Source organism: Scaptodrosophila lebanonensis, unplaced genomic scaffold (genome assembly GCF_003285725.1).
Source record: "Scaptodrosophila lebanonensis strain 11010-0011.00,11010-0021.00 unplaced genomic scaffold, SlebRS2 tig00000080-arrow-pilon, whole genome shotgun sequence".
NCBI lineage: Eukaryota > Metazoa > Arthropoda > Insecta > Diptera > Drosophilidae > Scaptodrosophila > Scaptodrosophila lebanonensis.
This window is the reverse complement of record NW_022060561.1, coordinates 293,376-570,893: the sequence shown is the minus strand read 5'-3', so window position 1 is coordinate 570,893 and position 277,518 is coordinate 293,376. Positions and strand designations below refer to the sequence as shown.

Genomic DNA, 277,518 nt, shown 5'->3' with positions numbered 1-277,518 from the left:
AGATATAATGTTGAGAATACATATATACCTATATATATAAGTATATGGGCATGAAAACATTGTGTTAATGGGCTCAACTTATAACTCTTAAGTAGCCCTATATTTGGTGTTAAGGTTGATTTTGGGCAACGGGACAAACAGTTCGCTGATTTCATCGCAACCTGAGTCAATATACTTGTATATTAATGCGACTAATTTAAAAAAATTGTGCATTATTGTCTTTTAAAAATAGTTTTGGTTTAACAGAAACATTGCATGTTTATATTTTCCAACTTATAATACTATGAAACGAACAATCTTTGTGTACTTTAAATAAATAAATAGAAATGTAACAAACAAAAATATATTTAAATGCGAATAATATTAGTAAAATTAAATATGGTTTTTTTCAGAAAATGCAGTTTCAGTTCTGAACTGTCGCAACAAAATGATTTTAGATTTCTTCATCTGCCATAACTTTCTTTTGATAACTGCCCCGACCCAGTTAAAGCTCCCATTCCATGTTAGCTTGCAAAAGCAAATCTATTCAACTGAAAAGCATACGAATTCTTTTTAGAAAATTGACTAGACTTGATACTATAAATTACATATCAAACTAAAAGCAGCACCCATTAGAAAAATTATATATTTTTCTCTCTGTTTGCACGCCTCTTCGTTATTCATTTTCATTATTTTGAATTTCATTTTTCCCTTTTTTCCACATTTTTCATGTGTTTTTTGTATAGTGCAAATAATTTGAAAGTAAAAAATCGGCCAAAAAATTCTGGCCCACCCTGGACTAAATCCTGGCTACGCCCATGCTTGAAGATGGAAATTATTTGTGTGTTTTTGGCGTGCAACTGTGTAGAATTTCCTCACACGTGCCACAACAAGTATCAAAAAGCATCTGATGGCTGCACCAGACCTCCAGACAGTGGGGCGCACAAATGGCCCTCCTTTGAGTGTCTGTCAAACGCTGACTAATGGGCCAAGAGGTCGATTTATGACCACAGCTTTGCGGCTAGAGTGAGGGAGGGATGGGGAGGGGGGCAGCTGTCAGTAACTGTGAAAATTGTTAACAAATTGCGGCGCCGACATTTTTTTGAAAAACTTACGATATATTTAGAAAATATATACAAATATTTGTATGCAGTTGCAGTGAAAAGTGTTTGAAAAATGAATTTCGATTTCTTTTCCTTTCAACTTGTGGCTGAATGTCTTCTTAATTGACAATTTACTGCGAGTGCTTGACAAATGGGCCAAGAAAACTTAGAGTTTATTACACAATTATGAAGAGAAAGCGTCAAATGGCTGCAAAATTAACTATGAAAGAAACTATTTTATTTATCTTTAAATGTTTTTTTATTATATAAAATAAGTTTATATATGTATGCCTACGATCAAAATAAAATGAAGCCTTCAACATATGCTCGTAGAACATTTTTTTTAGAACTTTCACAAAACAAAAGCTATTTCCATTAAATGATATGGTTCTTAAAAAACTAATTTTTCTGTTTAACTAAAGCTGAGCAGCTAAACAATTAAAATTGTTAAATAATTCAATAATAAAAATTGTCATTGTGGTGTTATTGTCAAGAAATTTCCACAATCAAAGCTGTCTAAAAATCTCTCATTTTAAAAACTGCACAAGAACTTTGTGTTTAAAAACGAACATATATAATTAATACAAGATGATCAATATTTTGAAATTATTCAAAATATAATTAAGCAACTGAATAAAAACGTCTTCTTCATTGGACTTGGTTTTATTTGTGTATTAATAAAAACTTACTATTCTCAGTGAAGTGTTATTAATCCATTAAAGCTATTGAAATCTATTGAATTGAATTGGATTAGGTTTTTAAAATTATTCAAAGATAATTAAGTGTTGAATAATGTTTTAGAGGAATCAACTGATTTTAAAAACTCCTCTATTGGAATTGGTTTTATTTGATTCTTAATAAAAATTAACTATTCATTGTCAAGTGTTATTAATCCATTGAAGTGTTATCCATTGAATTGAATTTTGATTAGGTATTTAAAGTGCCTTATTATAATTCTTTCTTTTTTAGCGGAAACAAATCCCAAAAACTGCCAAAACCAAGTTCAACAGCTCCTGCGGATGAATGCCTTTTGACTGAAGATATATATCCAATTCCTTTGCTTGAAAATAGTCTTAAAGAAGACTTGAACATAACGACTATATATATTTCAAGTGATCCCAACAATGATGAATAAAATGAATAAATTCTAAATTTTGTTAAATTACAAATTTCTCTGATATTATGCATAATATCCATATCTTAACTCCCCTGCGAGGAGTCGTTTTTAAATATACATATGCTTCCGAGAGGATGTGCTCGGCTCGATCAGAAAATAAATCAAGAAGGAGAGCATAAATCTGAAATCAAATTAATACCCCAAATAACGCCACATATTTCCTTGTTAGTTCAGCATTTTAAATGAATCGGACAATGTGGAAATATATGTATTCATTTATATGCATATATATCTGTTTTAAAAAAGATATTAAAAAGGGTTCGCATGTATTAATACATTTTGATAAAGAAAAATTGCGTCAATCGATGCAAAATATGCGATTACGAGTATGACTTAACCTGCCATATTTGTCGGCCTTTTGTTGTTGTTATTGTTGTTGCTTTGCATTTAAGTGCAGGGCAGCCAATCGCTTGTTGGCATACTATACTCGAATAAACACTTGATTTATTTTAATGACGCTTTCTTTGCAACCAACACCCATGACGTTGCCATATTTGGACAGGCCCCCAAAAGCGTGCGTGGGTGGAAAGCTGTCTTTAAACGAAATCAAATCAAATACATACTCTCGTATGTTAGAGGAGAAAGCCGGAAATACAAGGTCTCGCTGCAAATAATTCGCTTTTGCGTCCTTGCTCCACAAAGAGTTCAAAACAAAACAAAGCGAAACGAAACGAAACAAAACAAATTACGATCAGAGACAAACACGTCGCAAAACGCCTGTCAAAATTGACAAGTGAAGTGAAGTGCTCGTGAATCACATTTCAATTACTCATTCGGGCGCAAATGCCGCTGCGAAATGTTTATTTTTGCTTTTAGCAGCCGAGTGTTTAACAAGAAGAGCGGCTAACGGTAAAAACCGGCTAATGCTGTGTAGCTTTGACGCATGCGCAGCAATATTACAAAATGTTACGAAATCGAAGCACAACACAGAAGAGGAAGACAATGCGATAGAGCAAGAGTGCGAGAAAGAGAGAGGAGAAGGAGGGGGGAAAAAACAACAAATACTTTGATATAAGAGATGCATACGTGACACAAAGTGCTGTCAAATTTTGTAATGTTTCACATTCATTTAAGACAAAAGGTGCTTCAATTTCTTGTAAAGCGCACAATTACGATCGAAAATTAAATATATTTATAATCTTATCTGAAGTTATTCTACTGAAGATGTGGTGGCAGATCAAACTATTTGTATTCATTTATTTGTGAGAAGTACCATATAGTATCACAAAATCCGTAAATGTTCGACTGTATGAAGGTATGCCTCGTTGTAAGTAACAAAGCTATGGTCACCATATTGGGTTTACAGCTTCTCCTAAGCCAGCTACTTTGCTTTTTAATAAAATACATATATTTTGTGATTCTAAGACAGTCTTAATGGTGAGATCTAAATACCATATAGTATCACAAAATCCGTATATGTTCGACTGTATGAACGTATGCCTCGTTGTAAGTAACAAAGCTATGGTCACCAAATTGGGTTTACAGCTTCTCCTAAGTCAGCTACTTTTCTTTTTAATAAAATACATATATTTTGTGATTCTAAGACAGTCTTTATAATCTTTTTATTCTATTTTGCCATGTATTTAAGTTCCAGAAGTGATTGGGTTTTAAAGTATTACGTTTTGGGATGGGTACAGAACATTTCATAGTCCGATTGGTAACTCTAGCTACTTATACTTGTTTTTCTTACCATTTATCAGAGGGATTTAATATATTTTGTAGCGGCTTTTAAAGCTATTTATAGCGATATTTATACATACATATTTTATAGCTTTTTTAAATATATTTTTGGTGGGGTTTCTAGACATTTCTTGGCTGATATTCTACCGATTCTCTAGCTATTTATAATTGTTTTTCTTGCCATTTATTAGCGGGTTTGTAGTTAAATAGCTAGAGCGGGTTTTAAGCCTTTTTCTAGCGGTTTTCCATCTCGATAATCGAAACCATTTTCTGGCCATACTTTGCAAGCCAAGTTTACATTAAATAAATTAAATAAATAAATAAATTTAAATAAATTAACCTAAATTAAATTATCCCAGTATAACCATTAGGTTTTACTTCCATTCCAATTCTCTTTCATTTCAATTGTGTCACCATTACGATGGTTTTGTCTGTGCGATAACTCCTGCTCACGCACGAATCTAAACACATCTATAGCTTATATTGTCGCTATAATTTGTTGTGCTTGAATTCCAGACAAGTCTTACTCGACTTTACTTACCACCTGGAAACAAATTGTGGCTAAGAGATGGCAACGAGAAAGTGTTTGTGCACAAAATACAAATCATGAGAAGAAACAACAAAACTGTTGGCAATCAAATAATTTGCGAAAGTGCTCGAATTTGAGTCGAACTGGCTGAAGTGGCTTTGCATATTTAATGTGTTGCAATAATAATAACAATAAATTGTAATAAACAATAAGCCGCGATTGTCGTACGGAATTACCTCAGCAATTGTCGAAGAGATGAGCAGTTCGAAAGGTTGAGCCCCCGAGCCACGTAATGTGGGTTAATTGCCCGGCGCTCCACATTGAGGTGCGAATTGTTATCATACTCATGTTCACATATAAGTATATACTCGTATATATACTTACATATTATATACATTGCCCTCAATTGCCTTCAATGAATGCGCAAAATGTAAATGCAAATACTTGTTTTGGGCCTATCAGTGCTATTGCAGCCATAAAGCGATGCATCAGATGTATTGCAATTGGTTTACCTTTATGGCGTAACTTGACATTGAACTGATTTCTCAGTTACAAGAATAAGTTGGGATACAGTTCTTTATTATATTGATGTCACAGTCCAGGTGAGAACTGGCTTCGAACTTGGGTTTTTTTTATGTTGTCGACAATGTATTTAATGTTCCTTTAACGAATGTTGATTCTCCGCTTTTTAGCTTTATATATTTTTTATTTAATAATTACTTATTATTATTAGTTATTTTTATTATTTAAATATTTTAGTTTTGTTTACATTTACTTGCTGATCTTTTATTTTTATTTCTCCATTTCAAATGTATTTTTTTGTTAGGTCCAATAATGTCTGTGATTCTGTTTGTCAATGAAAATCCCTCCATCCAGTTGAATTCATTTTTAGATATTTTTGTAATTTTTGTAATTTATATTCTTTTTTTACTCTTTTGTTTTATTTATTTTAAGTTCTTTATTGTCTTGGTTTTATTTTTATATCGACAGCTTCTTTTGTTTATGATATAAATAAATAAAGCATCATTCCTTTACTTTACAATGTGTCTAAAGTTGGTTTCTGTTTTGCACAAATTCAAGAAGCCATAGCAAGGAAACAAAAGAACACGACGTTGATGTAAAAAATTTGGTTTATTTTTAGCTTCTTTTTTTTATAAACAATGGTAGCAGGAGCAATTAGTTCAAGAAATAAACACTCAATAGCTTAGGTGCATAAAAGAAGCGTTCATTGTTATTCTTCTCACTCTATGCTCAAACAGAAAATAATAATTAATTCTGATCATAATCAGAACAGCAACACAAGCGGGTGATTTGAAATTTCTCTGGTGGCCAGATTTTTTTTTGGGGTTTTCCTGTGTACTGCATTTTGCCAACTAGAAATAACAATAGAATACACTACAGCAATTAATAATTGCCTGAATATATTTACAGCTAAATATTTTTAATAACATATCAAAATTATCTGTCACGATATAGTATTGCTTTCAAAGTGTTAGAAAGTTAAGAGTAAAGTTTAAATGATTGCAAAAAATTCGAAATAGGAAAGAATATATGATTAATTTTTTCAAAATTTTAAAATGCTTCTTTTGGATATTTAAAAGTAATCTTTTTTTTTAAATATATTAGTAAATAAAGATTTATTTTATTAAATCAATTATTAAATATCAATATCATTCTTAAAAACTATAATGTTGTATGTATAATTTTTGTGTATTTAGACCAGTTAATTAAAAGATATTTATGTTTATGAAACATTTTCTTCAGCTATGTTAGCTTTTTGAACTGAGTGTGTGACTATTTTATTTTACAAATCAAACAAATCCGCTTAAAAGCCTCGATTGTCATACACTGAAGACGACGTTGTTGGCGGTCAGTTGTTGTTGCTGTTGTTGTTGTTGGCAATGGGGCAGAATAAGCTGCCATGTGGGCAGCCTGATATTGATTTTATAATGCTGTCCAGACACGTTTCATTCAACCAAGCAATACAGATACAACGAATGCGCAGTTCATTTTCAAAAAAGAAAGAGAAGAAACGCAAGAAAAGCAAACACTGCAAGGCACGTGAGCTGAACATGTGTGCGATGGCCAGTCGGGGGTTAAGAGTGGCTTTTAAATGCACTTGTACCTGCAGCTGCTGCTAATTTTAAAACGCGCCGGAAAGCTCTGCGATAGGTGGAGGATTTTCTCTAGCTAGATTTGTGTTTTTTATGCCTCGAGTGCTTGAGTGGATAAGTCGACAAAGACCCTGTAAGCAGACCCTTTTACACTGCGCAAAAACATGGGCTCCACTAGCAAAAATTGCAAAATAATTTCCAAGACAGTTTAAAAATAGGAATTTCAACATTTTTGAAGGAATATTTTTTTGTTTCAATTCACATTTCATTATTATTTTCTCTAGCTAGATTTGATTTTTTTTTATGCCTCGAGTTCTTGAGTCGATAAGTCGACAAAGGCGCTGTAAACAGACCCTTTTACACTGCGCAAAAACATTGGCTCCACTTGCAAAAATTGCAAAATAATTTCCAAGACATTTTCAAAATAGGAATTTCAACATTTTTGACTGAATATTATGTTGTTTCTATTCATATTTGATAATTATATATATTTGGACGACTTTCTTCAGTGCATCTGCCCGCCCCATTCGACTTGGAAACGTGCAAACTGACGGAAATGGGCAAATGAAAACAAAAACAGAATGGAAAACGTGCAAAACGTCACTTGACTGGGTGCTGCAGACAAGATGCGTCACAGCGGAAAGCCAGCTGCAACAACAACAACAGCAACACATCAACTATAACCACAACTGACAAGACAAGAGTGTAAGACAAAAACTGAAAATGCACAAAAAAGTAAAACACAAATCAGGAAATGTGTGCGAAAGCCACAGACACGCACGCGCGGCTGACAGACAACAGCAGCAATGACAACACTAGACAACAACAACAACAACAACACTAGACAACAGCAGCAACAATCAACTATAGAAATTGTCAAAGCTGACAGTTTGACGCCTCAACTCACGCGCCAGCTCAAATGTTCATTTCAACTCAATGGGGCGGCAGAAACAACAAAACGCACTTCGATAGTTGCAACAAGCAAAACAAAAATGCAATGAATGAATAATAAATATTCTACAATTATTTATGTTTATGTTTTTTGAACAATAACAAATGCAATTAACGACATGCCAGCAGCAAGCCCCAGAGGTCAACAATGTTCAATTACATGCGCGTATCCACATGTCACACATGGCGAGGAAATTCCCATAAATGGGGACTCTATTCGCGTAGAATTGTAGTTGACGTGGCAGGCTACGCTTAGCAAATAAATTGTTTATCTAACTGTAAGCAAAGCAATGTTTTGTATTTGAATAAATGCATACATCAATAATCTAATCGTGCTAGATACTGTTGATAAAAGAAAGATGAAAAGGTGACGAACAAAAATGTTCCATTGATAGAGCACTATCTGAGACCTTGGCACTCGAGCTAGAGGTGCAAAAATTATCTATTTGGAGTTGTTTTCATTGAAGTTTGTTTTTTTTTGTTGAGAAAATAAATGTGTATGCCCTGTATTTGAAAGGAGAAGAAAGTATCTGCGACTCCATTAAATCCATCCATCGCCTGTCTGTCTGTATGAACGCCTGGATTTCCAAAACGGTTGCGGCCACATTGACCAAACTTGGTATGTAGACTCTCCTAGTCTCTAGACAATACGAGTTTATTTTATATTTGTTTAGTTCCGTCGGAACAGCTTGACTCTAACATTGTCTCCTTTTTATATTAAATTATATTTGCACGTTTAGATCACTATTAAAATACAATACAAAAGAAGGGGGATACCTATTTTAAAAAAATAAATTCTATTTATTGAAATTATATTTATACATTGAGATCACTATTAAAATAAGTACAAAACAATACGGATTCCTAGGTCAATAAATTGATGTTCAAGTTGATTTTCTTAAATAGAGTCCAAGGAGAAAAAAAAAACTCTTGAACATTATAAAAATAGGCGAAAAATATTGTACGTTTCAGAATAATATATCAAATGTATTATTTTAAAACAATTATACAATGCAATTATATAAAAATATTTAAATTTAAATTACATTAATTAAATTAAATTTATGATTTTAATACAATTATACATTATATAAAAAGAATTAAATTAAAATAATAAAAACTACAACTATATAAAGTAATTAAATAATAATAATTATAAAAAAATATTTAAAAAATAGAATATATTAATATACAGGTATATTAATATATTAATATATAAACAGCTCAAAAGAAAATATAATCACTGCTCTTTCCTTTAATAAAATTTCTAGTCTAGTCGTTCCAAGTCTCCCCCTATTCTAATTACCGTGCATATCAGAACTTAAACATGACACAACCGCGATAAAATTTCTTCCTGGTCATCAACAGACTTGCACACATTAGACTCACATATATATGTACAAGTATATACATATTTATATATGCACATACCCACTTAAAACATTTCATTGCTCAACTAATTTCCACTCGACTTTCTTTCTAAGCATTCAACACATACAAGTACGAGATGCCTTTTCCTTGCGATCTCCACTATAGCTACATATATATGAATTGTTGTATACCCTACACTTGGTGTAAATGGTCTTCTAGGCTAGGCTAAGTCTTGTTTTTTAACAAATATGTTTCTAGCTGTTTATGAAATCAATGAAAATATTATTAGCAACAGTTTCTAAATAAAAACGTTCTACAATTAGTTTTTGGAAGTACTGCTACCATGTCTTTCCATATTTTACAAATTAAATATACTTAATTATTTAAAGAGATATGTTTTGAAAAGCATTCCTGCATAAAAGTGATATATATATTTTTTTTGATATTAATTACTTTTGAAAAGTATTTAAGAAAGTAACCCGAAGGCAAATAAAACGTTTAGATACTTTTTTATCGATAATATTTACTTTTGAAAAGTATTTATGGAAGTAACCAGAAACAAAAAAAAAATCCTTTTAGATACTATTATAAATTTTTTTGCTTACTTTGAAGGTTTTTCTAGTTTTGGGGCTGTAATTAAACGGCATTCTAGGAAACATCAAACGCATAAAATGCTAAATATTTTAATATTTATTATATATTTTGATGAAATTCTTGATAACAAAAGGAGAGAAATTGCAAACAGCTTCAAGCAAGTAAAGGGTATCAAATGGCAGCGTAACCGTCGATCAATTGTCAGTCTTTTTGTGTGTGGGTTGCCGAGTTCTTTTGTGCAACAATTTACAGTTGTAAAGTGCGCAACACAGCAACAACAACAACAAGTGTGCAACTTATTGCGGCAATTGTTATTAATATGTGCGCCGAGAGTGTCAGCTGCAGCATAAAAGATAACAAATGCCACACAGCAACAACAACAACAGCAACAACTACAATAAAATATTTGACAAAAAAGATAGAAAAACATCAGCGATATAGTACTATAGTATGAGAAATCGCACGCGACCGATGTCAAAATGCGCAGACGGTCAAATCGGTCGTGCGGTCAAATGCCTTGCAGTTGCATTCAATCATGGCAATTGTGTGAGTGCGTGTGTGTATGTGTGTGTGGTGCCATAGTTGCCACCACTCGTGTGCGCTTAAATTGTTGAATATGCATTCGTTTATCAGTGGCATGTCAGCTTAGTTTAGTTTGAAAAGGCGGCGGCAGGCTGGCTTTTTTGTTTTTCTTCTTTTTCTCGTTGCTGTCGTGGAATTCGTTTAAAGTGCGCCAAGCTTTTTGTCTACGATTTCAAAATAAATTACAATTGCAAATTATAATTGAACACAAGTGCAACAAGATTGTTAGTGTCATGTTGATCGGTCAATTAATACCATTCATAATTGCAGCTTGCACCTTTTAGATATATATTGAGGTAACAAAAAATCTTTGTGAAGATAACATTCTAGACTCCTTATTACTCTTGCTCCATACTGAACATATGCTTAAGCTGGATTTGGAGGAACAAAGAGTTTTCTAAAGTGTGATTCTCTGTTTGAATGTTAGGAAGAGGAATGCGATTTAGTCAATATTTCAATTTTAGAGGCTTTGTGATGTGTGGATAGAGGACTGAAATGTACTTCCCTCTGATTAAAGCCACTCTGAGTATTGCTATATACATATGTCCTTGCCTAACAACAAAGAAAAACATTGGGAAGATTCGGCTGCGCTAATTATGCTTTAGTTTCTATTATCTCTTAAATATATTTGTGCTACATTTATTAAACATTGGCTCGAAAATGCGTAGTTCAAAGATGAGAAAAAATTAATCCAGGATTATTATTTTAAATAATTATGTTATTTGTGAAAAGTTCTTCCATCATAATCGTAGCCTATTGTACTATCGTTGACAATAAAATACAAACATTTTTCTTAATTCCCATTTTGTACGCATAATTGATAATTAATAAATATTCTTATATTTTATGGTACGAAAAAATTATATAATAATATATACATACATTTTCTTAATTCCCGTTTCGTTTTCCCCTAATATTTTTTACTTTCCAGCATAATCTTTATGTTTTGTATTATTTTATTGCGCATAAATTGAACACATAACAATAATTTTAACATATTTTCCACATAATGTCAGGACAAAATGAAAACTTTATTAATTTAATTTATTTTCATTTAATTAGGCTACGAAAGATTAACCAATTTATATATGTATATAGTTGAAATCTGTGGGATATAACGCATTCAACTGCACACCTTTTGTTATACTTTATTGCCAAGTCTAACAGCAGTGGCTTTGATGTAAATAAGTCATCAGCAAATTATGGTAATAAGGAAAAAAGTCGAAACATTCCGTTAACAAAGTTATTTACAAGTATATCTGCCTGCGTCATAAGACTTTCAAGGTATACTGCCTAACAATGGCGATTTGCATATTAGCTATGTGAATAGATAACTACAAGTATTAACAAACTTCATGTATCCTGTAGTTGATAAAGGAAGGAAGAACTGACGAAATTTATAGAGAATACGAGTATACAATGATTATTCCGATACAAAATGCTATTAAAAAAGTGAACCTCCTTTAAATCATAGCATACTTTTTAGCGCAAAAGAAATAAACACATCAATAACATTCTGCTAAACATGATAATGTTATGCTCGCTGCATGTTAGAAATGAATGTTATTCATGAACTAAATATGTTCAAAACTTTATTATACTATTTTAAGAAACGAATAGAGTAGCACTTAAATAAACCCTTAGCTTTATACTTACTTCTAGCTCTGTTTAACTAATTTCTGCAATTATTTTATATAGTTTGACATTTGCATGTGCGTTTGCTTGAATGTCCTCGAATTGCGTGCCCAAAAACTCATTGTGATTTATTTGTGGGAAAAAAGTTGGCTAAAAACGTTTGAACAAAGTTTAGTAAAGTTTGCTGACGTCAAAGCAATTTTTTATTTCTAATTTATATAATGAATTATAGTTCTGAATTTACTTATTTGTTATTATTATTTAAAGGTTGTATATATTCTTTTTCAAGTGCTTTATAAGAGTTTTTGGTTTATGGTTAAACAACTTAAAGAAAGGCTGTTTTTGAACAACAAATTTATATATTTGCAACTTAATAACAATAATAATAATAAAAAGCTATATTCAAAGGCCTTGCAGGCCGATTCCAAAAACAACCCACAGGTTGGCGAAATATAACCTTTTTAAAATATAAATAAGCTAAAAATAAAACAAGAATGAAATAGAAATATTGCAGATGTACTAGAGCTAAAAAAAACAAGTAAAAAAGCTAAAGTCGGGTGTCCCGACTTTGAAATACTCTGTACATATGTTTACAATAATTATAGAAAATAAAAAAAATTAACAAAATAAAAAAAAAAATTTGATCGATTTTACCTCTCTCGGTATTCGAACTCACGTAAAGGGTGTATAATTGCACATTTACATAGCAATTGCGTCTGTGTGAGTGTATGTATGCCTATGCGCATCAATTCGTGTCTGTGTAAGCATTTTCGCAGTCAACCAAACAGCAACATCAACAACAGCCGCGGGCAGCGCTTGAGCAGCGCTGCAGCAGCGCTGCATCAGCAAATATATTTATGGCTATAACTTCTTGTTAAATCGGTCTATCATAATGAAATTTGGCATACGGACACATAATAACTAACTGGGGGTATTTCCAAAATTTTAGTTCGAAATTCCAAGAATTACGGGAGTTACGATTTGCGGGGTAGAGGGGGGAGGGAGGGGAATTCCAAAATATACATTTTCTGCGTATTCACATAAGGCATCTGGGACTAAAATTTGGTGTTCCTAGGTCTTATAGTTTCCGAGATATAGGCGATTATACGAATGGAAAATCGGGAAAACCCCCATAGGGGGGAAGTGGGGGGGAAAATCAAAAAAATAAAACAAACTCGTATAGAATACACACATAACGCATCTTCGTGCAAAATTTGGTGTCTCTATCTCTTATAGTCTCTGAGATCCAGGTGTTCATACGGACGGACAGACGGACAGACGGACAGACGGACAGACGGACAGACAGACAGACAGGGCTAGATCGACTCGTCTCGTCATGCTGATCAAGAATATATATACTTTGTGGGGTCTGCCACGCCTCCTTCTGCCTGTTACATTTTTCAGCTCCCGCAAACCTAATATACTCTTGTACATTTCATGTACAGAGTATAAATATAAGTATATATTTAAAATAAACAAACAAAATGAAGAAGTACATAGCACTTATATCGATTTAATTTATTTCTTGGCAAATACTCCTGAGAAGCCGAAATGTAATGTTTAGAAAAATCTATAGCATGCTTTTGGGCTGCGCCCGAATTTACAAAGTCCAGTGCGTCGTAAACTGTAAAAACGGAACTAATAGCTTGTACAAGTGAATATTCGAATAAAAAGAAGATCTAGGCTTCACGAAATGAAGCCAAGAAATAATATAGAGTAATACAATCTAAAGACACATATTCCAAGCATTTCTTAATAAATTAATAAAGCAGCCTTTTGACAAAAAGCGATGGATAATAAAAATGTAATTGCTGAGATACTCTGGATTTTTGTTCAAAACTATTAAAATGTTTGCCATATTTAAAAAATTGCATAATCGGAATTAATTAATAAAATACAACTAACTTTTAAATAAACGCTTTCAAACTATTGTTGTTGAATCAATGATTTTCTGTGGCCATTTTCAATGATTTTCTCATTTAATTGAGCAGCATCCGCAATCCTTGACCCTGGCTCTAAAAACTCCGTTGGTTATGGTCGGAAAATGCTTATATATATGTTCTCCATCGATGTACATATATATTTCAACAACAGTTATGCACATAAGGTTCAGCTCTCAACTAATTTGCATGTAATTTGTTGTGTCGGCGGCACCGACGCGTTCTTGCCTTTCCCTCCATGTGGCCAACAGGAGCACACTCAATATTTTCTGTGTTTGCAGTCAAGATGCTTATCGAGGCGACAACAACAACAGCAATTTTTTTTTGGTAGCCACAAAATCGCATACAATTGGACACTCTGAGCGCGTCACTGAGCCGCTTTACATGTTGGTTGGTCCCCTTTTAACTCTTTCTTCTGCATAATATCAAGTTCAGGCTGTGTGCTCGGGTAACCTGATCACTGCAACACTATGGTTGTTGTTGTTGTTGTTGTGGCTGCTGACTGCTGGCTGCTGCTGCCTGATCATGATCTTGTCTTCGTTTGGCAACTGCAACTGCAAGCTCATTGGCCCAGTTGGCACTGTTTGTTTGACATGTTTGCCGCACTTTGCATGAAATTTAAATTGATACGATTTCGTGTACTCGTATTTGGTCTGCAGGATGAGTTCGTTTGTGGATATAGGCCTGTCTGCTGATCTGCTTGAAGTAATGCGGAAGCTGCTCAGCTTAGCCACAAGCTGTGTTTGTTGCGTGTTTGTTGTTGTTGTTGGCCAGCGTCAAAGGTGTCAACCTGGCGTATGATTGATGTGCCAGTGTGGTTGGCCTGCTGGTATATGTGCGTAAATAGGTCTTGGATGGAATTGATAAACATCTTAACGATGTCAAATGTTAATACGACTTCGAGCTACACACACTTTCGAATATAAGTTGAATTATATTAAAATTCTTTTCCATTGGCTTGCACAGTATTTTAAAAATATAGTTATTTAGAAGTTCTATGATCAGAGCTGATGAAAACCTTGGTGTTCAACTATTTCTTTATTTAAGTTTTTTAATTCCTAATCATTATATGAAGTTAAATTCTTTTTGGAAATTTGTACAAATATTGAATACTTTTAGTATTGAAAGTCCCACATTTTTGTAAATGTTAACTTAATTTAAGTAATACGTATTTAAATAATTGTAACAGTTCAATCTGTTCTTTTTGTAAAACAAATGAGTCTAGAGGAGCGGGTAATAATTTATCTCCATCTTGAGTCCATAAATCGTTTTTATTTCCAGCTTAAAGATCTTCCTATCTATCTATAAAAATGAACAAATATATAGAGAATAATAAACTCAATAAAATGTTTCTATTTAAAGCTTTTGAGAACCGTTTCTAAAAAGGTTTCCCCAAACATTTCAAACAAATGGAACGCCTTTCAAACTGAAAACAGATTAATTGTGATTTAGTAAAAGGGTTTTTTTGAAGTGCAAATTGTACGTTTAGGCTCCATTTTATATCACTAAAGTCTCGTATATTATTTCCTTTCTTGGCAATATTTTTTTTTTTTTTTGTCATACTATTTTGCGATCCAAAAAGCAATCATTGAAGCAGCTGAAAAAAATAATACTTTGGTTAAAGAACGGCGCCATGCCATGTCTTATAAACATATTAATATTAATAATATTATAACAATAATGGAAAACATGAACTCTTCTCTTGAAGAAAAGAAACTATCTTGAAGTTTTCAATGAGCCCAGATAGAATTTGCTTTTGTAATGAAACTTAAATAATTGATTTAGCAAACTTTATTAAATTTACATTAGCTGCCATATGGGAAATAAGTCAGTTAAATAGCGCAGCGGATATGTCTAGAAATCTGGCATAATGCCAAGCGTAGGCGCCAATGTCGCAACAGTGTTCACACAAAACAGTCGGTTGTGGGGCCGATAATTACAAATCGTAAAACATATATATAGTCGTATACGTTTCGACAATATTTACTGCGCAGGCGGGGCAGAGCTGCGAAAAGTAAACTGTAAATTGAAGCGGCGTGCGTCGCCGGCAAACAAACGGCATCAACATCGTCACCATTCGGTAGCGAGACGTATTAGCGGCTATTAAACGGCCAATTTGCATGCGGCTGGCCAACTAGACGGAAGTTCAAGGCGAGCCGGGACGCCACACATAACGAGCATTACCAATTTTCCGCCTTTGTTGGCCAAGTTGCGAGCCCCAAATTTCGTTTCACTTTAAAGTCCACTTCAATTTATGTTGCCGGACAGTTCTGCGAAGGTGCAAACGGGTTCTCACAACAATGCGAGGCAGGCAGGTTATTATTGTTGTTGTTGTTGTCGTTGTTATTATTGTTGTAGTACGTATATGGTGTGTGTAATTGCTTTTCGAGTAACTGAAGCGATCTCGTGTTGCCGATAAAATTCCAGCCTGACGGACACTCTCTGTGTTTGCAGTGCTTGCAACAAAATTGTAATTTTCTTTACTTTAGCGATTAAAGTTCAGATTGCAGATCGCTTTCAGTGCCGCTGCTCTCAATACTTTGGGGCGTAATTAAGGGCATTACGAGCGGGCTCCCAGCTAGGTGTAAAGTAAGGTGCTAAGCACAGTTGCTTGCTGCTAATATTAGGTTTTGATGCGCAGTCGCAGCCAACAATTAATTCTAGCCGTTGCACAGTGGCCACAATGATTAATCCAGCGCTCAATTTCTGACTATATTTGTTTTTTTTTTTGGAACAGAAAACAAAGCATTGGAATTTGTTTTCATTTATACTTTTTTTGCTCTTGATAGGAGAGAGAGAGAGAGAGAGAGAGAGAGAGAGAAGGAGAGTTCCCTCATTATAATTATAATCTGAACATAAAAACCGAAAGGCATAGAATTAAATGGAAAGTACGAGTAGTTCTTTGTGGGTCTATTTGGAATAGAACGGCGAAGACGACCTAACAGGGCATAGAATTCCAATAAGCTTGGGAAACAAAATTCCCTACAAACCGCAGTCCTGTGGATTGTTAATAATGGCTGAAGTAAAAGCAATAGGTTTCTAGATCAGGCAATATACTCAACAGGCTAGAGGTATAGGAATCCGAGGAATCGATATACTATAGTTATGTACGTTTGTCGGAACGTCGGTAAATTTTGAGGCAGAACAGCTTGGCTCCCCCTGATATTTCTTTATATTTTTTACTTATTTTCTTTATTATATTAAATCAACAAATTGGGCTGTGGATACAGATTACAATAATGATATTCTATACTATATCATATATTTATTACAATAAATATATAGCAAATTATTACGTTGTAATTTGAACTTAAAATATAAGAGCACGATTATAAAAATGTCAAACTTATTATACAATTTAATAATCTTAAATAAAGAAAAGATTAAAAAAATAAAAAACATAAAAAGCCGGAATAATATACAATAATATCTATAAATGCAATTATTTTATTTGCCATTATTTGCCAGCTATGCCCTGATTCATAGCCAAAATATATATCTTTTTTTAGATCAAATGTATACTTATTGACGATCCTATACTTATTAACTCAGGCTTTGTATGAAAAATAGTTATGTTTATTCGGTTTAAAAACAGAAAAATCGTTGCGCTAATATATCCTATAGCTGCCTATATGAGTAATTGGTTTAATAAAGTTGAGGTTGAAGAACTGTGGGAGAGTTGAGGTCGCGAGATTGTGTTCAATCTAAAAAATTTCAAATTTGATTAGAAATATTAGTTGTGAAACCTTTAAAGCATTTTTTTGAATGTTGTGGAATCGAGAATTAAAATATACGGCTTCGGAATTTTCGAACTTAGTTCCAGTTTGACAAGGAAGTTCAACTTCAATATTTTTCTTTGAGTGTAGTTAAGAAAACCATGCATTGGCAATAAAACAGAGGGATGCACAAGCCAGACTTCATAAACAGGCCACTTGAGGCAGAATACAACCAAATATTTCAAAGATGTTACACACATGCTATTTGCTAGGAAAACCGAGCGACAAAAACTGAAAAAAGGACCGTAAATAAGCGTGAAAAGGGAGAGATAGAGAGGTAGACAGACTACAGGTAGCAATGGTTAGGAATAGGATAACAATATAAAGGACAAAACTGCTGCACTAAAATAAGGATAGAGAAAGAAATAGTATATAGTTAGATCTTAAATGAAAAGAAAAGAGAGAAGTGTATTATTGTACGAAAATTCTTGAAGTATATAGCAGGAAATTTTATAAAAGGCCTGCATTGCAAGAAAAAAGTTCAGACGCAAACTGCAGATTGAAGCGAAGGATTGTTTTGTGCGCCGCCTTTAGGGTGCACGGTTTATTTCTTCAGCTCTAAATGCAAATTCTTGCCGGTTCTCGATTTAAAAAAAATCCTAGCTAGCAGCTAAGAAAGTTTCTAGACCATTATTCAAGAAACGAGGCCATAGCAGACGCCTTCGTCGAATAGAAAATCTGACGTTTTCAAGACGAATAAGTGCTCCGGATTCCACACAACAATTTCGCGGCTATAAGTATAAGAGAGCTTTAAATATACATACAGTCGAAGAAATTGCTACCTCCAAAAAAAAAAAAAAAAAAAAAAAAACAACATCAAAACATATCTGGAATGGACCCAGCCGAATACAAGCAACTCCTGCAGGAGCAACTTCAATATATAGTCGATGAACTAAAACAGATCGAAAGAGCAGAACAGGAGCAATTGAAAAAAATGCATGACAATACAAATACAATTCCTGCGGAAACAACAGAGCCTCCTAAGAAAAAAAAGCGAGCTGGTAGGAAAGCCAGAATCAGAAAACAATTAAAAGAATTGTATAAATTGGCATACGAATCGACAGGAGAGGTGCAACATAAATATATTGTAGCAGCTGAGAAATTAAAAAATGAAAGAAAGAGAAGAAAAATAATTAGTCTTAAGAGAAAAAAAACTTTAAGAAAAAAAGAAAATAAAAACAAAATGTTGTTGGCAAACTGTTAGAAAAACTCTTCTAATTTAATAATAATATTTTAATTAAATACTAAACAATAATTTAACATTTAATATTGAAAAATTTGTTTAAAAATGAACGTATTTTTTTCTTGGGAACCCCATAAAATCATCCTTAATTGAATGCTATAGTTCTTATCCCAGAAATAGTCAGTTTTTCAATGGAATCTCAGAAAAGAGACTAATACTCCAGCTGGCAACTCAAACGATAAAAAAATAGCCTTATCCCAAATGTGGCCAAAGAAATAATCTTGGCCAAAACTCATTTAGGCACTCCTTAACGTACTTAAATGACTATAGTAACCTGTAGAAAATGTTAAAAAATATATATTTATGAATAACTAAAATATTGAACATATTTTGAGTCAATATTTTGCAAAAAAGTTAACCGGCTTTGCAGTAATGACATTTAAATCCGACTTTTATACTTTTAATATCTTATATCCACATTCTTCCTCAAAACAGCTATTTAACCCAAATAATTCGGCAGCTATATAATATAATGGGGCTATACTTGTATATGGCTTATAATAAACATGCTCTGTGCATTAGTAAGACAAGTCTGCAAATAACACTTTGAAAAGTTCTCTCATCTACTTGTATATCAAGTCGTCTCTTCATGCTAATAATATTTTTACCCTTAACATCTGTTCAGCGTCCTTCTTTCTATTATATCCTGAAACCAAAAAATTCAAATGGACCTTCAGCTTTAAGCTGTTCCCATGTCTGTATCTAAATTCTCAGTTCGTTTCAAATGCTTGCTTTTTCCACTGTCCCTTAATAAAGTCATTAAAATACTTTATGAAGATTTGAGAGACCCTTAATTTCCAATCTTGATATTATAACAACGTTTAATAGCAAAATGTTAACCCATTTATGACCCGATTTTCTATATTTGTGTGTGTGTGAATGTGTGTTTTTAGCAAAGCAATTAATTGACATGCAAAACACACAACACTCGCTGCAAAAACACACACTCACAGACACATACACAGACAAAGCAACTGACAATGCCGGAAAACAACTTTATTAGCTTAATTAAAAATCATCAAAAGGTTCATCACAGCCACAACCATAGCCCAGAGCTAGAAGATATCCAGCACGCATTCCATTAGCTCCGGTCCTCAAACAACGAACTCCCAACAACTAAGAATACTCTTACAGGGTTGGGCTCACAAAAAGGAGCCTATAAGGCACTCTCAATACTCGAATTATTAATAAGTAAGGAAGTATTATGAAAAAAAAAACCAAGTTGTAAGTGAACAGAAACAAATTGTATGTTTTAAAATTGGAAACTAAAAAAATAAGCTATAATAAATAATATTTTACATAAAATATTTAATTTATAATTTATTAATTATAATTTATATTATTATAAAGAAAACTTGAGGCAATACACAGAGTTGCAATTCTAATGCAAATACCTATTGGTTTTGTACAACAATTATTAAAAATATTTGCTTTGAAAGTATTTTTTTACCAGCTGCTAGTCCATTGACCTAACAGAAACCAGAGTCAGGGAAATTGGAAAACTTATTAGATCAATAATAATTTTAAATAAAAATAAGTATATTTTATCAAAAAGATACACTGGGAAATAATTTTTAAAAAATGAACTAATGAACTTATATGACAAACATTCTCAGTAAGCGCAAATATTTAAGCTTTATCAAAAATTAAATATATTTTTTACACCAAAAAAAAAAAGACGAAGGGTGTGGGGGGGCAAATTCAAGAGATGCACCACATCTGAAACCATTTTAAGTCCATTTATAGAGCAATACTGCTATTATAAAATTTTTAAGCATTTAAACTAAGCTTTGAAATATATAATTAGATATTATTTTAATTTGATTAGATTTCTCCTTAGGCTTTTCTAGCTTATAAGATGCTTTTTATAATTTATATATATTTGTATATATTTCGACAGTTAATGTTTGTTGACATAAATAAATAAAAATAAAGGCTTACAAATTGTAGTAAGACTTTTCTTCGCCCTATGGGAGTGTCCGCTTAAAGGGATACTTAAATACTTCGTTGTACGAATGAATGTTTTAGAAAAAGTGCTCGTCTTAGAGGAGAGTCCAGATAAAAGAGGTGTCAATTATAACAGTTTTCACTGTACTTTTGATGAGTATTTACATCAAAAAAAGAAGACCTTTAATTATTGGCTGAAGAGTAATTGCTGTGGAATTTTAGAATTTTAACTAACCCCTTTCGTTTTTTCTAAAAATAGTTCAAAAACATTTTTAGCTCTCTTTTTCAAAAAAAAAAAAAAGACAACACCTGTCATGACAAACTGGAAGTGCTCATTTGGGAAGAGTATAGGACTGAATGCTGAATGTTGGCAATTTAGCAAGTTTACAGCTTCACAGCGACAGACCTTACTGCGTGTCCATAATGGAAACCTATGCCCAAACGACAGACGGATCATCCAAACGGAGCGACCAAGCAACTAGCCAGCCATCCAGCCAGCCAGCCAGACAACCAGACAGGAAGACAGCCAAGCTCTGGGCATACCATCACCATCAGTGACCAAGTCGTTCCAAGTTGAATGACGTTTTACTTGATTGCAGTTAATTTTTCGCCACTCCCTGTCCCCCGAATGCAAATTCTGCTCGCTCCCTTTGCCAGCAGCTTTGTGTTTTGTGACGTTGTAACGAAGTCTCAACTCAAATCCAATTGAATTGCCACAAAGTCTATCTTTTTGTTGTTTTTATTTAGTTTTTTTTTTTTTTTTTTTTTTGATTGCTTATAACGCGGCCTGTGTGTGTGTGGCGATGTTGCCATTCAGGAAAGGTTGCGGGTAGAGGGCGGGGCGGCAGCTTAGCTACAATAAAAAATTAAGTTGTAAAATGGGGAAAACGTGTTGAAAGATTTTGGGGCATAAACGAACTCTCTGATTTACTACGAACATTGTGTTTTTGTGTTTGTTATATGGGGCGCTACGCTATTCAGCTTTTAACGGCCTTTTAATGATTCCTTTGCCTATAAGAAACTGTGTCGCTGTGGATGTGTGTCGAAATGGTTTCAGGTAAAAGCGAATGCAGATTTAATAGCAGATAAGCCTAGTTTATTGGGTCCAACAGTTTTGGTGGTCCCTCCATTGGGCAATTGGAATTTGAAAAAGTGTTCAATTTTCCATTTCTCCCTTACTCCTAAACTGCATTTGTGACCCCGGTCTTGATAATTAATTGCTTAAAACTGCACTTTAATTGTTATTCCAAGAGTTGAAATGAAATTTAATAAATTATAAAGGATTTCTTTTCAATTTTGCAGCAAATATAAATTAAATATTATTTAATAAATAATAATAAATAAAGAAATAAATAATTGTTTAAAACTGCACTTTTATTCTTCTTTAAAAATCTGTAACGAAATGTTGTAACGAATAAATGGGTTTTTAATAAACTCTGAAGCAAATATAAATTAAATATTTTACCCCAGAACTTTCGTAGAAAATTAATTCAAGAAGTGTTAAAAGATTTCTTTAAAATTGTGTTTAGTTGTTCTGACCACCTTACTCAGCTGTGTGTCACTTACTTGTATTTAAATCTTGGTCTATAAAAATAATGGCACACTCTAGTATCAAATTAAGAAGGCTAGCAACAATTTGTTGAACAAAAATTTCCTTCCAACTTTTATTTATTTATTATTCATTTAAAAAAATGTAGGAAATACTACATGTGTACAATGTTTAATTTATAGACTACAATTTCCTAAATTTATGTCAAATTTTTGTTTAAAAAAATGGAGTTGCTAAAATAATTTTGACTAGTTTTTAATTTTATTTATTTATTTAAATTTATTTTTTAATTTTATTTATTTGTTCATTTTGTCGTATTTTATTTATAATTTTGCCTATTTTTATAATTTATATATTTATTTAATTATTTTTTATTTTATTTATTTATTTATTCATTTTGTTTTTTAATTTATTTTATTATTCATTTTGTAATCTTTATTACTACAATTTTAATGTGTTAATGGTACTTTCCTTTATAGCATTCCTTTATAGCTACAACAAAAAATTTAGTAACTGTGCATTAATATTAAATCAAAACTCTGCACTCTTTGCATAATAGCGCATTGAAAAATAAACCTAAAGCTTCGTGCGCCTTTTTGCCTCGCACTGTTGAACTATTGACCTGAATAGTTGCCATTGAGCCACAATGGTGATGAGGATGAGGATTGTGGCTGTGTGGCTGTGGCTGTGGCTGAGATGATGATGCCGTCAATAATGTCGCTGATGACTTGTGTTTGATTTGCCAATGCCGAGTGCTGACAGTGCCATGACTTTGAATTGAAACATTTGGCCAATTAAATGAAAAGAGAGAGAGAGAGAGATGAGTAAGCAAAGGCTGTAACCCCAAGACCTCTAGCCGGCATAATGGGAAATTGCTTATGAGCGGAAAAGGCCAATATAGTATGCCAAATTTAGCCACGACTTCCGTGGATATATAGGCAGAAGCAATAACCAGACATGACAGGGTACTCGAATGCTTAGGAATAACGAGATAATAGCCACCCAATGCCTCTTGCAGTGGCAAACAACCCATTTCTCAGGCCTACGCAGACCGGATCAAAGCACAAACATTGCACTGTGGTGCGCAAATAAATAAAATCTCAATATTTGTCTTACGTTTAGGAAAAAAGAATTTGATAAAAAAAATTAGCTCTTTCATTTATTTATTTTATTCATTTATTTTGTAAGCAGAAGTAAAACAGCATTTGAAAAACATATTTAACTTCTATAGAATTGATCAAAAATGAAGGCAAAGTAGTAGTAAGCAAGCAATTATTTTGATTATAAATATTATGCTCTATGGCTCGATAACTGGACTTTTTAGTAGATCTACAAAAATTATACATTCTTAAAACGTAAAAAACTCAACAAGAGATATCTGCCACAAAAGTTTTTAGAGGGCTTTAGGATATAAAACATCGAGTTATCTTTACAGAATAGAATAAGTATGCTGTAAATGTTTAGTCAAATATTTTAAAGAATTTGTTTTTGGTGCCAAGACGAATATAAAATTATTAAATTCTTAAAAACAAGAAACTGTACAGAAGCTATCTGCCGCAACAGCTTATTGAGATTTAACGAGTGATTTCAGATATAAAAGAATTATCTTTACTGAATAAAATATGCTGTAACTGTTTAGTCAAATATTTTTTTTGCTAAGATGAAGATTTAATTTTGAATTTAATTTTTCATTTCATTTTAATTTTCGATGTGAATATATTTGATCATATATCTATCATTATATAAAAAAAAACACATTTACTTTATAATTTTTTGTGAAAACACTTTATTACTTTGAAGATAACTAATTATTGACGTGAATTATTGATTGATTATTGATATTTGATCATATATCTACCATATTTTCGAAATTTTTGTGAAAACACTTTATTACTTTATTCAATTCTTTAGACACTTTTCAAATTGATTTGGATACGAATTTCTTATAGCTTTCTGATGTCATATTTATTTAATATAATAAGTTTTAATGCTTCAATTGCGATTATTTAGTTTTCTGTGGCACAATTTTATTATTTTTATTTATTTTTTCTTAAAATACTTCTACTTCTTCTTATATATGTAGATGATTAATGTTTTTTCTTATTCTATATAAGTGCATCTTTCCATCTTCTGTCACTTTTGATGCCACATGGATTTGCAACAATTAAACTTTGCTGTCTTCTTCAATTTGTAGAACAACCCACCAACCCTTCCATTCCAATTCCAGTATTGCATTCTGCATTCGATCGATAAGTAATTAGTTTTGCCATTCATATAAAATATATTTGAAAATTTCAGACTTTTTTTAAGGTTAGCTACAACTTTTTCCATATTTTCTATATTTCAGTCAGTGCTAGAATTCGAATAACTGTGCTTTATTCCATAAACTTGTTCTGTGTGGGTTTGCTGGCAATATCAATTACATAATGCGCGCATGTTCAAAATAAGTAGTACTGTAGGCAAACACGGGTGGCGTTTATCTAATAGAGTCATGAATATTTAATTTCTACAGATTTGTGAGAGAAGTGAAGTGCAGGGAAAGAAGAAGAAGAAGCAAAACTGCAGCGGGAATGACATTTAAGCGGCAATTAAAGGAAACTGTCAGCAATTTATCTTGCACATCGAGCACGTCAAAGACAAGGAATGAGATGCAGACGAAGACCAAGAGACGTGACTTCCCAGGAAGCTGAATGCTCGTACTATTTCATTTGCGCCTCCATAATTGGCTAGCCAAGACGATGGTTGCGGCGGCTAAGGTGGTTGCGTGGTAATGAGCTTGGGATGCTTGAGATGGAAAGTAAAAGGGATACCGGACCCACTAATTGGCACCAAATATGGCCAACTGCCTTGCCATGGAATTCAGCAGCATAACACTGCAAAAATATGTCAAAATGTGACAAAATGCGTGTAGAAGGCCTGGCTGACTGGCATGGGCGGCGGTGGAGAAAGGTTGCGCTTCGCGTAAATCCACATACCGATGGGCAAATGGCAAGAGCACCTTTTAAGGTGTTCATTAGCCGGCCAGAAGGGACGCTGCCAACTCACAATCAATGTGTCCGAAAATGGCAGCAAAATCTCATCAGTTTTTGCCATTTATGCTCTCTCCCTCTGAACATCAAGATCATGATCATGATCATCACAATGATGCTCCAACTTGATAATGTGCCTTCGAAGAAGCATGTCAGGCTGGCATCGATCACAGCTTATCAGCCGAGCTTCCGTCTTTCCCCCCCTTTATCGACCTTTTTCAACATACATCTCATTCGCTTTCTTTTGTTTGCGGTCTGAGTTGAGCTGACAGGCTCATCTTCATGCCTGCCCTTAAATGTGAACTGCAACCAGTCTTATCGTAAATAAAGCGATTTCCACTCGATCAATTGTTGGCTCCTCTGATTTACATTTCCATTTTGTTTGTCTTTTTTCTTTGCTTTTTCTTTGCTGTTTTCATTTCGATTCTGCCAGCCATAAATTGTCCTGAGGTGTGATTGGCTTCGACCTTAAAACTTTCACTTGTTTTGTTTGCAACTGCTGTTGAGTTTCAATTGAGGAAGCAAGAGTCTTTTCACAAACAAGTGGTCTTCAAAACTGGGCTTCAAATAAGAAATTCTGTGCAATTAAAAACGTAATGCAGTCGCTTTAAAGAATCAAAATAATAACGTGTTAAAAAAGAAGTTCAGGAGAATAGGCAAATATATTTGCTTTAAACAACAATTTAAATTAATAATATTAATATTTATAATATTTATGTATATGTTATATAGTGAATCAATAAAGTGTTGGCACAGGCAGAAATTTTTATGAAAAACTGGTTTAATACCTATTATTGATGGAGGTATGAAATGATTTAGATTAATCTTAATAAAATTGTAATAAGTTGGTAAAAGTTCGGACTCTAAATAACTTTCATATCATAGACTCAAAAGATCTTAGGGTATTGGGTTGTTTTATTTGTTTCTTTATGTAGAGATGCACAAGAAATTAAACAATCATTAAACTAAACAGTGTTGCTATCTTTTTATTACGAATATCCCTTTACTATATACTATTTACATTATTCTTATATATATTTAATTTGTCTGCCAAATATTGTTATTTTTTAGGAAGCTTATTATTATTTTTAGTATTTCTAGTGTTGGGTTTTTTCTCCATGCTGCTGCTACATAGTTCAGGCTTTCAATTAGCAAGTGTTCGATATTTATGGTGACATTTGTCTAACATAATGGACAGAACTGGGAGATTTTTTATTCCAGTAATGTTCGCTTGTCAGCTTTGTGTGTCACAGTCTGAAATTAATAATTTTGCCTTAAACCTATTAGATATTCTATAAACACTAGGTTAGCTTACAGTATTAACTTTAAATGAAATAAATAAATACTTTTAACCAAGATTGAAAAGTTTTAGCTTCTGACAATGAATGATTTTCACTGAATTTGCATACTTTTCATCAAGCATTCCAATGCTGTACAACATTAGATATATCTAAAGCACCAAATACATAAAATAAAATAAACAAGTTGCCGCTCCTAACAATATGCCTTTACATACTTAGGTTCTAACAATAGCGTATCACGTAATGAAATTAACCAAAAATTACGCCTCTAAACTGTTGATTATCAGCCACTTGGAAATGCCGCACTCTTTGAACTACATTCCCAATGCAACCTGCAATTACAACTTCATTTTACGGACTCTCAAACGTTGGGGCGTAATCAAATTAATTTCCCATAAAACTCTCCAATTAGTAACTCATTCAAGGCACTGCCCCAGGCACAGCTGGGTTCTGACCAACAAAAAAAAAAACAACTTTCAATCCCTTTTGTTCCCTACAACCATTTGTAGAACACAAGTGAGTGTCAATATTAAAATGCACCGCATGACACTGAAAAGGTCATAAACTTGGGGCAAGTCTTTCTACATACTACGCGTCTAAAGCGGCGTCAACGGGCCCCTCTAACTTGTTGAAAGTCAATGAAATGCGCACGGGGTGGTCCCTCGACGGCTCAAGAAGTTCTTTTTCTAGATCTTGCCTCGCTGCTGAAGTGAGGAGAAATAAATATTGCTGTCATTTGATTAGAAATGCCGTCTGCATATTTTAATAATTTCTAGAATTTCTATTTTGCAGAAGCAAGGCTCTCGAATTTGTGGGGCAGGTTGCGTCTGCGCATTAATAAGGTACAATTTTTTCAATTTTATTTTATAGAAATGATGAGTTCAAATATGCGCCATCATGCAGAAGGCAGGTTAAAGGGCTCGAAATATTGTCGTAGGTCATGGACTTCTTTTTTTAGGTCATTCATTTTTTAAATCAAATAATAAACAGTTTGGCTTAAACATACTACATGGCTTGCCACGAATTTTTGGATATTCTATACATTTTATTGAAATTTGAAGCAATTGTTGATTTTTGAAATAAATATTTAAAAAGCCAATATTTTCCATTATAAAAACATTTTGACTAACTAAAGGGGCAATAGAATATAGTCAGTCGACTTGATTCAAACATGGCTTGTTTTTACATATTTCGAAAAATCTATTCCAAATTTAAATTTTAAATACAAAAGAGTTTTTTAGTACATAATTTCAGAAAACCTATTTAAATACAATAAAGGTTTTCTATTTTACAAATGTTGCACTAATACTTTTAATATTTTGTATTTTATTTCTTTTTTTGTGGGCTGATGAGGGGAAATGTTTTATGCATAGTGTGTTAAGTCAATTGTTGGATGTAATACTACTATTACTACTACGACTTATGCTACTAATACTAGTATTACTAAATCTACTGATACTACTACTTTTGAAAGCATCATTGCTCAGTTTTCGGGATTCTTTTCATTGGCATGTGTGTTATGGAAACGTTAGGACGCCTGTTTAAGCTAAGCTGCATTTCTGCCACTTATTTTATATTTTTAAATAAAATAATTAATCAATAAAAAATATATATCTAATCAGCATATAATTTTGTTCCCCATTATTATAGCTTTTTATAATAATGATCGAAGAAGCCTCAGACAAACTGCTGTTGAGTTAATTTGGAAAGTCAAAGCACGAGTCATTTAATCACTTTTACAAAATAATATCATATTCTAAGGAGATCTAATTAATATTTCTAATAATAATATTTATAGTATATAATACATCTACGAGTAAGAAAACCCAAGCAATTTTACCACCAAATTCGCTCTCTGGATTGCCTACTCGAAGATCAGTTTGATCTTCAATCAACTTTCTGAAACGCCTTCGATAGGTTCTTGACAGACCTTTATTTTTATTTTTGCATCGACAAATTGCATATTATTAGCCTCAGCTCAGATTTATTTCAATTAAAATGCCACGCTGTATATTCCAATACTAATTAGCATTAATATGAGCCTAAAAACTGGCTAGATCATAATTTTGGCAAAGCTCGAAACAAATCACTGAAATTAGCACAACTTGAATGGAGGAGGGCTATTAAAAGAATTGTGTATATCTTCAGTTTTCAGCTTCTTCTTCTTCTTAATATTATTATTATTTGCGGCAACGAAAGGGAAATGTTGAAGCACGCACCGCCAGCAGAGTTTAGAGTTTCAATGTTGCGTGACGAGTCCGTTGACGATGACGATGCTGTTGGTCGTCGGCAGTGGGACAGCGTCAAATAAATTCGTTTAGTAGGTCACTGAGTGCCCCACCAGAGGAGCCTGAGTGGGAGCGCGAGGTTGGGGGCATGAGGAACGAATCAATGCAGCGCGCATAACAGGCATTAATAACAATGTTTGCCGGCTTGCGCTCATGTCGCGCATGCGCAATTGCTTGTCGCCCCCCCCCCCCCCCCCCTCCCCCCTGCCCTTGTCCCTTCCAACTCTGCTGCGATCGAATCTGCAGCATGATTCAGCGCAATCGTTAAGTTGCATATACTCGTACATATTGTTTAAGTCGCCGCGTAATGCAATATTATGAAATGGCTCGTCGACGCCCTTTAGGCATTTAATTTGTTGTCTGTTATTTTTATTTTTCTACGTTCTCCCCTCCCATTTATGAAGGAGATTGAAGCAACCCCGCCGCGATGCGTCGGCTCATCCTTTGCCACTATTTTTAGCCAGCCTTGTTTACATGGCAGGCAGTCGGCAGTCGGCGTAGCCTGCGGCAAGCTATTTTAAATATTTTGATTAGCCATCGACGCCAGTCTCTGGGCACACACAACCCGACTCTGGCTCCGACGCCGACTCCTACACCAATGCCAATTTTGAGCGTCTGTCTGGCTTGCACGCTCATTTCTGCTACCGAAGTGCCATTAATTTAAACTCCATTTAGTCCTTTGCTAGCCTGGCGGCTTCTACTTCTTCTTCTTATTTACGTTTGCTGTCCGACTTATCGCATTCCGTGCATAAAACATTCACTGGCATTTTAATATAGACAAACTGTTTAACAAGCTATTGAATTGAACGACAAATTAACAAGGAAAATATGATCGAGATTTTTATCCTACTTTTTTTAAAATTTTTATATTGAAAAAAAAATGTAGATAAACTGCTCCACTTTTTTTACATATTTAAATTACATATTTATAATAAAATATAGACGGTTTTTCAGCTTAACAATCTATTGGATTGGACACGAAAAATTAATGCACAAAATTAGATCAAGACTAGAGACAGAATGGAAATGAAAAGCATTTGGGATTTTTATCCTAAAATTTATTAATTTGTATATTAAGAATAAAATATAGATAAAAAAAATGTTCTTTAACTTCTTTTACATTTCCAATCTACATATTAAGAATAGATTATAGACAAACTGCTCAACAAGCTATTGAATTGATTGAGATATTAACAAAGAAAATTAGATCAACACTAGAGACAGAGTGGAAATGAGAAGGGAATTTTTCCTAATTTTTATTTTTTAATTTTGAATCTTTTTATTTAGAATAAAATATAGACAAACTGCTCAACATATTCTTCCACTTTTTTTTACATTTTTAATCGACATATTAAGAATAAAATATAGCTTAAAATTAACAAAGAAAATTAGATGAAGACTAGAGAAAGAATGGAAATGAAAAGCAATTGCGATTTTTATCCTAAAATTTTTAATTTTTATATTAAGAATAAAATATAGATAAACTGCTCAACATTTTATTCCACTTTTTTTAAATTTTTTTAATCGACATAGTAAGAATAAAATTGAGCAAACTTAAGCTATTGAATTGAACCAGAAATGAACTAAGAAAATTAGATCACGACTAAAGAACGGAATAAAAATGAAAAGCATATGCATATTTCTAATATTTTTTTCTTAAATTTAAATCTATATATTTTAAAACAAAATATAGACATACTGCTCAACAAGCTATAGTATCGAGAAATTGACAAAGAAAATCATATCAAGACAGAACGGAAATGAGAAGCATATGTGGATTTTGTACTACTTTTTAAATTTTTTAATATATATATTAAGCATGATTAATGTACTAAACGCATATTCTAGGCTAGTATGGTGTTTCGTTCTCACTAATGAAACGATCACACAAACCGGACCAGCAAACTGTGTGTGTGGGAGTAAGTGGTAAGTTGATCATTAATTTGAAAGCCTTAGGAATTTCCTGGAAGCGAAACACATTAAAATAGACTGCCTTGTTAGCACTTTCATGCACTACTACTCTGCAATACTACACTCTACCCTACAATTCACAACTCACCCGCATTCAGAGCGCAATTTACATAACAAGTTCAGTTCCCAAGGCGGAGCAGACAATCAGTGGCGCTTGCCACAGCCACAGCAAGAGCCAGAAACATGGCAGAGACAGCAAACCCGAAGCCTGTCAACGCATAATCCATCAAATGTCCTAAGACATGTGTGAGCAACGGCAGCTACAACAACAGAAACAGACACAGATACAGCAAAGTGGCAACTGCTAGAAACAAACATAAACAACAACAACAACAACAACAACAACGAAAACAACAGCTAGCCCCCATGGGCGATCGAAATCAATTTGGCGCTTTACCACATGAACGTGGCCACCGCTTGACACGCCCCTGCCACAGAAACAGCGGCTAGAACGCCCACAGACAGTCTTGCTGCAAATGCCCCAAAGGAATTGCAAGAAGTTGCCTGCCTGCCTGCCTGCCCCCCTCCTCGTCCTGCCACCCAGCCGGCCAGCCCGCCTGCGCCTTCGCCTGCCACCTAACTCTAATTGGGCATAATTTAAATTCCATTCGTGAGCGCCATGAATTGTATTTAACGTTTTCGCATGTCGTTGGCTTTGCTTTTCTTTTCTTTTTCTCTGCCGTTTTTCCTTCTTTTTCCTTCTTCTTCTTCTTTTATTTTTTGGCGCTTCCAAAGTTGGTTTGGCCTCCGCGGTGGCATTGGCGGTAAATTTCATTTGATTTTATTTAGTTCTTCTATTCACAATGTAGGCTACTCTAACAGTGCCAGGAGGATTTGGATTTGGACTTGGATTTTCGCCTTGCCTCCGATTGTTGCTGGCGATTTTGCGCAAAGAAACTTCCTTATTTGTTGAGCGCGCTTTTTGTTTAGATTCTGCACTTAATTGGTTTTGCGCCTCCGGACTGAGACCGAGTTCTCTCTGATGCCCGAGTTTTGATTAGGTGGCAAAGCTATTAGCAAATTGAATATTGGTCAGGACTGTGGGAAGGTGCACAGAGATAGTGCATGTCTATTTAAACTATAACGAGAAGATGCAAGATCAAAGCACTAGGGAATGTTAAAGAATGTTTAAGAGGTTTGTGTTTAAAGATAAGATTAAGGATTCATTTCAATTTGACATTAAACGGAAAATTATTGGGGACTTAATTTATTAGTTTAAGAAATGGTTCTGGAAAACTTTATTAGTTTGTTTTTATTAAATTTTGGCAGATAGATGGACAGATATTTTATATAATATCATTATTACTATTAAATGATTTCTCAAGAAGTAGTTTTTGAATTTTTTAAATTCATAAACTTTGAATTATATATAAATACAATACAAATATAGATAGTGAAAAAATGGTTCTGGAAAACTTGATTAATTTGTTAAAAAGAAGTTTTGGTGTGGTGTTTATTTATTTATTTATAGTTAACAAAGAACTGCCAACTTTGCAAGAAAAATAACAATATAAATATAAAATAATAATAAAGAGAAAAAAGAAACAACTTATAAATATATGTACAAAAAAATATAACTTAAAATAAAATTCAACAAGTGTAACCTAGTTGTAGAGTAAGATAGAATTAGAGACTGTAAGAATCAAGTCGCAAGTATATTAATGATGAACTAGTCTGAATGGAGTGTTCAAAGGATATGTTGTGTGACCAAATCTGGCTGCTAATAATCCTGAAAACTATTTGGAATAACTTGCATATTAGATACCGTTTTCAAAGGGGTTCTCAGAAAGCGAGATAAAGGAAGAGACAGAGAAGAAGAAAAACCAGGCACATCCAGATTTATGCCGCTAATGCATTTAAATGTATTTCCAGAGGAAGTTGCTACTCACAATCGGTGCTAGATCTCCAAATCTGTGGTTGTGTACATCCTTTTTCTTTGAAAAACTTCCTGCAGGCCTGGCAAGGACAAACGTGCCTTCGCACATGCGTCAACAATTTGTAAACCTTCATTTCAATTAAGACACATAAATCACGACCAAATCAGCATTCCCATCGTCATCACAATCATCATCATTATCATCGGCATCGTTATCCACACACGTTCAAGTACGTTGCGCACTTAAGCGATGGTTTGGGCATGCGCAGGCGATTCAACCTGAAGGAGAGGAGCCGACCCTTTTCCAACTCGTTCGAGGGCTCGTTTCATTTTGCGCCGCCTGTGCGAACGAACCAATTTAAACGGCGCATCGGACAAAGGCGACTTAATCCTTGTCATGCCGCGCATGCGCAGCAGCAAGGAACGCTCGTTCCGAGCTCGTTACTTGCAATTGCAGCATTTATTGCTGCGAGTCTCTTTCTCTTGCTCTGTCTCTGACTCGGTCATGAAACTGCTGCTTCACGCTTCGACAAATGCCCTTTGTGCCCAGTGTTGAAGTGCAGCGGCAACAAATTGCATCAGATACACGGTCAGCCATCCAAAAGATACGAACGGCAACTTATTAGGCGCATTTCGGCAACGAGCTATTTATGTAAGTGCCTCAGGGCCAGGCAGCGGCAAAGGTAAAGCCAGCAGAGGGCACACGATTGAGTTGCAAATAGCTGCGAGGAGCATTAAACGTGCGCCACAGTTGCAGGCAGCAGCACATAAGTGTAAGAGTATCTTTAAGATACAAGTACTTTGTGGGAAGTTGCTAGCTGCTCAGACGGCCTGGCGTTAAGTGCCGCCCGCCGCATTCGTTGCGCCACTCAAACAAGCCCCCTACTACTAAATGCCAATGTCAATCACCTGCTGTGTGGCACTTGAAATGCCAGAGCATCTGAGCCTTGGGCAGGACAACAAAAGCACCGCAAGGATAACCAAAATAGCCCTAAAAACAATGCTACAAAAGCTGTCAAAACGAAATTTAAGACAAACAATGAACCGTGAAAAAATAAAGAGAAGAAAGAAGTAAGAATACAAGGAAAACACCGGCAAGGTGCTAGGGCCCAAATATTTTGTTAGTCGCACCGGAAAATCCCAATAAACCAAAAACAACAACCAGCCCAACAGTACCTGTAAAGTCAAAGACGCTAATAACAAGCAACAGGTAAGCAGCCCAAAGAACAAAACGCTTTAAAGAGAGCGCAACAGATGCGAAGAGAATCGAGAGAGTGTGGAACAGATATGGAATCTATGGAATTTCGAATGCAGTGTGGAACCTAAGGTTGAAGGAAAAGTAAAAAAGTGCCGGCAATAAAGGAAAATAGAAGACAATTATAGCCTAAGGTTAATTAATTACAGCTCAAGATTCATTTAATTAACTAGATCTGTAATTTTAGGCAAGGCATTACAAAATAAATGTAATAAATAATACATGTAATAAATAATAAATATACACTAACGTAAAGAAAACAGCTTGGCCTTTAACCCATCAGTTTTCATCCAAATTTATTATTTATTTATTTCGGACAAAGAACAGTCAATAAAAAAATATGTAAGCAAACAAAAATAATCATAATAAATATTCATTTCAATACAAAAAAGGTAAATATTGTTTTTTATTTACCTAACAATTTAAATTACAAAAATTCTTTAAAAAAAGAGTAGAGATTTTAGATTGCAAAAAAATATTTGTTTCTAGCCTTAGGAAATTCAGTACACTTGACCTCATCAAATTGACGGAGGTCTTAGGGCCAAATAGATGAGTAAATTGATTGTAATTGTTACCAACTAACCATGTCAAAATAATCAATTATATAATTAAAAAAGAAAGCTAGTCAAACGACTACAGGGCATGAAAACGACACTGACTTCCCCTTCCACCTTGCAATACTTCTTTTTTTCTTCTTTTGTTGAAATTTTGCTTTTTGGGGATCTAGCGGGTGGAGCAATTGGGATACCAGGCCTTAAGCCGGGTGCTCTGAGTAGTGAGGGTGTACTAGCACCTGCTCCTTCAACTAAAATGTCCAATAGCTTATTCCTATTTGATGGTTACTCTCTGCAAGCAGCATAACGCTTTTTAAAATCGTGGTGCTTTACAAAATTATGTATTTTGATTGTTATCCGTTCAAGAATTTTATTCAAACAACATACTCAGAATCAATAAAATAATTCCTCACTAATATTTATTTATTCAGAAATATAATCAAAATCATAGATAGGCGATCTATATATGTACATATGTATATATTCCCCGTAATATTTACCAATTTCCAGAAGTCTGATCAGCTTGAAAAAATGTTTTTTTCAATTATATTTGTATTGAAAAACTGCATTTTCGAAAATCTTGTAAGCTAATATTTGATAGCTTGCAATTAAATTTAACCTTATCTTCTGTAAATGAAATAAAAATATATATTTTATCAATTACATTTTTATTAAAAATTATATTTTTATTGAAAAACTGAATTTTTGAAAATCTTGTCAAAGCTTGTCACGAAATTTGACATTCTCTTCTGTAAATTAAATAAAAATATATGTTTTCAATTCTATTTTTATTAAAACACTTTATCAATCTTTTAAGCTTATAATTGATAGCTTGTAACGAATTTTAGAGTTCTGTTTTATAAATGAAATAAAAATATGTTTTTTAAATTATATTTGTTAATTAAAAAACTTCACTAATCTTGTAAGCTAATATTTAAGAGCTTGTTGCGATATTTTGAATAGGACGCGCAAGCTTTCTAGAATTATTCTATGGTTCTGAAACAAATGTTGCATGAACAACCAAAGAGTAAATTCGATGCGATCCACAACCCACACACACACACAGACACACACACACACACACACACACACACAGAAACAAACGCATACGCATACACATAGGCAATGCATTTTAGTCTGCTCTGCTCAGCTCAGCTCTGCTCTGTCAGACCGAACAGCCTGTGGCCAGACGATCGGATCGGCCAGAGCAGACAGAGCAGCCACTCGGGGGCCTTCGTGGTCGGCGTCGCATCAGTTTGTGTTTGACGGTCGTTTGCGTAGGACGCAAGGCGCACGAGTTAGCATCGGAGCGAAGTCGGAGCGAGTCGACACGATCGAAGAATCGAAGCGCTCGATTAACGGGTGGCGGTAACGGTGGCGCGGCCTCTTTGCGGTTGATAGGCGGTGCAATGCGATAAATGAGCGAGTCATAAAAATCAATTGATGATATAGTAATAGAGGAATAAAAATAAGAGTGCATTTATAATTGAGGAGGTGACAAAAGTGGGGACGACAGTGCTTCTTCTATCGGCAAGTGCATCCCCTCGCATCTCTCTTGTTTTTGCGGTTTTGAGGATATACAGAAATAGCCCTAGAGAAGTTTGTCGTTGTGGCGAAATATGCGCAAAGAAAATAAAAATAAAATTAAATAGCGCAAATATGTTGCAACAGAAGTGAGTGCAGTAAGTAAGAAATTTGCGGCCAGACAAGTGCGCCGCAATAAATTAAATAGAAAAAAATCATATATATGTACATATATACTTAGTATATATAAAGCAGGCTGCAAATTATACATACATGCATGCGTATCTATGTATAGTAAATAGCAAAGTGGGGCCGAGGAGTGTGCACAAATAATAAAAGAAATAAAAAGTGAGTGTAAAAATACAAACGCAGTCAACAACACGACGACGTCAACTGACAAGCGGAAACCATAAAAAAAGTATTACAAAAATAAAAATATGAATGAAAAATTCTAGGAAATGCGTTTGCATGTGTGGTGCGCGAGATTTGAAAAGTCGTTTTTTTTTTGTAAAGCATTGTTAAATAAAAGGTGCTCCATTATCAATTAGGCAGCTTTCAATGTCAAGCTGCTAAAATGTTGGGCATTTAATGTGTGGTGGAAAATAAAAAGTGAATTAAAAGAATGTATATGTGTTTTAAATCGTATAAAATGCTGCATCAAATGAGAGTCAAAGGGCCTTATATGTGGCCAATTTTTTTGATCCTGCTGCTGCTGGTCGTGGCGACAAATTCCGTGCTGGCCAAGCGCCAATGGCAGAACAAGCGTCTCAAAAGCTTATCGCCCGCACAAATGCTCAAGGAATATACACAATCCATGACTAACAATGTGAGCTCCACGGAAGTGCTGGATGCCAGCATTGTATCCTGGACTGGTGCCCAAATAATGCACTCGAAACAACAACAAAAACAACAGAAACAACACCTACAACGTCTGGAACAATTGGGCGGGCAAACGCGTCGACGCAAAACCAAAAGTGGCCTATTGATCGAAAGTAACATTGCCGAGGAGGAGTTGGCCAACAACAAATTGCCAAAGAAATTCACGCAACGGCGACGCAAGGGACGCTTGCAACGCACTGGAGGCGGCGCAGGCAACGGGGGAGGAGGAGGAGGAGGCACTGGTGGCAAGTTGAATGCCAATGGTAAGGCAATGTGTAACTAACTGTTGCTTAGTTAGCCAAAAGTGCAGTGCTACCAATACTAAATATGGTCGATAGTTGATACATTGTTTAGAGTCGAGTTGACACTGCTGGACTGGTGTTGTGCAAAAGACTTTGAATAGGGGAACTACTAGTTCTGCACTGCTAGGTTTCATTCTTATAAAGGGGGATTTTAATAAGGTATAAGTTCTGATATAGACCATTTATGAATAGAGCTAGTAATTCTTGTAATGGTACAAAACTAGTTTGATTTATTTGTTATTTTGAACGGAGAAACTAGTTCTTTAATGCTAGAATTCATTCTTATTAAAGCCGATTTTATTTGAAGGGAACTTGTTTTTCAAAAAGGATGTTCTTATAAAGAACATTTATGAACAGAGCTACTAATTCTTGTAATGGTAGCCATTTTTTTCTGTTTTTTTATAATAATGAAAATAACTTTTTAGATTCAAACGTTGAATTTTCAATATTTCTTAAAGGCAAACATTTTGTTTCACAAATTAACTCATTAAAGAAAATCGTTTCTAAATTTCTTCCAGTTTTTGGAATATTTTCACAATTTTCCAATTGAAAGCATTTTCAAAGTTAGGCCGTAAGCATTACAACTGCTTTCCACAAGAAATATAAAACATATTTTCATTCTTTACAATTTAATGGAAGTTGTTGGTCAGATCTAGACAGGAAGTTATAAGAAGTTGAAGGCCCTTTATAACAACAACAATGGAAAATATCTGCAACTTTTTATTAAAAACAACAGTGATTTAGTTTTAAAAAATAATTTCAATTTCAATTTATTTACATTTTTTAAAAAACATTATGAATTAACAAGCAGCTTAGCCTTTTCTACTTAATTAAACAAAATGGAGAAATTAAAATGCTTAACAACATTTTAAAAAATAACCTTCAAGCAAAGGGTAGCTTTAATAACTGAAAGAAGGAATTCTTTGAATTGAGTTCCTTCTTCCAGCACCAGCACAAGCAGAATCTGCAGTTGATCGGTCGCATTTGTTCGAGGCACGTACTCTACTTGACAACAGCTTCTCAACGTGGTCTAGCCATTTGGGCCTGGTTGGTTTCTTGATGCTGCTTGTGGTCAGCAACTTGGCAACCGCTTGTCCACAGCAATGAGTATCGTGTCCATATTTGGGCGCTCAAGTTGAAAGAACTTTCATGTGAAAGTTGTGACAGGAAGAGATTTTTGTAATTCTATATGTTATTACGTGAGAGGTCCAGTTATGGTCTCTGAGTTGTCTTCGTCTCTGTGGTTAACTGACTAAGTAGTATTAGCGATTCCTGTTGTCGGCTTTTGGCGAAACTACTTTTTGCAATGTAGCTAGAGTTTCAAGAACAGTTTGGTTTGATGGGAAATATTTAATGGATTAAATTCTTGATATGCTTAAGGATATATTTTTCAACGTATTTCAATTGATTTAATCGTAAAAACCATTAAGTAACTATTAAAGAATTTAATGATTGAATATTAGATTGAAACTTGTAGAGCTAAACTGCAAATTTCATTGAAGGGATTTTATCTAAAATATATGTATGTTCTATTTTTAAAATAATGGATAAAAATAAATATTTTTTAGCTTAGCTTAATTTCAAAATTACTTCTTACCTTTTCGCAATATTCTAACAAATTTTAAATAAAGTCTTGTGGACAAAGACACAATTGGCCGGCAATTGAACCCTTTATGAAAGAACAAAACTGATCCGATGAGGAATTCAAGCATAATGCTCATAAGTATATACGCGTATATATATTGCATGTTTGTGTGTTGTGTTTGCCTGTTCCGGTCATTTGTTTAGACTTTCTCAAGCACATACAAACATACGAGTATGACCCCGAGATGGCCATTAGGTCCGACCATGGCGACAACAATAGCGCCAGCCTTCTGCCAAAGATGTAGGCTTTCTTGTTGTTGTTGTTGTTCGTGTTGCGGTTCTTGTAATTGCGTTGCGCTATAACTAACAACTAACAACAACAGGAACAACAATGGACACAATAGGCAATTGTTAGTAGTCTGCTAGGTAGGTGTACCCACACACTCACACACACTCACACACACACGCACATATGACGTTTAGGTTGAAGAGGATAATAGATGGACTTGGCATGCGGGGCTGCGTATCTTTTTTTTCAGAGTTTTTCGTTTTTTTTTTTTTTTTTTGGCATGTCATGCCCACAAAATGTGAACACGCGCTAATAGGAAGCGGGCATCTCGAAGAGAACACATGTGCCCTGCGCCTTCTATTGGTAGGTGTTGCCCTCTCGGAACCTTACAGAGCACGCATAGAACACAGCCAGGGTTTATTAAATTTTAGGCTGGTTATAAAATTAAGTGGCTTATCGTGTCTATGCCAAGCTGTCGTAAAAATTGCTCAGAGTCTTAGGCATTCGTTTTGAATATGCATTCCTGTGGTTTGGCGTCTTTTTAGGGCTTATGAGTGGCACTAATAGAACCACATGAGCTCGCCTGCCACTGTGGTAGTCGAGCATGTTTTTAAAACATTTCCAGCCGCTCTTTGTTGCTAATGATTATGGTGGAAGGGCTTATGATAATGATTTGTTAATAGAATTCGTTGTTGTTGTTGTCTGTTGTTTTGAAAACATGATTGGCCTGCTAAGATAAAGATTTTATAGCGGGAATTATGTGGAACGTCTTATGATTCGCATAAAGCATCAACATGGGGAAGATGTAAACTGAAGTTGGATTGTGGAAAACAATAACATATAAAACAAATGTCGAATAGGAAAAGAATAAACTTGTCTAAAGAAACTTACAGAACAGAACTATATTTCGAATGTATAACTTTTTAAACTGAGAAACGATTTGACAATAAGATAAATACTTTTGCTAATGCAAACTGCAAAATGGTTTAAAGTATTTTAATTTGGTAAGCCAAGGACTATTCGAAATAACTGGATAGTTGAGAAGACTTTTATGCTCTGTTTTAGAAAATACGAAAGTATTTGATTTAAGAAAAAGGCTTTGTCTTTTTCTCTTTAAAAAGTATTTTTTATAAACTTTTTCTAAAATGAAAAAAATACAAGTATATATGAATATTATAGAAAACAAGGTTTAAAAAAACACATTTATTTTTTAAAATTTGTTACTAATACATTTTCTATTTTATAATTACAATATTGTATAGTTTTGAATGCGGTTTAAATTTATTTATTCACGACAACTTATAATATTATATTATTATATTGCAAATGAGGTAACTCTTTTTTTGCCATTTCTACTTCATTATACAAAATGAAGAAATATAAATTTAATACTACTGGTAACATCGTAAAGGGGAACAATTTTAAAACCCAGTGTTGATTAGAAATAATTGCAATACACCAAAACTTGTAACCGTTTTAATTAACTTGCAACTTAAACATTTACATCAATACATTTATTTTGTTATATTTCTAGACGGAAGAAAAATTTAATTATTAACGAGTATTTTTTGGAATCCTCTTAATACGGCAATAAATAATAAATTCACTAACAATTTATACGAGAAATGTGATTACATGCCAGTTATATACTTTCGTTCACTGAAAAACTATAAATTGCTTGCATTCAGTTGCATATGTATTATTCATAAACAATTTTGCTTTGGAAAGTGATTTATGGCGAACGTAAAAACCATTTCGAACACGACTTTCAATCAAAAGCTCAGCACAACATCTGTACTGCAGTCTCTCTCTCTCGGCTACCTAATGATTGCAAATCAAATGCGTCTAATAGTTTTCTAAATCAATCAGTTGTAAATATATATAAGCATCAAACGAGTGGAAGAGACCCGCAAAGCAGCCGCTATAGCACCATCAGAGTTGGGAGCTAAGAGTGGGGTGGGGAAGTAATTTGATTCTCATTGCGAATTGATAGAGCAAATTATTGGCGATTATCTATATACTTGTATATATGTATATATGTATATATGTATATGTATGGCCGAGTTTAATTGCTTGGCGTTGACTATTAATAAAGGCAGGCAAGTAGCTGCGGCAGCGTTGTGTACACAACTCAGTGTTCAACAGCTATTGGAATTAATTGATTGATGGCTTGTTTAGATTAAGAAAACGAAAGTTTCATAAGAGCCGAGCGGCTGGCGAGCAAAATGGGTCACTAAGCCAGAGTCTCAAATGATCCAAGCGACAGATATTTATAAGAAATACTGATAGATACTACACCATGACTCCATGCTTGACCCACGCTCTCTGCCAATGCATTTCCGTTCATGTTGTTGTAATTATGTGCTGTTGTTGTTGTGGCTGCTGCTGCTGCTCCTACTGTAGACTAAGCCATGGCTAATCAGACATACATACGCGCACTTTATCAGCGCATAACTGTCGTGTATCTTGTGGATACATTCTTTCAACTGAAATCCATAAGTCATTGAAAAGGCCTGTTTGCTCACATTTCTACACACAGAAGCTTTTCAGTTGCCGTTGCGTTGCTTTCCCAGCAAAGTTGTGTCTTATTTGCTCTTGTTTTTTTTTGATGGTACTACCAACATTCAATCAAATGGAAGGCTAAAACCCGACGATTATATACCCTTATTTTTAAAAGAACTTTTGTATTCTGAAAAATCTGCATACTAGAGGTGTGATTAAAAGTTCTCCATTTGGAACAACAGCAAATAAAACTACTACATTGCTGATAAAAGCAAAGATATATTTTTTAAAAGTTTCCAAAATGTTCAACTGATTTTCCTTTAGTTGTCTGCTAATCAACTGAGTTGACAAACCAACAAGTCTTTCTGCCACGCCTCTACTGGAGTGTTACGCCTAAAGGGTATACAAAAGCATATGCGACTAGGAAAATGTGTGAGATATGCATTCTTCATTTGGTTTCTGTTTGTTTCTAGTTAACTGCATTACACAATACCAGCAAATACAACAACACAACTCACTGGCTGATGTTAAAAATGTAGACTTGTGGGAAAATGCACGTACTTTTTACCATATTGACTGACTGTTGGATGGACGGACGGGCGCATGGCAAGCAAACGCTGTCATTGACTTTTATTTGTTTTTAATTTTTTTTTTTTATTATTGACATGTGAAGTAGTCGCCGAGAAGTTTACTGAACTTTACTGAGTTGAGTTTCCCTCTTTTCTTTAACAATAAAGGTGCATGCGTAGCCATGAAAAGCAAAAGTTTTGAACTTGAAGTGATTGAGTGCGTGAGCTGTTTGTTTGCATTCGATTGAGAAAATGTAAGAAACAAATATTGAAGTATGCACATATATATATATATATATATATATATATATATATATATATGTGTTAGAGGGGTTTCTGAAACGCGTACAACGAAACTTTTCGTAATGCACTAATCCGGAAGTAAGCTGCACTCGATTGAACGCCTATTGAAAGAATTTACCAGAGTTTTCAGTTAATTTATAAAAGTTAAACAAGAAACTGGATTTCGAGAGAAATTTCTATTTGTTTAAATTGAACTGCGCATCTGTTAAGCTTCAAAACATACTGGGTTTTCCTGTCTTTCCTGAACTGTACTGCAAGAGATATAAATTAACAATTTACAATAACAAAAGGGTACTCTTGCAGTTTTCTGTTAACCTGCAGATTTCCACAGAATTCTACAATTTGTATTTCATCCTTTGTTGTAAAAATATATGGAAATGCTACGCAATTATCAGAACCATTTAATTTCCTTTTTGGCCATATGAAGAAGAGAACTAAAAAATATGTTCTTATTTCGATATTTTCATCTGCTAAAAGTAACAAATATATATCAGTTTCTCTTGATTTTGCATGAGTCTTTCAGTAAACAAATTAAGGCTTCATTTAATTTAACGGAAGTACTACATGAAGAAGACAGCTGAAAATTCCTTTATAATGCTGGAAGCCACATTTCAATTATTTATACAAGTAGCGCTACGTTCCTTTTTATATGAATACAATCGTTATTTGATATGCACAGCAAAAAATATACAAAAATGCCGAAACACATGTCAAAACTTAACAAAAACAATAAACATTCAAGTAGGAAGGGAGGGGAAACAAAGCAAATGAAGAAATTGAGGCGGGACAACTCAATAAAAACAATAAACAAACAAAAGTCCCGCATACAATGCATAAAATACAGAGGCACACTGGCTGCTGTGAGAATTGGGAATAGCATTATAGGTCGAGTAATTCGATATGGTAACTTAATATATCCACAAAATTTGTTCCTGAGCACTTCACGAGCACTACTCATAAATATGCATACGCCATAAGAATAAAGTGTGCATTAAAACTTATTTTTATAGACGGAAAGCGCACATCAAATTCTAAACTTCAAACTCACTTGCAATTGCAAGGCACCACAAGATACTTGTAAACATTTCAGAGATGCATGCACACTCGTAAATACAAATAGCAAGAGATGCGGAGATGCAGCCGAAACTAAACAAACCATTATAAAGCGCAGCACAACAAATATACACTACCAAAAGGGCTAAATGAGCTACACTCCTAGAAAAAAACAAAACACTCTGAAGCGGATTTGAATAACAGTTTTGTAAAAAATAGATATTGTAAAATATATAGAAACTACTATAGCTACGTCTAGATATTTCCAAAAAAAATATTATGTTTCCAAAAAAGCTTTGAAGAGTACTCGTAATTCCCAAATTTAGTATGTTTATCGGAAATGCACATAATTTCCACACAAAATTGTTTAAATATTCAAATAGACTTTAAAAAGAATTCTCAAAGTTGTTTTTTTTTTATCAGCAGACTACATTTAAGTTTAGAATTCTTATTGGTTTCATTTGAAGAAATAAGAAATACTAAACAAATAACCCATTACTTATATATATACCTTAGTCGATTTCGATTAAATTACACATTTATTACACCTGGCAGGATTATCCGATACAAGACAGTTGACAAAATGCAACAATTTATCGAAAATAAGCCACCAATTATTGCTATGATTTATTTCTACATTGTTTCATGTTTTACTTACTTTATTTCGATTTTTTTAACTTTACTGAACAGAAAATTATAGAATTTAATTATATTTTTTAAAATGTTAATATTAATTGCATGTCTTTTTAGATTCTTGTAAAGCTTGCCTTTGTTCAAAAAAAAACTTGAAACTATTATTTTTGTAGACCCTGTATTTGCATACCATTTACATTACCAAGTACTCCCGATCGTATATATCATAGGGAATATAAACAACTTTTGTTAAATCGTAAATATTTATTGACCTATATTTGTGAATGAATGTTCTTAACCTATAACCATATTCGAGTTTTATTAAACTTGGTATTCCCAAGGTTTTTGGAGAAAATCCTAAAATGCAGCATTACTTATTTTATATTAATTATTAAATATCAAACAGCCATCAATCTATCGGAGTATCAGCTATCGATAAATAAAAAATAAGTAACATAAAAGTCTCATTATTATACGATTTACAGAATTAGGAATGCTTTAAACACTTTTATATTGAAAACTGCTTTGATTTAGAAATCGGGTTGCAGTCTGAATGAAAACTAAGATTTTAAAAATATTAGAAAATAATGTGAAAATTTATTGCAGTGTAGGAAAACAAAGTTGCACAGCTGCGCTGACCAATAGATTGGGGAACCATAGAAACGGAGTCTTTGGCGCTGCTTATAGAAATAACAAAACCGGAGAAAACACACAACAAAACACTGTTTTTTGTTAGAAATAAACTTATGCTTAATTGCTAAAGATATTTGATTTGAGGCATGGATAATGAGTGGAAGAGCCGCCGGTCAAACAACAAGAGCTACAACATTCTATTGAAAGAGTGTCTGTATGTGTGTGTGTGTGTGAGTGTTGATGCCTATAAATTAATGTTGTATGCTAAGTTTTGATAAGACGTTGACGCCGGCAAGCAGACGGCCTCTTCTTCTTTATATCTTGGGCCAGAACTCATTTAACGGGTCAACAGATACGTAGCTCGTTTGGGCAGACACTTCCGAAGTGGGGAACGGGAACGTGTCGGGCATTATACAAATTGTTTTAGTCAAAGATCTGGGAACTAAACTGGGTCAGTTTGTGTGAATGATGCGTAAAGATTTGTGCCTAGAGAAGGCGCCACAAATCAATTGTTCAGGTTTGGCAGAAGAAAATTCCTCGAATGTGAAGACTTGATGTTAAAAGCTCAAAGATGAACAGAAATCGTCACACAAAATATGCAACATCAATAGATATAAAGAGATATAAGAAGCACGTTAGTTGTAGAGAAATGCCAAAATAAATTTGGAAAACTTACTCTAATAAAGCAGAAAAATGTAATTAAACTGATCAACTACTATTTTAAAATGTATGCAAGCTTTAAAGAATTAATTTTCGTTCATCAGTCTATCGTCAGAATTGTGGATTTATAGTTTTGATTAATAATACTATATGTTTCAGCAATTTAGAAGTATTTTTTCTATTATTCAAACCACTCTTTTTTCGCAAACTGCTTTGCTTTGCTGCTTAAACAAGTGTAATGTGTTGAGATAATTCCTCAATATCAACAGATTCGCCAATTTACTTGCTTTTGATGTGCTGTTTCATTTTATACTTAAAGTCCTTATTATTCATAGAAAGTTTTAGTATTCAAACGAACGTTTTACTACATCGTTATGGTATTTTTCTTTCTATCAGAGAGTAATAGTTGCTGTGCTCTTTATTCAACATAATCGTTTACTAATCTTGAGAATCGTATACTAATCTTGAAAGCTCTCAAATCAATTAAAGCAGAATAGTCCAACTAAAAACTTGTTGTTTGTTTTTTTTAACGAAAAAATTATTCATTATTTTATAATTTTGTTTATCCCTTAAAGATTCTTATGTCACTAAAAAAAAGGCAAAATTACAACTTGTGTTTAATTGTTCTAAAAATTCTTTATTTTTGTGATTTATTTGTTTGTTCAAAAAAGTGGTTATTGGTTGAGTTTTTAAATTAATCAATCAAAATTTATCATTATATTATGAGCGAATGTATACAAAAATAATCAATATTTTAAAATTTTTTGAATAACACTTATAATAATAAGAGTCCCTGATTTATAACACAACCCAAGCATTCAAAAAAGCTCTCATAAGAAGCGTTTGCATAGTTGCTACGAGTATACAGTGAAACCAACAATTATTCGTACACTCTTTACTTTTGACTTTAAAGGCCTATATCTTCGCTGTTATTTATAATACACAACAATTTTTAATTTCAAATGAACACTTAATATTTATATTTTATATTTTAAAAACAATAACAAACAATTTCATAATCGGTAATGGAAAAAACTTAATCTAATCAAAATAAGGCAGGTTTTTACGTCCATAAATTATTCGTACACTTAATTGTTTTCAAATTATTTTTCTTAAATTTACATCTTATTTAAATTTTAATATTTTGTAGGCCCGCATTTGGCCTTAATAACGGCTAGTAAGCGCCGGTGCATGCTCTTCACCAAATTATTGGTCTCTCTTGGTTCAATTTTTTGCCACTCAGAAACTAATGCGGCTTTCAATGATTCCGTGGATGTTATATTGTGCTTCCGTATCCTCCTCTCAAGCAATTCCCATATATGCTCTATGGGATTTAAATCTGGTGATTGGGGTGGAGATTTAAGCTGCTTGCAGTGATATATCAGCCACTCTTGTACCAAATATGATGAATGTTTTGGGTCATTGTCTTGTTGGAAGAAGAATTTTTTGGGATCGAGCCCGAGCTTTGTGGCACTTGGATGTAAATTTCTCTCCAAAATACTTTTATAAATGTGCTTGTCCATTTTTTCATCTATGAACACCATGTTTCCAGGTCCAGATGCAGCTATACATCCCCAAACCATTACATTTCCTCCACCATGCTTGACGGTGGGAATAATGTTTTTCTCTTTCATGGCTTCATTCGCTTTTCGCCAGATTTTGGGAGGGCCGTCGTGCCCAAAAATGTTGTATTTGGACTCATCACTAAAGATAACGTTTTCCCAAAACGAATCTGGTTCATTTAAATACAGTTTGGCGAATTCCAGCCTCTTTTTTTTATTAACCGCCGAAATGAATGGCTTTCGCCGTGCAATCCTTCCATGATAACCAGCACTGTATAGGCAATTGCGTATGGTTTGGTGGCACACTTGTTTGTTGCTACACTGTTCAATATTTTTGGATAGTTCTGAAGTGGTTATTTTTGGGTTTTGGACAACAGCAGCTACTATATTTCGCTCATCACGATGTGTTAGAATTTTTGGTCTCCCAGCTTGTTTATGATTTGTACCCAAACTCCCTGTGTTTCCGTACTTCTGTATTATACTTTGTACAGAAGAGTGTGATCTGTCGATTAATTTGCCAATGGCGCGAAGAGAATAATTTTCTGTATACAATTTAAGAATATGTTTACGCATATCAAGTGAAATATCCTTTCCTCGCCCCATTGCGTCTATATCAATCAAAATTCGTCTCAACACTAATTAAAAATCAAAGAAGAATGAATGAAAACTAATGTACATGCTGAATGCTGGCGACGGTAACGAAATTCCTTAAAAAGAATTGCCAATTACAGTTACATGCGATGAGAAAACATGATAAGGCACAAAGTGTACGAATAATTTATGGACGTAAAAACCTGCCTTATTTTGATTAGATTAAGTTTTTTCCATTACCGATTATGAAATTGTTTGTTATTGTTTTTAAAATATAAAATATAAATATTAAGTGTTCATTTGAAACTAAAAATTGTTGTGTATTATAAATAACAGCGAAGATATAGGCCTTTAAAGTCAAAAGTAAAGAGTGTACGAATAATTGTTGGTTTCACTGTATATCTCGAGTGTATATCTCTAATAAAGAACCATTTCTCATTTAAAAGTTTCCTTCAGTTGCTGTGACATTAATGTTGGCAACAAGTACTTAAAATAAACAGCTCAAGTTACGAGTTCGTTCATTTATAAATTGATATCATTTGGAGTCTCGTTCGTTTCCAAATAAAGACAACCAGTCATCACATAATACAAATAAAAAAGTGAAAAACACTGATCAGGCTCATCAGTGTCACCATCAATATCCCATCCGAGGTGCCATGTCGCCCACACGCCTACAATGAATGGAGCTTCGGGCACGAAGAAATGCCAACTGCTTGGCCCAGCGGCGTCTTTATCAAGCCGTTTGTCAATATGTATTTAAGCCGATAACGAATCGGTGATCGGCGATCGCCTGCGCAACAACTGTCATTGAACTTCATTGATAAATGTGACGGCTGCGACGAGGCATTGGTGGTCAGGGAACGAGCCTCGACGGAGCTAACGCCTCAAAGCAAACACCGAAATGTCCGAAATGCAGCGCTATATTCCGATGTCTGGCGATGCCAGTGATAAGCTAAATACACACAAGCACTGCCAGTCGGTGTCCACTGCCCTGCTAACCAATATCAATTTACAGGTTCTACCTGTTGCTTCTCCCTCTCCGAGTTCTCAGTCATCAGCCAGAGACACAGCCACCCGCCTTAACGACCCTAAATCGAGGCAAATATTTCAATATCATGCCCCCGCGTGTCAACACATGGGCCTCTCTCTCGATCTGGCACTTGAAACGATTTCCCAGTTCTTGGAAAGCAAAGGCAAAGCAAAGGAAGTTGCGGTTCGATGCGTTTTGCTTTCATTTTCCGGAAAATTGTGTAAATTTGAAAAAAAAAAACACTTGAAAGTGTTGTATAAATATTATGGAGTCAATCGATGTAGGAAATCAATGAGCGTTGCATGTTTTGCTGTTTTCCCAAAAAGCAGCCTTTCTCGCATTGACAGAAAATTTAAAAGTTATTTGTTTATTCCCTTTTTCTTGCTTTGTAGAGTTTTTACATGAAATTTTAGCAAGCCTCTTTCTTCGATTTTCTGTTTTCTAGGAAGAGATGAATTGCGTTTGGTGTTGAACAGGAAATGGGGCCACCCAGGAGTGAAGTTTTTAGAGGGAGATCAATGCAGAGAAATTTATATACAATTTAGATGAATGAAATTTTTATTGATAGTAGTATAAAGTTTGTTAAATAAAGCCAGACAAGTCTGTTGGGGATATTGAATCCATATTTGAGTGTGAATTGAAGGCCTTTTGGCAGCTGAACAATTTCATTTCAAACGCGAAATTCTAAGGAGAAGGATCACAAAACTGTTTTCAATATTTGTTTTTGAAATTTTTATTAGTAATAGTATAATGTTTGTAGAATGAAACCAGACAAGTCTGGCTTCTGGTTGAATCCATATTTGAATCTGAATTGAGGGCCTTTTGGCAGCTGAACCATTTCATTTCAAACTTGAAACCTATGAGGAATAGTTTCAAAAAATTCGTTTAAATATTTGCTTCTGAGCATATAATGTACTCAATTTAAGGAAATTTAAAATAACAATAGTATAAAGTTTGTTAAATTAAACCAGAAAATCTGGTTGAATCCATATTTGAATCTGAATCGAAAGTCTTTTGGCAGCTGAACAATTTCATTTCAAACTTCAAAGTATGCGAAGTTTTTTAAAAACTGTTTTAAATAGTTTTTGTGTCTTTGTTTCCGCTCGTTAAGACATCATTAGCTTAGAAGATCCGCTGCTCAATTGCTTGCCAAAACGGCATTATCCAAGAGATAAAGCTTCAAAAGCACAAACGTAATTTCGATTTGACATTGAAACGACAGCTCTCAAGGATGACCCAAAACCACAAAAATACTTATTCATAATAATGACCGACAGCTGGCATTGACGTCATTTCGACAAAACCCCAACGACATTTATTTACACAAAACTCTGCTCGTGTACTCGTGAATGCACACATTTCGCTCACGCACTAATTTATGGGATTTTAATTAAAGAAATGCCAATGAGCGGATTTTGTTTATAAATTTCCTCTGTTTTTTGTTCTCATTGTTGTTGTACAGCAACAGGTTTCGCTTCGCAAAAAGCAAAAAAAAAGCAACAAATCGTCTTCAATGCGTATTAATTAAGCAATTTGTCAGGCCAGCTGCAGCCTTGAATGCTTCACTTCTTCACTCCATTTTGCATGTCGGGTGTCAATTTTTGTTCATTGATTGGTGTTGGCCGGAGCCGAAAACACGACAGTTGCGTTATTTAGAACACTAATCATGGCAGCGCAAATATTTCAATCCTTTTAAAGCGCAAATGCCGCTGAAACCTGAAGAGAACCGCTTGCTGCTGTCAGTGCCAGGCCTGTCAGACAAGCCGACTCTTCGGAGCTGCCAACGGCAGTCGACAGGCACCAGGCACCAGCCAGCAGGCAGCTGGCAGACTCCGATTCTGGGCGCGCATGCGCAGCATTTGTCGGCGTGAAATAGCCAAACGTCAGCTACATTTTGGCTTCATTTTTTTTTACTTGTAGTGTGTGTGTGTGTGTATCTCAGGCGCGCATTTGTCTGCCGTGTGGCCGCGCAATTTGTTTGCCTGCGCAATTTCTCTACGAGATTTTCCAGCCATTTGACGGGCAGGCTTTTGACTCCAGCACATTAGTAGATATTCGTGCGTGTAAGGGTGACCAACAATTTTAGCCAAAAAATATAAATAATATTAATCGGATATTTGCAATGGAAATCTACTCGAAAAGTTAGATCAGCAATATATCATGGCATAGTTAAATGAGCTAGCAGGATTTCCACAATGTGAGATTCGTTCAAGAGTATAAGACTCGATTCAAATTACGGCGCTAAAGAGATTTAAGAGATTTAAAGATTAAAAAACTTACTTGCAGTCTTAAAAAAATTCTCTAAGAGTGGTCTCATATATGAAATGACAAGCTATAAATTAAATTAAAAAAAAAAAATAACAAAAACAATATATTATAGAAGGGCAGAAGTTTTCGCCATCTCTTTTCTATTTATTATTATTAGTCTATTATAATATATTTAGTCAATAATATTATTAGTCATCTTTGCAGCAAGTTTTAAACACAGCAAATTAACAGTCATTAAATCATTAATTAATGTCTACTTAACAAAATAACATATTTTTATCTGTTACTTATTTTGTAGGCTGGTAGACAAGCACATTTAATGATTAAAATACACATAAAATCCTAAACTATTGAGTTCATATTTTTACAAATTAGAAAAGAAAAGAAAAACTCTTGTTGATTAAATTCTAATGTTGAAGCAGCTAGTCAGCCTTACTTAGATTATAATTTAATTAATTTTAATTAAACTGTAATTTGTTTCTTCTTCGTTCGAATTGACAGCAAAATATACATTTAAAATTGTTTTGCAGAAATTGAAGAAAATGCTCTTTACAATTGTTGGCCTTACCAGAAAAAATCTTCAATTTGCAAAAATAAAGTCAAGAATCTACCGAACTGATACTCAATTCTATCTAAATCGTATTTAATTAAAGATTCAATGTTTGAATATCTTAATAAACAAAACATAAATGTGGATAACAGAAACAGACTTCCTGCCAGCATTTATAGGAGACATCTTTGAAAAGCTCAACAAATTCAACAGAAAATCTGTTTCGTTAAAGTTCCCAAATGCCTATCCTATATACATACTATAAGTATATAAAAGCTTAGGATTTTTTTTGGTCACCCTGCTATGGTCATGCAATTTTTAAAGTTATTGCACTTTTCATTTGTCATGTCAAGCTAGATTTTCTTACTTGTTTACACGGCGCCATTTTCTTTCGTGGGCGTTGCAGCCAATTTTTCAAAATGTTTCGCCGTGATAACAGAGCCGCAAACAACACCAACAAATTGCAAAAAGCCGGCAGTTTTTTTAAAAAAACACTTTTTACTGATTTTTCCTGTTCACTATTCATTTAATTTTTCATGCGTTTTTGCACACAACGCGTGACTCATGCGTGGAAGCACGTCGTTGTCTCTGTCGCTGTCTCTGTGTCTGTCTCTGTGTCTACGTATTTGTTTTCCAGTGTCAACTCGAAAAAAATGCGCGCATTGTCTGCCTCTTTTGAATGTTGCATGGGGTGCTGATGGATATGCCACCGTCGCGCCTTTAACCCATTCCACAGCATATTTAAATAGACTGCGCAAAAGTTGTCGTCGATTGTCACACTTTTAGGTACAGGGGCTGTGGCTTGCAAGCCAAAGAAATCAACAACCGGGGAGGTCGCAATTGATGGATGATTCACAAAACTTTGGTTGTGAGTGTGTGTGTGTGTGTGTGGTTGAGATGCAGATTAAAAATATTATACTATATGTATACTACCTGTGTGGTAAATTTTATTATTATTATTAAAAATTATTATGTTCGCACATAATTAACTTGTAATACATAGTGTGAAGGAATTATGGCGTTTTATGTAAAACAATACAATGTGTAATAAATATTACTTCAGTTATTTTATTTAATTTATATTATTCATTATATTATTCATTATAATATTCATTATAATATTCATTATAATATTCATTATATTTGTTTTTATTATTTTATTATTATTATTATTATTTTTTTGATTGATTATATTTATTTTATTTTAAATATTTTAGGTATTACGTTCTCAGATAATTAATTTGTAATACATTATGTGTAAGAATTGTGGCGTTTTATTAAAAACAATACAATGTTAAATAAATATTACTTCATTATTTTTTTTATTTATTTTATTCTTTATATTATTCATTATATTATTCATATTATTATTCATTAAATTTGTTTAATTTGTTTTATTTTATTTATTATTTTTTTAATTATTCTATTTATTTTATTTATTTATTCAAGCTCTTGCTCATGACTCCTGTACGTCTGCCCTCATCCCGCTCCCTCTTTCTCTTTCGTATTTTCGTCGTCTTGCTTGTTGTATACGAAGTCGCTTGGAAGGCAAAAGGGAAAAGAAACAACATTAATTTTTACACTTTTTATAATTCCTTGAGCCACAATTGAAAAATACAAAATATGTAACCATAACAGAAAAAAAAAGAGTCGGAATTATAAGAAATATCAAAACAAATACCAAAACATTGATTTCTCCATTAATGGATCCAAAAAAAACCATCATATTAGATGGCATAAAAATGTTGTGCATTTTTTGCATAACTTATTTAACAGCTTTTTCCAAGTCCAAGCCATTCCATTTCAGTTTCATTATAATTTATGAACTTTAAGAATTTTAAACTATGAAATATTTCCGTAAAACTGAGGAGCTTCAAGTTTTTGCTTTCTGGCCTTCATACAATCGTAATTCTTTTTGTCACTTTCACTAAAGCTAGCACTTTTCCAGACACCTCTCAAAATCAAGTGTAACGCCTTTATCCGCCTGCACACATTTTCGGTCGATTTAAAGGCCCATAAAAAAATTACATTTATAGGCAATGTTTAGTAACTTTTTACGAGCAAACTGCCGCAAACTCTCAGGCAACAGCAGCAACAACAGCAATAACAACTGGGTCGTTCGGTCAGTTCAAACTCAAATCAAACGGCGGACACTTAATGGCACACTCTGCACGTCGTCCAACCTACCAGTTAATAGCATTAACATGCAATAAACAAATCATTTCAAACACATTTGTAAGCCACAAACATAAAAAATTAAGAGCTACAAGTACAAGTTTATAAAGCGCTAGGCAATCTGCCCGTGTGCTCCCAAAACGCAAACCCCCATACATTTTCCAACAACAACAACAACAACAATAACGTTAATAAATCTTAACGCGTTTTCATTTACCAAAGCACTTCCAGTCCCGACTCTGGCGCGCTCTTAGATTTGGCAAGCTGTCGCCTAACCAAAAAACAAAAAACCAAAAATAAATAAAAATAAAAATCAAACCAGCCGCTGGCTTCCCAAACCCATGTACCGTGGAATAAGTACTCGTATGTTGGCAAATGTTTAAGTTTCTGAGTTTTACGTTTTTATATTCTATAAAACAATTAATTGACAACACCTGCAACTGTGAACATTTTCACCCATTGTGTAAAATTTGACTAAAAACTAAATATTGAAGAAAATGCCTTTTACAATTATTGGCCTTACCAGAAAAAATCTTCAGATTGAAAAAATAAGTACAGCTTCGTTACTTAAAGAATTAATTAATTGATTGATTAGAGATCGAATTCATTGTAAAATCTTTTAATACACAAGAATACTGTGGGAAAAATACAAGTAAGTAGACTTCCTGCCAAAATTAATAGAAAAGACGTTCATGATTAGAGAACTAGAGAACTGATATTTGATATATCTATGAAAAACTCAACCAACAGTAACTGATCACATAAATTTTGTTATATTATAAATTGAACTTAAATATTAAAAAACTTTCTGATTAAAAGCTTCAAAATGTGTTGGGAATTAGTTATTTCATATCCACCTATTAAAAAAAAGATAATAATTCAAAATAAACAGAATAAATTATTGTGCACATATCTTAATTATAGAAAATAATATATTTATAGTCTTACTCCATCAACTTCTGCATAAAACAAATATAGTTCAAACATTTAAATTATTTTACTTGATATGTCTATATCTTTCTGTACAATTTTTGAGATGTTGCAAGAGATTTTTAAATGAAACTTTTGCTGAATTTCTATTTTCTATAATTCTAATATTAATACAATTTTATGTTGTGCTGCTTCCTGATCTTATTATTTAATGAAGAGAAGCTTAAAAAGAAAAACCCAAAAAGTGATATATAAAAAAATACAATTCCTGCAAAATAGTGAGACACCCTGTCTTTATGACTGTATCGGACAGCTTAAGCTCTGCTTTTTGCGATCAATATAAAGAGCTCTTTGTTGGCATAATTGCAGAGCTAAGATTAGAAGGAATGCAACAGTTGTTTTTTATAGATAAACATCTGAGCTAAGAAGAATATATTTCCTGACAAGAGTGCTTGATTCATCAATATTATTAATTATTATTATTTATTTTTATAATTATTTTGTCTTTATTATATGTATTTATTTGTATTCTTGGCCAAGTCCCTATTCACACACAACTTAATTCACTTAATTAAAAGCTTGACAAAACTGATAACAATTTGAAATTAAATTGAATTGAATAATACTGTGCCGAAAATTTAGAAATTTATAAAGAGAACTTGTACACCCAAGCTGTTTACAAGCGTGCTGTTGCAAAGAAGATTTTCTTCATCAGCATTCCCCCATAAAAATCCCACTGTGCGAGGCCATAGCAGCGTCTTAGGCGCAATCACGTTGACTTGTAAACTATTTAATTAGCACGTAAGCGTGTTAGTTTTGGCAGTAAAAAGGTGCCGCACATTGTGATTTGGACAGTTGTTTGGACACGCCAACACACGATGCGATCTGTAGGCGCCGGCGAGAGTCTGCAACAGTCATGGACCCGCATTTGTGGACCAACTGGCAGCCTGTCCGGCCAATTTATGCATTTTGCTTTGTCATACTAGCGGTGGAGTCTGTACTGCTGTCAACTCTATGGTTAATTGTTTAGCTGCCGTTTTAAATTAATAGTAGAAATTGCATTAATTTGCTTGTTTACGTTGATGTCGTCGTTCAAGTCGTCTTTCAAAACGTCGTTGTCGACATAAGTCAGAGTCCTCCTCAAAGTCGATGCTTATCTTTTGACTACAAATTTTTATCGCCTTGGCAGAAACTTGTACACGAACTAACCAGTTTGGTTATTTGATAAGCGCTTATCCTGTCGCGTCACAAAAATGTGACTTTCGATTAGCAATTAACATTTTATTGAACAACTTTTAACTGCAGCTTAGCTTCAAGTTGATGTGCATTGCTTGGAAAGCCAATAGATGTGCAACTCAATTGAGCAAAGTAACTGTTAAGTTAAGTTTGTATTACTTGGTAGACTTACAAAACTATAAATGAAAGGGAATTTTTTTAAAGTAGTTAATACGACTATAGTTATTGAGCATTCTGAAATATTCATGAGATGAAAGAAAGAATCTTAGTTAGTTTTGCGTTAAATAGAAACGATCTAAAGGGGGATTAAAGACTGAAGGAAGCCAAAAGCTGGTATCATTAATAATACATTTTCTTAAATTCGTTAAAGAAAACAGAGACTTTAATAGAAAATATTCGAAAAGATAATTAATTATTATGAAAACAAAGGTTCTTCACATGAATCAAATGAGCTATGATCTGTAAATTGTCAGTATTTTTTTGTTTTTTAATGTTTAAGCTTTTGAGTACTTATATATAAATAATAAATGAAGTTCCTTTTTAAACTAGAAATCGTGCAGATGGTACCAATATTTTCGTTGATGTCTTAATATTTCAGTAAACTCTGAGAAGCATTCAGAATATCTTTACAACTTCAACGAAAGCACAACATTACTTTAAAATTGTTAATAAGATAGATGAAAATAGCAAAACTCTATATTCTCCGTTGTGGAAATATATAGTAAGTATTATGATATTTTTATGAACCGTTCTTCCCTTCATATCATATACTACTAGAAATCGTGCAAATGATACCAATATTTTTTATCAAGTCTTAAAATTTCGGTAAACTCTGAGAAGCATTCAGAATATCTCTACATCTTCAACAAAAGAATAACACTAGTTTAAAATTGTTGACAAGATAGATGAAAATCCCAAAACTCTATATTCTTTCTGGTGCAAAAAATAAGAAATATGTATTATGAAATTTTTATGAAACGTTCTTCACATCATATCATATACTACTTTCCTATGTTTCCCATTCACGGTCTGATTACGAACTTCCGCCTGTCTCAGCGCGATGTCTAGACAACGATGGCGACAATCTTGTCAACTGCAGGGACCCTTCACTCAGACCACTCCAGCTCCAGTTCCTTCCATCTTGCTACGTCTGACGAGACAAGCAGACAGCCAGACAATGAATGAGTCAGAGTTTTTAAATTTAATTATGACATTATTATGCGTCTCGCACATGCATTTGGAAATTAATATGCAAAAACATTAAAGACAAAAACTTGACTATATGCCAGTTATTAATAAAAGCTGACAGCTTATGACAAATTAACGGCGTACGCTGCATGCTAAAAAAAAGTCAAATCAAATCAAATAAAGCCCCAAGTCGCTCGAAGGTGGGCGTCTGATTTGACTTAAGACTCGTGTCTGCGGATTAAAAACATGTTTCAAGCGATATTCAATATCGGAGTTGCCCAAAACTCATTCAATTGTGCATAATGCGATTGATATCCACACAGATGTACACACAAACACACCGAAGATCTGTCTCGCAAGTGTTGGAAAATACACGAAAGGCAAATATTTGACACATCTCAGCATTGGAACGCAAATGCATTTCGAGTGATTGACAAACACTGCATCATGGCCAGTTGCACATGCATTGCAAAATATTTGCCGCCTGCTAGCAAGCAAGGAGATATATAAGTACTTATACTTGTATATATATATCAACTCCTCACATACTTTTAATGAGCCACAGATTGCGAGTGCCCGATAAAAGTCATTTTGGACTCTCAATAACTCATAAATCGTGATAATTATCGCAGCAAGTGCCGTGGCCAGCTCTTGAGGAAAATCTACAAGAGCAACGATATTTTCGGCATTTTGGTTCGTGATCGTTGCGCTTATTAAATTATTAAATGAGCTGCTACATGAAACTTGTCTCTGATCTTTTTTTTTTGTTCATTTTGGCCAGTAGCTTGCACAATTTTGATGGCTGATTAGATAAAAAGCGCAACTTTGGCGTTCAAGCGGAACCACTCGCTTAATTAAGTGCCCGACTAGCGACAGTTTAATGAGCGTCCGATCTTTTGGCCCCGCCAGCATTCAAGTGCCGTTTGAAACTTAATGGAAAGGCATAGAATTAGAAAGAGAGAGAGAGAGAGAGAGAGAGAGGGAGAAAGATTTGGAGCAAACTAGGCAAAAGAATAAATTGTAATAGTTCTATAAAAATATATACGCTTTGCAAATCATAATGCAAATCTATTATGGAATAAATCTGCAACGAACATAACATCGGGTTCATTTTAATTGCTTAACTTAATTTTTCCAACCGAGCGCTGAATTAGAAGGAACACTATTGCCCCGAAAAGATTACTTAAAGTCCGACAAATAAATCTTAGACATACCTGACAGTTATTATTTATCCTAGGTAGATAATAATTTGATTTATAGCTGAAATTAATACTTAAGATGGACAGAAGGTTCTGCGGAAATACGAAATATATTTATAATCTGCTCGTGTTTTGGCTAGGTACTTAAAAAAAGGCTAGACGCGTCAAAAAACTGGCTAACAAAGCAGTAAAAAGTAGTGCAGGGTCATTAAAAGGCAGCCCTCCATCCAAGCAACAAATAATACCGATCTATTACAAAAGTTGTTCTTCAAAGTCAGTAAAATCTAAATTATTTTACCTTTCTTTTACGCGACTGGCGAAAAATAGAATTGTCTGCACATATTTCAAATTAGCTTAATCTACTAAATCCACTCAAAAAGTAGTAAATAACGTCGAATAGAATACGTTTATGAGATTGCGAAGTTATATCAGAATCCAAGAGGAGTTTTGAAGAGCTATTCCATAAATGTACGAGTAGTACTTACATCTTTAAAATATAATCTAATTCCCAACGTTTTTAAATATGTATGAAATATAATACAAATATAGTAATTTCTCTGCTTCATGAACTTGACGACAGCTTCTTCATCACTATTGCATGAGCTTATTGGTTTACTCTTTCAATTGGGATTCCCTTGAGAGATATTCGTAAGATTGCAGCTCACTGCGCTAAAGCGACAAATTCAACACCTCATTAGGTATGCCACACAATTCAAGTGAACAATTTTCCAACGATTTTTCGCAACCAAATAGAAGAAAAGTTCAGATCAAACATCCGCATTGGAGACAGAGCCCCAGTCACTGAACGACGACTCTGTCAACGGCGTTAAAAATGCATCAAGTTGAAAAATCTGAGAAAAAGAACTCCGGGCAGGTGTCACAGAACACAACAGTTGTGAGATGGAAACAGGCAGAAGAACTTTACGGCATTGCCTGACAATTGCACAAAGACCGAACGTTCGTACATAGCTTTAACTAATGGGTGGCACAAGGGGCGTGGTCAGAGGGTCGTCCATTGCCGCCGAAGTGGCCACAAGTGCTTGAAAAATTAATGTACCCTGCAACGTGTTTGTCCAAAGCCCAAAGTTCGGAAAAATGCATAGACAAATGTCAAATATTTATTGAAAACAAACACAAGCAAACAAACAAACAAACAAATAAACAAACTAACAAATAAGACGACAGCAACAGCGACAGCGACAGCATTTTCCAAGAAAAGAAATAAAATGTTGAAAAGAACAACATGGTGCATGAAACTGACCAGAACTGAGGATGTTTGGCTATGCATCACCGCTTCACTGCATCGGCCAAGACCAAGAAGTGCGTTAAAAGGCGGCGATCGGACCGTTGCGACACGATGTTCAGATGGATGTGGAAATTGGAAGTACGACGTCCAACGGTGGGTGCTTCAAAAGCCGCTGACCGACGCACAATGGGAATCGTGGGCGACAAACCCATCAAATTGAAGTTTTCATTTTGGATTGGAGTGGTGATTTACAAATTAAAGTTTATTGAGGAATTCATTGCAAGAAAATCAAAACTAAAAAAAATTAACTATTCTTGCTTGAAATATCAAAATTCAAGACAACTTGGCACCTTTTGGAGATCATCTGGTATGATTCAAATAAGAATCAGTTATTATTATCCAATAGTTAACTTCGGGAATAAAGATAATGTATATAAGGCTAGTTGCTGTTTAGTTCAAAGGAGTATTATTTACAATGATTATAAAAGAGCTCTTAGATAAAGAAAGAAATACTTGATCTATTTCCAACAATTATTTTTTTGTAATTTCTAAAAATATATGTTAGTTCCATTGTGAAAAGAAAACATCTGTTAAGCTAATTTCTATTTAGTTAAAAAGAGCACTTTTTTTTAACATTTTGAAAAAGCTTTTAGCTTAAGAAAGAAATACTTGATTTTATTGCCAACAAATATTTTTTTAGTTTTTTAAAATTATCTATCAGTCCCATTATGAAAAGAAAACGTGTGTAAAGCTAAATAGTTTCTGTTTTGTTCAAAAGAGTATTACTATCAGTATTATTTAAAATTATTATTAAAGCGTTCTTAGATAAAGAAAGAAATACTTGAGCTATTGCCAAAAATAATTTTTTTATTTTTTATTGAAAAGAAAACATCTGGAAAGCTAAATTCTGTTTAGTTAAAAAGTTAGTTAGTTATCTTAAGAAAGAAATACTTGATACTATTGCCAACAATTATTTTTGTAATTTTCTAAAATTATCTATCACTCTCATTATGAAAAGAAAACGCATGTAAAGCTACATAGTTTCTGTTTGGTTGAAAAGAGCATTTTTTAAAATGATTTTAAAAGAAAGCTTAGATTAAGCAATATTTGAAATAGATTTTTTTTCTTTCTAAAAATATCTATTTCTCCCACTGTGCAACGGCGACAGTGAGAACCATGCGTTGTCGTCATCGTCGTGCTACCGGCGTTTTGACGTATTTCAAGTGCCTATGTATGGGTTGGCAGCTCTCTCAGCTCCGCTCTTGTAGGCTCCACAACCTCAGCTTCATCTGAAGTTGTGTTTTAGAAAAATATTTATGCATGCCTGCTCGATGATGCCGTTGACTTGTTTTGTTGGGTTATGCAAGTAATGCTTGATTTGGTATTGAAGACTGGTAGCTGATGTTGTTCCTGTCGTTGTTGTTGTTGTTCGTACTGCTGTTCTCTAACATTATTTTGATGAGTCAGAAGGTGTAGAAAACAGGCGTAGACAGCGTCACTAATACGTGTAGCGTTCTGGGGGGCGGCTATTGCCATGGACCTACTATGGAGCGTATAAATATTTGTTTATATGCGGGAGCATAATTGAATTAAGAAGGAAATACGAAAGCTCTTTTGAAAAGCATTTTATTGAGAATAAAAGAAACTTGCAAGCTTCAAATGCAGGTAAGGCTTCAAGACTTTTAAGAAATACTTGTGATCTTTTGATAGTCAGTCGGAAGATGTATCCAGTATTTGCGGATTATATAAATACCTCTGCATATACATATATGTATGAGAGTTTAGTGAGGCCTGGTTAACGATTGTTATATCCATAACATAAATAAAATATCCTCAACTTTCAAGCAGCTTTCTTTCTAAAGTAGTTTCAAATCCGTAGTTGCAACAGATCTTCTCTAATCTCTAATCTAAACTAATCTTCTATAATTCACTAAATCTAAAGTATATTAAAGTAACCCCTCTCCGCCGATATGCAATGCGAACTGATTCTTTCGCTTTTAAGGCATATAAATAAAAACTAAGCTGAGAAAATTTAATATACAACAATATTTGTTAAATAAAACACCGCTATAGAACTACTTAGATCTCTTAGGAGATTTTAAAAGAAATAACTATTGAGAAATGTCAATTATTAAATGGAATTGAGTTATGTATTAAATGGCAGGCTTAATAAATGGCTTAGTAGGTCTGTATTCTTCTGACTAAATATTTCATAAAAATTTTGCACAAATATGGCTAAGTCGGCAATTTCTCAATTTACTTATTGAAAAGGCTTGGGATTGTCGGAAAATTTAGTTAAGAAATTATTTCAAGTGCTGCGAAAAAGGGCTGTAAAATAAATACATTTTTCTAAAAAGTAAGGCCGCACAAGTTCAGGAAATAAGGCATTGTAATCGCATTTACGGTTCATATTTAATTAAAATTGTTGAGAATATATTTTTAGCTGAAATGCCTATATTTTAGTTGTAATATTTCTTCCATAAATAATATACTATTAATTGCACAATCCTTTATATAATTATAATTTATTTAATACTCTGCCATACTCATAACTCGAAATATTCAACAAAAGGTGTACATTTAAAGACTCTGTTAGCTGTCTTTAAGGTCGCTGGACTGCTGCTCTGGACAAATTTATTAGAAAAAATATACTTATACTCTTGTTATGAACACTGCCAACTAGAAAAGGGTAAACAAACCATAACACAAAACGTGGCAAGGCGACTACAAAATTGGAAGCACGGTGCCACGTACGAGGCACGTTGCTACTTTTTTGATTAATTACGAACCATTATGGACACACACTAACACTAACAACAAGACCAAGACCCCACCAAGACGGTTGCTGCAGCTGTATCTGTTGTTGTTGTTGTTGTTGCATAGTTGAAAGCATTTTACTGTTTTGTGCATTTTATTCGTATCGACAGCGCATAAAATAGAAAAATGTTTTCACTATTTTCGGGCAGGCCAAGAGTTGCCAACGTTCGCGATGCAGCAGCTGTGCATTTGATTTGGACGCCCAATGCAATGGCCAACTGCTAGTTTGTTTGATTGTTTGTTGGTTCGACCGACCGACCGGTCGACCAAATGTTGTTTCTTGGCCAATTATGCATGCAAACGGCAAGATGGGCTGCCAACTCGCAAAAAGGAGGAGTTGCTGGCAACAACAATCGCAGACAATTGCATTGTGCAGTTGCTTATTAAGTTGTTCGAATGGCACAGAAATTGCCTTCACAGATCTTCCATGCATACTATACTATATACTACTAGTGTGTATGATTGTTTTGGTACATAATCGGCGGCTGTTGGCCAAGCGGCTGGTCAAGCAAATTGTGCAAACTGTGCATAAAAATCATTAACGAATGACCTGCAAAATGCATGCATGCAAAAATAAATTTCGGTAGCCGAATGACGACACAGTCAGTCGACCAAAAAATTTAATAATAATAAAAAATCGCTGCTGCCCAAAAAAAGTCAAAACAAGGAACGTGAACGCGAACATCGAGGGGCGCAAAAAACGAGTAGACAAAGTGCAAAATCAACATTTTTTATGAGTGACGACGACCACGACGATGCCAATGACGATGCCCATGATGATGCCGATGACGATGCTGATGCTGATGATGTTGGGGAGGTGAGCAGAGAGTCGAGGCGGCAGCGTGACGAAAGCAATCTTCATGCATTTTGACAGGCTGCCTGGCTACCGCAACTCGGCCAAAAGGCACTGAAGTGGAGACGCAACAGCAATCAAAATATGGCCATAAATAGGCGTCAGGCGGCGGACTTTGCGAAGCCCCAAAGTCCATCGAAAGTTTTGGTGTTTGTGGCCCCAGACAACGACAACAACAACAACAACAACGAACAACGGCTCAATTACAGGCGACAATCTGGATGCCACTAACTTTAATGGCATATTAATATAAATATTTGGCTGGCCAATTTCTGTTAAAAGTTAATAAAAAGTAATTTATTTTAAGAGTGCAGACATGCTGCTGCATGTTTAAATAGAAAGGGTGAAAATAACGGAAGCAATGAATCTAAAAGAAATTAGTGTGTTACAAAAATTAAGAAGTGGATTTCTGTAACTAATGACAATTATCCAAATACACGAAATAATTAATCATTATAATGGATATCTACAATTACTATTCTTTATTTATTTTTTATAGCATTATATTTTAGACATTTGTACAAACAGTAAGAGAGTAAGTAAAGAAATGTGTTTGCAGACATCATAAAATAACGAATTTCAAAATATTAAATATCATCTTGGATTATGAATATATATCAGCATTTAAGAATTATTTCTCAGCTAGCTAGTTCGAAGCCAGCTTGAAATTGAACTAAACACATGATTTAAACTTTTTCCCATAAAGCGTTATAAATATACTTAAAAATTTTAAAATTCAGCTTTTGTTTTTTATTATTATAGTAGTAGTGAGTAGATAGATTATTAGCAAAGGGACAATACTGTCTTTTTTTATAAATTTAATAATTGCTCTTACATTATTTGTTCTTTTTTTATGAGATTTTTTTATAGAACTGGTATATTTATTGTAGCGAAGAATTTCAGCTACAATCGATAGCTTCAAATAAATAGACCTTTAACTTGCAATTAAGCTTGAAATTCAGCTTTTTTTATACTATATAAGTAGATAGATTAATAGCAAAGGGACAGAAAATTATTAATTGCTCTCACATTATTGGTTCTTTTTTCTTGAGTTTTTTTTCCATAGATGTGAAGGTTTTTATTTATTTTTATTTTATTTATTTATTAATCTTATCCTAGCGGTACAAGTATCAGGTTACTTTTAAATTATTACGCTAGTCATTACAATTTTAATTATATCAAGCTTATTATTAGGGTATTTTCAGCTTATTAATTTTAGTTTTAACATTAAACAATTTTATTATTCCTATTGTAGGGCAGAATTCCAGCTTCAATCGATATATTGATTCAAATAAATAAACCATAAAATCATTCTTTAACTTGCAATTAGAAAACCTTTACAATTCTCTCATCAATAACAAGCCAGAAATATATTTCAAAAATAAAATAAAATTAAATAAAATTAAACATGAATTTTCAGATATATCGAACTTTGAAGAATAAAACCGCTCTGCAAATCGCCGTTCAATTACAAAATCTGTGTTGCAACAACTTCCGTATTGTCTGTTCAATTTTTCGAGTAACCTCCTTAGTTTCCTAAAAGAAAAACGCACGCAGATTGTGCCAACTGCACATTTAAGTCATCAATAATTGACAGAAAACACGCAAAGCTATATCCAAATATCACTTTCACTCGCCGCACTCACTTATTTCTTCTCCCATAACAAGCAGAGCTATCAGCAACAGCCGCAGCCACGGCACCAAACAGAAATTGCCGCAAATTGCTGCACATTAACAAAGTGGCGACACCAGCAACAACCACAACAACAACAACAGAAGTATTCGAGGCCCAAGAGGTGAAAATAAAGCACTTGAGCTGAAAAACTGAACTGCAAATGCAATTGAGTGCCTATTTGTAATTATTTAAATGAGTCTAACAAATGTCTTAAAACAAAAAAAAAAAAAACAAAAAAAAAAACAAAAAAAAGCGAGAAAGGCAACTTCAAAATTTGATTTTTGAGAAAAACTTGGCCAGCCACAAAGTGTTGAAAAGGAGGCGAAAATGTGCAACCAAAAATTATCGGCAACTGTCAAAAGCACTGTTGGGCATTTGGCTTCGCGTTGCCACACACGCCTGCTTACCAACTGCTCACCACTTTTTGGACATTTGGACACGCAAATGGCATTTAAATGTTTTGACAAATGACAAATTTTCGGTAGCCACAACCGCACGTTGAATGGAAATTGCAGGATTTGTCAGTCGTTGAATGCCAGCACCAATCCCCTGCCCCTGGCCCTGCCCCAACTCCAGCCCCTGCCCCAAGCAACGTTGCATGCATAGATTTCGTGGCGCTGACAGCTTAAGTGAGAAAAGTCTTGCTGATTAAACGTTTTGACAAATTAAATGACGGAAAATATTTATGCATTAGAGAAAATGTATATTCCAAAGGCAAGCGCACTAAAGTGGCTTGCCGATAAGCAGCTACGAGTTTATGAGGATTTTATATTCAATTCTTAAATTAAGTTGAACAGATGGGAATTAAAACTATATGGGAAGGAAGAGACAGTTTAAAAATTATGTTTTTAAATACGATTTCTAAAGTCCTAAGGTTTAAGCAAAAGCTGATAAAATATATTAATATTAATTAAGATAGACAACCTGCACACTCTTTCGTATTAACGTATGCTGCTCTAGTTGGTTACTTTAGTCTTAAGATTTAAGCAAAAGCTTATAAAATACAAGTATATTAATATTAATTATGACAGACAACCTGCACACTCTTTCGCAGCATCGTATGCTGTTCTAGTTGGTGTGCAGGCATCTAAAGACTTCTATTATTATAAGTACTATTAAAAATCTATATTGGAAGATGATGATATTTATAAAAGCAAATCTGTTTTCCATATCAAGCATATCCATTTGTTAACCAACGCTGCAAAGCTTTAGAATAAAATGGTTTCCCCCATACATTTTTATGGCAATCTAGTTTGTTGAGTTTTCCAATTTATTCAAGCTTATCTTATCTACCATCTATGTAGATGGTATATACATAGCTGCTCTGCATTTCTTCAGTTTACAGATCATATATTTTCTCTCTTCGACTTTTATCTTCCTTGATATTAATTTTACCCCCCTTAACTAACATTCTTCATCAAGTTTGTAATTCTGCGCATTAAAAAGCCTGTTTTAGACTAATTCGTATTGATTGCTGTTTAAAGTTAAAAACGTATTTGTCATACTTTTGCCAAAAGGAGCAACTCTAGCACATCCTTTTGAATCATTCAAAAACTTTTCTCATAGTCCATGCTTGGACTCTTTCCAAGTTTTCTGCAATTTTACAGCAATTACCTCAACATTTTGCCCAGACAAACAAATATGCAAACTTTTGTGTTGACAATTGCCAAACTACAAACAGCAATAGCACCAACAACAACAATAATAACAACAATTCCAAGCACTCCAACATGCAAATCGCATACCAGGTCACTAACTGTGCTGTCCAGCTGCTTTGCTGTTGTTGTTATTGTTGTTTTTATTGTTACTCCTGCTGCTGTCTTACGATAAAAACTTTATCTCGAAAGCTTGGCCGACTATTTGAAACCATGAGATATATATAGTATGTACAAGTATTTACGAAAATGCAAGAGCAATCAATATTTCAACTTTAAATTTGGCCAAAAGTTAGAGTGACCAAATGCTGCAATTATTAGAATGTTTAGAAATACATACATGCAGACTATTTACTCATATACATACATATATAGAACATAAATTCGAACTACAATGTTTCTTGTATGGTGGATGGAATGCTAGAGTCAAACGGGGTGAAGTCTTATACACCCTGCACCCACTGCCACAAGACACATAATCACTAGCTGGTTTTAATATTCAAATTTGTATCACAATACAAAAACCGGATCTGCTTAGGACTGCCAAGTTTGGTTATTCTAGCTCTTATACATTCGGAGATATTTGGGTTCATACAGACAGACATACACACAACGCTTCTTGTCCTACTGATCAAGAATATATATATTTTTTCGGTGTGTTACATACATGTGCACTAAGAGAATACAAGTACCCTTTTTCCCTCTGGGTACAAGCTTTAAAAATGCAAGTCGATCGCTTATTGCTTAATGGCTTATGCTGGAAATAAAGTTGTATCTAAAAGCGCATTCGATTTCGATTGCTTTTTCTTCACTGCTTTTAAACAAAAATGTTTGAAATTGGATTGGTCACCCTTTCAACCAACAACATACAATGATTTATGGGTGGTTTGGTTGCTTGTCTTGTGTGGCAGACAATTAAAGCGATTTGCATGTGAAGCTGTCAAATGGGTCTAACAAAAAATATATTTTGAACTTCTTTATTTGCAGCATTACGTTTGCTCGATGTGAGTGCGAATAGTGTGACCGTCGGCGCTCTTTATCCCCCGCTCTTCAATGTGGCAGCACGCGCGTCAATTAGCGTGAATGCTACCTGTGGCCAGAACGGTGCTGAGGAATACTGCAAGTTAGTCGACGCCTATCCGCATCGGAATTCGTCCAAGCAATGCAGCATTTGCAATGCCCATTCGTCAGATCGGGCCAAACAACGACCCATCGAGTCTCTCATCTCGAACTCGAATTTGGAAGGGTGGTGGCAGAGTCCAACTCTTCAGGGTGGCCGACAATTCGAATATGTGACCATCACTTTGGATTTGAAGCAGGTAAGCACTAAGAAGGAAAACTCTAGATTTCATCATATACAGAGTATAGCTTTAAGCTCTTGTGACAACTTAGCTGTGATCCAGTTTGTAATCAAACCACTGGCTTGTCACTCATTTACAAGCGATTTAACGCCATACTCGTGGTCGGGGACATTGCCGTAACTTCCATGATCCATCTTATGGCTTGGCGCTGACACTGTCAGTGATCATTAGAGTTGATCAGCGCTGCCCCGAAGAAATATGATCAGGGGCATTTCCTGAAACCGGTCGTTCGGTATTAAATTCTAGTGCTTAAAACTTGCACATAACTTAGCTGTGATTGCTTTTTGATTAAGTCAGATCAGTTTACAGTGCAAACTTTCACCGGCAAATGAATATTTAAGATCACACGCGTATGTTTGAAAACGTAATAAATGCGGCAAATCATTGTCATTGGTTATAAATTTTTCATCAAACAATTATATTTGTTTCAATCAATTGTTTGACTACTATTTAATACTATACACTATGTTTGAAATACTATTTAATACTATATGAACACTTTAAAAAAGCATATTTATATATTCAATTCTCATAAATGAAATAATTAATCGTCAAGTTTTTTTTAACCAATTGAATGATTGTCCACGATGGACAGTTTTAAATAAAAACACTCTGCTGATACAAAAAAATATTTGAATCAAATATTAATAAAGTAAATTTAATTTATTTTAACTAAAAATAAAGTAAATCTATCTCATTAAAGTATGTCATGCGCAATTTAATGTTGAAACATAAATTACAAATAAAAATAGTTTTCCATAAAAAATTTAAATATTTTTCTCAACTCTAATTGCAGTTTTTTGTTGTTTATTTAAATACACTAGAAATATGTGACTTTTGAATATATCTAATAGTTAACTAAAATATTTTCAAATGTAAAAGAGAGAAAAATATATATGGTCGTCAAATAAGTGTATTCAATCAGCTATTCCCCACTATAAAAATTAATATTGATCCAAGCTCTAAACAGCGGAAAATGTCAATATTTTGCGAGCATAATAACAAAAGAGTTGGGAAAATTATTTTGTATAAAAATGCTCTATTTAAATAATTATAAAAACAATTAATAGTGCGAAAAATATTTCATAATTATAATGAAATGTCATCACTTGTTATTAAATATCGCCGGACTTTCAATTTAATATTGAATTATATAAATCGAAATTGAAGTGGGCATACTTTATAAGTATTTACCAAATTGGTGAAAAATCTATGGCAAAATATGTAAATGTGCATTTTTTTATATGAAACAATTTAAGAATATATAACTCGTAATAACCAAATTAAGCATTTATTACAATAATTACATTGAATTTCTTTTCAAATTAAATCAACATTCATTCACTCTTTGCTTTCAAACATTTCATTCAACTTGGAAAGATTTGATTTCCTTCTGGCACACATCATATGCAACGATTATGCTCGTTGCATCCCACTTATGGCTCTTTAGCTGGCTATTGGCTGCTAATCGTGTAGATAGTGTTAATTGGATTTCCATTATGCCAATCCAAGTTGTTGGTCGGCAACAAAGTTGCACTCTGCTCGCACATGCTTTCATCTTTCAGCAGCCACTCAATGCCCCAATGCTCCTCCTCGACCCCTCCCCGCCTTACGACCGCCATCAGCGTCCACTTTCACAATCTTTATATAGCGATTATGTGCTGAAAACTCATCTGTTCAACATCAGCCGACGCAAAGTTGACATTTCAAGTGCAGTTTTTCACTTGCAACTCGCCTGCTTGGCGGTACGAGTCTCCGCCGCAAAGATAGTTCAACGTTTTGATATAATTCTTTCATTGCCATATGCCTGCAGACAGCTATCGTGCCGTACAGATAGTGCACAGTGCAATCACTTAGGAATTCTCTTGGGTAAAAATAATTGGAGTGGAGTACACTTAGTTCTGTTTTTACACGGTAGATTGGTTCCAGAAACAAACGTGTAAAAAAAGACATTGATCAAATGCAAAAATAGGTGATTGGTTGCCTTTCTCTAATAAAAACATATGTGAAATTTTTAATTTTCAAACCGTGTTATATCAAAATCGTGTAAAAAAGACCGCGTAAAAACAGAATTGGTGTACGTAAATAAATTGAAATAGAATTGTTGAACAAATCATTCAATTTGAACCGTTTTTAAGATCTAAAACTTTCAAAATGTGTTGTTCAAATAGGCTTATTATAATAAATAAATCGTAAAACTAACCATCGTGCTTCGAGAATTGGAAATAGCGTTGGCATATGCGATAGATTTCAATGAATAAATAAAGTTTTTGAATTTGATTTTTGATTTTCATTTTTAAATATTAAATTGTTTACCTTAGAGCTAAAAATTATGATATTAATTTATTTTCCTCTGCCTTTTAGTCCTAATTTAAGCCCTGCCCATTTATTTAATACTCTACACACTCTAAGGGGAGTTTAAAACTGCTCTGGATTTATCCGAACTCTTCTCAATGCCTCAATCCGTATCTTATAGGTAAAAAGTAAAGTCAAAGTTAGTTTTTCGCACAATATTTTCATTTCAATATGACTATTTATGGGAAAACTATCCCACTGTACTTATTAATACTCTATTCAATACTCTACATACTCTAATTTAATACTCCTATTTAATACTCTACATAAGTACTCTAAGGGGCTTATCCGAACACTTCTTAATGCCTCGATTCGTATCTTAAAGGTAAAAAGTAAAGTTAAAGTTAGTCTTTCACCCAATTTCGAGAGACTCTATATTTTTATTTAAATATGACTTTTTATGGGAAGACTATCCCACTGTACCTATTAATACTCTATTTAATACTCTACATATTCCACTTTAGTACTCCTATTTAAAACTCTACATACTCAAAGGGGCTGGCTTTATCCGAGCTCTTGTTAATGTCTCGATTCGTATCTTTTAGATAAAAAGTAAAGTCAAAGTTAGTTTTTCGCACAATTTTGAGAGACTCTATATTTTCATTTAAATACGACTATTTATGGGAGGACTATCCCACTGTAGAGCAACTGGGAAGTGTGCACTTAATTAAATCGTCGAAGCGACGGGAACTCACGAACATACATATAGTATGTGTGTATTTGTGGGGTTGTAACTATGTGTGTGTGTGCCAGCAACATGCACATCGAGCGGCTGGAAGTGATTTAAAATTAAAATGATTGTTTTTGCATATAAAAGAAGCGGCATGCTGGAGAAATATGAAAGATTTATGACAGCCATGCGTTCCAAGTGTTATTAATAGGAGGCAGGGCCTTTGCCTTTGCCTCTGTCTCTGCTCGCAGAAGCAAGAAAATATTTAAATTGGCCAGCATTTCATTAAATTTGACAAGAGGCGCACAGCAAAGTAGAAAACATTACTCTTGAATTATTTACTTATTCATTTTGTAGCTCGCGCAAAAAAAAAAAACAAACAAAAAATTTGACCGACCTTATAAGGCATTTGCTCTACGAGTACGAGTATGTACCACTATGTAGATGTCGATGTCACCTCTGGCGTTGTCAATGCTGACAGTTTTAATGGTTTCGCGATTTTAAGTGCAATTGTCACATGTTGAACTGAATTTGGTCAGACGGGCCTTTAAATAAATAAATACAAATACAAATATAAAGAAAGGAAAAAAACGAATGCTGGACATGGAAAACAAAAAACGGCGGCAAATGCCCATTTTAAATTTCCCATGACTTCTGTTTATGGATGGCGCTGCTCCAGCGCTACAAAAAGCGACCAAAACAAGAGCAACAACAACAATAACAACAACAACTACACATCAACGGCATGTGTCAAAATTTACACGCTCTCTTTGCGCCGATTTGCATGACTTGAAAAATAAAGCAAAATATTCAGAGTTTGTTGCCTGATGTTTTGATTTATTTTGCGGCCTTTTATGGCTGTGAATAAAACGAGATTGGAATGCCAAACAAAGCTTAATAAAAAAACAAACAAAAACTCCGAACTGTTGTATACATATGTGCAACTTATATGTATATGTATGTGTATGATTGAGGGATTTAGATACAACCGTGCACCCAAAGGGTTGGGTATGTCTATCTGTACTCTGTACGTAACCTTCTCATATTGGAGTCGGCGCAATGCCAAAAATAAAATTTTATCTATTCTATAACCTATAAAAAGATATGCATGTACCTCGTATATACCCTTGCACATACCATATATTATCAGCATGACAAAGGAATTGCTATGGACATGTTTTTGCGACTGTTCATCCGCCTGTTTGTCCGTAGGCATATCAATAACTTCTGAATTTTTACCTCAGCAAGTTCTCTGACTGATTACTGATTATAACTATGTAGTAAAAAGTAAAGTTCGTAATCTAATGCTTACCAATTAAGGTCTATTTTATTTATAAAATTCTTATAACATGAATATTGCTGGATATTTAAATGATATCTTATTATAAAGAATTATTATTTTGGTTTAAAAATCATGTGTTCTAAATTAGTAAAATGTATCGATATACCAAGTTTTGAGACTCTAATCCGTTTGATTTTAAGCATATCGACGTTCATACTTACAAACGCACAACAGACTATAAGAAAAGTAAAATCGTGGAATAATTTATCTAAAAGACCTTCAGATTTTTACATAAGACTAAAAGAAAGTTTTGGAGGAAAATGTAAAGTTTCTCTCAATCAAAAATTTAAAATAATGTTTCTACCCTTTCCATTCCCTTTCCATACCTTCCCTTTAGTTCCATTTGTCCAATTTGTGGCAATAGTTGTGTAGACTGAATTATTACCTTTCCAAAGTAGTATTATTTTTTTTGTATTCTCTTTTAGGAAAATCTGATATTGTTAGATCTTCGAACTTTCTCAATATATTTATCTTAAAGTTGGAACAGTTTCTAGTTCAGTTTCTTTTATGTTATTTTAAAACCCTTGGGGGTACTTTTTTTCGGGATTATAAACAAAAGGGGTATGCAGCACCTTAATTGTGATTATTGCTTTAGAAACCAATTAAAGACACAATTTATGGGCATTCACACATTTATGTATAGCTGCCAAATCTCACAGCTAATTAGCATCTGCGTGTTTATCAAACACCACATGTGCACGCTTCCCCAAAACATCTGGGGGCTCATCACTTAATTAGTAAGCTCACTGGAAAATATTTTAAACATTTGTCACAATCAACTATTTAAAAATACATTAGAGGAAATCACGCCTAAAACAAATGCAACAGAAATCGAAAAATAAACGAAGTGACAAACAAAACTACACACGTATAGTGCGGGTATAGTAGACGATTTATGACCTCTGGAAAAACTTGACATTGACAGCCGCCGTCTGAAGTTTTTCATGGGCGACAAAAATGCCGGCAACGTCAACGCCAACGCTAAAGCCAAAACGCTGTCCGATTCAGTCGCCAGTTTTGAGTTGAGTTGATTTTAACAATTAGACTAATCGAGTGATTTACAACAAATGCGGCGGATGCTGACGACGCCGAACGCTTGTTTGGGCGACAGGCATGTGTCAACGATTTGACAGCTTAAAATATTTCTATGTACGAGTATGGTGGAAAAACTGATCAGCTCGCACACTGTCTCCAGACTGGCTGTCTGTCCAACTGACTGGCTGGCTGACCAGAACAGCAGCGGCACAGCCAACTGTCAGTTAGCCAGTTAGTCATTCAGTCTGTCTGCCTGCCTATCTGTCTGTCAGTTCGTCATGCAGTCAGTCAGTCTACACGCTTGCCAGTTTGCCGCTACAACAATGTTGAGATTTATGCTTCAACGACTCTGGGACGCGCGTGACTAATTGAAAGTCTAGCGGGAATTCTGCGAATTAGGCAGAGGGTGAAGCTAGAGGCGAGCCAATCGCTCCCAAACTGTACAATGATTATGGATGCAAGGGAAAATAAAAAATAAATTTAAAATAAATAATTGTAAATTTTAATGCCAAATAAATTAAATTTCGTAATTAAATTAAATTAAACTTTTAATTAAATTAAATTAAATTTGTAATTCAATTAAATTAAATTTGTAATTCAATTAAATCACATTTTAATTAAACTAAATTAAATTAAATTGATTAAAATTAAAAATAAAAATTGACTGGCGTAATAGCTTTAAAGTAATATGTTACTTACTTGAATTAAATTAAATTAAATTCGTTGTTCAATTAAATTACATTTGTAATTAAACTAAATTAAATTAAATAAAATTAAAAATAAGAATTGACTTACTTGTAACGCTAGGATCAGGTTAATAAATTAATATAATAAAAAATATAGACTGATTTGTCAAGAGAAAAAATTAATTGGGTATTTTGATAAAATCGTTCAAGTTATAAAAAAAATTAAACTGATATTACAAGAGTCCTGTAGATTTATTTATTGGAATGCCGCTGCATTGAATTTTCAATGTAATTGCTTTCATTTTTTCGCTTTTAATTTAAGCTTTTTCAATCATTTTGTGACGAAATTGGTTTTTAGACTTTGAATATTAAGAAATAACAAGTTTTTAAAAGTTGAGTTCTCCAAGTGGAGAAAATTAGGGCTCAAAGCGCATTCAAATAAAAAGTTAGTCCTTCATCGAATTAAATTTAAAGTCGGTTTTAATAAATAATAAATAATTGATAACAAATATTAAATAAATATTCAAAATTAAATAAGAAATAATAACAAATATTAAATAAAAATAAAAAATAATAAAAATAATAAACAATAAAAATTAAAAAAGAAATAATAATAAATATTAATTAATAAATAATAAATTAAATAAATGACAAATAATTGTTAATTTAATCTTTTGAAAATTTTGTGTTTATTTATTTCTGTTTCAATTTGAAAATGTTCTAAAGTTTCTGATTTACTCCTTAATTAAAGTTTTTTTAGCTGCTGACAAATAGTTTCCCTGTTCAGTTGCATGTTAAATGATATCCCAACAACAACATTTTGATTAGGATATTAATGTGTATTTATCGCCCAAACAGTCTCAACAGTCTGCAGACAAATATTTGAATTATTTGTTTGATTTGGAAAAAACTTCAAACTTCCGTCCAATTGGCGGCGGCAAACATGCAAGTTGAATGTTCAGCGTATTTTTATGGCCATTTAATTGCTTCATTAAATTTAACCAAATTTGGCCACATTGGCGGCGCCTGCAGCGTGTATTTGGGGGCTTAGGCCGGCTAGGCAGTCGCGTTGCTTTTAGAAAAATGGGCAACTTTACGTAACTGTAATTCAAATGTTTGACATGTTGTTGCAACATTCGCAGTCGGCAGCAAGCTGAGCAACAACAGCAGCAACAACAACAACAACAGCAATTGCAATCACAGGCGCACAACAACAACTACAACCTAAACAACAACAGTTACAAGCCAACCGTGTTACAAGCCACGTATGCGCATTTGGGCGCAGCAATTATTTTAATGGGCAATTTATTTATTTTGTTTGGACTACGTTTGTTTTGTTTTTTTCTCATGCTAAGTACTATTTCCCTCATTTTAAGGAATGCTTCTCTAGCCACGTCGTCGTTGTTGTTGCCTGACATCGAATTTGCATAAATCATCGCAGACATTTATACCTTTGGCTGACATTTTTAAAGCCCCCCTTTTGTCGACAAACGAATTTTTATTTGCAACAATATTTTACGGCTCTGTGACAAGGTCAAGACTTTGTGAGAAAAAATTATATTATATTACTTGCAGTTGTATTTAAGTCCAAGTGCAAAAAAAAAATAGTAAGATATAAATAACTTTATTTTAAATCGTATGGGGACTGTGGAGCTTCAGACGCTGACAGCTTCATTCAATTCTCTAGCTTGCTCGCAGGCCCGGCCCATCGTTGTCCGTCATACAAATGATAACTTATCACCCAATGCTCATTATGCTGTCTGACTATAATTGGACTAGCCTTGATCACAGCTGTTCTGCGCTGAACTGAGAAAACTCACACTACCGTAAGCTGCTGAGTACATACAGATATTTCTAAAGCCAAACAAGTTGCAGATAAGTCCAAGCAATCCCATCCAATCCAGCCAATAACTAAGTAAGTAGTATAAGCCTGCGGGGCAGGCAGGCAGGCAGGCAGGCAGAAAAAAGAAGATGCGTGTAGATGGCAATCAGAGCAAGTGCAGCAAGCTGTTGCAACACTTAACGTGTTTATCAGTTATGAGTTGCCATCGATTGGCAGGCAACATGGGAGAGAGGCACATCTGCCCTAAGTGGTCAATGCACAGTGGAATGAAATAGTAATAAATGGAATGAATAAATAATGCAAATAACTAACTAATAAAGAACTAATTTAATAATTTATCTGTTAGGACAGTTCTTAAATAAAGCAACAATTATAAAAATTAAAATAAAAAATAATAATTTTAAGAATTCACATCAAAGTAAAAGGAGCAGATCTGTCTCAACTATCAATAACACTATTGTTGCTATATTACAACAATTGAGATGAAATTTACAATTATTTCGGAACAACATTTCTATACATAGCAGCTATAGGTTAAAAAAATAAAAGCTGATACCTCTGGGTTCACTCTATGGCTTCATATCTTATACCAGGCTTATAGATATATTTTGTTGACGCTTATTCCAAGTAATATAACCATTAAATATTTTTACAACCATAATTAAAAAACAAAATATTACAATAGAGAATATTCCCCTCGATATGGAAATACACCTAATTCTGTTTTTACACGGTCTTTTTTTACACGATTTTGATATAACACGGTTTGTAAATTAAAAATATGACATTTTAATTTTTTATAGATAAGGAACCAATCACCTATTTTTGCATATGATCAATGTCTTTTTTACACGGTTGTTTCTGGAACCAATCTACCGCGTAAAAACAGAATTAGGTGTATATCCATATCGAGGGGAATATTCTCTATTGTAATACTTTGTTTTTGTACAAAAAGAAGAAGAAGAACGAAACCGCTACTACAGCTTGAAAGAAATAAACTGATATGGATAATAACTTTTCTTATTATTAAACAATTTAGTTACGGCTTAAAAAAGAATAGAATATTATAGGAAAACTATTATATACAGCTCTTTTCTATATACAAATTTCCCTAGAAAAATATAATATACAGAGTAAACCAAATATCTAAACAACTTAACAAATTGTATTCTCAATGCACAGAAAGCTGTAAACAATAAAGCAACAAAGCATCTACTGCTCAATAATTGAGTGCATTTTGTTATAGACTTAATTCTGGAAAATTCCCCATCATTCCTATTCCACTGTGCGATAGCATGGATGGCGATAACAATGTGCACAACATGTGCGAAAACAGCGTTAATACTTGGGGTCAGGCATGGGACGATTGGAACTACTTCCCCATTTTTCGTTTTATTTTATGTGAGGCGTGTCAATGAAATATGTGTCAATACTGCAACTGTGGTGTCAAGTGTTCAATACCGCAGTAATGTTGTGATTATGCCTTTCTCTTTGCACCTCACTCTCTCACTCTTTATCGCTTCAGCTCTATCTCTCCGTTTAGTCGTTAGTCTTATTGTCCGAACCAGTTTCCATGGCCGGCATTTAAGATGCCTGCCGGCTGATAAGCAACGAGCGCTTGTCAAATTAGACAACAAGATAAGAAAAATATGCTAGTTAGACAACTTAATTGTAACTTAACCCGAGTAGCGGTAGTATATACTTATAAGTATAGTAGTATATTGATGAAGCGATAGTCCGTATTGACTTATCGACAGTGTGGGCCCAACGACTCATAACTCACAACTCCAAGCAGCAGGCCATAAATTACTTAATTAGTGTTTATGTGCAACTTTTATGGTTGCAGAATATTTATCGCTCAATGGCCAAAAGATATCAGGCGCAGCAGGCCAGGAAATGCAATAGACACGCAAACTCCTCGCCGTCTACGCTAATTGCCAAAAAAAAATTCAACTAAAATCCAATTTGAACATTTTAGGCGGCACCCACCCAACGAGAACATTAAAAATAAATAAGACAGACAGGGGACGGACGAAACGGACGGACAGTCAAAAAAGAAGGCTAGACAGTCAGCCGCTCACATAAGCCGCATTATGTATAATAATATTTGTATTATCTCTGCGAAACATGTGCAAAATAATTCTATATATACAGACATATGTATAAGTATACTTCTACAAAAACTTCATAAAAGTTTTTGTATGGCGACGGCCAAGAAATAGAATTTGGCTGCCATGTTGGCGATAAAGCAGCTATATATGTACAATTACTTACTATATATACTTGTATATAGAAAACGTGGCCTGCCTTTTTTGATTTCTTTATTTTAATGTTGCCGCTGCCGCTGCTGCTTTATTCAAAAAACTTGTAGTCTCGAAAAAAAAAGTTCTGTGATTTTATTCTGCAATAAAAGTAATGGAAAAGTTTGTGACTGCAACTGCAACTTTTTATCTTTGAATTGGCGCATTAATTCGAGTATTGAGGCACTAAACGTAACTTTTAACAACGCCTAAAAAAGCTGCAAAGAACAGAGAGGAAAAGAGTCGACAAGTTTTTGGTTGGCAGCTGCACTCTGAACCGCACTGTCTCTATTTTAATATTAATATTCAGGTTAAGGAAAACCTACGACCTTAAAGCTATTCTTGTTGAAAAAAAGAAGTAATGCTTAAAACGAAAGCAATTGTTTAATAGAGATATTTATTCTATTTTTGGCTAAAATTACAATCTTCTAAGGAACACATACAACTTATTAGATATTCTTGTTGAAAATAAGTAGTATTGCCAAAAAAAAGGAATTGCTATATATATTATTTTATTATTATTATATTTTTCTGAAGTTTATATCTATATACGCACAATATTAAAAACCAGAAACAAGATTTGGCTTTCAATGTATAACTGTAAGATATTTAATAGATTCAGAAAATGAATTTCTTCGCCTTATTATTAGTGGTACTTTGTTTATATCTAGAGACTATTAAAGTAGATTATTACTTGTGGTATTAAGGCAGAAGACAAAGCGAGTACTTATACGTATACGTATCTGTCGGCAACTAAAGAGATGGGCAAGTCCAGCTTTTCATTTGGCTTAAAATTAAACTACAACTTTAATGGAGCCATGCTCTGCAAAATAAGAAAGGCGTTTGTTAAGAAAACTAAATAACTTTTTCAATACATTTGTTATAATAAAAATTGAAAAGAAGTCTGCTTCTTCCAGCCCATCAATGAACAAATCGATAGGGACACGTCGTCCCTCCGTTCGTTTGTCCATTCGTCTGTCCGTTTTCGTGTCTGTCTGGATGACCTACTAGATTTCGGAAATACCTGAACCCACATTGACCAAATTTGATATAAAGACTCTTTTAGATTTTAATTTTTCCTCCCTTTCCATGCTACTGTTGAAAATCAATACAAACATAAGTACCAATGCACGCATGTTAATATAAGCAGATAATAATCTTATGTTATCTACAAGTTATCTGTCACTGTTGCATACGAATGTAAGCATAAAGAATATGTATAGCAAAAGTGTCAGTCTCCAATAAAACTCTAAAGCGAACAGACGCACGGCGGTCCGCGACTATTGTCTTTTACTTTACTCCTACTGAGCCCTTCCCTTTTCAGCGAATATATAATCTATTCAATAGGTTATGGGCCCAGGGCATATAGGCTCATAGGAGAAGTTCAAAGTATTGTGAAATAGTAATCGTTTGGTGACTCAAGAAATATAACATTTAAAAAATGAGTGCGCTATATCAAATAGACAAATTGGAAGAGCATAACTATGACTCATGGAGCATACAGATGCGATCTGTCTTAGTGCACGCGGAATTGTGGAGTGTGGCATCAGGTGCTGAACCTAGTAATACTGAGAGTTCAAGGCCAAAAGATGAAAAGGCATTAGCAATTATAACGCTAAGTGTAAAAGCTTCACAATTGGGCTTCATTAAAAATTGCAACACTTCGTACGAGGCATGGAAAAAGTTAAAGGACGTTCATCAGCCGAGTGGACCTGTACGGAAAGTGTCGCTGTACAAGAAATTGCTAGGCAAACGCATGTTTCAAGGCCAAAGCATTTCAAGTTACATACACGAATTTAACGAAATTCTGGATGGTTTGTGTACAGTTGGCATCGAATTAAATGATGAGTTAAAAACAATCGTGTTGTTGTCAAGCTTGCCCGAACCATACGAAAATTTTGTCGTCGCCATTGAGACGCGTGACAATTTACCGTCATTTGATGTGTTATGTATCAAGCTGATGGAAGAGGGAGAGCGCAGAGGCAATGCAGATGGAGAGAGCGAGAATGCAAGAGCATTTATAGCTACGCAGCAGATCGTCGCGCATTCCAAAGCGAATTCAAAAAGGAATTCAAAAATCGTCGTTTGCTACAACTGCGGCGAAAAAGGGCACTACAAGGCACAGTGCAAGCGTGAGAAAATTCGCGGTGAAGGGAAAAAGCAATCGACAAAGAAAGAGATGGAAAAGCAGAGCAGCTTGTTAAATGCGTTGGACGTTGGAAAGATAGAGAACAACATGTGGTGTCTGGACAGCGGAGCAACAAGCCATATGTGTTGCGATAAGACGTTATTTTCAAAATTTATTGCGCACACTGAAATGATCGGTTTAGCTGACGCTGGTTTCCTGAAGGCCGAAGGCAGAGGAGAGGTGAAGTTACAGACAGAACTTTGTACCTTGGTGTTGTCAGATGTACTGTATGTACCGAAAATGAATGGCAACTTTATGTCCGTCAGCCGGTCAGTGCAAAAGAACAATGTTATACATTTTGGGCCACATTTTGCTAAAGTTATACAAAACGGCGAGTGTATACTGAAAGCGAATAAAGTTGGGAACCTTTATATGTTTCAAGGCAAACAAAATAGGTGTTATTCCGCAACTGAATCAGATGGTACATTGTGGCATAAGCGTTATGGCCATTTAAATTTTACCAGTCTGAAGGAAGTGATCAGCAAAGAGCTAGTGCGTGGTATTGGAAAGGTTGTTTTCCCAGACAACTTGAATTGCAAAACGTGTATGCTAAGCAAAATACATGTACAGCCATTCCCAAAGGTAAGCACTAACCGTGCCGAAGAGCTGTTGGAACTGGTTCATGCTGATGTATGCGGCCCATTCGACACGAAGTCACTTGCTGGATCCAAATACTTTCTGACCTTCATCGATGACAAGTCCAGGCGTATATTTGTTTATTTTTTGCGGAAGAAAGATGAAGTGTTCAGTAAGTTCGTCGAATTTAAAAACTTGGTTGAACGGCAAACAGATAAAAAGCTCAAATGTATTCGAACCGACAATGGAGGCGAGTTTGTCAACACAACATTCAACGGTTTCCTGAAACACCATGGTATTGCAAGGCAATTGACCGTGGCTTATACTCCGCAGCAGAACGGCGTGGCGGAAAGAGCAAACCGGACATTAACGGAGATGTCCAGATGCTTATTGGTGCAGTCGGGCCTAGGCGAGTCTTTGTGGGCCGAAGCAGTCAACACAGCAGTATACATAAGAAACAGATCACCTACCAGTGCACTGAACAACCTGACTCCAATGGAAGCGTGGACAGGTAAGAAACCCTGTGTTAGCCATCTAAAAGTTTTTGGTTCCATTGCAGTTGCACTTGCAAAGGGTCCCCGTAAAGGCAAATTCAAACCCAAAGGGCATGAGTACCGTATGGTTGGGTATTCGGTAGCAGCCAAAGGCTATCGGTTATACGACCCAGAGACGAGGACGATTGTCGAAAAACGAGACATTCTATTTGATGAGCGTTGTGGTGGTCATACCAATGAAGATACCGTTACGGTAGATTTTCCTGCATGCGAGGTTCAAGAGCATGTCACTCACACGGATGGTGACAGAAGCATCGACGACGATGACAGTGAGCACAGTTCTGACGACAGCAGCTCCAACGCATATGAGAGTGCAGTCGAAAAAGAAGACTCTGACGAGGATACTGTGAAGATTGGGCCAGGCCGGCCTAAAATTGTTCGAAATGGTAAACCTGGTCGTCCAAGAAAGCAATACAATGTGCTTGGAGCATTGGTTGCTAGTGACGTAATGGTTCCGACATCCTATGATCAGGCCGTTGGTAGCACACATGCAGTATTCTGGCAAGAGGCGATGCAAAAGGAATATCAGGCACTACAATCAAACGAAACCTGGCAGATGGCTGATTTACCAAAAGATCAGCGAGCAGTTGGTTGCAAGTGGGTATACAGCCTGAAACGTGACTCTGATGGAAAAGTCGAACGTTTCAAGGCACGACTCGTTGCTAAAGGGTGCTCCCAGAAGTATGGCGTGAACTATGTAGAGACGTTCTCACCCGTTTGCAGATTGGAAACCGTGCGGTTTATTTTGGCGTTAGCAGCGGAATTGAAGCTGTACCTTCACCAGATAGATGTGTGTACCGCCTATTTGAATAGCGACCTGCATGAAACTGTTTATATGAAGCAGCCACAGGGATACACAGATCCCAATAATCCAAGTAAGGCTTTATTGCTTAAAAAGGCAATATATGGATTGAAGCAGTCGGGGCGCGAGTGGAACTCCAAGCTCGATTGTGTACTACAAGGCATAGATTTTGTAGCATGTGAAAATGAACCGTGTCTTTACAAAAGGAACGGAAGAGGTGACTTATCATTAATCCTTGTTTATGTTGATGATATAATTATAGCATGCCGATCAAAAGAGGACTTGGCCAACATCAAGTCAGCCATTACAACATCGTTTGAATGTGTTGACAAGGGAGAGCTGCATTTGTTCCTTGGCATGGAAGTGCAGCGCGACGGTGAGCTTGGCGAAATTTCGCTAAGCAATTCGCAATACATCAAAGACATATTGCGTGAACATGGATGCGAGACCTGTAGACCTACAGCGACCCCACTGGATGCTGGTTTCCAAGTGATATGTACCAGCGAGCATTGTCAAAAGGTTGACATTGCATCCTACCAGTCTTCAATTGGCGAGTTAATGTGGCTGGCGCTTACAACAAGGCCAGACATATTGCATTCCGTTGCCAAGTTAGCTCAACGGAATCAAGATCCGCATGCAGAGCACCTAGTGGGTGTAAAACATGTGCTTCGATACCTGGCGTCAACTGTGGACCTGAAGTTGCACTACAAAGAGTGTGGACAACCCCTTACCGGCTATGTGGATGCAGACTGGGGTGGCGACCGCATCGATCGCAAGTCGTATACTGGCTATGTATACTACTTGGCTGGAGGACCCATATCCTGGCGATCTGAAAAGCAACGCAGCGTGGCACTTAGCAGCACGGAGGCGGAGTATATGGCTCTTTCAACTGCGTGTAAGGAGGCCATATACCTACGGCGTCTTATAGTGGAGATTGGCTGCGGTGACTCGAGTACTCCAACTATTCTTCATGGCGATAATTTAAGTGCTCAACAATTAGCTAAGAATCCTGTACACCATGAAAGAACAAAGCATATTGATATTAGATATCATTTTGCAAGACAGGTTGTAAACGAAGAACAAATTGTTTTACAGTATACATCAACCAATGAAATGATAGCTGATATTTTAACGAAAAATCTCCCTAAAGCGAAGCATGTTCATTTTACAAAGCTGTTAAATTTGATTTGAAAATTTTTGTAAAACATGTTTGCATTGAGGAAGGGTGTTGAAAATCAATACAAACATAAGTACCAATGCACGCATGTTAATATAAGCAGATAATAATCTTATGTTATCTACAAGTTATCTGTCACTGTTGCATACGAATGTAAGCATAAAGAATATGTATAGCAAAAGTGTCAGTCTCCAATAAAACTCTAAAGCGAACAGACGCACGGCGGTCCGCGACTATTGTCTTTTACTTTACTCCTACTGAGCCCTTCCCTTTTCAGCGAATATATAATCTATTCAATAGCTACAACATTTTTAAGACTGTCCACAATTCCAATGTTAAGCCGTGCATCCTTAAATTCTTTGTAATTATTTACCCCAATTTTAAATAAGCTTATCCTCCTACGATCCCAAAAAGGCGCACTTTTTTGACACATGGCATTAGACGGTCAGGATTTCACTACTTAAATATAATTATTTTGTGTTTTTTTATTATTGGAATGGTACTTATTATAATGAAAGAGATTTAATAATGAATAAATTTAAAATTAAATTAAATAACAAATTGGGGGCATTGTATAAAAATGATGTTGTGAGTAATTCTTTTTTAGTAAAAGAAAAAGTTATTTTATTTAATTGGTTGCAACCGTATTTAAACTGCTTTAATGTAAGTGAGAAAAGGAATAGTTATTTTATTTAAATGGTGTCAGTCGTATTTAAACTGCGATTATGTAAGTGAGAACTATACCCTTTATACTACTTGTATAATATTGCCAATATTGTCAAGAAGCAAGTCTTCCCTAATAAATAGTTATAATTTCTTAATGAATATTTTATTTACTTTTTGAAGTTTTACAATAATCGATTGCCACATTTTCCGCCTTATTACGTGCGCAGAAGGCTGACCCACTTTTCAATTCATTATCAATTCATTATCAATACATACGAGTAGACGTCTTACTTTGAGTTTTCTCTTAACATTTTTCGCAATAAAGCGCAGATCAAAGCCGTAGCGCTTTCTGCAAATTAGCAGAGTTTTGATGTTCACTCCAAAAGCAGTCTCCAAGTCGCTAATCTTATCAGGCTCCCTGCAGTTGTTGTAGTTGTTGCAGTTGTTGATAGTATTTGAGGCACGCATGCGCAGAAACCAGTGGCTGCGCATACGCCGTGCGTGTGTTTTATCAATTTTGGAAAATCATTAGAGATGTGTGTGTGTGTGTGTGGAAATATTAGACCGTGGTGTGGAGTCCATTTAAAGCTACTTGCCCCAGCAGAACAGGTGCTGTTCGTAACTTGATAGAGTTGTTGTTGCTGTTGTTGTTGCTGCTGTGTCTGTTGCATTCACTTGTCTGTTTGTTATCGTATTTTGATGTTCATTCGATATGCTTGACATTTTTTTCAACTGACTGGTGTGCAAGCATGAGGAGCGAGCGAGACGGCACCAGCTGGCTTAATCAATTATCATGGGTCGCTTTGGCTGGCTGCCACACCTTCCACCTCCCACCTTCCACCACCCACCTTCGCCTGTCGCCTGTCGCCAGAAGGCAAACAGAAAATCCGAAAATTCAATTGCCGCTCGTATGCGTTTTTTATTGAATTTTCCATTTTTGCTTTTGCTTTTGCGATCCGATCCGTTGGCGCCGATAGGCGCAACAACACGCGACTTTGTGGCGTTGTTTCGCCTTTAACGGCTATTTCTTTTTTTTTTCTTGCCACTATTTTTAACAATTTTTGTAAAGGCTAGAAAATGTATAAATATTGTTTGTCAAGTGTTTGTTGTTGTGCTTAGCCGTCGTGTGTTTGCCAGACAGCTCCAACAATTTATGACGCTGCTTAAACTTTTGCCCAGCAGCGGTTTTAGCCGAGCTTATAGACGTAGTAGCTGCAAAAATTTAATAGAAACATCAGCAAATCGTAGCGACAATTCTTGGGTGGGTGCGAATGATAAACGATTACTATTTTATGCGAAAATTAATAAAATGGCAATCCCCAAACCATAATGAAAATGTTTTTAAAGAGTGATGTTCATTCAAGTTTGTTTTAAATAATTTTTAAAATAAATTCAGCCACAATCAATGAGTATAGTATATCAACCTTTCTGAGTAACTTCGATTAATAATATTACATTTTGCTTTTGAAGTGTAACACTGCAATAATTTTATCATAACGAAGACTTCTTAAGAAACTGAGTATGAGTTGCCTTTTAAAACGTTATCCAACTTGCATTCCAACATGACTTATTCCCTTCATTAAGCTTTGTTTTTCCTTCACAAGTACATTTCATAGGAAACTATCTTCATTATGCCAATTTGTTTTTAAAAAGCATGAAACCCATAAATAGTTTTCAAAGTTATATGCCATTTACCCATATTGCTTACAGTTAATTATTTGTTACTTCTTTAATGTATTATCATATTCCAAAATATGAACGAGTGGTATATACATAATTACCGTGACAGCCCCAAAAAACCAGCCCATTTCAATCCCTACCATAGCATCTACAAACACGCGATATCTCCTAAACCTTTGGAGAAGTGCTTTGATTAACTGTTCGTTGTGTTCGTTTCTGTGGAGAAACAAGCCAATTATTGCTGAAGTAGACTCCGCTACCTATTTAGGTCGAGTTAATTTTACAGTTCCTTGTAAAACCACAGGGGATTATTTTCCGTTTATCTTGTCTATATGCAGACTATGTGTTTAAATTATAACGAACTTTCTCTATTAAGCTCAACACAATTCCCCCTCCCTCTCTAAAAAACTATCATTTCTGGGGATAGCTTTAATCCCCTTAATCAGTTATAAAATATCTTCAATAAGTCGGCAGTCAATATTTTATTAATTAATAAATTAAATTTATGATGATTAGATGTGGTCTATTATTTATCCTTGTAGGTGTTTCCAAACACAGCACGCCCTTACACTTTTTAATAAATGCTTAAATTAGTCAGAAAAAAATAACGTATGTCCAAGATAATAGTTGCACAAATATCTGAACTAGATATATACTCGTACATATTTTATACCGGAACTTATTTGCTTATGTTCAGATATACTTCAATTATAATAACTTCTCTCTACCTCTGGAAGATTTTCCATAACGGCTAAGTAATCAGTTTATTATTTTTTTCAGACCTACCAGGTGTTCCTCATCATGCTGAAGTCGGCCAACTCGCCACGTCCCGCCTCCTGGATACTGGAAAAGTCCGTAGACGGCGTTAACTACGAGCCCTGGCAGTATTTTGGCCTCAGCGATGCCGATTGTCGACGTCGCTACAATCTGGCCGGCCAGAATGGCAAATATGAGTTCCAAAACGATACAGAAATCATCTGCAGCACACAGTTCTCCAAGCCGTTGCCGTTGGAGAATGGCGAACTGCATGTGTCGCTGGTCAAGAACCGACCTGGAGCTATTGAGCAGAGTGAAGGGCTGTTGCGATTCATAACAGCGCGATTTATTCGCATACGCCTGCAGGGCATGCACTCGACGGCTAATTTGGACAACAGTGTGGATTGGTTGCTCGATGCTCAGTCGCTGGAGAAGCGCAGTTTCTATTCGCTCAAGCAGGTGCGAGTGGGTGCTCGTTTGGACTGCCATGGTCATGCGAATCGTGTCCAGGAGTTTGCCGGGAACTTCACGACAACAACAACCAGCCACCTGCAGTGCCTATGCCAGCATAATACCTGTGGAGATCAGTGCGAAGAATGCTGTCCACTGTTTCAGGATCGGGCGTATCGCACGGCCAGCAGACGGGAGGCGAACGAGTGCGAAATATGCCAGTGCAATGGGCATGCGGAGAAATGCAGCTACGACGAGTTCCTGGAGCAGGGAATCTGCGTGGATTGCCGCAACAATACTGCCGGCAACGAGTGCGAGTTCTGTGCGAGCGGCTACTACAGGGAAGTGGCTGCGCAGACCACAGATCCCTGCCTGCCCTGCGCCTGCAATGTCCAGCGCTCCACTGGCACCTGTGACCCACGAGGCGGCAATTGCCAGTGCCTGGAGGGATTCCAGGGCGCCCGGTGCGAGGAGTGCGCTCCGGGCTATTATGGCGACGATTGTCGGCGTTGTGAGTGCGATTCGCGCGGCACCATTGCCGGCAGCGAGTGTGCAGGAACTTGCGAGTGCAAGACGCATGTGCGCGGAGAAACGTGCGGGGAATGCGCGCCAGGATTTTACGATTTGAGCGCCAATAATGACGAGGGCTGCACGCGCTGCTGGTGCTCCGATGTGTCGGAGAGTTGTCACAGCGCCCAGCTTCAAACGCTAGCATTCGAAACGCTGAACGACTGGAAGCTCACGGATATACAACGCACACAAGCAGTCGCCGTCAGTGTGGACGCGGAAACAAATCGTTTGAATTTCGTCAACGAATTGGACGAAGTGGAGGCGATCTATTGGCAGGCGCCTGCTGGCTATTTGGGAAATCGTCTGACCAGCTACGGAGCTCGCCTCTCCCTGCAGGTGGCATGGGTGATCATGCGTGGCGATACGTCGGGGAAACCCACCACGGGACCCAATCTAATACTCTGCGGTCGCAATGGCCTAAAAATTGCCTATGCCGATGAATCCTTCGAGGGCGGGACGGCCGCCTTGAATGTGACGCTCACGGAGAAGGGCTGGTATCATGTACCGCCGGCTGTGCGCGACATAAAGACGCGTCTGCGTCGCACTGAAAGCGGTGCCTATCACGGCGAAGCGGTTACACGCTCCCAATTCCTGTCGGTGCTGGTCTCGTTGGATGCCCTACTCATTCGCGCTGCCTACCACACCGATCAGGTGGAGACGTCGCTGGAGCGTGCCGTCATCTATTCGGGTGGTGTGGAGTTGGGCGCCCATGCCAGCACCCAGGTCGAGCAGTGCATTTGTCCGCCCGGATACACGGGCTTGTCGTGCGAGGGCTGCGCCTTTGGCTACAAGCGGACCTACGAGAACTCTACGAACCATCAGCTGCTCGGCAAATGCATTCCCTGTCCCTGCAACGGACACTCCAACTCCTGTGACCTTCAAAGCGGCAACTGTGGCGACTGCATGCACAACACATTCGGAGAGCGGTGAGTAGAGATGCCACCCATCACAAAATACAATCCACAACTGGCCAGTCCAGACGCAATCTAGTTTACCACAGCTTAGTCGTGACACAAACCTCTTAACGTTTCTCTTTGCAGCTGCGAGCGTTGCCAGCTCGGCTTCTATGGCAACCCATTGCAGGGCACACCCCATGACTGTAAAAGGTGTGCCTGCCCGCTGCTGGAGGACTCCAATAACTTCTCGCCCAGCTGCCAGCTCAAGACCTACAGCTACGTCGACCTTAATCCACAATTCGAGCTCATCGAACATGCCGAATATATATGCACACAATGTCCGGAGGGCTATACCGGCGACCACTGCCAAGTGTGGTAAGTAAACAGTTTCTTGATTTTGGAAAATATATACACCTAGCCCTCGCTTGAAACGAACTCTTTCATAAATATGCTCCCTTCCTCCTTTTAACATAAAGCATACCTCTTTCTTACACTATTGAAGATGGTATAAATGTAATTGAAATAGGGAACAATTTCATTTTTAAACGCTTTTATTGTAACCATCTTAATGTCCAAGTAAAATATATTCTACTATATAGAACATCACTTCTGTAAACAATAAAACAGCACATTATTTGCACTTTCATGACATATCATACCTACTACAGTATAACTGGCGCTCTATACGCTAAAACTTGGATAAAACTCAAATAAAATCGAATAATATAAAAGTAACCTGATACTTGTAACGCTAGGATAAGGTTAATAAATAAATAAATAAATAAACTGTCTTCTGATTCAAAGACATTTATAGTATCTCGATGATGCGCAAGAGTTGTTGGAAGACAGAGGCATTGTTGACGAACTATTACATTAAATTGCTGTGAATCAATCAAGCAATTCTAAACTAGTAGATGACAACAACTCTGAAGAAACTGAACCTACAAATATAACCTCTAAATGAACCTCATGGAAACACCATGCAAGTTTATGAGATAGTTGGAAAAAATAATTAAAAGCCACTAAACAATCAAAAAATACTTTTTTAAAAGCCAATAAACAATCACAAAATATGTTTGTTTGCCAAGCAAGAGGACCATAACAAAAAAAAAAAAAACATGTTTACTACTTTTAATTTGAGCCAACAAATGGATCTAAAATTTTCTAATGCTTTAATACTTTTTTCGTTGAAAATATTTGCTTTTCTGATAGGGCCTATCCGTATATATTTAACAACTGAAGTAATTTTTTGTCCATTTCAATCATGTTTGGACCTTAACAACAACCACAAATTTGAACATAAAACTTTCTTACTATTTTTTTGTTGCCTTTGTTGAAATGTAAGAAGATTTCGCTTAACACGAGGTTTTCTAAGTACTAGGAACGCAGCCCCCATGTTAAGCGAGGGCTAGGTGTATACATATGTATGTATGTATTAGTATTTCAAACTAACCAACATCGCTAGACAATTGTTTCAAGCGCAGAGGACTCTTATAAATGGAACACATTTTATTGTTCAATTAAAGTTTTTTCTGTATTGCAGTTTGGTTTATCTTTTTGTTAGGTTTAAGTCATTAAGCTTAGGTGTTTTTTCGTATCATTTATCCCACTTTTCACTGTCAATTGTTGTTTATCTCTTATATTTCTCCATTTTGTTAACAAATTAATGAAAGTTATTGTAATAATAATAGCAAAATTAATATAAAGGAAAAAACTCTGTTTGGTTTCTAGTCACTCACAATCCACAGTCCCAGACACAATCCACAATAACAGTTAGTCAAGACACAGTCCCTCCTCATACATTTACTTACTTACTTACTGGCTCACCATCTGCTAGTCCCGACACAAACCTCTCACCAAGAAAGACAATTTACAACCCACATTCGTGCATAGTTTCTGAGAGATATTTAAATAGAAAATTAAAGCAGCTATATGTTATTTATTTCAACAAATGCAGCGACGATGGCTACTTTGGGGATCCCCTGGAGTTGGGCAGCGTGTGCCAGCGCTGTGACTGCGATGGCGGACCCTGCAACATAACCACAGGCGCCTGTATTACCTGTCGGGGCAACACTGAGGGCTGGCACTGCGAGCGTTGCAAGCTGGGCTATTGGGGGGATCCAGCCGTGGGCTGTGAACCTTGCGACTGCTACGCCGATGGGGCGGAGAGTGGACTCTGCGACAGCGCCGATGGCCAGTGTCTGTGCCGGCCACGCTTTGCGGGCCAAAAGTGCGACATCTGCGACGCGGGCTACGCAAATGTGGACCTCAAGTGCTTGCCCTGCAACTGTGATGCCTTGGGAGCGGCCGCACTGGACAGCTGCGATCCGAATAGTGGCCAGTGTGTATGCAAGACGGGCGTCATTGGACTAAAGTGCCAGGAGTGTGCGGATGGCTACTTCGGCATGAATGTGACGGCACAACAATTGGAGGACTTGGCTGCACTGCGTCTGGCATCGTTGGATAGCGGAGATGGCGCTGCGGAATGGGAACTTATTGAAAGCGATGATGATGCGGATGATGCGGGCGCTGCGATTGCTTGCGAGGGTAAGTTGCTTCTGCCTTTTTCTTTTAAAAACAAAACTAGACTAGACTACATGGTTTTATTTGAAACGAGCAAACAGCAAAGCTGAACAACTGCTGGTTGGGATTTAAGAAAAATACGTTTATGTCGTAGTTTTATAAAGTTCGTATTATCTGAAATATTCCATATGGACTGCGAAAATTCGGAAGATAATGTAAAAGATGTGCTATGGGTTTTTGAATGAAGTAACCAACATTTATTTGGTTTTTAAGATTTCTTTATTCATCTAAGTTTTAATTGAGTACTATTGAAAAATTCAACGCTCTAGATTGTGATTCTTTGGATGAACCAAGAGTTGGGTTTGTTTCTTTGTATCGCCTTATTGAGATTATAGATATTTTCAACTGAATATTCAATTTCCTCGTTTCGTTTGCTTTCAACCAAACAGCCATATGTGTTCATAATCTTTTATATTGCCTACAGAGAACTTGGGAGAACTTTTAAAGATCGAATAATATTTTAAGACAATTTAATATTTTTTATTGATCGGAAAAATGCTGTTATAGAACGAAAAATCAATGTAGTATACATTTTAAAGAGAGTTAAAAACATGACTATGTGGATTACTGCTATATATTTATCTTCTTCGACAAAACATTATCTGAAAAAGCATTTAATACTAAGAACGCAGTCTCACAACACAAAGGTAGTTGGTTTAGTTATCCGTTAACATAAAATTATCTTTTTTTTAATATTTCAAATCGTGAAGCTTAGATTTCATTTAAAAACAAATGAATCTATCTCTATTTGATTTGAAATTCTTAAAGTATACTATTAGAAAACTCCTCATAAATACAAACAATTGACTTGCAAAAAAGAGGATTCCATATTCTATCCAGAATTAAGAAACTTTAATGTTTTTGAAATCGTAGTGTTAAAGTTAACTTATGTACATATACTCGTCTATTCATAATCGCCTTTAAGTTCAATCCACAAAATATAAAAGACTTGAAAAGTTAAAGCCAAGTTTCAAATAGAAGACAACATTTATTGCTTGTATTGAAAAAATCTGTAGAGCAGTGTAGATGCTACTTGAGTGCTGCTTTTGCGGCATAACAAAGGAATTTTTTCGAAATAATTTTTAATAATGAGTATGCGGCGGCGATGCAACACATGCAACACTTTGATCGATGCCCTGTTTTGATGCCACTACTGCTGCTTCTTTCTCTGCATCATTACCTGACGCCGAGGCATGGATATTACTAGAAAACAGATGTGTGATGCCCATTCGTTCCATGCTGCATGTACAGTCGTAAATATTCAGCGTTGCAACGCCCTCGATTTCTGTAATTGAATTGGCGGCGCTCCACTCTGACCTGTTTCTTGAAGTGCCCGGATGGATCTCCTTTACTCGCATATTGATTTACTTTTACTGCACACTCTGGCCCATTGAATTTATCGCTTAATGCACAAATCAGTCAACGTTATTTCTTCTCCAAATAGCTGCTGCTTGTCTGTTTTAACAGCCTGCAGCGCCGGCTAATACTTTTACTCCAAAGATGTTACAAATACTTGGGCATTATGCGCAATAAGTATGCTTAAAGCTGCTCAATGTTTGGGAATTTTTAATATCAATGGCAATGTTTGTGTTTTGTCTGTTTGTGAAATTCTTCCCAAAATTTGTGTTTTTTTTTTAAGAAATAGTTCTAAGTATAAATATTACTTTAGGAATACTTTAATAAGCGATATATAAGTATGATTTTTTCGTTAGATTATTTCTAATAGCGAAATTGTCAAATATTTTGAATAGATGACGAAAATAGATCGGGTCTGCATTCAATTTAAGTCTACAGAATCAATTCAGAGGCTTTCAAAAAAAATAAAATAAATAAAGCAAAGAAAATCTGCTCCTGGGACTTTTCCATGACAAAATCGTTCAAAAAACATCTACTTTTAAGGGAACTTTGTATTCATTTAATTATTATATAAACGATAACATATTCTGCAAGCCTTCGATAACAAAACAACGGGCAACTAAATCATATAATCTGGATTTGCCGATTGCTGTTGCAAATAAGACTCATATAAAACAAAAAATATATATTTAACATATTCATGAAAGAAAATAATTAACAAACAAATGATATCGATTTTGTGGAACTTGCAAGCTATTTCACATTGAAGAATAACATGTCGCTATCTTTTTTTTGCAAACCCAAAACTACAACATATATATGTAGGGCTAAAAGTTATTTGAAATAAGTTTATACTTTCGATAAAGTTAGTCCGATTAAAGAAAAGCGTATTCATTTCAGAGCCTGTTACTGTTAGAAATTCGATTTAGAAAGAAAGCTGACTTGGAATCGGAATATATTTTGTGTAAAGGCTGCCACAATTAAACAAATCAAATCAAATAGATATGCTATACATACTTACAATCAATATTGAATAGCAGGCCAACAATAGCCAAGTTAGCTCAAGAATTTATTTTCCAGGTACAACAGAAAAGCTATTCCTTAATCGAAGCAGCTTGTTTATTTTATATTGAGGTCTTTCGCACATACTTTTATGAATTTTCCTTTGAGTATAATAAAAATATTTGATTAGCAACACACTTTCTTCCAATTTATTTTCCAGGTACAACAGAAAAGTTAGTCCTTAATCTTCTATATTTCTTCGATATTTATGTCTTTTGCACATAGTTTTATAAATTTTCTATTAAGTATAATGAAAATATTTGATTAGCACCACACTTTCTTCCTGATTAGTCACCATTGTACTATTTATTTTGACAACTAAGTTGCATCAAGTCCATAAAATGTGTTTCCATTCATTCAACAATTTCAGCAGCAAGGTCATTTAAGTACTTTTTTTATCATCATCATTTTTATAACTGAGCCATAAACGTTCAAGCCAAGTTACTCATCATACGACCGACCATTTCACATGTAATTCAATCTTGCATGCTTGCAGTTCTCCTTGAGTCTGTACGCAGTTGGAATAGCTTTTTGAATAGACGACAATGGGCCAAGACTTAAGTAGCCTTTAACGCTCAGCTCAGCTTGGCTATGTGCTCAAATAACAATTCATCATAACGTTAAACATACTACTACTTACAACTAATTGCGGGCCGAGATCCACTTGTCAATCCACTTCTTGCACCTTCTTTATTTAAATGTGCCGCGCAAAGGTGTTGTACTTGAAGAATTACTCGGATTGCATAACCCACCGCGTTGTCAAAGTATTCTTCGCTTCTTACATCCCAAATTAACTTTTGTCTTTCTTGGACTTTTGTCAGCAAGTAGGCAGCTGTTTCTTTAATTGTTAACTGTCTTTACTGGCTGGACACGCTTCAAGTAATGGCCGCTCAAAGCACTTTGAGTTGCTTAGCTTCGATTTGTTGGCAGGTCATTTAGTGGTACTGAGGTTTTTGGACAGAGGGTAAGGAAGACTTTTCCAGATGTCTAGACCACACTGAGAATGGATTAAACTTTGCAGTTAGGCTTCCAGTTACAGAATAGTTCATCGTGTAGGAAAAGATGAAGAATGAAACCTCTGGGCTACGTCAAATAAAACTTTTAAGCTTTAGTGTGCAGTTGTGGAGTTTCTAAATAATAAATGAGTATTACTTATATAAGCATATAGCCAACAATCTTGTGTAACAGGACTATTCAGTTTAATAGTTGAAAATTGGAAATGGAGCAAACTTAAAGCTAAGAACAACCAACTTTGCTCGTTTATTTTTAATATATTTTATTATTTATTTTTTTACGGATAAAAAAGAAATCGCAGATCGTTATAAAAAACTTAAAGCACAAACAATACAAACATATTTTTATTTCCAAGCAATCGTATAAGTGACGTTTTCTGTTTTTTAAATCTACCAACTGAGAGGCGAAACTTATAAGACTGAGGCTACATAGAAAATGTTATAGAAAAAAGGCCAATGCATTCTAAATCTTTTAATTTGAATTATAAATATATAGACCAGTACTCCATAGCTTAGTGAGATATTTTTGTCTGTCATTAAATATAGTTTATCTTACTGGAACAGCAATACGTTAACCAAAATCACAATGACTCTCAAACTATGCCAATAAATCTATTTATAACCTCTGGCGAAAACCTAAGTTATTACAGCATTAAAGTCAAAAGTTTATGCAAATGTTTAGTTAAGTTGCAAATGTTTTCCTCTGTTTTTTTCCTGCCTGGCTTGTGCCACAAATGAGTTGCGTTAAAAATAAAAAAACAAGTTTAAAAACGCTGAAAAATAGCATTTAACAAACAAACTCCTTCATGAGTAAAGGCCAGGCAAACACATTAGGGTCAAAAGTGTTGAAAACACGACACACAAATCTCCAGTTGATTAGTGGGGTGTTTTCATATTGCTTGTTGTAATACTCGTATGTCATTGTTGTTGCTATTGTTGTAGTTATGGCTTTTCCTGTTGCCTTTTAGTTTGTTTGCCTGCTGGCAACAAAGTTGGCAATAGCCCGACATTTGACTTAAAGCACCACATCCACAAAATTTACGCAAGCTACAGTTTGGGAAGCACTTTAAAATGCAAGATGTCAAATATAGATTTACTCAGTTGATATTTTCAAAACAAATATTACATATATTACTTCGCTTTGTTCGCTGACTTTTTAATTAGTTTGGTGTAATGCTGGCCTGTTTGAAAAATTATGTGGCCCAGTGTTTTTTTTTCGCCCCCCTCTCCCCACCGTGTCGAGTCCATTGAGCAATGGCAAAGAAATGTTGTCGAAGTCGAAAGCCAGTTTCGCCTTATCGGCTAGATCAGCAACTGAACAGGCCCCACAAACAGCAGCAGCCATGACAATGAGGCTCGATCTGATGACAATTGGTCTGACTACCTGCCGTTCACTGAATGCTATTTCGTTGCTTTTGTTGTTGCTTAGGTGGTGCCCGGCGGCATTGTGCGGCTTACAGAAGCTCAAGCTTGCTTATATAATCAACATACCCCTACGCACCTCGAATTGTGGTGTGTGGGGCCAATAATTTCGTAGAGACTGTCGCTTGAAAAAGTTAACCGTTTTTTTACGAGTGACATTTTCAGTGTGTTTTGATTTATTTAATTTATTATTTCCGCTTTTATTAATAACTTGTAATCTTCCTTGAATGAACGACACCCCCTCAAAAGTAAAGCAACTAGATCCACTACACACAAATATTTATAATTTTTGGGGAGCTATGAAGTACATATGGCTATATGGCTGTCCATCTGTTCGTCTATTTACTATCTACACTGAAAACAATTCCATGGCACATATATAGTATTAGTATTTAAGTATTTAATTTATAGTTATATATTTCATTTATTTAATTCAATATAAATAACATAAATTTAACCAGATTTGAATTAAGTTTTAATTGTAATTTGAAAAATATTCAGTTAAAGCTTGATTATACGAACCACTTACCAATACTTCTATATTTATATCTATATGGGATTTACCTCTTTTATATTTGGCACCCACTATGCATTATAAGGACATCGTAAACATCAAAGCTTAGCTAAGCTTAGCTCTACTTAGGGCTGTAAATCAACAAGAAAATTCTGATTTTAAAATCGGGATGTCGCCCGAATATCCAGTTTAATTTTTTAAAAGTATAAAATAAACGAAGTAATAAATAAATTTCAGAGATATAAATAGTTGTCCATTAAAATCGATGAATTTTACATATTTCGATATTTAATATCGTTATCGCTATATCGAAATGAATCCCTGGCTCCAATTCCAAGGAATCTGATTGCTCAGACAATAGAGGGTAGCTATGTTATTTTCAAGTTCTTAGAAAACGTAAATAGTTAAGGGTCTTTAGAGCCCAAGAAACTACAAATGGATCGCATAAAAGCTCATTCATAAAAAGAGAAATTAAAAGCTAAAGAAAAAAGGCAGCAGATCTTAAATAAATATATAAGATTTAAAAAATATATATATGTGTTATATTTATTTGTCAATCGCTTCCGTCCATTTCTATTTAAATAGTTGCATTACTATTTATTTAGTTAGCTCCACTTTAGTTGTAGATTTGGAAAACCAAGCACCCACCCACCCAGACACAGTAGCACGTGCGTTTGCTTGGCACTAATTTCCAAGTCCCACGCATAGGAGTTGACTGCACAGCGCAAAAAAAAAATGTAAATAATAAGAAAAATAGTTGTAGGCTATCTAAAAAATTAAGCAGCAAACTACATTTAGCCGCCGGTCATATTTTGTAATCAGTTCCATTTGCCGCTCACCGAAAGACACTAAAAACCAACACAGACACACAGGTGGTGTTGTTGTTGTTGTTGTTGTCTTGGTTAACCACAACAGACTGCTTGGAGCCAGAGCCACTGGAGCCACCACCAAACGCATGTGGTGTCCAGTTTTGCACAGCAACCACCGCAACCACCGCAACCACCGCTGCCACTTTGGCAAGCCAAGCCAAACAGCATGTTTTGTTGTTGTTTTTGTTGTTTTATGTGCGCGTTGACATTTTTATGGATATTGGAATGCCCAGGCCCAGCCAGCCAGCCAACCAGCCAGCATTACTCGACGACTCGAGGTCTGCGACTGCGACTGCATTTGCGGACCCAAAACTCGCAAATGCTTTTTTCATTTGTGTTTTCCTTGCCCCCTATACTATACTGCATTGCACATTTTCCATTGCCTTTGCTGATTAGTTTAAAAATTTCAAATATTTGTGTTAAATACTTGCAATTAATTGCAATTGCAATTGTGTTTGTGGTTTGTAGTTTGTGGCTTTTGGCGGATTCGAAAAAAGGCTAAATAAAGTTATATGGTTTCACAGCGATTTGGGTTGGCGGTGCCTTCTAAGAGCTCTGACTTTGGTCCGATAAGGCTGAGATATGTCTCATTGAATTCCTTTGTGTGTTTGTGATTGAAGTTTGGTTTTACTTTTAAACTCATTTTTAGGAAATTACATTCAAGTTCAGGCAGCAGGGCCATAGCCCCTTTATGGTAGCATACCATACCATAAAGAATACTATGACATGATTAAGTTTGCTATGATTATGGGAAACCCTGGGTCTTCGCACACTCTGTAGTATTTTGAGAGCTATGGCAAGAAATACATTTTTACCCCTTTGGCAGATTGTCACAACTCTCAGCTCCTACATAATTATAAGACACTAAATTTATTTATTGCAGTAAGTTGTAAATATAATTTATAATATCTAAGCCCTCAAATAAAAATGCAAGCTTCTTTAAATCAGCTTTTATTTTACAAGAAAGCTTAAACAACAACTATTCAACAAGTTAGCCAAATAGTGTATAACTAAGGACTGAAGCTTCAAGATAGAGCTTTCATCATATTGGTGCGCGTTTTCGATTGATTGTTTGATCATCAATAGACACACAAAATTATTTTGACGCAATGAGTCATAGCTCTGAGCTCTGGCTTCTTTAAATTAATTTTCATGGCTTCTATACACCTCTATATAGAGACTTTCGCTCGCAACAATCATAACCAAATTTAAAAGCTTCAAAAACAATAAATTCCACTGGAATTTAAAATGATTTAAATAAAACAAGAAATTAATGTTCTTTTCAGAAGTGTTTAAGTCCAAGTTAGCCAACTTTTCCCCAGTTTCGGGTTGAATTGTTCAAGTTCAGTTCGCAAAGACATTTTTATATTAAAGTTTTTGTGATATAATAATATTATATAGCAAATCGGGTATCCCTATTCCTGAAATAAATTACTCATAAACAGTCGACAAAGCTTTAATGTAATGTTGCCAGACATTTAAGTTTGATTTCTGGTACAAAATACAATCCACAGTTACCTAATTCTATTTTTTGAGGACCCAGTTTGCTGCATAGGTATGTTTGTTGGAATCGGAATCGAATAAAAACCCGATGTTAGCACTGCTTTTCGGCACATAATCAAATCATGAGCTCACATAAAACTGTAATACTGAGTATGTACCAGCAACTCACACATTCCATTTGCTCATCTGCAACCAATTTTCTGCTCTAACAAGTAAGTGGGGCAGCAATTACAAAATTAATATTGCTACACTGCGGAAAGGAAAAAGCAGACGAGTCGAGACGAGACGAGATGAGCTGGCCAAAAGTAAAATGTGTGTGCATAACAAAACGTGATATCTATTTACAATTGCGACAGATAATTGCATATACGAAAGCAACTTTATTGCCTGGCAGGCAATGTCGCACGGGACTGAAGGCAGCTGAAGGCAGGCAAGGCAATCAAGAAGCGTCTATATGGACAAAATGGAGCAGCAACTACGACTACTAGTGCTCCACTGGCTTGTCAACACATCTTGTCATCTGACAATGACGCTGATGGCGATGATGCTGACGACGACGTTGCAGACGATGCAGTTGGTGACGTCGAACTGGCCGCTCAACAAAATGGAGCAACGAGCTCGCTTGAATGTGGCCAATAAATTTTAAATAATTTCCGACGACGACAAATGTGACAGGTTAGATGCCTAACGGTAAACATTTGGCATGCAAAACACACACGACTTGACGGTAATGAATACTCGCACACAGCAACAGCAACAACAACAACAAACTATTCGTGAAGCAGCATTAAAAAATTGAGGAAAATAAATTGATTGCTTATTGTCAATTTGTTGGACAACACGTGAAACGTCATTTATGGCCAGAGCTGCAGTGCATCTCAAACTGTGCATGCGGCTCGTTATCACAAAGACGCATGCACACACTAACTACACTGAGAGAAAAGTGGAACATTATTGCCGTCAACTATCTATACTTTTACACGTACTTATATGAATTTTTTTGTAGATAATATTTGTATATATTTAATGTAATTTCGTTTTTATTTTTTAAATGTAATTTTTAATAATTTTTTAATGTTTAATCTTGAATTAAGATCTGTTTCAATTCAGTGATAACTTTGTAATTTCAATCATGCTTCTGTCATGATAAGTATTAGAACCGAATGCTCGTTGACCTTTTTTCATTAAATAAAATATTAATATTTTAAAATATAAAAAATCCGAAAAAACTTTAAAAAAAATCTTGTGGTACAGATGAAAACTTCTTGAACTGAGTACGAAATTTCATAAATTATATTTAAACTATGTACTATTTAAAATGTTAAAAATGCATAACACTTATGCTATAGCTCCCAATGGATTTGAATTTCAATGATGCTCTTCAGTTCAGTATGGGCGCAAGTTACAGTTAAGTTAAGTTATTTAAAATCAATAATGAGCTATAAATTCAAGAAACTGAATAAACAAGGCATTCCTCATCATCATAAATGGAAAACATATAATACCAATAACAACAGAACTGAAAGAAATTATGGGATACAAAATAAAATTCTGGTAAAAACGACTCATAAATGAAATTAAAAAAAATAAAACAAATATGGAAAATAGTTTCAAAACTCTTCAGCATAAAAAATGTTTTATCTTGTTTTTCATTTATTGGCATTACAAATAAATACATAAAATAAAGAAATGGCAAGCCAAAAGAACAAATTCCTTCAGGCTGCTTTTACTTTCATAATAATTGAAAAAAGAAACTTCTAGCCTACATTAAGATTATTTTTACATAAATTCATACTTTTTGTTGTACTCCAAATAAGTTATTTAAATGTTGAAATTAATTGTATTTATTATATAATTTAAAAAAGAAACTCCTGGCCTAAATTAACAAATTTTTCCACATGAATTCACTTCTTTTTTTTGTGGTACTCCAAACAAGTTATTTAAATGTTTAGATTAATATTTCTAATTGATAAAAGAAACTCCTGGCATAAATTAACAAAATTTTTCCACAAAAATTCACTTTTTTTTGTTGTACTCCAAACAAGTTATTTAAATGTTTAGATTAATTTCGCTGATTTCTGCTTTCTTGGAGTGTACGCTTACCATTTGATTCTCTAATTTATGGCCAAACTCAACGCCTGCCTTTCGCCTCAAATTGTTGTTGCATTGGATCTGCCGGCCGTTCGTCCAAGAAACCGTACCGTCTCGGACATCGACATCGTCGCCTTGTGGTGTGATTTTAATTGCTCTTACAAATGTTCTGGCGCGCATGCGCTGCAATTCGAGTGCAAATCTGTGTTGCCATATAGTATATACTATATGTGTGTATAGTGTAGTTTGTCAGTGTAGTTGTGTTCCTAGTTAGGCCTGCGTGCTTGTCTGAAACAAAGCAGATTTATAGCACCACATGTTGCGCCAATTTTTGGCCCAAAAAGACTTATTGCCTGCCTGGTCGGCGCAACTTTCTGTTTTTGGGGCTCTGGTTGTGGCGTGCGATTCATTGTTGATTGTGACTGAGTGGGTGAGCATTGCTGGAGTGGGTTAAATGAAGCAGCAATGTAACTAATGGAGCCCAGATACAATCGTACACAAGTAGACACGAGTGCAATGTTAAGATACATTTCAAGGATTGCAAATAATCTATCTTTCTACCAATGATGGTAGTTTTTGTAGGCAAGCTTGAAAATACTTAACGAATATGCATACAATAAAATTTTAATGTTACAACTTAAAAATTGTTTTAGTTTTTATACCCTGTACCCGTAGGGTAAAAAGGGTATATTAGGTTTGTGCAAAGTATGTAACATACAGAAGGAAGCATCTCCGACCCCATAAAGTATATATATTCTTGATCAGCATGACGAGAGAAATCGATCTAGACATGTCCGTCCGTCTGTCCGTCTGTCCGTCCGTCTGTCCGTCCGTCTGGATGAACGCAAGGATCTCGGAAACTATAAAAGCTAGAATAACCAAAGTTGGCATCCAGATTCTCCTAGGTCCGAGTAAGGACGAGTTTATTTTTTTTTTTTTAATTTCCTCCCCCTTCCCCCGCTACAGAATTTCGTCAATAGCGTCCACATTTCAAATGCTACCTAAACCAAACTTTGCACACATAATTTATACAATCTATACAATTATCTACTGTTGTTTAAAATTTTATCAAATTCGGTCAATTCTAAGAAAAGTTATTAGCAAAACAAATTCTCACCAGTACAACCCCCCCAAACTGCAGCAACAAGTTCGCTCTTCTTCTTCCTCTTTATGCTGCTGCTATGGGCGCATATAACTCAGTGACGGAAGTTTACCTGGGTACAGGGTATTACACTGTCGGGCTTGCTCGACTGTAGCGTTCTCTCTTGTTTAAAATACGATTAGTTCATGGGTATTATAAGTGCCAAAAAAAAGGCCAGCTTATTTAAATTTCCTCTCACGCATGGAGATTTAGTAATTTGTTAACTCCTGAATGAAAATAAGAATCGTAATGAATACGATACTGCATATATTTTAATGTTGAGAAATCAAGGTCTTACTTTGAATTATATTTACATTAACAATGACAAAAAGTGAAATCTAATATTAGATGATCTTTGTTTAATTATACCCTGTACCCGTAGGGTAAAAAGGGTATATTAGGTTTGTGCAAAGTATGTAACATACAGAAGGAAGCATCTCCGACCCCATAAAGTATATATATTCTTGATCAGCATGACGAGAGAAATCGATCTAGACATGTCCGTCCGTCTGTCCGTCTGTCCGTCCGTCTGGATGAACGCAAGGATCTCGGAAACTATAAAAGCTAGAATAACCAAAGTTGGCATCCAGATTCTCCTAGGTCCGAGTAAGGACGAGTTTATTTTTGTTTTTTTAATTTCCTCCCCCTTCCCCCGCTACAGAATTTCGTCAATAGCGTCCACATTTCAAATGCTACCTAAACCAAACTTTGCACACATAATTTCTATACAATTATCTACTGTTGTTTAAAATTTTATCAAATTCGGTCAATTCTAAGAAAAGTTATTAGCAAAACAAATTCTCACCAGTACAACCCCCCCAAACTGCAGCAACAAGTTCGCTCTTCTTCTTCCTCTTTATGCTGCTGCTATGGGCGCATATAACTCAGTGACGGAAGTTTACCTGGGTACAGGGTATTACACTGTCGGGCTTGCTCGACTGTAGCGTTCTCTCTTGTTGAATACAAATATATTTAAAATAAATAAATAATTTTAAATTTTCCGTATGTTATGCAAATACTTTTTTTTCAATTCAACCCTTCTACTGGCTGTCAAGTCCCTAGAAGGCAGAATTCAATTCATTTAATTTTCAGTTTACAGCTCCGACTGTTCAGTTGCCTGCAATAATTTTTTGAAAGTTTTTTTGTTGTATTTTATTTTAATTTTATATTCATCTCTTTATTGAATAAACGTATTCTTCTATAGTGCTTTACGTGGATGTACCAAACCTGGAATGATTTCATTTTAATGAATTTTGTTTTTTTTTTTAAATTAATATTTTTATTGAATTTGAAGGACCTGTGAAGAAACTTAAAAATAATGAAAGGATTTGAACATTTTTTAATTATACTGCTCACTGTTATATTTAGAACTTAAATTAAACTTATTGTTAAATACAAATACAAGTTAAGCTAAGTGTTTAGTCTTAATTACAATTTAACATTTATAATTTATATAAATCATTTGGGAAAAATGAAACCAGATAAACATTTGAGTAAAACAAATAATTTAATTCCATTTAAACAAGCTACAAACATATAATCTATAAATTCAGATTAAAGCAATGTTCTATATAGAATGAAATAAAACAACAACGCGATGCTCAACAACTCAGCTATAACTACAAGTACAATCCAAAGACCACCTTAAGTTTTATTTACAACTATTTCGAAAAGAAAAAGGAATAAGAAGTTCCTGTTTGAAATACGTTCATTTTTAAATGAGAATTCTTATATTAATTGAAACGAAGAGCAGCTTTAATATCTCCTAAACAACACATTTGTTGAAAGTTCAGTTCCATTGTTAGTTAGAGCTGCAATAATATACAAATAAATAATGACACAATCTATAGGTCTATAGATAGTGCTTGGCACGTTGCAATAAATTTCCACTTGCCATAATCCAGCAATAAACTGTAGAAACAGTTTTCTAATGACTTCCCCAAGTCACATTACCAAAATTTATGCGCAACTTTTCAAGGGACCCATAGCAGACACTTACACTATGCGGGATTGAAATTTAGTAGCAGTTCATAAACACGCTGTAGTGTCTATAATTTATTCACACATACTACGCACACTCTTGCAGAGGAGATAGCGAGACAAGGGGGCTGTAATCGGCAGCGCTTTAAACGACAATTTCAAAACACTTGAAAAATCATCAATAAGCTAAGCAGCTCTCGAATGCCACCCAAACTGTTTCCAACTCTGAAGTGGCGAAGAAAAACGAAAAATATTAATTAAAATCTTTCAATAACGAAACGAAAACGTAACGTAAACTAAACAGCAATAAAAAGGCACAAAATAATTAATAAATTATTTACAGTCAATAAATGTGTGTGTGGGTCTTGCAACATGCGATGTCGCCGTCGAATTTGTGTGGCTGTTTCCGATTTGGGAATCTTGGAGGCGCCCCACAGATGAGCAATCGTCGCGCCACGCCAAGTTGCAGTTCATTGAGGTCAAACAATCGAGGGACTGTGGGTAGATGAGGATTTTCATATTGCATATTAATTTAGTCGGCGGTTCGTAAACAATTAGCTGAGCACGAAAAAATGAATGAACGACGAAAAATATTGAATTGCATTGCAGTTCATTGATGGGAATACTACGAGTGCGATGGCCAATCAATATTTGCTTTTGCTGCTCATTTCATAGACACATTTTTTTGTTGTTGATCATTTATGAATGGTTTTTTGTGCAACCTCAATGAAAACTGTAAAAGTTTACGATTGAAAATTGTGTGCGTCTGCAGCAGCTGCTGAAGCAACTTTATTGTTGTAAGCATCGGGAAGTGTAAAGCAGGTGTGAGTTGGGTTTTTATTTGCCACAAAAATGGAAGGCAGGTGAGATTTTCAAGTCATGTGTTACTTTTCGCTCCTCATAAGTAAATCTCGAGTTGTGGGGATATGAGAACACTCTTAGCCGAGAACTGCGAACTGAGAATGTGCTTTGATTTGCCGAGTGGTGCAATGAACTGTTGAAAACAATTTAGTAAACATTTCAACTTTTATTAACCAGCGGAATATTCAATTTTCATTTCTAACACTACCAAGCACATACAAAATTTATTGAAAAAGCGTTTAGAACTAAATATAAACTCAATGTTCAATAAGTTGTTGAATAGTATAGTATATTATTTATCTTCCCTTTGCGAGACTTACAAAGTTAGCAAATCGTATATTAAATGCTTATGGACTATATATGTATGTTTTTTAAAAGACCCTTGGATCAGCTGATTGCTATTTCTGCTAAGTCTTGAGTGAGTTGTTTGCTTGTTCGGATGAATATTTATTTAAAATTGAAATTTTAGAAATACTGTTTGAATGTTGAGGAACAATTTATCTCCAGTAATGATGCTGAGAACTTTCGATTGTCTTCGATTTTCCATTTTCTAAATGCTGAGAGACAAAGATCTGCTTTGCTACTAAGGAGTTAAATTAATTTTGTTTATACCTTTTTGAAGCGCTGATGAATGATTTATTCTGAATCAGAAAGATTTCCTAACAGTGTGAGCCCTCGTAGTATTAATATATATATAATATATTTCTTGCACAAATCGTTTGATATAATGATTCCTATGATAGTTATATCCTGATAATACTTGTAAATATATATGGTTAGTAATAAACTCGATTAGTGTATAAATAAAAGCAGTTATGGTACAAAAGCGTTTGAAGTTAAGGCGAATGAGCAGACGGACATGTGTTTATCGATTCTTCTAGTCATGCTAGTCATATATAAGTACAGTGAAAACTCCTTTAACTGACACCTCTTTTATTCGCACACTCTCTTCGGCTTACACTTTTTCTAAAACATTCGATCGGTGTATAAAGTATTTAAGTATCCCCTTAAGCGGGCCCTCCGCTTGAGCGGACAAAAATTGGGCGACCGTTAGTGTCCGGCCAAGAGAGTTTTCACTGTACACAAAATTCTGTTTTTACACGGTAAATTAGTTCCAGAAACAACCGTTTAAGAAAAGACATTGATCATATGCAAAAATAGTCAATAGGTTCCTTATCTCTAAAAAAATTTTAATTTAAATTTTCATACCGTGTTAAAAACGACCGTGTTTAAACAGAATTAGGTGTATATCATGTGGTCTTCCACGATTTCTTCTCTAGTATAAATATTCCATAAGCTATTTCTAACTAAATCATTTCAATGGCAAGCCATTCGTCGTACTTTCTCTAGAGACAACTCGTTAGGCTTTTGTTTCGCCTAAAAACATACTACATACGAGTACTACGAGTAGTGGCTGCAAAAAATTTCGCCTTGCTTTGCACCTTGATTGATTACAAAACGTGCGCCGTCGCCGTCGCTGTCGCCGGAAAAACAACAACAACAACCAGAAGACATACAATTGTTTTTCCGCACTCTCAGATTTTCCACAATGGCATTTTCTTCATTTGCGCCTAACAATGGCAACACATTGTCACGATCTCGACTAACAAGGAGGCGAAGAAGCGCAGGCAGCGGAGAGCAACGGCAACATGTTGCTGGTGTTGCATTGTTGCTACCATTTAATGTTGCTGGCAGTGCTGCGCTGTGTTGAATTATCACTGCGCATGTGTGACTAACCTCCCGAGGCGGTGCACAACAAAAGCAAGAACAACAACAGCAGCAGAAAAGCATAAAGCGCTCAGCTAGCTGACGACAACAAAGATATTCGTACTACTCCTCGGTTGAGTCTCTTCTTCTGCCCAACCAACCCAGCAACCAACCTGCTAATGTTTTCCTCAAGCTTGCGTTTCAGTCATAATTTTTGCTGGCAGGCAGGCGCATGTGAAAGATGCAGCGCTTCTTATTTATGGGAGCACTATCTACTGTCCAATGTTGCTGCTACTTCTTTTGTATTTTCGTTGTTGTTGGTAGGTTTTTGGCCAGGCAGCAGCAGCCGCAGCAGCAGGCGGCACGTTAATGATCTTGTTACTTTTTGCCAGACCCCTTTTGCATGTTGCGGCCCAAGGAACTCTACAGGCAGGCAGGCAGGCAGGCAGGCAGGCAGGCAGGCAGAGCCTTCATACCTACACATATTATGATGCAACTAACGAGCAGTGCACCTTTTCGCGTTAATTTACACATGATTTGGCCAGGTTGATGATTTTTACATCGTTCGTTGAGCAAACAGCAGGAAGCCCTCATTAAAAAGTATTCATATTATCAAACGGATTGAATGGGCTTAAGTCATACAGGAAGTTATTATCAATAAACAAAAATTTAACTCAACAACCTACTATGGATGAAGTAATACATTTAGTGGCGAAATGTCAACTGCAACTTGCCTTGAGTCTATTCAAAAGTGTTGTAGTGTACCAAGAATTGCCATTATTTGACAATATTTTCAACTAAGTGCTAAAGGTAGAAATAACGTTTTTAAAAGTTGGAAAATTAAATTCAATTATGAACCTGCTGAAGGCTGTTGAAGTGTACCAAAATATTGCCATTATTTGACAATATTTTCAACAAAATACTATACGCAGAAATAATGTTGAATCAGGTGATTTGATTTTTTAAGCTAATAGTATCATTGATATGCCAATTTTATTTTAAAAATTATTAGTCGAAAAATTAAATGAAAAGTTCAACTAAATGTGCAGCAAAATTGTATCAAAGAACAATTAAATTAAATTAAATAATATAAACCTGTTCAAAGTGTACAAAATAATTCCACTATTTGACGATTTTTCAAGAAATTACTATTGTTAGAAATAATGTTGGATCAGGTTGTTTGATTTTTTAAGCTAATAGTATCAATGATATGCCAATTTATTTTAAAAATTGTTAGTTGAAAATTAAATGAAAACTTGAAGTTTTCAAATTTGCAGCAAAATGCTATCAAAGAACAATATTTTCTATAATACGAGTCCTTTTTTGCGATACACAACATTTTAATCTTTTACTTTTATTTATTAAAAAACTTTCCTTAGCTTTAATTATTATTATTTTAATATATAAATATTATTTTTCAAATCTTTTTTTCTTATTCTATAAAATTGATGTTATTTTATTTTATAAAGATTCTAATATTAGTTAATATTAATTAAATTGAAGCTATTTAAATGTACTATTGGGCGCTTGTAGTCTAAGATGGGTTTCGCTGGTAATTGTCTTTAGTTAATCCAGTAGATAGTTCCACAGCCGAACAGCGGATCTGAAGAAATGCCTTTCCGAGCTTGCTAATTTATTTGTTTTTCCTAATGTGGAGAAAGTGATTCTAGCGTACAAATAATTTGGTTCTTTATGTGTTATATTTCTAATTGAATCAAATTATTGTAAGAATGTCAAACAAAATCGATTCCACCAACAACTTTTTCAGCTCTTGCAATTTCTAGGATTTGTTTTATAATTTATTCGATTTTCAAGATTTTCAACAAGTACTTCAATGTCACAGCATTTGCCGAGAAGTTTCCTAGTTTTCCTGCTCTTACTGTTCCTGTTGTGGTTCGTGATGCAGTCGCTTAGCACCTCCATAATCTGGAATTGTTTGCTGCACTTCCGTTTGCCAGCTGCTACAGTCATCTGTCTTGACTGTAGCCCCAGCGGACAAGCAACAACAAGAACAAGAGCAACATACACGCCATGTTGTCTAACTTGACATTTAAATTGTGCTCTTGATAAAGTTGCCAACATTTGTGTTTTTTCTCTCCCATACTCGTACCTTCCCCCATGTGCAATGGCACTTTATCATCAGAAGAGGTGGACAACAGTTGAGCACATTGTTGCAAGTTGACTTTAATGGTCAAAGAATGCGTTTTTCTTTCTGTTTAGTTGGCCAGCTGTCAAAACTGTGACTAAAGAAAGTGTATGTGTGGTCTAACGGAAACGTTGGAAACAAACAACTCTGTCTCTACAGTCCAGAAAAAGAGCAGACGTCAATGATAGAAAAAGAAAAAGAATTCCTATATGATAGCTATGTACGTTAAATTTTTCATTGATTTTGTGTTTTATGCTTTTTTGGATCTTCTAAAGCTAACTTATATCTCCAAACTGGACATGAGGGCACATAAATCCTTCAAGAGCTGCAAAAATTCTTAAAATTCAGGATCAATGAGACAGCAAAATCAGCGGGGAAATAGAGTGGTGCTTCGGCGATGAATAAAATCTTTTTTTGGAACTTTAAGAACATGGATAGCTCCTTTACTTTCCAAGACCCACTTGACTTAAGCGAGTGTATTCGTCTTACTGATCAAGAAATTCTGCAAAACCTATGTCTGTGTATTTCAAACATTTATATGAAACTATTTACTCTTTAAATACTAGCTAAGAAAATTCTCAGTGTGGTTAAACGGTCCAATAAATAAACAGTTTTTTCAATATCATCGACGAGTTGGGATAACCATTTATTATACAATAATTTCTATATTTGTTGATGCTGACTTTTTTTGAATGTGGGGCTATTGAAAAAACTAAATAATAGTATTAAATTGATAGAATTTATTTTCCTGTGTCTTATTCAATCGAATGGCTTTACCGTTTTTGCTTGTGTAGAGAGATGAGTTGACGCTTCAGAGAATCAGAATTCCCCGCAACTAACTCCATATGCCACACCCACTGTTTCAACGCCGCATTACTTTTTACGTTTATTAGCACGACTCCGATTAAAAACCTATAAACTGTTGAAGTCGTTGTCATTAAACGATGATGCACTTTTAGGCGTTTTAGTGATTTTGGTCTCTTGTACGTTTTTCGTTCGTTCTCAGCGTCATTTGTTTTTAGGAATACTCGATTAACCGCATAACATGCCTCTAATATGGCCTGGGGCATGTAAATCTCACAACTCGCACGTGGGCGTTTCCCGAATGAACCACCAACTTTTGTACTTTCTAATAATGTCTTTTGCAACGCCCTCCCCATAACGGTACGACGCCCCTTACTCAATCAATCTCTATCAGTGCGCATTGCATATATGCAAGTGCCAGGCAGATACACTCATCTCTCCCAGAGCTTTGCACGCGAACCGCAAGGCATTTAATCAGAGTCCCATACTTGTGCGTTGACATTCGGCAACGTAAATCAGAAGAGCAATTAACGATCCAATAGCTTGCATAGCCCACGAAAATTGCCGTTTAACCAATAAAAATAAATTACCATTACGCTGCAATGCTAATTTAAGTGACGACAAGAGCTCTAACTTTGATGGGCCAGTATTTTTGACTGATCGTTCGAGCTGAGTATGGCGTCTTATAAATTTGTTCGCTGGCAGAATCAAATACTTTACGTTTTTTGCAACCAAAATTGTAGAATTTGTAACGTTTAAGTAGCTCAGATGGTCAGTCATAAATCGGTAATCATGGGTTTCCATCTTTGTAGCTCTAGAATTGACAGGTTTTCTATATTTGTTAACATTAAGGGCATCATTGTTTTTGCAAGCAACCAATATTGAATCTTTTCCAAGGCAAAACAAACCCGAATTCAGAATTAGAAATATATTCGAAATTATGCGCCGACTGAGCATACGTTTCAATATTTATTAATATTCCTTAATATTGTAAATGCAGCCTAGATTTTGGCTAATTCTAAAAATACTTGGCATTTACTATTTTTTTTTTAAATACATATCTCCACCATGATTCCAAAAATCATCTTTTTTAATTCACAATTTTCGTATTTAAAAGAAATTTATTACTGACTTATTACTTATCCTTATTTATTACTTATCCTGTCCAAACGCTTTAAAGTTGGACTTTTGGTTACACGCCCCAATCCCGAAGACCCAAACAATAAATACTTGAAACAATAGAGCTTAGTTAGAGTGCCTATCACCTATCTTAAGCAATCGATTTAGCTCGCAGTTTTCTTTTTTTCGACACGATGCGGGGTCAAAAGAGGTCCACCAAGCCTAGCTATCTATCCATCTAGTAATCAAATTGATAGCAGCATTGTTATAAGCTTAATGATAATGATTAAGAAATAATACCAAATATATTGAAAAATAAACGTAAAATCCAGTTATTTATACGCCTTTTTAAAAATAGAGGTATGGATTTTAAATTAAAACGCTTCTTTCGAACTTGCGATTAAAATATAGTAATAATATATTTTTTCTCATCTGGTATAAGAACTCCACATACATTTTTCAATGGTCATTTCATTTAACGCCATTTATCCGGGATCATTTATTTTTAAACATATACGTGTAGTATCATGCAATATTTCTTACTTCTCCTCAATTCGGCCGCGGGAGCTTTCGCTCCTAACGACTCACGTTCACAAAATACAAAGCCTTGCCGCCAGAAGCCAAAAACACAGCAACAACTAGCCGAAAAAATCAATTAAAATCAAGACGACAGCTGCGCTAGCAACAACAACAACAACAACAAACCGGTGAGGCACCGAAAATGCTTCGATATGCGCCTGCAACATTTGGAAACGTCAAAATTTAATGCATTTGCACTTGACACGCAAAGGAAGTTGCTGACTGCCTGCAACATCTCAAGATGTTGCTGTTGCCAACAGCTGTTGGCAACACTTGGCAACACCATCAGAAAGGCAGCGTTTTCGGCTCCGCGGTTGGTGTCTGTCTCTGTGTCGATGTCGGCGTCGGCAACATGGCTGTGTAAGAAACAGATCAAAAGGTCGGATTGCAGTAACCTGTGGACGCCCACTTTTTCGCACGCTTTTTACTTCTACGAGTATGCCGCACGCCGGATACGCGGATACGTGTATATAGATAAACATGAGTGTATAATCTATAATAAATGTGGAGAGAGGACATGACCATCGCTAGCTTCAGCAGCTGGCGGTCTCGGACACTGCTAGACAATGGTGCGCCGTGCCACACCGCGACGGGCAATGGGCGGCTTGAAGTTAGAAATTGAAAAAAAGTGGCAACAACGACAGCCGCCGGTGAAATTCTTTCGTCAATAGCAACAAGTTAAACAGTTAAAAGGGGACTCGCAAACTGGGGAATTCTAAGTACAGGGTAGCCAGGGATAACAAAGATAAAGAAATTAGAGGATTTTCTCAATTGTATGCAAATTTTTGTTATTTATCAAAGCGTTCTTATAAACAAATTCAAATAAAGGTCATGTATATTGACAAAAATTTCACTAACAAATTGGCAGGCATTTTCTTAATCAGAAAAATTATAGAGAATGTATAAATTTTGTTAAAAAATACTCCCAAGATCGTCAAACGATGGTCGAATTTGCAGAATTTCTGCGAATTTTATTTAGCTGTATGAATAACTAATATCTTATAATACTTAATTCTAATCATTTGAAGATTCCGGAATGAATATTTTGAAATTTTTTATATCCACCCTAGAATTTAACAATAACAGATGGATATTAAATGCTGCGGCTTTCTTAAAAGCCAACAAGAATGGAGTTTATGATAATATCACATATCTTTCGTTCTAATCTTTAACTAAAGGATACATTACATATTCAACTTTATATCTAGAACCTAAAAGTAATTATTAAATAATTATTTTGATTGATCAAGTGTTTTAAATTTCACCTATTGAAAAACAAAAATATAGCCATTTTGTAAAATGGCTATGAAATCTAACTTATTTCAAAAAAATTACCTCCTCCTTTTTTAATAATAAATAAATAATAAATTATTTACTCAAAGTTCAACAGCATGTTGGGAGAAAACATGTTTATGAACAATTTAGGTTCTTTAGACAACATAATTCATTATAAATTGGTTTCTCATTAATATAATTTGTTTAATTTTTTATTTGGGGAGATTATTTTCGTAAAAAAAAAAAAACATTTTGTAATAAACACCGCAGATTTAAGTTCTGTTTTTCTGTTCCGTTTGACAACCCTGAAAATGCGTATAAAAGTTGAATATGGGACCGTTGGAAACTTGTGTGCCCAAAACAACTAATAAATAGTATCAATCAAAAAAGATCGCAGAAGCGACGCCCAAAGGGGCCAGCTCGCCAATGTTGCAGCTGTCTTGAAAAGTTTAAGTACAGAATCTGGCATCCGCACCCTTCATCTACCAATACCAACAACAACAGTAACAAAACGACAACAAGAAGAGGAGCTTAGAACAACAAATAATGATTCATGCGAGGAAAGTAGTGGCAGAACAGGTTCTAAGTGGCCAAAAGCTTAAAACGTGACTGGCAGACCTACTCCAGAGTGCGATTGCTGCTGTTACTGTTGCCTGTTGCTGTTGCCAGTTGCTGTTGCCAGTTGCTGTTGCCAGTTGCTGTTGACTGTTGCTGTTGCCTGTCCCGATACTTTTGGCACATGTGCGACTCAGTATTATGGTTCAATAGGTCAACGATGCGTTGAATGACGACAACAACAACGACGACGACGACAAGAACGACGACCAAGATGATGACGATGGCGAGCAGCGAAAAGTCAAAGTCAAAGGCATAAAGCGAAAGAGACGCATTGCATGAAAAATTACAGTAAGACACGTCAATCGCTCGACTGATCTTGCACGATGCAGCAACGATACGACGGGGGACAACGAGCCATGTAATGTGCCACAATGCTCCGTAAATAATGCCAGTCCCAGAGACCAGGAACGTTCGCATATGAAAGAAGAAGAAAACTAAAAAAAAAACAAAAAAAAACTAAACGATTGCGATCGCAACAAATCAGAAAAACGTTACTTAAATGCACCCAAAAGCGGATTGCGCTCTTCTTCTTCTTCTTCTGCATCGTTGCTCTTTAGCCAAAATGAGAAATGTGCAGACCACCGAGCAGCACATGGCCGCCTAATACTTCGCAGAGGGGAGGACGCAGTTGGTCTCCAACTCTGTTCGCAGTTTGTCAAAAAGATGTTGGCGTTTTGATAATTTGCTTCGCTCTTTCTGTATATGTGTAGGATTTCCTGTTTAAGACTTCTTTTTCTCTCTGCTCGTGGTCGCTACAAATCTGTGCATGATTTAAATCTTCGCATTTACTTAGGTTTGCTGTTAGAGCTTTACAGATTTGTGCAGTATTTCGTGGGCTTGAGACTTTGACAAGCAATGTTTGTGGTTATCCCATAATGGTATGATAGACGTAGGTATGGACACATACGAGTATGGGGAAGTGGTTTTTTCCATCATCCATCATCATGGATGAAAACTAGATAAAATACGAGTAAATAAACAAATAGGTACCTCAAAATATTAAAATCTCAACACTTGTCTTCATCAATCAATCCATAAGCATTTAAATACTCCTTAAACTTTAAGAAAATCTATGTTTTCTTTCAGATCACATATTGATCTTATCTATTATTATGCTATATAATTATGGATTTCAATTTTATTTACTTTTTGTAACTGTACAACTTTTATAACTGGGCACAAAGTATGATAGTTTCATATAATTTTACAGCAATATAGTATTTCTACAATCCCCCTTTTGTGATCTTTTTGTAGTTATTGGGCACGAAAACATTTAGAGATTTATTGAAACTTTTCAAGCAACTGCTTGAGCCTTTAATGCGTTTAACAACACTTCATTCCTATTGGCCATAATTTGAAAAAATCTACTTCTTTCCCTACTTTTTAAATCTTTAAAAAAATATATCACTTCTTTCCCTTAAAGCGTTTTAACCACACATTTTCTTTTAATGTAAAGTTTCTAATTACATCAACTTTAGAAAACTCGTAATATTTTAGAACAAAGACTACCAAAATACTACAGTTTGAGGGTTAATATTCGGTGGAGTGCAATAAAATACAAACTATGTTAACGGATGATTTATAGACGTTTAAATGAATGCAATATTCAGAAAAATCCTCATTCCCATTAAACATATTTTTAAAAGCTACAAATATTAGCAAATTATGCAATACTAAAACTTTAAATTAGTATTCAACTAAACAATCAATGCTGGACATTCACTTAGGTAACTTTTTATCGCATTTATTTTGTTTGATTTATATATATATCCTCAAATTTTGTGTTTACTTTTAATGAATTCTCCTTTCGCAAATTATATAAAATAAAATTGTAGTGTTGTATAATACTTGGCTTTGCCATTATTGGTAGCATTTTCCACCACTACTTTAGAGACTCTCAGCTTCCTAAAGCATTGAGAACATGGGAACCCTTGGCTCGAAGTGAATATTTTGTACGAGACTCTAATTTCTAAACTCTTTAATTTTGAAAAGTTCGTTTTGTTTTCAAGGTAAATGCAATTCGTATGAAGCTATCTATCACCTATACAAATATAAATATATGTATATAAAGATAACAGATGCGCATCAGATACTCGCACTTCAGCTGAAAATACACATGAACTTCGAATGCAGAATGATGTCTTTGTTCATAAAATACTCTTGATTTTACGAAGTGCCACATTCTTAGCCAGAATTGCAATACAGTCTGCTGCACCTCTATAATGTACGTGTGTCTGTTGCTTTCGGGCAAACACACTGCATGCAGCAGAGTTTTAATTGTTAATTGTAATTTTTGATAAAAGTTTTCAAATGTTTCTCGTGTCGCTGTCTGGCATGCAGCACATGCACTCTTACGTACGTAAATATTTTTGGTTGCAACTGCAGCGTGCCCCCGCAACAACAACAACAACAACAACAATAAAATAACAACAAGAAACAGACATCTTGATCGAGCTGCCCGCGCTTTGTCTACATGTGGGGGACCCACTTAGGCCCACATTTTGCATACGAAATTTTGTTGATTGTCTAGCTTCTTTTTGTTATTTTCTTATTTTTTTGTATTTAACTCAATGGCCTACGAGTATGTGTTTAATTAAGATTTTATTTACTGCCGTTGTGAACCGCTCACGTTTTCGAGCGCATTTCGATTGAAAAGAAAATGTCGCTGCCGTTTGACTTTGAAGTCAGTTGACAGTTGGCTTGGTATGCGACAGGGAACTTATAAGCCATAATTTGAATAGCTTTTGTTTTTGACATTTTTATCGCTCACTTAGCCGCCTGACTAATTGGTGCACAGACCATACCGTTTTCCATTATATTTACAACTTGTTGTACGCCTAGAGAGAGATGCTTTAAAATGCAGAGCACGTTTGATTTGTTGTTTTATTGGAAAAAGCTGCTGATCGAACCCTAACGAGCTGAAGATCAAATACTCTGTATTTACATATATCTGTATACTTAAAATATAAATGGGGAGTCTAATTTGGCCAAATTGCAGGCTTTTATAGCATATAATTAAGTCAGCGCAGGAATTATTTAATCATCAACTTGCGAGGAGGCTACTACTAAAAGTTTTTTCATCAAAAGTGTCGCTTTCGACGTAGTCCCTATGAACTTATGCCAGCTTTTGATCCAGCTCTCGCAACATTAATGAGGCTCTATTTTTGGTATAGCCGCAAAGATTTTTCAATTACCTCTTATTAAAAAACGTTCCCTAAAGCGGTTTTGTGACTCGATCCAACAACAAAAGAAAAATCAATAGAATTCAATGGCTGTATTCGTTTCATTCTGTGTCAAAAATTATGCCTTTTGGGATATTAACGCGGTCCCATTTTTGCATGAAGTTCAGGTTAAGAACCAACATTAATCAATTAATTATTTTAATTACAATGTCCAATGCTGTTCCGGAAACGTTTTGATCAAGATAGTGTCTTCAAAATCTTGTGATAAATCCCCTAAGCGTCAATAAAGACTGCCTTCTAGCTACAAATAACCTCAAAAGGTGTAGTTTTAATAATCAACTACTTCCACTTAGTTGCTTCATTTATAAAAAGCTTTAAATTCCTCCACCGAGTCGGATTCGTAATTAGATATTTTTGTTATTTCTATAAGCTTTGCTTTTCTTTCCTGTCTAGTATATGTAAGTTCTGTTTTCCTTTTTTTCACATTGGCAGACAAGTCGATAATATAAAATAAAATAAAATAAAATAAATGTGTATTCTAATAATTTTCCTTCTCAGATTGCAAATACACTGCCTGGTTGTTTTTGTTGCTGTTTATAAAACGCTTTAAAATGTAACTCAATAGTAATTAAGAATTTTCGAGATTGCATTACCTTCTGTCATATTTGTGCTACCCCCCTTGGCATGTGTATTCTAATAATTTTTCTGCTCAGAGAGCAGATACTACACTGCCTGTTTGTTTTTTTTTTTTTGCTGTTGTTTTAAGCCTTTGCAATTAAAATATTGACAGTTTTCATAAAGAAAGAAAGAGAAAGAGAGGGAGAATAATAAGTTTTTCGTCTTGGCTAAATATTTCACCTGACTGGCGACATGTCTCCATAATTCCTGACTTTATGCGCCTCCTGCTGCTGTCTATCTGACAATATGTCCATCTGTCTGCCTGCCTGGCTGCTTGTTAGTTAGTCAGCGTGTTTGTGTGTCTATTGGCTGGCTGGCTGGTTGGTTAGTTTTGTTTGTTTTTGGCGCGTGAAAGGTTAACGCGACATGTTCATGTGACAATGTCATAGAACTGCCGGCAGTTTCTCGATCGCGTCGCCTGTTGGCTGTTGGTTGTTGGCTGAAGCGCATAAATAACTGCGTTTGTGACATGGAATTTGTTGCTCCTCTCGCACTCTCTGCCACAGACTGGGCAGCCATATAGCAACTGTGTCTCTGGCCCACACTCGGCTGACTTGAATTGCTGTTCCTGTTGTTGTTATTATTATTGTTGTTGTTTCTGCTGCTGCTGCTGCTGCTGTTGCTTTTGTTGCTACCTCTGCTGGTAGCAAGGTGCGGTGCCCATATGCAGCAAGCTATTTGTAGCTAGCATTGTTGTTGTTGTTGTTGTTGCTCCTCATGTCGTCGCCAGTCTGGCTGATTATGGAAAATTGTGAGATTTTTCCGCAACAGTTGTTAGCTTAAATATTTTTATCATTCATCCTCTTTTCTGTGCACTGCATGCAAGCAACAAAGATGCGCAGGCGCGATCAAATAAAGTAGGATGAGGATGTTCTTACAGATATGAATGTATGCTTATACAACCGATTAATTGTCAGGAAATGAAATATCAGTTTAAGCCCTGATGCTAGATTTCTCCATAGCGTCAACAAAAATATAGACAACTTGCTAGCCATATAGGGAGAATTTTCTATATTTATTGAGTTTTGAACACATATAACTTAACAAAAACAAGTTCCAAATTTGTTAAGAATAATTATGTTTAACAAATATTATACTTAAAAATCAAATCACATTATCTGTCTATCACAATTTTCCAGCGATAGCTGATAGTGATACCAACGAAGGCATCAGCATCAATATTACAGCTAATGGTCGATATGCCGAACGTATTGAAAAATAACTTCAGAAAAATTCGGGAACGATTTGTAACGGCTTATGAATAATGTTTTTGAAACGCAATTTATTTCTCTCCTTCTTTAAAGCCCTTATGATTCCGCGTCCAATGACACATAGAGCTTACAAATCGGAACATAGTCGCACATTCAAAACTTATAAGCCTTTATTTCAATTATTTATTCAATTATGTATTTAATTGTATTTTATTCAGTTTTGTTTGTGTATTTAAATATTCCACCCTGCTGATAGAAGAACTTTCTAATATTTTGCAAACACTTACTTTATTTATAACTTACAAATATTGCATGTACTGATAAGGTATTAAACATTAAATTCCTCAACACAAATCACAGTTTGCCTTCCCTACCACGAGCAATATGTTGCTAAGGCGTATTGGCAACATACGAGTATGTGAGTGCTGGCAACATGTTGGACAGCGCAAGCTTCTGCGTGAGTTTTTCTTCTAGCCTTAAAGACGCAGAGTCTGCCGCCAAAGGCTAGGAAAAGTAATACAGAATGCCACTGCTACCAACACAAGAGTAATAATAGAAACAAAGTCTGCCAGCCGCGCAGCTGTTGCTACTCTTGCTGTTATCGTTGTTGTTGTTGTTGTCGCAACATGTTCGAAACGAGCTCCACAAAATAAACTTTGGGGCCACAATTCCAATTCAACTTCATCGTCACCGCTGGCTTGTCAGTTGCAACGAAACGACGCGCGCGTTTGGATTAAATGGGAAAAATCGCTCCGTTCGCGATCGCTCTCCCATACTTGCATGCATATTTCTATATGTACTATATGTGTATGTGTGCGTACCTGTGTGTGTGTGTGAAAATTTGTTTATGATTTCGCAAAATTAACGAAAACATACAATATACGATTTTTTCCTGTACTGTATTGTATGCAATTCAACGGAAATGGTCGAGGCAAGAAATTAACGAAAAATTGCGGCAACAGGTCAGCAGAAAATGATGTGGGCTTTGATATTGCCTTTCAATTGATTTTACCGGTACAACAACAAACCAGGTGGTGTGTGTGTGTGTGTGTGTGTGGACTCGTACGGAAAAACCTTTTGAATGCGACGATTGATTGCTTGATTGATCTATTTTTGCACTTGATTTGCAACGCACGCGCCGCGCATCGCGCATCGCACATCGCGACGACGTGACTGGCGCTCGATCGTCCAGTTCCTCAATCTTCGAACGGTGCGGATTCAAGTTCTTCTTCCTCCTCTTGAGGCGTCACGCGGCAATTATGTTGATTTTTTCACCGGCCATCATCGATCGTTCGACCAACCACCGAGCAACTGTCGTCGATCGTCACCGTCTCCGTCACGATCGATCCGGCGATCGTCCGGCGCGTCGCTGATTTTTCCATGTTGATAAAAAATTTGTAATGTAAAGAAAGAAAATTGATTTGATGATCGCTCGACTGATCTGATCTGATCGCATCTTTCAGATCTTTTGATTTTGATGATATCTGCCCGGCCCGGCACGGCTGTGGCACGCCCTCTATTTGATTATATGCATTGGGAGTGCAGTGCAAAGTGCTCATTAGTTGGGCGTGAGTTCTCTCTACGTTCTGGCATTTACACAAAATTGTTTATTACAATGCAGCAGTGAAGTGTAATTGTTTGTTTGTGCAATCGTTTATCTATGTATCCCAACGAAAAGTGATCAAATAAAGTCAATGCAAGTGTTAATTATGTGCGGTTTTTCTGGCTCGATAAGTACATATTTGTACATAGTAAGAAAGTTTTCCCATCCTTTTTGTGTATAATTTGCAGTGTTGTGCTTAAAATCTATAAATATAGATCTATTAAATACTTTTACTTATTTATTTGTTATTGCATTATGCATCGGCCAGCAAATCGCCAATTACCCATGAATAAAATGTGTCCTAATGAAAGCAAACTAGATTTACTTGCATATCAGTTAAATGTTCATGAATTTGATATTATCTCTAGGCATTCTAGGTCACAACATTGTGAGACTCATGTTGACAGAAAGATATTCAAAGAGTTAGGCAGATGAACACACAGACAGATAAGCGGACGAATGAAACCAAGCATTTCGTTTTTAGTTTTCAATTAAAAAGTATTGTAAATAAATTGTTTTTAAATGTACTTATTAACTTTATTTATATTTTATTTATTTATTTCTGCTCGCAAGAACTCAAGTATTACTTGCCTTACTCTCTGAAATAAAGCTCACATAAATTGGAACCAAAATGACGGCACTTCTAATTCTAATTAGCGAAGAATTGGAAAATCTTGCTTTTCTTTTTTATAAATACCTGCTCTACAGCTCTACTGTAAATGCAAGTTTACTTCTTTTTTTTTTTAAAGAAAATTTATACTTATTTTGAATAACTTTAAGGCTAAATATAAACTAAATACTTTCTAAAAAAATTTTACATTAATTATCATTTAAATAGGCCTAAAATATTGACAATTTCAAATGACATTTTATTTCTGCTGTCAAGAACTCCAATGGAACACAGGTCTGAATTATATATATAAAAAAAAATGCTAATTAGTCTGCAATTTGAAACTGTTTCTCTAAAAATTTTAATTAATACCCGCACAACATTTATAAAAGTACTATCAACTCACAGCACTCCTGCGAATGCAAGCTTTTTACAAGCATTTTTACAAACTTAAAGTTTACTTTCAAATACAATTTTCAAATGAATTATCAATTATCATCATTTGAAATATTAATACTGGCATTTAATCAGTAATTTCAAATGACATTTTCTGCTCTCATGAACTCCCTTTAGAAATAGAAATATTCTCAGAAATATAAAAGAAAATGATATTTCAATTTGAAACTTTTTCTCTTCAAATTTTTATGAATAGTTGCAAACTATATTTATAATGTAATCACAATACTCCTTTTTAATGCAAGTTTGATATTTTTTTAAGAGAAAATTCATACATATTTTTGAACTTATTTATTTCTCAAGTAAAACTTTCAAATTAACTATCATTCAAATAAGATTGAAATATTGATACTGCTAATAAATCAATAGTGATACTTATTCGTATAAATCAAATCTCCATCAAGGTTAAAACCCAGGCCAATGCATTCACCAATTGGAAGCATAGCTCTTAGCTTTTTGGTAGCCCAACAGCTACTGCCCTTAGGTGTTGGCCCACCTGCCTGGTTGTAAGCTCGCTTATCCCAACATCATTAACATATGTAATTACCATCAGCTTTCAATAAGCAGCTTTACACCAAAGGCACATACTATATATCATTGATTTGGCATATGTGTGCAAACCAAGCCCATAAATTAAAGCCTCTAGTCCGGACATTATGTAAAGGCCAGAGTAATAAAAACGCTGCTTAATTAAAAGTACAAAATCTCCGAATCTGTCTGATTCGGCTAATAGTGCACATAAAGGGACTATTACACAATAAAAAAAAAACAAAACCATAACTCATTAGGCGGCCCTTTAACCCTAAGTGGGCGCCTCATAGAGCACTACTTAGTCGCTCGACTAGCCAACCAAGTGGAGCTTAAAAGCGCCCCTGGCTGTAGTAAAAGGAAAAGTGATGATTAGCCTGGGCATGATTAATGGGCCACAGATTTATGTGCGATGGCTGTGGCACCAAGAACTTGATGATGACTTGCCTTATATTCTGTGATGGGTGTACGAGTGTAGTACGAGTATGTGTATGTGTGTGTGTTTATGGGGTTCCTGGAATGCTAATAGAGCTGTAACCGCTAGTTAAACTGCATGGCAGCAGGGCAGCTGCATCGTGTCTGCGGCAGCAGCAGCAACTTATTTCCCGGAAAATGTCAGACATACTACGTGTACTCCCATATGCATACATGTGTACCTCAAACCTTTCCCAGCACCCTGCTTACACAGTAGTTGTCTTTGTCTTGACTTTGCATCCCAAACATATTATTGGGCGTTGTTTGCGCGTCAGAGATAAAAGTTACAACTTGCCAGTCGGGGGAGATGCCCCCAATGACTTTTCTAACGCCACACCATTAAATAAATTACATTCCACGGCAGCTGACTAGAGATGGGAGAGCGACAAAATATAGTTCCTAAATGCATTTTTTTTATACTAGCCATGCCCTTCTGTTTGTTGCCTGAACTGGAACTTTCCTTTTTAATATACTCGCTATGGCTTCACGATATAATAGAAGTATTATTATTCCCATGAAAAATTTTCCAATCACTTGAGTAGACAATTTTTTTAATATCCTTATTATTTTTAATTGCACTTTTCTATTAAGTCGTTCTAGATGGAACAAACAGCCATCTGTTTGTCCGTCTGAACGCCTTAATCTCAGTTATTCTTAAAACTAGAAACACCAAACATTGCATAAATACACTTCTGATGTTTACGCAAATAGAGTTTATTTTAGATTTATTTTTTATTTATTTTTTAACCAATACCTTAGAACCAATGCATCGCATTGCTAGTCCATACCTAACCATAGCCCTAGCCCTGGTCCATCCCTAGACAAATGTGCATCAGACGTCGAGCAATGTTTGCGCTAGACTTGTAGCAACTGATAAGCTTGGAATTTGTGTTTAAATTTTTGTGTGCCCGCACATAAAGGTGACTGCTATTATGCGCCTCTTGTGTATTTAAATGAGTTTCGAGCAATTACTTTTATTGCTGTTATTGCAAAATGCACACCCAGCCTTTATAGCTTAATTAGAAGTCGGCCATGACTCAATCAGTTCGTCGTTCAGTTCATCAAACGGCGCGTGTTGCCAAAAATAAAAACCAATGGCAAGAAAATCAAAAGGCGGTAATCCAATTAAATGGCTCAGAGAAGAAAACGCCGTCTGTTAGACATGGCAGAAGGCTTGTAGCTTTGCAGTCTGACCCAATTAGGTGCGCTACGTTTCCAACCACGTTCGATCGTCATCGTCATCGTCGTCGTCATCATCATTATCATTATCATCATCATCGATCGTTGCTGATCGCATTGAACTTGAGAGCGGCGCCTGGCCCATTGTTTGGCTGCGGTTTCCTCTGTGCCCTGACAAAAAAAAAATAAAAATAAAATAAAATAAAACAAGTTCTAACTATGCGGTAACTCCCTAAGTAAAAGACCGCAAAAACAATGCGAGCAGCGTACGAATTTAAGACTCAACAGCAGTTCGCCTTGCGCCTGCGCAGACGCGACTCTGACAGTCGTTCTCTCTGTCGCACTCACATGTCTGTGAGGGGCTGTGTCTGTGTTTCAAATTGTAGATCAAAGATCAAAGCAAAAAAGAATCTTAAATTGGCATACCAGAGGCAAAACCACACAAAAAACTGAAGCATGTGGAGTGTTATGTACCCTACCATATCAAATTCTTAATGTTATATTAGTAATCGGAGTAATCGGATCAAATATTTAGTCGATTCCAAATCTTTTTTCAAAGCTGGAGAACAGTTTTCCATCAATATTCTACTTACAAAACTACAGAATATATAGTATGTATGGTCTGTTGGAAATTTTCTAGTTCGAAAATGGATAACAATTCTCCACCAATATTCTATTTACCAAACCTACAGAATTTACCATACCATACCAGATGTATGGTCTGTTTCAGTTTTTCTAGCTCGTTGATATAAAACTTTGAATGATCAAAAGATTTTCCATTTGTTGGACTTTCATTTTAGGAGATATATGGGAGATTATCTCTTGATCGGTTTCAGCGAGTGCTTCTATACCTTCGTTTTTGCTTACTTTAAAAAAAATATCTTATAATTGTGAGAAAATGTAGCCAACTGATTAAAAGAGAACCGAGCTCAATTGGATCGGGAATCGACTGTCACTAACGAGAACTAACAATGCCAGATTCTATTTTTTGAGAGCAGTTCTCGGTAGTTTTTTGAACCACTAAGATACAGTCTAAAACGGATCTCTTTTGAATTCCAATCCCATCCCAATATTAATTTTATTTGTAAAGAGTTCCGCATCAGTGTAAAAAGTCAGTTACAACTACAAACTGTTTGAGACATTCAAAACGCTCTTAACATGATTTCAAGCGCACAAATATTTCTGCACGCAACAACATATTGACTTTTTGACCCAATATAAGCGATTGGTTTTTCGGCTTTATGACTGCTTTGATCGTGTATAGCCCACATGATTGCGCATAATCGAGCAAATGCCAAAAAGTTTAGCAAATTGCGTTCAAGCACATGCACATAAATCTTAATTGTTGATTATTAAATAGAGGAAAAAAAGTAGTTGGCTTAAAATAATGTGTTATTAAAAAGTTTATTTCATTTAATGCACATGCTAGATGCAAATACTATTTCGCCTCAAAATTATATTTAAATATCACTTCTCAAGTGCTGGCGCTTTATTCTGAACACCCTCTTCAGCCTGTCTCTCTGTCTGTCAGTCGCTGGGAAACGTCTTGCAGGCAGCTGCTGCCGGTTTTTAATTGCGAACGAGTGCAGTCAAGCACTGCAAGTGTGAAATTGAATCACTTGTCGCTGATTCATTGATTCGTACACATACTATGAGTGCGAGTACTACTTTCTAGCCCGGGCAGCAACACGCTCTGAATACAGCTGAGCCTATTACACTTGAAAGCACTTTCCCAGGCACCTAGAAACACACACGATTAATCACTTGACAGCCACGATCGCTGATCGCTGATCGCCGATCGCTGGTGATCAGTGTTCGGTGATCGGTGATCGGTGATCGGTGGGCCTAAGCCTGACACAAAGTCAAAGTTAAACAATGCAACTTAGTTGAACTTTGTGAGCCGCTGGCTAAAAGCTGATCATGCTGTGTGCGATCTTACCAATCAAGATCAATATCTTTCAAGATACAATATTTGTACAAGCAGCTTTCTATGGCCTGACTGCCTGCCTGCCTGACTGCCAGTTTCTTTGCCTCAACATTAAACGTTGGCTGCCTACAGCAACAACAACAACAAAAAGGCTAGAGAAAAATTACATAGACAAACAACCAACTGCAATATGGGGTATGTTAAACAAATTAGCTTGAACCTATGCCAACGTGCAACGTTGCATGTGGCTGGCAGCGGCAGCGGCACCGGAAAAGGCTATAATTATGCAATTCCTCAAAGGCGCTGATGGTGGTCCCACCATTGGAATACTGTACCCCTCTGCCGGACCCAACCCTGACGCTTCACTACACTTGCAAAAAGCTATCCCTTTATTTTTTTTATTTAAAAAAAACTTTTGGTAGAATTTTGCGCTTTTTTAAAAGGGATCTACTAGTACTTTAAAAATGAAAAATTAAATTAAATTTTCTTCCTTTAGAGCTCTTTCAAAACGAAGAAAAAGCTATCTATCTATTTTTGTAATAAATATTTCTACAATTTTGTGCTTAAAGGGTTCAAAAAGAGATCTACGGGGTACTTCTCAAATAAATGAAGAAATTGAATATCGGCTGAGTTCTGATTTAAATTTTAAAATATACTCCCATTAAAATTAATTTTCTTCTTTAAAACCCCTGTGAAGACGAACAAAATACTATCCCTATATTTTTGTATTAGGTGTGACTAAAATTGTTTGCCTATAAGGTTCTAAAAAATCTCTTAAATTATTGAAAAAACTGAATATTGGCTGTGTTCTTAATAGAATGTTCTTCCATTAAATTTATTTATCTTCTTTGAAAACGTTTGCCAAGTTCGAACAAAAAGCTTTGTCTATATTTTTTCAATAATTATTTCTAAAATTTTATTCTTAAAGGGTTCAAAGAGGGACTTACGAGTACTTCTTAAATAAATGAATAAATGAATATCGTCTGTGGGATTTTAAAATATTTAATAAATAATTCTAAAATTTTGTGCTTTGAGGGTTCAAAAAGGGATCTACGAGTACTTCTTAATTAAATGAATAAACTAAATATCGGCTGGGTTCTAAATTGAATTTTTAAATGTGCTTCCATTAAAAATAATTTACTTCCTTAAAAACTCTGTAAAGACGAAAAAAAAGCTAATCCTATATTTCTTTAATAAGTATTTCTAAATTTGTGTATCTATAGAGTTCAAAAAGGGTTCTAAATACGATTACTTCTCAAATACATTAAGTAAATACAATTGTGAAATGTCCTTCCATTAAGATCGAACAAATCAATCGATTCAAGCACCATTTCGGTTTCTATATAATTTTCCTTGAATTTCCCTTCAAATAGTTTGCCTGTTGCTGCATTTTAATCGATTCTAAGCGGCTTTTCAATTTGCATTTGAATTGTTTATTATTTTAGTTTAGAAAATCTCTCATTTATTTTGATGCTGCAACAATTGTTGGGATAAATATTTGCAGTGTGTCGCCACACATTTTGCACTTTTCCCCTTTTTGGGGGGCTGTGTGGCGCAGTGGCTATCAAATTATTGAGTTGGGGCGCCTTCGACTAAATTGCTGTAAATCTTTATTTGTGCAGCTACTTAACCTGCTTTGCAGTGGCTGTCTGTCTGGCTGTCTGGCTAACTGGCCAAATGTCTGGGGGCTAACAAGCCACAAGCGATTAAGTCATTTCTTATGTTGGCTCATTATTTTTAGCCCCTCTCCTGTGTGTCCAGCCTAACGGCCATGCGTAGCTACTGGGCTTTGTAATTTTTCTTAGTCACAAGGCCTAAGCCGAAAATTTAACGTTGTCTGGCATTGCAAACTTGTTTGGGCAGTCAGGGTCCCATGGACTGCCATTCGCCTGATTGCAACTTTGTTCAAAAACACAATTTTTTTTTCACATGTTTGTTGTTGTTGTTGTTTGTTTTTGTTGCACGCGTCTTTTATCTTGACAATGCGTCGGTCTTGTTGCTGTTTGAAGTGCCAGGCTAGCAATTTTTTGTATCTTTTTTTTTTGTTCTAATTAAAAGTGACAATTCAACGTAATTAGCTGGCGGCCGACTGCAGCTATTTTTAACACTTCACTGACTCTCCAAAAGGGTGTGCTCGATAGATGGATGGATGGATGCTTTTCTTTGATATCAAATTTCTCCCACTTATTGATTTTGTTGTTTAGCCAAATTGTTGAATTGTTTGTGACAGCTTCGCTTCTGTTTGAGGCAAACGATACTTTTCGTTGAAGATGAATTCAGATAAGAGATGAAATATAAATACTTAAATGCTGGACAAGAGCCAAAGAAGAAAACTTGCCTCTTCATCTTTTCAAATCGGTTATATTTGCCTCAAATAGATGGGCGAACATATCTAGATCAACAAGTAATTGCTGCTGCTAAATAAACAAATTCTTAGACTAGTTTGTTTCTACCACTCATTCAAATGCTAAACAAACATAAAATCAAACAGAGTTTATTTTTCTTTATATAGAGTCTAAAGTTTTATTGGCAATAATGTCTTCATAAACCGTCGGACCAATAAGTGTGCCGAACAGCAAGCCTATGACGCTCTAAATCAAATCATTAACACATTTTCGATATTTAAACAAACCGCACAAATGAAATGGACTCGTTGGTGCCAAACAATTCACTTGCAATTATGCAATGAAAATTGGAAAAGCGAAATGGAATCGTGTCTATAAAGAGCGCAACATGCGGCCACATCCGCGTTCGGGCCAGCGGGTGTCCGATTCGTTTGTGGATTTCTTTGGCTGTCACTGCAATGAAATATATATAAATTGTTTATGACCAGCACTTCACAGAGTTTATGGCTGATTTAGGTGTTGATAGATAATGAGTTTTGGTTGTTGTCCAACGGTTCAATGATGAGTGAGGAGAGTGCGAAAATATAAAGTCCTTGGCTTCCAAAAGGATGCAAAAAAGTAACCCAAAGTCTCTATGAAGACAAATATATATCAAGAAAGAGCCAAAACTTCAAAATTTTGCCCATAAGAAGCACCATTTCTATATAATTAATTAATTTTTCTTAATCGTCATTAAAGATAGGCAATAAATAAATCCAAATTTCATTTGCGCAATTTATTTTTGATTTTAACTTTTTTCAATAATCATATGATATTTGTCATCCCCGCTAAATTAATCAGACTCTTCGATTAAGTGCTGTTTATATAATAAATATATAATGTTTATAGTGTCTTTAAGGAAACTAATTACTATATAAACGAAATAAAACAGATTTATTCATTTAAAGGAAACTATTTTCTACATAAGCAGATCCATTTATAACTTCCATCATTTTTGTTTTCTTTCTAAAGCTGAATATATTGTGTACATATTTGTATTTGTACACAATAATAAGATCCATTTTTAACTTCCATTTATATTTTGTATATATTTGTATTTTGAAAAGTTAAAAAGACTCCACTATGAAAATAAATTCTCCATTAAAAACGTAAGGCAGGATGCCAGTTTAGACTATTTTTGCTTCTCTGCATCTTCACATACTATATACGAGTATATATGTATACACAGGTATTTTAAATCGTAAAAAAGAACCAGTCTCTACACACGCCTTTACGTCACTTTCAAAGGGCGGGCATGCCACATTCAATTAAGCCCAATTTAAAAATAATTATAAGCACTCAGGCAGGCATTTTGAACATTTTTTAAAGCAGTTTTGTTTTTTTACATCAATTTGGCACTAAACTGTCAAAAAGTCGGAATTTTTACTACACTTACAAAAAGGTAAATGTCCAAGGCACACAACTCGCCGAAGTTCAACGTCAAAAGTATGTCCAAAAAAAAAAAACTGAAATTTAATTGTAATGTGAGAAATTTAAATTAGGTAGCCAGTCAGTTTACTGAAGGGCACTTCACATGTACATATATACACACACAAACACATACATACAAACGACTTAACAGCTGATACAAATGAGAAGAGTGAAAAAAAAAAACAACAATCAAGCCACTGGACAATGACTAAGAAACCTCAAGCGGAAGATACCTAAAGAGGGGGAAAAAATGCGATGGTTAAAAAAAGATCAAATAACCAAAAGCCGCCAAATTTCAAAGGAAAACAAAAGCTCACTTATGCGAGTATGTATTTGAAATTTGTAGCTCTCCGTGTTGAGGCGCGCAACTAATTTTCCACTTGTATACTCGCCTGAATATACATTTGAGGAGCCATCTAGCCCATTGCCCAAAGGCACATTGTCTATGGCCCATAGACCATTTGCTTCATACATACATACATACATATATACATACATACTCGTACATTGTACGTAGCTCACTTCACTTATTTGTCAGTTGTGTTTAACTATTTACGACCGTTTGTCCATCTGTCCGTTGGCTCTTTGTTCGCCTCAGTTATATTTATATTTTTTCTCGCATTTTGATTTCATTGCTAAAACATTTTTTCATCATAGGCTTGGTGTTCGTTTCTTGTATGCCCTTCACATTGTTGGAAGCGGTACATTGCTTGTACATATAAGTAATTTAAATACTGATAGCATGAATATTGTAATCAAGAAGAATGGCTTATTCGTCAATCTTCCGATTGATTCTACATATAAAGAATTAGAGCAGGAGAACTTAAGCGAGCTAGAAGCTTCTGAGGGAGGCCTAGACCCCTTTACCCCGACTCGATTATGTCTAAAAATATTAGTCTAAAATGAAAAACTTTTACTTGAATAAAAACCTGTTCTTATAGATCTAAAATATTTCTCTCACTTAATATATTTTGATCCAATTTATTGTCATCATCAATTGAGCATTGGCAAAGAATCGTGAAAATCTAGTAAAAAATTGCTTATAATAAAAACATATATTTTTTTCTCAATTATTCGAGATCTTTCACTTTTGTTCTCCTGGGACCAGTGTAGGGTATATGACGTCGCTATAGCCACAAAAAATATGTTTTTTGCTCTTTAATAAGCGCAAATATTTTTTCAAACTCTTTTATACACTTAGCTTCACTTTTGTTCTCCTGGGACCAGCTCCAAATTTATTACATCACGATCTTGCCTTTGATTCTTGAGTGTTGGGCTTTTGTTCCCTAAAAATATTTGCATGTGTTTCCTACTTTGTTGTTTATTAGGTTTCCCTTTTTACTGTGCAGCTGTGCTTCTAGGAATATTTCTTTTTATTTATTTCCAACTGCGACACAAACATTTCATAATAGAAAATAGACGGCGATCGTAAAGGGTACACTTTTTAAATAAAGTTCTTGGCCCAAGTTTATGAGTTTTACAAAACAGATTTATGTCATTTGAAAAGCTATTATTTTTTATTTAAATGGACTTGACAGAATAAAATTATATAGCTTGCCAAAGTCAAAGAATATTCCTATATTCTTTAATTCTCTTTATTTGCTTTTCTCAAAAAAACTAAAGTCTTTTTCCTTTTAGGGAATAAAAAGTTATAAGAACATATGTCAACTCGAAAAGGCTTTAAGCATTTTTTGCTCAAGTTTCGTTTTTTGTTTTTTTTTTACCAAAATATTGACAAACAGGCCAACTTTCGTTTTATATTTTACCAAAATAAACACAGACACGCCTTCAACTACACATTGTAACACATTTGTTGAAAAGAACTGAAATTTGTAGCTATTTTAATGTTCCAGTTTGTTTGTCTACGCTAATTAGCTTTTTTCCTCTCTTTTGTGGCAAACCACACACGCATCTGTCTTTATTTATTTACTATGACTAAAGGCAATGGTAAAATGTTATTTGTTTATTTACAAATTGTTACATTTTGTCTGTATAGTCGATGAAATTAGGCAATTTGTAGAGACACGATAATTGCATCATGGAAATAATTACAATATTCGTACATACTTGTATAAAGTTCCACTTTATTGAACAAATTTTTATTTGGCTTTTTTTCATTTGAGAACCAGCACTAACTCTCTGAAATGTGTTTTATGACTAAAAATTTGCATCTATTATGAGAATTTTTAGTACCGGGAAGATTAACCTACTTAAACCCAAAATACTTCTATATTCTAGATCTTTAAACTCTTTCTAAGAATTCAAATATAATTCATAAATACGATAAATAGGAATGCTCTTAGTTTGCAGCAAAACTTTGTACCCCTTATTATTATTTCTTTATAGTATTGGACCAAAAATGCTACTGTATCTAATTCGTTATAGGAATGATATTTTTTAAACTTTTTTGGCAATTGTTTTTTCATAGTTGCTTTTCGTAACCCACGAGTGATAAAATTCCACAAAATATGGCAAAAATGTTTAAATAAATATATTTAAAAATAAACGAGTTTTTGAACAATAAACCTTTATTCAGATATTTTGCTTTGTCATATTCGGTATCTGCATACAACTTATTATTTCTGCCCTTCAACAGAAGACTTGATGCACAGTTTTAATGCAGTAACTCTAAAACTGTGACAGATAGTTATTGCGATAACATGTCGTCTACAATGTTTCCTTAGGGGTATTATAAACTTACAACTTTTCAGTAAAGAGTATAAAGATGTTTTTTAAAAGCTTTTGTTTGTTAGATTCGAGAATTTTTAGAAGTGTTGGGGGTTTCTGAATTGAGTTGTTTACAATGTTTTGTGACAATTTGAATGCCTAGCATTTTAAAGAAGGAGGTTTCCTTTAGAAAATGGCAACACAAAACTATTTAAATGTCTTCAATTATTCATATACATAAGCTCGTTTGTCTTATTTTTGTTCTAAAACTAAAGACAAGCTGCTTTCCAAATTTTCTCAAGCAAAAACAACACTGCAATTGAACTGAAAAACAAAAATAAATGTCAAAAATTACTTAATATTGCTCTGAAATCTGTAACTAAATCCTTTTTTTTAAAAAAAAATGCATAAGAACAATTTAGTACTTTAGCCGAAAAACCACAAAATGAAAAAAACGCGCCGCGGTCTGTGTGTGAAAACTCAATGAAGAGAATTAAACACTAATGAGAAAAAGCCAAAATGTCAGCAGCTGACAAACGAACTGTCAAAATGACAGACATGCCAATAATGCAAGCCAAATTACAACAACGAAAACAAATGACAACAACAACAACAACAACAATAAAAACGACAACGCCAACGTTAAAGAAATACAAACGAGGCAAACGAAAAACACAAAAGCAGGCACAGCAGCAACAACAACAACAACAGCAGCAGCGCCAACGAAAATCATCGACAGCAGCAGCAGCAGCAACAACAAAAACAACAATCCCAATATTGCTGCTGCATTTATGCGTCTATCTAGTCTGCATAGCACACACGTTGCAACTGCAACAGCAAGAGCAACGTGCAACGCCTGCGGGCAACATGTTAACGCATGACAAGCAACAGCAACAGCAGCAACAACAACAACAACAACAGGTGGAGCAGACATTTAGTGTAAATAATAGTGTAAATATAAATATTAGCAGTAAATTCAATGAAATTGTACAAATTGGCCAGCCCAGTGCCTCGGCAACGGCAACTGCAACAGCAACAGCAATATTTACATCGGGAGTATCAGCAACAACTGCAATGCCAACGCGTCGCAAATGGCGTCGTAAATTTCCGTATCCACAAAATCGCAGCTCTGCTCTGGATTTATACAAAGGTAAGCGACGCAAAATTGTGCGTCCACATTATCGCAACACAACACATGCAACGCGCACAACGACAACAGCCACCGTTGCTGTGGCAACCACAGCCACAACATTGATACCAAAGATACAACAACAACAGCAGCAGCAACAACAACACGTTAGCTATCGCACACGCCTGCCCGGAAGTTCAACACCTACAACGACGCAACACGTGGCAGACAGCACTCAGCAGCAACAACAACAATCAGTACACGTTGCTGTCAATATGCAGCAGCAGCAACAACAGCAACAGCAACATGTTGCCGTAAATGTGCAACAAGAACATATTGTTACTGTTAAACAACAGCAACAACAGCAAGAGCAAGTTGTTGCTGTCACGCCACGTCTGCAACGTATTGGCATAACGCAACAGCAACAGCAGCAACATACCTTTGCTCTGCTGCCCACATACTATCAGCAACACACACAGCAACAGCAACAACTGCAACATCACATCTATAGCAACATCAGTCAGCAGCAGCAGCAGCAGAAACAACATCAAATTATCACATCCACCGACCCAGCCTCGCCCGCCGGACATCTTTACATACATCCGAGCAACACGGATATTGTGCTGTATCGTAATCTAGCCTCGATACCACCCTGTCCACCGGGCATTGCACCGCCAGGCGTGCGTCTGATACCACAGCATTTCATACCGCTGCGCCACAGCACCACACAACGGTCCAGGCAACGCGGTAAGCCAATTACACTAAACAGTCCATACTCGATATGAAGAACTCATTCCAATTGAAGCTAGCTTAACAGCATTCTAATTTTTATACAAATTCTGAAAAGTTAGCATTTTAACTTGATTCTCTTTAATGAACAGTCCATACTCGATATGAAGAACTCATTCCAATTGAAGCTAGCTTAACAGCATTCTAATTATTATACAAATTCTGAAAAGTTAGCATTCTCACTTGATTCTCTTTAATGAACAGTCCATACTCGATATGAAGAACTCATTCAAGTTGAAGCTAGCTTTACAACATTCTAATTTTTATACAAATTCTGAATATGTAGTTAGCTTAGTAATATGCTTAGGTTTTCCCTTTTTGATTTGATTCTCTTTAATAAATACTCCATACTCGTTATGAAGAACTCATTCAAGTTGAAGTTAGCTTTACAACATTCTAATTATTATACAAATTCTGAAAAGTTAGCTTCAACATTCTAGGCTGAGAGTAGTTTTTATACAATTTCAGAAAAGTTAGCTAAGAAATATGCTTCGGTTTTTGATATAATTGTCTTACTAAGTTCTTTTTCCAAATCATTGGTCACTTGGTTTTTAATTTATTTTAAAAAGTTCTTCAAGCGAAAATGTAGAGATTAATATTTAAATTTTCAAAGCAATATGCCGGCTTTTAGAAAATATTCAAAATGTTTGTTTTTCTAAAATTTATTCAGAAAAGTTAGCTTACAAATATGTTTACGCTTTGGGTTTCTCGAATTTAAACTTCTTTCTAAGTTTTTCTCCCAAATATGATTTAGAAAAAAAAAGAAGTTATTTAAGCAAAAATGTAGTTATTTTCTCAGCAACACGCTTTTTAGAAAACATTAAAAACAATTATTTTTCTTAAATATAATACTAATTAGTGCATTTCATAAAAGTTCGCTTTGCTTTGGGTTTCTTGATTTGATTTTCTCACTAAGTTTTTTTGCCCATTCATTTATTTCTTTAAAAAAAAGTTGTTTAACAAAAATGTAGATATTTAAATTCCAAAGCAATTTTTACAAAACATTAAATACTAATTATTTTTCTAAAATGTTTTCTATTTATTACACTTCAGAAAAGTTGGCTTACAAATATGTTTAGGGTTAGGGTTTCTTGATTAATTTTCTATCAAGTTCCTCACCTGCTTTTTAATTTACCCAAAAAATAAAGAAGTTATTTAAGCAAAACAGTCGAGATTAATATTTACAACTTTTTAAAGAAAACATTAAAAATAATTATTTTTCTAAACTGTGCTCTATTTTTTACATTCTCATCACTTTTTATATGCACACAACATTTAAATGGTCAACTAATTAATTAATCAACTGTGCTTCGTTCTAACTTCTGGAGCGCAACCTGTCCACGATTTATAAAACTTATCTCACAGCCCGTAAATTCATCAGATTGCTGGCAAATATTTGCACAGCACTCATCGCAAATTACGCAGTCAGTTCGCCTTTCATGTCATTTAATTATCGCCACAGGTCTGCTTTCATCTTTAATTCAAGCAATGCAAAGCACAGGTGTTAATTACACTAGTACACATCGCATTCCCCTCTCATTTATGGCATTTAAGGCATTTAATGTGTTGACGCGCTTAAATGGACGCCACATCACGCCAAGCTCCCTGTCGATGGCGCTTCGACTGTAATTACCCCCCGCGGCTCATCACTGATTGCATTGCAAAGAAAGCCTGGCTAATTGGTTGCAATTGGCTCGTAACTGCTGAATTGCAAACAACTAAGGTGATTGGCAAGCAGTCGCTAGGAAAGCCAAGTCGCATAAACAAATTGGGGATTCCTTCGATTGCAATAAGTTGGGAGTCCTTTTTGTTTTTTGAGAAAAAGTCTAGGACCTATTGGCTTTTGTTTGCATGCAGATGCAAATATTCATATTTAAATATCTATAAAGAACCCTAGGTTTAACAATATCATTAATAAATAATAATCAGCTAGAACAGCAAACAAAATTGTATGCGTATGCGTCTGTATAATTTATTTTTTAGAAATCTCCAACTCTTTTTCAAGAAAATACAAATACTTAGTTCTAGGCTAAAAGATGCCTTGACTTAAAATGTACATCACGATATAAATCGCTTAAGAAATTAATAGCACTGCCAGAAATATCTGTGTTGTAGAGATTGCTTTATCATTGCAATTATTTTACTTGCAAATTATGAGCCTGGGAACGTTCAAAACGTTGAAGCCAAGTAATTTGTAATTTTTTTCTTAAATCTGTAAGTCAAAGTGCAAAATTTATGCTTATCTAACACCCCCAAAAATGTTGTAACCACATAAATAAATAATTCCCAAAGCGGGCATTAGCATTAGGCACGCCATATGAGCAATAAACCGGCTTTTCAAACACAAATATTGACATTTCCAACTCCACTCTACCGATACGCCGGGCAACAACAACACCAACAACTCACCTACATGAAGTTTCCGAGACGCAGCCAGCACTTGAGCGACACATTTATGTATACGAGTGCTCGTATATGCGACATGTTCCATATAGCCAGCGACTTTAATTACAATGAAACGTGCCACAAAAACAAACAATGTGCGCTAATTGCATATAAAGCCCACCAAACAAAACAACAACACAACAAAACATAAACAGGAAAGCACAAAAGAAAAGATCTCCAAATGCTTTACTACTGTAACAAGTTTCAAAAATTTAAGCGCGCAAATGGACAAGCAAGCAAACAAAACAATAAACAAATAAGCAAACAAACAAATGAGCGAATGAATGAATGACAAATGCAAGTGTCACAGTTTGAAAGTTGACACTAAGCCGCAGTGGCTTGCAAACTGTATACTGATTTGGTGACTTAACAAATGGGATTTTTCGAATTTTGTTGATTTGATTTCTTATTGAAATGTGGAACACTGTTTAATTGAGAAATGAACGAGCAGATTAAGCAGCAGTAATTTATCAGAGTTTGACAGTTTGAGCAGCATTGTACAGATTTTGTGACTTAACAAATGGGATTTAGAGAACTTTGTTGTTTCGATTTCTTATTGAAATGTGGAACACTATTTAATTGAGAAGTGAAGAAGCAGTAATTTGTTTGAGTCTGACAGTTTGAGAAGCATTGTAGTGATTTCGTGATGTATTGTATGTATTGTATGGTATTTGAGAACTTTGTTAATTTCATTTCTTGCTGAAATGTGGAACACTATTTAATTGAGAAGTGAAGAAGCAGATTTTCAGCAGTAATTTGTCAGAGCCTGACAATTTGTGGAAGCATTGTACTGATTTGGTGACAACAAATGGGACTTTAAGAACTTTGTTGATTTGATTTCTTGTTGAATTGCGGGACACTGTTTAGTTGACAAATGAACAAGCAGATTAAGCAGTAATTTGTGAGTCTGACAGTTGGAGAAGAATTGTGAAATATGTAATATGCAATAACAATCAATAGTTCAATGTCTAGTAAAGCTCAATTCTGTAAAGCAATTTCAAGCACATACTATACTTAGCTTCATTTTTGTTTGCATATTAATAACAATTTATTTATGCGCCCTATGTTGGGCGCCCCGTCAATGAATCAATAGTTTTTTTTTGGAATGCAGGCACTACACGCTATTACTTTGTTATGTGAAATTTGCAGGCTTACGCAACAGTTTTGTAATGCTCCTCCCGCTGGGCGCACTTAACAGCTTGTTAGGCAATGCATGTCAAACCTTTGCCTATTTTTTGGCTGGCATTTTTTTTTGCAAAAGTGCCCAACAGCACAATACCACACATGAAAATGTCGTGAAAATGTGGCCCCCCATTGGGCGCCACTTTACACCATCAAGCAATTGGCTCAATTGCGCCCACAGCGTCCAGCTTTGTGGCCTAATGCCACTTTCGTGCTCGTTTGCGGCCATGTCCGCCGCACTCTGTCTACAGCCGAAAATGCTAATTGAGCAGCCGCCGCTGCAAAGAGCGGGCGCCAAGCATCGAACACCCAAACAATCTATCACAATCACCAGAAACAACAACAACAAGCACAAGAAACTGCACCCGCTAGTTCGACACTTGCAAATTTTCGAAATTTTCTGCATTTCAATGTATGTGTAATTTGATTTGCTTGCAAATTTGTTGAGTGATTCGATTACATAAGCAGAAAAAACAAATAATAAAAAAAAACCATATGCGTACGAGCACAAAATTGTCAATACAACATAATTTTTCAATTCGTTTAGCACTATTTTCTGACCGACTTTATTTTTGGTAGCAATTTTTATTTTTATATCTCTGCTTTTCATCCATTTAGCCACTGTCAACATGTTGGCCAGCATCTTGAGTAACAGACAGCCGCCAGACCAGTTGCCTTTTTTTCTCACCCATTTAAATTGTCACAATTTTCAATCAAAATATTTTGTAAACAGCGTCATTTACATTTATGGTGCTGGTGCTTTACACTGATAAGAATAGTGAGGTGATCAAAATTGATGACAGATATTCATTTTAAAATTATCTACAAGCGCTGTTTGTTAATGAGCTTAGATGTACTTTGATTTAACTATCAGCTCGAGTTGGATTTCAATAACAAGCATCAATAAAGTTTTCCTTCACACTTTGTTCATTTAGCTTACAGATTGGAAGCTAGAATTGCTACAAGTTTTACAACATTTTGACTTCCAAATCCCAGGATATTAACAAAAGTTGGATAAGTTTTTCGCAATCTTCTCAAAGACTAACTAATCACAATTAGTTACATAAAAGGATAAAAAGGCAGGTTAAACATTTAATTTAAATTTAAATGAATATTGAAACACTCCATTACTTTCTTTCTTAGCTTGATAAATTTTAATACACTACCATATTCTTTATTTGAGCGGAGAAAACCAGACTTAACAAAGAATAGTTACACCAGAATATAAAGTTGCAATAAAGGCTAACAAGCTTAGGGAAGTCTTCTTAGGGTAGCACTTCCCTCATTTTTGCCTATTTTTCCAGCAAGTTTTTAGCCTAGGGCCTGGTCAACCTATTTTGTCAACACTTTTGAGGTGCCGAATGGAAAGAAAGTACAGTTTCGTCTCATTGACTACACCCAGTCTTCATTTCCATTTCCTTTGTTTATTTAGTATTTGTAACGAAACACAAAGAACTTAGAACAGAAAAACTAACATTGCCAAAGTACTCACTTATTTGTCCCTATCTTCGTCGACTTTTGAAGCTACCACATGTTGTAGGCCCAGCTATCTGCTGCTTCATCTGCCATCAAGAGTTGCCGTTTCATTTAAATTGCCGCTTCGTTGTTTACGCATCATCAACAGCAACAACTAAAACAACAACCATAGCGTCGACTACTGAATCATTTGAAGTGCGCAGATCAAAGTGATGAGGGCGCCAACTAGCTGTTGTTGTTGTTGTTTGCAACATATATCATAGATTTGCACATTTCCCAAGACAGTTTTATTCCTTCCATTGCCTTTGTCTGACCTCGCATAACCCGGCACGCGTTGAACAGTGTGAAGTCTTTTAAAATACATTTATGATGTACTCGTAGAATAAACAATTCAAAGTTTCTCAATCAACATACAATTTCCCGTAATTTAACGATATAGCAACTTTTTCCCAGAAGCAATTTAGGAAGCACGGCATCCCGGTTCCCATACTTTAAATAGTCCAAATGATAGTCTATATTATAGTCTAGATGATAGTCATCATATAGATGAGTGATACAATTTCCTAAAATGTTTAGTAACTTGGCAGAATAAAAATAAGATTAAAATTTATAAAGAATTGTCTTTGAAACATTTTCTGTAGAGCTTTAACAAATAGGGTTGAATTGGAATTATGTAGAAAGGTATTATTTGCAAGACAGATCATTCAAAAGAATTATACATAGAAGAATATAATGAAATAAAAACGAGCTAAGACACCACGTCTTCATCATGATTATGTGTCTAATCTATAATTAGCAACCATTATTACATATTTTAAATCCGGTACAACAATATTCTAAATATAAACTTGGGATAATAAAAAACATAGCTTCATACCAAAACTAGCTCTCAAAATCTCATACTTTCTAAGGTTTCACCCTCTGAAAGGTGTAGTGATTGAAGCAGCCAGACATCCCGATTCGGATTTGTCACGTCATCTATATAATTGCCTATACAATTTGTGTAACAAATCTATAAAAAGAGAAAAAGAGAGGTAGATAAATGGGATAATTATTATTAAAAAATATTAAAAGAAAGCAAAGAAGAAACTTGTTTAAAAAAATACGTAGAGAGGTAAAGAGACATATTATTGTCTAAAACTCGTAGAGCAAAAGAAAGAAGGGTAGAAAAATGCATTTAAAAAACCAATACATAGATACAAACGATACATAGAAAGGAAATCAATTTAGAACAAAAATAATACAAGAGTGTAAAGAAACAAAGAAGAATTTAAAAGTGCTAACAAAGATGAAGCGATAGATAAAGCCCTTAAAAAATTAAAGATAGTTAAATGAAAAGTTTAAAAGTATGAGTAGTTAGTAACCCCCATTAAGCCTTTATAAGATGCTACCATATTTCATTCCTCCAGTTAAATTGTAAAATATTTGTACTGTGCGTTTCCTGTTGAGCTGCAAATGGGACCTCAGCTTAAAATTGCCGAAATACTCGTAAATATAAAATCGTGACTTTGTAGTTGACTTCAAAATAAAACTGCTTTCAACTTGTAGCCCAGGTCATGCTTTTGTTGCTTTTGAAGCTTTTGTTGTTGCTTCGTTGACATTGTTGCACATTCTCCTATGGCTTCCCTATTGACATTGTTGCACATTTTGTTACATTCGAGCAGGCGACGTGTTCGCTTTGAACCTTGACACCGGCTCATAAATAAATGCAATTCGAAGCATTTCTGTTTTTGTTATTGCTTTTCCAGCTCCAGCTCCAGCCCCAGCTCCAACTCCATCCAGCGCCAACTTGCAGCAATTAAAAAGTGAAATCTACATATGGCATTTGATTTTCTCAACTGATTAACCTCGTTTCCAATAAAAAACAGAAACCACAAACAGTCTGCACGTGGTTTGGAAAAAAAAAATGAAGAAAAAGAAAAGAAACAACGAATGTTGTTACGGTCTCATGTTTCCGGTCGGCTTTTAGCCTCTTTTGTTTTGCCTACTCAGATTCGTCTGCGCGCATTTAATTGGAAATTGATTTATTAATGAAACTAGTTGGAAACCTCTTTATAATACCCTTCCTCTAATTTGACATTTATGTGTAACTTTATACCTTCTTTTTACGGCACATTCGACCGCATCAAGCCAAAGGCCAGGCCCAAATGTAAATTGCTACTTGTACTCTTGTATTCGTACTCTGTTTTTATATCTTAGATTTTTCCCGAACACTTTTGCGATATCAGCCCAGCAGCGGCAAAAGCCGCCTGCTTGTCACAACAACCGCAGCAACACCTTAAAAAATGTTGCTTGTAAACATTTTCGGTTATTTTCCCGGCAGCCAGACAGCCAGCTCGACAGCCTGCCAACCAACCAGCCAGCCAGCCAGTCAGGCAGCCATGATCACATTTTGATATTTCGATCGGTGCGCGCAAAAAATATTTACGATGTCGTTACCGCAGCCACCGTTGCCTTTGCTCATTGCAAAATTAATGCTTAATTTAAGCGTCAGAAAAATAATGTTGCGGAGTGGCTTACAGCCCAAGAAAACGGGTTCTACTCATAATCAGATTTAATGAAAATTGAATAATAAATATTATCAGCGGCAAAATTGTTTAAAATACCGGGCTACAACGGGTTAATACAATATTATCATACCTATACCTATTCAGAAGCTGCTAAAATGTTGCAAAAGCCTTGCTATTAATGGGCTATTATTATGACGAAGTGCTAGATATATGAACAAAGATATTAAGTTCTTATTTTCTGTAATCCCTGAGTCACGAGCTTTTCAGCTGCAAAAATTGGTAGCAGTGCTTGTGAACTGAAATGAACAAAGATCGGTTATATACTTAAATATAGCCAAAACAAACCTAAGTCAATTAAGTTCTTGCTGATCTTATGGACTTGCTTTGACGAAACATTTCACAATATTCTGCCCAGCAATAAAAACCTAACTCACAAAAAAATAGTTGATTGAAAAATGAAACATGAAATTTCAAACTGATTACCTTCCCCAAATTATTTATAAATGACATTAAAACATACAATGCTTAAAAGTATAAAGAAGAGTTACATTTACTTGCTTTTTAGCCATACTTTCAAACAGCCCCAAACAAATCTAACTAACCTCATTCTATTATTCAAATGCAACCATTTTCTAACTAGAACTTCAAAAAAATATACTTACTACTTTCCAAAGAGAATCCCCTTTACTTTCTGCCTTAAACAAACTATGGATCGCGAACAATGCAACAAAACCACAAGCTTAAAATCTGACACATTGTAGTGAAAATATCTATGATTAAAGGACATTCGATTTCGATCGGAATTATAGGAAAACTACAGCGAAATCGTTAAACGAGCAAAATCTCATATGCTCTGAAATTCAAAACATAATGAAGTTCAAGTTGTCTGTTCGATTTATAGCTATGCTCTGCTATCTGAACGTACTAAGCCGAACAATTCGTCTGATTTTTATAAGAAAACATTTATACAAGTATTGTTGGCTGAAATTCAATTCAAAAATATTAAGTTTAAGTTAAGCTACATTTTATAAAGAACAGTTTCGTTTTTGTTAATTATAATAATAAGAATGGGCGCGTTTAGCAGGTCGTAGCGATTTGCAATTTGTGATCGATCATTACTGATTTCAGCTGCTGACCGCTGTCATTTATGATTCGGATAAGTAAAAATGTCAATCGAAATTACAAAACAAAAATCGGGAAAATACAAGTAGTATGATAGTAGTATTTTGAATTTTATTTTGACACTACATAGTCCGAATTTTGACGAGACCTTTGCGGAAATATATAAAATGGCAAAATGCACCCCAGCAAGCTGTGACTTTTTGGCCAAAACAGTCATCACAAGCGGTCGGCAGTGGCAAATCAACAATCGATAATCAAAAATCACAAATCGCAAATCGCAAATCGCTACGACCTGCTGAACGCGCCCAATGCTAAAATGTTGTACCCTTCTTTCCAATAGCTATTCCTTAAGCTTTTCAACACCTTTCGACTTTCTAGCCATTAACGCCCAAAAACATTCGCCTAATTAAGCAACTCAAATTAAAACCAAAGATTTTCTTTGGTCTACACCCAGCGGCAACACCCACCAAGCCCATGGCCTATGGCCCATGGCCCATGTGTGTGTACTTTCGCGCCGATCGAAAACTTTTTGGGCTGCACTCGAACTCGTAAGCATTTCCTGTCACTTAGCCTGCCTATCAGTCTACCGGTCTACCGGTCGGCAGGCCGGCCCAACGCACTTGGCTGGGTGTGTTTCGTTTCCACGACTCTACGAGTATGTGGATCTAAATGCAAAGGCGCTTGTGTTTATGATACAACATGAACGGCTCCCTAAGTGTTTGTCTATGGATCTATGAGGCAGCTTGCCTGATTCTCCGCCTGCCTCTCTGTCTCTCTGTCGGTCTGTCTGTCTGTCTGCCTCTCAGCCTCCAAGCACACAGACACTCACAAGAGATACAAGTCCGGACATATAAAGTGACGTGTGTGTCAGTCGCGGTCACAAATGTGGGTGTGTGTGTATTATATGTGTCTGCCCACATCAACATGAACAACAACAAGAACCACAACCATATCAGTAAAGGCCAACATGACATATGTTGTCAAAATATAAAAAAGTAAAAAACACAACACTTTCAATTTCAGTTTCAGTTTTACCCGCAAAAATAGTCGATCAAACTTTAAATAAAACTATTCGAAGACTTATCTATAGAAAAATAGAAAATATAACAATCAGATGGAGGAATTTTTTATAAAAGACATAACTTTTATAGAAACTGAAAATGAAACCATAAAGCAAAAATAAAATCAATTCTAAGTTTCGATTAATGTTGAAACTATTAATAAATTTATAAATTACTGGAAGAAATTAGCCTTTGAAGCTGAAATAACACAAAAAAACGGAAAAAATAAACCATAAAGTAAAAATAAAATGAAATATAAGTTTCGATTAATTTTGAGACTATCAATAAATATATAAATTACTGGAAGAAATTTAGATTTGATTTAATTGTAGATTTTATTATAATAGCCTTTGAAGCTTTGAAAAACACAGGCAGATTTATAATTATAAAAAGAAAAATAAGCTCAAGTGCTGATTTAGATATACTTAGTTTTTAGAATGCCCTTTTCCCCTTTTTGGCAAGTAATACCATATGTGTGAAAGTCAAGTCAATGCATTTTATTGCATACAAGTAGTTTTCCGTTCTGACATCATTACCTTCTTTAGTCACAGAAATCCAGTATAAATCGATCTTATATGAATAGTGATTGTAATTTTTTAAGAATATCGCTCGTTTTTAGCTGCGTTTTTATGATTTTAATTGCTTTTTACTTTCGATAGATCAGTATCTTACATGGTAGTTTATAATTCCTGAACTGCAGAAGCTTTAACTTATTCTTTTGGCTCTTCACTCACAATAGAAAACCATTTTAGAATGCGTTAGAACCCTTACTTTAGTTTGTATTACAATTTCTTCAAAGCTTTCTAAAATGCTTCCTTCCTATTCCTTCTATATATATTTTATAAATTGTATATATCGAAATATATATAATGTTTCACTTAAATATGATTCTTAAAATTTCAATTTAAAATTTTTAAACAATAAATTGTTGATATGCGTGCCCGATCCCTTAATTGCCTTCTATTTTAATTAGATTTCAGTTAGATTTTAATTAACTTTGGAAACTGAACAAAAAAAGGCTGATATTATCAACATCTTACGAAATTTACAAGCGACATGCGACTATCAAATACTTAAACGATAAGCAACAAAAAAAAAATTGGCCAAAAAAAAACAGTAGACTCGACAATGCCCCAAAGTGTTTTGTTAAATGGTTTTTCGTTCGGCCTGCCAGGCGCAAGCGTGTGGTGGGAAATTTTTCTGTGCTCTCTAAATTGAATCGCATCGGATTGGGACGGCGTCGGAGTCGGAGTCGGCGTCGGTGGCTATAACGGCATCAGTTGCCCATTGGCCGCCAGCTGCTGGATTTTCCTGATAGCGTGCATAATTTGTGGTCTGTGTGTCTAGTCCGAGTTTGCGTCTGGCCTGTAGTTGAGTTTTTCTGCCTTTTATTTTTCGGCAAATAGTTTCGTTAATTGAAATAAAATTCAATTTGACGTTTTTATAGCATGTGGAGATAGTTTGGCTAAATACGTGAAAGAAGTTGCCGTTGAAGTCCAAGTTTCTATGTTTGTGTGTGTGAGAGAGTGTATCTGAAGTGTGAAAGTTGTTTGGCGCGAAAGATGCAACCAGATTTTATGGGATCGAGCAAATTAAGCAACATTGATGCGGCTGTTTTCGATGCCATATGCAAATAAATTTGGAAATTATTTCAAGTTGCCGTTAGTGTCACAATAATCTAAAGTTTATTGTGAAATATATACAACTATAGAAGTCAAGGGCAAATAAAAAGAGAATTTAAAATGCTAAATACGGATTATCAGTGAACGGGAAAGCCAAGACTTTGAATTTGTGACACTTTCAAACCACTTTTTGAACTATGGACGTTATCTATCTGATCACCATTGTGGTAGAGACAGAGAAGGTTCATGTCTATATTCTGTTTGACACTGAACTGACACTTCTTAGCATTAAAAAAACGTTTCCTTCCGCTGCAGTATATTTTACATCTTTGGTAGTGCAATTTTTAAGATTTTAATACCATCTACGGGAGAATTATTTAACAGTTAATCTTATTCCCTCCAACATTATTTGGCTTATCTTTACCCTAGCTTTTTTCGATCTATTGTTTGTTAATATCGCTAGTGCCTTCGTCTCTTGATCTTTTTCTCTTACAGGCAGGCTGCTTCTGGGTTGGTAGTTAGCAGCGTTTAAAAATTCCAATTCCTATTACACATGGATATTTTAAACAAAAACATAACTACCTAACAAAACTTAATGGAAATTTTCTGTTCTTAAGCAGCATAACATTTAAATTTTCTGCAATCGAATCGAAAGAAAAAGAACTTCTAATAAGTCTGTAAACAAAGCAATACATTAAATGGGAAAATAGGCTACAAATATATAAAATACATAAACAACACTTTAAATATTTTCGTCGTCGCTTTCCAAAATTTCAAAACAAGTGCTTTTGTGCAAAAAGTTTTACAGTTTTAAATTTTTAGTAATTTAACTCTTATCTGGCAAACAAACTCCACACGAACTCAAACATATAGTATATTTTTATATCTGTGTATACTTTTATACTGTGTAATCTTTCGGGCAATCGGTAAAATTTCCAAAAGCGAACATTAGTGCTGATATCTATATCTGAACGTTGCACGTAGACAACATTAAAAAGCGCAGATAGCATTTAAAACACTTAAATACGCCGACACTATTTTTGGCATAGCGCAAAAAATAAACCTAAATAAAAACCTCTTCAAATGATGTGCCGAAAAGCATTAGAATCGTGAAATAATGTGCATAAATTTTCAGCGCAAATTGCGACGCGTTTTCACGCACAAAACTGTCAACAGTTTGAACGCCAACGCATTCGAAAATCAACAAATAAAAATTAGAATTGGAAAAATGTTGTGTCTGCCAATGGGGCGCGCCTGCATTTTCGTGTATGTACGAGCATGTTTGTATGTATGTGTGTGTGAATGTGACATTTACAAAATGTTTTTCATATTTTTGCGCAAACATTTCGGTTGGCAATCTATTTTGTAATTTATGTTTCCTGTGTGACTGCAAAATATTTTTGCATGAAATATGCTTTCAACTATTTTAAAAACTCATTATTCAATGACATTTTGTTTTCTAGCCCCCAGATTAAGGCTTTGCATTTAAATGCAAATTAATGTGTCATTTATTAACCGCAGCCAAATCAATCATTGCCAACGGCACAGTTTGACAGCCACTGCAGTGGCGCATTAAAGGTTAATTTGAATTGGTTCTAGTTGAAAACTTATCAAATATTCGCGGTCCATTTTTATGATTATTTATTTATTTCTCTTACACGATTTCCGACCAATCATATTCTTTATGGCGGCAGTCAGGCTTACCACTCACTGCGGAGTGCGGTCTATGAATTGGAGCTCGTATTACATGCCTTGCTTGCTTAGCTGCCTGCTGCTCATAAACAAATTTGCATACGATTGTTTATGGCACGGGTTTTTGTCTTTTATGAGCACTACCTGCCACTTGTCTTTTGGCAAGGCCTCACGACCAGAAGTGCGACAGCGTGCGGCGCTTATCCCCCATGTCTTAAATGCCAGGCCATAAAGACGACGCGACTGCAATTTTCAACGTTTTGTTGCCAGTCCAAAAATATAGCGCGAAAATGGAAAATGGAAAAATGCAGTTCATAATTTTGTGCCAAGTGACGCGTCGCGTTGTCTGCCGCTTTGAAATTTGTTCACATAAACTATCTTGCCAAGCAAATTTTTCAGACAAGTAGCTTAGCGGCTTAGTTGGATTATGAATGAGTTGCTTGGCTACCAAAATAAATGTCTGCCAAGAAAAATATTAAGTAAATTCTAGACGCTTGCGTGTTTGAAAACCAAATTCTTCAATGCTTTAAATACAAATATTGCGAATATACTTTGTAAAATATATAAACTGAACAAGATTTTAAATAATATACGAATAATATAAATATGAACAATATTTAAAATAATTGGAGAACATTTTTAAATGTTTCAATTTTTAAATAGTTTCGTTCATATTGGAATTAAACGCTTACCGCCACTCCACCTTCACAATTAAATCGTTTCCCTAGCGAGAGTTACTAAAATAATAATTAAAACACGTTATAAAATTGCTAAATCTATATATTTATAAGTAGTTTTCAATTTTTCTATTTATTTCAATAAAGTTTAGAGGTGAACGATACATTTGAAACCACTAGAGACAGAGTCCGAGTAAAATTTGATCCACAATTGGGGAAAACATCAATCAAACATTTCAATTTATCCAAATTATTTCCTCTAATCTTGTAGCGAAAGGTATTCTTTCAAATTTTTGACAAATTTAGAAAAGTTAAATTGCTCATTTTTGGTATTTAATATCGAGCTTTTGGATTTACACAGCTCTGCAAAATCATTATTTTTATATAAGAAAGTAAGGAGCTAAATTCTCATGCCCGAGAAAGTACCAGGGCTAGTGAATGGGAGCAATATAATTGCCTAAGTGCGTATAAATCCTCTCGAATACACACCATACCATTACAATAGTTCTGCGCCATCAATCAATACTCACTTGTACCCATCATTATACCTAGAAGCAGCTATAGAATCAGAGCTGCCAATCAATCAATAGACAATGCGCCATCTAGAAAGCGCAATTTTACTTCTTTCTATGTATTTGCTTTGGGCTGTCAAAGACTACACGGCATATACATAATGGAATAGGCAAACAAATGCCAATAGTTTTCAACACGCTGCCACTTATCGAAAACTGTGTAATAAATTAACAATTAAACAATAATAACAATAATTCGAACAACCTATGTACTGTACGCGACTCCGAAACTGGCAGTTTAATTGAAGTCTGCAATTGACAGTTGGCAGACATTGTGCCTGCGAATGCAGAGAGCTTTAATTTGGAGCACGCGTTGTTGTTAGAGTGCAACTTTTTATTACCACATGACAAAATATTGATTTAATGATTTATCTGTTAACCGCCAGCGGACAACGGTGCGTATGCGCAATGCGATTGCCCCAACATACAAGCCATACCGACAATCAGACAAGCAATTACATATCATAAATCACAAATCAACGAAATCAAAAGTTAAGGAAAAAAAAACGAGTATATGCTGATCACCAAAGCTCACATACTCTTTATAGCCTTCATTACATCCTAAAGCTGTCATTTAAGCATTTTAGTGATTTTTTTATATGTGAACTACGTTTCTGTTTGGGAATATTGTTGTCATCAACTATAATGGTGGGTTTAATTTTGTTAGACTCTTTCGATTAGACTTTCTTAATTTTTACTTTCTGATACCGGTATATATTTATAAATACTTTCTTATGTACTTATGTATGGAATAAAATATTAAAACAACAAACAAGCAAGGATAAGAATAACAATAATAAGTCGCTCACACGCAATATGTGGATTTGGAAAATTATGCAATACTTTTTTCTGATAACTTATGAAACAACGTGTTGACAATTTAATGTATATAAATAGTATTTAAAAAAAATTAAATTATTGATAAATGAAATTATCTTTATTTAATTTCTCTCTTTATTTATCATTTCATTTCAACATGTTGAAGATTAAATTGAAAAAAATAAAGCCTTAATATATAACTCTACTTACATATGAATGTAAACATCTGAACACATTTTAAGTATTTAAAGAGCACACCTGAATTCTTCTTGCATTTCCGACAGTAAATTCTTTTAAAGTTGTTCTTACATTTGAAAAGGGAATACCGGCAACAACGAGAGCCATAATCAAACTTCTTTAGCGCGAGAGACAAATTTTTCATTTTCAGACCTAACAGCTCCTGTATTCGAAGGTTATGGCCCTGCGTTCTTACAGACGGGCAGAGGGACATATTTTAAAAAGTCTCTTTTTGTCAATATGATAACTATATAGAAGATCTATACATGATCTTGTTTTTTTTTTTGAAATCTTCCAACAGTCTAAAAAGTTTGGCCTGCAAGCCAGTTGTCTGTCTGGTAAGAAAAGTGTTGGGATATTGGAACTAAAATTCATTTAACACTGAAATACTGAATTGTCATTTTTCCATATAAAAAGTGAACAATTATTCTTTCTTTATTATCAAAATCTTGTCAAACATACACCAACTAAGAAAATTACATTCTTCTTCAAAAATTTAAACATCTGTAAACTTGTAATCCAGTGCTCTTCTATTGCTTTAAATATTATTTCAAAGACACTTAATACTATATAACATTTTTCATTTTCGTATGGTAAACTTGTTGTAAAATAAATTTTAAGCCCAATAAAAAATATTAAATAATTCAATGAAAAAGATAAAAACACTTTCAATCGAAATATATAAACTTATAACGAAATCGAGGTAAAGTTGAAAAAGATATAAGCTAATTTAACATAAAATAATAAATTAAATACATCACAAATACATCACAATAATAAGGTGCTTATACACAATTAATAGGCATCTCCATCTTCAATAACTGAATAACCGAATCCTCTGTAAATCAATGCGAAATGCCTCTGTTATAGAGTATTAGGGAATCCGCACAGAGCTACTGCAGCTTACTTGTTCACGAGTAATCAACGAACAATTAAGTCTCAGTACGAAACTTGCAAGAACACGCTGGGCTGCCGGCTAAAGATTTATGTGCGAGTTGACATTTGAAATGTCAAAGTGATGCCTAGAAGTGGAGCTGACAAATGCAGGTTCAACGTTTTGGTTACGGTTCTTGTTGTTGGCACTCGTTAGCCAAATGTAATGTAATGTTCGCCAGTGCCTGGAAGATTGCGAACGCCCACTGCTGACCCAGATTTGGTGGCCAGGGATCGGCGACCACCCGGCTGCATTTGTCTTAACAGCATCACGTAGCCAGCGCTCCAAATTTCGTAGTTAATTAACCCGTTTGCATAAATTTTGAACCAGCCAGCAAAACTTGGCTCAGCCGACCAACAACAACAACAACAACAAAGCAGCAACTGCAACAAGAACAACTAGTTGTGGCCATTGCATTATTTATGCTTTCTTTGATCGAAAGGCACGGGCTACGTCATAATACTCTTGTATACGTAGGATCCCAGCTCGCCAGGCCCAAAGACTCGATTGTTTGCGCGTGCGCCATAAATTAATCGAATCGGTTAACTTGGCCAACGTGCCAGGAAATTGTGTTTGACTTTGTGGCATGTTATGCGCTGTGGCGGCATCGCAAAATAATAGAAGTAAAAAAATTAATTATAGCATTTTGTTTGTTATAATAAATGGGATTTAGTGTGGATTTGCGGCGCCTGATAACTGACGGCGTTTTGGCCAACAAAGCTCGCTAAGTGTTACAGACTGGCCATTTTTTTTACTTAATTGTTTTTGCGTTGGTTGACTTAATCGAATTTGTGGAGGTGAAAATCGATTTACAACTGAGCTGTGATCGGAAGTGTTGATGCTTGTAAAGCGTTGTGTTGTGGGCAGCACAGTTTGAGAGTCACAGCGATTTAATGAACTTTGCTCAGCTTAATAGCAAAGCGTGTAAATTGTGCAACAAATTTAAATAAATGTCGATATTATCAAATTGTAAGTGAGAAAAACTTCTTTTGTAACCATTCGTATGATTAATTGTAAACGATAAAGGCATTGCAAGTAAGCAAATGGCAGAGGGCTTCGTTCTTCTTGGATATATTTTAAATATTTCAAAAAATACTGTTGGATTGCTTTAATTGAAAGTGTGTTTTCTGTTTAAGAAATTTTAACCTTCTTCAACGAAGATCTCCGCCCACAGACTACAAATTAAAATTATTTAATGTAAAGGAGTCCGACTCTGAAATAAACTATCTGCCACAGCTCGAATCCTAGTTATAGTTATTGTTTTATGATCTGCGTTAACAATCTGGAATTCAAATATAGCCATAACACCCCCAAACTTGTTTCGCACTCTGAAAGTCTGCACGCAACATTTCAACATTTCAAGTCAGTCAAAACTGCTTAGAGCCATTGCTCAATTTTACGCACATTTAAGCAAAGTACTATATTTGTGTGCACTTTAAAGAACAGTTAGTTAAGCGAACGGAAGTGCACTTAGGCGGCCCACAGTGATGCCCACACGCAAATTAAAGACCATGTCCAAATACAGAAACAGACAAACAAAACGCAAGGCAATTGGAAGTTGGAAGCAGCGGTGGACGAAGCAGCACCAGCCGCAAAACAGAAAACAAAACGCGCTCATTAATAAAAATCAAACAAAGAAAATTGTCAATAAAAATGCAAAAATGCCCACGCAAAATGCTGTTTTCCGGCTGTCTAGGCCAGCCAAGAAGCACACATGGTCCTACAAACACTAGTCCACAAAATTGTGGAAATGCCAAGTTGTTTCAAATAAGAATAGATGGCAAGAGTCGAGCGGATCCTACTCTCCCACAAAAAAAAAATAAAAAAAAATTTTAAAAATAATTAAACTAAAAACATTTAAAATTTAATATATCACATGAACAGTTTAAATACCATAAATTTATTTATTTATTTGGCAAAGTCGAACTCGTCCTTTCTTATTATAATTGTATCTGCCATATCTACTTCTTACCTTACAAATGCTTAAGAGAAATCGTACACTCTCTTGCTACTACCGATTGATCTAATTGCGCTCTCTTTGTCCTGCCGAACAATTTTGCAGCGTTCGCCACCAACCCTCCAACTTGTTCGTTCGTTGCAAATGTTAGAAACATTTATATTTGAAATTTGTTTTTATTTTTCTTATTTTTGTTCCCTTTTTATTTTCTGTTTTGTTATGGCCTCGTTTGGTCTGCTTGTTGTAGCATCCCCAACTGTAGCAATGTTGAAAAAACACCTAACCAACAGTTCTTGTTGAAATGTTTTACGCATGTATATGTATGTATGTTAATGCACGCATTTGTACTGCGAGCAATTTAAAATTACAAATAAAAAACCTGTGAATACTTACATTTACACACAATACATTTTAATATTAGCACACAGTCACTTAAAAAAAAAAAACCATATACACAACATAAATAACATAATTTTGATATTATAATATTTTGATATAATTGATATGTATTTATATGTTTGTGCATAGTTTTACTAATATTTCAAATATAAACAAAACTTTTTCTATTAGTTTTCGGCAAATACAATGACCACCGGCCACGACGCGCTTAACAAAGCCTTAACTGAGCCTTGCTCTGCTGTTGACAACAGAATGCTCTCTTCAAATAAGTGAATGTTAAGGCAAAGAATCAAAAATCATAACTGTAAATCAGCTCTCGCGCCTGTCATGCAAATAAAACCCGAAGCAGAGTTACATATTATTTAACACATATGTATGTACGTGTATTATGAATATTTTACAGAAAACTATGTGTATTTATTTGTTTGTACATAATGTTACTAACATTTTAAATATAAACTAAACGTTTTCAATTAGTTTTCGCGGCGCATTCAACAAGTTAAGGAACACTGAGCCTTGCTCTGCAGCTGCCAACAGAATGCTCTCTCTAAGAATGCAAAAGTAAAAGCAAAGAATAAAAAAACATAACTGTTAATTAGTTCTCGCGCCTGCCATGCATATGTACATATGTATGTATGGAAGGATTACAGCAAAGGGGATTGCATTTTATTTCATGCAAATTTTGTTGTGGATTCCTAAAACGAATTAATTGCTTATACTTAATTTTCTTAAATGGTTAACCTTATAATTCAAATTTATTACACGAATGGAATGGGAGAATGGAATGTAACCGTCATTTGCTGCTCTATTAAATATTAACTGCAAGCCTGAACAAAACTAAAGCATTAATCAAGAAAAATATAATTATTAACTTAAATTCATCTAAATATTTTCTGCAATTTTTTGATAAATCAAATATTCTAAAACTCCATCAAAAACGCGTCTAGCAGTCACACATTTAAAGAGTTAGCTTGCTGTCTTAAAATGATGTTGTCTAGTGTAGCTTGTAGGTGTTGCATTGGCCAAGTACAAGTACTTCATCGCACACTGTGCCACATGTAAGCATGACAAACACTATTTGGGATTTGGGTTGCAGTTGCATTCACACAATCGCACAATCCGCAGATTGTAGTTCTTAATGACATCATTTGCTGAGCGTTCGCGACGCTTGACGCTTCAATGGCGTCGGTTGATTGAACTTTTTATTGGTTTTGTCTGTAGACGCCTTTCTCCTAAGCAAACAACGACAACAACAACAACAGTAAGGAGGATGGCTGCGCCTGCGCCTTTGTCTCGTTCATTCATGAAAATGCAAATCGCAAGTCAAGTGCCTGGCTGCTTGACAGTTTCAGTCTCCGTCTGGCTCAAGGCTCTGTCGTTGCTTCCTCAACGCTGTCTAACTACAATCACCTTGTCGCGTGCTATGCTCATATTTTTGTTGTACACTTATTTTTATGCTCCCCTACTTCCTATGACGTAGTCAAGTCAAGTCCTTAGCCTTAGCTAGCCAGCTTGCAACACACAACATTTGCGAATGATAAATGATTTTTCAACACTGACATTGCCAGCGGATTGCTTTCATCAAATCCTAATTGGGTTTATATAGATGCTTAATATTTTTCAACTTTTAGCATACATATTTATTTGTCTATGTATAATTGCAGCAATATCTATACTTTATCTCTAAAGTTGGTAAATAGTTCCAACAACTTTCATCTTAATAAAGAAATAAATATTGATGGGAAGAGCATATAAAAAATCAAATAAAGCTATAGTTTGGCTTTATTTTTTTTATTTATTTGGTGCCTTTTTATACTCGTAGATCGCGCAATCAATTTAAATATTTTTGCGTTGGTTTTACCGGATTTATGAATGAATTTATATATTTGTATGCATGCCGGCAGACTTGTCTGTCTGGAAGCGCGGCAACACGCCCGCCAAGCTCCCGCCCGTTCGATTTTCCGTTTGTCGCCGGTAAGTAAGGAAACTCTACGCAAATGTGGGCGGGTTTGCGGCGCTGCCTACGCGCTGCCCACAAAAATATCGTGCGACAGGCGAGTTGGCAGACTTGGCTAACGGCATGAATGGCCTGACGCTGCACAGTGGAACAATAATAACAAGAAATAGGGGATACCAATAAGTAAAGTTGTTATATATTTTGATTTAATATAGTAGTTTAGAAAATTTTGAGCATACTACAATCCGAAACGGATTACATATATAGTGAAAACAATTATTTAATGAAACAATTTTATAGGAGTATTAAAAAGATATATTGAGACCTTGTATTGCATTATTTTTCCGCTTTTTCTCTCCACCAATATTTGTAATATCTTCTGGGTTGCTTATTGTAAGAACACTTCAAAAAGTACCATTAATTTGTACCGCTATGACTAAAAATATGAAATATATTCAATATTTCAAAATCCAGAGCCGATAAGAGGGTTTTTTAAATAGAGCCCCAATTATTATTTTTAATTTTAATTATACGGAATTCCATTAAATTTATTAGGTTTTAGCCCATTTCAGGAAAAGAAATTATTGGCATCTCTCTCAAAGTATTAGACTGCCTCCCATTGGCCTTATTTGAAAGAACCTTAAAAAGGTTCTGCATTGGGAAAATTCACAAATCCTTGGAAAACGTAAACGTTGTGACCGAAAAAAGAAAAAATTCTTGTGAAATCGACGTAATGTTTGAGGAATACAAAATTTAGCAATAAAGGAAATCATAAATATTGCAATATTGTTGATGCAACATAATTAATTGCAAATCATTTCTTTCAAATGAGACAATATTATCTTTGAAATTCAGCACTAATTATAATTTTTGAAATGAAGTTTCAATTTTAACGTCTTTTTTGCAAAGCACAAGAAATGTTAGTGGAATTCTTGTTATTTTTGAAGATACATTCCACATTCTCCTACATCTTCGGCGATAATGTATGGTACATGTTTTCATTACAAGTTGTTATATTATAACAAATATATTTGTATGGGACATATCGAAAAGAAAATCTTTAATTTGTAAATTTCTATTTGAAGAGAAAAGTACAATTGTAAATATCGCAGCAGTAATAATAGCGACTATTTCGAGATTTAAAACTTTAATTTTATTGAAATATTCGCCATTCTTCTGCGCCCTTTTTTGTGTGATGTCAAGCCACTGTGCTGTAATTGGCCTTCCTTGTTGAGTTGGAGTTTAAAAATGAAGCGTCAGAGCGTTGCAAATTGTATGCATGTTTGTTGCACTTGGCAGCCAGAGGCCAATATGTGGCACAGTTAGGAAGCAGGCTCGAAAGTAATATAAATATAGTGAACTCGTAGTTATGACTTGCCCATACTTAGATTAATTTGCCTATGCATTGGTGTTGTTCTGCTTTTACAGTTAAGTCTCTCATTAATTAATAAAACTTTCATCTCACATTCTCTTTCTCTGCAGACTGTCAGTGCAGCAGCATTGGATCCTTGTCGCACATCTGTGAGAAGCGTTCGGGTCAGTGTGCTTGTCTGGCGAATGTGACGGGAAGACGGTGCGACAAATGCAAATCGGGCCACTGGAACCTCACGCATGGGGTCGGCTGTCTGGATTGTCGGTGCGATCCCTACGGCTCGCGCTCTCACGAATGCAATCCCTGGACGGGTCAGTGCGATTGTAAGATCGGTGTGGGTGGCCAGCGCTGCAACGAGTGCACCGAGGGCTTCTTTGGCTTCACCACCGAGGGCTGTCAACGCTGCGCCGCCTGCGCTGCCGAGGGTCAGGTGTGCGATCCGCTGAATGGACGCTGCATCTGCCCGAAATTCACGCGAGGATTGGGCTGCGCCCAATGCGTGCCGGGTACTTGGGGTTGGCAGGCGCGATTGGGGTGTCGGGAGTGCGAATGCGATCATGTGGGTTCGATTGGTCAGTACTGTGCCAGCGCCAATGGGCAGTGCCAGTGTCGCGAGGGCTATGCGGGTCGGAGTTGCAACAGCTGTGCTGTCGGCTACTTCGGCTATCCGGAGTGTCGACGCTGTGGCTGCGATGCGGAGGGTTCCTTTGTGCGCACTGACGGTTTGATTGCCTGCGATGCCAATGGCCAGTGTCCTTGCAAGTCGCTGGTGGTCGGTCTCAAGTGCGACACCTGCATGCAGTCGACCTTTGGTCTGTCCGCCCTAAATCCGGAGGGCTGTACGCGTTGCTTTTGCTTTGGACGTGCGGCCGAATGCGAGCAGAGTGCCTTGTCCTGGGGACACATACGAATGTCCGAGTCGCGCAATCTGAGTGTCCAATACATGAGCGCTCAGCATGTGCCCAATGGCGAATATGAATACATTGTGGTTGTACAAATGGCGGGCACTCAATCGTATCGTGAGGATGCCGAGATCAGTCGACTGAACGATTTGAACTTGGTGCCCCGCTCCACGGGAAATGTATCGATTGGCGCCTTCGGTCCATTCTATCAGCCACTCTACTTTCAATTGCCGCCGCAATTCTATGGCGATCGCACCACCAGCTATGGCGGCCATTTGTACTTTACGCTCCTCACGGAGGGTGCGCACAAACCCCTCGAACGTCAGATTCTCTCGCAATACCCGCTGGTCCAGCTACATGCACACACCAAGCTAGTATTGGACTTCTACGAATATGAGGCCTACGAATATGCCCTCAATGTAACCTACAAGGTGCCGTTGCACGAATCCTACTGGAAACTCCATCACAATAACCAGGCGGTGGATCGTGGCACCCTGATGGCCGCACTCCAAAATGTCAAGCACATCTTTGTGCGTGCTTTTGCCTTTGCGGACTTTACGCAAGTTGTGTGAGTAATTTATTTCATTCTTTCCAACTCCGAGGCTAAATTAATTCCAATGCTCTTCGTATATATATGTAGAATACAAAATGTGCATATGGATGCGGCCATTTATATACAAGGCTCCACAAATTTGATAGCCAAGGGTGTGGAGCAATGCAAGTGCCCCAAGCGCTACGACGGTCTTAGCTGTCAGGATCCGGGACGCTCCTTCTACAGATGGCGCAACGTCTCCGAAATCGAGACTGTCTTCATTGAGGATCTCATTGGACGAGCCGCGCCCTGCCACTGCAATGGTCGTAGCACGGACTGTGATCGCGAATCAGGCGTTTGTTTGGTGAGTTGCACATCTGTTTGGAGAAATAACGAAAGTTCTTTGCTTTTGGAACATGGGCCTTAAACCTTAAGGATAGTGGCATCTGAAATTTGTATTTACCTGATTTTTATGTCTCTCAAAGAATTGTCGGAGCAACAGCGGCGGCTCCCACTGCGAGCAATGCGCCGAGGGCTTCTATGGGGATCCAAACTCCCCGCATGGCTGCCAGGCCTGTCCCTGTCCGGAAACCAATCGAAATTTCGCCCGCGGCTGCAATGTCTGGGATGGGGAAGTGAGCTGTGTGTGCAAGCCCGGCTACACGGGACGTCTATGTGAGCGCTGTCGTCTCGGCTACTTTGGTCAGCCCATGGCTTATCCGAACAGTAGCTGCCAGGCCTGCAATTGCAATCCGGATGGCATAAGCGCCGAGGGTTGCGATGCCGAGACGGGGCAATGCCAGTGTCGCGAGGGAGTCACAGGACTTAAATGCGACAAGTGTGTAGCGCCGCGTCATCATCTGCTGGACAACGGTTGCAAGCGTAAGTAGCATGTTTGTAGGACACACAACAGACCTCCTCCTAATCGATGTGCACTTTAGTTTGCGACAACTGCACTCTCCTGCTGCTGGACTATGTGGAACTGGTGGGTCGCAAGCTGCGTCGTGGTCTGCACAACATGGACCTGACGGGCATTCCCGCACCCTACCTGATGGTGGAGCATTACGAGAAGGCCTACGACACTTGGCGGGCACGTCAGCAGAATTTTGCGCAGGCTCGCCAGCTACTTATTAGTTATGATGCGGCAGGGCTGCTCAAAATAGACGCCCATGCCGAGAACAACAAGTATCAGTGGCGCAAGGCGGTGGCTACGATTGGCAAGCGTCAGCATGCCATTGAGGCCATGAAGGATGAGGCTAATGTCCTGCGGCGCGATGTGGGCACATTGCACGCGGACATTGTGCAAACGCTCGAGGATTTGGACAGCTATGGACAGGGAGCCCAGCACTTGAGCTTATCCACAGCCCTCAAGCAAGCACGCTTCTATCTGGAGTCCATTCGACAGCACGAGCAGCTGGTCAAGCACATACGCAACACCAACGACTGCGCCTGGCAGCACTTCTATCGCTTTGGCAATGCTTCCGATGCAGCTTTCGATCAGCAGGCTCGCCTGGAAATGTTCTCCCGTCACCTGAATCAGACGAACTTTCGCCTGTCAGACATGCAACTGCATCTGGATCGCACATTAGATGTGGAGAACGAGGCCGACGATGTCCTGGAGCATGTACGCAACCTTAATAGTCATGTGGCTGAGCAGCATGCGGAGATTCGAGAACTGAGTGCGCAAGCCGAACAGCAACTAAATGCCAGCTATGCCCAACTTGCCGAGGAACTACTGGATACGAACTCGCAACATGAGGAGTTTCTCATTGAGCAGCTGAATGTATTGAATAGCAGAGGAGCCGTATTGAATACCACACTGGACGCTCAATCGAAGCTGCATCGTGAGGTGCGCAAGCATTGGCTGCCGAAGGCCGAGAAGCATGCCAACCATTTGATGGAACGCTCCAATGAGTACGCACGTCAATTCCAGCCGACGCGGAATGGGGCACGCATTGCCATGCTAGCCAGGTAAGATCGACAACAACGATCGACTCTAAGGCTAGGCTTTACCCTTTCTGTATGCATTCTTTTCAGTTCCGCACATAAAAACATTTCCTTGGCCATTGACGCTGCTCGCCAGGCCTCGCTAGAGGCTAAGGAGCGTGTCTATACAGCACAGGCAACGCTTTATCCCAGCGATGGCAGCTCCATGATCGAGCGAGCCAAGCACTCGCTGCACAGATCCAAGCAGCTGCAAAATGAGGCGCTGCAGCAAATGCAGCAATCCACGGGTAAGTGCCATAGCCTCCTGTTAGGGTGAGAAAAAGTAACTCCCTCCTCTTGCACACAGTTCTCAAAGGACAACTACGGCATCAGGAGCAAAAGGTTGAACGCATCAAGTCGACTATATTCGATTCAGGTCTCCGAACGAACAATATTAGCAGTCATTTGCATGGTCTGGCGACCACGTCGGCTCGTCGCAATGCCATCGACAGCCTCGAAATGTCCAACAAGGTTAGCGAGGAAATGCGTGCGGAGTTGAGAAAGGCGCGCGAAATGCAAAAATCAATACAGAAGTTGCGTAAATCTTTTGCAATACTCGAGCCCGACTGGGAAATCAAACTGGGCATGGCCGAGGAGAACATATCCCTGACCAAGACGAATTTACGCATCGCTAATGTGTCGCTCACTTACATCGAGGAGCAGGCACGCAAGGAGCAGGAAGTTTTCGAAGTTTGGAACAACACGATGGCTAAGCAATTACAGGAACTGAGAGATACTATTGCCAAGGCCAAGCATGCCGCACAGGGGGTAAGTTAATCAGAAAACTTGGGATCTAATACACCATCTTAGTAACAAATTTATACAAGTAGGAACCCTAATTCGAACAGTTCCGCTTCCGGACTATTTATATTGAACATCTTTTTAATACCACGTCTATTAGTTCTTTGAATTGGTAATCTGAAATATTTCGAACACAACCTTCAATCTAATACACCATTTTAGTGAACAATTTATAACAACCTTACCGTGAGACGAAATAGTTCCAATTCCGTACTATAGAACTATTTATTTATTTTGCCTCTTAAATATGTTTTCATAAATTAAAGAAATATAATCCTATCTATAGAATTTGTTATCGTAATTCAACATATATTAGTTCCTTGACTGGGTATTCTGAACAATTTGGAACCCACTCTTCAAAACTGCCATAACTTGTCGAGAAAACTTGTTCTTAACCTAGTTTTTCCTGCTTATTAATTTCACAGATCGACGTCTCGTTGGAATCGTTGGGTCCTAAGTGTATACGGTCCTATCTACCCACATCCTATGGTCTGACCACCTCAAATACTCTTAAAATAAGCTTCGCCTTATCCAATCACATGGGCAACTCCCCTCTGCTTTATGTGGAAGGAAGTGATGGTCGCTTTATCTCGGTGGAGTTGTACAAACGTCATGTGCGTCTCGTTTGGTATCTCGGCGGTACTACGGCGACGATTACGCATCCGCTGGAGGTGCAAACACGAGATCCCAAATACGATGATGCCTGGTACCATGTGGAAGCAAACCGCACGCTAAATTTGGGTAGCCTGCTAGTGCAGAGGATGAATAACTATGGAGCTCTCACAGCGTCTACTCCAAAGAGTGGCTCTACAGATGCCGAGCATACGCGATTCTTCCAATCGCGAAATGAGCGCATCACACTGGGTCGCTACGCCTCCAAAGATCTGCAGTTAACGCCTGGCATGAATGTCGTTGTGCACCATATCGAGGTGGACAACAAACGTCTGGGCCTGTGGAACTTTGTTTCTAGCGAGGGTCGTTGTGGCGGTGCTATGATTGGGGCCGTAGAATCGTCCGCCTCTTCGGTGGCACGTCACTTCAACGGCCTAGGCTATGCGGAGCTACGAAAGACCCGTCCACGGCCATACCGAAGGAACATATTTGCACTGCAAATGACTTTCCGTACACTGGACGAGAATGCGTTACTCTTCCTGGCGGTGGATGATAAAAATGTAAGTGCTCTTGCAAGAATACTCCGAGCTCACGCATAACTAATGGTTGCTTCCTTTTAGAACCGTTCGGTTTCTGTAACGCTTAGTCGTGGCCGCATTATGTTCCGCATTGATTATGGCGAAGAGTCCAAGCTGGAAATCAACACAACCAAGAAGTATAATACCGGGCAATGGGTCAAAATTGAGGCCGCACGTGAATTCTCTATGCGGCGTAGTACCGAGAACGGCATTTTACGTGTGAATAATGAACGCGCTATTTCGGGGGCCCCCACACTACCCATAAAGAGTCACATGCAGCCGGATTTGTCGAGGGCTCTGTACTACCTAGGCGGTGTACCACCAGGTAAGATCAATTGTAAACAAGAGAGAACAAATACCCTGTACCCAGACAAACTTCCGGCATGCGTCCCCAGCAGGAACAAAAAGAAGAAGTAGAGCATACTTGAAGTTGTAGTTTGTGGAGCGAAATTATTTCACTAATAACTTTTCTTCGAATTCACCGATTTGGATGAAATTTAAATCAAATAGATGATTGTACAAAGATTGCTTTATGCAGCTTTTGAAATGTGGACAGTATTGACGAAATTCTGTAGCCGGGAGAGGGGGGTGGGTAGTCAAACAATAAAATAAACTTGTGTTGCCTAGGGACTAGAAGCGTCTACATACCAAGTTTTTTTAATTTGCGCTTAGCCGTTTCCGAAAGCCAGGCGTTCATACAGACGGACGCATATATATAGATCGATTCATCTTTTCAGGCTGATTAATAATATAATATACTTTATGGGGTCGTAGATAGTACAGGGTCTAAAAACTAACGAAAGCTAAAAAATGTTCAACATTTTTAATATCATCTTGCTTATAGGTTTCACATCAGGCTCCACGAAAGCCCCTGGTGCTGATAACCCCTTCATGGGCTGCATGATGGATGTGCAGGTGGATGGCGAAACATACGATCCGCTCGAAAGTTCCATATACTTTGGCATTGAGTCGGCCTGCAAGACTATGATAACCAAGTAAGTGATTCAGTTCGCTTTAGAAATAACGCTTGTTTTATAACGAAATTCCTTAAACTATCTGCAGAGCTGGATTCACGGGCAATGGATATCTGGAGCTGCCATCGCAAACACTACGCAAGCGCGCCAATATGGGTCTGGTTTTCCGAACCCAGCAGCCCGATTGCTTGTTGCTGCTTTCCGCCTACCCTCCAGAGGTGCTCGCCGACTACGATGAGAAGGATATCAGGGGCAACTACTCCATTAGCCTGGTCGATGGTCAGCTGCAAGTGTGGCTCCATACGGGTCGCAGTTTCGTCAAGATGTTCTCGAACAGCAGCCAACTGAACGATGGCGAACTGCATGTCATTAACTTGATTAAAACGGGTCGCAAACTGGAGCTAATGGTCGACGATGAGCTGCAAGATGTGCGCAGCCTAAGCGGCACACCAACAGTGATTGGCATGCCTCGCGATGCGGGTGGCCTGTACATTGGTGGAGCGCCACCGCATGAGATATTTACCCCGTTGGCGCCCACTTTTATAAAACTGGAGGGGGCAGTGCGCGATGTCGTCTTCAATAATCGCACCATTAACTTCAATGATGCGTTGGCCGTGACGAACGTGCAGATCGGACGCAATGGACCCTTGATGGGGAGCAGCTTGAAGGGCGACCTCTATGATGTGCTATTGAAGACGGAACCAATACTTACCAATAGTTTTACACCCTTGCCGGAGGGTTGCAAACGGGTAAGTTGTTGATGCGCTTTCGTTTTGCTTTGGATCGGGACTCAAGGGGCTGGAATGGTTGGGTTGGAATGGCATTTTATCACTCACAGAGCAGTTGAGTGTTAATCTAACTGTACTCTTTTGTGTACACCCAAAAAAAAAAAAAAACTCAACTGCATGTAAATACTCTTACATTATGTGGCTGCCTAACTGCTCAACTTCATATACATACTATATATTCAAAACATTTTTCTTTGTTCTTATAGGATTTTAGTTGCTAAGCAATTATGTCAAAGCTTCAAGCGCCGCGCTACAAAAATAAAAAAAGAACAACACTAAAGCTCTTTTGTATACTAATTTCGCATAAAAGCTAACAAAACATACTACAAGTGGATTGATCAAAAATCAGATGCATTTTATTATCGAATACATACATATATACAGACCTAACCTCTTCCTACAAAAGACAAATGACCATTGGCTTGCATGTTTGTGGCAAAATCGAGCTAACTTTATTTGCTCTTAAAAGTATTTGTTCATTTATTATAAAGAGATCATTGAATCATTTTTTAAGGCTATGCAGACTGTAGTCTTCTGTGACAATCCTTAAGAGCATCATTTCAGATCTATTTAAAGACTACTATCTTTTAAGTTCACATCAACAGCGGCAAAGATTTTTCTTTAAAATTACTGTCCACATCAACTTTCATTCTCAGTTTGAAGATCATCTAACAAGCTAATTAAATATATTTCCTAATCAATATATTCAATAATCTTTTAGTTATGACTTTCAAGGCTATCTTTGGGCCTCATCTTTCTATATTAATGACAAAGAACATCTTCTTAACTGATGTTCAAATACATGTATTTTAAATCTTGCTCCAACATTAAGCATTTCTTAAAATCATATTTTAAATGCTTATCTAAAGAAAATTTGTGACTAGGAGCTACATTCAAAATCAATTTCTGAGATGAAAACCGTAAGACAACATTTTCCAACACCCTCATGAAAGATCATTATTTGCGGATCAGCTGCTTAACATTATTAAATCTTATATCAAGCTAAATAGTTTTGTATAGATCATATCTTTCATCATCTTGCATTATTGGTTTTAAGTGTCTTTCTTTAGCATAATCTTTTAAGTATTTAAAGACATTTTTAAGAATATTCAAAAATATAATTTTTCTGCAATTACTTTCATCATCTTGCAATATCAACGTATTATCTTTTTGGCATTGAAAGAAATGCTTAAGAATGTGCTAAGAATTGAAACTCTTTTGAAAGTCTATTCAAAATTATCATTTATCTGCAATTCCTTTGATCATCTCTCAATATAAACGTATTATCTTTTTAGTATTGAATGAAATGCTTAGAATTGAAAATATATTCAATATATACAATATCGAATTCAATATATTCCAAAATATCATTTATCTGCACTACCTTTGATCATCTTTCAATATAAACGTATTATCTTTTTAGTGTTGAAAGAAATGCTCCCTTAGAATGTTCTAGGAATTGACATTCTGCTTTTGAAACTCTCTTAAAAAATATGATTGATATGAAATTCATTTAATCATCTTGGAATATCAGCTTCTAGTGTCTTCTTTCCGAATAATCTTTTAAGTATTTAAAGAAATACTTTAGAATGTTTTAGGAACTAAATTTTAACTTTAGAAACTCCATTCAAAGTTATCATTTATCCGTAATTCCACTCATGCAAGCCCATTTCAGGCATAGGTCCCAACACCATCTAGTTTTAAGCTCAAAGAGGTTTTCTGGTAACACAATAGTATAAGCGTCTACTTTTCATATGTATTTTAACTTTTTTGCTACAACATTTTTATGTAAATATTTCATATAATTATGTTTTAACTAATTATGCTTAAGCTTAGCCTTTAAGACCCTTATAAGTACTATATGTGCAACAATCAATCAGTCAATCAGTCAATCATTTCATCTGCTCATCAACGCTTTGTGTACGTTTTTGCTTTCACACATGTGTATCATAAAAATTTTTAACACACTTGCTTCAACTTCGAACTACATACATAGATTGTTATTAAATATTTGCGTTTAAATAAACATTTTTTTAACAAGAAACCAAAAATCATGCAAACGTTTTTATTATTTATTTGTAACTCACTAAAAAGCGCCCTGAGCGCGCGCTTCAGAAAAGCTCAAAAAGCTCAGAACTAACACAAAGTCGTGGTGAGTTGTGAGTTCCTGTTAGCCAAGTGTGTAGAACTAAGTAAATAATTGAATGTTAAACCCACATTTCCAGATCGGCAGCTACTCCTACGAGCCGAATGCGTTCAAATTCGGCGACGATATGTACAGTTATTCGCAACTAAAGCTACCGGAACGTCACTATTGGCAGCGCAACTTTCATCTGAGCTTCGACTTCCGCTCCTTCTATCCCAATGGCATGATCTTCCTGTCGCCCGGCAGCAAGGAGAAGCACAAACACTATGTGGCCCTGCTGCTCAAGGATGGCCAGCTGGTGCTCATAGTGCGCGGACGTCGACGGGAGGAGCTCCAACTGACCGCCAAGCTCAACGATGGGGAGTGGCACAGGGTGACCGTCAGCTGCCACGATCGCAAGGTGACCATGTCTGTAGAAATCGGACGCACGGATCAGAAGACTTCGGCACAGATGAAGGTGCCGAAGAAAATCGGAGCCTCCCAGGTGCTGCTGGTCGGTGGACTGCCACAGGCGCCGGTCAAAGTGCCCTCCGAGCTGTTTCTGCGCCTGGACCCGTTCAAGGGCTGCCTTCGACGAGTCGCCATCAACAATAACACCCAGGATCTGGCGCGTCCCGGCAAGCACTCGAATGTGGGACAGTGTTTTCCAACAGTGGAGCGGGGCAGCTATTTTCCGGGCGATGCCTACGCCATCTACAGTGAGTGTTAAGTCCAAAATTCTATATATTCAGGAATTGTCAATGAACCTTCTGCTTGCAGAGAAAAGCTTCCATGTGGGCAAATATTTGGAATTGGAAATGGAATTTCGCACCTCGGAGCTATCGGGCATATTGCTAAGTATTTCCGAGCCCACTGGCTTTCCAGCACTATCGCTGGAGCTTAACAATGGCCATGTAAGTGCAACTTTTCCTAAAAAAAGAATAGAAACAATAGGCGATTCCCAAAGTATAAACCTTTTAAGATCGTAACTTCAAAAGCTATGACAAATTTTAGCATTTTTTTGCGTATTTCAAAATATTATGGTAACAAAAACTTAAAAAAATACAAAAATACATAAGAGATACAAAAGATTTTTTTTAAATAAAGAAAAATTTACATTTATATTTTTAATGTAAATCTAAATAAATATAAATTTAAAGCTAGATCTTCCCTAGAATATGCTTACAAAAATATATAACAACATTTTAGTTTAAAGATAAGATGTTCTCAAGCATAAAAAAGAATCAGAAATTTTAATTTAAGGATAGGTTTTTCTATTGTTTTAAAGAATATAACAGAAATAGACATTTTAATTATAGATACATTTTTAATTGTTTTAAAGAATACATAAGAATCTGAAATTTTAATTATAGATACATAGGGCTTTCCTTGAATGCTTACAAGAAAATATATAAAGAATCAGACATTTTAATTATAGATATATATTTTTTTTATTGTTTTCAAGCATATATAAAAATCAGACATTTTAATTATAGATAGGTCTTCCCTTGAATGCTTACAATGATATATAAGAATGTGAAATGTTCAATTAAAGACATGTCTGCCCTTGAATTTTTACAAGAAAATATATAAAAATCATAAATTTTAATTTAAAACTAGATCCTTCCCTGAATGTTTACAAGAATATATAAAAATCAGAATCAAGCCCGATAATAATCACAGTGGAAATAGAAACTCTAACAATAACTAGTTCAATAATATACCAAAAATATTGCGAAAACATCTATAAAACCTATAAATAGTAGTTATTTAAGATTTGTTTGGACTCACAATTACTTTGTACCTCTTCCGTAGATTATTTTCTCCTGCGATTTGGGCGATGGCGTACCATTTAGGGTGCAATCTGTGCTGCCCAGCAAATACGCGCTCTGCGACAACAAGTGGCATAATATATCGGCGCTCTATGACTATAAGCAGATCGCTTTGAGAATCGATCAATTGCCTGCCACGATCGCCGAAACAGCTCAGAGTAATCCCGGGAAGGTGCAAACGCGATCACCGCTCTATATAGGCGGCTTGCCGGGTGCGTATTTCTCTTTTCAAATAAACTGCAAATGCAAACATTTTTTATTAATTTTTATACATTCACAGATATAGCACCAAGTGGATGTCTGCTCTCTCGGGAGAACTTTAAGGGCTGCATACGCAACGTTTCCATACGCAACGAACGGAGGGACTGGATCGAAATGGACGATCTACATAATGTGCTGCTCAGCGAATGTCTGATCGCCAATGAGGATAACTGATCCGGTCGTTCTGAGCGTTATGGTTCCTGTTGATGCCACACCAAAACTTTTCCAAAATGCATTGTGATCAAAAATGAGTTTTATAGCCATAGGGATTAGCTTAAGCCAACGTCCAGTAATTAGAAAAGTGCAAGCATAACACTGCCATATAAGTTAGGCATAGGTTTATATTTATTTTCGGATGAGAGATGACAACTTTTTATAGCCAGTGACTGCATTTCAAATCCCAAACTATCACTATATTATTAAGAACAATCATACAATATACCTACTACTTATTAAGTGTGTACCTTAGACTCTTGCTTTTTGTTTATATTTTATTTATTTTACGTTTATGTTTAAAAGAGGCTCTCAGTTCGTAATGCTTGCAAATTAAAAATTGCACTTTTCATTCTAAAGAATCTCCTGCACTCACTCAAATAAATACGAATACCTTTTGTGATAGGAAATACGAGAAAAATCTAAGAGTAGAAGCACATGAGCAGCCTTAGTTGAAGATGAAAGCCAATCCAGTGCAGAAATAAATTAACAATTTGTCTGAGTGCCTTTGTACAGCTCCAGTTACCGAATTGGTTTTCAACAACTATTTTCCGGCCTAAGAAATATTTTTTAATTTATGTTTTTTTATTTAAAACTGTACATAATAGATCGCTACTTAAATCACTGTCATGGTAAGCACGTGCCACCTATTAAGTATTTTGTTTTAATTTATTTTGTACAAATAAAAATGCATAACAAAACTAAATAACATAATGGTCGAATCAAAAGTTAATTATTTATTCAATAATATGAATAATTGACAAATATCGGCCGGATATGATAAAATAAACGCGGTTTAATAAAGCCTTTTAAGAGAAAAAATCCTACATTTGAAAAACCTAATCAAATAGCAATAATAATAATTAATTTACTTATGAGAATTAATAGCCAATCCGTCAAGCTATGCCTCTCAGCCAAGTAAGTTTACATATTTCCAGGGCTATAGTTAAAAGATTATTTTTATTAACTAAAAAGACAAAGTTCTGTTCAGAAGAGAGGTAAGGGCATTCCAAGAAAATAGCTAGTAAATCAGGAAATATTCGTAATGTATAGGATTTAAATATATAACAACATAAATCGATGATAGATTAATTTTTTTATATTTTTTTTTTACTTTTCTTAGGGAAACAATCTTATTATATTACACCTAATTCTGTTTTTACACGGTAGATTGGTTTCAGAAAAAACCCGTGTAAAAAAGCCATTGATGGTACGCAAAAATATGTGATTGGTTCTTTCTGTCTAAAACCTATTAAAATCAGTCAAAAAAAACAAGAATTTATATTTATTTTATTAAATCACATATATGCATAACGACACATATGAGAATGGTTTTTAGTTGTTTGTCAGCTGTGTGTGTTTTTATTTACTTATTTTGTGTTATATACAAATAGTAGTATAAAAAAATTTTAATTTTCAAATCGTGTTAAATCAAAACCGTGTAAAAACAGAGCTTGGTGTATATTTATATATCTATATCTATATATCCAGATTTTGTATTAGCCAGTGGGATGTTCTGCTTTGTGTTTAGGTTATTTATAATTGTTTTCTTAAACTCTGCTTTAATTTTTAATGTGTGTGACAAAGTAACAGTAAACTGACATATCGATAGCAATTTAAATGTGGCGCCAATTGTTTCATTACACAACACAGCAATCAGCCCATATTGCCAGAGCGTTTCAAATTGTTGCGCCAGCTGGGCGTCATCCAACACTGTCCAGCACTGAACCAAACAGCTGGAGCTGCGACACTTATTCGTTCAGCGTCCATCAGTCTGCCGCTCGCCGTTTCGTATCGTGTTGTGTCCGCGCGTGTTGTTAAAAGACAAATTTATTGTGGGAGAAAGTATAGTGAAGCTAATATGAGGTGCACGAAGTTAAACTAAATATAACAAAAAACCAATTAAAGACACCTCAAAGCAAACTGCAATTAACCACCGAGGGAACAAGTAACGGCTAGTCAGAGCGCGCAATGGCCACACCAGCAACAACAACAACACTGAGCAACGGCGCGTTGGCAAACGGGACACCTGCGGCCCCCACTCCAGCCCTCGCCGCAGACTCCATCAGCGCCAACTATGAGGAGCAACAAGGCGGCGAAATGAGTGCAATTCCACAATTTGGGCTAAAACTGAAATTTGATCATGTCTGGCCGGAGCGACGCAATCAAAACTTGCGGCCAACAATAAAACAAACGCTGCCCATGGTGCCGCTGGCTTGGAGGTAAGAGATAAATGGGATGCTGTGGCTATGGCTGTGGCTAAGGCTGTTGCTGGCCAAAGTTGTCGGCTCAATAAATATTTAATTAAGCCCAATAATGCGAAATCAATAAAAAGCGGGCAAGGGCACGGATACCAAACCTTTGCTTAATATAACTTTTGTGTATATACGAGTACAAACAACACAACGGGCGCAATTGGCTGTGCGTGCCAAATATAGCGCCAGGTCCTGCGACAGGGCCACCATTAAACACACACACACACACATACATAAATATACCTATACACCTATACATACATATGTGTGTAAAGGCTTGGTCTCGGGGTCTTTGAGGCCTAACATGACGTGGAATTAAACATTCACAGCAAACATTTTAGGCAACCAGGAAATTCAGTTCTAGTGTCTCAGGCACTTATTATATTAACTTTACTTAACAAAAAACCGTCCCTTTTACAATTACTTACAACTTTGTAAAATATGTTTGTTGCATATTGGTAGCCAGACTATAAATCCGTGCTTATAGTTATAACTTTAAGCTAACTCCATAAATAAATAATTAAACAATGTTGCATATTTTTGCGTAAGTTTTAAAATAAAGCGACTTGAGCTTTTAAAACTACAATAATAATTTCTAATAATTCGTTTAAAATATTATTAACATTTGTCTTTAATAGCTCATTAGATGTAACCGTTTTGTTAGAGAACTTTGTAGTTTTCCTAAATTCTTGTGCATTTCCAATTCAAACTAGAGAGAATGTAAAAGTAGGGCAAGCACGAAAAATAAAATAAACTCGTGTTTCCTAAATATTACGAGAGCCTACATACCAAGTTTGGTGAATGTGGGCTCAGTCGTGTACGAAATCCAGGCGTTCAGCCGGACAGACGGAAATGGTTTCATCGAATCGCCTCGTCATGCTGATAAATATTATTTATCCCTCTAAAAATATCTAGAAAACGCACGAAAAATAGGTATACATATGTCCGCCAAAAATAGATAGAATATATGGCTAAAAATTGAAACCGCTAAAAAAAATGGGCTTCAAACTCTGCTTCAAATAGGTACTCTATGTGGTTGGACCTTTTACACATTTTGCAAAAAAATATTGAGTTTTAGCTTCATTAATTTAATATTTTATTTCAAATATGTTTTGTTAGCTCGATTAAATAGTCCTCTTATTAATATAAATAAACGTATTAGCAGTCTTACAAATAAATGCATAGGTCTGAAATATTCAACACTCTATCAAGCAAGTTTGCCAAAAAATCTGCTTTTAAAACTATGCTCCAGAAAAACGCCGTTTGAGTATTATTCAGGAACTTAAGCTTATATTTTTTGTTTTCATGAAAACTTAAAAACAAATTCAACTCAAAACAAACACAAATTTCACAAAATACTTTTAATATTTCTCCAAAAGCACAAAATTTGCATTGCTCAAAAAAAATGAGCAATTCTTCCAAAAATGTTGCCTGAAAAGGACAAACAGGCTTGCTTGCTCCTAAATATTGCTGAGGTTGCTGCAAAGCGATTTGTTTCATGTCAGTTTTTAAAAATGTGCCACGTACTGCTCTGTGAAGTCCCCGTTGTGTGTTTGCGGTCACAGGCCTCAACATGTTCGTAGTTGCCACTTTCTGTGGCGCCACAGTATCATTTGGTGCCCCCCTTAACCGAGTCCTAATAACAAAACAGCGACGCCCTTTTCGTCTGTTCCCTCTCTCTCTCTCTATCTCTCTCGCTCGCTCCATTTGGGGGAATGCGCGTCAGCATTGGCGCCAACGTGGCCGTTTGCGTGTTCTGGCAACATTTTGTGGCAGCCAAAAGCTAACATTTTAGCTCTGCTTGCTTGTATTGCCTGCCTTGGCATTTTATGTGTCATATAAAGCTGACTTCATTCCTTAATTTTATTCGCAATTCCTTTCTCAAGCGCTGCTCAGCTGTTCTGCAGAAGCCCAAACAGCTGTTCCACTTACGCATAACTAGGCAGGCAATCAGCGTAAGTGAACTGACCTATGTATGTACGTCTCTAGTACTTTATCTGGAAAGAGCCCGGATGGGGTGCATTACACCCGCACTGGTTGCGCATCGTCTGCAATTTTCGGTTTCTGGTTCAGGCATTGAGGTTGACGCCATCAACTGTGGCAGGCGCAGAAATGTGGAGCGTTCTTTGTTGTGGTTTCCATTCTTCCTTCCTTGCGCCGACCACAGGTTTCTTAAGCAGGCAGCCAGGCATTGCTCCCATAGGCTTAAGGCTGTGGAGGCCCCTATAGAATTTTCAGGTTGAAAAAGAATTGCCACAACTCTGTCAAGATTTCATTAATTGTATTGAAATTTCGAGCATGCCCGAGCACACCTAATCGTGACATGTTAACGTAAATACCCGTATTGCCCATTATAGTGCTGACTAATCGTTTTTAAGCTGTGATAAGTTTATCAATTATTCATTAGGTGTCCATTAGGTGCCATAAACATTCATTTATTTATGTACCATATGAGCAACTGAATCGTTTTACTTTAAATATAGCTAAGGGTTTGAAAAAAGATTTGATATGGACTGTTATATATTAGCTTTTAACTATATAGAGCACAACTTTACAATTTGCTAGTATTTATATTTTTTTTCTTTACTCTAAGTACTGCTTCATGGGGAACACCAATCAGCGTTTCACTTAAACTATTGGATAATGGAATACGTTCTGAAATAAATTTCAAACTAAATTCATTTTGAAAAACAAACTAAAAATATTATCCGCTATTTTGCCGAAACAACATTTAAATGTAGAAACATATCTTAATATCCAGTTGTTCTTTTCAAATCGAATTCTTAGTTATACTTAGATGATTGTAAGACAATATCATCACTTGTATCGATATACAAGTAAAGTGCCTTTCATTTCTTTTATGTGATATTCTTGCTACTGGAAAAAATATTCCTTAGATCTCCCCAATTGGATTTGGAATTCGTTGAAAACATTTCATCTGCCGATAAATTCCTAAAATGTGTGCTTAGTTTTGGTAGCATTTAGGCAGTTTATTATTGGATTATCAGTTTGTAAACAGAATCTACCTTAAGATAATAATTTAACTTAATACTCTACGACTATCATGTTTGCAATGGAAAATTCCAAAAAAAAACTCCCAAAAATGTCAGTATACAATTAAAAGACTGGCTTAGCATATCTTTAGCGATAACAAAATGTTAACCGATGAGTGTTGCTAGCTTTTATATCCAAAACTTTATACTATTTCGGCAACAATTTATTTTTTATTGCAATTTCAAGGCTTCATCAATTGCAAAACATAAAAGCGCCATTCATCGAATTCAGGGGCCCTACTATCTGCAAATTTGGTTACTCCCCATACCCTTTTATTAGATTTGACCAATTTTATGTGTATATTATCATGAAAAATCGCCAAAAATAACAAACCTCTCTCCCTCGGCCAGCTTATCTGTTTGCATTCCCAGAACTGTCGAAAATCGTAGTACGAGTAAGTGACGAAATTTCTATACGCGAGTAGCAAATAAACATAACAAAATTAATATAGATAAAATATTTTCTGTTTAAACTCAAGTTATAAATTTGCTGTTACCAGTCATAGATAAGAAGAACAAACTTGCACAATTACGGGTCTACGTCTTATCAAGTCGTGTAGTGAATAATTTTTACTTATGTTAAGCAATTAAACAAATATGTGTGTATTATGCCTAAACGGCGTTTAACGCATCTGAAATTGAATTTTTCTGTGAATTCGCACTTTGTTTAAATAAATGTAAAGTGTTAAATGAATCAACCTCTGCTCAGGCCTTCCTCTTGTTAAAGCATAGCTGGCTGGTATCACTAAATTATAGAGATGATTAGACGCGAAATAGGGATATAGAAATAACTTACACGTAGGCTTTTTATTCCAAAGTTCGAAAAAGGTTTTAACGACTATAATGTCATATAGGTGGGTATCTTGGAATTTAAAAAACAAGAGAGAATGCTACAGTAGACCAAAAAAAATGTATAAACTCGTGTTGCCTAGGGACTAGGAGAGTCTATATAGCAAGTTTTGTCAATGTGCGCTAAGCTGTTTTCGAAATCCAGGCGTTCATCCAGACAGACAATCTCTAATTTAAAATGTGCGTTGCTGATCAGTCAAATCTGTAGCTGAAACAACTCGTGCTTAGGGACTTAACCATGGCATTAATATCATTGCAGAGCTCTCAAAACAACATAATCCAATTAATCCATAAAGAGCATTTATAGAAATAACTTATTTGTAATACACTACATATATTTCAAAGTTTAAATAAACTTTGTTTTTCGTATGTTATCTGTACAATTGTATCGCCCTATAGATAGTTATCTTGGAATTAAAAAAAGTAACCTTTTATAATCTCCAATTTAATATCAAATCAGTGAATCACTGCAAAGACACGTATGCACCTGAAACACCTGCTTATCAAACATCGTTACATCATGGCGTTAAACTTTAACATTTACTTAGTTGGTGTCATTTCTGTAGTCTTTTTTTGTGTACCCTATATCCAAACAGAAAAAGCTATGTGATTATTATGAGATTGTTGTCCTATATTAAGAAGCCTCTTATTAAAATTGAATTTGCTGTCTGTCTGTATGAACACCTTGATCTTAGATGCTGTAAGAGCTAAAGACAACAAATTTTGTATGATCTAACATATAGTTATAATGAATTAACTAATATACTTTAATTGTTTATATTTGCTGGAACATGCCATAAAAATCGTCATAGATGTTATTTATAAAAAGCAGTGTATCGCATTGTCGTCGTTCATTTGCCCTTGTACAATATTCGCAGCTGATTTCTGATGGTAACGCTGATTAAACCGAATGCAAAATGATTAGAAATGCTGTACATAGGGGCTAAAATAAATAATGTACTGGTATTGTACTGAAGCGATAAGCATATAAAAAGCGACCCATATTTTTGTAAATGCCCGAGCAACGGCTTCCACAATAAAATAAATGCAAACCTTCCTCACTAACTTTTCAATTCAATGTAACATTTATGCCGCCTGCTCGGCAATTTCCGTTTCCTTATTGCCGGCACATAATCAGCCAACATCTCGCAGCTTTTTTGTACCTAGCTCTGGCGCCACAAGCATCCTACCAAGTACTTACATGTAAATGTAGTATGATATATGTATGTAATACTCATGTCTGTCTGTCACACATCAAATGCTTTTGGCAAGCGACCAAGTGAAAATTTTATGCGCCTCAACCAAGCAAGAAAATCTGCAATTTTCCTTTTCCTTTGAATATGAAAACAAATAGCTGGCTTTCTGCTGGCCTGGCTGGAAGTCTCGACTCCCTGGGCGTGTGTATTTGTAAATGGATAATAAAACATTTCGGTTCCAACTTCTTCTTCTGCTTTTTTTTACACACACACGCACACACACTCTCTCACCTACTTGGCTTCCCCTTCGTGAAGCAGACAGCACTTTTCTTTATTGTTTTCTTTGGCCTTTCATTTGTAGCCGCTAACAAAACGAAAAAAATATCTCATCTTTTTCTCGATTTTTTCTTCTTTAATATGTATGTATTTTTGTTTTTGTTCTGGCTTGGGGAATAAAAGCATGAAAACTTATTACTTCAGCGAGTTGTAGTTTTCCTCTTCGTTGCCCCGCTGGAAGTTTTCTTTTCAGCTTCCAACTTGTCGCAGCTTGTTTATTTTTAGTTGATCTTTTATGCTTTGGGGCGTGCTTTCTATGCAACTCGTGGGCTGTTCCCCCTTCCCCCCACCTTCCTGGTGATAGGTTCGTTGAAACTTGTGGCATTTTAGCACCAAAAAAAGTGGAATATGTTTTGGTTTGACTTAAAATGTTTTTGTCAGGTGATGGTGGCTGCCTGTCGCTACAAATAGCTATTAAACTAAATGCATTGAAGGCTACTATTTTTAAAGCGCATTAAAAACTCAAATATAGAGGGCTTAGCACAAGCTTTAAAAAGAAGAGTATTAATTGAAAATCCCTCAATCTATTGATCTATTGATATTTTTTAGAATGAAATGCCATGGCGTTTCATTCAGTATTTGGCGGCTGTTTAATAAATCCCCCAGCTAGGCCCACCATTGGAGTTTTTATATCTATTTGAATGTCAAGAGTGGCTAGAACAGTTCAACTGAAAACTAACTGGCAATTTAATTGCATTTAAATTAATATTTTTGGGCCCAGAGGTTAGTTTATTTTTATTAAAATGTGTATTAATTAAAAATCCCACAGATAATCTATTGATTGTTTCAGTATACAAGTAAAAGGCCATGGAGTTTAAATCGGTAATTTGATGGCTGTTTCATAAATCTCCCAACTAGGCCTACCGTAGAGGTCTTCGAATTTTTATATTCACAAGCCCATACAGATTGAAATAGTGGAAGCTGAACGTGAAACTAACTGCCAATTTAATTTCATTTAAATAAATATTTTAAAGCCCAAAGAGTAGTTTATTGCGTCTGACAATATTTTCATTAAAATATGAATGTATTAATTAAAAATCCCACAGATAATCTATTGATTGTTTCAGTATAAAGTGCCATGGAGTTTAAATCAATATTTTGGAAGCTATTTACTAAATCTCCCAGCTAGGCCAACATAGGGGGTTTTAGAATTATTTGATTGCCAAGAGCAGAAACAACTGACTTCGCAGAATTGAACGCTAAACGCTGGGCTTTTCGGCTTTCACTTAGCCAATAATTGCATTCAAATTAATATTTTTGGACCCAAAGCGTAGTTTATTTCCAATAATAGCATTCAAATGAATATTCGTGGACCCAAAGGGTAGTTAACTTTGTCTGACAATATTTTAATTAAAATATATTCATAAGTTTATAGGGATGTTAGCATTTTATACAAATATTTGCAAGTAAACAGAAATAGATTGGCGGACAATAAAGTTAGGGGAATTCCCCTTTCAAATTAAGATGTGCCAGTGCGAATAGAGGGCTTAAAGACATCAAAAATAAGGCTTCAAGTTGGTGATTTCTTCTTTTTCGTTCCAAATCACTGAAACATTTCTCAGTACAATCCACCTGAGTCTGTCGTGCGTTTGCATTTATTTTCCTAAGATCCAGCCAGCAGCTATGTACATACATACGATATATTTATATGTATGTATGTATGTATGACATGAAAATAGTTTTTAATTTAATCGGATCAGCCACTCTATCCTCCGACCCATTCCCACAAAATTAAACCACAAAATATTGCCTTGTTTAACGTTTGAACTCTTTCTCTGTGTATTCCCCCTTTCGTCAATTTTTGTTTGTTTTTGTTTTGTTTCTGTTCTTCTCTGTCCAAAGTTTGCCATAAACTTTGTGGACGGCTGTTGAACGTGGGTCAAGCGGATGGTTGAGGTCAAGCGTCGAGAAAGGTAGACGAGCAAATTGCTTGTGGCATGCTGCAAATGAAGTTGACGATATTGTTGCTTGTTGGCCACTTGGATGGATGAGTGCTGCGGGCTGGCCGGCCAACTGGCCAACTGAAATTAATTTATAACTTTGTTAAAATTGCTTTTCGCTTTGATTTCCATTCAAGTCAACTTTTTGAGGTCAAACGTTCTTCTCTCTGCCGCCTGAAAAGGATGAACGTGTTGATTGAACTCTAGCTATTAACTTGGACTCGACTATAGAGTGAAATAGTTTGGCAATACTTGCCTGCCAATCCTTACTTAAATTCAATATTCGTCTCTATACTATATTCCAAGTGGGCTACGATTGGAAAGTCTAGAGCAAGGAATCTCGTCCCTACGTTAATCTTGCCAGTTGTACTATCTCTATTGAGAACATTGTGCGCAAACACTTTATGGTTTCCAGAACGCGGAGTTTCCAATTCTGTAAATTGGTCTGACCAATTTACGCTGGGTAAGTAGAGCTTTCGACAAAGAAATTAGACCAAGAAAAAAAATGTGATAACCCTCCCAGCAAAATGAATCGTCATGAGGGTTTTGCTTGCAATGGTTGCGGCAAAGTAGGCTTCACCGGACGTTGTTATCGCTGCCTTGCCTGCCGAGACTTTAACATATGTTCCGAGTGCTATGAGAATGATTTTACCACATCTGAGCACCCATTCGATCATCCGGTGAAGTGCGTCTTCACGCCAGCAGACATCGAGCTGTACTTTGGCGGCGAATATATCAGCACCGATCCGCCGCAGAGCTATCGTTGTCCGTACTGCAAGATATGGGGCTTCGATGAGTCGACATTAATAGAGCATGTGTCGTCGGTGCATCCCAATGCCAGTCCCCTGCTGGTGTCCACCATGGTCCAGTTATTTGAACAGCAGCAGGCAGCCCGCATATTCCTGGAGGATGAACAGCTCTCAGCATTTACTGCCTCCGCCAATTCACGCAACGAGATGATGAACCGGACAGAGGGATCGCTCGATTTGTATCTGGAGCCATTAAATCCGGATGGCAGCTATAAACGTGTTCGTCCGCGGCCCGAGACGACGAGGACTGCAACCAGAAACAATGAGGCAACAAGGGAGCGTGGTAACAGAAACAATAGACGGGGTGGTGGTGGCGATGGAGGCGGTGGAGGTGGCGGCGTCGCGGGGCAAGGACGTGGAAGAAGAAATGCAGGCAGTCTCGGGGGGAATCCTGCTAGTTTCGGTAGCCCTGGTGATCCCAGTCAGTCGAATGGCTCGGCCGCTATTGATGCTCTCAACAACAATGCGCATAACGCTGCAGAGAACCAAGCAACCACACCTGCTCGGCGTATGCCACGCAGCAATACACCGCCAGCACCGCCCACTCGTCGCCAGTTGCGTCGCAGAGAACTCGATCGTAATCGGCTGCATTTATCTCACATTGAGGATCTACGCTTTACTATGTCGGAGGCGGAACGCCAAAGACTGGATTTCATGCTGCCACCGCTAACTGAGGCGCCACCAGCTTCGCCCGCACAGACGACCACGGGACGGCCGCACATCACCATCACAGACGTCATACGCTACTATGGAGAGCAGGAGGCGCCCCATCATGTGAGCTGGCTGGATAGCAATGCGCCGGCCACTGGCTACATCAGTGGCGGTCCCTCTGGCAGCGGTCGCAACGTCAACATTTTCGGCACCTCGATTCCAGCGCAGAATGTGCCACGCGCCTTCTTCCTCACATCGGAGAACTTCACGCGTGAACTTCCCTCGGCGGCGTTACGTCCCTCCTCCTTTACCAGCCGCGGCACGACCGCGGGCAACAGCAGTCGCACTCAGCGCCGCAGCAGGAACAGCGCCAACACCAATACACGCACACTACGCTACCTTGACTTCAGTGAGATGCCAATGGATGAAACCGATATGCTTGTTTCTCATCTAACACCCGATGTGGCGATCGCGACGCCCGAGCCAAATGCCGTCGCCGCTCTCGAGCCGCCGGCTCGGGAGGAAGAGCGTTCACGTTTCCTATGCCAGAAATTCCTCACCCCTAGTTCCGAGCGAGAGCCGGAAGAACAGACGGCCTTTCTTCTGCATCGCGCCGAGTTTGTCTCACAATTGCTCGCATCCGCCCTAAGCGTTGAGCACTTGCTGCCAGCCGAGCCAACGGAAGTGGATCAGGAAGTCTCGGCTCTCCCCACAACACCATCGTCTAATCCGAAGTTTGGAAATCGATCTATGGGCGACATTGTGGGCGCTGGCGATGCAGAACTAGCCCTTGAGCCAATCTCTAGATAATGTTAAAGGCGTTCTCTTTGGCTTTGGAATTAGGCCAACAAAAGCACTAGACATCGTTGCTATTTTTTTACTGAACGCTTTCAAATTCTTGTGAACTGTTTACAAATTTCAGTACCTTCCTATGGACAGCCAAATTTTTGTTGTGTAATTTCTTGTGATATAAAAATATATACTCGCATATAGACGCGTTATTGTATTAGCCTTTGTGGAGTTAAAAATTTCACTTGTTTCAAATACTAAATAGCATGTTCCATTAATAAATAAATAAAGGAGTACAAGCCAAGTATGGAAATATATAGCATGTATTATATGGTTACCTCTTTCTACTCTAGAATTCCAAATGTTTCCTCACTCTCCGATTGGTTTTAAGACTTTTGTTTAATATATTATATTGGTGGGGGAGTCATTGAGGCCTTGTATGTTGTGTTGGGACCCCATTTATAGCTCTAAATTCTCTGTTGATATAATCATACTTTGCTTTGGTCCCATTATGACTTTTGCGGCGCCGTTTCTTGCTGGAAATATCAGCTATGATATCGTAGGAGTTCTGGAACTTAACTTGATGTATGCTATATAGTCTCTAAAACCCTTAAGCTTCATCTTCTCATCATCTTGTGTAGTCACAGTTTAATACCTAGACCGCTTTCTTTTATTTGTTTTCAAGTATTCAAAATTTTGGTCTGAATTCTCGGATGATATAGGCGTTATAATACTCATACTTTTCTTGGGTCCTAAATGACTTTTGCGACGTGATTATAGGTGTCCTCTAACCTGGTGTTTGTGACATACTCTCTGAGAACGTAACTTCCTTGTTTAGTCAGAGCTCAAATACGTAAACCGCTTTCTTGTACTTCATTCCGTTCAATAAATATTCAAAATCTTGGTGCATTCTTTATGGAGTTTTATTTAACATCCATTTTGTTTCTGGTTTTTAGAAATATTTATATAAATATTATTAGAAATATTATTGTTATTTCTTCATCTCTATTTCTTTTCGTTTGGTCGATTCGTTATTAGATATTTTTGTATAGAAATTAGAATTTATTATTCTTGAGTTTTATTAAGTTTAAGTTGATTTTTTACATCGACAGCTTTGTTTGTTGTTGAATTAAATAATATCTACCGATGTGTTCGCTTGGCTACCTGTTAATTAACAGTTAACTGACTTTTTTTTAATCTGGGACGTCTCGGTTTCACAGAATTTGCAGATCCATACGATATTATTTGGCCAATTGAGCAAAGAATGCGTCACACATTAACATTAATATTATTGTTATTTCTTCATCTCTATTATTATATTTTTTTTTTTGCTAGGATTATTTGGTATTCGATATTTTTGTAATTTCCATAGGCTTTTTTATTTTTTCATTTTATTAGGTTTCAGTTCTCTATTGTATTGATTTTTCTTATATCGGCAGCTTTTTTTGTTGATTAAATAAATAATATCTACAGATGTCTTCCCTTGACCTTCTGTTTATTAAAAATAAACTGACTTTTTAGAAATGAAGCATGTTTTTTTCAAATCTGGGAGACAGAATTGCAGATCCCCATCGAATCGTTTGGTCAATTGAGCAAACAATGTGTCACACATTGTGGCATATCCATTTATCAATCCCACCTTTCAGCACTCTCTGTGGCAGCTCCATTTATGTCGCTGCCACTCCCACGTCTACCTGCCCGAGCCGGCTAATAGTTGCTGCCACACATTTTAGGTTAATTGCAAAGTCAACAGCCTCGCGTGCCCGTGCGGAGAATCAAAACCACAATTTTGCGGTGGTTCATGTGGTTGCCGTTTTCCCATCCCCAGCAGTCACTTCCATTAAAATGTCCAAGCAAGTGAACATTTTTATTAGCAGCACTCAGCACATTTTGCATTTTGTGTTTGCTTAAATTTTTGTTTTTTGCGCAAATTGCAAAATGTATTAAATTACCTCAGTGAGGAGGAAGGGACGAAACAATACTATAATCTGTGAGTTTAAACTTAATTTCTTAATTGAATATAATTGGATAAATGGAATTGAAGTGCAGGCTTACCAGTGCGAGCATTTCATCTCCGATTTTCCTTGTCTGTGCGCCGACTTAAGCGAAAATCTCTCTCCCAGCCAGTCAATCATGCGTTGGCATAGCAATTAAATTTCTCGGTGCACCCACTCAGCATTCGGCATGGAAATTGCTTTCCATGGACTTTAATTGTTTAATGTTTGTTTTTGCAAACTTTGCACTTCCTGGCAATTTTGTGTTATAAACGAAAATGTTTTCAAACTCGATGGCAGCAAATATTTAGATGAACAATTTATAATTATAATACTACAGCTGAGAGGAGCAAAGATGAAAATTAGAAATTAAAAGTGTAAAGCTTCTGAAAAGCAAAGAATTATGCAGTCCTTCAATGGAAGGGGCGTTAACTCAACTTTTTGTAATGTCGCAAAGAACAAATGTTATTGATCAAAAGGATACATTAGGTTATTAGTAACTTTTTTCTAAATTATACCGATATGAATTGCTATACTTTTTTGAGAAAATCAATCTAAATCTGAAGAGAAGGTTACAAAAGAAGCTTCTGCTGCTTAGCTATTGTTTTATTGTATTTGTATCTCAACAACCAATGACCGTCGGCATAAGGAAGGAATATTCAACTTATAAAAAAGCCTTATAAGCTAGGAAAGAAGAAGTAGAATAAATCTAATCAAATTACAATAATATCTAATAAATGCGTCCGGCTCTGTGGGGAAACATTATTTACCTTTCGGCTAGCTAGAACCCAACTCAATCAAATAAAATAAAAAGAAAAGACTTAACAGAGAAAGGAAGCTTAGAAATCAATTAAACGCTAATTTAAAAAAAAAAGTAAACTCAGACCCGCTGGGGGAAATTTATTAGCCAATCCCACTACATAAGTAATATACGAAGAATGGTAGCCAACACCTGCGGCTTGAATACAGAGTCTAACACCTGCTTGACCCAGAAAATAAATCTGGTATGACGCATACGCATCGAACTAGACCCTTACTTATCGTATTTGGTTTGCCACTCATCGGCCATTTTCTTATCCTGCCGGTCTGCCATCATCGTAGAATCGCAGATGTGCGTCCAATTCCTTCTCTACAGTTTTATCGTTTAACGATGGAATAAAGTTCTCTGCTTCTGGTTCTTGTGCACTCTTATCCGATTCAATTATATTGATGAGCGCCTCAGTTTGTATCTGCGTTTTTTTCAATTGTCCAGAATTGTGCAAAATCTTCTGTAGCTGGAAAAGGGAAAGATAACACTTTTGGGCATACATCGATTTATCTCATCATTCTAATAATGAAGAAATGATTTCTTCTTCGTTCTCCTTTTTAGAACGCTTTTTAGCCTCCGTGTAAAGGGTTTTAAAATATTACAAATAGGGAGAACAAAGAGTCTATTATAGACTATAAAATTGAATATCATGGCTTACTTCAAATCTTTTCCAATAGTAATTTAATAACTGGATCGACTTGCTGATCGCCTTTTTATTTGATAAGATCTCGATTGCTTGGAGCTGCTTTCACAAACACAAACCAAATTGACTATCAAACCATATATATACATACATACATATGTAGATTTAATGTCGTTTATTGTCAAAGCAACAAGCAATAAAGTCCGATATGGCAATCGTTTATTATTTATAATGAAGATAATAAAAAATTGTTGAACTTTAAAAGGTATTGGCACTTCAGCCACAATTTGACAAACCCTTTTTAAGACTGCAATACATTTTGCGCTAATAGAAATGATTTCATTGCAAAATCAGAAGCAGCTGGAGTATGGTTTACAAACAAGAGAATACTTTAAAAAAAATCTATACAACGGGCTTTACATCTCTTTAATATTAGCGGATTTAAATAGTAAAGTGGTTAAAATATACTACATTGTATTTTATTGTTTTTTTAACCAGAAAGAATTTCTTATGCAACAAATAAAATAAAAATATGCAAATAAGAAGAGAAATTCGAATAGCCATGTAGATAAGGTTATAAATAATAAGAGATTGATATATTTTTAAGATAATGACATGCAATGCCTAACGGTTTTGAGAGAACCTTAGAGATGAAGTCTTGTGTTTTGTTTATTACTTACTTCATAAACATCGATCAAGTATGTTAGCCGCCTTTGAAAATAATTATTAATCAGTAGCTGAATACGGTTTTGTAAATTGACAGAATATAAATTAAAATAGACGTTTTTTAGTTGTCAATATAATCTTAAGAATAGAGTACGAACATTATAAACGAAATAAAACAATATTTATAATCATTAAACTGCTACTAAGTTCCAAGTCAATATCGTACCAAAATATTCATAAACAAGATGTCTTTCATACTAAATACACAGCTCTTTTAATCTGACATCCCAATATGTTATTTGCGGGCGTCAACAATAGACATCGGCTCTAAATATGTGGAAGTAGTGATGGACAGACGGACGGACATTCTAATAACATTTTCTAGAATTTACCGATTTGTATAGTATTTAAAACAAAATTAGACAATTGAATATGTGAAAAGTTTGGTTTATGTAGCTCTTAAAATATGGACAGTAATGACGAAATTCTGTAGCGGAAAGAGGGGAGGAGGAGTCAAAAAAATAAAATAAACTCGTGTAGCTTAAGGAATAGGAGCGTCTATATAACAGGTTTGGTTAATGAGCCGTCAACCGTTTCCGAAATGAAGGCGTTCATTTAAACGAACAGATGGACATGTCTAGATCGATTTATCTCGTTGTGCTGATCCTAATATATATACTTTATGTAATCGGAGATGCTTCCTTCTGCATGTAACATACCTTGCACAAACCTAATATAGCCTTTTTACCCTACGGGTACAGGTTATAAAAAGAAGAAGAAGACCAAACTTGATGCTGCAGTTTGTGGGTTTAATACTAGAGTGAACGTGTTTCGCTAATTACTTTTCTTAGAATTGACAGATTTGGATGAAATTTGAAACAAAAGTAGCCAATTGTATATAGATTACGTGTACAAAGTTTGATTTATGTTGCCTCAGACGTTTCCGAAATCCAGGCGTTCATCCAAACGAACAGACGCACATCTCTAGATCGATTTCTCCCATCATGCTGATTAAGAATATATATCTATACTTAGAGAGAGATGCTTAATTCTGCCTCTTATATGCAAAACCTACCCTTTTCACACATATCTGGTCATCAGCTAATGATTACTATTACTGCTCTACAGTAATAGTTATTTTAATTATAATGTAAGCCCTTGACAACAAGCTTTTCAATGGGTGTGTTCGCCAGCCGTGCCCCACTAACCAGCGTTATTGCAACTGTCCAGCTGAAAACTGGAACAGTTCGACCCAGATAGCCGGCCCCCATACTAATACTTGCATATAGTATGTACAAGTATAATGGCACATTAACACGGTGCACTTGACTTTGGCATGGAATTTGCGTTGACCTTCAAATGTGCCAGCCAACATAGAAAATGTTGAGTTGCCAGTCGATGTAAGTCGCCTTCCAGCCTTGGGGTAGGACGGGGGGATAGACAGGGGGTTGAAAATGATACGCGTGTTGGGGCATAGGAAACGAAGCAAAGCAACCCCCAGAGACTTGGCATGAATGCTGAATGGGCCTAGGCTGCCTGGCCTGCCCAGACATTTACGCAATTATGACATCATCGTCCCCATCCCTTTTTATAAACAAAGTTGAGCACATTAGCCGCAAATCTGTTATCCAGCTCTCCACTCGTATTTTGCAGATATGCCGCCTACTATTGGAAAGTGTCGCGTGAAGGGCGTCGCGTCTACATGGACTACTACTACATGGAGAATGGGAAGCAGATGTATGGTGTCCCGATTGGTGGCATTGGAGGCGGCAGCATCGGACGTGGCTATGGCGGCGAATTCTGTCGCTTTCAAATGCGTCCTGGCATCTACGAGTATAATGTGGTGCATGCCAATCAGTTTATAGTCACAATTAAGGATCAGAAAGGCTGCACAATCTTCCAAAGTTTGCTCTCCAAGTGCAGGTATGAGTTTTTTGGTTCAATCTATAATCTATTTGCTGTCCAATCTTATCATACATACAAGACTATTTCCATTAATTATCGCACATTCTCATCATACATATGTAGTATGCGTAGATGCGGTGGTCAGACAGACAAACAATTTGCGTACAAATGTATTTAATTTGAAATAATATTGTATGCAAATTATTTGGCCGTGTGACCACAGCTTTAGCTTGTCAGACAGACAAACAATTTGCGTACAAATGTATTTAATTTTAAATAATATTGTATGCAAGTTATTTGCCCGTGTGACCACAGCTTTAGCTTGTCAGACAGACAAACAATTTGCCTACAAATGCATTTAATTTGAAATAATATTATATGCAAATTATTTGCCCGTGTGACCATCGCTTTAGCTTTGTGCTTGTTTTTTGCGACACATTTTCAGCATTTTATGTTCGTGACTCGTCAACAGCACGTTTGTTGTTATTATTGTTATTATTATTGTTGTTGTTGTTGTTACTGCCTGCATGTTATGGATTTGATTTCTCGTCTTTAATTTGTTTATTTCTCCCACTTTGTTGGTCTCTGGCTCGTTTTTTTATGAACGCTGTCCCTCTTGCTTTTATGCGCATTCTAAAGTGCTTTTTAGGGCACATTCGCTCGAACGTCGCGTCGTCCATTATTTATTTATTTATGATGATGGGTTTTTCATTTTATAAAATGTAAATGATTTATGTAATGTATGTACATATGTATTTGTGTTTACCATCATGATGGACAATTATAACGTTGAGCGTTGAAATAAGCTGACTACCAACACGAACGAACAAAACAAAGTGGCACAATGAACCTCACTTAAGTCGTACACAAACAATTCTATATATACTAAATATAGTACATGCCTAAGTATATTGCATGTTATTCAATTTCGAAATAATGCAGGTCACATGTGAGAGTTTTCTGTCATATTGGATAGCTGTCATATACTACTTAGATATCTGCAATCGGTAGAGTAATTGCAAAGAAAATAATGTATAAATGTGGGGGTAGTCGTAATAAGGTTGAATAAGTTGGATAAAGATAAGTTCTTTCAAAATTTATTCTAGTCGCTTTTACTTTTTTATATCAATACAATGAATTCATGGTTCCCATCGGTACGAATATATATAGTTATATAAAGGGTTTATAAATTATTACCCATTGAATTACCCATTTATAAAAAGTTTCAAAACCGTTTACATAACTTCAGAAACATTTAAACTTGAAACATAAATTTAAGACTAAACAAATATCTCAAGTATATAAAACAGTTTGTACTGTCTGACTGACTGATGATTGATGATCAACGCACAGCCCAAACGGTAAAAGCTAGGAAGCTGAAATTTTGACTCAAGTATCCTTTAATAGCGTAGGTTGGCGATAAGAATTTTGGAAAATTCCAACTCCAAAGGGGGGAAAACCGGCTCCAACGTTTGTATGAAAAATCTACAATTTTCACCTGATTAACTTCAAACTTAGTTTGTATACTCTCGGAAAAATTTTAAGAAAAACTACTTGTTTTTTGAAATTTTTACTGAAATATGTGGAACTCGTATACTATTTTATTTCCTTATTATAAAAACTAAGCTATAATGATAAAATTGATTTAGTTTTTAAGTATTTTTGAAATGATATGAAAATATATATAGTGTATGCTATAATATTTTGCTTGTTTTTCAAAATTGCTATTGTCAAGCGACTCTATGAATTTAAAATAAGAGTTATATAAGATACGCACTATATAATTAATAGTACATTAACAAATTCTCGAAAGTTTTTTAGTTATCTACGTATTGTTCGATCAGCTTGGAAATGCATCTTTATTAACAAATTAAATAGATATTTTAAATAGTTATGTGAAAGGATAATCGTTTGCCTTTCGAGAACGTTTTTAGACCATTGTTATCCCTATTTTTTTTAGCTAAGACTTCATTGTGAAAGCGAAAGTTTAGTTGAATATAGTATAGTTTATTGAAAGTCTTCATATCAACCAACAAAAATTAAAAAGCTTAGCCTAAAGTTTGTCACATTTCAAGAGTTTATGCTAAAGTAGTAGTCAAAAGTCGAACCGATATTCCAGCATGTTTTATTTATTTATTTTGATTTAATTTGTAAATCATTAATCATCTATCGGATCGTATTGTACTTATAATTTATATTTGTATATTATAAAGCCAGTCAGTGTCTACCATATGTTCTGCAAACCCACCGTGAACGTTGGTTATTCCTTATAAAAAGGGTTTTAGTTTAGTTTTCGCATTACTTCTAATACTAAATGCTATAACTACAGCTTACTCTTCCAACTATGCTTATAAGGTCTGTGCTCCCAAGGCGCAATCTCTATTAACGAGTTGGCAATGAATTCTTTTTTGTTGTTTTCCAACACTGTAGTACAACTAATTGAAAGACAAATAAAGTTTCTATTAAGTTTTGACGGGCAGACCCAATTACAAACGCTCTCATGCTTTTGAAATGTGTTTTAATGGGAGAAAACAATATATGGCTTCAATAACTTAATCCCTAAACCCCTTATATTAAGTGCGTTCGAACCATTTGTAAATAGTTGATAAAATGTCTACAACATCTGTATATACTATATACATTTAGTGCTGCTGTCATGTCCGTACTAATACTCCATCCTTTCTCTCGTTTTAACTCAAATGAAATTGGTTTTGGAAACTTTTTATAATTATGAATTCAATTTATTTTCTCTTATTTCTGCTGCACCAAAACAAATGTTTAAATACTTATATATTTATATATATATATATCAACAACAACAAAAAATGAAAATAAATAAAAACTTAATTTGTTTATACACGCAACAAAACAACAACAAATCATCATAAAAATATATACTTATTGGCTTTGGTCTTGGATATTGTATGACACGCTCTGGTTTTATGGCATCTTGGGTACTACGGGCACTCGAAAATATCGAACATCGGGCATCTTCATCGTTATGAGAATTATGATTTGCTTTGTGGGTTTTGCACTTTGGTTTGCTTAACGCTCTCTCTCTCGATAAATCATCACAAAAACCATTCAAATAAAAATATATATAGCACGAATAAGTCATCCAAATCGAAAATGCGTCACCTGAAAAACAACAGTAACAGTAATAACAACAACAACAACAATCCGGAGGCAGCCGAAGCCGAAACTCAAAAATCTAAATGTCAACTGCCCAATTGCAGCAGAAGTGCGAAGCAGCCTCTGAGCGCCTGGCACTCCAATATCGACGATTCGAAGTGCAGCTATACGGGTCTGTATCCGCGCTCCTGGACCGAGTACGATCTATCGCCGTATGGCGTGCGTCTGGTCTGTCGCCAGATATCGCCGGTCATACCGCACGATTACAAGGAATCGAGTCTCCCATGCGCCGTCTTCGTCTGGTCCGTGGAGAATGTGAGCGATCAGGAGCGTAAGGTGTCCATTACGTTCACGTTCAAGAATGGAACCGGCAACAAGAAACAGGATGCCGAGGGCGGTGCCGAATCCCAGCTGATTGGCGAGGGCAATGCCAAGGGTGTGGCTATAAAGCAAAAGATAGCCGACATGCCGTGCACCTACAATTTGGCCTGTCGGGTGCTTCCCGAAATCAGTATTACGCGTTGTCCACAATTCGATCCGGCCGGAAATGGTGAGCAGCTGTGGGCCGAATTAAAGGAGCACGGCCAGTTAAGTGAGCAGCCGACACAGGAGACCCTTAAGAGTACGTTGCTATAACTATATAAACCTAATCAAAATTTCATGTTTATTTCAAGTATTTTTCTTCTTTTTGGAGACTTAAATATTGTTTAAGAATAAGTTTAAACTTACTTTATAAAGCGATATCAAACTTTTTTTTTTTAATTTCAGAAAAAGTTAGCAAGTTGTTTCAAGGTTTCTATAGATACATTATTGATTAGAAAATAAAGATAGCACTCACAAAAGTCTGTGTTGAAGCGCCAAAATTAAGCTGTGTTCAGACATACAAATCAATTTTAATGACAAATCGTCAAACTTTACGATTTTGTCCTGAAACTTTATTTTATTCCACCCAAGAAGCAAAAATAAAGCTATATAAGTACAATAAGTCCGACATTTTCCAAAGTTTTGGTAAGAAATGTTTGCTCTTTTATTGGCTGCTATGATCACCAGAATCAGATTTTCGCATGATAATATTTCCTACTCTTCATCTGTTGAGAAAATCGGTAGTGGAAATAAGTAGTAGAAGAAATTTTCATAATCCTAACATTTAAACAAATATTTCAAAGCTTTAAAATATAGTAACAGCCAAAATTTGTTCAAAAAAAAGAAACACTAATTTCCAAATACAAAATTGATTCAAAACTAATAATGAAAATTTTACAAATAAAAATGGAAGACTATTATTTTAAACATTTCTTTTGCAAAATTTCAATAAACATAACATTTTTCGAAACAAATCTTTTGCTTTAAATGATCAAGAAAACAATGATTTCAAAAACTAAAAGTATTCCATTATTATTATATTATTATTATATCACTATATAGTAATGTTTCAATTATTATACGGTATATTAAAATTAATTTTGCTCCACAGCCAAGGATATTGGCGTCGCTGTCTGCGCACAGCTAGCTCTTAAGCCCAAATCCTCCCACGACCTGGAGTTCGTACTTGCCTGGGACATGCCGCAAATACAGTTTCCACGTAAACTAAAGACGCACACTCGCTATTATACCAAATACTTCGATGATAGTGGTGAGGCGGGTCCAAAAATTTGCGAATATGCGCTCAAACATTATGCGAGCTGGGAGCGTTTGATCGATGCCTGGCAGCGACCAATACTTAATGACGAGTAAGTATGCTAATAATTCTCCAAAATTATTAATATTAAAATAATTAAAATAAAAAGTTGAGTAAAATTAAGATTCCTTTGCAAATACTATGATCAAATTCATATAAATTCAGCATTTCAGTTCTATAATCAAGAATAACAATTAATAATAGTATTGTATAAGTATTTTGATTGAAAAGTGGAGTTTTTTTTTTTAAAACAGACAACAGTTTTGGAATCTAATGACAGAATATGGAATATGAATTTATGTTTTTTTAATTTTACGGCAAACATAAAGTTTTAATAAAAGCCAGCTTAAACAATTTAAAGGAAGACAAAGTGTTTGAAAATTAATTAATATCTTAAGTTACAAATTATTGTAAGTTAAAAAACAGATTTTTCAGCACCTTTTAAAATGTTGAACGGAAGAATATATTTATTAACGATAATTATTCCCAATGGAAGGTGATAATTATTAAGACGCTCACCAGAACTCCTATCCAGAGATCGACCCCTTTCTAACGATCGACTATCTCTATGTGGAATCGTACAGTCATCGTTTTAGCTGGGCAAGGTCTCCCATAGCTATTCCATATTAGCTATAATAATGGTATCTAGAAAACAATTAACAATGGGTTCATTAACGAAGACTGTGACTGATTGCCGATGTTTTAAAGTATAAAAATTCAGTATATATTTCTAAGGATCTCTTTTCAATACGAGTTTAAAAGTTAAGTTAATATTATTGAACCTAAAACTTAGAGATTGCGCCATTTAAATCTTATATTTTTAATAGAATAGAAATTACAAATTCTTCGATAGTTATTTTAATACATTAATATTCCATTTTCAGTATTCTATAATATTTTCTAGAAATCATTTTAAATTATTTTCTTACACTAGGAATTTTGATAGTCAAAAGAATGTTTTGATTTAAACATTTCCCTTTTTCCCCACACCTAGCGGCCTACCCGACTGGTACAAGTGTGCCATCTTCAATCAGCTCTATTTCATATCGGATGGCGGCACTCTGTGGCTAAAATGTGACTCCTCGCTGGGCGAGCAATTGGCCTACGATGATCCGCGGATCGCCTATGGCCGCTTTGGCTATCTGGAGGGTCATGAGTACCGCATGTACAACACCTACGATGTCCATTTCTATGCATCGCCCGCCTTGGCCCACTTGTGGCCAAACCTGCAAGTGAGTCTGCAGTACGATTTCAAAGATGCCATCGGCGCCGAGCTGAATGATACACGGAAAATGTTGTATGATGGGAAAGTATTGCCACGCAAGGCCAAAAACTGTGTGCCCCATGATCTGGGGGATCCCGATGAGGAGCCCTTCACACTGATCAACTGCTACAATATACACGATGTGAACGATTGGAAGGATCTCAACACGAAGTTCGTGCTCCAGGTGTACAGGGACTATTATGTGCTGAACGAGTTGGCACAAGCGCAGGCCGATAATGCCAGTAAATTCAGCTCCATTGAGTTCATAGACAAGGAGAGCCTCTATGAGATGTATTCGCAGGATAATAAGCGCAAGAACTCGGCGGATGAGAAGCAGCGTAAGTTAAGAAATGTTAATCCCTACTAATCAGGCCCATTTATTAATTATTTATTCGGATATTCGCAGAGAATCGCAAATCGGCTTCCATGTACATCAACGAAACGAACGGAAAGGTTTATCTGATGGATGGTATTACCTATTTGAAGGCTATGTATGGTGCCTGCAAGGCCATCATGGAGCGTACCATTGAGTATGACAAGGATAATGATGGCTTGATTGAGAACACAAAAATGCCGGATCAAACATACGATACATGGGTGATGGATGGACCGAGCGCCTACTGCTCGGGTCTCTGGCTGGCTGCCCTGCAATCCATGTCCGTGATGGCCACCATTCTCGATCAGCCAAACGATTGCTTGCGCTATCAGGACATTTTGGAGAAGGGCAAACGTTCGTTGGAGGAGAAACTGTGGAATGGCAGCTACTATCGCTTCGATCTATCGCACAATCACCGGGACACCATTATGGCCGATCAGCTGTGTGGTCATTGGTATTTGAAATCGTGCGGCTTTGATTATGAGATCTATCCCAAGGAAAATGTGCGCGCCGCTCTTAAACGGATCTACGATAACAATGTCATGGGCTTCCATGAGGGCAACATTGGGGCGGCCAATGGGTTCATAGCCAATGCCTCGGATCCCGAGAAGCCGGGACATGTGGACAACAGCAATTTGCAGTCCGAGGAGGTGTGGCCAGGCGTTACCTACGCGCTGGCCGCCACAATGATACAGGAGGGCATGTTCGAGGAGGCTTTCCAGACCGCTGGCGGCATGTACAAGACCATCTCCCAGCGCATTGGCATGAATTATGAAACCCCAGAGGCACTGTATGGAGAGAAGCGCTATCGCTCCATCGGCTATATGCGACCCCTCAGTATTTGGTCGATGCAAGTGGCCTGGGAGCGGCGCAAGGCACTGCGCGACTAAACCAATGCAATCTAGTACAATTCAACATTAAACAATTGACAATTAGTTTATAGCATACATCATACAAGTATATGAATCGGTTTGTCTTTCTTGTCGTGCTAAACTCTAATCCCTATGTATTTTCAACCAAACCAAAGATTTTTAAGTTCTAAGCTGCAAGCTATGAGGCACAAAGCGCAGGTCTCCCCTGCCCTAACCAACGGTTGATATAACGAGCTTACGTAGCGAATGTTTCAACAAACGAAAGCTTTATATTTAGTTTTAATTCTTAAGGCGGTCAGTTCGACGTTTGTGTTTTATTTTATTTAACTTTTTTTCAAACAACCTTGTCTTCTTGAGCATTTACAATACATAATCTAATTATAAAACACAAATAGTAGCTAATCAAATGGTGGCTGAGCGATATTCACAAATCATGGCATCTGCTATATATCTACACAAATACCTACAAATATACATACTACTACATACATATACATACATACATACATATATATATTTTGCGTGTTTCTTAAGTACAATCAGTGATGGCACAAACGTATGTATTTCAATGTTCAATTTAATGTTTATTAAGCAACATATACGACTTGAATTCAAAAAGTATGTATTTACATGAAATGCAAATTCATATTAAATTTATCTATGTCTATAAACAAATAAGCTGATCCATAATCAGTTATTCAATGTGTAAAACAAAATAAAACGGTGAAAAATGTAATTGCGACTATTATTTCAAGATCTATGTATTTGTGAAAATTATATAGCAACGTTTTTCGAATTAGATTTGGAGAAAATTAGTTTATATTTCCATTTGCAAGGTATTTCCCAACCAATTTGTAGTTATCTACGTTTTGATACTGCTATTTCAGGGAAAATTAACGAAAATTATATAAATTTGATAAAAAAAATATTAATTTTTGTAAAGAATATATTATTGGTATCTAATATTTCTGTAATTATATTTTTTTTTAGGATGTTCTGCGAATGGTCTTCACAAACGAATGAAATATTCCAGAGCAAAAAAATACATAATTGGATGGTTTTTAAACAAGTTTTAAGGACTTTGATGACACTTTCTTTAAGCAAGTAGCAACTTTCTCACACAAACCATTTATAAATCGTATTTCTCCTCGAGGACAAGTGCAGATGGGATTGGTGTTATCTATGAAGTCAAGATCCGTAAGTTTTTGCATCAACTTTCTGACCATGTTGTATTTCATTATAATTATTTATTGAACAAGCTTCTCCGCTTACCAAAAAAACCCGATTTGATTAAAGTTATAGTTTAAGTTTGAGTTATCTATTTGAATGGCATAAAATGTTGCCATTTCGCCTAACTTTAGTAAGTCTCTTACATTCTCTTGTAGCTTATCTTCATTATTTCTATATATGCTCCGCATTCACATCTTAGGCATTGATCTCTAATCTTACGATTAATGGGACCCATCATTTCATTAATCAACACCTTATTCTAAGAAATTCTTATCTAAGAGAAGATTCGAACTGGATAAACGTATAATATTTAAGTATATTTTATTATTTTTTATTAATTATAAAACGTTCAACTATTTTTTCTCAAATTTTTTAGTCTTAGACAACAATGAATTCAAAAACTAGACTATGTACACTAAATTTGGATGAACTCTTTTTGGACCTTGCCATCAACTACTATTAAGTTCTGATTTATTATTTACACTGCTGCGATGCGTGCCTGTTAAACTCATCCAGTACTGCAGAAACTTTTCGTACTCCCGCTTGCTGCGGCACACAATCACAAGCGAGGAGGGACGACAACCGATGGATTTGAGCTCCTCCATCCGCGCTTTTGTCGTTTTAAGACTGTGACACAAAATACGCGGCACCTGCGCTACTTCGAAGCGTGAAAACTGCGCATCGTTAAGCAAATAGTCTAGAACTTCTTTGATCTGCGAGAAAATAAATCTTAGTTACGTGTATTGGCTTTTTAGGTATATTATTTTTGGAGCCACACCTTTGTAACGCGCACGGTGTGCACCTGCGGATGTTTGTCCATAATGGCTTTGGTTTCCTGCACACTGAATCCCAAACGATCTGCCATGTATTCCGCCACTGAGGAGAACTTGCCTAATACTCGTAGCTCATCTAACGACAGTTTTAAGGAGCTGTAAGCAACATTGTTAGTGTAAAAATGTGATGGTAATTGTCACCAGAATAGTTTAATTACCGCTGCAAAATTGGCTCTGGACAGCGCACCATCCACGGCATAATTTTATCCTTCTTCGCCCGCTTGGCACGCTCTAATCGCAACTGCACTGACTTGGGTGTATAGCGAAAGGCCCAAAGATCTTTCAGTATGTTTAATGGTGACACATTGTAGTCGATCATGTGTTGCAAATTCTTCTCGAACATGTCGAATGGCATTTCCAAGATGAACAAACGCTTCGAAAGGTATTTGGTAACCAATTCAGGGGCCACTTGCAGTTTCTCGCTAATGTAGTAGACACGATTTCCATGTTCGATTGTGTCCATTTCCTTGTTCAACGCCGACACCAGTTTGCGCAAACGCGGCAAAGTGAGACGCAGAAAGGGCACAAAATGATTGATGTCACGTATCGGCATGCTTTTGATGAGCTGCATCTTTTGCTCCAGTCGTTCTATAAACGTTGTAAGTATATGATTTTTTTTAGAAGAACATGTACCCCTTGTGCGATATACTTACTGACATCCAGCGTCAAAAGCCAGGGATATTCGAGAAAACTGCGCTTGCTCACCCCCTCCAGCTGCAAAGCGTCCAGCGTTAGGGTCAGAGAACGGTTTCGGTAGCTTCGATGCACCAACTCATCGCTCATTATGCGCTCGGCCTCGGTATCCGTGAGACGGAAGCGTTCGCGTAGAGCTGAAATCAGGACACTGGATTTCGTGCCTGTTTCGTTTTCGGTGCTATAGGGTTTCTGCACATATTCGTTATCCGATTCGTTTGTGGCGCTAGATGTGAAAAGCGATTTCTTCGCATTTATGGTTGCATTCTCCTCCAATTGCTCGGTAAATAGTGTACGATGGCTCCGCACGACAGCATTCAAGGGTAGACAGGCGTTGCTCCTGGCTGATTGCAGCTTAAGTGCGCTCTCAAAAGTACGCACCAAATTGCGCAACATGCTTAAAGCACTTCAATTATTAATTAATTTATAAAAATCTGCGTTACAAAACAATTTATAAAATCCACTGCAGACCGGCGTAATAAACAGCTGACCGTTGGCAATGGGGGTAGTACTTATTGCGAACAGTCTGGCAGCGCTGTCTGGTGTTAGTCTGACAGCTCTCCCAGGAGTGTCTTAATTTACCGCGCAAGTAAAGGCACAATTTAAATTAATTTAAATTGTATAAAATATTGTTTAAAAATGTACAGTATTGATATTAATCAATATGGCTCTTCTGTACAATGCTGTGTGTGTGTTTATGACAAGATGCAGGCTCTGCAAGCGGCGCAATTGGATCCAGAAATTAAGAATAAAGAGGATGTAAATAACAACGAACAACAGTTAGAAAATAAAACTAACAATTGCTTGCCAATAAAGCAACAGTATGTGGATGACGTTGATGAGCTTGCCGGGTCTCTGCAGAACGTACAGCTTCGCGAATCCCCACAAACTCTAATCACCTGTAAAATATGTAAAATGCAACAGTATTGTTTGTCACATGCTGGCGCCGACGTGGACATGCCACATCGGGACATGTGCCTAGTGTTACAGGAGTTGCAACAAGTTCTAAACATTTCACATCCGCTCCTATTGCATGGTGCTATTAAAAATGCCCATCAATTACACATAACAACAGGTCAACTGAAGCTGGCACTGATCGTCAAGTTACAGCGACCATTGTCGCCACGTGAGAATGATCTAATTTGCTATCCGGCCTACTGCATGGTCTGCTATCGACTGGAGTCGCTAACTGCCTGCACTGCCTGTGGCGGCGTTGCTTACTGCTCCGGAGAACACCGCCAGTTGGATGAGGTCAACCATAAGTCCATGTGCAACTCTTTGCGAATATATTACAATCCCTACAAATTGTTATCGCTGGAGCCGGAGCCCATCAAAACCTTTTATGAAAGCCTAGATTTGCAAAGCAGTCATCTGGTGGAAGCTTTTCACCGAGCCACCCATTTGGATGTTACTAGCGATCCCCAAAGCCTGAAAACATTGGCAGGCTATCAACGTTTTGCAACCTGCTCCTCATTTAGTTGCATAGCCAGCATCTGCTTAGCTTTGACGCACGTGCATCTCGAATGCCGTCCTGGTAAGATGGTTAAGATTTACATTGTGGGCGCTGGAGAAGAGCAGCTGAAGTATTTTGAGGAGATGCATCTCAAATTCTTCTTTCTTCAATATCATGATGTATGCATACTGGAATTGTTCTTCGTTGGACAAAGACTGTTGCCGCGCTCTAAAAAACTAATTCAATTTATGTTTAAGGTAATTTATCGTGCTTAATGTAATTTAAAATGTTTTTTAATCTTCATTGACACTCGTCCACAGGGTCTGCAACGCACCGTAATAAAGCAAACATATGCCATGACTTTTAGGCAGTTCACCGACACATACTATATACATCCGACCCTTTTAGTGCTTTATCATCCCGACTTGGCTCAAATGTCTACGTTAACTGAACAATTGGCCGATATTCAATCAGATGACCACTGCTGGTATAATTGTCTTGTCAGCGTCCTTCAAGCCCATGGCGTTCCCATCTGCTATACATCGGCAACAAAAGTCCAAGCCCGATCCGACTACCTAGCGCTCAGTGTTGTGGCCGATGAGTACGATATAAACATCAAGTCTGTATACAATTTCACTGAGAATCCTTATCGCGGGATATTACCGCAACGCAATTTTTCGCCTAACGACAGCGAGACTTTGATATATGCCAACAACTATTTGGAGGTGATATTTTCAAACTGTATATTAGTGTCTTTAAATATTAATTAAGTCAAATAAGTATTGACAAGTTCCTTGTAACCAAACAAATATTCTAGACAAGAAAACTAACAGTATTTCATATTGATATTTAAGTTCCTCCTCAATATCTTAAAATATCGAATTTTTTTAATTAATTTAAACTGTGTTTACGCTTCAGAATACTTGAATCACTGAACATAACTAAGAAGTTGTATTGTTTTGTTTTTCGACTAGCATTAAAGCTAAACCCACATGCAAATCATTTAAATATTATAAAATAATAGCAGTCTAAGCCTAATTGCAGAGTTGGTGCTGCTATCGAGACTAGCTGTTGATTTATGTTTTCTATATTTTTGTTGCATATATATTTCTCATTTTCTAGCTATATTTCTAGTCTAGTGTTTAGTTTTTTACGTTTTCTCAGGCCATAATCAAAGTTGATCTTAAGATTTTGCCAAAGTTAAAATTTAATTAAAATGATGACTGTTCATCATTTTCCTAGATTTAATCAATCAATAGCTTTAGAAGAAACAAGCGATTTATTATTTATTTTTGAAGCAAGACTTGGATTGAAATTCAAGCACTATTTAGTTATTAGTTAAGAGCGTTTTTCCAAAACATTTCCATTAGAAAGTTTAGTGTTAAGTTTATGAAGAACTCACTGTCAAGCTGAACCGATTTGAATTGAAAACTTATCTATTCAGGTATTTTGTTATATTAAGAACCGACTGAGACTTTATTACAAGAAAACATTGTTTAACAACAACACATTTCTAAAACATAGTTTGTAATGTCTTCGAGCATTAAAATCATCAATAATAATCAAAGATTTGAAGTACTCTCATCAAATTTGTATCACAAATGTATTAAGAAGCATTGAGCTTAATAAACGAATAATTCTTAATCTGAACACCAGCGTTTACTCCACATCGACATCCTTGGTGACTCGTCCCACCCAATAGACAAATCCGGTTTGCACTACAGTGGCCATGAATTTAACGTTGCCTTTGTAGCCGGCCGGTGGTTGCCACTCAAAGGATACACCGGAAATGGGGCTATCCTTCTGAGCTCTCAGATGTGTCAAAGTGTCCTTTGAAATAAAAACAAAAATGTAGCTAGTATTTAATAGTATGCCACTGAGTCTGACTTACCTGTGGTCCAGAGCAGTCCAGGGTTTGCGCCTTCGTGTCCAGTACCTTGAATTGGCCAACAGGACGATTCTGGCCATCACGAGCCTGGATCATGAAACCGAGGAACTTATCACCGCCAAGTGTAAGCTTCACAGTTTCGCCTTTGAGCACATGCGGGGGTCCGCTTATAGAGTAGGGTGGCTTTATGGTTTGCAGCTTGGCTCCATGCTGGGGTGTGAGGTCTCCACAAGCGGCCCTAGGCGCTCCTTCGGAATAGGCGTGTGCACTGGCTGCCAAGAAGGCGGCGATCACAAGCAAACGAAACATACTATATTGCTGTGGGCGGATCATAAAAATGGAAGGGGTTTATAAAATGCGATCCAAGCTAGATGCAGTTCAAAGGGTTTGGCTATAAGAATTATGGTTTATTTAACTAAAATTTATTATGTTTTCAATATAATGAAAAATATGGAATTTAAACTTAAAGCGAGAAACTATTTGTCTATTATTGCACAAATTTTGGATGAAATGTGTCGTAAAAACCATTTAATTCAAGTTGTATATTGTAGGCTCTCTTTGATGATTATTTTTTGTTTTTATATATAGTTTTAGGAATCCTATTAATTCTTGTCCATATCGAAAATTGACAGTCTTATGCGACAACAATATAATTCATTATTTTTCACTTTTTGCTTCACGTTTGCTTTTAATTTCCATTAATGAGGTTTCGAAATGCGCAAGCGTTTTACATTTTAAAAAGTTTAGCCTCGTAGCTAGCGGAAGTAAAAGTTAACTTACAATGCTGTGATATAATTATTACATTTTTCCAACTGTTAGTTCTTGAATATGCTATATAAGTACACTTAGGCTTTTCATAATAGGTCGGCTGTTCATTGTTTAAAGTTAAGTCTTTTGAATTATTGTCAAAGCACTAGGCGTACTGTAAGACCTCTTTACTGAGAATTAAAAGTTTGTCAGTTAATTTAATTTTAATAATTTTATTATTAATAAATTGTATTATTATGTAGTATCTCAGTAAAGGCCACAAAAAAAGAACACTAGCAGGAGTTTCAGGAATTTAATCTTTGAAGAAGTGTTTTCATTTCAAATCCTCTTCTTCTACACTGTATAAGAATTAATTTTTTGTTATGGTATGTGGGCTTTTCTTATACGGTTAAGGATGTTTTTTAAGATCACAATTGGCTAATTACACGTTTCTGTATAAAAGCAATTTGGCATTTATTAGTACTTTTATATTGCTTTGATTCTACTCCAATAAGGCATTTAAATCAATAGATTTATTAATGTTTTTATGTTTTCTTTAGAAAATGTTCCCTTATCATTCAGATTTCGATATTTTAAACCATATTTTCATCGTGCAAGAAACAAAAGTTGCGCCGTAAATTGTAAATTGTAGCAAGGAATAGGAAAAAATTAAAGAAATCTGACAAGCAGTGGATTTCTTAAAAATGTTTAGCGATTATCAGATCTACTTTGTTACTCGTTGTATAAATTTCAATTGCTAAAATAGTGTTGGAGTTGTTCGTTTCGTTTTTGCATGACAACAAATGGCAATTGCTTGTAATTATTAAATTTATGCGCCTTGTTAATTAATTAATTAACATTTGTGTAGTAGTAGCTGAGATTTTTTCTGTTGCTTTCAACACAACCTTGGCCAGCTGTTTTATATGCCGCTATATATACATATATATGTACGTACATATATGCATAATTATCGGCAGACATCGGTGTGCACTTAACGGCAACCATTTGTGCAGTTTGTCGGCAGCACCTTACATATATATCTGTACAGACATACATATATATATGCATACACATATCTATATACAATCAATATAATTTGATAGTGGCTTGCCTTGATAATTGGCTGTGTTCCTAACTCTTGACACTTGCTGTCTAACTAAAACGAATCCAAACAATTATGTAATTATATTTTTTATCACTTCTTATAATGCCAGTCTTCGTGTATATACTATATCTTACAGTTTATGTATGATTGGTAATTGAGGCACGCTTCGGCATAAATCTGCCTAAGAAGACAAAGTGACAACAAAAACAACAAAATATTTATACGCAAATGTGTTTCTTCTTTTTCTTTTAACATTTATAAATCTGGCCAAGTTGCATGTTGATAAATAAATACGAAACTGGTTTCTTGTGGGATGTACGAAAAATGAAGAAACCTGTTTTAGTAAATTTCCATAGAAGTGAGACTTTGCTAATAGTACCTCTGCTGAAATATTAGCTCCAAAAAGGCAAAATAAAAGCAGCGTACCTAGAATTTATGGCCACAATAAACTAATAATCGTTTTGGATGATGGATAGTGGCTAACAAACAAATAAATCGTCCAAATGTAGTTTATAGAAACTTGAGTAAAAAAACTTAAAGACTTAAAAGATCCTTTAGATGACAGCAATTATGAGTTAATAAATAAATAAGTAGCTAAGATTCTAACAGAGAGAACCATGTCGAAAAGCTCTTGCCATTATTTGAACTGATCAGACCTATGAAATGATTGATAGAAATAGTGTATATGTATAAATAGATACGGGAAGCGAGATTGCCAAAGTTGGTAGCTCTTGTCCTGATGTTAAGAAAAATATGGGCTTTCATACCTACAAACAGACGGAAGAATATATTTATAAGCACATTTTATATTCTTTCTTCAGTTCATTAATGCAAAGGCTATAAAAGGGCATCCTATAGTCTGGTCAGCTGGACTGCGGCTTGTTATTCTAATCTGCTTTGTTGCCTTCTTCACAGCTTATCTATTTGGATAGCTTTATAGTCGTATAACAACTGGAGCTCAATTAATAGCATTGAATAATCAAAAACTCGCCCGCGCTGGTGCAAGTTCAAGGCACTGTATGGCAAGATTCATTGTCTTCACAGCCACACGGGTATTTATGTTGGAGTCTGGAGGTTTTCAATATCTCACTTAATGAAAGGCATTGTCACACGCCGGCGCAGTCGACCATTAAATTGGTGGCTCCCATAGACCTTGTCACTGTTCGAAGCACACGCAGTCAGAATCTGAATAAAGCTCGAAATCTTCGGTATACTACTATATGCTAAAGTTCAGCATTGAATGGAGTTGTCTGTCTTCTTTATCTCTGTACCCTGTACCTACTCTTTTTCTAATGTTTCTTCGTCAAACCGGTTCTTTAATTTGTTTGAATATGTTTCAACTGAACGTGAAATTAAAGTTATCAAAAATATATTAGTTGGTATTGTAATGAAACCAACGTCAGCGAAGCTTGAAACACGCTTTTTGTTTTCATGAATTATTTTCAAAATTATTTAATGGAAATTGCAAACTCATTGTTTAAGCATTGGGCGTGTAATTAACTTGTAGTTGAACTTATTAAAGCAAATCATAAATGATATAGCTGGGCCATTGACAGGAAATCGGCCATTAGAAAAATCACAACTTACTATACTTTTTGGAACAAAATGCCAATGAAATTTTATGAAGCCTTCACTTTGATAAATTATTGCATTCTAATAATATTAAGAAACAAACTACTTGATTACAGTAATTGCTAGGCATTTATTAATTTGCCTTCAGCTTATAACGAAAACTATATCCTAAGAGGTTGTTTTTTAAATATTAAAGATTCTCCTTTGGTGTTAATTTACATTTTCTGCGATTACATTTTAAAGAATTTTCAATGCGCATACGTCCTTTCTTTTCATTTTTCCAATGACAATATTTAAAGCATTTTATTGAAATCATTTAGGCCTCATCAAATATTGTATCTTCTACTCCATGTTTATAGATTTTATATTTTTAATAAATTATTTACTTTGTACCTACCACGAAAGACACAACACAGCACAACACAACAGAGAAGAAAACTTGAACTAAACTTTAAATTCTACAGCAGCTGGCTTTTTATATTTTGAAGCCAACTTCAGCTGTAAGCTTTATATAAACAACAACAACAAAACAAGCAAGAAGATCGGTCAAAGCTCGGCTTAGACCTAAAGCTTAAACGTTTCGCAGGCTAATGGGCGCTTTGAACTAAAGGGTAATGCTGCTCGTATATTACATATATTTTGATATATATCGAGAAAATTGCGTAGAACAATTTTATTGAATTTTATTAGCGTAGTTAGAGTAGTGCGGAAAGCGCTGAGTAATTGTTTACTTTAAATGCCAAATAATTAGCAACTGAATATTATCAGTTCAAATTGAATCATAAAAATTCAAAAAATTTTAAAGAAAGTTTAGTATGCTTGGTACGTGGTACACTTTATAAACTGATAATTGAAATATAGGTATATTTTAGACCAGAACGATGGCTTTGATTTACTTCCGGAAGTTTACCTTAACAATCAATTTATTCTACATGACATGCCGGCATCCCCAGAACCATACATCTGTCCTTATAGATTAAGTTTTTAACCAACAATTTATTCGCCCAAATACGTATCGCGTTTGGAAAAAAACAAATATGAGCTCTGCAGATACTGTGGTTAGCATTTTGAAGAATATTTTAAGTCTTTTGGGTGTTTTTGTAAAATGTTGGAATGAAATAACAATAGAGCATTAAAATTTCAGCAAGAACATAGAAATTGCAAGTTGAAGATGTTGGAAAATTATTACCAACTATTAGTCATTGGAGCCTTAAAAACATATTGGCTCAGCCAAGGATACTTGCTTTAATTCCACTCTTAAAGGGATAAAGTTTTGAAAGAATTAAATCTATGTCGAAATTCATGATCAGAAGTAGAAGATTGTGGCCAGAAATCTTGGAAAATTATTTTCAATCTACGAATCAATGGAGCCATAAAAACATATCGTTTCAGCGATGGATACTTGCTTCAATTCCACTCATAAATCGGTATAGTTTTGAAAGAATGAAACCTTTGGGGATATTTAGGAAGAGAAGCAGAAGATTTTTAAGTTCAATTAAAATTTCAAAATAAATACGGAACAGGGCTTAAGCAAGAACTAAAAAGGAGCTAAGTAGCTATCTTCTGTGTCCTTGCTATGAATCTTTCATTAGAAAGCATGTTTTAAACTTTTTCGCAATTCAATGTGTTTCCAATATTTTTCAAAACCAAAAGCTGTACATACTAAAACATTTTTTAATGATCTGTATCTTAGTTGTGGGGACTGGGACTTAGTTGTGACAGGAAAATCTGGAGCATTATGATCTCACCTAGCACTGCAAATCTTAAGCTCAATCAAAGCAATCTATACAAACAAAATAAAATCATTCAAGATCTGAAATCGTTTCCATTCAGTATGGGTGCGGAGCAATCAGCATTATTGGCCTGCACAGAGACGAATGAGTCGGAACCGCCTCTCCAGATGCCAAACGCTGAATTATACTTTAGGGGTTCGTATTTCGATGGCTTAGACAGACCGCAGACAGGACCTGTGACTGAGGCATTATTGCATTTGGTTGGTAATGTTCAGAACGCAGTTCAAGATAAAAACGAAATTCGATTGGGTGAGTATTTTGAGGATACGAGAAATTAACAGAAGAAAGCATGAAAATAGATTTGCGATTAACACAGACTGCGAGAATTACGATGCTGAAATAAATGAGAAAGGGCAAGTCGAATCTAATATTCTTATGGATGACATGATGTTCTATACCGATGTACCGGAACTTGATATTGAAGAGCTAGACGAGGGCCTAACCATGGAGCAATTGGCAAAATTTAAAAACCTCTTAAGCAAATAAAACAAATCCTTGAACTGGATGTTTCTATCAATTTTTAATATCTATGTTTATTGCCGGCTATAGACAAACTTTCTCAATTGTTTACTTAAAGTTAACTTTCTTTAACCTCAACGATTTGATTGGCCTGATGATGCTTCGCCTCTCGTCGCGATGCTTTTTCATTTCCGCTTCTCGTTTCCGTGCATTGAATTGCGCTTTCTTTTGTTTATTTAGCTCGAATGTCATCTGCCGATTGCCCAGAGAGCGACCCACATTGGTCACTTGGCCGTCGAGGTTACTCATCACGCGTACACGGTCCTGCAGACTGACTTGCTTGATGCGATTATGCAACACGCTATTGCCTTGTGTATCTTCTAGTGGCTTCATGGTGAAGTGCGAGCCATTGGTTTGTGTCGTTGTGTGTCCATTTGTTAAAGGTGCTGCGTAGTCGTCGGGGCCGTCGGGCTCAGCGTCGGATTGTGCTTCATCTGCTGACTCCTCGGCCTGGTCGCGTTCTTGTTTCACCTGCTTGTAGGCCTGTTTCATTTCCTTGACATATGCACGTCTATCCTCATCATCAGAGGATGCTTCGTCGGCACTGCTGGCCGCTCCGTCCTCATTGTCGCTCTTTTCAAAGCCAAATAGATCCTCGTCGTTGTCGCTATCCGCCCGCGTTTGAGCCTCCTCTGCATGCAGCTCAGCTACACGGGCCACCTCAATACGTTGCTTGATCTCTTTGGCCTTAGATTTATCCAGACGATTAAGCACGGGTGCCAATAGTTTATATTCCTCTGCCTGCTTGTTAACAGCAAAATCGGTATTTTCAAACATGGCCTTGAAACGTGAATCCTCCAGTAAGCTTGGCATATTCTGCTTCTTGGCACTGTTCGAGGGATTGCTTTGCTCGTCCATAATCTTAAGCGCCAGTTCCTGATTGACTTTGGGCAATTTGGATTTGATTTGTAGTCGAGACTGTCGTTCACTTTCAATTTCCTGACGTACTTTCTCTTTGCGGAACCGATCAAAGGCAAAGGGTTCTACAACAGCCTTCGCCTTATTGTACAGACGCACATTCATAAAGTAACTATGAAAGGAAGTGATAAAATAAATGTATATTTGTTGGATTTTATTACACTGTCGACATACCCATGCATAGAACCCTTCAGTAAATTTGTGCCAATGAGGTGCTCCATGCCCAATTCCGCCAATTCCTTTGGTGTCACAAACTGATAGTCCTCGTACACATTTTCCACCACCTCAGATTCAATTTCCTCGGTAAGGTTATCCAAGAATGAACACCAACGAGGTGCTGGACCCATTGCAGGAACATAATAAGTCAACATTTTCACATCTTCCTGCGCCAAAAAGAACATTCCCGTATCGGGAATTGTGCAGAAATCATTGAATGATGTTGTGGATTCGATATATGCAATTTGTTTCCCTGTCTGCTCATCCCACAGCTTCAGTGTAGCTTCATCTAAGCTGTAGACAGCATTTTGCGCGGGATTGAATGCCAATCGTTTAATGGGCAACTTATTCAAGTGATTCTTAATCAGCACTGGTTGTTTGGCACGTATATCGTAGAGCAGCACGTGTCCAGAGGCGGTGCCCACGCCCATTTGCAGCCCATTCCTGTACTTCAACGCAGTGACCGATGGAAACTCCTTGAGACCAGGCAATTTTATGGCAACATCCAGTGTGGCACAGCGTTGCTTCATGCGCGGATCCCATGCCTCCACAGTACCCTCCTTGGTGCCTACGACAAGCAAATGATGCTCCGGATTGACTTCACAGGCATTCAGGGTACTTGATTCCGTCTCAAAGGGCTGTAAAAATTGGCCACGCTCCAGATTGAGGCGGTAAATATCCTGCAAGCAATCAAGTTAATCGAATTGCATAGGTATCCTAATATATGCACTTACCCTGCCAACACCCACTATGTACATATCACAGCTAGGTTTATGGTACTTCATGTCGCGTCCAAATCTAGGTATGCGTAATCTGTAGTGACGGCCATGTGCCGCATGAATTTCCACATAGCGATCACATTGAAGAAACACCATCTTGCTGTAGTCATCGCTAATTACCTCGAAAGTGGTCACCTCCGAGTCAAAGCAGCGTTCGAACTTGATGGACAGATTGGAAACTTCGAAGCATTTTACGCGAGGCTTGTACGTGCCCGTTGCTAGAATATATTGATGATCGGGGCTCATGCGTATGCTTGTACACACGCCGGGCATATCGAAGTCCTGTATCAACTCGATTTGCCGTCGTGAGTCGACCTTTTTCATCAGCCGCGCGCGCTTCCGGCGATCTGTAAGCCACTGGACAACCAATCAACAGAAGTTAACGAAATGCCACAAACGCCACACAGGAATATAGGTACTTACATCTGGCACAGATTTGCCCGCGCTTAAATTGTAGATTTTCACATCGTTCACCTCGCTGACGAACATTATTAATTCATGTTATCTTAATTCAGCGAAATTAAACATAAACAAACAGCACAACTTAATGCTGCTGCTACACGTGTTTTGAAAAGGAGCTGGGTTTGCAAATTCACAATAGCATCGGCCATACTATTGTGACTGCGGGCCAACAGCTGTGCGTGCAATCGCCGTCTGGCAACTCCAGCTCGGGACTAACGCAAATGACGAATAGTGAAAAAAAACATGGTGTCTATTTAGAAATCCATAATTAAAGTGCTAAAATTTGTTAAATAAATTTAATATCATTCCTTGCCGTGTGCTATAAAATAAAGAAAACGTTTAGTGTTGCCTTACTGCAAATGCGCTGTCAATGCCAATCATAGCAAAATTACAGCTCGTCTAACATTTGCGAAATAACAAAAACAAACGCGCAATTAGCAAAAACAAATACTAACAAACAAGAAAGAATAAATAAATTCACGTGAATATCGCCGCAATTTAGCACAAGCTTTGTGCGCATTATTAGTGGGACGTCTGCATATTAAACTTATTGAAATATTAGAAGGGGACAAAGCCTACAAATTGGCCTGCAATTAGGCAGACACCCGCACCCGCACCCGCCGCCCTTTTTCTCGTTTTCGCCCTACATTTCTAGTCTCAAGTTATATACATATACGAAAATAAACAGAAAACGGTGAGTAATATGCTGGCACAGCTCTAACACTTAAATATAGCTTTTAAGCCAATTACAAGCGCAGCAAACTTTATTACATGCACATACTGTATATAAACAAATAAATACATAAATAAATTTGCAAAGGGCCCTGTTATGGCAGAGAATGGAAGAGGGAGGGTCGTCGAGCCATGACTACTTTCCCTTACTCGCGTTATTGTTGTTGCCGTATAGCAATTGATAAAACTTAACTACACCCCCAATTCATTATTTGTTCCGTTATTTTCTGCACGCATCGCTTGCACATTTTTGCTTGCGCAATTCTCCCTGTTCATCTGCTTATATTTTAATTTTATTCAGTTATTGCGATGCTGTGACAACTTTTTCAGCCATCGTTTATCTCAGTTGAGTTTCTCATTTAATTCTACACAACGCTTTCACTGTTTTTACGGACGACTTACTATGTCGATGGGCTCCACTAATAGCTGATAAGCGCAAATGTTATCTAAGTATGTATATTCATAAATTAATTGTACGGAAGTCTATATAAAAAGTTATTCTGTAGATAAACTATAAGTCTATACTTCATTGTTTGTTTATTATTTGATTTTTTTAGATGACCAACTTTGACTTTAGATTCAAGTTTATTGAACTGGTTTCAACACGGCAAATAATTTATGTTCTTTTCTTTAAATTTCACGAATTAATTTCGCTCTCAATACCAAAACATTATACGGCTAATAAATTTGTGTTGTGAGTTATTAAGTCGAGAGTAAATAAATAAACGTTTAGCTCTCAGTTCATCTCAAATATATTTCGCCAAATATGTTCTCTCTGTTATAACTTATTGTTTTTGTTGTAACTTTATTAGACATTACTGTTTATTATTATTATTATTCCAAAGTGCAACTAAATTCGAGTAGAGCTAAATGTTAACTAGTTGAGGGAAAGATCATTAACTCCCGAAAAAGTTGTCAAGTGTCGCTTTAAGTAAGAATAGCTCATTCAATAGAGGTTCCGTTTAAGCTCAGCAAATAAACAAAATAAAAAATTGCTGGCCTGCTGTTTAAACACATGCAGTATACAGTATTGGGGGCAGAACTCCACGAAACCGTGGCTCGGTGCCCCAAAGACTCAGAACCAAGTGAAACTTACGATTCTGACTACGACTTCGACATCAACTGTCGCCACAAAAATAACCACCACGAAACGAATTAATGCAGCGTTACAATTTTATGATAAGCACAGCAATTCAAGTAGTGGTTTTTATAAATAGAGGGCCGGGTTGTTATTTTGGTTTCGAAGTCAGCAAAAATGGACGTCCGGATGACGAAAATGCGTGGTGTTGTGAATAAGTTGCATGAACGCATTGATTACCTCATTGAAAAATGTGGGATTTATAAAAAAAATAAATAAATGCATCGTTACTTTGTGGCTAATCTACATCTGTGTGTTCTTATCGTTACAGGTCCCAATATGACTGCTGCCCCATATAATTACAACTATATATTCAAATACATTATCATTGGAGACATGGGCGTGGGTAAATCCTGCCTCTTGCATCAATTTACGGAGAAGAAATGTGAGTGAGCTACATAGGTTTAAGGTCATAGAATTAGTTAGAAACTTTCCTGGCTACTCGTAGAAATGTGAAATGAAATAAAATAATCGCAATTGAAATATTAATCTTATATATTATTTATGAATATTTGAGTGAAGCAAAAGCTTCTCTTCATTCGAGTTTTAAATTATTCCATCCTATTTATTTAGATTGTCGTTAAAACAGCTGCTATTGATAGATTGCAATTTTAATGTTATGAGTGCATTATTTGTCAAACAATATTTTAGATATTTTTTAAAAAAGGGGTTAATTTTAATAATTTTAAATTAATAATTTTAAATAAACATGTTCGTAACTTTAGCGGGCCATCATGCTCTATACAAAATGTTTGTTTTAAACCAATGAGACCATCTAAAGAATTCCCTCTTAATTTCCAAAATCGAATAACTTCTTCATGCAGTGTTTGGTCATTCAAAAACCTCGCTCAGAAAAAGTTTGTACAATTTTTAAAACCAAACCATTTATCCTAAAGAAAATAAAAGTATAGTTTACTTTTGATTTCTGGAAAGCCCAATCTTAAATGGCATTTGGAAATTAGACTAAAAACAACTACAACTTCGAAGTGCAGTGTCAAAAATAGAATCGAGCGGACAACTTTTTCACGCTTTTCCACAGTCAATCCGAACTTGTAGTCTAGTGTTTAGCGTAGTGCCAAAAGGCCATAAGAAATTCTTACGCTGCAAAATATACATTATTTAAACTTTTTGTTTAAAATTATAGTCATGGCCAATTGTCCGCACACAATTGGCGTGGAGTTTGGCACTCGAATCATTGAAGTCGATGATAAGAAAATTAAATTACAAATTTGGGATACAGCTGGTCAGGAACGTTTTCGTGCGGTAACACGCTCTTATTATCGCGGTGCAGCTGGCGCGTTGATGGTGTATGATATAACCAGACGGTACGCTGAATTGTGATTAGTTCTCTGAGAATGTCATCTAATAAGTATACCTTCAATCTGCAGCTCCACTTACAATCATTTGAGCAGCTGGTTGACCGATACGCGTAATCTCACAAATCCCAGCACTGTGATCTTTCTAATTGGCAATAAATCCGATTTGGAGAGCACGCGCGAGGTGACCTACGAGGAGGCCAAAGAGTTTGCCGACGAAAATGGTCTAATGTTTTTGGAAGCCAGTGCAATGACGTAAGTTTTATTTATTTATTCAATGAATCTTAATGGAAGCTCTTAATAATGCATTTGCTTTGCATACAGGGGCCAAAATGTGGAGGAGGCTTTTCTAGAAACCGCACGGAAAATCTATCAGAACATTCAGGAGGGTCGTCTGGATCTGAATGCGTCAGAATCGGGTGTACAGCATCGACCATCGCAGCCGAGTCGAACATCGCTGAGCAGCGAGGCAACGAATGTTAAGGATCAGTGCTCGTGTTAAATGAATTAACTTTAAACGTACACACATATATACACTATACTTTATATATATACATAAACATAGATATACAAATCTAAATTTTATTTTAGCGCAACTCGTAATCTTAATTTCTTATCTATCTTCTAAACATATGAAAGGAATATGCAATGGAAACAAAAGAAAACAAATGTAGTTAAATGATTCGTTTAAGTCGTAAAGTGTGTGAACAACAAGATTTGTAAACAAACAACGCAATGCAAAATATACGATACCATATGACAAGCGTAATGCAAGTATACATACATATTTATATATACACACATATATAAATATATATCTAAGTATATAAATTGAATGTAGTAACAAATCAGCACCAGCTGTGGGTGTAAACTGGTAGGAAATGTTCGTTTAGTATAAAATTTATAATGCGTAGTACCGTGGTTTGGTGAATAGAAAATTAGATATCGATCGATTTTGGCTGGCGATTTGTTAAAAATAACTTCTCTTTATACACCTCTAAATTCTTGATGTATAGTCTTCAATGATTTTATATTGTTTTTAAGACTGCACTTCAAGTTTATAATTATTATTGTTATGAAATTATAAAATGGTTTAAATGGCTCTGTAAAATTCAATGCCCCGTTTTGTTTCAAAACCAAAAACTTTTTGCTGGTCCTGACTTTTTTTGAATTTATAAAACTGAAAATATTCATACTCATAATTTTACCATTTGGTATCCCAGGTAGCTCCAATCTTAAGGTTATTGAAACTGCAATGCAAATTTCTCGAAATTCTCGATTGTTAGTGGGCTTGACATGTTAAGATATGTGTATTTAATAATTTTGCATTTGCATCTCTCGTATAAATACATTAATATGTTATTTCATAACTTGTAAAAACAATTCTGTTGTAAAATTTAATTTTTTAGATTAATTTCTGCATTTGATTTCTCATTTACCTGCGTACATATACATACATAAATGTTGAAATATTATTATATACCTATATTTGTTTTTGTTTGCAATAATTAATTCATTATTAAATATGCAAGTTCTTGTACATATACAATTGGAGTTTTATTTATTTATTGAATGAAATGTCGCAACTCTCACAAAATTGTAATATGTAAACGAATTAATGAACTAATAAAGAAATGGTATTCATAAAATGATAGCGATACAATTTCCCATTTACATGATATATGCATTAATTGGTTTGGTGTAGCTGAATAAAAACCTACATTATGAATATTCCACTGCGGCTCGTTCAGACAACTACTCCTCGGCAGGGTGGCAACGCTAATGATGGCCAGTTACACAGCTGTTGCACGCATCTGTGCTATTGTGAATAAGGCTAAATGCAAATTAATTGAAATTAAATTAGGTTTGATGAGCCACAGCACAGAAATCCGGTTTGTTAGCTAAAGCCAAAGCCATGCAGTTACGAAATAAAAAGCAAAACACGCGAACGTAAACGAACATCCAAAGCGGAAGCAGACCTCTTAACGCGTCTAAACAAAAATGATGATACAAGTTAAGCGCTTGCTTTGCAAATCCTGCTCCTTGAGCACTTTGCTTATAGCGGGTGTGTGGCTGACTTGTATTCTGATTTACATGTATATGCTGCGGAGTTCCATTGAGGCGGCAGGTTGGCGTTTCAGCAGCAATGCAAATGCAACGCCCAAAGCAGAGCTCAGCTATAAACAACGTGTCACGGTTGGCTGCACATCGTCCACAGACATGAAGGCCGCAGCCAGTAATGGCAGTGTGGCTCCGGCAGCAGATCAGTTCGATCTTTTGGGCGTGGTGCGAAACAAACAGGACAAATATATACGTGACATTGGCTACAAACATCATGCCTTCAATGCGCTCGTCTCAAATAACATTGGACTATATCGCGAAATACCCGACACGCGTCACAAAGTGTGCGATCGCACAGTCACAACCCCGGATGAGGAGCTGCCACAGGCTTCCATAATAATGTGTTTTTACAATGAGCACAAAATGACGCTGATGCGCTCTATTAAATCAGTACTGGAGCGCACGCCCGCCCACCTGCTCAAGGAGATCATACTGGTGGATGACAACAGCGATTTACCCGAACTGGAGTTTCATCTGCTGGCCGATTTGCATGCTCGCCTCAAGTATGACAATTTGCGTTATGTGCGCAATGATAAGCGCGAGGGTTTGATTAGATCTCGGGTGATTGGAGCCCGCAATGCCAACGGGGCTGTTTTAGTGTTCCTAGACTCCCACATAGAGGTTTGTGTTTGTGTGCTGCAGAGAAACAATGATAGCATGTCTACTTTAAATTACATCCATAGGTGAATCGGCAATGGCTGGAGCCCCTGCTGCGTCTGATCAAAGCCGAGAACACCACCCTGGCCGTTCCAGTCATCGACCTTATCAATGCAGACACTTTTGAGTACACACCCAGCCCACTGGTACGCGGCGGCTTCAATTGGGGACTGCATTTTCGTTGGGAGAATTTGCCGGAGGGCACATTGAAGAGTCCCGAGGATTTCAAGGGGCCCTTTCGTTCGCCCACCATGGCTGGCGGCTTGTTTGCCGTGAGCCGCCTTTACTTTGAACACATCGGCGAGTACGACATGGCCATGGATATATGGGGTGGGGAGAATATCGAGATCTCATTCCGTGTCTGGCAATGTGGCGGAGCCATTAAAATTGTGCCATGCTCGCGCGTTGGACACATCTTTCGTAAGCGTCGCCCCTACACGGCGCCCGATGGTGCAAATACTATGTTAAAGAATTCTGTAAGTAGAAATGCGGTTATATTTGCAAATATTTATATAATTGGAGAATTTTTCAAATAGCTGCGTTTGGCGCATGTCTGGATGGACAAGTACAAGGATTATTATCTGAAGCATGAAAAGGTACCCAAGGAGTACGATTATGGCGATATAAGCGCTCGTTTACAGCTGCGGGAGCGTTTGAAATGCCACGACTTCGCTTGGTACTTACAAAACGTATATCCGGAGTTACACGTGCCCGGTGAGGAGGTAAAGAAATCGGCAGTTGCTCCTGTATTCCAGCCGTGGCACTCACGCAAACGTAACTATATCGATTCCTATCTACTGCAATTGACGGGCACGGAACTGTGTGCGTCCGTAACAGCGCCCAAGGTAAAAGGGTTCTGGAAAAAGGGCAGCACCTTGACTCTGCAGCCCTGCCGGCGAACGCCCAATCAATTATGGTACGAGACAGAGAAGTCCGAAATAATATTGGACAAACTGCTGTGCTTGGAAGCGGCCGGCGATGCGCTGGTTATCATCAACAAATGCCACGAAATGCTGGGAGATCAGCAGTGGCGGCACACAAGAAATGCCAACAGTCCCGTTTATAATATGGCCAAGGGCACTTGCTTGCGAGCTGCGACCCCAGAAATTGGTGCAGCACTCAGCTTAGATTTGTGCAGCAAATCCGGGGGAAGTGGCGGGGCATGGGACATTGTTCCCCTAAAGCAGGAGAAGACGAAGAAGCTGGAGAAAACGTTGTGAGCGACGTTCGCGTATGTTTCAATGCAATATTAGACTGATTCTATTTAAGTGTAAAGTGTTTATTGCTGTGCGTATTAAGCTTAGTTCAGTATTTTTGCATGAAAATGAATTTGTAGAGCAAATTAAAAGTGAGTTTCCTTTTTGCCAATTCCATTCATTTCCGAAAATTTCCGTAACTCCAAATTAGGTGGCATATGAGCAATGGGAAAAGAACAAATTCTATTTAAACTTGGACTCGCTTTTACTTTTTATTCGCGTTTGATCACCATCTACGACTGAAAAAAGAACCGTTGAATGGGTTATTCCGCCACCGCCCAGTGTCTTAAAACTGAAGACAAAGTATTATAGAAGGTAAAAAGTTATTAGTCGGAAAATTGAATAGTATATTTTGGAGTTTAATGAGTTTACGGCGTTGTACATATATGTATCATGAATCAAACATATATCAACAATGTATAAAAACGTGTGATGTATGAGTATCAATCTTTCGATTATCCATTGCTATTTGGTGTTTAATGTCGGTTCAGGATAGGAATGTTTAACCTAATTTTCTTCTTTAGGTTTTCTCATGTCAATTTCTTCATCATTTACTTCTTCTGCTTCTTTTTGATTTCCTCTTCCTTGTCCTTTTCAATAATGCTCACGTAGTCGGCAATAACTTTGTGATCCAACATTTTTAGCGGTTTCTTGTCTTCCATTATGGCTATCTCCAAATTATTTTGTCCGTATTGAGACACCTCGAGGAGACCGCGGATGGCGAGCTTAACAGCTCCTTCCTCGGTGGCTACGTTTTCGTCGCTATAATTCTTCTCGAAAAACTCGCGCACGACCTTCGACGAATGGCCCGTAACATTGGCTTTCCATTCGTAGAAAATGCCCGAAGGCTCAGTTTGGAATAAGTGCGATGTGCCGTCCGAGTCATAGCCACCGATAAGGCACGATATGCCAAACGGGCGGCGCCCATTGCTCTGCGTGTACTTCTGTTTCATCTTAGCGATAAACCTGGTAATGTACTCCACAGTAACCGGATCCTCGACATTCAGACGATGGCTCTGGCACTCGACCTGCGCACGGTTCACAAGGATGCGTGCATCGGCTGTTAGGCCAGCAAAGGCCATCACAACATGCTGGTCCAGGGAGCATATTTTACGCACCGTACGATCCTCCTGAAGTTTTCCCACCGTCTTCTTCTCCACACCCAGAATAACGCAGTTACCGCCACGAACGCCAACCTAATTGAGAAAGTAATTAGTAAGAATTTGTATGAATATTAGAGGCGAAATTCTCCTACAGCTGTTGTTCCTTTGCCTACGGCTTCCTGTGCATATTCAACTTGGAGGAGGTGTCCGTCAGGTGAAAAAATGGTTACAGCGCGATCGTAACGGGAAGACATTTTAAATAGATGTACTTTTTAATACAATAGTTAAACTGCAGAGCTAGAATAAATTTGTAGCTTCAATTCGAAACGACGTCAGTCAATAAAGACAAGCGAGCAGTCAATGACGGTGCTCCTTTCATGCTAGAGTTACCCCAGTTCCTTAGCTTTTGTAATCGATATCAGAAGGAGGTGTGAATTTGCAAAAATTATCGAAGTATTGTGAATGAAACGGTTACGAGAAGGAGAAAGAATACTTTGCGACTTTTACCCAAAATTACAAATAAACATATGTACATACTATTTTGATATAATTTCGTATATAATCGTATAATCTGCATCATAAAAATGTAATTCGTAAAAGGTTATAAAATGCATTCACCCCAAGAGTTATGCAAAGTTTTATTTTATATCCAGTACCTAATTAGAAAATCATATAAGAATTTTTCTGATCAGTATGTAAATGTAAGTTAACATACATGTACGTACATATGTACGTATAACAGATCCTGTACAGTTCTGTTAGCGCATGCTTCCTCTTTCTTCAAAATCGTCACAGTTGTTGACGAGACAGAATGGCGTCATAATAAAACATAAACATAGACACGCAAAGGCATTCAAAAACACAATCCCGATGTGTGCTTTTGAAAGGGTATATAAGCAAGTATATTTCTACATACCTATGTGTTAAATATTTACATATATATGTATGTATGTGTTAATATTTATTTCAAAAATATTTTTAATGTTTTTTTTTTATTGAAGGAGTTTGTGCTGGCTATCTAAGAGTTGGGCCAAGCATTCATTTTTGTTTAAATAATTTTATAAATTACATTTTTTTTTTTATTTTTTGGCTTGGTTTTGTTTTTGCTGATTAGGAACTAAAAATGCTGGATTCCCATCGAAATGAATTTTAGAATTACATATTTATTTTTAATCATAAACTGGTATTTTTATTTACTTATTAAGCGTAATTTACACCTTTTTTGTTTTGATAACTTTCGAAACTTTTCTCTGTTTTAAACATCAAAATTTCAATAGAATTTTTCTTATATATAAATATTTGTTTTGTTAATGACATTTTAAAATGTTGGTTTTGCTAAATGGACTTGTAGCTTCTTTAACTATAAATTTAATACATGGCTTTGCTGTAGCAGCTTGAAAATACAGAGAAGCGCACTTCAAAGCTATAGATTGCCGTTTGAAGTGTTTTTGTGCAAATTATGTTATGAGTTTGAAATCAGGTCAAGAATTTTCCAGCAAAACCATGAATAACAGTACATTTGTTGCTAGTAGAAGTTAATTGTTCATACACTTTACAACGTTTAAACACTCCAAAAAATAAATATTATGTTACACAGTAATCCATAAAAACATTTAATTGCATATTATTTAATTACATTTAATAGTTAACTGTTTGCATTCAAATTTCGCGCTGTTCCACTTACCCGACAACGACCGCACTTCATTTTGATTTCATTTAGTTTTCAATTAGAAAAAGAACAACAAATAAACAGTGTATATACTTACGCTTATACATAATCGTACAAGTATAATTTTAAATTGGTTTTCCTTCATTGTCTAAATTCATAAAGTTCATAAAATGTTTCCACATTCGAAATACAAAGGCATTTAGGTTTTTGTTTCTATGTTACTAAGTTTGTGTCGGTAGCTTAGAAGTCGAGAAACACAATAAATTGTTAACAAATGTTTTGGTTTTTGGTTTTGGTTTTGTTTTTGTTTTTTAACTTAAACAAGTTTTAAGACTTTTGCTTTTAGGAGGCAGTAATTAGGAAATAGAATTCCAAAATCGCCAGGTGGTCCTATTTACGAGTAGAGTGCGAAAAACAAAATTTATGCTTCTCACAAAATACATTACAATACAAAAACGTTACAAACACGCATACATATATATACACATATTGTATAAAACATAATTGAATATCTATATAAACATTAAGAAATATAGTATATATAATAACACTCCTCTTACTTTGTCTTGTTGAAAAATCGTAATTATAATTCTTTTGATTGTATACAAAAAAGCTAATGAATTTTGAAAGACTCAAGATGTTCTTCGGTTGGATTCTTTGTTTGCTTTTAATAGTATGTGTAAATATTATTGACTATATTTTTTGTTTCTGGATGCATTATTTGTTTACTGGTTCAGTTTTGTTGTTTGTTTGTTTTTTTATAAAAGATCCAACTAATTTTATAAAATTACAAAAATAATTGTCATCATCAACACGTTATGACGCTTGTTACACATTTGGCATAGATTTTTCAATTTGAACATTTAAAACTATGTTTTAAAACTGTTTCTGAAACGCGGGCTTTAAGCTTAATGTTTACATAAAAACAAAACAGGGGTTGGCGAGCAGACAAAGTGGCACTAAAAAAATAGTTAAGAAAATAATAATTTAAGTTGTGATTTTTCCCACATTTTTCACAAATAATTGCCATACCCTTAATATTGCCTGTCTTCGAACTTTTGATCCGCATCCCCCGATTACATGCCTAGCATTTTTCATTTAAATTTTTGCTGTTTATACATTGTTGTGCTGTTGGTAAAGGTTGCTGTTAAACTTTTGACTAGTATTGAACTATATAATTGTGTAAAGTCTAGAAAACGAAACTAGGTTTGTATATATAACTAGAAACACTTTGCAGGACTAGAAACGCAAAAAGTGGCGCGTCCAAAAGAACATCAAAATCAAGGTCAATGGCAGCAGCTGAAGTGCAAGACTAAGCCGCGAGGATTTGCCGCAATAGGTAAAAAGTTCCTCCTGGAAAAAGTGTGGCATGTTAGTGGATTTATCATAAATTAAATTATTTAACTTACGTCAGGATGTTCTGTAAAGCATTCCTCAATTCGTCGTCGCTCGTAGAAACTCATATTCAGTTTATAACAGGGAAAGTCCAGCTCATAGTCCTCAATGCGTTGTGGCTCGGTGGTGAGGTGTACGACACGCGAAGGCATCAATACATTAACCACAATTAATACCAAATTAGAGTTGGTTATCTTCTTGACCAGAAATGGACGCGTTGACGGCATTTCTATGACGTCGTTAATTTTATCGAGCGCCTTGGGTTGAAGCGCATACAATGTGGAGCGCATGTCGCAGGGCTTGTAGATGGGTTCCGGTTCGGGCTCTTGAAATTTGGCATCCCCCTCATCGGATTCCTCTTTGGGTTTGGCAGCCGCTGGGCCATTAGGACCCACAGCCACATATTCGTCCTCAATATCGTCCAAATAGTCCAGAACTAAGAAGAAGGTTTAGGAAATTTTAACATTCTTTATACTCAATTCAAATCTATATGCTTTTCCGGTTTACTTACAAGGCGCACCATCGACCCACCATTGGAACTTTTGATATTGCCAGAAAAGCTGAGCAACCAACCATTTCCAAGCCAGACTGAGCAGGCGAATCGGCTGTAAAGCGATATAATAAATGTGTTTTAATAACAATTATGTGTCTCTTAGTATCAGGATTTTGTTTAAATTAGTTTAACAATTATTTTTAAAATAGACTTCCTTTACTTTTGGGCTTTTTTAGGAACTTTCTGCCAAGCTTTACTTACATGCAATAAAATATGTCCATCGCTGGACAAATCCAAATCCAGTCGGCATTGCTGCTGATAATCGTAGACATCTATGCTTTGGTATATATTCTTCTCCACCATCGCAGCCATGACATCCCCATGGTATTCACCAAAGAATTTGCCGGTGCTATTAATATTCTGTCCAACCACAATATAAGCATTCGTGTCGATCACATAGCAATCTATATCGTCGTCCATGCAGGTGGGTAAACAGCCATGGCACTGTAAGTAATGAATGGATAAATAACTCAAATCAAATAAATAATATTATAGAACAATTTGGATATCTTTTGAATATATACTTAACGATAAATAAACTTACATTATCTACGGCTGTGATGTTAAAGAAGCGCTCCATCATGCGCGCATGCGAGAATTGGAAGCCGACGACACAAGCGGGCGCCTCCTTGACTCCATCGCGTGGAAAAATGGCGTGCGAGGCGGTGACCTTCAGTTCGGCATCCTGGGCGGGATCGTTGTAGTGCTTGACCGAGTAGACAAAGCTGTCGCGCTCCTGATGGTGCTGCAGTATGGCGCTCTTATACCAAGTCTCATCAATAGATGTTGTATGGTAGTCGCCGAATTCCTGATCGTTGTCCACTTCCACCTCGCCATAAATGAATTGCCAACGCGTCAAGCCGCTCATGGTGGCCACAAAGCGCAGTGTGGCACCGAAGCTTTCGATTAAAGCCTTCTCCTCTTCATTCTCGAATTTCCATTCACCGTAACTAGAATTTGTGACCTTGGCATCGAAAACCAGCAAATGGACCAGCTCTTGGTTACAGTAGTAGGCATCATCGCCCAGAGTTTTGCGGCCGCAATTTACTGAAAAAAAATTAAATAATACAACTATAATAACTAAGATATGTATTCTCAGTAATTGGGTTACATACAGTCGCTGGACTCATTATTTTCATCCTCGGCATATTGCTCGGCCCATTTCCAGTCGGGCTTGACCATTTTGCCAAGAAATTCTCGCAATTCGGCTTCGGGTGTCCTGAACTCGTGCCCCTCCAGATAATGATATTTGCAGTAGACCCTAAACAAATATTTTGGATCAAAATAGTTCAATTTAATCTGGATATTTAAGTAGCTTACCAATCCGGGTGAACCTTCCAGTTTTCTCCCTTGAAGAAATCCGATATGCTAACGTTCATATAAGTATTCTTCTTTACTTCTTCGCTCACTTTTATCCAGGTTTTGCCATATTTACTGGGTAATACGATGCCGAGGGAGAAGGGCGTATTTGGCAGCGGTGCGAAGAAATAATCCTGCTTCTCTTCCGACACACGACGCATGTTGTCGAAGTGAAATTTGACGGGAATATCCTTAAATTCGCCCGATTTATGACGCACCATGGCGCTGCGAAGCTGTAGAATTGATTCTCCCGGCTCTCGGGGACTGTTGTCCTCAAAGAGATGCTCTACTTCCGTAAAGTCTATGCTATTATAGTTGGGATTCATTTTACCATTGGACTGAAAGTGCGTGAACAGTTTAGAATTTGGATTTCGGTATTTGTAGCATTCTTACACCAATAGGGCGTAGATCGGGATGGAGGAGTACGTAGCCGTTGTTGGACACCACAAAGGAGTAGCCATTGACCCCGAGCTAGAATATAAAACCTTCAGAAAAATGGCGCCTTGAACTTATGTAGAAACCTACCTTGTAGGGCAATGTAAGCTTATCGATATCTTCAACGGGCACATCCGTGCCAGCCACACCCAGGAGACGTGCTCGCCTCATGGTGCTATTCTTGTAGGAATCATCAAAGGCGGGCACGCCCACAGCTATCATGAGACGAGGTCTGCGCTCGGTAGAGTTTTTCGGATCATACTGATAGAGAGGAAGTATATAGAGACATGATAACTGCAATTTTTCCTCAGCAACTCACCGTCTTGTCCGTAAAGGCATGCGTCCAGGTCGGTGGATGCTGTTCCTCCTGCAAAACCAGCGGTGTGGCTATAACATCTACATATTTAAGCACCTCTTCGTGGACTTCGTCCAGCGTTTGCACATGGGAGTAATAGCCACGATTTAGGCAGGCCATCCATTGGATTTCCCGCACCTTGGTCACCTCCTTGCCCAGCAGATATGTGAACACCCGCACATTCATGTTCGAAGTGCCATTCTCGCCATTGCCCCAATTATACTTCTCGAAAACATCGGTCGTATTGCCGGCCACACCATCCGTAACCAACATAATGGCCTGATTGCAGGTGGAGGTCTCATTGCAACGCCTTTGTACATAATATTTGCGCAAAAGCTGGAACGCTTTCTCATAAGCCAACGTAACATTCGCATAACCCTCCGGGTCGGGCAGATTGGCAATGGCATCGTTGAAAACGTTTATATTTTCGGGGGTGGCCTGCACCAAGGCATCACTAAAGCAAGGTATTATGTCCTCTACCGAAGCGGAGTAGCTATATATGTTGAAGAAGTCATTGTTCGAGAAGGTGTCCAGTATGCTGCGAATTGTAAACTTGGCCACATGACTGCGAAAGCCCGTCATGGAGCCCGAATGATCCATCAGAATGACAATATCTTTGGAACAAGTGGCTGTCTCGATATACCACGAACGCTTGCGACAATCGTACGTGTCCGCATCCAACTTCTTAACTCGTCCGTCCGTCCACTGTGAGGCGGGATAGTGTCGCAAAATACCCGTATCGGATCCAAAGTATTGCCAAGACAATGCAGGATCCGACTGATAATTCTGACGAAACACTTCATCCAGTTGATCGGACCACGCTATAGTCTTCAGGACGCGCGGACTACGATCGTAGACATTGGAAGGCACATGCACGGCACTGTGCTGTGTATCCACCGAAATGTTATAGAAGTGCGTGTCCGGGTTGAGCGTCAAATTTAAATACATATCCTCATATATCTGCATGCCCTCCAGCAGCTCCTCCGATCGATTTCCATTGAAGGCGGAATACTTGCTGGAATAATACTTGACCTCCTCCAGGGCCTGCGTGAAGTTAAACTCAAAGTTCTTATTGGCCGACTCCGCCTTCTCCTGAATACAACGGACTGCGTCCATTTTGCGCGCCAACATTTTTCCCACATTCGCCGTAATCGATTGAATGAGTTCTGTGCCATTTTTCTCCTCAACGCGTGCATTGTATTCCCGGTATTTCTATGGGTTTCCCAATTGCTTCAACAAACGCTCAATTAATTACTATTTAATTGCAACTTACCTCCTTAATTTCCTGCGATTTGGTCATGCGCTGCGCCAGTTCCCACAACTCATCTCCGAACTGGGCGGCCCACTTTCCAACACTGTAAAGAACAATAAAAAAAACCAAACAATTGTTATACTAAATGAGCGATTTGGTTGGTTAAATATTACACTAAACACAGACAAGAATTATCACTTTATTGTGGGATAGAGAAACAAATAGCCTTTTTTAAGTATCGCTTCATTAGTCGTGCAGTCTATATAGAGGACTGTGGGGAAAGGGATGGGTATAGGGAATACAGAAGTCGAACTCGCGCCATTTTAACGTTCTATGTTTTGAGTAAGTAATGCAGCAGAAAAATACAAAAATAGCATAACGCTAATAGCATTTAACAGCCAGAAAAATTCTAGATTAACATTAGAGTTCTCCCAATCTTAACAAACCACGACTTCGTTACCAGTTTTAATGTGAAACAAGAATATACCTAGCCCTCTTTTAACACGGGGTTTGCGTTCCTAGAAAACCTCGACCTGGACTCCACACAAAATATGGGCTTACGTTCCTTGATTTCGACAAATGCACAAAAAAAAATGTTGCTGTTTAAATTTCCGCTGCAATTAAGACACCATAATTTTTTAAAATTTACATAAAGTTACTTCAAGTGTTGCATTTTTATCATTAACAAATTAATCTCCAAGCGTTGAATTATTATGATTAACAGATTAATCTCCAAGTGTTAATTTTGTATCATTAATAGATTAATCTTTTTAAATAGGCAAGTATTTTGTACGTAAAAAAGGTTATAGCAGCTCAATTTTGAATTCAAATTTTAATAATTTTACATTTTAATTTAAAATTTAATCTAATTATAAGCCGTTTTCATGCTAAAAATCTTTTTTGTGCTGCTCCTTTTGCTTGGCCAAAAAATGAGTATGCGATTGATTAGTTCCTTTAAAAGCATTTTTATATGTAGGTAAAAGTATTTTTTCCACGGTCTTTCTATGAGCGAATTGGAATTTACGATTCAAAGCTGCTAATACTATATGCAAATCTTTTTTCTAATTTTTCTCTGGTTAAATGATTTATATATTCAGTTTCTTAAGAGAAATAAGTTTCAAATAACAATTCGTTATCCATGCCTTTATCTTCAAACAATTCTCACGCATCATCGATATTCATGTCTTCGAATCCTGCATCTTCAATTAAATGAAAGAGTTCATGTGAAAGGAGGAGTAGGTGTAGGTTTCAGAAGTCCTTCAGTTTCCAGTTGGATATCTTTCAGGAGCAACACCTACGCTTCCGCTCAAGCCAAATAAATGTCAACCACCTGTCGCATTCGTCGCCAACAACAAGAGCCAGCAAACACCAGCAACGAGAGAAAAAGAACAAGAACAACAAACCAACTAATTTAATTAGCACACATGTCTGTCACAACACAACGCCTACTTGTACACGGCGCACAAGCTGTTGGCGGTGACGTCGACGCGACGCTGACTTCGACACCGCTTGAAAGCGCGCAAAAAGAAAGCAAAGAAAGTGCAATCCACTAATTGTTGGGAACCATGTCAAACACAGCTGTTTAGTTGTGCCCCACTCCCACGTCTCTATGTGTGTGTGTGTGTGTGCGTGTATGTGTGAGTAATCAACAAGTGCCTGTGCGCGCGCATCTTTTGCTCTCTTAAATGCAACTAATATCTCCCTGTGCATGTGTGTGTGTGTTCGGGTGATTCTCTTTATCGTTGCGCTATACTGGCGATTGCACTAGTTTTGTTTCTAAGTGGTTGTGATCTCCAGCAAGTAAGTAATGTGTCGACCGAATTAGAGAATAGTCTAAGCTCTATTAACAGATGAGCCTAAAACTAAAGCTTACGCACACAAATAAACTTTCATGATAAGACAATGACAATCATCTTAATAGGACATCGTAATTTTGGTGGATACATAATGATAAAAAATATCAGCTTATAGTAATCTTCTGATTAATGCTTTGATTTGGTTTGGTTAATTACGCTTCTTATTAGAAATATTATATTTATTTATTATAATAATTTATTATACTAGAAATATTATATTACTTGTATTATTATTTAAAGAAGCGTTCGCAAATGGAAAAAAATTATATTACCAAAAAATTAGACCTGGCTTGATTTCATTCTTTTAAATTTGATTGATTACGCTACTTCTTAAAAACTTTACTAGAAATATTATTGGAAATATTATATTAATAGAATTATTATATTATTAGAAATATTATACTAGAAATATTATATTATTAGAAATAATATATTAATAGAAATATGATATTATACTAGAAATATTATATTATTCTTCTTTAAAGAAGGGTTCGCAAATAAAAAAATATATTAACAAAAAATTAGTCTTCTCTTGTAATCATTATTTTAAGTTAGTTAAATAACGCTTCTTATTAATAGCTAGACTATAAATATTGTTTAACGCTTGAAAGAAACGTTGGCAAATCAGAAAAAATGTTACCGAAAAATTAATCTTGTCAACGGCACAAAAAAAAAAACGTCTATATTTTCTGCTTAAAAGTATGTAAGTGGATGATTGTTCAATTCTTAATTTAAATGCATTTGCTGGTCATATATCAAAAGACCATAGCCGAATTAAATTAAATCAGATTGGTCCTTTTGCAAGAAACAGGCTCTTCCTGATTAGAGTTATGTTTTCAGTAAAATATCTTGGTCTTAATATGCAGTTTACAGTGAGCTGAGCGAAAACTTCTAAACGAAACCAGAGCCTCTGATAAAGAATAAGTGGACGGCCATATACTTGTACAAATATTATTTCAAATTATAATTATGACTCTTCACTGCAACTGATTTAGTTAATATTAACCAAAAGGGCAGTAAAATACCCTCTACACAATAAAAATCCATCACTCTACCTGTATTACATATGCTTCTTTCAGCTCGCAGAATTAAAAAAGAAGAAGAACAAATCGCGGTTCTTGGGATAAATAATATCGTATATTCAAGAAGAGTCTGCATATCAAACTTGATTAAATTTAGGCTCGACTGTTTTCGATGTCCTGGCAGACGGGCAGATAGACAAACGAAAACATCTAGCTTGATTTATCTCCCCATGTTGATTAAGATTATATACATATTATGGGATCGGAGATGCTTACTTCTGTCTCTTAAATACATTGCACAAACATAATACACATACCCTTTTTAACCATTCAGGTACAGGGTATAAGAATAGCAGTTTTCTTCAATGCATTTTCAACTTTTTACTAGTATAGTAGTCTTCTTTAAAAAATACATACATTTAATCGAGAACCAATTTATAAAACGAAACGGATTAAGAAATAGCTTAACAAACACTCTTATTTATACGAAGTTCATATTTTTTTCTAGTTTCCATTTCGATAAAACTGAAGGGCATTCAAAAATTGAGATACCAAATGCTTTTTGTTTTGGCCGCTCAGGAAGCCTGCGCAGTGCCTTCGCAATCTTCTCTTAAGAATGAGAGACACACACTTGTTAGTTGTGTTGTTGCCGCCACTCCTGCTGTCCATTTTCATTTTCGTTTGTTGGGATGCCTTTGACACGATTCTCTGACGTGGCCTGCGGCGTTGTCGGTGGCTTTGGCGGCGACTTTTGTTTTAAAGTTTCTCGAGTGGTGCACGATTGCAAATGTTTTCTTTTGATCGCGCATTTCACTTAGCTAGTTAGAAGTGTTGTTATGGTTTTCCTTTTTTTCCATTATAAATAAAGCGTTGCTATCTCTAAAGCGGCACTAAAATAAATATAATTGAACTGTGTGGCTTTCTTATTGTGTGGCACCCAGAAATCTACTCATACCTCGAATGTGAGCAGCATTTTATGTGGCTGCGGCTCTGGGAGGCAAAGCAGCCATAAATATTGTATTAAATATTCATAAAATGGGAATTTTCTCACATCAGCAGTAAAGAAATAACAATGAACCTTATATTGCCACCGGAATTGCCGATTCGGCTGTTTGGCTGGCTTGTTAATGAATTCTTTATACTTAAATCTGTCGTTGAATAATTAACTGAATTGAAATTCTGCTTTATCGGAATTTATTTACTTTGTGACAGATTATTAGACGTGTCAAGAAGTTTTCTATATATTTAAAAACTCATAGATATACTCATACTTAGAGAGTAGCTGTAATTTATTAGCATATGTCTGTATTTATTTCTGTGATCAACAATGCTTCTGCGATATTCTGATGTTGTTGAAGTTAATAGCAGCTGTTGCTAATACATATTATAATGCAAATATGTATTCAATTTTTTAAATTGGAAAAGAAAACGTTGGATGCGGAAGCCAATGTTTTTATAAATCACATTTTTATTTCTATCTTTAGTTCAACATAGCAATTTCAAAGAGACTGCCTTTTATTTATAAGCAATTAGCTGTCTGTATATGTTTAGTGTGTGTTGCAAATAAATCTTCTGATTGTTAAGATTTTCATTCAAACGTTCGATGAAATTGTTTTGTTAATAACTCTTAAGATTAACAAATAGAATGTTTATATAGCTTTAAAATTGCAAAGAGTATTAACAAAAATGTAGCATTTTAAAAAAATAAATAAACTCGAGCTGCCAAGCATTTATCTACAATTTATTCGGTTGGAGAAGGTGCCTTCTGTCTGTTGGACTCATTTGCCAAAATTTAATAAAGCATTTTCATCCTTCCATTACGGGATATACAAATATAGCTTGAAAACCCATGCGCCTAAAAGTCGACCCTCATTTATACATATACACAAACATATTGATAGCAAACATGTGTATATATTTAATTCTTTGCCAGCATGATATCATAATGTATATTGTTGGAACATAAAATACACACCCTAAATCCTTTTGAAGCTCATTAAATAATTTGGCAAAGGGAGCCAACTAAATGAAAATTTTTCTTTAATCACACTTTCCCGCTATGCGGCCTCATTTTTTATTAATGTTCTCGTGCAATATTAAAATGCGCTAATGGCAGGCGTTGCCACAAAATATTTAAGAGTTTTTACAAAGGCCAAAATAATTAGCTAATAAGCTAAAAGCGCCTGATGAATGGCTATTGAAGGCTATAGGTGGTGGTTTCTGAAATGACGGGATGGTTAGAAAACACGCGACCTTTCAAATATTAAACAACCTTCATATTTGGGAAGCTCTGATTGATGAATGAAGGCGAAAGATATTTACAATTATATTCTTAAATGGCTTTAGTAATCAATAATTATTTTTATAACCAGCGCCCAAAAGGTTAGAGTGTATGCTAAGAAGAAAGAAGTTATGTAACGAACTGAAAATATTTTATAGCTACATATAAGTGTGCTACTTTATTTCTAATTAAGTAGATAAGGTACTCTTTATTTTTGTAAATAAATGAAAAAATATAAGTATGATCAGCCTGACGAGATGAGTCGGAATATAGTTCAAAATTCTAATGAAAAAACAAAATTAACTTGCAACGAAACTTTTTGAGATGCACTTCATCAGAGGAAGTAAAAAAGCTTGAGACAACTTTTTATAAATTAAAACCACAACAATTTTTGTGAAAAATGTCTGGGTTTTTTTTTTTAATTTGAGTGCTGTATATGTCCTTAAGCATTTTTCGGTCGTTATGTGTATACATATTGGTTTTAAATGCTACCTCTATCCACTTTTTTGAACATATGAAAGTTACAAGCTGTTGAGGCCATGTGTTGTTGGCAAAATTTCATTTTTCCAGCTCATCGATGAGTTGGCATTGTGCTCGATTATGACTAATACGAGCAGCCAAAATGCAGTGCCTGAAAGTAATCTGGTACTTGTAATGCTAGGATAGGTTAATAAAATAAATAAATATAGTAATGTGAAAGATCTATTAACGGTTGGGGAAAATGAAAAAAAAAACATCTTCTCGGAAAACATTTTTTTCTTTGTTTAATTCCAGGTCATCGATGAATTGGCTCGAATATGACTAATACGAGCAGCCAAAATGCAGTGCTGGAAAGATTTATTAACGATTTGGCCAAATGAAATAAACATCTTTTCGGAAAATATTTTTTTCTTTGTTTAATTCCAATTGCCTCAGAAATTGCAATGAATATTTTGGCGAGTTCTTAAAAATTAACTGCGGACTTTTTGTTTTGGCCATCCTCACAACCTCCAAGCTTTTTTAAATCATAATTTTAGTAACAGATCATATTTATAGTTTTCGTTTGCACTCTTTAAACTGATAAAATGTGAAAGTAGGACCTACTGGGATCTCTTTATGGTAATCAGGTTCATTAAATGCCGTTTACCTAAACGACATTCGTGACCTGTTAGTCAAATTGCCAAACACAAATATTCGTTCTTCTGGCATGGTGTGCGCAATGTCAAAAATTAATGACAGCACCTTCAACACACTTGCGTTGTTAACTTGTTTTACAAATGCCCAATAAAATATGCATAAGGCTGTCGGAAAGGAGGCGAAAAGGGGACACAAGTCAACATGCAGGGCAAACAATTTTATTTGTGTGCTTAAGAAAGGCTGTCGTAAGGAAGACGCAAAACGAAAGAAAGCAAAGATAAAGAACAAAATACAAAATAAATAAAGACAAAAAATCGTGCGTGCTGGCTGCCAAGAAAATTAGCATAAAATGTAGGAAAATTAACGACCGCCGATAAAGACAAAAATTACGACGATGATGAAAACACGCCCTTTAATTGACTTTATGTGTATGGGTATAGGTATGTCTATGTCTGTTTGTGTAGGTGTGTATGTGTGTGTGTCTGCGTGCGTGCTAACTTTTTGCCAGACTGTCTGCCTCATTGTCTACTTGCATGTTGTACATAGTATAGCATGTATTATATGTATATATATATATATCTCTGTCTGATTCCATTTCGCTGGCCACACTTACGCTTCATCCGCGGCTGAGGCGCGCACCATAATCGAGACGCCATGCGGCGATGACGACGGCAACGAAGGCGGCCCGAAACACAGCAACAACAGGAATAGAGGTTGAATTGCGAGGAATGCGGTCGAAATGACAGAGAAATGTGTCATCAACATTTTGCCAGCACCAAGCATTTTTCTAGCATTTTCCTTGTTTTCCTTTTATTTAAGATTCTTCAACGCATTCACGAGCTCGCCAAACCAACACAATTTTAAACATTTGCCATGCAAGTGTTGTGGTTTTTTTTTTATGGTTATAATACTCGTACACTCTAGATTTGTTGGTACATATTTGGTGTATAATTTTGGGTGGAGTCGGTCGCTGACGCACAGTTACTTTTCGACTTCAACACGACACACGCGGCGTATGCGCAATATTTCGTTTAATAGAAAATATCAGTTGAATTGTAAAAATAATTAACGAAATTGTTCTTAATTTTCAATTTATTTTCAGCTACAAGCATATTTTCGAAAATAATTTTTAGTTGCTGCTGCTTTTCCCCTACAGCTGTGCGTACATTTTCTATATATAAACGTTTGCTCTTAGTTTCGTCGATTATACATATATGTGTGTGTATATTTATGCGCGTGTAAGCGTCGGAGTGCGTTAGTGTGTGTGCGTTGACGCGTTTTGACCATTTGCCGCGATTCGACCGACCGATATGACCGACTACGTTGAAGAGCTGCGAAAAACTAAATGCTGAAAATGTAAAAATTTTCATAGGCGACCAATATAACTTTCACACACGAGTAGCGCTCTCTCTCTCTCTCTCTCTCTCTGTCTCCTATCTCTCGCTCTGTGCCTTGTGCTCTCTTTTCCTGCTGCTCTTTGCTCAGTGTTGTCCTATTTTTAGTCGTTCGTTTCGGTGCCGTTTGCCTAACTTTATCGCTTGTTTACATTTTCTAGCGGCCGCAGTTTTCATTAACTTTGCCTTTAAATTTGAACAGCTGTTTTTGGCTATTCGCTTTTCCTATTGATTTTCCCATATCCATCCATGTGTTCGTCCCCATGCATTTTGAATGTGTGCATGTGTTTGGCTTTTTCGTTTGTCCGTTTTGTGCTGCATATTCATAACAGAGCACAAGTTTCCCGCTGAGAACGATTGACACGGAGAGTAAGAATTTGAGATAAATATTTCAGTGCCAAGTGCTATCATCCTCAGCATATCTGAGAGCAGGGTGGGGGCCCCGCAATAGCCTTAAATTTAAATGTTCTCAGTTTTACTTAAATTTCAAAAGCCTATATGGTTGTCAGGCGACTTACATTGAATGTTATTATTTCATATTTCATTCGTAAAATGTAAGTAGGGAGAAAAAATATTTCTTTATTTTTTAACGAATAATCAAACGAAATTGATAAGCTTGAAGCAAAGCGGGCTTATATATAGTGTATAGCACATTTTTTTCAAAAAGGAAACGTACGTTAATAGCATTTGTTTTGAACTTAATTCTTAGTTTCGCCTTTTTTTTTTAATTCTTGCCCCTTCAGTTTTTAAATAGAACAATGATATAAAATTTACATTCGTGCAAGTGTATTATAGAAATATGTATTTTATTTTATGCGAAGGTAATGTTTATGAAATGTTCATTACTATTTCTTTTTTTAACTAGCTGCATTTGGTATCTACAAGTTTCCTAATGCCTCAAAATGTCCTTAAAAGTGTTCATAATATTGTTTGCTACAACACTGCAAGTTTAAGTTCGCAAAAGGTTACGTCGGGACTTTAATATTCTACTCGTTGGTGCTGTTTAAAACATAATGATAGTATAATTTTTCATTCCAATAATGTAGTGACTTAGCTGAACAATATTTTGATATTTTAAAAATATTTTGACCATATACTCTATCTTTTATAATTGTTTTAATTGTAAGAGTAGTTTGATGTTGATATGCAAGGAAGGAGGAATATTTTCGTACCACAGGCTATACGTAACAGGCTAAATATAACCATTTGATGCGAAAAGTTTTCGGCTTGGTTTAGTGGCTGTCACCATCAAAATGCCAGCATACACAGATCGGCGCATACATGACCTTTTTTGCCATCAAAAACTCCATCCGTCTTACAGCCTCACTTTCAAAACCTTTAAAAATAAAGAAAGAAAACAAAATCGCCTGTAGAAGCCTTTAAAGCCTCTTTTTCTTCTTCTAGAAAGTGCTTCAAATTTTAATTAATTGGTTAAAGCGATGAAAAAAGTGTAATGATTTTATGGAAATTATTTTGAAAAACAATAAAAACCATTTTCAGTGAAATATCATGAATTGGCTCTCTATTCATAAAACATAAATGGCCCTTGCATTTTTATATTTATTTTAGCCCTTGTATTTATTTTAGAAGGAATTTCTCGTTATTAATTTACATATAAATATAGAAACAAGCAAAAGATTTCATTTATTTTTCTAATATACTTCTAAGGCAGTTTTATTTTATTTAAACATTTATACAACACAATTTGATGTATTTAATTAAAGAACTTTATGAGCATTTACATGCGCTGTTTGTAAAATATAATTACACTTTTTGGAAAAATGGTGCATTTTCCTTCCATTTCTCCATTTCTTCCATTTATAACAATAACTCTTCCTACTGAAATATGCCACTGGAATAGGTTTAAATTAACTTGAAGTAAGCTGTACAATTTTTTCAAAATCTTAAAAAAAAACACTGTTTAATGCTTTAAATTGTTCATCAACTCATTCATTCGATATCTATCTGTTCACTGCTTCAATGCGACTCGTGGGCCCCTTTTAAAACGTAAAACACATATTGCTAAATGGGCTTAATTTTAATTGAATGTGTGTGTTGCATAATTCATAAAACCAAATCGCCCCTTGGGGCCCGTGGGGAATGGGGGGAATCATAAGCCATGAAAGCCATTTAGGTTTTGTTTAGCACGCAAATCCAATTTTTGGCGGCAAAACGAATTACGTTGGAAAATGTGCGCCTACCACATACACCATTAGTATATATGTACATAGTACATACATAAATGAAAACATGAAAACAACAACGACAAGAAGTAGCGCTCCATAGCCTGCAGCTGACAACCATGTGGAGTGACGTGTGAGTTTGGAAAGCTGTAGGTGCTGTGGAGGCTGTGGAAGCTGCGGTTAGCCTAACAACAAGGACTGTAACTACGACTAAGGGTACGGATGAGGATGATGATGATGATGATGATGACAACACACTTAGTACAATTTTTAATGAACTCAACAGCGTTTTACTTTTAAAACCACGAGAGCTGAAAATGCCAGTGGCTGCCCAAGCAAATCTGTAACCTAAAGATGGGAGTTTGTTTTGGTTTTGGGCCAAGCATTGAATTCAAGAAATTTTTATTATATTATCATACATTCTATTAGTGTGTTGTTAAAAACTGTAATGAGACCTTAGCTCTCCAGAACACCGTTCTCTGAAATGTTTAAGGCTTGAAGAATTTTCAAAAAGTTTAAATTAGTGTTAAAAACTATTGGATAAAACAAATGAAGCTAATAATTATTGAATGAAATTTGAAAGTGGGTTCTCTAACATTGAATTCTATAGCAATATGTTAGCTTTTATTTTGGTACAAATGATAAGATGAATTGTTTCTCATGGATTGGGGCTGCTGATGAACAAAATAACTTTTTAAGTTTGCCTATTTTTCGATTCTATTTTAAAATCTTGCACAATAAAATAAATGAATAAAATACGATATGCTCGAAGTCTACTGAGAAAAATAAAATTAATTTTATAATAAAAATTCAGACACAATAGACTTTTGTTCCAAAAATGCTTGGCCTCTGTTATCATTTAAAATATTTCAACAATTAAATCAAATAAATATATTTGCTAACATTATTTTTACAAACTTAAAGTTTGTTTGGATAGACTTTTTTAATAAAAGAAAAAAACAGGACAGAACTTGGCAATAAAAATAAATAATCAAAGTGATGTTTATGCAAAAAAAAAACAAAAAAAAAAACCCGGACAGAACTTGGCAATAAAAACAATTAGCTGGTTTGCTTAGAATTTGCTTAAAATTTGAAACTAACGATTTTTATTCTACGAACCATTATCGTGCTTTTTATAATACTTTGTATTACTTTAAAAATTTCTTTACACCCTACTTCGCCTTCTAAAACATAGCACAGAACAAACGTATAAAACATATTGCATTATTTAATGTACGTGTTTGGAAAAGCTGGAAAAGTAGAGAAAAGCCAAGCAAGCGGTCAACAAACGTTATGTTCCAATAATTGTTTAGACACAGTACATACTCTTAAATACAAGCTTTAATCTTAAATTTAAACTGTAAAGGGATTGAAAATGTTAAAATGAAGTAGAAATTTAGGAAAAGTGAAAAATTTGAGAATTTAAACGAATTCACGCCTCCATCTCTAGCTGTGAGCTGGGAGCTTAGGCTGACAAGCGCAGCATGAAGAACACTTTAGACTCGTGCGTCTGTCAGCGCACCATGGAGTGCAACGTTAAAGTGCACACCCACACCCACACATACACAAATACACACACCTACAAACACACGACAAAAACGAGACATGGAGGCAAACAGTCAGTCGTTGCATTTTATGGTAGGCACAGTTTTTGCGAGCCCAGCACATGAGGCATAATTTCAGGTGCCATCCGAACTGCCGCCCCGCACTTGTGCATGGTAATGGCCATAACTGTGGCAAGTGCCACAGACACACACCACCAACGAAAGGGGAAGGGGGGGGGGGGGGGTGATGGCAGAGAGAGGTGTAGAGATGCCGCCGGATGTCGTTGTCAGCATCAGGACATTTGTGGCAGTCACCATGTCAGAGTGCATGCTTGTATGTGTCTTGATAATTTTGGGCATATGACACGAGGATCCGCTCTCTCTGTTTATACTTATATACAAGTATATACATATGTATATGTGTGCATGTTTTTGTCGCGCAAAGTGTCAAGTGCGGCCAGAACCGCTTGGTTTTGTAATGAGCATTTCATTTGCATGACATAAGTGAGTTGGCTGTTTGCTGAAATGTTGTGAAAACTTTAAGAGATATATAAACGAATAATTTCCAAATATAATTTGTTTTTTAATTAAATTTTATATGAGAAGTGCGCCACATGTGAATAGTTTTAAGAAATAGTGTTAGTTATATTATTCGTAGTGTGATAAGAAAAATGTTTATAAATTAATGCACCAGTACCAAAACCTAACATTTTTCTTTTTCTTTGATATAATTATTATATCCTCATTATTATAATATGATTTGATTAACCTACCTCACATCTTTTTTAAAATTTAGAGTTAAATTTAATGGATTTCTTTATATTGTTAGTTACATATTAATTACATATAATTATGATATTAATAACAAGCCTTTTAGTCTTATTCAAATGTTGTGGTAGTTCACGAATATCATGAATAAAGAATTTCCTTTCAGAACAGCCTAGCTTGTGCCGTTGGTTTTATGCAACATCATTTAATTTCTTGAATTTATCCATATTCCAAACTTCATATTTTAAATGCTTTGAAAACAGGCTGTAAAAGACACTGACACTGAGTATTCAATTTAAGCTGTGCTTAAATACTTAAAACTTAGGTCTTGTTTCTTAGAAATTCGTCCCATAAATAATAATAATAATGAATAAAGTGAATGCTTCATTCATAAATGTCCAATTTTTTGCTATAATCTTTTGAATTAAAGATTAATTCAGCTGTGAAAATTTAAGCTTTGTGGAATTGAAACTAATTCAATCACATTCAATATCATTCGGAGACATGCACACCAGAAGTCACATTTACTGCTTTAGGCCAAGTCCTTCAAATAACCTCACTTATCCCCTTGGTGCTTGCCGTGTCAAAATGGACAAAGTCAAAAGTCTCATTTCTCACATGAAATCGAACAAAATACAATACCAAGACACTTCAATTACAGTCGAAAAGACAACGTCGAACGTCTCCGCAGTATGTAAAGAACTCGCACAAATTGAAAACTTTGTTCCTCTTCTCTGTCTCCACATAGCGGTTGCTATGCCAATACTCGTATTTGAGTTTCGTTTTCAAATTACAGAGGAAAAGCAAAGCTGATAATCAAAAGCACGTTGTAAAGAAAGGCAAAATGCAAGAAAAGTAATATAAAGGGTGCTCCTTAAATGATTTCACAATGTTCTTAAACGAAAGCAAATAATAAAGGTACTTGAAATTGTTGTTCTTGCTAAAACGGTAAATATTTCAGAATTATTGTAAATCTATTTAGATTTTGTATTTCGCTACAACTTTTGTATTGATTTGTAATCGAAGTCATTAAGGGTCTGCAATAGAAACAATCCATCGATCGCAATAGAAATAATCGAATACTATAAACAATAAATAAATATGATAAAATATAATAAACAACTATAAAAAAATAATAATCTTGAATATGTGTAATCGGTCAGAGCATTTATTAATATACTTTATAGTTTTGTACAAATATCTCAATCGGAAAAAATTTGCGTTAAATTTTAGCTTAAAAAGTAGAAAGCAAGATTTATTGTAGGAAACAAAGAGATATTTTGAATTATTTTTGTTACTACAATTTCAAACTGTGTTTTCAATGAGCAAGATAGACCTTACCAATGTACATATGTTACAATTAGTAAGTGCACTTCATTTATAATTATTTATCAATATTGATCAATGATGAATAGTAAAAAAAAGTAAAATAATAAAAAAAATTATTTACGAGATACTATTTATCCTAATCAAATAATATGGAAGGAAGTATATATTTTAACATTAAAATTAGAAATTATTTAAAAACTTTCTTAAATCGGTTTATTATAAAGCAGTGTGGTACTTAATCAATTTAAAAAAAAATTAAAAACTTACCTTAATTTAATATTTTGTATTTAAAACAAATATTATATGGTATTACTAGTATTGCTTTTTAAGCTTTCCGGCGTCATATCTCTCCCTATACGTCCTTCGCTTTTTATCAACTCCTTTTTTATTTTATTTGTTCATTTATTTTCTCTTTGTATCTATGCTTTACAATCATTTTGTGAAGGCTTTACAATTACATATAAAAAGAAATTGTAAAAGTCTTTTACATATGTATGTACGAGAACAAGAACACCCTATAGAGCAACGAATCTTTTTTATTTTCCTATTGTTGGCGTTTCCCAGACACACTTACACACACGAATACACTTTCACGCTCACATATAGGTTGTCATTTTTATTTTGGTTTCCGTTCGCTTCAATCGAACGATTTTTCCTGCTTTTTTTTATCAGGCTCGTGTCAACTTTAGCGGACTCCATTCAGCAAACGTACATTATGCATATTTTATATATTTTTGGCATGCCATTTTATAAATGTTTTATAGGTGCTTACTTTTTCTTTTGCGCGTTTTTGTTGCACGCTCCGGGCATCAGCACTCAGGGGCCATTTTATTGCTTTTAACGTAGCATACTTTTTTGGGCACGCATTCAGCTTTAATTGTGTTGGATGTTCGTTTAAAGTTGAAGCCCTTTTCTTGCTTGAAAATGTAATTAAAGCTTTTAATCAGAACTTTTATTCACTGTTTTGATCATTTTTGTATTTCTGTAAAATGTTTTCGGTGTTTGGCTTCAATTTAATCACTCGGCTTGGCCTGAAACCCTATCACCTATTTATCTATTTTCCCGTTGTTGTTGTTCACAGTTGGCTGGCATTGTTTTATGTTTCAATGAACAGCATTTCATTTTGAGCAGAATTCTCGCACGTGCACGTGCTTGTGTGCCTGTGGTAATATGTATGTGTGCGTCTGTCTCTGTGTGTGTGTTTTTTTTTTGTTTTTCTGTTCAGTCAGTGGAAACAACGGCGAAAAGGACAAGAGTTTGAACATGTTTGAAATAAATTTTCGTGTTTTCGGTGCTCATCCGTTGCTGAGCACACAATGATCCAGTTTTAGGCAGGCTTTAATTATTCCAACGTCATAGTGGAGCTCCAATGTATTCCAATTCGGAGTCTGTATAACCTTCAAAGCGGGAACATCAACACAGCTGCCATTATAAAATACTGCCTTCTATTTATATGAACTGCTTATTTCATATTTCTTCCTATCAATAAGAGGCTTTCAACCCGGAGAAAATATTGATTTCGTTGGCACATCTCCACCGCAATGCTGGCTGCAGTCATTGGCTTTGGCAAGCTACATCATGATTGTTCAATAAATTTCAGCTTAACATGGCTTTAATGGCGGCATTAAAGTGTATTAGTGTTCTGTTTGTTATAATTGTGCATAAATTGCTCTCGAAAGCATGTTAAACAATTATTTCATATGGCCAGTGGAAGCAACTCAATTAAGTATGCTTGGGAAGTGCGAACAATCTGACTAAAGATTGTGCTATGATGTGGATACGACTATGTCTGTACCACGGAGCTTTGTCCTCTTTTCTGGCATTGGCCCTGCGCCGCATAATTTATGAACTTGCGCCCATTTGGTGTGCTTAGTCTGTGAGTTATAGGACAGCTCCATGGCTGCCATGTCCTTGTTTCCTTTTTTTTGGGCATTGCATGTAACGCACATACTATGTCTGTCGCCGACAGTTTATTGTGCAGTACTTCCATAGATATTTACGAGCACACATATGTATAATATTGTGGCTTTAAGCTCTTCTTTAATTTGGACACGGGCTGATTAAATAGTAATATCAGTGCAGTTGCTACAGTTTGACCGCATCACGCAATCGAGCTTAATTAATTCATATAATTAGCAATTAGTACTTTTGCCAAATGGCTGAATAAGCGACATGTGCATGTGAGTTGCCATTTGACCTTTCATTTGCCATTTGTGGCGACTGCGGTGATAAAACCGTTAGTGACCAACATAGTTGGGCAGAAAATGTGTATTTTTTTGTCAAGAGTCTATCCACATTCCTCATTTTATGTATCAATTTCCGTATTTGTTCAACTGTGATTAATACAATAATATGTATTTATAATTCCCGTTATTATGCTTAACTAGTTGTGATAAAAAGCAGATGGTAACCATAATTGTTATTTTGTATGTTTGTTTATTTTAAGCAGCTGGATAATTAGAATAGAGCTATTTTTAAAAATGTGTGAGTGATTTAAAAAAGACTTTAAGTAAGACTAGTATGGACTAAATTATTGTTATGGTTTTTAAAGGTTGCTGCTCTCAGAGATGAAGAGGTTTTATGTTAAAACTGTGGCAAATCAGTCCATATTGCTATGTGAAGTACTTCTTTCATTATCTGGTGAGCTGCTTCATAGAATTTCAGATGGCTCTGTAATGTGAAAATCCTTTCTAGAAATGTGGGAAAGCTTATAGAAATATAAGAATGATGTACGTTCGAGAATAGTTAATTGTGCGATAGAGGAAATGATAATATAATAAACAAAAATAAACAGTAATAAATATTAATAAACAATGATAAGCAATAATAAACAATATTAAACTATAATAAACAATATTAAACTATAATAAACAATAATAAACAATAATAAACAATAATAAACAATAATAAACAATAATAAACAATAATAAACAATAATAAACAATAATAAACAATAATAAACAATAATAAACAATAATAAACAATAATAAACAATAATAAACAATAATAAGCAATAAAAAATAATAAACAATAATAACAATAGTTATATTTTTCTAACCTAATGAATTTTTAGCAAGCTTTTTTATACAATAAACAATTACAGTCACTGAAGAGTAAATAATTACTTTGTGTTTCTAAGCTCACTTGAGATAAAATAAATTTATTAACACAGGTATCGATCAAACAAGCCATTAAAAGACAATTGCAATTTGAAAAAATATTGATATCTTCCAGAAACATTAAATGCATTTAATTAAAAATTAATCCGCTTTTTTGAGGTACACGATTAAACTTATTTGTCATTTTAAAATTTAAAATTTGACAAAAAAGTAATTTAAATCAAAATTAGAACCAGGGTTGGTTTATGATTTTTAAAATTTGTATTATTTTTTTCATTTTGCATAAATTAAAGGGGCTGAAAAAAAATATTGATAATGTGAAGTGCAAACCTGAAATGTTAGCTTATAAAATACATTACGCTAACAATAACAAATTTATCGCGACCTTGCCACGCGTCAACATAAAACGAGCGTCTGCTCATAAATCATAAAATGTGCATCATCAGTCAAGGCAGTCGGCCACGCCGTGTTCGAAACAGAGTCAAATGATACACGTATGCTGGCGGGTCCTTTGGACGGTCCACAACACACAGGCCCTATACGTACATACCTATATATTGTTGCTAAGGACACTCGTTTCGTCACCAGGTTGTCAGCAACACTAACGTAATTAAAAGCTGTCACTTCTTGTGTCCAGCGAACGGGCATATGTGGGTGTGTGTGTGTTTGCAAGTGCACGTGTGTGTGTGTGTGTCAGCCATTTGCCCGCTTTTTGTCTCAAAGAAAAATTAATTGAAAGTGTTGCGTAAGTACCTGCAATGGAAAAAATCCACTTACACTGCATCTGGCAGGGCCGTCCCTCATTCAAGATTCAGACAGTCCCACTCAAACAGGCGTGCTTCGCTATAATGAACTTTTAGAGAATTCATGTTTTTTTTTCGGGATAAAGCTGTCAACTGAACGTAAAGACAGACTTTTCCAGATTGATTTCATGCTGATTTGCAGAATTGATGACCCTTAGGGTTAAACTATTTAAACATAGAACCATTTGCTTAACTTATCTCTAAATTGAATAGAAGCTCATATTAATTCTAAGTTGCAATAATCTAAATAAATAAATTGATAAAAGAAAATAAAAATGCCAAAAAATCGAGTTATTTCATGGAATGGTCGGAATGGCATGTCTAGGATATGATAGGGTTTCGGCCTGTTTTACGATTTGTTGGCTGTTGTTGAGCATGTTTATGAACAGATGGATGTTGTGGTCCATCAGCCTTCTAAGGAGTTATTCTGTGGCGAGGAGTATATAAACAAGAAAAATTGTTTTCAGTCGAGAAAGCGCATAACTTCTTACGATGAACAGATTTGAATGAAAATTAAAATATAAGTACAGAACATATGAATATTGAATTACGTATACAAACATGATTTTATTTAGCTTTGGAATTAACCATTGAATCTCTTTTGTAAGAAGTCATAACAGTTATAGCTTTATTGTTTATTTTATTGCATACCTACTGTACAGAAAGGCAACTTTTTCACTTCATGTATGGAGTTGAGTGCATTAGTTTTTTGCAGTCAGCATTTAATTGGAATTTCGATGCTATCTGGGGTGACCTTAATCACCTTGTGTTGATTGATTAATGGCTCTCAGCTATGTCAGCACTTGAGTTATTTATTCAATCAACAATATTTAAGTTTATTATTATTGCTTCTCTCTATACTCAAATTTCAAATTCCAAGACAAAGTTAATTAAAGTCATCCTCGACATCCTATTCTTAGCCCGTGACGCCGGCAGATTAAATTGTCTTTAAACTGCTTGTAACTCAACACGCAAAACAATTTATGCAAATTGGTAGCGAAGCTAAGTCTCGACAATCTTCCCCCTAACCCGTGTGCTTACAGACCACATCTGCTAATTTCTTTTTAATCTTTTCTTTTTTGTTGCCAATAAACTGAGTTTGGCATTTTCTCTTAAATGAGTTTCAAGTTCCGTAGTTAATTGAGTAAAAGAAATGGTGGCAAAAGTTTTGCAAATGCGAACATTAAATATGATAATGGAGGAAACAATTTCGATTGCTTTTGCTCAACATTTGCGGAAAGCATGGAATAAAATTTGTTTGCTAAGTCCGCCAATAATGTACTTAATATAGATAAGTAGAAGTGGACTAATTGTCAAATGAAAGTTGCTTGAAAATGTTGCCAGTTTCTTAATTAAAAAGAGCAAAATATATTTATGCGACATTTGTACTTCTAGCATTGATTGATTGGTTTTGATTTGAAGCTCTCCCTAAAATTAAAGATAATTGAAGGCTAATTTTTAAAGGTTTAGCATATAAATATTTTACAAATGCAGCCCCTGTTCTCTTAATATTTCTTCAATAATAAACATTATTGTACATTTATTTTGGAGGCTTTCTAATTTTTTAAATTGAAATTATATTATTTGATATCTTTATTTAAACATATTATAATATAATAATAATAAAAAACATCTTTATTTTGTAGTTTGTATCGTCAGCACAATTTGTGATTTATTAAAATACAAAAAATTAAAATAAAATAACAATTTATGACAAATTTATTTCTGTTTTATTAAAATAACAAAAAAATTTGTGACAAATTTATTTCCGAAAACAATTGATTGCAATTTGTATTGAGAGCACAATTTGTTGATTTATTATTATGAGAGATTTATTTCGGAAACAAATTTAAAAACAGATCTAAACTTAAATATTACACTTTAAATATTCTGTATCCAGCTGTTCCTTTTAACACAATTAAATAAAGACTTTCTTTATAATACTTTAATAACAAAAGTGTTGTAATTGGTCTTATATCTCTCTTGTAAACGGCAAGCTGAGAGCTAAGTTCAAAGGCTCTAAACCATCTTGTTCATGTAAGTTGTCTTTGCTAATTCGCTCGAACAAAGCAAGTTAGTTGCCTTTGTTCATTGTCGCGAACAAAGCACTGCAAATCTCGACAATTGAAATGGTTACGTATTGCCATCAGCCATGTTTTCATTATGCCGAAGACAAGGACAATGTGTTGGAACCTTCCAGCCATCTGAACAGTTGCCACGTGAATGAAAGTACAAAGGCAAGCCAGCCAGCGACAAGTGTGAAGATTGTCTTTGACATTATGCAACTAATTAAAATGTCGACAACAGAAGAGCTATAAAAATATAAGTATGTGTGAATTACTTATTCAAATATTATTACTTATTAAATAAACAAACGCCTCTTTACAGTGTCGATACAATGCTAATCTTTATTTTTTATATATCAGGGTTTTTATAATAATTCTTTTGAGCTATCCAAACGTTAAATTGTCTTTGTTTTGGAGTTGTATTTCAAAAGAACAGCCTTTCGGATCTATTTTGGTTATGTTATGAAAGATCAGCTTTTGGAGTTCCTATCCAATTCTTTTGAGCTATCCAAACATTACATTGTACATGTTGTACATTTGGAATTGTTATCTTATTTAGTTGCTTGTAAAATTATTATCTCTGACCAAATTACATTGAAATCAAATGTCTGTCTTAGGGACATTATTGTACTGAAACTTAACTTGCGTATTTGGAAAGCCTTTTAAGGCAGCCTGCAAAATTCTGGCAACTCACAGATTCAAGGTGTAAATAACCACAACACCTATGCTGGTTGCACCTATCCATGGTCATATGCTAGATTTAAACATCCTTGAGAGCTGTTCCACCTCATAGCAAGCATATGTATTACGAGCCACTGCTACTGTGCTTGTTTGTTGAGATACTCTGGCATTACGGATTGGCACAATTGTTATACTGTCTCTGATTGCCTGTGAGTGTAGAGTGTGCTTCCTTTTTGCATATTCATGAGCAATTGCGCATGATATGGTGGCTGACGTTCATGCATTATGCAACTGCAACAACAGCAACAGGAACAGAAACAACACTGACAGCGGTGACAGTCGAGGGCGACATACCTTTTCAAAAGTTGAGCCAACAATTTGAATGCAAAGTTCTGTAGCCAATCGATTGCCATTTTGTGCGGAATTTAAGTTCCAACGTCACATTGTTAACACTAGTATGTTTGCATTTTTTTGGTATAGCACTTAAGCCGACAAGAAAGGCATAAATCTTATAACCAGGCCCGGAAAAACGAAAATACGGAAACGAAGCACACATGTGAATACAAGCTAACAAACTAAAGTCCATACATTGCTCTACTGTTCAGATTGAAGCATAAAATTAGAAAAATCTGTTTTCATTTAACACGAGCGACCTCTTACTTGTGATCTCTAAATTGTGGAGAAATATTTGTTAAAATTTGTAAAAATTATTTAAAATTTGTCGTTGATTTTATAAAATCTCGATTATTTATTTGTTTGAGTGTAATAGAGAAATAAAGCTTCCTCTGATAAAATAAAGTACTTGAAATGCTCTACTCTTCAGATTGTTACATAAAAATAAAATAATTTAATTTATTGCAATCAGTTTTCATTTACTTGTGATATCTAAATAAAGAAAATATGTCTTAACATTTTAAAAATATTATTTAAAATTTATCTAGAATATTTATTTGTCAGAGTGTAATGTTTTCTACAGCTTCTTCTGATATTTTTAGATAAATTAAATATTATTTTGTGGACTCGAATTATCTGAATTTATATTAACCTTCATCAATTTATTTACATGGTGAAATATGAATTAAATTGTTGGACTAATGTGTTGAACTTTTAAGAAATAAAGAAGGTTAAATAAAGCGTTATTTGTGATTTTTGGAGACACAATTGTGGGTTTTCAGTTATCTTATAAAATAAACAAAGTTTATTTAGAATAGCGTACATCACTATTTTAGACTTGATTGTAAGCTATGCTTTAGGACACGGTCCCAAAAAGCATCAAAAGTTCAGTTTAAAGCTTTCAGACACAGCTTTGTGTTCAACAACAACTTGTTTGAAAAGCTCTTTATGCACACAAACTTCCAAAATAAGGACGTAAACCATCCCTTAGTTGAAAAAACTTGCCATAGAGGGCGCTCGCATAACATTTGTTAGTCTTATAAATGAAAAATGCTGGCACACTTTTGAATTGCTGTCAGTTTTTAACTTAAATAATGCACATGAAAATCTCTTAATATGCTAAATAAGAAAATTGTGTTAATAATATTGTATATATTAGCAACTGAAAAATAATGTTTAAATTCACAAACAAATTTAAGTTATTTGCTTCAACCAATTGTTGTTGATAAAGGTGCATACCTACATGTGTGTGTGTTGAACGAAAATAATTTCAATTAATTACAAAAACAAAAGAAACTGAAGTTGTAATTATCAGCGTTTAATGGTATTCAATCGAGCATATTTCAAAGGCACGCCTACAACAACAAAGACAACAACAGCACCGGGAACAGGGCAACATGTAATTTACAAAAATGACCTCAATTTTATTGTTTTCAGAAAGTGCAGCGAGCCGTAGATGTAAATGAGTGTGCATATGTGTGTGTGTGTTTCAGTTTGTAAGTCTGTCTGTTGCGCATAATTCATACATATGTATGTCCGATCGAGTGGTGGCCGAAGAGTTTGCAGAAAAGCAAGAAGAGATACAATCATAAATATATTTTCGCCAACTAAACTACTCGGCAGTGTTCGTAAACAATTAATAATAATAACTCGTAGATTGTGATTTTCTATTTAAATCATCTACAATTTCTCAATCTGATGAGAGTTCTAAGGAGACAGCGGCTTATCTGTTGCTGGTATACAATGTATACAAATGATAATCATATTCTGAACCAGAAATCCTACGATTAGAACTTATTTAGTTGTTACGTTAAAGAATCCGCCCTAATTGTATCAACTTTATGGAATCTAATAGGCAGCTAAATGCGATTTTTCTGTTTCAAATACAAATATTTCATGCACACTCCGAAACATATTTACCGACAATGTTTAAAGCTGCCCTCGTACATACATACATACATACATAAAAATGCTACTTACATACAAAAATATATTTTTATTCATGAGAAATATTCAATTATTTTTCATTAAAGGCGCATTATTGATATTAATGCTATATCGCCATAAGCAATTAAATTGCCTTAACAAGTCCATTTATGGCGTGTTTTTAAACAATAATTAATTGTTAAGAAAAATCCATACCTTTGGACATTAATAATGACACATAAAAATGCAACTAAAATGCCTATGGTGGACTATGTTTTCAGATTTAAAATATTGTCGAAACAAGAAATTTCAAGACAGACAATTTGCATTAATTTTAAATAACATTAATATTATTTGTATCTTTATTTATGAGCTATCTTTAATGGAAGTTATATACAATTTTTTATAAAAGTATTTACAGTTTGTACGTTTTATTTTATTGTATTATGTCTATACTAAGTTAGGTTTGTTTACGGAAATGTAGATGCCAACTTAATTTTGTAAAGAAACACTGCCAGCTTAATTTTTTATATAAATAACAAAAGTATTTTATTTTGTAAAAATTTGGAATTTATGTCAAGCCAAGACCATATATAGTACAGTTTATCATATCATAGAATATATTATATTTAAATGACTTATAAGTTATAAATATTTAAATATTGATTTTTTTATGAAATATAAAACGTTGTACTTATTAGTCCACTGATGACAGTTTGCAATACAGAGTTGAATTATATTGCGAACGAGTGCATATAAAATAAAAGTATATAAATAAAAGTGTGCAAATGGTTTTGGTTTTAATTGGAAAACTATGCTTAATAGCCTGGGTGCATCGCGTATACGCCTAGTATAACGCATCCGAATTCACAATCATGGCAATTGAATCGCTCATCTGCATATCAATAATTTGCATCGCATTGCTTTAATTCAATAAATTTCCGGTTGGCATTTTATCAGAAATCGAAAATTATATTTTATTAGATTTTGTTATTAGCAATTGCATAATTTCAGTCCAACGCCTAACGCATCTGATTTGTTCATACAGCATTCTCTTTTTACTGCCCCTGTCTACTTGTATATCAGTGTTGTACGTGCCTGTGTGTGCGTGTGTGTGTGTAAATTATTTATGTATTTATTGCCTCCACAAATGCATTTCACTTTAATTATGCAAATTGAATTCCATTCATGCATAAATAGATGGACATACCGACTCACAGACTGACTGGCTGACTGACTAACTGACTGACTGACTGAGAGACTGGATACGCTTGATACATGTCTTTAGTCCTGCCACTCAGTCTCTCAATTTGCATTTACTTTTGAATTTTTATTAGGAAATTAGCACTTATGTAAATTTTTCAGCTCTCTGGTTGCCTTAGAAAGTACATAGTATATAGTTTTGCTGTTTTTGTGTGTAAAGTCAAGTCAAGTTTTTATGGCTGCAGTCAGCAAGAAATTTTTCTATTGCAATTTTTGTGAAAATGCATTAAAGCATGAATATGCATATAAGTTGCTACGCACACTCATAAATATAAGCACAAACACCCACTCGCCCATACATGTGTGTAAAGTAAAATAAAGTGCGTGTGGAAAGGAGATTCCTGGCCCATGATATCAAACCAGATCTGATATGCGATAAAATTATTTAAGTTGGGGCTGGTAGTACATGTTCATATGCTAATGCTTACTCAACCCTTTTAAAGTTCTTTAATTGAGAGAATAGAATAAATAACACAAGTAGAAGTTATGAGTATTTCTTTCTGTTTGAAGTGAGCCTGAGAAAAATAAATATTGAAACTATATCGTAATAAAAACAGATAGTCTGTTTTCACTGGCAATTCACTTTAAAATTAAGTAGCTGTTCTGAATAATAAATATTGAGCCTGCGCTGTTGCTTTAAAAATCATAATTCTATTGCTATATTAAAGCTAAGGTCCTTGAAAAACTCGACCATCGACTGTAACCCACATGGGATTATTTAATTTAGGTCGGGGCTGTACTACATGTTCATTTTGTAATGAATTGCTTGCTTAAGCCTATCAAAATAATTTAATTGAGAGAATAAAATAAATAGAAAAACACACAATATGAGTCTTTGAAAAAGCAATATAAATAATAATAATAGACAGTCTGGTTTTACAGGTTTTTCAGTTACAATTAATTTCACATAATAAATACTGAGCTTCAAAAATCATATTTTTTTTTATCATTTTCAAATTTTTTGTAAACCAAAAAATTTTTGAAATGATAATTGAGTGTCCCCGTGAAACAAATTCTCTTTCAAATCAAGTCGCTTCTTGAATATCGCTTTCTTTAGATCTAATTGTTGGGAGTATATTTAAGAATTCATTGTTTGAACAAATGGAAGCATCACCTGGAAGATAATTGTCTTGCAGTTCTATCCAGTACAGAGCGAATTCTCCCTGACTGTTCTGTCCTGACCTGGATATTGTTTGAGCTGTTTTTCCGAGCTTTTATCAGCGTGATTAATTTTTTATTCCATTCCCTGGAGCCGAAAATTTACAGTTGGAAATTCTACAGACTATGTTTTTATAAGATATTTCGGGGTTAAATCAATTTTTGGTTTTTTGTGTAAAAGTGTGTAACTGAAATAAATTAATTGTCAAGTTTAATTAACCAATTCAATGATTATCCACGATGGACAGTTTTAAATAAAAACACTCTGCTAATACAAAAATTTGAAACTCTTGATAGATGCTTGGGCTGTTGTCATTCAATCTGCGTCAATCATTTGCCCGATTTTAACGCAATTTTTTACATCTGATCTACCATTGCAGGTTTACTTTTGAATCAGAGAGTTCAATGCTTTAGAAATTATACTTAGAGTACTTGTATGATATAAAGTTGCTAGAAATGGATTTCTTTTTCGTAAACCTAATATTTGTTATTTGCTTTTAACTTCTTAACTTTTTAATATATGAATACGGTTTGATATAAAGGCGGCGGCCCTTATACTTATATTGCCTCGTAGTTTTATTTAAGTGCTTTTTACAGCTGAGAACTGGATGCGTTTCTATAGTTTTTCTGTTTTTTCATGGTTTTTTTGGTCGGCGTGCTGGTAACAGATTGTTAACATCTCGTTAATGAATGTCATTTATCGTTTTTCAATTGTCCTTTTTTTTCATACAAATCATTATTTGCTTTTTAAAAAAAAAAATATAGTATTTCTGTGGGGTCTTATTTAAAACAATACAATGTGTGAATGATAATTATTAAATTGGTGTACATCGATTAAACACTTGGTCAGCATTCCAATTCAAGCTCTTGCTTAAGACTGCTGGATGTCTTCCTGCTGTTGCTGATCGTCGTTTTCTCTCTCTCTTCTCTCTCTTCTTGCTTGTTGTCTAGAGCATCGTTTGGAAGGCAAATGGGAAAAGGAAAAACACTCATTCCCACTTGTATTTATTCTGCACCAAAGCAAACTTCAAACTGCACAGGGCAGCACTCGTTGTTAAAGAGAATGTTATGTAAGACACAATCTGTTCCGGCCTTGTTTGTAATTTGCAAATGTTTATGTTAAAAACATTTTGGCCAACCCGGCTGCAAATTTCAATGAACGTTTTGCATATAGACAGCGAGTCAATGACAATGGGCCCTTGTTTAGGGAATGGTCCCACATTTTGCTTAGACTAATTTGACACTCATCAGTGTCAGGCACTTAACTTGGTTGCAGCACAACACAAAAAGCAAAAAAAAAAAAAGGAAAAAACTCAGAAAAAAATGCTGTTTTTCCATGTTAGCCTAAAATGTGGAAAGGGACAGGTTGTACCTTACGAGCAGTATACGGGTATACGAGTGCCCAGCTGCTTCTAAGCAATTCCCCAATTGACATTTTTGTCTTGCATGTAAAATGTGAATGTGGATGGATGCAGTCCTTGCGCAAACGACCAAAGGACAGTTCATCAACGTGCAAGCGCTTGGACCTTGGCTAGACTGTAATTTGTCTTTTGTTTGGCACATTACAAAAAAGAACCCGCAAAATATACAAACAATTTTCGGGTATGCATGTCAATTGGTGTGCTTTTGCATTTGTGTGTGCAATCTGTTGGCCATGAGTAGTCGCTGGTCTTAAAGCAAATTTAAAGCATGCAATGAAAAATCGTTTTTAATAGACTGGCAGTTACTCCATTTATCATTCGTGTGCATCCATAATAATGATGCCATAAAAATGGAATGACTGCCGAGTCGCGGCATGTTTTAAAAATTATAATTACAATAAATTTACTCGCGTTTCGTGCCGTGCACAATTTTCACTTTTAAAGCGCAATTTGCAGACAATAAAAATATCGTTCATTTGTAACGGTGGATTGCATTATTTCCTCTGTTATTATTTCGGTTGTTATTGTGTTGTTTGCCCAGATATTATTATGCATAATTATTTTAATTGTTATTAATTTGGATGCGGCAGGCGATGCAGCACGAATACGAATGCCACCAATAACTTTTAATTAAAATTTCAAATATTCTGTGTATTTTGTTTAGTTATGTGGCATTGATTTTAACGAGCCCAAGCCCCATTAGCTTTTTACATTTGAAAACATTACAATAACTGAACTATTTGACCTTTGGTTAACAATGCAACACATGCATGACTTTGTTTTAAGTTTATTTATGTCACTGAAAAAGGGATGAATATTTTATTAATGAAGAAAACTTTTCAAATATATTTAATAATTTATTAACTTTTTCACAGAATTGCTTGTGTGTTCAACATTTTGTCATTTCCTTTCACTTCGCATATTATATTTGCCATTTTTCAGCTGATTCCGGCCTTAAGCTCTAAGTATAATCCCATGTTTGTCTCCCAAACGTCTGGCTGTCAACACTTAAAGGCAACAACAACAGCAAAAAAATAACAACAACATAACAATACATTTCAGACAGACAGACAGACAGGCAATGTATGTCTTCCGCTTACCTTTTGCACGCCCTGCTATTCTAAAAACTGTCTGTCTGTTTTCTGCTTTAAATTGCTTAGGGCTTAGACAGATTTGAAAAAGTGGCAGCTGCGCCTGTAAGTAGGCTTCGCTTTATCGCAGACATTTTCAGCAGCTGAATATTTCATTTTAAGATTACAAATAATATGTTGCCGTAATAGTAATAGTGAGAATACAATTAGAAAGAATTAATTCTAGTGGCAGTAGTAAGTCTAGTGCTTACCACAAAATCTAAACCGCCTATATATGGTATGTAACAATCGGAAGTAGGCTTTATAGCTACATATTGACATGACGAGACGCATCGGCAGAGAGACGACCACCTGCCTGATTGTTTGTTCGTCCGTATGAACAGCTAGCGACAATTAACTTGATATGTTGACTTGTCCTATCAATAGGCAGCGTAAACCGTATACGTTGTTGTCTTTTAATTGGTTAAACTGATATTTAGAATACAATATAAATAGTTTAAGTTGTTAAATTACGAAAGTGGTTCTCAAATCATTAAACTTCTGTTGAATACCCCTTCAAATCGTTTGTGTCTTTCGTGGCAAAACGAACTCTTCTAAACATCTTTGATGAACCGTCTTGCTTTCTTCTTATGAATTCGCATAACCTAATGCCTCAGTATTATCGTCTTTGTCGTTTTATAGCAGTTTTTCTTCTATAGATTCTTAATACCTCTCAATTTTTTATATCGTTGCCAGGTCCAAAAAAAAAAAAAATTTTTTGTTGAGTAATATTTTTTAAGAAAATTTATTTACAGGGTTTTATGGATTCGGACTGAGCTTACTTTAACGTTACACTCGTACTTTTCTTTTTTAAGATTGTCCAAAAAATAAAGCTAAAAAAACTAAATCCAAGGCAAAATAAGCTTTTAAATAAGCTTTTCTTGGTTAAATTTAAGGAAATCTCTGTTTTAATGTTTTCATATCAATTCCAAATACTTATTTCAAAATTTATAGTAATAATATGATATTCTTGTAAAAATAATAATAGAAAATTCATATTAAATTCAAGTTAATGTTACAAATTTTGAATTCTGTACTTAATTCATCTAAACTCGCTGCCTCTTCGTCAGGATAATAAACGCGCTTGCTTACTGATACTTTGTTTAAACACTTTACACATTTTTTAATGCAGCGCAGATAAACTAATAAAGAGGTGATTTTGATAGATTTTATTATCGAAAATCGTTTATCGCTACTTATATTCATGATTTTAAGTGCTGACAAAGATAAAAAAATATGGTGAAAAATAAACTAATGCTAAAAAAGGCTTAATAAATTTTTGTAAAGATTGAACTGCCGCAACCCGCTATTTTTCCCGCAGTGGGATTTTTGAAAAAAAGCCAGAAATGGCGGGAAATTAGCTTAAATGGCAACACTGCCCCACCGTTGATTGCTTGTTGCAAATTAAGTTCAAATTATCTGTCATGAATTATTACCATTAGCATTCCTTAATTAAGGCAACATCGTTCCAAACCTCGAAACTATTTAAACAGTAATTGCTTGGTATTGCTTGTTAAAGATTTGGCTAGCAAAAAAATAAATAAATTAATCCAAATATTGTTAATGTAGGCCGAAATGTTTGAGCCGCCAAATTAACTACTAATTATATTTGCTTCTAGTTATGCGAAAGTTTATTTAATATTCGATGGCTTGTGGTTAAATTATGTGTCTTAATTGCAATCCACTCACCTGCCGTGCTAATTCAAGCCATCAGATTTTCTTCGGCTACGGCCTAACCAAATGCAATTAGTCTTGCCCAGAGAGGAGAAGAGTGCGGCTGTATCGGGTGGCTTTGGCGGTATTGGTGGCGTGCATAAATCATGCGACCCAAAACTGAACTGAAATGCACAAACACAGTTGAAGGAGGAGGCAGAGACATAAATACATACATAGTCAGAAGAGATATGCCCATACACACATATATAGTATAGTACGAGTACGTACATGGAAATGGGACATTTATAATGGCATAGAATTGCTTGACACAACGACAAAATGTTATTGTGTGTGCTGCACGCACAACACACACCCACAATACACACTCTTATGGGCGACGCACATAAATCTCGGCGATTTGAAATCTCATTGACAATTGGAAATGTGACCAAAATCATGCATTTCCGCAATGTAAGGCATGCAGAACATTTCCACATCTCCAACATGTCGCTAGCACACACACACACACACACACACATGTACACTCTAACTAACTAGCCCCAATAGTGCTCGCTCTCTCTCTCTCTCTCTCTCTCTCTCTCTTTCTTTGGTCTCGCAAATTGAAAATACATTTTACACAATTACAAATTGCAATGAAATTGATTTATCACGTACAAACGCACGAAGGTCACGCAAGCCACATAAATTTTGACACAACAGGCTGGTCAGCATAGACCTTTTCCAACATACAGCGGTGGCAGATGATAGAGAGAAAGAGAGAGAGAAAGAGAGAGAGAGAGAGAGACAGAGAATGAGAGAGATAGGCAGAGTGAGCGAGCGAGGGAGTGAGACTGATAGTAACTGCTGCCTGCCATCATGTTTTGGTCATGCACTTGCGTACCCCTCATATATATCAGGCTTATTAGACTAGGGCTCCTCGAATTATTCATTCTGCTCTTTAGGGATGGGAGCGAGCTCTTTTGTGTGCCAGACAGCCTTTGTGGACACACAAATTGTGTATTGAATGAACACCTAATTAAGTTGCAGGTTTCCCATCTCGTTTCGCCTTTTCCTTTTTGTTTTTCTTTAAAAATGTTCAAAAACTGTATTTTTTATGCCGGATAATTTAAAATTTTTATATTTTCTTAATCAACTATTTAATCTTTGTTAAATTAGAAAAGTTCGTTTAATCATTCCTTTGTAAAATGCCAAAACACAAGGCCTATCAACTGCTCAATAATTGTTCTTTTAGGACAGATCTTAAATAAAGCAACAATTGAAATAAAAGAAAATAATATTAGTAGTAACATTTTATGAAATTACATTAATGGTAGACTTGAATATTACACCATATAATATATAGAGTATCAATGCTAGAGTCGAGATAACCCAATTATTAACCCTAGAATGTCTTTTTTTTTAACACTTCAATTCTAAACTTCATCGAATTTGCAACTCATACTATCTTAAAAGTATGTCCACTCTTTGAGTAAAAGAATTGTACTTATTTATTTGATTGATTATTATTATACACCAATATTTTCATTATTTATTAAAAATCCAAAATTACAAAAGATGTGAATTCATTATGGTTAGCTTGTTGAAAAAGGAAAGGAAAGGGTTTTGAACCCATCATAAACTTTAAGTGATTTTTTAATTTATAATACTTCGTAAATCAAATAAATTACTTTGCTAAAATAGTTATATTAAAGCTCTAATTTAGCATCAGCGTTCTAAATTCTGCGCAAGCTACAATTTTTAAAAATATATGTGGCGGTATTTAATAATTCAATTTTAATAACTTAATTATTGTCTTTTAAAAAATGCCTCATCTTGATTCCTAAAATCTGCACTATGCACTGTTTTTTCATGACCAGAGAACTACACTAACCGTAAACAAAGAAAGATAACTAACCGGAGCTGTAAAATGTGTCTGCTTGTTATACATAAGTGGTACCAGAATATAATTATATCTCCAGATGATCTATTATAAAGCTGATCTCCTCAAAAAGTTAACCGTGTTTATGTGATTGTTTATGTAGATGCTTCCTTTTCCGTAAGACACATTAAGACTTTCTTTTAAAAAGAATGTTAAAATACCAAATTATTTTTAATTTCGATATGATGTACCGATCTTGAAATTATATATATTATATGAATATATATTATACGAAGATCTCTATTAACTGCGAGCAACTGTATATATCTATATCTCTTAGCTTTAGATAATCTGAAGATGAAATCGTAAATATGCTTCACTAAACCCAAGAGAATGAGCTTGGCTCAAATCTGAGGAATCTGATGGCTGGAATAAATTGGTTATTGGGAGGTCAATAGGGACTAGTAATGTTTTGTGCAAGTGCTTCTGACTTAAAACCAGAACTTGAAATAATAAATAAATGTCTCATAATATGTATATTTTTTGGCCTTAAAATCTATAGATGATTTAATGCTAATATTAGTTTCGAAATAAGCTGTTAAATGGCGTAGTATACTACTTGGATTGCTACTAAGAGCTACCAAACTATTTGAAAGAGTATATATACATATATATCTAAAAGTTCTGCTGATTGCGCTAACATTTGAATGAAGAAAATTATCGGCAAAGAGTCTGCTTTAAACTCAACGAATTATTTGCATTGAAGATCTTTATTCGCATTAAGTTGTAGAAAATATATACATACGAGTATATGTGCAAAACTTTCAAACGTCTGGGCCCCATAAAGCAGTCAACTGTGCGACATGCGAATGGTCACGAGTAGTGCATGAACGTGCCCAGGAAATTCCAAAAATTCTGCAGACTGACCCAAGTGGAATTTGGTTGGAAATGTGTGCTGGGCATTTTAAAATTTTAAAATAATGACATCTCCCATCTCGTGCTCCAATGTCGGGCAATGTTAATGCAATTAACTAAAGATCTCTCCCGGCGACTTGCCGATGCCAGTGGCAGCTGCTGAACAAATACTTACAACTCTTGCCGTGTGTGTGTTTGTCGATGTGTGTTTGTAGTTGTAAATAAATGATAATGGCGACCTGCATGACTCGCCCGAACCGAAGTCCTGTGCATTGCCTTGACGGATTGTGCGACTGCCATTTGTTGTTGCTTTCTCTCCTCTTCCCCTGCCGAAGAGGGCACACTGTCTGATTGTCGCAGTCGTTGCCATCACACATTTTATTTAGTACGTGTCGCATACTAAAAATTCCAATGTAAAAATGTTGTTTATTATATTTATTGTAAAATATTTTGCTGTCGCCGCTAGTTTCTATGTGTGTGTGTGTATAGGCATTGTAGGAATTTCTGATGAATATGTTGTGCTTGCTGTGAAATATTTATGTAGCTATGCATAGTACATCCATCCGCATGTGGATTTGAATGCTTATTTGTGCAAGCCGTTCGGGCTTAACAATAGGTTGAGTCATGCATGCATTGCATAGAAAAAAAGAAAAAAAAGGCACCCGCACACAACGAATGCATGCAGTCAACAAGTATGAAATGGTATTTCTGACTCTCTATGGTTACTTTAATAGCTATAAGTAGCTGGCTACTGCTCTAGGTACCACTAGTGAGTTGGTTGTACTATCAAAGTAAAAATTGCCAGCTCTGGATCGGCTAGATGGAAATGAAATATGTTTAGAGTTGGCCGAAATTTATGTAACAGACAGAAGCTTTTATTTTCCCTATCAGCGTGACAAGGCGAATCGGTCCAGATATCATTTATGGCTCTTATATAATGTACACTATTCTTCAGGAATTTAAACCGTAAATAATAATTATATAATTCATTTCCACAAATAGGCAATTTATTTTGCATTACTTGTAATGTTGAAACGCATAACAATATTATAATTTGTGATATTCTCAAGGAAATTGAAAAAGCAGCGAATCCACTTGGACTGTTTTTTCAAGTAAACTATACCAGGGTATAGGATATATAAATTCAAGGGACATTTCAGAATATCGCGTACTACTTTCGAGGTGCGTTGTCCCTTTTAGATGCTTAAATTTTTCTATATTGCATTTTATAGGCATCTTTCTTGTTAATAGGCGATCGATTCAATATAGACACAAGTTCGTGCCATCAAATATTCCACTATATAGTCGAAATATTGACGGGAGGTATGCCAAGATATATATAAAACGGCAAAGTGCCGCTCGAGGAATATTCAGTCCAAATGGGGCAATCGATGGTTTAATTAAAGGCAGATTAAATTAAGAAGTCCGTGAAGAACGTCACAGAGTAATATAAGAAGAAGCACGTACAGTCTGTGACAAAATCTCTCAATCACATTCAAGCTGAATTTTTACCTGTGACTATGATTTTTCTGTCAAAATATATTAATATTATCAATCACAAATCGAAATTTAATGCTGAATGCGGTCTTTTTCTATGTATAGTAATGTTATATAACGAAATATGTGTCAAAACTTTCAGTTACTTTTAATATTTACTTTTAAAACTTTATGTTTATTTATTTAGGTCCAGCCTTTGCCATTAGTTGTAATCACTTCCTGATAGTATTTTTAAATGCAACGATTTCTTAAGGCACTCTCATATTTTCATACATAATTCTTTATTTGTATTTATTTAATTTTTTTTATTTATATACCTTATCCTAGCGTTACAAGTATTATGCCGGTCATTAAATTTTTATTTTCAAATTTGATGTAGTTTAAATTTGTAATTTAATTTAATTTTATTTGACATTAGACATTACAATTATTTATATTATCTTTTTACATTTTCTTTGTAATAGAAAATCCACAAGTTCGTATAAAAGTCGTAGAGGATTTATTAGTTTCAATTGTGCGTGAAAAATAGTCAGGCTTTTGGAAACTTTTTGCAACATGAGGTTAAGTTTTCTCGTGACTTACGGTAATATTTATGACTATAATAATTCCTCGATTGCTACAAACAAATGCCATCTTTGTGGCCACATGAACAATTACTTATAATTTATGTGCACATCTGATTTAAGCACAATTCAAATAATGTCGAAACTATCTTCACAACTAAAATTAGGTGTAGTATACTTTTGTTTGTCTCGATTTGGACTGGTCTTTTCAAGTCTATAATTTATTGTGTACTTTCGATTTAATCTTGAATATACTCTTGAAGCAAAATAAACAAAAATACCTTCTCTTGTTGCTTAAAATTTGTTTTAAACTCTCTCTATCTCTCTCTGTTTGAACATTGCGAGAATAATTCCATGCCGCACAACAGACATCACATTTAACTAAATAGGCTTAGTTGATGCTTAAGAAAATGCATTTACAACTAATTGGAGGTAGAAGTGGGCAACGATTTTATGGAGAATTTAATTTGCACAAAAGCCACAACCAGAGGCAAGTTAATTAAATTTTCGTTGCACAAAAGATTTAAATAGTAATGTGCAGCATTTTAATTAAGCAATAATGTTCAGTGCTAGCCTGGTTTGCTGCACAGCGTGCGACAGATTAGTTGAGCTTTTAATTAACCTGTGCTATGAGCCATGCTTAATAGTCAATTGATATAACAAGTGCGATTAATATTTCACGTATGCATCACAAACATCACAAACATCACAACAAAATCAATAACAACTACAAGACAATTTGCAAATCAAATCGTTTTGGGCGTATTTATCTAAAAGCGATTTACCAAAACATATAATAAATATGATGGCTTACAAAGCCATAAATACGACAATAAAATTCCTAAGAGTGCTCCCCTCAGGATAACGCGAGACAAGCTTTAAAGTTCTTACACACATTCTCGTACATATGTATGTATACATACTTACTAATATTCAATGAACCCGCATCAAAAGGCAAGCAAGGGCCAAATTTACACTAGTCTTTACAAATATGCTGACAGATAAACGGTGAAAGCAGCGAGATTCTTACATATGTACATATTTGTAATCAGAAGAAGCCATTGGAGGTCGAGAAATAAGCTTTTCAATTTCAATTTATTCACTTTTCTTTAAAACATTTTACAAGTGAGGTAAAGTTATCTTGATGGTAAGAGTACAGACAGCTTAGGCTTTTCTGCTTAATTAAAAAAAATGAAGAAATATAAAAAGTGTGAACCAAGAAAAATTATACAAAAAATTCATAAATCCTAATGATGTAAGAAATAAACCTTTTGTTTTCAAAAAACAGTGAAAAAACTTTGCAAAAATTTTATTAAAAACGTCTTAATTGATGAAGTAATAAATATAGTTGATTTTCAAGACATCGAAACAGATTTTGGGTATAAAACAATATAAAAATACAGGTACATTTTAAAGTTTAGACGTCGTTTAAACATTTTCCATAATTTGTTGACGTGATGAAGTAATAAATAAAGTTTATTTTCAAAACTTTAAATAATTAAAAATGTATTATAATGCAGGAACATTTTAATGTTTAGACGTCATTTAGTATTAGTCCAAACATTTCAGTTTTACATATAAGTAAATAAAATAAATTATTTAAATAGAAGAGATTCAAATGCTGGAGAGTTAAGCTGCGTTTGGAGTTGAAGAGTTGACCTCTGTCAAACATTGGTTAAATAGTCGGCACCAGACTTATCTAGAGTTTTATTATTGTTCTTGATTATGAATCATGACAGAAGCATGATTAAAATATTGTCAAAGTTATCATAAAATTTAAAAATTGTCCAACCTAGAACAGACTTAAAAAAAAGATTAGATATTTAAAAAAAATATATTATCGTTGTAGGTAAAAAAGCAGAGGGTTTTAAATTTCTCAAAAGTTTTAGAGATTACCATAATAAATACTCCAATACTTTATTTTGAAGGACCAGAGGCTACTAAATTTCTTCTTTTGCTTTGAAAAATGGAATTGGCTTTTAATAAAAATATTTTGTTCGTCTAATTTCAAATTACAGATGTCTTATTCTTAGAGTTTTTAATTAATTTTGTTCAAACTTCATAAACAACACCCGCATTCCTATACAAATATCAATCCCATATGTACAGTCGAAGCACGTGTAAGTGTTTGTGTGTGTGTGTGTGTACAGCACTGGTGAATTTAATTTTAGCTCGTAGTGTGCTTGAGAATAATGCCATGACCACAGTCGTAGTCGGAACGCAGCTGCAGTCTCTATTCGATTATGATAAAATGCCTTTAGGTGACCACAGGATCTGAGCATAGAACGCATAACTACATACATATATAACATACATACTTACATATATCTAAGGCGATACAAATTTATATCTACTGGCATTTCTACCCAAATAATAATCGTACGCATAAATAAAACATTTTAAATCAAGTGGTTTTTCATTCAAACAAAACGAGCAAACCGAACACGAAGAGTCCAAAAGAAATTGAAAGTCAAGACATGAAATATTTATGCTGTTGTGTTGTAGTATTTGTTGTTTTTAGTTGTGTGTATGTGTGTGTGTGGGTGTCAGTGTGTGTGTGTGTGTGTATGGGTGTTTGGGTGAGCCTGGGCATGTTTGCTATTTGTGGTTTATATGCCAATAAATAAAAACCTTTGCCAGGACACAGCGTGTCCTCCACAAATTTTAAAGTGTGTGTGTGTGTGTTGTTGTCCCTTGCTCAACAAGCTGTAACCCAAAAATGTTTGCTTGCGTGACCGAAGGAGCAAGCGACGAACGGACGAATGGACGAATGGACGGCCAGACGAATCAACCAACTGACTGACCCAACAATCTGTGGGTGTTCCAAAGGTTTCAAATGTGTCTAAATGACCAACTCACATACACACACACACACATACACCCGCACGAACGGACTCTGAGGATATAGTCGTATTCATACAAATCGCTAGCTGCATTTGGTTGCCAAGTCCTGTTGATTGAGCTGTCGTTGGATGTTGGTTTTTCCATGTTAACAAACTATTTGCACTTGGTTTTTGGCTATCAAATTGCATAATAAATGTTCATTTTTGTGGCCATAGGAGTGTAAATTATTTGAAATAGTTGCTCTTGTTTTGTTTTTGCTGTTATTCTTTGGGCTCAATTTGATTGTGGCAAAAAGAACTGAGAGCTTTGAGCTTAATTTGTTAATGGACATGGCAAGACAGTGTCTTAATCTTAAGACTTTTATATATAAATTTAATATTTCAGTATTCGAACAATTGCTGGCATCCATTTCAGATTCGATTTCAAGAGAAATAAATTTAAATTTGTATTCATAATTAATGTATTCATTATTAATTTATGTATAATGTATAAATACAAATTCGAAACTGGGGCTGTGATATTAAAATTTAAGAAAAATATTTATTACAAATATAAAATTGTTCAAAATTTAAGGGAGATTTCGTTGGATCAATTAAAGTCCTTACTCCTGGAGCAGCCATTGACTCTGTGACTCTCTGATTATCTGGATTTATATTTTCTTTTATCAATTAATTATCATCAAAGCTTTACATAATTAAGAATTGAAAGGAAAGCAAATTATATGCTTGGAAAAAATGTAGAGCTTTTAAAAAATAACAAAAAGCTGAAAGAGTTTGTGAAAGAGTTTTTGGAAATATGGGGATTCAGTTGGTTCTTGTATCGACGATTCAAAGACTTTCTCCCTTTAAAATATGTTCAGTGCATGCACTTCCTGCAGACATTATTGTTACTGATATTGTTTTTGTGTATATACAAAACGAGGAAAAATGTCATATTCACAAACCTATTGATAGACGCATTTAGAATTTATTCGGAAGCAGAATTTAAGCTTCTCCAAGTGTCACCAATCCCGTGTTATATTCCAACCAATTGCGCTGAAAATATAGGTTTCCTATCACACGCCTCTGGAATACAGGCCAATCACGGGAAATAGAGTTAATATCTTGGGCACTCCGTTTGTTTAAATTTCTACATTAGCCTGGGAGTGATTTACTTTCTAATGTCCTTTATTACGAGCATGAAGTATATCAGGAGTTAACGCAATCTACTTATTGTAAATGTAGGCATACAAATGAAAAAGATGTTCAGTATTAAATGTTAGCTTTGTACTGCCAACAGGCAGAAAGAAGCATCATGTAAAGTATTTATATTCTTAATGACTATGACGAGATAAATCAGTCTAGATATATCCGTTCGTCTGTTCGACTTAGGTACAAAGTTTCCGCAATACTGTCCACAATTCCAAAGCTACATAAACTAAACTATTGCATATGCAATTAATTTGTAATTGTTTGCAATATAAGAATTGGTTCCTGATGGTTTACTTAACAGATTAAAAAATCTTCCGTTCAGATTATATTAGACTGTACTGTTAGTTTCTGAATCGAAAAAGAACAATAATGAAATCCATATTTTACAAAAAGTAGAACCCAATTATGGAGCTACTATAATAGGATCATTTTTTATGGGTAAAAAAAAAACCTTGAAAATTTATTTAAAACCACGGTTAAATATAAGCAAAAAAAAACGCCGAAAACACCATGCTTTGCCATGTAAATACATAAAGAAAAGGCTAAGAACTTAATCCACAGCTGTCCACAGGCGCACCGCAACCCCCTGACCTTGGCATCGTCCTGTATATTTGCCAACATTTGTTGGTCCAAAAGACGCAAAAGTTAAATGCCTGGAGGAAGAAGTGGCAGCAGAAACTGCTCTTCTGCTCGTCTGCTCGTTACTGTGGCCCCTAGATCGACCGACAAGTTATTTAATTTATTATAAAACATTGAAATATGTATTATGTTTATTCATACTTGAACCAAATGGCAGGAGCGAGAAACAAACGGCGCGTAGGCCGATGGAGGAAATGAAAAAGTTTTAGGCAGAGCAGCAGCTGCTTCTATTGCTTAGCCATGTCCGACGAGTTGCACGGCTTTTAGGTCTTTGAATTTTCACTTAGGCTTTTTGCATAATCAAGATAAACGATAAGAAAATTTATCTTTATTAACAAATCTTTAACGTGGCCTCGCAATTTATTTGCGGTTTGGCCTTTGCCTTTTCCGGCAGCCATCTCGTCAATTTGAAGTTGAACGTGTAAATTGACTTACGGTGTTTCTTTTTTTTTTCTTTTCGTTTGTTTTTGTTTTTTGGTTTTGGTTTTGGGTGTCAGGCAAATTGATGTCGGAGCTGGGTTGGGCCAACTATATTTGGGAAAGGTCTGCTATTGTAATTTATAAGGTAAGCTCAATTTGGCATTTAATGAAGTCACATTTGAGATGGGAGACAGACAGAAACCTTGCTCTGTGTGTAGCTTAAAGTCATTAAAGCTGAGGTATTTAAATTTTGTAAATATAGAATATGGTGCGATAATTGAATAAAAGAATCGGATACTCTCGTGTATTTGTATCCCTTTTTTTATGTAAAGTTGTAAAGTAAATAGATGGTTAGTAATAATAGAATTTAAACCTACTTCAACTTATTTGCAAGTAAAAGATTCTTTAAAGATATTCCTAATATTTATGCAAAGGAAATTCTAGAAATTCATTTAATTATTATAAATATAGATTATGGCGCTCATGCTTGATTAAAATGTGTCTGCCGAATAGACTCCGATTACATTTCATTAAGAATATGATGTTATCCAGTATTTGTCCTCCGTTTTTAAGAAAAGTTGTTTTAATAAAATTTAATAGATATGTAGTTCTAGAAATTCACTTAAATATTATTTAATCATACTTGATTAAAAATGTCCGCGGAACACTTAAGTAAAGTTGTTTAAATAAAGTTTGCACAAATTATTAGTAATAATATAATTTAAACATATTTCAACTTATTTGCAAATAAAAGATTCAGTTCGTTAGAGGTATTCCTAATATTTATCTAAGGAACATTTTTAAAATTCAGAACAAATACTTTTTTTTTTAAGTTTATGGGTTTTTTTTCGTTATTTGGGTCTGGTTTCAATTTAGATTTCAATTTAAAAATTTTCTACATGTTTTATTTTAATTTTCTTTTAAAACTTTTGAAGAGTGCAAGCGAAGAAAGCTTAAACGCCACACAATATAGACAAGTCCTTATTCATATCCAGAGAACTATACATAAACCTTTACTGTAAAATTAAATAATAAAAAAATGGTTTTTGGTAATATGATTTCAAAGAAGCAGTTCCATTCTCTAATTCAAAATCATATTCATTTGTACTCGTATTCGAGCTTAGTTGATTTGGGAATTTTTTAAATTTGGCTAAAACTGTTGCAGCAGCAAACACGTATCGAGGAAACAATCATGCTTGCAATAGTTTCCTGCCTGATTGTAAAACGATTATCTCTATATATATAAACGTATATTCACGTATATATTGTATAGCATCATCGAAGCTGCTCCTTTGAGCGCATAAAGGATGTGCAACCGGCACACATGACTTCCGTTTGATGGAAAATAAAGAAACCCAATTGAGTGTAGAAGGCGGGAGCCAGAACTGCAGCCAATGGAATGCCACTGATTAAAGTCAGCAGGACGGCGCAGGAGCAGGACAGGGGGCCAGACGAAGGGTAGCGGACGGGAGGCAAAGGATTGGGTAAAAGAAATGCAGTAAGGTAAGCAAGTAAAATAGCTTTGGTATTGCTTTACTTTACCTTACCGTACCGATAAAATAAATAAGGAATTCGAGTTGTTGCCGCCGCGGCGCTGCTTGCTGCCTGCTACTTGAGCGCTAAAGCACTGCAAAAAAGGCATTAAAGGATTACCGTAGTTTGGAATTTACTATAATATGGTCCTGCTGTGTGCTTTGTCATGTCGTCTGAATGTAAGTTAAAGTATGTGTGTGTGTGTGTGGGTGGGGAATTTATAAAATAAGTATGGATAGGAAATTAGGAAGAAAACCCATGGAATGAAAATATAAAAAAAAACAAAAGGCACTATGTGACGACGCTGTTTAGATGCGCTTTGTGCTGGAATTGCTGATCAGCTTACTGGGATATATAATGTGTGTATGTGGCATTAAAATATGCACGACTTGTCTGTCAACAAATTTCATTGAAGATAGCGCTAAGCATTATTTATTATCGAGATTTTCTACGAAAGCGTTCATTTATTATTAATCTACCTTCATAGCTTAGTTGCAATTGAAAAGAGCCAATAAAACTTTCAATTAATTGAATATCAAGAAGTGCGGGCCCACACATTCATAATTCAAACAACAAATTGAGCCCATCACGCTGCTTCCCTTTCAGTCATTTAATGGCCCATGGACATGACTCAATAACTCGCCAGCCAGGACAAAGTATGGAGGAAAGGAAACGAGACGAAAAACAAGCCATATAAAAAGTTTCATTGCCATACACATGCGGCACAAGAAAGTGAAGAGAACAACATGGTCGCCAATTTCTATCCTTCTTCCTTTTATTTAGCCACAGCTAATTGTTTTTCGTTACGCTACGCATACCAATGCATTTAGCATTGACCCAACGCACACGCACACATGCACATTGTACTATATATGTGTGGGACATAAGTCTGAAATGTTTTATGGCCTCACGCACGGCAGGACAATAACTTAGTTGAAATGTGTTTCTTTGCTGCCTCGCCACAATCGTGGCCATAAGCTTAACGTACAGGAATTCAAACACTTAGAAATTTATTAATGTGTACACACGCACACACACACACAGACACACATACAGACACATACACACAGACGCAGGCACACAATAATCGGAAAAACTGAAATGCACATTTAAGGCATTCCGTTTGCTCGATTTAATTGCCTTATGCATGGTTAAATAATGAAAATACATATTTTAATTAATCAAAAATTAAATTTCCTGTAATGCTCAGCACAACAATAACAACAAAAAAGATGAAAAAAAACGTTGCATACATTTCAGCGCACGTTGAAACTTCAACTTGCCCGCAACGTTGAATGCCAAAGGCAAGTGGAGAGGCATGGAAAAGCATGGAAAGAAAATGAAGGTGGAAAGCAGAATATAAGCTGGAAACAATAGACGACATATATCATGTATGTGCGTGTGTGCGGCTGCAGTGCACGGCTCGTTGCGTTGGCTTCTCCTTTTACGTCTGTAACAAATTTGTGAAATGAGCCGTAATAAGTAAGCTCTCTGTCCCAAAGTTGGCATCATTGCTATTGTTGTTGTTGTTGCTGGATGGCGTGTAAATTGTGCTGCAAGTCAATCTTTTAGGGTTAATATCTTACCATTTTTTTGTTTTTAAATTTTTGCTGCATCATGTGCATAAGTTTGCTTATTACTCGAATAACGATAAAAGTATTAAAAAATTTAAGAGTTGTTTGCTAATCGACTTATGGGATGAATGCATATCAGAAAATACATTGCATGTTATTTATATGGGAATTCTGCCAGCCAGCACCTGCCAAAGAAAGATTTATCTTTCTTATGATATTAGAAGCAATATGGAAAAGCATTGATGGGATTACTCGAATATTGTAAAATTATCTAAACCCTTAAAACATCAAATATAATTCAGAAACTATAGTTCAATTCTAATTTCACAATATTTTCATTAATTCATGCGTTCATGTGTTCAGTAAATAGTTCCATTAAATTATAATGAATTCTAATAATTCATATTATTTTTCAGTAAAGCTGAACGCCACGTAGCTATAGCTTATCTGTAATTTTAATTACCTTCAAGCTAATATAAGTAATGAATTAAAATTAAATAATCTAAACCCGAAGCTGCTTATTTAATTTTAAAATTATTAGTTTGGGTAGGCCTGCAAGATATTTATTTATTTTAAGAAACATTGTTTGAAAGCAGTAAACCTAGTTTTGCCAAGCTCTGGACATTTCTGCAGGCTGTCTAAGCAGTTGGAGTACGAAAGAACAGAGTAGATTTTAGGAGATCTGTATACAAAAGAATTGTTGCCTTATAATCGTATGCCACGAAAATATAATTTTGCACTTTCTGGAACTCGATTATATTGTACTTACTATACGAGTTGCAATTTGAATACAGACTGATTTTAGAAGCTTAAGCGTATTTTTATTTAATGCATTCACATAAAAATAAAACCTATTTACAATAACTTCGGCAGAATTTATCCTTTTACATGTGTCATATTTGCTCTTTGAAGAGACATTTAAAGTTCCCAATTATATTTCATGTGCAACGAATAACTGTCTATTTTTAAAACCAAGTATAAATCTAATAGAAATATTCTATCAAACCATTCTAAACTTGTTATAAAGGTCGGTTATTTGAAACAAATTCTTGTATGTGGTCTTTTTATTTTTTAAAAGATTTAGTTCTTTCTTAGGGAAAATATTAAATTACTTTTGAAGCACATCTAAAATATTGTTTCAGATGTGAGGATTGACATGTGGCAACTAAGAGAAAAGGAGGCTAAATGAATTAATAACCAAACAAAATCCTAAGCTCCGGTGTATTTTATTTGTAAATTATAAGCTAAAGTATCTGTGGCTGATGATGATGAATTGAATTATTAAACAAAAACGTTCAAAAAAATGTTCAACTCTGCATATTAGTTTCCAACTGACCATTTAAAACCATTACTTAATGTAAGTTACAATTTTTTTTGTTTATATTAAAAGACCTCCTATATTAGTTTCTTAGATTAAATTATTTTCTGTGTAATTAAATCTGTGCTGGCTAGCTAACCTTTTTACACCAGCAACTTCAATCTGAAGTAGTCCACATGTGTAATAGCCCTGCATAAATTGCTCATTATTATTTAATACAATAATTTAGGTCTTTATCGTTCTCTCTCTCGCTCGATATCTAACTTTGTTGTAATACTGGATGAACTGTAAATGTTTGCACAAAAACTTTGTGGCAGCGATAATTGTGCAAAATAAGCAAAAATTGTGTACCAACAGCAGCAGAGTAACAAACAAAACAACTTACCCAGCATGGCACAAACAGGGAACCACATGCCAACACTTAATGCCAGCCGCGAGCTGCAGCGGCGTATTATGCTTAATTATAAGCAAACGAACACTGGCCATGGAAGGGGGGGAGCCGAGAGGGTCAGCACCATGTCGGACTGTGCTCGAGCGACACCACAAAACGCAAAAATGCCAAATGTTGTAGTTGCTGTTGTTGTTGTTGTTGCTCTTCCTGTGCTGTCCTGTTTGCTAGTAATGGACGTGTGGGCTGTTCGTGATTGTGAAACGCTCACAGAAAATTGTCATTAACGTTAAACTAAATGCTTTCGAAAATGTTCGCAACTGTTGTAAAATACAAATGTGGCAGCTACCAGAATACGCTTTATTTAAATATTTGTGGTATTGAAGACTAAAGAGGTATAATAAGGATATCGCATGAAAATACTATTGAATTGGTTTCAAAGACAAAGAGCATTTTGTAAATCAAAAGTTCAACTGTATGGAAGGGTGTTGTAATGTATTGCAAGAGAATTGAGAGTATGTCTAAAATTTATCAATTCTATATAGTATAGCTATTTAGTGAAACCATAACTTAGGAAGTTATGCTCTTTGGTTTTTACAATTTTTTAAATTAATATGAAAAATAAATAAAATAGTGAACTTATTTATATATTTTAAATATTATAAAATGTGTGCTGTACAATAGAATTGAAAATATATTAAATGGGTTCCAACAAGACAATTAATATGCTATTACATTTTATTAAAAAAGAAATAAACTAAGGCTGTTAGGGCAAAAGTAAGAGCAGTCTAAAATTTGGATTTTATTCTCAATTATATTTTATTAGGTATTCTTATCGACGTAATTTAGATGCAGTGTTCAGCCACAAAGTCTTCTAATACTTTTTGCAGATAGTATAATAAAATCTTTATAAAACAGAAATGCGGATTTTAGAAATAAAGAAATTTGGGGATACATTTAAAAAAGAGACTAGAAATTGAATCGATAATCGCAATATTCTCTTGAAATATTTTGTACATAACTGGTGTGCAAAATATTTGTAACATTAATCCTGTCCTTACAGAAAATCACGCACCCATCTTGTTTGCTTGTGTGTGTGTGTGTGTGCGAGCAGGACAAACTGCATGCGGCCCATAACTCATATTACACGCTGAAGCTGCGCTTTAATTTTCCACATGCACACATTGCACATGTGTTTGTGGTGTAAGCACACACACATACACACACACATACAGATTCAGAAACTTGAACACAAACTGGCCTGCCTGACTGGCTTCGGTACAAAAGCAAAAACAAAAAGTTTCGACCGATGCTCAAATGCAGTGGCGAAAAGTTTGCTGCAAAGTTTATGCTGCGCCAGCTTTGTGTCAAAGCAAGGCGCCACTTTTTGGGCGCCTGACAACAACAGTGCGAACAACAGCCACAGCAACAACAACAACTACAAGTATTAAAAAGTGAAGTACAATAACAAGGACTTTTGGCATGTCTTCGACATGCGTAAAGTTTGCCTCGAGCTCCCCAAAATGCTCGTCTGTGTCATCTTATCGTCTACAGACCGCAAAGAAAACACAAAAATGCTATTAATGTTACGCTTCTGTTTGCCATGCAAGCATGTACTCGTATGTATTTTCCTTTTGCATAACGCTCAGAACTTGGCCAAAATGTGCGAAATTTCCATATGCATTTACATTGCAATCCATTAGTAGTTACGAGCACAAATATATGGAGAACGAAGCCATCGAGGAACACATTCATTTAGCAGCGACAGCTACAAATATTATATTAAATTGAAAATTGGACAGTAGAATGAGTTAATTGGCAGGCAGTAAACGAGGAAAGAGCATGCGTGCAGTGATAAAAATCCAATCCAAAGTAATACTAAATTACAGATTGATGGAATTAACTTTTCGTCAAACGATATCTATAAGCTGAACAAGAAAATTAGAGTGATTATATTTTTAAAAAGAAGTCATATGTTAAGCTATTCATTTTTACAATAACTAACAAAATAAAAAGAAGCAAATTAGTACTTACTATAGTGGATTTTCATTAACAAATTAACGTATTAAATATGTACCAGAAATATCTCGTAATTTTTTAAAAAGAAGAAAATATTCATTTTTACAAAAACAATGGATACCAGCAAAATAAACCAAATTAATACCCATAGTGGTTTTTTATTAACAAAACATTTACAAAATTAAATTCTATTGCAAATAGATTGTGTGTTTGTATTGCATTTTTGTTCATTTCTATTCCGATTTATTTAGTTTTCGAACTGAAATATGTTTATCTAAATCGAATTTCTTTACAAAGTAATTTTATTTTAAAAACTTATATATTTCGGCACAAAAAAGAATTTGAAACAATAAAAAGTCTGCGATTGACCCACATTTTTAAATAAATATAATATAAATACGATTTTTTGAATAATCTAAATCTCTTAACACTTAATTATTTATCCCATTTGCCATATAATATTTCCCGACGCTTTCATTTTAGCGATCTGTCCAGAAATACTTATCAAAGTCAGTTGGTTTCATATCTGTTGTTGATAATCTAATTAACTTATATTCAAATGCTAAGCTGGGAGTTTATACAAAATATAACTGCTTTCAATTTCGTTCGATTTAGTAAATCTATATTGTAATTTTATATACCTATTGCTGTCTTTGTGGTTTATTAAAGTTTATTACCAAAATTTAGCAAATTAGTACCCATGGTGGATTTCCATTAACAAAACATATTAACGTATTAAATATGAACCAGCAAAATTTCGTAATTCTGTTGTGTTTTTTTTTTGCCACCGTCTGGCATTTCTAAATTTTTACGCTTTTTTTGTGCTCTATGCAGATTTATAAAAGTTCGAGTACAATCTTCAACTCCTCTTATCTGCTTCGCATTTCTACCACCAATGTTCAAGATTTATTATTTATAAGTTCAGATTTGGTTAGAGATGAGCGCGTGAGTGACACATGCAGCTAAATAAATGCCATTTTTCAATGCACTTGTATCTTAAAATAAGGTGTTACCTGCTTTGTACTATTTGTTTTAAATATTGAATATCTAATTGTTTGCTTTTAGATGAGCAAGAACTTCTGCAAATGCCCATTTAATGGAGATACTCGGGACTTGGGGATACTCAGGGAAATTAAGGTAAATATATATAAATTATATAAGGAATAGTCAATGTATAAACAACATTCCTTTTCAAAAATTTATGAATGAATTAGAATTGGAATTTATTTGCAAGTGTTTATTTTGCATAATTTCGAATATTGCTTCTCACACATTTCTGCTGACAATCACGACTGAGATCCTTCTGCAGGACACAAAAATGTATCTCTGATATGCATTGTCGACGGTCCTTGCTTATGCTTTGAACATCACAACAACTAAAGCTTTTATGCATTGTCTGGCTCTGATTCGTCGGACCGCTCTCTTGAAATGCAGTTTGTTTACGGGTGTTAGCCATTTTTTTTGTTTTATCCTGCCTGCTCTTCTTGGTTATTGTTGTTGTTTTCTATGATTCTGCTCAATACGTATCGAATTTGAAATGGAATTGCCTTGCCTTATTTGTTTGTTTCTCTTATTGCAATGTCGGCATTGGATGTTGCCTTTTAACCAATATGAGAAGGTCACTTAAAGTAGCGCTCTTGTTTGTTGGAAATGTGGCATGCAGGTCGGAAATTCGATTTTCAGTCCATAAACAAAACAATAGGGTATGCACTTGTGCACTGGGTAATGGGTTTGAAATCAGTTCTGCCAATTGCAGACAGCAAAAACAAACTAATTCAAAATTGTTAACGAATCAGCTGGAAAGTATTGGAACTAAATTAGTTTTTACAATTCTCGGAAGCTTCATGGATAAATGCTTCAAATGCTGTAGAGTTCAAGTAATAGAAATTGAATATTTGTAATTTAATATTTTGGAATCATTTTAAAAAAAAAATTACAAATATTGTTCTGTGGAACAATAAATAAATACATGCAGTGATGGAAGAAATTTTAAAAATCAACAACATTTTCTGCTTTTATTCGAATTTTCTTCCATCAAAATATTTTGTTTCACAATGTAATTATTTTTACCAATTTAAAAACGGATATGCGCTTTGAAATTTTAGATAGCGACGAAAGGTCTGTTTTCCCCTTTTTGGTTGGAAACTGAAACTTGAAACTAATGAACATAAATTTTGTAATTACAAGCAATTAAGAATTTATTAAATTTGAATTTATTACTACTTTATGCTTATTTTAAACTTCTACGCACCGACGGTCCATAAAGCTGGGCATAAATTTAAGGATCAATGGAATACCATTCGGTCTGCATTTATTGCCATAAATCGTCTCTGTTTTCGACATTCTATTATTTGAATATCCACATAGGTGCTCTATGGGGTTTAAGTCGGGTGACTTATTTATTTATAAACATTGTTCTAGTGTTACAAGTATCAGGTTAGTTTTAAATTATTACGCTAGTCATTTCAAATTTAATTATATCGAGTTTAAAATTAGGATCTTTACTACTTTACTTTCTTAAAAGCTTCATACGCGCTCAAGTAATAAAGCATTAATATATATAAGGATTTCAAATTGGATTTAAGTAATATTATTCTATATCCTGTACTCAAACTGTAAACTAGATGCATTAGGATTGTGAAAAATGTGTCTAACGGGCAGAAGGAATTTTATTCTAGTTTTAATTTTTATTGTTATTACTAATTTTAATTTGTATATTTGATCAGTTTTACTTATTTCTTAATCTATTTGCCCACTAAACTAACTGCAGGATTAAGTGTATGATTAATAAATATATCAAAGAAATGTTTTTATTATTTAGCAGCACTTTTTTTTGACTTAACTCGATTACTTAAATGTTTCATTTCTGCATTGCTATTTTATATTATTTGCAATAATTCTAAATTAGTTTGTATTATTAGGTATTTATTTGAAATAGCTGTGGCATATAATAAGCGATGTTATGTACGGTTTCTTTGTTAATGTATATGTTTTTCGTGGGATTAGATATTTTTCAGTTCAATTATATTTTATATTTATGATTTTAGTTCACACTTTGCCTATTTCGATTCCAGGTTTTCTAGTCACCTATTTGGGTGTTTGTGTTGTTAATAAGTCTTTAATTATAGTTGTTCTCCAGGCAGTAATTGTTCATTCCAATTAACTATTTTAATTATGCTGTTAATACTTTTCAGTCACAAGCCCTTATCCTCTGCCAAATTGTCGATTTGCTGCGAAAGGAAAGTTTCTGTATGGCCTTATCATGTAGCAGCTGCTGACAATTCAATTATAAAAGCAACAGCCAACAAGCCGTCTAGCTACAAATAAAATGAAAATAGAACACAAGCATGCCAAGAGATTAACAAATATGTGTAGAATGTACAAATTATCTTAGCGTTTCGTGCAATTGCTAAATGAAATTCATTTTTGCCGCAGTCAACTGACGTTATCTCGTAGCCTCCAGCACCCGTTTCCTCATTGCTTCATTGGCCCATTACCTCAATGCCTCATTTCCTCGTCTAAAAGCACTTTGTCCTGCACGCCTCGGCTGCATTTAACTAATTGCGATAATTAATTAGGACTAACAACTATAGTTGTGCAGACAGCGCAATGGCGCGAAAGAAACAGAAAGCCTATAGAGCGTGTCCTAGATAATGGGGAAGGAGGCAACTGAACTGAGGCTACAAGTGCCAATAAATGCAGTCCAATGAATATACGTTTTTATGGGCTTATGCTTGTGTGTGGCATGAATTAAAAGTTGTTGCTGATTAGCACTGCAGTTGCACGAATAAAAAGACTTAAGCGGCACAACTTTTATAAAATAAAGATGGTGTGTAAAGTACACACAGCTTTAAAGCTTTGATTTAAATATCATGAAAGCAAACAAAATGTGTTACTTTCTTAAGCTATATACACTTTATTAAAACCAACACAATTATCTTTTTTGAAAAATGGTTTAAAAATGTGAAATGTGAATCGCTTACTTATCCTGAATGGCAACCAAATCGTCGTTTATTTTTTTAGAATTTGTGATTGATTTTCAATAGAATTGGATAATAGTAGCAGTATTTGTAGAAGACGTTCTAAGCAGACTTGGATAAAATTCACAATAAAGGGTACTCTGAAAAGACTAGACCGCATCAGCATTTCGAAGCTATACGAAAGCACTTCCGAAGGTGAGATAGGTCCAATATGAGTGGGGTCTCAGATGGTGGGAGACCCATATACCCCTCGCTGCGACGACCGATCAAGAAATGCATAAAGAATTTCCCGAAAAAAAAGGATTAATTATGCACATTTAGTAAGAATTTCTAATGCGGAACAACAGGAAAGGACGTGTGTTTTTTAAACATACTTCATTAATTTTTGAATCTCCGCTTATTTTCTTGAGGGACTAGCTAATTAATCAAATCGTACTCCAATTTATTTTACAGTTAATTGTTTAATTGTCAAAGGGCATGTTGGCTCAAAGTTTGTACACTCTTAAATCAGTGATGAGCTATATGAAAAACATAAGACCGTGAGGCCACGACTTCGTTTTAGTTATGATGACATACGTTTATTCATTATTTATTATTATGTTAACAGAAATTTGCATACACATTGCGATTTTGTTACTTTGAAAACGGAACAAAAGGTTTAAATTAAATAGGCTTAAATAGAACAAAAAGTTAAAATTAACGACTAGAAGCATGTAACTTGCAATTTTTAAAAGCATACATACACACATAGAGTGTTAACAAGTTTTCTTTTGTATTAGCAGAGGTTTTTTATTTAAAACTGTCCATCGTGGACAAACATTAAATTTGTTAAATAAACTTGACGATTAATTATTTCATTTATGATGAGGTTGTCCCTGGGGAGCTCCAGAGGATGGGTCCTGAGCAACCTCCTGGTCCGTTCGCTGTTGTCCAGCAGGTTGATCGCCGTTAACAAAGTTATGATAATAGAGAACGTATGGAAATAAACTTGGGTTCGGGTTTTAGTTCGATTCCTATGCTTAACTCAAATATAAAATGGTTTTCGAGCCGAGTCGGTTTGAAGATTGATTACTAGCGAATATTTGTTAATAATAAATTATATTTACATTGACAGAAAAGAAGTGGCATTTTGGAAATATTTTAAAAATGTCATTGGTTAATTAGAATTGTGACCTTTTTCATATATATATATATGTGTGGGTTTGTTCTTTGTCGAGTAAATAAAACGTCAAAATTGCAAACTTGTTTACAAACATTTTGATTTTGTTGTTGTTATTGTTGTTGTTTGTGTGCTGATTTCTATTTCACTTCAACACTTGCGCAACCCTTTTGCATAACAAAGTGAGGACGTCCCGCTGCACAAATGCCGCAATTTATTTAATAAAAAACGCGCCTCTCGCCGGTCGAGGCGGGGCGAGGTTCTCGGCGGCGACAACGCAACCCACCCATGCAATTGAAACTTTTTCAACCGCAAAATACTAAAGCATACTTCTAGGCAATAACGTAATTCAAAGTCAGACGGCGGTCGTCACCATCAGCGCGTAGTCGTCTTGTTGTTGTTGTTGGCGGACACCAAAAACTTTGAACATTTTTCGAAAACTGGGCAGCAAACTCAGAACTTTATTTTCATTTTGTTTTTTTGCTTGTTCTTTTTTTCTCAAAAATTGCGTAAATTGTCAGGCAGAAACCCTTTTGCAAATAGAGAGCAACCGGCAAAGTCAAAGGCGGTCGCGATGGTTGTGTGGTGCTAATGGTGGGGGGTGGTGGGGAAAGGGGTGGGGAGGCAGAGGCAACAACTTGGGCGCGGTGCGGCATTTACTAAAATATTCATGGCTTGGTCGTTGGCACTCGACAGCTGCCTACTTCCTTTCAGCCCTGCTGCTGCTTGTTGTCCTGTTGGTCTTTGGGCTGGCCGAGTCGTTAGTTTGTGCTTTTTGTTTACGACACGAATGAGCGAAGTTTTTGATATTTGTTGATTGCTTTTCGGCTCTGAATTGTGACCAAGCGCTTGGAAGGGAGGGTATGAATGCGTCTGCGGCTTCGGCTGACGCGATTGCAAAGTGTTGACGGTGTCAAGTGTTTTTAAACTTCATTTGGAACACATACACATTCACGCTTGCTGGCCGAAACACTGACAATTATGCTGTCAACTCTTTGAGATTTAGCAATGTTTACTAAGCCCAAAACATTATGCAGCATAAACAACACATTTTCATGCTCAATCAAAACATTTGAAGGTCTTATACGAGTTTCGCATTTTCCATCAGTGTGAAAAGGCACAATAACTTTTTCCTGCCGTTTGTAACAACGCCGAATGAAAGTGCAGGAGAGCAGAATGAAGGAATGCTTTGGTAGAGTTTGTTGCAGCTATGGATGCTTTACTTAAAGCACCCAATTATTAGCCAACTCAATATATGGCGGCCTACAACACAATCGCTGTGATCGATTAATAAGAAGAAAGTAGATCCATAAACTTTAATAAGTGTCCAACCTAGGACAGATCATAAATAATGATTAAAAATTTACAAAAACAAAAAATGTTAGTTTATTATTATTTGCTGAAAATTAGGCTGAGAAATGATCGTATAAACAACAGACAGCTTTTGATTATTCTTCAAAGTATTTAATTAAACATGTTTTTTTAATATTTTCTTTTCACAAAGAGTTTCTAAAATGCATTCCTCTAATAATTGTTGATTTTATGTGACTTTTCCAAATTATTTTCGTGGAACAAATTAAAACTATCTGATGATATTTGTGCTTGAATACGGTATTATATTTTAAAAATTAGCCCTGCCAAGGAATTCAATATTGGTGAATATAATTCATATAAATCATATACGTTTTATACCTTCGATTTTAAAGTGATTTGTTTTGTTGAAATATAAATATCTTTGCAGAACAGAAATATTTAAAAACTACTACTGCTTTCAAATCTTTAGTTGTTTATAGGAGTTCTGAATATGAATCTGTATACGAGCACTTATTGATTATAGACATTTTAAAAGACATATTTTAAGAAACTATGTATATACTATTCATATAATAATTAATAATATGTCGGTTACATTTTAAAATCCAAAGAGTAAGTAATACTAATCGCTTGTATTTACAAATATAAAGTACAGAACGCGTATTTAAAGTGTTTTAGAACATGTTATGGAGTTTGGTAAAATGTAAAATGTTGATTTTTAATTGAATATTCTGCAGTTGCTCAACTTTTTAAATATAGTATTTTATCTCAATTTTTAAAGTTGCCTTCGTTACTACTGAGTCTAGAATTATCTGTTTAAATAAAATACCTTTGCAAATGTTACTAGTGTATATAAAACGTCTTCACTTCCTGCAAGCTTGATTGTTCTACATATTTTTTTTTAGTAAGCAAAATAAACGACACATTTGCGGGAAGCCTGTTTTGTTTTATCGCATGTGTTGTGATTTGAAGCGTGTGTTTTTCTAACGTTTGTTATGCCAGCCTTGAGCGGAAAAAACTTACAGTTATATACATATTTGTACATATAGCCACCCACACAGAGACAGACAGGTAGACATACAGGCCAGGAAGCCTCTGAGCAGAACGATTGAAAATGTCTTCAACTGATTTATTTCGTTCGCTGGAAATGTTCTCCAGCCGTTGAAGCGCCCACGGATATGCATAATAAAATTAAACATGCGCTCCCTTAACATGTAACTCGCGCATTTTCCACTCGACAGTGCACGTGCTGTTGCACAATACTCGAATGGCGCCACATGTTGCTTCCTCTTGTGGGGATATACTCATATGGAGTGCACCTGCAAACAAAATGCACGCAAAGTGTGTTATGGCATGGTTTATTGGACTCTGTAATTGAAATGGGCTAGTTGATAATATAACGTGCGCCAACTGTTTAATATACGAGTATAGTTGGAAGTTTTTGGCGGGCTTAAACGATTCTTCTTTCGTATCGTTTTTGTATTTCGAGTAAAGTTCAATTAAAAAACAATTAAATACACAATTTAGCTACGATTTCTCATCGTTTCTGAGACGTTTTCTATATCAGCTGCTTATTTGTTTATTTGTTTTTATATAAAAGACGATCAGTATACACGCGAGTTAGTCATGGAAAGCGAAAAGATCTTTACTTTTTTTTCTAGATAGGCGTCATTTCTGGCTGTGTTGCAGTTTGCAAGCAAACCATTGCTTTGAAGATTTCTTTGTCTATATCGTGGAATAATGAAGCCAGGTTTTCACTCCAAAAATTCATCCGGACTTCGCTTATTAAGTGCCAAACATAGCTTTTTGCATAATAGCTCGTAGTTTATTGATAGATAGATAGATAGATAGATAGATAGATAGATAGATAGATAGATAGATAGATAGATAGATAGATAAATAGATAGATAGATAGATAGAGAGATAGATAGATAGATAGATAGATAGATAGATAAATAGATAGATAGATAGATAGATAGATAGATAGATAGATAGATAGATAGATAGATAGATAGATAGATAGATAGATAGATAGATAGATAAATAGATAGATAGATAGATAGATAGATAGATAGATAGATAGATAGATAGATAGATAGATAGATAGATAGATAGATAGATAGATAGATAGATAGATAGATAGATAAGATATTATAAAAACCAAGCACGACACAAGACATACCATAAACAAAACACTATAAGCATTAGTTAATGCGATATTAAACTATATGTCCAAAAACATCAGCCAATAAAACGACAGAGAGAAATTCATACATCTAATTGCAATTTAACTTTGAAAATAATATAGATCTTTAGTCAGAATATTATATATAAAGTGTATATTATAATCCCATCATATTCAATAATAAAACGAGTTAGAATTCTGAGCTCAATCGTTAGAGTTTTACTTTTTAAGGCCTTAACAACTATATTATGGATGATTTGCGGGAATCTACTACCGCTTTAAAGTCGGTCTTATCCATCAAATGGTTGTCAGGGAAAGAAAACATTGCTTTTATTTTGTTGCATGATATACTGCAGAAAAATAGAAAACGATTTATAGATTATTTTTTGATAAATGCAAAGCAAGTTTAAACTGATTTTGTTTTCAATAAATTGCGGGAAAGATGAATTCAGTAAGTACAGACGAACATAGCTAGATTGCTTTGTCATGCCCATCTTTTATTAAGGATTATTATAATTTGATTCGAGTTTTCTAACATAGGCTTTCTCAGCTTCTAAGACTTTTTTTATAACATTTATATTATGTTATCTATGTTTGTCCGCTTAAAGTAAAATTAATAAATAAGAATAAACAGATAACCTTTTTAATGACACCTTCCACACAGTTGTTCAAACATTTAAAGCATTTACTTGCAAGGAATAAACAACAGTTGTGTTGGCCTTTTTGCAAGCCACCCCTTCCATGTAATCTCATCGTATAGTCGGATTTTTTGCCAAAGGACCAAAAAAGGAACAACAGCAAAGAAAGCAAAAGTTAAACAACAGCGAACAACCTGCGAACACTACACAATAATGCCGCTGCTGATGACGATGTCAAAGGCGACACCTTGAATGTCCGCAGGTGACATTCGTTTGCATACCAGTATGTCGCGCATTTTCCGCTTTTCTCTGCACGATACACGCATTGTTGCTTTGCCCTGGTCCGCCAATTGGCTGTCGAAAATAATGTGCCATCGGTCTTCCATACATTTTACTTTTTGGATTCCGTAAACGTTACATGTGAAGTTCATTAAAGCAAAAGAGTAATGCTATATCGATTGCATTTCTACATTAATGCTTCAATTATTTAAGAAAAATATAATATAAAATGTTCAAAGTACATAGAAGTTATTTTATTAGAAGAACATATGCGAGAAAAGCCAAAGCATAGATGTGGCTGCTCTTTAAGTAAAAGAAAAAGCAAAAAGCTTTAGGAAGATTGCTATAATTTTATTTGTTTATTGTTTATAAATCAACAAAGTATGGGCTGTTGATTAAAATTAAGATATACATATAATGACAACCTAAAATAAAAGAAAGTCTAGTCAATAAGAAGAAAAAATACAATAATGTCTGTTAACACTTCTTGTCTGGTGGAGGGACTTTCTTAACCATTTGGCCAG

The 277,518-nt window shown here is 35.5% G+C and overlaps 12 protein-coding genes across 14 annotated transcripts; 7 read left to right on the top strand and 5 right to left on the bottom strand.

Moving 5' to 3' along the window:
* Positions 1–36,650: 36,650 nt before the first annotated feature.
* Positions 36,651–166,900, top strand: LOC115626020 (laminin subunit alpha-1). The gene is made up of 19 exons (XM_030521268.1): positions 36,651–37,083; positions 67,338–67,669; positions 86,366–88,287; positions 88,402–88,632; positions 90,215–90,804; positions 155,293–156,652; positions 156,725–156,980; positions 157,102–157,498; positions 157,558–158,587; positions 158,654–158,850; positions 158,910–159,370; positions 159,829–160,575; positions 160,636–160,918; positions 161,438–161,588; positions 161,656–162,316; positions 164,581–165,199; positions 165,261–165,394; positions 166,296–166,524; positions 166,593–166,900. Exons 1-19 carry the CDS (start codon positions 36,651–36,653, stop codon positions 166,745–166,747), a joined length of 10,188 nt encoding a protein of 3,395 aa, XP_030377128.1. The 3' UTR covers positions 166,748–166,900.
* Positions 166,901–168,584: 1,684 nt separating this feature from the next.
* On the top strand, positions 168,585–192,738 carry LOC115625847 (non-lysosomal glucosylceramidase). 3 transcript variants are annotated; one of them, XM_030521052.1, is made up of 6 exons: positions 168,585–169,008; positions 184,429–184,698; positions 187,920–188,434; positions 189,287–189,542; positions 190,485–191,092; positions 191,161–192,738. In XM_030521052.1, the coding sequence occupies exons 1-6, from the start codon at positions 168,758–168,760 to the stop codon at positions 192,018–192,020; spliced, it is 2,760 nt and encodes a 919-aa protein (XP_030376912.1). In that variant the 5' UTR covers positions 168,585–168,757; the 3' UTR covers positions 192,021–192,738. The 3 variants fall into 3 exon arrangements, with proteins under 3 accessions (XP_030376912.1, XP_030376911.1, XP_030376910.1); XM_030521051.1 differs by having other exon boundaries at positions 187,917–188,434; XM_030521050.1 differs by having other exon boundaries at positions 187,785–188,434.
* Positions 176,739–178,969, top strand: LOC115625848. The gene is made up of 2 exons (XM_030521053.1): positions 176,739–176,878; positions 176,939–178,969. The coding sequence occupies exon 2, from the start codon at positions 176,943–176,945 to the stop codon at positions 178,683–178,685; it is 1,743 nt and encodes a 580-aa protein (XP_030376913.1). The 5' UTR covers positions 176,739–176,878; positions 176,939–176,942; the 3' UTR covers positions 178,686–178,969.
* An 803-nt stretch (positions 192,739–193,541) lies between the features above and the next one.
* On the bottom strand, positions 193,542–195,212 carry LOC115625942 (transcription termination factor, mitochondrial). Its single transcript, XM_030521177.1, has 4 exons — positions 194,719–195,212; positions 194,224–194,653; positions 194,011–194,161; positions 193,542–193,945 (listed from the first exon to the last, which is right to left on the bottom strand). The coding sequence occupies exons 1-4, from the start codon at positions 195,152–195,154 to the stop codon at positions 193,682–193,684; spliced, it is 1,281 nt and encodes a 426-aa protein (XP_030377037.1). The 5' UTR covers positions 195,155–195,212; the 3' UTR covers positions 193,542–193,681.
* A 136-nt stretch (positions 195,213–195,348) lies between these two features.
* Positions 195,349–197,085, top strand: LOC115625971. Its single transcript, XM_030521215.1, has 2 exons — positions 195,349–196,468; positions 196,532–197,085. Exons 1-2 carry the CDS (start codon positions 195,398–195,400, stop codon positions 196,979–196,981), a joined length of 1,521 nt encoding a protein of 506 aa, XP_030377075.1. The 5' UTR covers positions 195,349–195,397; the 3' UTR covers positions 196,982–197,085.
* Positions 197,086–197,656: 571 nt separating this feature from the next.
* Positions 197,657–201,950, bottom strand: LOC115625952 (defense protein l(2)34Fc). The gene is made up of 3 exons (XM_030521191.1): positions 201,921–201,950; positions 198,103–198,417; positions 197,657–198,041 (listed from the first exon to the last, which is right to left on the bottom strand). The coding sequence occupies exons 2-3, from the start codon at positions 198,406–198,408 to the stop codon at positions 197,871–197,873; spliced, it is 477 nt and encodes a 158-aa protein (XP_030377051.1). The 5' UTR covers positions 198,409–198,417; positions 201,921–201,950; the 3' UTR covers positions 197,657–197,870.
* A 1,360-nt stretch (positions 201,951–203,310) lies between these two features.
* On the top strand, positions 203,311–203,833 carry LOC115625813. Its single transcript, XM_030520997.1, has 2 exons — positions 203,311–203,565; positions 203,633–203,833. Exons 1-2 carry the CDS (start codon positions 203,358–203,360, stop codon positions 203,800–203,802), a joined length of 378 nt encoding a protein of 125 aa, XP_030376857.1. The 5' UTR covers positions 203,311–203,357; the 3' UTR covers positions 203,803–203,833.
* LOC115625811 (nucleolar protein 10) lies at positions 203,824–206,302 on the bottom strand. The gene is made up of 4 exons (XM_030520996.1): positions 206,172–206,302; positions 205,704–206,105; positions 204,928–205,649; positions 203,824–204,865 (listed from the first exon to the last, which is right to left on the bottom strand). Exons 1-4 carry the CDS (start codon positions 206,235–206,237, stop codon positions 203,884–203,886), a joined length of 2,172 nt encoding a protein of 723 aa, XP_030376856.1. The 5' UTR covers positions 206,238–206,302; the 3' UTR covers positions 203,824–203,883.
* Positions 206,303–206,485: 183 nt separating this feature from the next.
* On the top strand, positions 206,486–210,165 carry LOC115625810 (ras-related protein Rab-14). Its single transcript, XM_030520995.1, has 5 exons — positions 206,486–206,904; positions 208,352–208,465; positions 209,225–209,405; positions 209,469–209,651; positions 209,721–210,165. The coding sequence occupies exons 2-5, from the start codon at positions 208,360–208,362 to the stop codon at positions 209,896–209,898; spliced, it is 648 nt and encodes a 215-aa protein (XP_030376855.1). The 5' UTR covers positions 206,486–206,904; positions 208,352–208,359; the 3' UTR covers positions 209,899–210,165.
* A 1,086-nt stretch (positions 210,166–211,251) lies between these two features.
* LOC115625843 (polypeptide N-acetylgalactosaminyltransferase 35A) lies at positions 211,252–213,547 on the top strand. The gene is made up of 3 exons (XM_030521045.1): positions 211,252–212,138; positions 212,201–212,650; positions 212,711–213,547. The coding sequence occupies exons 1-3, from the start codon at positions 211,398–211,400 to the stop codon at positions 213,392–213,394; spliced, it is 1,875 nt and encodes a 624-aa protein (XP_030376905.1). The 5' UTR covers positions 211,252–211,397; the 3' UTR covers positions 213,395–213,547.
* Positions 213,548–213,768: 221 nt separating this feature from the next.
* Positions 213,769–214,787, bottom strand: LOC115625975 (proteasome subunit alpha type-7-1-like). The gene is made up of 2 exons (XM_030521218.1): positions 214,686–214,787; positions 213,769–214,626 (listed from the first exon to the last, which is right to left on the bottom strand). The coding sequence occupies exons 1-2, from the start codon at positions 214,785–214,787 to the stop codon at positions 213,982–213,984; spliced, it is 747 nt and encodes a 248-aa protein (XP_030377078.1). The 3' UTR covers positions 213,769–213,981.
* A 1,004-nt stretch (positions 214,788–215,791) lies between these two features.
* LOC115625751 (voltage-dependent calcium channel subunit alpha-2/delta-3) lies at positions 215,792–228,937 on the bottom strand. The gene is made up of 12 exons (XM_030520907.1): positions 228,440–228,937; positions 221,573–221,654; positions 220,264–221,511; positions 220,035–220,205; positions 219,903–219,980; positions 219,471–219,847; positions 219,266–219,411; positions 218,695–219,197; positions 218,352–218,594; positions 218,109–218,202; positions 217,612–218,033; positions 215,792–217,555 (listed from the first exon to the last, which is right to left on the bottom strand). Exons 1-12 carry the CDS (start codon positions 228,607–228,609, stop codon positions 217,442–217,444), a joined length of 3,648 nt encoding a protein of 1,215 aa, XP_030376767.1. The 5' UTR covers positions 228,610–228,937; the 3' UTR covers positions 215,792–217,441.
* Between the last annotated feature and the right edge of the window lie 48,581 nt (positions 228,938–277,518).

Excerpts from the sequence above, each read along its gene's own strand:
- LOC115625813 (XM_030520997.1), top strand. The coding sequence starts at position 203,358 with ATGGGTGCGGAGCAATCAGCATTATTGGCCTGCACAGAGACGAATGAG. Across the intron at positions 203,566-203,632 it reads TAAAAACGAAATTCGATTGG|ACTGCGAGAATTACGATGCT; the intron begins GTGAGTATTTTG and ends CGATTAACACAG.
- LOC115625843 (XM_030521045.1), top strand. The coding sequence starts at position 211,398 with ATGATGATACAAGTTAAGCGCTTGCTTTGCAAATCCTGCTCCTTGAGC. Across the intron at positions 212,139-212,200 it reads TCCTAGACTCCCACATAGAG|GTGAATCGGCAATGGCTGGA; the intron begins GTTTGTGTTTGT and ends TTACATCCATAG. Across the intron at positions 212,651-212,710 it reads ATACTATGTTAAAGAATTCT|CTGCGTTTGGCGCATGTCTG; the intron begins GTAAGTAGAAAT and ends TTTTTCAAATAG.
- LOC115625811 (XM_030520996.1), bottom strand. The coding sequence starts at position 206,237 with ATGTTCGTCAGCGAGGTGAACGATGTGAAAATCTACAATTTAAGCGCG. Across the intron at positions 206,106-206,171 it reads CGGGCAAATCTGTGCCAGAT|TGGCTTACAGATCGCCGGAA; the intron begins GTAAGTACCTAT and ends TTGGTTGTCCAG. Across the intron at positions 205,650-205,703 it reads ACATAGTGGGTGTTGGCAGG|GATATTTACCGCCTCAATCT; the intron begins GTAAGTGCATAT and ends GATTGCTTGCAG.
- LOC115625848 (XM_030521053.1), top strand. The coding sequence starts at position 176,943 with ATGAATCGTCATGAGGGTTTTGCTTGCAATGGTTGCGGCAAAGTAGGC.
- LOC115625751 (XM_030520907.1), bottom strand. The coding sequence starts at position 228,609 with ATGCTTGGTGCTGGCAAAATGTTGATGACACATTTCTCTGTCATTTCG. Across the intron at positions 221,512-221,572 it reads AATCGCAGGAAATTAAGGAG|AAATACCGGGAATACAATGC; the intron begins GTAAGTTGCAAT and ends GGAAACCCATAG. Across the intron at positions 218,595-218,694 it reads ACATCACAGCCGTAGATAAT|TGCCATGGCTGTTTACCCAC; the intron begins GTAAGTTTATTT and ends CATTACTTACAG.
- LOC115625952 (XM_030521191.1), bottom strand. The coding sequence starts at position 198,408 with ATGTTTCGTTTGCTTGTGATCGCCGCCTTCTTGGCAGCCAGTGCACAC. Across the intron at positions 198,042-198,102 it reads TGGACTGCTCTGGACCACAG|GACACTTTGACACATCTGAG; the intron begins GTAAGTCAGACT and ends TTTATTTCAAAG.
- LOC115625847 (XM_030521050.1), top strand. The coding sequence starts at position 168,758 with ATGGCCACACCAGCAACAACAACAACACTGAGCAACGGCGCGTTGGCA. Across the intron at positions 189,543-190,484 it reads CGACCAATACTTAATGACGA|CGGCCTACCCGACTGGTACA; the intron begins GTAAGTATGCTA and ends CCCCACACCTAG. Across the intron at positions 191,093-191,160 it reads CTCGGCGGATGAGAAGCAGC|AGAATCGCAAATCGGCTTCC; the intron begins GTAAGTTAAGAA and ends GGATATTCGCAG.
- LOC115625810 (XM_030520995.1), top strand. The coding sequence starts at position 208,360 with ATGACTGCTGCCCCATATAATTACAACTATATATTCAAATACATTATC. Across the intron at positions 208,466-209,224 it reads TCAATTTACGGAGAAGAAAT|TCATGGCCAATTGTCCGCAC; the intron begins GTGAGTGAGCTA and ends TTAAAATTATAG. Across the intron at positions 209,406-209,468 it reads GTGTATGATATAACCAGACG|CTCCACTTACAATCATTTGA; the intron begins GTACGCTGAATT and ends TTCAATCTGCAG.
- LOC115625942 (XM_030521177.1), bottom strand. The coding sequence starts at position 195,154 with ATGTTGCGCAATTTGGTGCGTACTTTTGAGAGCGCACTTAAGCTGCAA. Across the intron at positions 194,162-194,223 it reads CCAGAGCCAATTTTGCAGCG|CTCCTTAAAACTGTCGTTAG; the intron begins GTAATTAAACTA and ends TGTTGCTTACAG. Across the intron at positions 193,946-194,010 it reads ACACCGTGCGCGTTACAAAG|ATCAAAGAAGTTCTAGACTA; the intron begins GTGTGGCTCCAA and ends ATTTTCTCGCAG.
- LOC115625971 (XM_030521215.1), top strand. The coding sequence starts at position 195,398 with ATGTACAGTATTGATATTAATCAATATGGCTCTTCTGTACAATGCTGT. Across the intron at positions 196,469-196,531 it reads TAATTCAATTTATGTTTAAG|GGTCTGCAACGCACCGTAAT; the intron begins GTAATTTATCGT and ends ACTCGTCCACAG.
- LOC115626020 (XM_030521268.1), top strand. The coding sequence starts at position 36,651 with ATGTGGCCAATTTTTTTGATCCTGCTGCTGCTGGTCGTGGCGACAAAT. Across the intron at positions 162,317-164,580 it reads TGCCGGAGGGTTGCAAACGG|ATCGGCAGCTACTCCTACGA; the intron begins GTAAGTTGTTGA and ends CCACATTTCCAG. Across the intron at positions 166,525-166,592 it reads CTATATAGGCGGCTTGCCGG|ATATAGCACCAAGTGGATGT; the intron begins GTGCGTATTTCT and ends ATACATTCACAG.
- LOC115625975 (XM_030521218.1), bottom strand. The coding sequence starts at position 214,787 with ATGTCTTCCCGTTACGATCGCGCTGTAACCATTTTTTCACCTGACGGA. Across the intron at positions 214,627-214,685 it reads TAGGCAAAGGAACAACAGCT|GTTGGCGTTCGTGGCGGTAA; the intron begins GTAGGAGAATTT and ends TTTCTCAATTAG.